Source organism: Hetaerina americana, unplaced genomic scaffold (assembly GCF_022747635.1).
Source record: "Hetaerina americana unplaced genomic scaffold, ioHetAmer1.1.p SCAF_19, whole genome shotgun sequence".
Taxonomy (NCBI): domain Eukaryota; kingdom Metazoa; phylum Arthropoda; class Insecta; order Odonata; family Calopterygidae; genus Hetaerina; species Hetaerina americana.
In genome coordinates this window covers 1,289,318-1,577,675 of record NW_027286752.1, presented here as the reverse complement: position 1 = coordinate 1,577,675, position 288,358 = coordinate 1,289,318, and the positions used below count along the sequence as shown (strand labels likewise).

Here is a 288,358-nt window from a genome sequence, read left to right as displayed (position 1 = left end):
TTAAAATCATTCGCCTTGACCGGGAGTTGAACCCGAATCCCTCGATATCCGACCGCCGAGGGCTTTAGCCAGTTAGGCTATAGAGATGTCGTTTCAATCCCTGAAATTTCGGGGGTTTTAAAGGTCGAGGGATCCGGGTTCGAGTGCCGATCAAGGCGAATGATTTTTACGCTTTGAACTTTTTGCATTGAAATTCATATTAGCAGATGACTCCGTTAAAAGTTACTGTTGCGGCGTCTCTTGCAGTTTCTTGGAATTCGCGGATTTGTACACAAAATATTTTAAGCGTGCCATCAAATGCCCCGGCTCCAGGTAATACGTTAAATAAAACTTCAAATTGCATTTTTATCTGATGGAAATATTTCTGAATGCTATATTTTCCGTTAGCCTTTGGTTTCGAAAAATTAAAGTCACCTCAAAGATAAAGAGTTAGGTGTAAGGATGAGTCTCTTTCATGTCTCACATTTTTGTCTTCCAAATTTGATCTTGTTAACCCATCTCCATAACAACTCCGAACACTTGTTCCTGAGGAAAATTTATGCTAGATGCATTTTTCTTCGAACCCCGGCCACAATTTCCAATGCAGTATCTAAACATTCAGTAGTGGTTCATTCCATCCTACGCATTCACTCTATAAGGCACCTCGCTATGGCGGCTCGGAGTATATTACGTGGATACTGGTGTGACGGCCGAAAGAGTGAGCGGAGAGAGCAGCGCTCGAGTGTATGGTAAAGGCAAATGATTGGAAGGAAGAATAACGAAAGAAGAAAGAGACTTTGTTGAAGAGGAGGAGGCGGGAAGGCCGAGAGAGTTGGTGAGAGGAGAGTTGGGCGGAGATTGGAACAGACCAAAAATGGAGAGGTTTGGATATAAAAGAATAAAAGTGTGGATGAGCAAGGAGGAGATATGGCAGGAAAATTGAGTGGAGATTTATGTTATCAAAGAGAACAAGTTTCATCATTACGGGGATCAAGACCAGTGAAGAACACTGTTTCCGTAAAATAGCGTATGGATAACAAAGGAAAAGTGATTAGTTTCCTAGCTCCAAAACAATTGCTACGGGTTTAGGAACGGTAAGAAACCCCTTTTTCGTATAATAGATCATTTATAGTTCAAAAACACTAACAGTTTAATTTGCAAAGCACTCAGTGATGGCCTGGGAGCTGCTACAAAGGATTGGAAAAATTGCCTTAGCTGCCATATAATACTTTCTAAATATTAGTCATAAACATAGGAATATAGTAGATCGAAACAGAATATTACAAACTATTTAAGTATAATGAAATGCTTATTATCATTCGTGAAGATTGCGCAATTTCTCGTTTGACTGGGAACATTGCATTTTTTTACATTAGAGTAGCTTGTCGTGAATTAGGCATGTGGTGTGCGTTGAGGTTTTAAATTGCCTTGATTGTGACTCGTAGAAATATGTAAAACTGACAAAAGACTGCTTAGATTCCTGTCAGATGTCCAGTTACGCAAAAGTGAAATAAAAATCTCGATCGGTATACATATACTATATACTCCTGAATTGAAAGGAGAAAATGGGAACTGTTACTGACAGGATCATTCTGTATTTAGATTGACGGTTGTCATGAAGAGCTCGAGCCGATTTTTGCCTTTCCCGGAAATGGCTATTTTACTATGACGTCCTTATTCTTGCCAATGAGCCTTAGTTATCCATTTTCTCAGTTGTCAACTATTATAGTATTATTATTGTCAAATGAGAATGCCAGCTTTTTCGCTGACAGTACCGTAAGCGATGATCTTAGCAGAAATTATAGTGGGTACTCTAGCAGCTATATATATATATATATATATATATATATATATATATATATATATATATATATATATATAATGTATAACACTTAGCACTAGTGGACACAGACAAAAACACAGAAACACACAAAAAAGAGACTCACTATTTTTCGAATTTTCGGTGGTCGTTGCCACCTTTATCAAGGAAGAGAGGGACAGAACTGGTCAGTTCTGTCCCTCTCTTCCTTGATAAAGGTGGCAACGACCACCGAAAATTCGAAAAATAGTGAGTCTCTTTTTTGTGTGTTTCTGTGTTTTTGTCTGTGTCCACTAGTGCTAAGTGTTATACATTATTATTCACGTCGGTGAGACTTTCAAAACGTGTTACATATATATATATATATATATATATATATATATATATATATATATATATATATATATATATATATATATATATATATATATATATTGCTTTTTGATTATCGTTCTTCGTGATTGATTTTAATTTTAGCTCAATAATAGCGGCAAAAATTCTCGTCGTTTTTCTCTGAGCTTCTAGATTTCTCTAGATTTTCTCTGTAGTTCCCTGCTACATAAGTGTCAAACTGCCTTCTACGATAGCATAAATACAAATGAATATACTTAGGGGTGAATAGCGTATCTTTTTTATATCTTAGGATTTTTTTGCTTATCCGGGAGTGAGGAGATGTAGAGCAGTTGCGCAAAGTGAAAATTCATCGGGACAGAAGTTATTTATCGACTGAGGGGCATTCAAAATGTTGTATTCAGTTTTGTCATGAAAAATTTATAAGTCATAGAGATATTTAAATAAAAATGCATCAAAATCGTGCAAAATCCTTTAATTTTATATAATATAATACAATTTCTGTAACCATGAGTGAAATCTACAAGAACACTGCACCAGTTTCAGTAATAATTGCTTATATTTCGATGAATAAAACTGCCATCGGGCTTAGGGTGCTGGTACTAACATCGTATGCCGGGAGAGCAACAAATCCTGTATCACATATGTAAAAGCGTTTTGATTTAAAATGTGACGAGGAATTTGCCATTGCACTGACGATGGACTATTGATAGTCACTTTGAATATAATTTTTTGGATATTTAACGAGAATACCATAGATATTTCAAAGGTCTATGCGGTAGTATTACATGCATTCCACAAGAGAAGTCTAGTCTGAGCTTTCATATTGACGTTTAACGCTGCCCTATATCTATGCGGAGTCTGTAATTTTTCAGACTTTCCTTAATTATTGATGGAAAAGTAGGAAATTATATCTTTCTTAGTGTCATATTTAACAATGCCATCTTCTTAAAGCACAACTAAGTTCACCTGTTTTCCTATAGGATCGTTTTAAACGTCACACAAGTGAGAAATAATGGATTATTTGAGTTTCATATCTGATTCTCAGTCTTTGAGCATGCCATTTTATTTTCCGATTAATAATTTTATCAGATTTGCGCCCTTTATAAATGAATCGCATGAATTTTTATGCTTATCGATTACCTTTGCTCGCCGGGGAAAATATTTATCCGGAATTTTTTTAGAAAAAAATATAACTTTTTCTAGATGCTTATTCTTTTTTCAATCGCATCTGGACTTAGTCTCACTCCACAAACTAATTTGAAATTAATATTACTTTCACATGATACAAAAGATAATATTTTGCGCCATTTTTGTAGAAATCTTTTAAAAGTTTAAAATACTGATTGTGTTCTTCATAAAATCTGTTCCTTCAACTATAAATTCAGCAAATTAAATTTTTTCTCGGGTAACTAGCAGAAGAATAGAAGGAAGGATAGTAAAAACCTCTCGGAAAACCGATTCGGATTCAGGAAAAATGAATTAATTCAATGGACCATTCAGTTTTGCTGCTCTGAAAGGTACACCATTCATTCGCCATCATAATATCAACCAAATCTGGTTCAACTTCAAGACAGTTACCACAAATCTGTATAAGATTCTTTGGTCAAGATAATTAACCCTTCATAGCAAAGAAGTTCTTCAATTATGTCCCGGTAAAAGTTTAAAAATTCCGTTGAGTCAGTAGAATCACCTGGTTAAATCAATAGAGGTGCGTAATATACAATTTCCCATGGGAATATTACCCATATATAACATCTAGTTTCCTATCGGAGATTTGTTTATGTTCTTATGTTTGGTTGATGCTAATTGGCACTGCCGATCGGCTGAGAGAAGTTACTTTTACTGAAATCATCTCAGGGTCTAAACGTCCTGCAACCTCGACCGAGCAGATTTTTACCACTTATTCTTCGATGAATTTGACTACTTTCGTCCTAAGTTTACAAGTTACTTTATGCTAGCGCTTATATTCCGCATGACTTCATTAGAATGCCTTTACATAGCGTAGTGCTCTTTACAGTATTGTTTGCTCTGCCCTTTCTGTTTTTAAATTTCCTATTCCGTCCCTCGTCTCTCTCCGTGGGGGACCCTCCCGCTACCTGCAGCATTAGGTCGCATTCCCGACCATTGTTTGTTGCATGTCCACGTGGTAATGGAGTTTCGCCGTCTTACTTTTCTAATTATGGTTTACACGTTATGGGATATATTTCTTACTACATCCTAAGGTGCAATTATTTGCTAAATGATATTATATGCCATAGAATGAAAGGATTTTTGGATGAATGTATACGCCATGGTGGGCATAGTTTTGCATGTGTGTTGATTTTGCTTGTGGTTTTCTTCCTTTTTACGGGTGGTGACTTAACACCCCCCGCCACACACCCTTACGGCGGCGTGCGGGGTATTATGTAGATGTTTGCTTCGGTGGCATTATTTACGAGTCTTACAGCTGCTGGTAATTAATGGATTTGCTTTTTATTTCAAATATTCTGCAATGCAACTTTTCTCCTCTCCAAATTGTATTATTTGTGGTGTTTACGGTTGGTATAGTTCTGTGAATCATATGTTTCGTAACTCTCGTAATTTTGTCATCGCAAAAAAGAAAATTATGTTATCTTCGGCTGAAGCAAGATGAAAATATTTCAATTTCCAATCCTCTTTCCGAAATTTCTTTTATCTTCCTTCAGCGTTCTCTTGATATTCTTTGGCATGATATTCTGCTAAGCAGACAAAATAAAATAAAGCCATTCAGCTAATTGAATACAGTAAGGCCGAGTACCTGTTCAGAAAGTCCACTTTCAACGAATAACCACGTTAACTGTTTCCAAAAGTTGACAATGGAGAGGCGTTCTGGGCACACGCGGACTCTCATCGTGGGTAGTCTCGTGCTGCAGTGGAACCGAACACGCGGAGATACTAACGTACATTTATTCTAGATGTTCATTCTATAATGTGTTAGAGCTAGAGCGTAGAACTTTAGCGTAGAGGGTATCAAAATATCAAAGGTGGCTGATTCTCCCCTCCTCCCCCAACCACTTCTGTTCCTCCGTAGTAATTGCCTGTTCCATGGACATGAATACATCGACAAAATACTTTTCCAATAGTCAATATGCCGTGAAAAAGATTGTATTAAAACGCTGACCATAGTTCTGAAAATAAATCTTCATATCAGAATCGAGTGAAGAAAAATAACTTATAATGTTTAGCAACACTCAATTTGTACAGAATATTTCATAATACTATTTCGCATTTCCAACGGTTTAAAACCACCTCTGTGTTATACCGTATCTGAGAGCCGCCATGAGGATATGTGGCAAAAGGTATCTGGACACCAGTTCCCATTATGTCATTGCTTGTGAATGTAAGTTTTACTGACGCCGTTTTTGATACTCTTAGGTTTTGTTGCAATTGCAGATTGCGCGGAGAGTGAAAGCCTATTTTTCCTAAGCTTATTCTGGAAAACTCAGCAAATTAAATTGTCAATTCTAAAATATCAGATACTCCAACTTTCTCTAAAAACAAGACTCTACGCTATCTCTGCATTCTTTTTTCAACATACTCTGACTTCCTTTTCGTTGAGCTCATGCGGAGACAGCCTGCAAATGTCCATTTTTTCGAAAGGCCAATGCATCAAATGGTTAAGTGACAGTAGTGGTTGGACACTAATGAGTTACGATAAGGAAATCGGGGATCCATGCAGTTGAAGATGGGCGCCCTGACCGTCGAGGTAGAAGATTCGGCGCTGATTTATCACTGGCCCCGACAAATTTGACCTTTACAGGGGAGGAGGAACCAATAAAAGACTATTAAACCTTCAAAGAAAACCTCATTATAATATATAAAATAAGAAGCCATTTAGTGGCGCCCGCAGTATTTTTCATGAGTAACGGAAAAACATTTCCAGCGTACAAGATGTTTCTCCTTTCTCACCTCGAATCACGAAATGTGTACATTTATCTCTTCCAGTAGGTTGCCTGTCCTCTCCGAGAGTTAATGAAACTCTGTATGCACGTCATCATAACCATTTCAAGTCAAAATATCACAATTCTGATTGATGTTGTGTTCGCTTAATTACTGTTGCTATTAAAACAATCAGAGATCAAACATTAGTAATACGGAATAAAGTGTGTCATTGGGAAGCACTAATCTATTTGCGAGGTCAGAGAGGCTACCTAAACCGTGAAAAAACTGTGTGAATTTGCATGAGAAATTAATGTCAACATATTTTGGCCTGGTATATGCTTTAAAATAATAATCACCATTGCAGCTTGCCGACGTGAAAATGAATTGCCACATAGTTGTCACTGAAAAACCTGTCCTTCGCTATTACAACCGAATTTATCTTATTTTTTATGCTATCAGGCTTAACTTTTTACGGAAATCCATTATTACTGAAGTAAAAGACCAATGTATCTTTCCACTAACTTTTTTATTTGGTACAACTAGTTCCGACGCATCGGCGTCATTCTCAGGTACCTCCTCCTCCTGTACCTCCTGTAACTGCGTCGATTCGTCGACACTAGTTGTGCCGAAAAAAAAATTAGTGGAAAGATACATTTGTTTTCTTTATTTCAGCGAATTTTTCTTGCTGCAATTTCGGTAACATAGTCTTGATATTCAATTCGTACTAGTTCAACTTAAAAAATTGCTTATGGGTGTTCACTCTTTACAAGTAATATTACCCCGGTGGTATTTGTCGTCCTTTCACGAAATTGAATGTTTTGCCGTATCACGGTGCCTCAGAGCATTGCAACTCTCTTAAATCGATCATTTTTCTATCCTTATTCTTTTTAAAGTTCTTCGGTGATATATGTTATTTAGCGAAATACTTAGCATGATTTTCTTTATAAAGCTCAAATGACATTTTCCGAAATAGATTGAAAATGTTAAGCATTATTCGGGTAAGTTGATCTACGAGATCTCGTAAGAATTCATAATACGTCTAGGGGCATATAATAAATGTTAAATTGTATTTTAACGCGGTCGCATCTTGTGATAAACTAGGAAAATCCTTAGAAAATTGACGGGGTCTAGTGGCGAATAAGACGCATGAATGAATTCTCAAAAGCGAGTTCTGATTCATATGCAAAGAATCAGATGGAACCATTCTTCCCGAAAAAGCCGGCAGCCAAAACACAGGGGCTAGAATTGGGACGTTCATGCATGTTAATCGGAAAAATCGTTTCTCCTTCAGCACACTCTCCCTCCGCTCTCAGGCCTTATGTCTGACCTCACTGACATTCCTACTAAAACCACCACTGTGGACGTTCGTTCCGTGCCCTCCGTTCGAAGACACATTCAGCTCCTGTTATCCTTTAAATACCTTTCCCTTCAATCTCAGCCTACTCCCCCTCAATCCCAGAACTCACTCCACGCCTCCCCATCTTCCCTCCCTATTCCTTTTCCTGGCGATTCTCTCCCCCATCCCCTCTCCCCGCCCCGACGTTTACTCTTTCTAGGGGACGCATGAATAATGACTCCGATATGAATGAAATGATCCGTCGCGGCGATGCCATGCACACACACTGCACTTAACGCCGTCGCACGATCCGTACGTGGAAGAGGGGAGGGTGAAATAAGGGTGAGGCGGAAGGAAAGCGTTCGGGAGGGATGTCGTGTGTGTGTTGCTCGGGTGAGAGAAGGGGTCGGGGGTTGGGGAGGTCAATGGGTTCGCCGGGGGGGTCGCGGAGGGGTCTCGCCTAGAGGGGGAACCTCATCGGTGGCGGCGGTAGCCTCGGAAGCGGGGGCAGCGTGCGAGTGAGTGTATTGGCGGCGGGTGGGTGGGTAGGTCGGTCGGGTGATGTTGTTTGCGTCCAACACACAACTCCCCCACCCCCCCGGCCCTTCTTCCTGGCCCACCCACCCCATCCCCATAGCGACGCGTTCGGTTCCGCCCGCGTCATTATCATAGGTTTTTCATAACGGCGGCGTCGTGCCATTCAAACCCGAGTTTCACGCGCTCTTGATCTCGGCGGGCATGCGTGCGCAGGGGGACTGGGAGAAAGGGGGAGTGAGGCGCTATCTATTTTCCGTTATATTGGGCCGAAAATATCGAGGAAGGAATGGGTCGTTCCTTGCTTAATGTTGATCCTATTGGAAGAGGTGACGGGGAGTATGGAAATATACGTGTATTCCCAACAATGACGCCAGAGGCCATAACGCGGGGTGTAGGCTTTGGATTCATTCTCTTTTTTTACGGCGTCATTTTATTTTCGTCTCTGAAGTCTCCTGAAAGCTGAATATTTTGTCTCTCCCATCGACTTGGTTTGGAAACATCAATCTTCCCATGAAAACTGTGTTTTCATTAAGGCAAAGTATAGTTTCTGAAAAACATTTGCTCCATTTATTAAATTTTTTGTCGGAAGAAAGTTGGTACCCTGAAATTTAAAGTAACGGCGAGAGCTTTAATTTGGATTTAAAAGTAAGCGTATGTTGTCTGGATATTTCTCTACTATGCTTATACTCACCGTCGGCCTAAGAGTATGGGGCAGTTCTGTACGGTCTCTTCCCCAAAACACATGGGTTCACTCGCACATGATATCGCAGAAGTATGGCATTAAACCCTGCCCTCCGGGAGACGTGCACCCGCTCGAAGCTACCCGCCTTGTACTCGCGAATGTGGTAGTGATGGGATCTCATGTTCCAAACGCCGCCAGCACATTCCTCAACTCGCCTCCTGTTCTTGGACTTTACCTTCTCCCTCCCCCCTCGCCGCCACCTATGAAATAACCTCCTTCCCTTCTTTTTTGACACTTCGCAGGCATGTTTTTCCTCGGCCTCTCCCTTATCTTCAGTCGAAGGTAGCTCTTTTTCATCTTTCCTCATATTCCGCCTCTTATCTTCTCCAGGGGAAGAATCGTCTCATGAGTCGCTAAGTGTTTCGTTAGTGTCTACGAATCTTTCTTCATGACGCCACACACCCTACTGGGATTTCTTAAGCACATTTTCTCATGGTATTCCGATAATTGCGATTTTTTTCTCAATTCAATCTTCATCTTCGAGTTCGTATTCACATCGGAGCCAATTGTGAAATGGGCTAAGCTCAGCATCAATGAACGGATTTTAATGTAACAACGGTTAGCCAGCAATACTAAATTAAAATGGACCATTTGGAAAAATAATGCAATGAGTATTTGATGCTTGGAAATTGGTTAAGTACACGCTCACCTCTTTATAACAATTTATAATAAGAGGGTCACCATTAAGGTACAGGAATGCAATAGTAAGAACTAGATTCCTTTTTCACGGAATCGATCATCAAGGGTATTAGTTGACGAGGCCCACCTGAAAGCCTTGTAAATTGTCTATTAAACCGAATGTCTTGTTAATATATGTAACAGTTACCACAAAGCAAGCAGATATTTATTTGATAACTGCTACCTCCTCCCCCATTTTCAAAAAAATTATTTCGTGTTTTATGTAATATCAATTGGTATGTGTAGGAAGTATTTAGTAAGTCTGAGACATGCCATACTTCTGGGTTTATTTAATGACTCTCTCAATTTCAGTAGAATACAGACATTTACGGGCAGGATGAACGAAGCCATGGATAGCTTATTACGAAACTATCGTATTTTATTTCTTTTTTATGCCCTTTTGGATACCTCTAGAGACATATTTGTGATGGTTTAAAATGAAAGAATAATATTTCAATAGCTTTAAAAATTGCAAAAAAAACTCAAGTCTTTTCTTCGAAATAAGTGTTTGTTTTAGATTTAGAAGTGAATTTGGAAACTTCTTCTCCCTCAAATATTTATTTATCATGATTCCATGAAATCAAGAGTACAACTTCATTGAAAATTATTTTGAAAGTTAGCTAGGTGAAATAGCCAGGAAAAACTACGGAAAATTCATCGCGAGAGTGCGAACTCGGACGATAGTGAAAATTCTAAGAAGAGCGATACATTAGGTTTCGATTTAGTTATGCCTCGTCAATAAGCCTAACTCCTTTAATAGGTATCCGCGAATTATCAGAACAATTGGTAAGATATCTAACCGACTGAAACTGAGTGAAAAAGATAAAATGCTCATCTGAAAGAGTCTAGCTCCTCTGGGTGATGATGATTTACCGAAAGGAAGGATCACGCATTAATCAGCGGTAGCTACAGTTCCCAGGGAGGATGGATTGGGAAATAAGGAGGCTACGAATAGGAAGAATAATAAGAAGTTTGAGTTTCTTCATATATTCGATCAGTTGCTTCTTGTTATTCGTCCCTCATCCCTTCTATGGCATTACGTTCTTCATTACGTTATTGTGCCCGAGAATATATCCAATTAGTTTCCCCTTTCTTCAAGGTCGTGCCTTGTAAAGACTACTATTTTCGCCTACTCTTCGGACTTCTTCGACAGGTCTAATGGTGTGTTCATTTTATTTTTCAAGAGCAATGGGAGAAATAATCTAGTAAGTCTTCTGAATATTTACTCCTCATTAATACAAATGTAATGATTCTGATGTTCAGCTTCTTCTGACGTATGCCATGAGGTAGCTTCACAATTTAACTTTTCAAAAATATTCACTTATGAAATTATGTAGTCTTAACGAACTCCAAAAATGGTAACAGTCTTGAACTTTCTATCATTTTGCTTAAAAAATATTCAGTAATCTTTATTTGTAATATGGGCCAAAGGAGAGCTCTGCGACAGATACATTAGAGCTATCCTCTAGTTAGCTTTTGCCAAATGCCTTCGAATAGCTCGATAGCAATTCCGATTGGCATTTTGCGCTCGACACGTCCGGAATCATTTCAGTTCACCACAGCCTCATACTTCCATCTCAAATGAAGAACGGCCTCCTGGTAGCGATATAGATCTGGAATCGCACGCTAATCATTACTCGAGAAATGTATTCTTTCTGCTTCGAAGTGTGCCAACACCCCGAGCACGTGCCAAGCCGTGTGCGAAAGTGTTCAGCGAGCATTCACCAGCAACTTTTGAAGTTTCCTGAGTCGCTTTCTTCCCTCAGGCCTTTCTGCAGGATTGATGTTCAGCACAACCTTCTCTATTTTTTTGTACGGTCCACACGCATATTTATGGGGAGTTGGTGAGGCGGATACTCCTACCATCTCCCGGTATCTCATTTCCACCTCGGGTACTCGCACTCTCAACGGGTAGGGCGACCTCAAGTGGTAGCCAAGATCCTTTTACCTCGCTCTTCCACCACCTCTTCCTATTCCCGTTTCCTCTGCTTGAAGGCGACTACCGTCCGTGCAGCTCATCTCCCATCCCAGGGGAAAAACTCACCATCACCTCCTGGCCGACCCTATTCTACTTTCTTAATGAAGTCGCTTCAAATACATTGACCCCTAGATCAAATAATCAGTGGGATATCTACGCGATGGCGTTATATTTTTTTGCAAGTGTATCGTATTTTTATCTTATATCGGACTGTGAGCTAGTTTATGATGAAGTAACTGCGGAAGTCCAAAGGCTGAGGCTACAAATGAGATTCGGTGCTCTAGCAAGGAATTCATGTAATAGGATGGATATATTTCACGTAATTAAAAATGAAGGGCTAAGAAATATTCATTCCTGCTGTGTCATCGTCAGTTTTATAAAAGTTACAATGCTGAATAACTCTCGTTCACACTTCACACGAACCTACGTATTTCTTAGAATTCCATGATAATCTTTGGATTCTGATAAGTCTCTTCCGTGTGAAATACGTCTTTACCTTAAAGCTAACTTACAGCCTAACTATTCTAATGCATTTAATTTGTTTTCATATAGTGGTATCTACCCCCTTCCTTGTATACTTGTACTCACAAGTGAAAATGACTATTATGACTATTACCAGTTCCAAATTTGTCGTCGTACAATTTAAAAAAATTAATTTGTAAATATATTATTCTTTTTGCACGGTGAAATTACGCGTCACCGTTTAAAAAAATAATTATTGAGCGTTCATGATGATAAGCTGTATTTAAATAAGAGAGCTAGTATGGTTAGTTTCATAAATACAACAATATGGTTTATGTGCGAAACTACTTAATTAGGGAAACTACTTAATAAGAGAGATGCTTGCATTTGCCTTGAGCCTGAGTGGAGCACTAAGATTTTGCAACCGAGCAGATCGCACTATTAGTGAAAATTGCTTTATAACTATTAAATAATAATTACTTACGCATATATACTCGTAATAATATAATCTGATTTACTCTGATGCTTGGTTTAAGTTGGTAAAACAAATGTATATCAGAAGTTGTAATCGGATGAATGAACACTTGTTGATAAGTATGTTGCTATCCTTGCATAGGGATAAATAGGCGTCGGAATGTTCCTAACCCTAGTTGCAACATAACTAACTATGCAATTCTAGTGACTTTCTTTATAGTGCTTTGTACTAATAAAAAAGGACAAATATTAGGATTTGTTTCAGCACGAAAACGACTTACATTATGGCAGTTAGTAGATAAGACAGCGAGTAAAGCTTTAGACTCACATGCTAGGGGCAATGCATGTCTTAGCGTTGTGCAATTAGTAGCGAGGCCTCAAGCCAGCTAGTGATCAAATACTTTGCGATGTACTCTATAAAGTTGATTGTATTACCACACTGTATCCTTCCCAGGAATCGCCGGTCTGTAATAATTCAGGCACTTCCATTTTTTTCTGTAAGATCTCGTGGTGGGTTTCCATCGGCATGCTAGTACTGCAAATTATTCTGCGCAAAGTGATCAATTATAATTTGATGTTAATTCAAGTTGCACTTATGGTATTTCGTATAGAAGTAATACTAATTAATAGTTCACAGTGATACAAACATTACTAATTACCACTACAAAGTGACCACAGGGAAACAAGTAATAGCCAAGATTAGAAAACAACACACCTACTGATAGAAAACACACACACTGCCTGTTTGGAGAGTAGGATGACATTATTCCTCCAAGAGGGCCTAATATGTCAAGGGGCTCCGAGAAGGGGAGGATTCAACCCTTGCCTCCCTTGACTTCTGTCTCTCCTCTCCTTGCTGTCTCAAGTTCCCTCACCCAATCCCTCAAGTGGAGAGCGGATTCCAGTGGACCTCCATCCCTTCCTCCGCCCCCATATTCCACTTGTCTTGCTGCTCCGTGTGGCAGACTCCTGCCGCCAGTTCCAACCCAACCCAAACGAGGCTGACCGATCCATTCCAAACGACCCACCCACCCCTCCACTGCGCCCTCCTCCTCTCCTTCCCCACTCGGCGAGAGAAACCCCGCATTTTTACATTCCTCCGTCCCGAAAAATAATATGTAAGCCGCTCCTCTCTTCCTCTTGCCTCCTCCCTCCCTCCCTCTTCCGCCCACTCCAAAAATATCTTACCCCCGTTGGAAAGATGACAATATGCGGTCTTCGTGAAAAGTACCGGCTTTTTAAGTACTCGACGTTCGAGCTGTCTCTGAAGTGTTTCATTTTACGGCGCGAACATTTGGAGAAGTTTTATTTGCTATCTTCTATTCATGCTATGTGATATTAAAGAGGGGGATTTATGCTTGAGGCCTTCCTAGGATTTTTCTTCTTGGAAAGAAAATATTAATTTTGGTTGACTAAATTTGCATTTATGGTGATATTCATAATAAGAGGGATGTAAAAATGCTGTGTTATGACTTCTTCATTGAAATGCCTCCTTCATAAATGTAAACAATAGAATAAAAGTTACCATCCAAGTTGTCAAGGGGATAGGCTATGTGGTAGTTTGAAGTTATTTTATAAATAATATTAATTGCTTTATGAACATACTTACAGCTTGCTATGCGCAGTTAGTGTGCTGTGTAAATCCTGTAGTGAATTTGAAACTCTATACCCCCATAAGTAACCCTCGCATTTTGATTTATGTAACTTCTATACCAATTCTCATAATTTTTGAAATTATGGATGCAGAGGGGTGATGATATTTCTTTCCACATCTTATATTTTGTTCCCTAACGTTCATACTTCCATTTAATTCATTGAATTGTTAATATTGGCTCAAAACAAGTTTTATCAATATTTTGACCAAAATAGAGACGGGGCGAAAATGCTCGACCCAACTCACAGTCATTTCTTTATGTTCAGTACGTGAACGCCTTTGTCAACTACAATTAAGGTGTTGATTTCACAATTTACCATATTTTGATAGTACTATGGATTAGAATCGGAAAAAGTATTGACAAGTTTGGAATGGAATTATTTTCCACTGATTTTAGTTCCTTTGCCAAGTAAAATAATATCATTAAAAAAACAAAAGTCCTTCTCAGTTTAAGTTATTCGAAGATCTAACTGATAAGAATATACCACATATAACAGCTAATAGCTGGGCTACTGGTGCTTCACTTTGAGCGAAGTATTGTTCAATGCTATGGATACCAATATTTGAGTTAATTTGTTTGGATTGATGAAACATGATCCCATGAATATGCTCAACAGGTTATACACTATCATTTTAAGAAACCCTTGGCATTAATTTTTTTTATGAATCACTTAACACAAGATAAAAAGTGATACAAAAATGCAGGCGTAATTATAAGAAGATTAAATTTCACTACAGCTCTGGATGAAAATCTAATATATTTTCGCGTCGTCACTGTCAGGAAGGGAATTTTCTTACCTCAAAGCGGACAGGCGCGTCTCGGAGAAACTTGAGCACGAACGCCTGCTGCCTGATTTCTTCATTGTGATTCACATTTTAATAGCTACCGCTTTGAGGTGTCACTGCCAGAGGTCTCGATTGTGTAATTTGTAAGGGAAATATGGAGTGTGAAAATGGCATTTCATTTCACTCATGCAAATATCTGATTACCTAGTAATGGTCTGCTCACCAACCGCATTTGTTTCACGAGTGAAGTTTTCGCGCTTGGTTATTCGGGAAAGTGCCTTGGTGTGATTAGCAAGAGGATCACTCTCGACTATCAATAGTGACTCCAGGTTCATATTTTGTCCTTTGGCACACTATCTCAGTCTACGGAAAACGTTTGCGCTATAGATAAAGGATCTCCCATAGTGAATCCGTTTCGACGTAGTAGGAGTGAGCGTGCTATTAAACAACTTTAAAGCATAATTCGTTGTCTCAGGCGTGACTTCATGGAATCGACTTAACATAATGAAAGGAGAAACTTTGTAATTCCACATAGATTTATTCGACGGACGACCTAGGTTTCGACGTGGCACGTCATCATCAGGTATCAGATCACCTGATGATGACGTGCCACGTCGAAACCTAGGTCGTCCGTCGAATAAATCTATGTGGAATTACAAAGTTTCTCCTTTCATTAAACTTTAAAGCACTTTTAATTTATTATTTTATAATTATTTTTATGAATTTTTATTAAACATAATAGAGCAGCACTGATGATTATGGGAAAAGTATTATCAATAACTCATGGAAAAATGCATTACTAATTACTCAAATTATTTGTTTGATTTATGAATTGAGAGTGATTTTGGGTTTATAAATAAAATAAATTGTGTTCGCAATCGCTCGCAGTCGCTAAAACAGTGTATAGTGGATACGTTTGATCATTGAAGAACTAGGGTCTATTTTCAAAATCTATCGGAGAATAGTTTAGGCACTCCGAACGGTTTGTACACGTTCACTTAAAACTGGTTGCAAATTAATATTTCATAAGAGGGGTATTTCATTTCATAATAATCACTGGTGATCAATCTTAGGATTAATTTGCCTTGGGTTACCAGTAAAATCTCCTATGGGTCAACCTCTTTATATCGACATACAGTATTTCTTTCCGTTGGGGTATCTTCTATTATTATTTTTACGTGCACTAATTTTTACCCAAAATACTCCCCCCACCCCTAGCGCGGTCGTTCCGTTTTGTACCACAAACAGAGTCCTCTTATGCTTTTGCCCTCCACTATTTCCCCAGGACCTGCCTTTTTTGTTTCAGAATGTCCATTGGGCTTCTTTCCTCTCCTTCCCTTTATAGGGAAGGAGAGGAAAGAAGTTATTGTAAGTTATTTAATTAATGTTTCATCTTCATATATCTCCCAGAGAACGACACTTATAATTTTCTGCTGCTGTAATTTCCCATGCTATTATATCTTAAAAAAATATACTTCATATATAGGTTTTACCGAAGCCCTTTTTTTTAAATCTTAAGTTGCTAGTATTTTAGCAGAATTTTCCTCCACGGTTTCGTTTAAAATTCCATCCCCACTTAAGCTAGGTCTTTTTACTTTGTGCCTTAACTACTGATTCTTTTAATAAATAATTATTAATACTATGAGCACGTAAATGTACCTATCCCGATTATTTTACAGTAGAGAAACTTGAGTTTGTTGGGATAAGTATGAATATCATCTAATTGCGGTATACCTAAGTATTTGTGGACAAATTTGGAAAGTATAGGTGTCTTATTAAAATTAGTTTGTCATAAAAAATGTGGATGGCACCGGTTAAAACAGATGCATGAACATCTGATAAAGTTGGTTTGAGGGAATCGATGATAGTCGAATCTGCAAACAGATACTGAAGAGGAAGAAATAGTCTGGAGGGAAACGGTAGAATCGAGGAAGTACCGGTGAATGTGGTTGAAGAGTCATGGCAAGAGATATTAAAAGTCTTAGGCGTAGAAGTTAAGTTATGACACAAACGCATGAACGTGACAAAGGCAAAGAAAGTATGGAAGAGCAAATTAGTATCAAATAAATCAATAAAAGTGGGTTTATTTTCTTAAATTACCTAAAATTACGCTGCCTTTTCAGCTGTCTTTGTCGTTGTCAAGTCTTCCTAATTCGAAAGGGTGTATATGTGAAAATACTTCTACTTTCACTGTCTTACGTTTGCCTAAACTGAAAGGGTATGCATATAATGATACTTCCCAAGTTTTGTATTTGACTTGCCTTCTACTCTCCTGTCATACAGGCCTGTAGTTATATCATCTTAGCTGTGCATTTGCCTATCTTCAGCTGGCACTTCCATCACCTACTCCAAGGGTTCTCCTCTGCCATTATATTAATGTCGTCGGTAAAACGAAACATTGTGATTTTCTGCCATATGTACGTTCTCCCCCTCCCTTTCATTTAATTTAATTTATTACCATTTACTGTACGCAAAGAATTATTTGGTAAAAATTGACGTTTTGTTAGTTTTTTAAATTTCTTCTTCACTGCAGAATCTAAATTCCCGGAGACTCCACATTCAGTTCTTAATAGAAGCTGTGCATTAATTTTTTATTAATTGAACTCTCTTATTTTCGATGCGTTACACAGCATCAGGTTCCAGCCAAATGTGCTTCCGAATATTATCTTCAAACATGCAAATGCAATGACTGTGATGTGAATGGTCAACGATATATTTATTAGATTATACTGTGACATGCCCAGCAGTATAATGAATCATTTTGCATTCATTTTCCAGTGAGTAGCCAAGGAACTAAATTAACTTTTCTTGTGATCCATATATTCCTAAATTAAATATTTCCATCTATCCTGCTGATGATTCTTCTCAAGATCGTTAATGTACATGTCTAGATGGTTAGAGTTCGAGACATTTTGCATTTTCCTGCAGCCTTCTTTTTAGAAACACGATAGGTTAAGCCCACTTGAAATTTCATCTATTTTTCTTAATGTGTCCATATTACAAATTATTTTGCACAGCTTCATTAGTTGTATCTTCGGCATGCGTATTAAGCTAGGAAGTAGCATAATCGAATCTTGGGGTCTTGTTCGTAGGACCTTAAATTCTTAATGGAATTCCGACTTCAGTACACTGTCTCGTTTAGTTCCTTTATCAGCATATTTTTCTTCAGCATTTTTTTCATTGAAGTCTCCTCCATTGTCAAGTTCACCAACTGTATCAAATTTTCATCCATTCTCTTTATCTATGTTTTCATGGGAAATTTCCTAGTTCATTTCCATTGGAAATGTCTCCATTATTACTCTTAATTGTATTCCGTCTTATTTAGGAACATATAAGTGTTCCTTGAAAAGGTTCTTCACTAATGAGTGAGCACTTACTGCCATTTTACTATGGGTTGACGTTTTCTATTCTAATCTGTCTGAAGATGAATAATCCCATCGAATTTCATGCCGAAATAATAGTCATTTACCCCATGAAAACTTTAATTCTTGAGCATACGTTATGCTCTGATTCCGCTGCAGAATATTTGCCGTTTGGTTTCTACGCCTCCAAAAGGCTGATTCAACCTTTCCTTGCACCAGGTGGCTCTGCACTTTTCAGCATTCTTCATCCAAACTTATCGGACTTTTATTGCCTTCCGTATAATTTCATTTCTCATCTTTTTTATAGTACCGGTTTTAACCAGTTCCCATATTCCCGAAATCTCTTATTTTTTCAATGATCCCTCTATGATCCAGACCTCTTGTGGACTTTCCTTCTGAAAAGATCATGTTTCGTGGCTTCATTCAGTCCGCATTCAATATTGAATGGACTTTCCTCCGCTATGCCTTTCTGTACATGTTTTTCCAAAATGTATTCCAAGCCCACTGGAAAGTGGCTTTCTCCTTCTTGTCCCTCGAATTAAAAGTTGGATTTCGTCATCACTAAGTTATGATCACTATTCATTTATGCGTACAATTTTCCTTTGTCTTTAACTCGGTTCCTGAATCTATGCTTCGCTGAAATTTAATCTACTCTCCTCTATCTTCTGGCATTTTCCGTTTATATCTTCTGTAGTGGTCTTTTTAAAACAGGATACTTGCGTCTTTGTTTTATAAAAATAAAATGATCTGCAACTTTTCGAGACAATATGTGGCAACTCTCTGATGCCTTTTTACAACCAATCACAATAATCCTTGAAGTAAATGCTGCCTGACCATTAGTTAGGTTACTATTCCTGGCCCGGCCACTGTTGTTTCTGCTCATTAAATTCTAAGTCTATCTTAATGTATTATTACCCCCATCGTGCTACGGTAGAAGAGATCATGTCAGTAAAATTAGAGGGATTAAGAGCAAAACCGATAGACTTAAGAGGTCATTTTTTCCACAAACAATAAGGGATCATAATTACATTGTCCGACCGCAGAAGGGTCATATTCGGGTCAAAATTATTCTGGAGTGTATTCACTCCCTGCTACACACCCTAGCGGTGCCTTGCAGGGCACTAAAATAAATAAATAAAAAAAAAACAAATTAAAAAATAATGCTGCTGCCCTCTCCATCAGATAATGGGATGGATGTGTATTCTGTCGCTTTTTAGTCCGTCTTAATGAGATTCAGTACTATTTCGTGGAAAAGGTACCGAGGCATACTCAGACCGTGAAAATGCCCATACTTCCCACAGCTGGTTTATGCCCACTAAATCACTCACTTATTTCGTAACGAGCTCTATAATTTTACACACTTTCCTTGGCAAGTTCGTATCCAATTTGCGCCTTTAATCATATCTCAGCTATGGAGGGAATACGTATTCTGTTCCGATGCAAAAATTTCAGAATCATCAGTAAAAATCATCCGCCTTGACCGGGATCGTCACAAGATCTTCTTTGGAAGTCACTATCGTCACTATATAAATTTTTATATGGTTAATAACGCCTCTATACGCATTTAACTCGTTTAATTCGTTAGTATGATGGAATTACCGCGAATTCAGTTGGAACGCCTTTTACCGATCGTATATTCGTTCTTTCATTGTTCTTATTTGGAGTGATTCGGTTTGAAGTCACAAGAAGTGACAGCATTTGAATATCCGCTGACACGATTCACGACTCCATAATCCATGTTTTCATATAAAGGTATATGTCATCAGAATGTTCACACCTGCAGTGGAACTGGAGCTCAAGGCCTCTGCCCTGGCTAGCGAGTACATGTGGTAGATGCCCTCTGAGCCAGCCCTTCCAGCGAGAACTTTGAGGGCTTAATGAAATTTATTTACATATTATTTCCAATACTATGGCCCTTGTTTCTTCGGAATGCAGTGTCATCACGTTGTATGGATCAAACTCGTTTTCCACCTTGCATTTTATCCCTTCCTAGAAGGACGGAAACTGATGCTTCATCTCTTTGTTAAATTCGCCACATCCGTCTCTCCCCCCCCCCCCCTTTTCTCCCATCATCTTCTCACGTGAAAAGTAATCTCCTTTTCCCCCTCACAGTTCCTCGCGAACGTTTCTCCTCCTCTCCCGTCTCCGAAGGAAACGCTCCCTCGACCCATTCATGCATTGGTTACCGCTTTCGTTCCCGGTTTTCGAAGCACGAGTCGCTTCCCTCCGTGTGTGGCGGTCCGCGAAGTTTATTTTTTTTTGCAAAAAACGATTCCCTTTGCCGTTGACAAATGACGGCCGTTTGGCATCGGGCGATTTCAGGGCTCCCCCTTCCCTGCGTATTTCGACCTCCAGGAGGGAAGGGAGCCTTTTATAGCCATTGCTCAAGTTTTTGGAGGTGCGCGCATGTCTACGAGTGCCGTCGACTCGTCTCTCCCTCCCCCTTCCATACACCCTCCAAGGCGGTTTCAAGATATGTAGTCTTTTTGTATCCCGTCCTGCCCCGAATCATTTTTTACCGACTGCAGTCTAATCGATGTTTTTTTGTGAATGGTCATTCGCGTTGTTCGATCTCTGCTCTTTTTTCCATTCCAGAATGAATCAATTAGTTATCGCTTGAACTCGTAAAAGGATTAAAAGTGTATTCTAGTTATAGCTCATAAACAGTTATCTATCACCTCTTTGCGTTTTCTCTACATTTTCCCATCTGCTATGAGTATAAAAGTGACAGTGGAATGAGTGATGCAATTCAACAACCATTCCAAAGTCAGGTACACCAAAGATATTGCCCATTGTATTCATTAATAAAGACATATCTTTGAGTGACTGCAAACTTGAATTAATTAGGTATTTGGATGTGATTGTCGGAGGAGAAGATATGTAGGCTGAAATATCGAGGTTGCCATCCATCTGATTCAAGAAGCCTACCAATCATCTATTTAGGACATTTTTCGTCACATGTAATAACCAACTCTGTAATTTTTATGGATTTTAGTTTTTAACTATGTAGCACTTCTGTAAAGAAAAATATTAATGGCTATTGTGGCCCATAGCGCTCTACAGAAGGTACGAAGGCTTGAAGAAGACAATATAGGGCAAGCAAGTGGAAGTTTTTTACGTAGAAGATAATTGCCTTTATGGATCGCCTAAAATTTATGTTTAAATGATTGGATATCTAGAATATGATAAGTAGGCATCAAATTCTTGAAAAAATAACTTAGTATGAGAAACGGAATGCAAAGTGAATGAGAATTTGGACTGTGGAATGACTATATTTCAAAATAAATAAAAAAACGATGAAACTACGGATATTGTATTATCCTCTTTTAAGGTCTTATAGGAATTGGGATTATGTTTCCATGACATGACTTTAACACATTTTCTCAAAGCCATTGAGCCATAATGAGAGGAGGAGAGCTAATTTTAGAAAATTCTACAGAAGAAAAACTACGGTAAATAACCCGATGGCTCTATAAGTAAGATGGCTCTATACATGTATGTTCATATAGTTTATACCATAGCTTACCTATCCCTATGAGCTGGCTTGTAAAAATCACACATAAAGGTAGAGGGAGTTGTTTCTTTCTTTATGAAGCCTGTGGTTTACCAGTAAGATGTAATACCCGAAATACATCTCGAGTGAAGCAGTGGATACATAAATGTGTCTTTCGGAATCATACTTGAGCTTGGAGGTCAGTAGCCTAGCGCTCTATCCACTGGACTGCCATATCCTCTCAAGGATATATTCCACAGAACATATTTTATATAAAATTAATTCTAAAGATGCCAGCTTTTTAATCTATATGATGCCCTGCAAGCCTGCCAGTATTCTTTTTTCTTCATGATTCCTTGCGCTGACGTCTTCCATTACTGCTTTTCATAATTCATCTTTGGCTCTTCATTGTAATTCTTCCTCTCTATACTTCCTTCAGTCACGGTCATCTGTCTGTGGTGAACCACCATGCTTCAGAACATGCTCAATCAATTTCCCTCTTCTTTTTGTAAGTGTCCTACTGCTATAGGCTTCCCTCTTCACCCACTCTTCGAAGTACGTGCATCGTAATTTGTTCCCCGGCAGTTTTAGTTTCATCATTCTTTAGTAGCACTACATTATATGTATGTAGCGTATACCTTAAATATATCTAGGTCACATAAAAGTGGTGAAATATTTTCTTCATGTTTTCCGCTAATTACTCGGCTAAATAAATTACTGAAAGTAATGCCATCATGAAATATCTACTTTTGTAATGGAAGCCTGTTTTTTGCCAATTTGATGAACTCAGTGGATAGAAATATATTCGCCAAATGCCAAAACCGCGATTGAGTTCTCGAATTAGGGGATATACGATGTCATTGAAACTGGATGGACTCGGTTCACTAACTGAAAACTAGCACAAAGGAAAGTCGTTCGCAAAACCGTTCTCTTTTGGAGAACAAACCGACAATTAATCTTTTGAGAGGGAAGTTGGAAAATGTGGTTAATCCAGAAAGAAAGTAAGGTCAGTACTTAAAGGTGAAGAAAGGAAATTCTGTCTTCCTAATGCAGCCATAATTCTCTTCCTTAATTAAATGAGGTTAATCGACGCCACATTTCACTGATCGAGGAAAAAATCTGAATAATTTTTCTCAAATGTAAGTGATCACATCATGACCTTATATCCCTTTGCGTTTTTTCTCTTCACGCTGGCCAGTGTGCCCTTTGGGATCCCTATAACCTTTTTGCATCATCTGGTTTCCCAGTAGCCGGACCACCAGTGTTGACACCCCCCCATGTTCCAGGCGGAACTCTAACCCGTTACGTTAAAGTTAGCAGGCGAGCGCGTTCCCCCCGTGGCTAACTCCACGGCTCAGTGAAAAATATGCTAATTATTTAAAGTCTGGGCGTTGAGGCGGGAAAAAATTCTTTTGGTGTAGTTTAGGTTGTGAGACGGGGATGAAAGAATTCATAAACCCGTGTTTATCGACTCTTTAGTTGAATTTTTTTCTATAATGTAGGTACTACACACATACTTTGAGTATGTGTGTATATGTATTCTTAATTTATATATGTAGATGTATGTATGTATGGGTGTATATGTGCGTAATTATGTATGTATTTATGTATGTGTATGCATGCATGTATGCATGCTGTGGGTGTAATTTTCCATGTTGTTGTTTTGCATGTGGTATTGTTCCTTTTTACGGTTGGTGACCTAACACCCCCCGCCACACACCCTTGCGGCGGCTTGCGGGGTATTAAGTAGATGTAGATGTTACGAGAAGGTGAGGAGCAATTTATTGAATTACTTGTGATTTATATTGGATTAATATGCTCTAGTGTGCCAATCGGACGTACGATACCACTTATCTCCGCAAAAATACATCCTCATTCCAGAAATTTTTAGCTTTATTTAGTTGCATGCCTTTTTAGGTTAACTTAGTTACTTCGTTTTCATGATTCAGAATCGGAGTAATCAAACCGAAGATTGATTTAGAATACTGAGGGTTCACCTCATCTCAACTTAAGTTCGAAAAAGTGTGAAAGTCGTCCATTCTGGCAGGCATTTCAATATATTTCTTGTGGCACGTTCGAGTTTCGAGAGGATTTTGGAACACACAAAAAAGAAACTCAAACGTATTCCGCATTTTCGGTGACGATACCGCCTTTCTCAAGGGAGAGTTCCTTCTGAGAGAGAGTTCAGTTTTGGTTTGTTTTTGTTCGCTAGTGCTATCTTGGTGTACATCATACATATATTGTGGATAGCAAAGAGTGAACTTTTATTGCGTGTCAAACCTTCGTCATGAAGACAAAAGAACAAAAAAAGGTTTGTTTCAAAGAATTATGCGATATAAGAACGTAAAAGATATGGAATACCTAGTGAATAATATAGCCATTGGTCTTAAAGGGTTTTGTATTTGCAACATCAAGAGGCTTCTCTGTTCTTTAGCTGCAAATGAAAAGAGTCCAAGGTATATAATACATTTTGAAATTCTTAGTTGCATGCAGAAAGCAATTCTTTAAAGTTACCTTTTGGTATAAATAAAAATATTCCCTACTCGTATTTTCCAATTCATCGCCTTCACTCGAGTGGAACGAAAACTGGACGGATCATGGGTCACAAAAAATTGAAAACACAAAGAATCAGTCATGCTTTGTGGGGCACTCCAAAATATTTCCGAGGATCCCACCCACCAGAGCGGGAGTTTTCGGAGGTCTTTCATTCCAATCCACCGGGCCGAAAGAGAGATGTCACCGGAATAGGGCGACCGAGGGTCTTGGGGGGAGGGATGCGATGAAACAATACGGAGAAAAGATGTTTTGGGGGCGCTGGAACGAGAGCAGAGGGTTGAGGAGGAGTGGAATCGGGTGAGTTTTGCTGGGGGGTCAGAAAAGGGAGGGGCAGCGGTGAAGGCGAAGGCCAAGCGGGGAAATAAATCTGGATGCCGCTTTGCAGTCTCCAGAGGTCTGTCCTCGAGAGGGGTGGTCTCTTCGAATCGAGAAAATCAACTGCCACCCAAATAGATTCGGGATTGAACGAAAAACAGTAGCCTGCGGCTATAGTGGCCTGAAGTCATGAAGCTATGTGTACACAAAAACTCAATTTTAAGCTCTATTTTTTACTTTATAATGACTAACTGAAATGTATAAGGCGATCACAGTTCTTCACCTTTTTTCGGAAAACATTTTTGTCAATAATTTTCCAAATGTAGGGTTAATCGCAATGAAAAACTATTGGACTTATTCTAGTGTTCTTTTGCCACTTCAATGAGATCTTGTCAAACAAAGAATTCAAATAATTTTGAAGAATAACCAAGTTTTCCATGATAGTTGAAATCACGAGTTAATACGCTCGTTTTTCTAAACTCCTTAACTTTATCTTTAACTCCCGCTTTATTTCAAGATGCTGCTGCAAAATCGCTATCGTAGAAGTGCAAACCTATATAGTCCCTTGTGTTTCATTTTTTGTTTTTTAAAGTAAATAAAGGATATAAATATTAAAATAAGATTTTTTAAAGAAATTTTATGACTGTATATGTAATACGTTATATGGATTTATATGAAATGCGTAATATGAATTCGGTGCGAAGCCTTCTGAAGCACCTCGCACAATCAGCTACAATGTCCGATATCCCAGCTGCATAGGTAAGCGTTTAGCAGACGAGTTTCGCCCAACTGTGGAATCGGTTTTCAGGTCAAAGTCAAGTGAGGTCTTCTACATGAAGACACCTCCTGGGACGGGGCTGAAACTGTTTTCTGTCAAACGCTGAACAACGCAGCCGTAATTCTGGAAATGGTAGTGGACAAAAAATATCAATATGCAATGCAAATATGCAAAATGTTTACAAAAATTTCGTACCTATTATGAAATAACGCAATACATTTGCAGTGTAATGTATGTAATATATAAACGCATATATAGATAATGCCTCTCTTTTGCTCTTCGAACGCCTCTGGAGGTCCTCGTGTCCCTGGGATCCCGATAAGACAATCTAGATCTGTTATAAGGAGTTCCAGAGGCCAACGAAATTTGACACATTACTTACCCCGATTTGGGAGTCAAAGTGGCGATATTATGTTTTTCCGTTGATAAATAATAATTCTAAAATATTAAGATGTGGCATAACAACGTACCTTCTTGATAACGGACGAAACAGCGCTGTTAAATGCGAGCTATTCAGTTCAATGATATGACTTCAGTTAATTAAAAAAATAAGGATCTCGAGGAGAACAAATTTATTCTTCAGAGTACTTAACTAACACTCCCTCTCTAGTAACTAAAAACTTGACTTATTGGAAGGTCTTGCGTGTTCTTTGACCCCTAGAGCTCTTCTATTGGGAACAATGATAATTGCTCCTAGTGGGGTCATCCATGAATAGGTCGAAGGGTAGGAGCTAAACGAAAAGTAGTCCTCACATGTCTCTTCCTCCGCGAGGTGGCCACTAAGTCCTCTAACCTCAGGGGGGTGACCATTTTAGTGATGGCATTAATTCAAAAAGTCTATTGAGGATTGCCACGGGCAACCTCGGTTATTTACCCCAAGAAATGATGATAGAACATAACATGAAATTGAATCCGCGGGGAGATAAAATAGAGCTTTCCTGGAGAAGTAGCTTAGTTCTAACTAACACCTGGCTAAAAATCACAGTACATAAGCCTTTGAAATGTGTTAAAAGTGTTCCGAATAAAGATCATCTCCAAATGTCCTTCAAGACATGTCATCATTTCAGCATATTTCTTCTTACCGTTTAATGAACCAATGCTCTTGTCCATACCCTCCTAACCTTGAAGCAATGCTTCGAATTCTAGTTAAATCAAAGATAACGTTATTAACAAACATTTGCTTTTCATAAAAGCCCTTAATGTCTCCATGAGTCGGAAAAACTTAGATTTGTACTTGAGATGTGAGACTGTTTCAAATGATACCAGCCCTCTTTCAACATGAAGGGAAATTTGTGATTAATTATTTTAGAACTCATTAGAGAAACAGTCACTTATATACTCGAAATGGGTATTCTATTCTTTCCTCTGTCGGCTATTATTCAGCCAAAAAATTGAGATGTCATCCCGTTTCCACATTGGGGACCGTTGAAAAAGGCATTTATTCATGAAGTTGACCACTGCATAACTTCCTGTCACGTCCTGATAGATTCTCACAAAAAAATTATTTCCTCATGAGATTATTTCTCTCTTCTCGCTTTTTTAGATGCTTGTTTTCGTAAAATGGGGGTTTTGTTCTTACTCCCTGCTTTTATAGTCGGACCAAATGTATATTTATAAGTTGGTACGTAAGGTATATATTTTCAAGGAGTCTGCTTCCATAAAAACGTGAAGAGAATAATTTTCTTTAGATATTTCCCCATGCCAAAACCGCGACTATGTTCATCAGGTACTATCCGCGTAGCAGAACACGAGGAAAAATTATTCTTCATCCTCAAGCACAGGGGGGAAACTGGTGTGTCGAACCGATCAATTACAACCGATGGGGTTCAACGGGGTATGGAGGGTAATTCTGAAAAAATCTTCAATGATTCAACGTTATGATTTTTATTTAGAATTCAAGATGGAGGGGACATGCAGGAAACTAGTTTAATGTTCTGTTTTTCTTGGCAAGTAACAATGGGCTTTTTTGCAGAAACTTTCATTAGTTACTGGGGTGAATTAATGCTTTTCTTATGTTCTCTGAAGTTACTTCGATGACTTCATCTGCTTCGCATCTCACGTCTCACCAATAAACTCCCTTTTTATCTCTCAAATCTGCCGACGGGAAGACGTCTCAATTTTTCACTCCCGACGCTGATTTCAAATTCGTTCTTAACGACCGTGACACATTTTTTGAAAGAGGTGCTCCTTTAATTTTGACGCATCGAACCACAGTAATTTATGTGAAAGTTTTCGTCACCCATTCCGTTCTTCACAAGCGCACGACCTAGGATTCTATACTGTTTCAATTCGATGCCCAATTTAAGACCGTCATCTCGTCATATGGTTAATCTTTGTCTTGGAGAAATGCGATGGATTGGTGGTGAAAATATTATTGCCCTTGTTATGGTGATTGATTTCCTTGCGTTTGAAATTAGTTGTACGTATTTGATTAGCTTTAATTGTTAAAATTTTACTGACTCCAAATATGCTTCAGATAGTTACATGGCACCGACATAAATCTTAATCATGGTAGAACGAACCTTTATCGCTATTTACTGAAATCATTATCACACTACTGCCCTTTATCATTCTAGTCTCAATGCTATTAGTAAAATATGAATAGTCTTCTTTTAAACGTTTCTAGTTTTGAAAATGTAAACAAAATGAAAGGGAATGCAAACTTTTTCCATTGTTAACTTTGTAATTGATTCTCTAGGCTAGAATATCTACGAGATTTTATATAAAATAACTCATTAATGATAATTAGATTCCAAAAGAGTTGTTTCTCAGGAAAATTACAATTCTTTCAATGAGAGCATTGATTGCGTCTAGTCGACTTCCGAGGAAATTCACACGTGCCGACTCGGCAGCAAGATTTTATCTTCATCATGAATTTCTCTATGGTGTTCGCCCTTTTTTCCATTTCTTCGTCCTTTTGTTTCGTCGGCTTTTCCGATTGGAACCCATATACCTGGCATTTTAAATACGTTGCTCTGTCTTACCGACGACCACTCGTTCCCGACTAAGGTATCCCTTTTCCCTTTATGCCACCGAACTGTGTTCTACGAGAACGGAATCGCTTATGAGGGAGTTGGTCGTTCTTTCCCTTCCTTGCGTGCCTCAATTCCATAGAGACGAGAAAAAACCGATTCCGCTGTAGCGTCGGGCCCCAGGGAAGACGATACTATCTGTTGGAATGTTTGTGGCCGACAATCTTTGCCTGATTGGAACCTTGAGTCATTCAGCTTCGGCGTTAGTGTATGGGCTACTAGTTCGGTAGATGATTCCGGCACAGGAAAGAAAGAAAGACTGATTTGAATCATGTAACAATTCCGGTAACTTTCTTAAGGAACATACATGTTGGTTTAGGCTGTGATAGAAGGAAAGTCCTTCGACAAGCGAGGCACGGTTAGGAAAAGCGTAGGCATGTCAAATGGGTTGAAGGGAGGAAGGAAGTAGGAGTAATCACAATTGAAGGATTTACGAGGGTCATCCGGAAAGTAGTACCCGTTCGTGAAATAAAAAGACAAAAGTAAATATTAACAAACATAAAAAATTTTATTTGAAAGAGGATACTTTAAACTACTTCTCAACATAATCTCCAAGCAAATTAAGGCATTTGTCATAACGTGTGACAAGTTTCTGTATTCCTGCTGCATAGTCCTTCGCCGCCAGCTCATTGAGATACGCGAGGGACCCATCTTGCACAAATTTTTGCATAATGCAGATGGTGTTTAACAATTTCATGAACAATTGTTCGAGAAACATTGGGAAAATGCTCACAGATGTCATCAATTGTGACGCGCCGATCGTTCCTCACGAATTCGTCAACTGAGCTCACCAGTTGGTCTGTAATGACAGACGGTCTCCCCGAACGCTCATCGTCGTGTGTGTTCCCCCTCCCCATGTTGAAGTTGCGACACCACCGCCGAACAGACGACTCGTCCATTACATTGTCTCCATACACCTCCTTTAATTGGCGATGAATATCACATGGGCGAACGTTTCTTGCATTGAGGAATTTAATCACTGCCCTCACTTCACAACTGGCGGCGTTCTCAATTTTTTTAAACATTGTAAACAATCACAGAAACAACACAGGCAATGCTAGCGTCACGCAACTTGGCTCAGAGAAGGCAGACAAGCCACTGAAGCTATCTGACCTCGTCCAGCGGCTACTCGCGTCGTCAGCACTTCATGCGGCACGAACGGGTACTACTTTCCGGATGACCCTCGTACTTCAGTGGGTCTGCCCGGTTGTGTCTTGTTAAGTGAGGTCTAGAAACGTAATTTTATTCAGTTAGTGTCTATCCAAAACCTACCTTAAGACTACCAAATAACAACCATGTTGATCTTTGAATATGAAAAAACTGATTGGTTGACTACAGCTTAAAAATAACTCAATCAAAGAATATGTCTTTACAATTTTTGTGCGTATTTGACGATTATTACAGATACAGAGTTGGAGTCCTTTTCACCCAACAAACACTCCGCTGATTGAAAAAATGTCGATTCTGTGATACAAAGTTGTATTGCTTTTATATAGCACGATGTGAGACCAGTTTAAAAAAAATTATTTGTTTAGATATTTATTTTTTTATAAACCCTGCAAGCCACTGCCAGATTGTTTGGCAAGGGGTGAATACAGACCAGAATAATTTTACCCGAATATGACCCTACGGTGGTCGGACAATGTTCTTATGATCCCCTATCGTTCGTGGAAATTACGACATCTTAAATCTATCTGTTCGAACCTTAATCTCTCGAATTTTACTAGCACGATCTCTCCTACCGTAGTTCGATGGGGGTAATAATACATATTCAAAATCACTGCTAAAGAGGCCTTCTAATTCACGCAAGAGCTTCAATCTGCAATTTAACCTTGATTCCCGAGTGATTCGTGAGTGATTCCCAGCCTAGCTCTTCTAATATTTTGGATACGTTACTAAGTTTGTCATAACAACGTTTAAAAAATCTAGCTCCCCTACGCTGCACGCGATCCAATTCGGAAATTAATCCAACTTCGTGAGGATCCCATATACTTGCATCATATTCTAAATGATGCCTAACCAGCGACAGATAACATTTCCCTTTGACCTTTTCATCACATTTACCCAATACTAGTTTTGGATCTGCAATCAATCAAACGCAAGGATATAAATTGTTTAGAAATAAATAGTTGGAGCAATATATCGAGTTTTGAAAATCATAATTATATTAAAAGATTTGAGTAGGTTTTTCCAAAATTCTCAAGAGGTTGGGAATTCTCGATAATGTTGTCAAGTTTGATCAAAAAGGCGAGGAAATACAATTGATTCTATTTGATGCCGCCTCATCATTTCTGCCGAGTAAGATATCGCAATTTTTATTTGGTAATAGGTTACCCAACTTCCTAATCACTCATGATATCTCATTTTCCTTCCATTTAGATTAAAAAAACATTAGATTTTATAAAAATTGGGTAAGCTAAGATCATCGGCGAAGAATATTTTTCTGACGTACCCCTCTAAAATGAGTGTTCCGATGAAAAATTAACTCCAATTCTTCTTCTTGAGTTGGGAAATCGATTTAAACTCACAGAAAAATAAGAAATCAGGCACCAAAAATATTTGTGATGGTACTCGACAGAAAGTGAGTTTCGTCGGCCGAAACGGAAATGAGAAAAATTATTTAAATCGGGTTTTGGGTTCATTTACTTCATCTTAAACTTGCCGTTGTTTCATTAATGCAATAATCAGTTAGTTCTGACAGCATTTGAATGTCGTGTACTAAATCCCAGTCTATGGGCAGGCACGTGTCTTCGAAACCGCAAACGGTTCATAAAATACATGACCATTGTAATTCTCTCCTTCGGCAACTCACCGGAGCGCCAAGACCCGGGGTTGCTAGCTTTGCTGACCTGATGTTTATGACGATATTACGAGAAATAAAATACGATTCAGTATTTCGCAATGACTCTTAAGGGCGTCGGTGGTGTAATGGTCAGCATAGTTGCCTTCCAAGCAGTTGATCCGGGTTCGATTCCCGGCCGACGCACTTTTTTTTAAAGTTGATATTTCCAGTGTTTCATATCTTCCGATAAATTTCCCTACTTTTTTTACGTCGAGGTATCCTTCTTTAGATTTTCGACAGTCATCTTTTAACCAATTTCGTTCTGACCCATGGTTGTAACGCTAATCCTACTCGACGAAACAAATAAACAAGTTTAAATCGGGTATGACTGGGGTGCTGCATTGTATTCAATGAAAAAAATGGCTTATCAAAGTTGAATTGTTCTCAATCACCCCTTAATAACTTTAAAACTAAACCATATCTAAGGGTTAATAAGTAATTTTGGCCAGGCTCTTGACTTAGAATTTATAAACCTAGCACATTTATGGGTTTAGGTGGAAGAAGGGACTATTAGTCTCAACCTCGCCCAATTAAGTCGATAAATAAATAAATAAATAAATAAATTTATATTACATGGGAGTCCTTTATGTGGTTAGTTTTACGTTACTGCTTGAATAATAATTGTGGTTACTTTGAATATTAATCTTTCCAGCGTTGGTGAAATATGTAATTGTATAATAAATATGCATATAAGCATAAGGTAGCTATAACCTGTATCGTCGAAAAAAAATTATTCGTAGAGCTATTGCTGGATTTAATTTGTATTATAGCCCTTTTAATGCGCGTGGGCAGTTTCTTTTTCCGGATGTCGTCCGTGAGCATGCGATTTTACAGATGCTCTGAACAAATGCAATTTGAATGCGGAGAGCTCTGAATCCATCTTTGCTGCTTCCTTTGGATTTCTCCCGGCGGTCCCCTCTCCAGCCACGCCATGCTTAGCACTTCCTCTTTCATTTTCATTTCTATCCACTTTACCTTTGCCATCCTTCTCCACACCCACATTTCAATAGCCTCCAATCTACACCTAGTATCTTGCTTCAATGACCGTTTCCGCCGCGTGCAACACAAACCAGAAATTACAGAGAAATATATCGTAAGTAAACATTAAAAGAGACCTAATTTTCGATTTAGCATCCTTAGCGTATGACCACCCTTGCCGCTAACTCTAGCGGTGGCGGGCATTTAGTCACCTAGTAGATAGGTAGACGCTGAGTATGCCCAGCAGCGTCACCCGGAACTGAACCATGCTCTCCAGCAGCTGAGAAGTATATGCACGGGACTACTACACTCTGGAGTTTAAAAATTATTTCGAAAGTAATAATTGGATATTAGTCGTAGCATAACTGAACATTTTTTCCAGCAATTGTCTCTCTAGGACATCGAATTTTAAGTATCAACATTAAAAATTTGGAACTCAATGGATTGATGATGTACATGAAATATTAGGAATTAAAATAAACTCGGATAAAAGGACATAATATTGATAGTCTTTGCAATGAAAAATGAAAAAAAGGAAGGAAGCGTTTTACACCAATGGTGTAATTGTGTAATAAGTTGCGGAAATTCTTGGAACCATTCAGACAATCCTAATCATAGCTCCAAAGAATCCAAAGATCTTATATACTATTAGGATATGAGTAGTTATCTTTGGTCAGTTGATGATAGGTCGATTTCCAAGGCACCCAAGTTGTGCGATTGTCATGGAAACCGCAGGGGTCACAGGGACCCCCATAGCCTGATGTGTAATTTTCGCACGCCGTTGAGCTTAGTATTAAGTGAGCTCTGCCTTCATCTATCAAGGTAACCTTCGGGGTTGATTACTGTGGTGTTAGGTACTGTGACCAAGGACAACCTTCACAATGGGGTTGTCCATCTGGATGACAAATCGCGATTTGAGTTGTTAATGTAATGAAAGATACCAAGAAAAATATTGGTGAATTGGTTTTCTTCTACAGGTATTATTATTAGTTTCATCAGAACATGATGATGATAATACTATATTAAACGTGCATATAAAATATTTACCTTGCACTCTCACAGCACACTACTATTTGAACTGTCCATGCACATAAAATTTCCATCTAGACGAACAGAAGGAATGACTTTTACGAAGAAGAAGAAAAGGATGGCTGTTCCTAACAGATCCTTGCATTTTTCTTTTTATTACTTAGAAGGATGATATAATGAAATGGTACTTTATCTCGTTGGATGTTTTAATACGCGTATGTAGAACTGCATATATATTTAGTTATTTAGTCATTAGGATTCACTATACTTGCCTTGCGAATGAGTCTCTTACATCTTTTAGGTTGGCTTCCAATTTTTATGCATGTGAGATTACTTTTTTTGCGTAAGAATGACACGTGACAACCACAAAAAGGTGTATACGACTAACAAAAACCCATTTCTCTTTCGAAATTGGTTTCCTCAACCCTTTTTTTTTCAATACCTTGTGTTTGGCGGAGGTAGTTTTTGTGTATCTCCCGGGAGCTAAAAGCTGTATCATTTTCCTCCCTCGTAAAGGGACCGTCACATCAAAAGAGTGCCATGTAAAGATGTTCCCTCTTCCTCCTCCCTCCTCCTCTCTTTCCCTCTCTCTTCCTTCCTCCCGCTCTTTACCAACTCCAGCATCTCAAGATTCTCCGGCCGTCTAAGTAAGCCCGAATTCATCCTTCTTCATCCCCCGTCTCCTCCTTTCCTTAATCCCCACCTCCCCCTCCCAGCCCTCCCACTAATCCCCGTCCCCTCTTCCTTCCCCAACTTTCCGCAGCCAAGCCCCCCTCAATACGCATCAGACTTCTCCACCCCCTCTTTACCCACCTCCACCCGCAGTGTCGTCCACCCCCTCCCCCATCCCGTAGCCTTCTCTGCACTTGACAGTTTCGCTATATAGCTTTCTGGACCCCTTCCCCGCCCCCTCTACCTCCGCCTCATCCGAAATAATACACTCCCTGTCCCTCGTACCCTTCCCATACTTCCTCAACCTCTTCTTTCCTGTTCCCTCTTCCATGTTTTAAAACTCTCTTTCCTTTGCCCAATTCCCTCACCTCCTCTTTCCCTATTATTTTCCTTTTACGTTTCATCTGCCATAAGTATCAGTATTTCTTCTTCATCCTTCCCTATTTCATCAGGGCTCTCCCCGATATATTTGGAGAACAGACGAGAAACTGAATTAGAATTTTCTCAACTTACGTACACACTCTCACGTTTGTGTTAGGTATAGCCAAATCGGCGGTTAGCTAAGATAATGATATCCCACGTCTAGTACCTCGCAGGGGAGATAGTTTTTGCAACTTAAGAGTTGCCGTGTAAGTGCTGTGTCTAGTACTAAGTATTCCTTCCGTCGGGTGGAGCGTCAAAAGAAGCACACCGCAGCACATTTCATTGAGAAAGAGCTGACGATGAATTTATTTCCACGATTCCAACTGTCAGGAAAAGTACCTTACCGTGTTGAAAGAGATCTTTGTTTACGAATTGCAACTCGTGTCTCTTTGTCTAAATTGTAAAAGATTTTTTCCCCTTATCGTTTCTTATGCGCATAGTTTCTCGCTGTTTTTCAGCTGCAAGCAGTTATAAAGCTATGATGTCCACAAATGAAAAATATTTGCTCGAGCATTCATGTGAGAAATGACATCTGCTGGTTCATTTCACCTAATTAAGCTACAAAGGCAAAACTTAGGCAACGGGGATAAATTATACAAAAATGAATAAGAGCCAGAAAGAGAGAATGAATAGAGGGATTTTTTTTACTGTAATATTGAATATGTAGAGACAAATAAAGTGTGTATATATCAATAAGGATAGAATTATGCAAATAAAATTGGATGATTATGAGGAAAGGAGACATAATACTTTTGTGGGATTTCCATAGATATGGGGTTTGAAAAGATGGGATGAAATAGCATATAAGTGAATAAAGCAAATTATGAAGGTTAGGATTGTCTCGAGATGAAAGAAATTGGTGGCCTTGGAGAAGAAAGAAAAGATAAATTTGGAGATATTGATTGACAGTTCGTTGCTGAATGTGATTACGATGATGAAAGGTAAACTATGAAGGAAGCGGTTTATTTTAATGATAAGGAAGGGGATTGCATAATTAGCACCAGAGGAAAGAATTTTTAAGATGTTGCGCGATAATTTCCTTCTGTAGGCAATTAAATATATATCGTTCAATGAGGTCCCATGGATACCGCCACCAAAACCAGAGTCATGAACCCGAAGTTTGGTTTGATAGGGTAGATATCACCTAAGCTTACTAAGTCCGGTGGCTTGGGGCGTGAAATTCACCAATCAGGCTAGGGGAGCTGTTATTTACCCTATACCGTCAGTATTTACGCGGGAAGATCAGAAAGGCTAGCAGTCATGTAGCATTGGTGAAATTGGGGGCGACATGGGCCACCAGACTAGACTCGACCCCTCCAATTAAAACCCCAAGGCTCTACCTAATGGCCTACGTACTACGCCCATCATGTGGTTAATTAACAAATAACAATTTTCGAGATCCTATGACTTGATTTTTTATTCTGAAGTCATATAATTTAATAGGGACTGTGATTCCCGATTTCATTAAGATTTTCTCGCTATTTATGTCATTTTATCTGTTATTCTCTGTAGTATATGTATACTGCATTAAATCAATTTTTAAACTACCCTTCAACAAAACTACGCCACATTTTCTTACTCCTAAAGGTTAATATACTTATTATTATCTAAATCCTTACCGTTATTAGCAGTAATCTACTAGTTATGATATGTTGACGATGAACTCGTTGCACCAACGGGTGGTACACTTCTTATCCCCACCTAAATACCACACTACACAATGCAACATTTACTATCTCCGTCCCGTCCTTGATGTTTTTCAACTAACTTGCTCGTAACATTGAGAGCAGGGCTGTTAGAAACGATTCTAGACAACAATTCTAATGATATCGGCACGCTTCCGTCTTCTTTTCTTTGACAACCAACTCTGTTTTTCACGCAATTTTCGTGATTACGACTACAGAGATCCGCAGTTGGGCGCGACAGCCTCCCTACTACGTCCCGTAAATGAGAGGGTCAATCATACTCTTGTATATTACTATTTCACGAGTAGAAATATTGGAGGCGATTTGCCTTTGCGTTTCTCAATAGAATTTTAAGATGACAACATCATTCCAGTGACTGGACTCTGGGGATACATATCTCTGAAGTTGCCCGACTAAGGAACAGACGCTACTTGCAGTTATCTTTCGTCTGGATTCAACCCTTGCTCTGGAGTAATTATCATTCTTACCCCCCGGTTATATTACCTAGAGGCCATCAAAACGTCCAACTTCTTTCACTACCTCAAGATGGTGTATATGGCAAGGTGTTTTTCTCCATACTTATGTACAGGGTTCGTCCGGAAAATAAGTGTACTGAGCTCAGGAAAAAAAATTTATTACACTTTTACATATCTTAAGCTAATATTCCTCAAAATAGGACCCTTGTGAGTCGATACACTTGTTCCAGCGGCGTTCCCATTCCTGGAACGCTCCCGCGAAGGCATCATCGGGAACCTCTCGAAGACTCGTCGTCGACCTCTTCTCTGCCCTCCACGAACATCTTGTGCCACAAAAAAAAGATCATGTTTCTGGACATGGCTGACTCCCCGTAAGCCTGGTTAATCATACCGACAGTTTCGGTAGACGATTTCCCAAGCTTTACCGCAAATTTGATGGAATAACGCTGCTCCAAAAACTTCGGCATCGCGTTCCGTGACGTGGGTCGAGCGTGGAGGTTCGCGTTAACAGAGCTCCTCACTACACCTCAGCTCAGAGCCGACTGCCTTTTTCAGCGTCGCTTGCCAACATACCCCCCTCCAATCGCAGCTCGTCAGAGCGGTGCTGGGCGCGCCTGGAGCGGCGCGCTCAGCCCAGGAGTCAGTACACTTATTTTCCGGACGAACCCTGTATAAAAAATTCAAATCTACGATGAAAGTTTTTAACTCAAACAACGCTAGCCTCACTGCCAAAATCGCCACTAAATTCATATTTACGACTTTGCTCCTGGTCTCGATCATAAATGAAATTATATGATCAATAATTAAATGACGATTTGAAAAGATTTTGATGTAATTTTTTCCTTAATTCGGTATTATATTTTATGACCGTTTTCACCCAAAACAATACAAATATTATTGACCTCACCGGTTCTATATTATATCTTTCTCCTTGTGCTAAACTTAAGTCTTTCTGTATCTTGGGTACCTTATTATGTTAATTTTCATGATTAACTTTTAATACGCGGATACATTATACAATGGTTGAATTCCTTTTGAGTGCTGACTATTTATTTATTTATAGCAAAGTGTTACAAGTTGGTAGCTTGCCAGGTGGTGACATACCTTCAATTTACATTTATACATAAAATTTCACATTGCATTTACATTTTATTTGCATTACATATATGAATAAAATTTCACATAAGACTCTATACTTGTATATGTCGTCCGCAAATACATTTTAATCACCTCTCATCCCACTTTCATTTCTCTCTCCCGCTCCTTTCAGGCTCTTTTCATTTCCATAAAAAGAGTGCGCGATATCAGTTAATGCTATCCTCCTTTCCTGAGCATCACTTCTCATGGCATCACTTCTTATCAAGATTTTTAACATCCTTTACTCTTACTTGTGCAATATGATTCATGCATGAGTTTCCATAAAATGGCTCCGGTCTACTCCAATATTCTGCAATACTTTACTAATGCTGTTCACCGTGCTTTGTCAAAGGCCTCTAAATGAACACATACCGTACAAAGACCGCCACTTCCTAAATCCAAATTAAACTTCATCTAGATATTAGTTCGCCCCTTTTTTTAAATAAGCTGTGCGGTAGACTCTTAATGTAGGTTTTACTTGAGCCGAATGAGGAATTGAATTATTCGTACTATATTCTTTAATTCGACTGCGTTCTTGTTTTTCTTGAAGGAATCCAATCTGACCCAGTATAGTCTTATAACCAAACTCATTCCCCATAAAATTCTGTCTAATATTTCTTACTTTGATTTATACCTTAAAAGTTTAGTTATTATGCTGCGGAACAATCTATTCCAATTACCCTCTCCACCTTTATTACCCTCTGTACTCTATTATCCAGTTTAGTTCAGCACTCTGACATAATATCTTCACCACAGAGTTCTCCTGCGCAGTCTTTTATTCCTCAATCTTTTGGTTCCTTTGATTGAATCAGAGGGCAACTGAATTCACTGTATTGCTTCCATCAGCAAGGAAAGACTCATAAAATCTTTTCTTGACTATTTACTTTAATGCACGTTGTTTCTCAAGGATTTGTAAATACCCTTTGTCGTTCTTTGTATAAATAAATGTTATTAATTAAAAAGAAATATTGATTCCCTTTATATTGAAAGGACCTTTCAGCGAAGGTAGATGTTTTAGAAATAAAAAGTTTACAGATCACGAAATGCTATAAAAACATTCTCTAGTGGTGCAATCAATGGAGTCTGATACTTTCATGAATTAATAAAATATGAGCGGGGCAATTCTCCTCAAAGAGTGATTGACCAGATGAACAGGCTAAACATATCCACTCGGAAGAATTAAAATGGGCTTTAATAGCCATGTAAAACATTTGTTGTTCATGTAAGGCCTAAATAGAAACATACCATGCCTACTTAGAAGAATAAGTTCTCTTTTGAAGAAGTAAGAACTTTTGAACGATCGTCTGAAAACGGTGATAAAATAGCGATGGAGACGGAAATTCCCTCTAGTTTTAGCTTTTAATTTTTTATTATTCTGCAGCAGCCCCGCTAGGGTATGTGGGGTTGGGGGTGATTACACAACAGACTATTTATGTCCCGAAATACTTACACAGGTGGCACAGGTTTTGTCATGGGGTATCTTTAATCTCATAGATAGAAAAAGCAGTTCCATAAAATGTGTCTAAAATTTTACGCAGGGACAACATTAATGTAAACATTAATTTGATTTGGATGTAAATACGATAATGTATAAATATTAACCTGAGATGACGAGACGAACGCATCAAATAATGATCATGTTAATTCTACTCGTACGAGCATTTTGCTCGGTCCATTTTATACACGTTCGAAATCCTACTTTACCCAAAAGTTACCGAAGTCCAGACTTAGTGTTGGACGCCCTTGTGGTGACCCACGGGGCCTCTTGAAGACATAGATTGATACTTTTTTGTCTTGACTGTTATTGTTGGCATCGCCTTATTAGTTGGTTCATGACCATTATTTCACCTTCTTTCATGAAGTCCATCCCACTCGTCCACTTTCGCCTTATCGCTCCTCCATTGCTCTTTCCACCACGTTCCCTGCTGTATTTCAATATTGTATTCCGTATGGATTCATCTTTAACTCTATTTTGGCGTTATACCTATGCCCTCACTCTCACTTTCCTAATAATGTCTGCTGCATTTCAAGACCGAAAATAATTCCTCATTTATTCTTCCGAATTTTTCAAATGAGTGGCTTGCTATTACTCATTTTAGGATTTTGCTTTCCATCTCCTTGTTACCATCGCTTAATATACACGAATACTTTAATCAAATTACTCCATGTATTCCATTCCATAAATTCCACTCAAGCCTTTTTAAATTCCACCTTTAATCCTCTTATATGTTAAAAACATGCATTCTATAGTCGCAAAATTATTAGTGGAATGCCATACTACCTATGAGAGCTGTACAGATGAAGCCCTATAAACCATCATCTAATTGTTTTCTACGTATGCAGGAATGGATATTTTTTATGAATTTATCTTTATCGCAATAGTTTGTTAATGCTTAATAAATAATTAGAATTTCATAAAAATATTAATGATTATTTGACAGTAAAAACCTTATTCCTAAATTTATTAGGGCTGATTTATTGAATCTTCCCTTGCATGGTACATTGAGACGGCATTGATGGCTATGAGAATTCAAAGCTCAACCATTCCAAGACCTGAGGCCCTAATTACGGTGCATTTTTTAAGTTTGTGAGGTAGTAATGTGTGTCTTAAGACAATGCACATATTTTTTTCCGTCCACTGTCCCTCAGATGATATATTTAGAAAGGACTTGAATAATATTTTCTTGCATGCGTAAACATGTGCACCGATGGTGTAATGGTCAGAAAAGTTTCTTTCAAAGCAGTTGGTTCATACTAAATTCCCGGTGGATGAAGTTAATTTTTACATTAGTATGACACTACAGTTTGTTCATTTCATTAATTATGCGTTACCTCCAATTAATTAATGAATTATAACATTTTTTTCCGACTCAAGAAGAGCATTTGGAAAGAAATCTTAATCGCGAACTTTTATTTTAGTGGTTCTCGTTATCATAATTTTCCATTTCAATGGTGTGTATTCTTTGCTTTTTTGTGCATGCATGATTTCTCACATTTTTTCATTCACATCCCGTTTTAAGAACTTTCATTTTTAGTCCAGTGTACTATCAATCTTCTTCGGAGGTGGCCGCACCTGACTTCCTATGTTACTGGTTTCGCAAATTTTTTTCTAGCGTGGCTATTCTATTTCTATTACAAAGTAATTTTCATTCATACGCTTTCGTTTTGGCGGAATTGTTTTTCATAAATGTGTATTATCTTTTTTGTTGTTCATACTATTCTTTTTTTATGTATGCATGATAAGATTTTGAAATCTCTTTAATCATTTCATATTTGTAGAAATTCTACCATTAGGAGTACCGCTTTCCATCTAGGAGATTTCCATGCCACCGCACTCACTCCATTAAAAAGGGGAACGGATGTCCTTTCGCCATCTCGCATGGGGAGAGGATGACGGTAGCTTAGATCCTTGCAGTGCGTTCTTCCTTCCGTCTCTTTCAGAACTCCCCACACTTCAAGCGCAGGGCAACCAGTGCATATGACCGGGTGACGGACAATGGCTTTCGCGTACGAGTTAATGACTGGGTTGGAGACAGGGGGAGGACGAGAGGTTGAAAGGGCGACACTTTCTCTCTTTTTAGATTACGGAAGGAGCGTGCAATTGAGCGAGAGGATTGCTGGGGCGGGGGAAGGGAGCGAGGGTAGCAAAGGGAAGATGGGGAAGAATGATTTGAATCGGAATGGTAAATACTGAGGACACCAAGTGGAGAGGGTGGAGGCGGCGGTGGAAGCTGGTCCATTCTTTGGAGCTGTAACTGGGGGAGCAGTTTCCATGGAGGAGATCAGTTGTTTTGGTGGGAGGAGGGGGTATACATACAGTTTGCGGCTTGAAGAGTCTAGGATTGTTCATAGGAGCCAAGTAAGGCTCCAAAATTAGACGAGGATTCCTTGGGGTGATGATTGTTGGAAGACAAACCTCTTCTGCTTTTTTTCCCCTAAAGTATTTAATTAGAAATATTGTAGTTCGAACAAGTATTATCCATTTAAAAAGCATGAAAATGTGTTTTTCCATTGCCATAAATTTGATTGGTTCCTCATGAGTTACCCAGTGAAATGAAAATGATGTTTCTCGTTTGTGCGATTCTGGTGTTTCTCGTGGATCTTTGAAGAGCTCCATCGCATATTTTCCTACAACATTAAATAAAACCAATAGGGTAGAGTTTTCAGGAGACATAAAATATCCTGAAATGTACACAGAGTCGTTACCTATTCATATTGGTATGATTTATTATTTTAAAGTTAAGAGCGACATAGTATGCTATGACTTACATGCATTAAAATGTTTGAAAAGCAGCATCGATGAAGAGGCAGTAAAAAGTTTTTAGTGGAAGTGGGAGATCATCCATCCCTAAGGCACATATCACCCTATCAAAGGTAGTGGTAATTGAATGATAAAGCACTGATAGTAAAATACAAAGCTGATGGACAAGGGGAAGGGTATTCTGCGAGTTGGCGTACTTGCTTACAACAATTATAGTCATTGCCATTATCCTCTAGTTTTGGTCACAATTATTTAGCAAAACAGATGAAGGCTTCAGTTTTTTGCCGTCGAGTAACGAAATAAATATGGGAAGTCGATGAGAAGACGAAAGCGATGCACAAATATTAACTTATACCTGTGTCGTAAGATACCACAGAAAAAAGGGCAACACGATAAGAACCGTAGCATACTTTTGTAGCTCGCTAATTAGGCGTTTCAGTTAATAATATAGGTGATATAAATAAATCGGTTTTAAACCCTGAGCATGAACCAACCATTTTGATATTTTTATTCCTCTCTTTTTCAAATTGATGGCGTTATATGTTTTCACATTGCCTAAGCCACTTGCCCCTTTAATCTGGTGCTTTCGCTTCCATCTAAATTGTTTCACATTAAAGCAAAACTCGAAATTAAAATTTCACGCTTGGATGTAAACCCAATATATATTTCAACCTTGATCAAACTGACTACCTATACATACTCCCACAGTTTTCCTGCAGTCTGCCGAGTCATGACAATGCAATAATCGCTAAATATTTTAAATATATAACTACCTATTACCAGTTATGTGCATATTGCCAAGCGTGTGCATTGTTTATTCCCAGCTACTTCTAGTCTTCTGTATGTGATTTTTTTTAGAGTCTTAAGAACTTTCTTAAGAGTTTTCCTGTTTCACTACTACTACTCTGGTAATCATTTACCCTACAGCATCGACTTTCGGCTATCTGATCTTTTCTAAGCTTTGAAAACTCTGCGTTCTGCTGCCATGGGCGGTTCATATTGTCCAGGTGTCACATTGATTCGTCGAAATAATACGATATCATGCTTTCATCTTGTGTATAAATGATATTCTAGCTATTTGATTATTGGTGTTTGAAGTATGAAACTACGAATGCGTATTAAGACGTTGAGAGTGAGGGGAATCGAAAGGTTTAGATAAGTAATCCTTATGCTTCCCACCGCTGATGCTGATTATGAAAGACGAGGCTGGCTGTCCCACGCCGTGTTCACTCAAGCGGAGGTGGGAAGTCTGACCGAAGATACCACTTAACCCAAGGGAGGGGGTTATGGGATGGGGGCGAGGGACTGTGAGGCATCGAGGCGGAGGGTGTAGGCAGGGATGGCTGGGGACGGAGGGGCGTCAGGACGGCGGGGAGAGGAGCGACCCCAACCCCTTCCAAACGGAGCAATAAAAGCACAATCAGAATGGGTCAACCGCCTACCCATTAATCCATCAATGCGAAGATCGCACGCTTTCACAAACCACTCCAGTCGTCCCCTCGCCCCACGAACGCCACCACCTCCCTCCACGCTTCCTCTCTTTCCCTTCCTCATTTATTCAATTGGGCGATTCGAATACCCCGGATGCCGGTCCAATCCCGCCCTACGCTACCGCCCCTCTCTTCCTACATCTCGCGCGCGCTAGTGCACCACAAAAAAAACATTCCGATTCGGACGAACGGGGACGATGTGTATAAATATATTTATAGGAGGGGAAGGGGGAGTTGGTCGCGCGCCGATCGGGACGAATTCATTTCTCATCCTTCCCAGATATGCGTATGTGTGTGTGTGTCCGCATCCCTTTTCCCGCACCCCTTTTTCTCCCCTCACCCCTTCAGAGCGCTTAACGTCCACATCCATCCTCCCTCCTCCCCGCTTCCCTTTCGACCGAAATCTTTACATCATCTCTCGGGAGAGAGGGGGAGTGGGCTGGATGGTGGGCTGCGGATAGGGAGATAGATTGTGGGTGCGCATGGTTGTGTTGGTGGGGGTGGGCTGGGGGGAGGGGGTGAGAAGGAGAAATGGACGGTTGTCGCGGCAAGTGAAATAAAAGGGAAACGTTTGTGCTCCCCACCCCTCCCGGCTCTCTCTCTCTCGCAGGATGGATGGACGGGGGAAAACTGTGTTTTTTCCACTCAGGGGTGGCGGGCGGCCGGCTTCCTCCCCGCCTTTTTTCGTCATCCCGCACCGAAGTCTCCCTATCCCAGCATATCCCACCCATCCATCCCTCCAAAGGGAAGGAGATCTCGGTGGTGTGTTTCAGTGGTGCTTACTCAAGCGTGCACCCGTTACGCCACGTGCTCCCTCCCACGCGAATGTCTCCTCCCTCCTGTCCTACCCTCCGTCCAACCCCCGCCCTCCTCCATTCCCACCGCCTCCTCTTTCCCATTGCATCCCCTCGCGCGATACACGTATCGTAAATACTTGGCACTTGCAAATGCACGACTTATGGTATGTCGCCATATTTGTGTACACGTACGCACGCCAAGTGCGCTCAAATATATTACACGCGCATTTTGTTTTTGTTTTTCGTTTTCTTGGTGTGGGAGTCTTTTTTTCCACCGACCGGGTATTTCTATCGGTGTCGTTCTTTTCCAGTAGACTCCAACATTCTGAGTCCATCCTTTTTTTTCCTGGAGGAAACACTGGTATTTATGCCTTCGTTTTCATGGGTTTTGCTCGACATTAAAAAAATACTCTGACCTCGCCGGGGCAGTTTGAATTGCAACAATAGGTCTTGGAATTCATATCTGAGTTACAAGAAAAAATATCTGCAATAGCAGGATGGTTCATAAAAATATAAAGAAATGAAAAAATCGTTCTATAACAAAATAGAAAACTCATTCTGAGCTTATAAATTACCACTTTTTACCATTATAAATCACCATTTTGTGTTTTTAACTAACTTAATGGGGGGACATTTAAACAAGAGCTAATGACGAACAAGTGATGTCAGCGTAATCTTTGCTTTTAAAAAAATCGCAAATCAGAAATATACTGGATATACCGATTTTCCGCCATGATTACATCATGATTTTACTCTTTTTTTCTTACCGAGTGGATTAGGGTGGTGGTCAAAACTTTCTTTGAGAAAACAGTATGATGAGCGTTTTAATCCGAAATCGTTTATGGAGGTAATAGGCTGGAAAATGATGATGGGCGAACATATCAGATTCTCAGTATGCAGATAGATTATTGATCTCTCTTACGAGAAAGAATATGCGGGCCCATGGGAACCGAGATGAATTTCATACGTTCAAGTGTGCACTGCTGAATAATTCCGTCGTTATCTCTTTGAATTTCGTCTCAAAGTAATTCAAATGCTATGTTATTAAATACTGACGCATGCAAAGAATGGCTGACTATTTTTAATTCTTATAAAAACTATTTTTCTATCTTATTAATTCTGGAAATCACGAGAAAGCATGTTTTTAATCTCAGCCCTAGCTGAGCCGGAACTTGGACCGCTTGTTGAGGGCAAAATTGAAGAATCGAACGACAGAAAAAAATAGGAATGGCACATAATTCACCGCCACGTCGTCGGCTGAGTACTAATTGAACTATTTAGTCGGATCTTCCAAGAAACATGAGACGGCACTGGAATAAAAATATAGCTTTCATTTTATTAAGAGTTCAACTGAGCAATTCGTCAGGAATAGCGTCTTACTTCAACCCGCATTTTTATTCAAGCTATATGGTGCTGCTTCGAGAGACTTTTTCTTTTGTCGGGATCGCGGCATTCCATATTTTATTCCTCCATCCCTCTCCCTCTCCTCTCCACTCCTGTTTCCCCCTCCTTCCTCTCCCTATATCCCCTATGACTCCTTCCTACTTCTACTTGTTTCTCTCCTGCCCCTCCGCCTTTCCTCACCATTCACGAGTATGTTTTGTGTGCAGATTCATATTAGCATACAATCGGAGGGGCAGGCCGCGGAAATGAAGTGATGTTCCCCTGCAAAGGAGAGAGAGGGAGGGAGAGAGTGGTAGATGGGTGGGTGGGAGGGAAGGAGGGGGGAGGGTGGGAGTGGAGGGCGGAGTTGGGCGACCGAGATGAAGACAGAATGCAGGAACGGTTTTTTTTCGAAAGGGGGGAGGTGGACTGGGGGGGGGGGTGAATGAGATGGAAGGTTTGAAAGGGGATGGTGGAGGATGGGTCAGCGAGCGGTCGAAGACTGAATCGAGATAAGGGGCGGTCAAGGGGAGACAGGGAAAAGAAAGGGTAAGGGAAATTTTGTGAGAGGGAAGTTAAATGAAGTCAGTGAAGATTTTGCTACTGATAGCAAAGAATGGCGGAGAAGAACTAACAGGAACCGGCTAGAAAAGTGTAGGTGCTTACATGAGGCGTGCTAAACATCCTCACAGCTGAGATTCATGGATTCCGTAGAAGGGAGAAAAAAGAGGGCTAAGCTACTCCTTAAGAATTCAGCAGTTGTAGCATATTCCGTTCATCCCATTTCTAACGATTAATTTTCCGTACCTACCCTTCACGTTCATCCTTTATAAGTGGAAGAATGACACGCCCAATCAACTCGAGTCACTCATCCACGCGAATAATATTTGCAATTGCTAGCTGTTACTTCATGCGTCGGTGGTGTAATGGTCAGCATAGTTGCCTTCCAAGCAGTTGATCCGGGTTCGATTCCCGGCCGACGCAGTTTTTTTAAAGTTGATATTTCCAGCATTTCATTTCCCAACTTTTGTACATCCAGATATCGTTCTTTAGATTTTCGACCTACTTAGCTTTTAATCAATTTCGCTCTAATAAATAGTTGTAACGCCATTCCTACTCGCGAAAAATAAATAAATAAAAACAAGAGTTGATCTGGGTTTGATTCCCGGCCGACGCAAATATTTTGTGAACATTTTTTTAGTTCCACTTAAATGAATGCTTAGTTTTATGTTTTGAAATTTGTGTATCAAGCTAGGAAAGTTCCTAAATTATTAAATTCATTTTTCATTTGGAATTTAAAAAATAACAAGTGAAAAGACCCTGTAGATATCTCCTGGTATTACCAAATATTTTACTGCGTGAGAGATCGCAACAATCCTAATTCTTTTGCAACTTATGGAGATGAAAAGATTAATAAGTAAAAATAAATCCCAAACAATGTTAATGGCAAATAGTAAGCCACTCAATGGTCACAAATCAAGTTCTAAATATTCAATTTGGCTAATTTAAGAATTTCAAATCTTTAAATTTAATTATAGCCCGAATTGTTGTATCATAAACATTATATAATGAGGTTGATCAGTATTCAATCCCTGCGTGGTGATATTTCGGAGCTACGCACTCATATTAACTTGAATAAGTGACTGATATTTTGTTTATTTCACTTTTATCAAAACAGGGAATGAAAATAAATTATGACTAGTCCACCTTTTGCCCTCGAATAGGTAAATTCCATTGGAATAGCGATAATTAAAGCCCAGGTTCTAACTCTTACGTTCTCTTTATCCACTTATGTCAGTTTCATTTCTTATTACCCTATCAAACACTGATCCTTCTCATTTTTATCGGCGCTAACATCTTAACGGAAGAATCGTTACTCCATTTGTCGGGCACATATTATTTGATCTTGGTAAAAAAATTATATAAAGATTTCGTCATTCATTTTATTTTATTTGGAAATTGCAGACTTTTCTACCAATTCTTAGACTGATCAAGGCCGCAACAACAACAAATGAGAATGAAATTTCTTCGCTCTCGGTTTCTGTTCTCTATTCCTCATGTTTAACGCGATTCTGGCGTATTTTCCACCCAGAAAACTTCTCCAGAAACAAAGTTGGAGACAATTGAATATAGTAATAGTTTCCTACTCTTCCGAATTGAGTAAATATTATTTTCTTACTACAGTAGACTTTTTTTCGACCAGAAATACTTTTTCTGACTTCTTCTAAATATACCTTGAATAGTGCTGGCGAGAGATTGCTTCCTGTTAATTTGGCTTCTAATTCCCTTCCATTTTTCATTTACATTGTTGCTACCCAGTTCTCGTAAAGGTGATGGATTACTCTATTGTCGTTTTAGTTCTTTCCATTACAATCGTCGCACCATTCTCAAAGTCATTTGATAGTTTTCCACTGTCCTTATCATATCTGATTATCGCAAAAGGGGTATCCTTCGCTCTGACCACGAGTGACTTGAATATATTTCTGATTGTTTTTTTAACTCTTTGTTCCTCGGTGCTGTTCAGGTCTTCAACAGCTCTGTCGAATTCACTTCTCATTATCTCGAGGTCCCTTTCTTCTTTTTCTATCACGATTTATTCTTTAATTAAATCATTTTCAATTGGTTTGGGCCATTTCCTGTGCTCTTCCATGCATTTCTTCCGTCTCTCCAATGTATTCTTCCTTTCTGGTCTTCTCCTGAGCATGTCACCTTGAATCCGTGGCTTTAGAAGTCGTCGGCCCACTTAATCTCGCTGACTTCGAGGATGCCTATCCTGTCTATTTAGCTGCGTCTTAGAGTTTTCCAACTTCTCGTCCACTCCTAATAACCTGGCGTTACATATCCCTATTCTGATTTTGTCCACCTTGACTGATGCTTCCCTCCCTCTTTTACTCGTAGATCCCATTGCGGGACCACAGGACTATTTATCCCCGGAATATTTTACAGGGAGAAACGCCATCCCGTTATATTTGAATACATCTTCTAGGGGCATCAATATGGTACCTTCCTGTTTCCTCCACATCGCAGTACTGCGGTCAATTCCGTGACATTCCCTCTCGCCCATAGCTATGACAGTTGATACCGGACCTATCATATTGATCTGCTCTATCAGTGCCTTATGGTGAAACTGCTGCCTCACGCCATTGGTGCAAGGATTTTTTTTGTTCACTCAGAATCTTTTCAGTCAATACTTTAGGATCGAACTAATAAAGATATCATTTTATTTATAAATTGGTTTCATTATTAACCCAATTATTACTAATTTAAATAACGCAGAAGTGTTATCTGAGCTGTTATCACCGTTGACACCACCGCATATGCCTTGATTATTCTTATTTGAATAATATTGGTATTACATCCAACATAAATGAATATGTTGAGGGTCAACCTACTGGGTGCATCTGGGTCGCAAGGCACTAATTCGCGAATTTATCGCGAGGGATGAACTTGAAGTGACTAATGCAGAATTCGCGGAAACAGAAGGAATTCTTGGGATCACATTTGAAACGGAAAGAACTGTTTGGCTTACAGATGTAGAGAGAATGCGAAATCCTTTATCTGGAGCGATCAAGGTGGCCTGCGTACACGAAATGTGAGTGGGGATCTAACTGCTGAAGTGCATTTTCGCTGTAAGAGACCTTAGCGAAGCAAAATTTCTGCCAAAGCATAGCACTTGCATATTAAGTAAGCATAGCTTTGTTAATAAATGAAATTCCACAAAGTTGAGGCTGAAAATATTGAAATAAATAGCATTGTTATTTTGAGCTATGCGGAAATCAATTTTGCCTCTATCATTTTTGTGTGCTTTTGACGACAGCAGCATGGTCTACGTTTTAAATGTGCAAAAATACCTCAGTATGTACGAAATTAAATAATTACTAAATTAATATTGTTACCATGTTTTCCGATTTTGAACATTTGGTAAAATTATTTCGTGTCATTGTTTGTAGATACCGTGTATTATGTTTCAATTAATTAATATTAGGGGCAGAGTGGATACAATTCGACATTTAAGATCTATCTGGGAGTGTAACCAAGCTGAAACTGAAAAATAACAGTGACAACTTATGCGTGAAATAACCAGGTAGTTCAATGGCCAGAATTTTTTTTGATTCACATGAAACATTACTTTGATTGAAACATTACATATTTCACAATAAATGCGGTTCGGCATTAGTTGACCGGGTACTACTAAAGCAATAGTTTTAGCCATAGGTACGTAGATCGTGCGAAAGATTGGAAGGAAAATGGCTAAGGACAGTCTTATTAAAATATATAGGATGCTAATTTCAGCTAAGAGAAAATGAGAATAGCAATAAGACTAGAATAATTTGTGTAATTGCCAATGCCTTCATTCAGCATTTCATTGCGCAGCATCGGCAAATCTCGGTTACCGCTCCCCAAAGTTCTCCTGTGAATATAGATTTCCCAGCTTTCTCGTTTTCGTGGTTGTACGAGGCTCGTAAATGATTAACCATCGGTACTACCACTAACACGACAGCTGTTTTCTTCTCAGAACTTTAAGGATCGAATCGTACATGACGACCATTAAATGCTTATTTGATTTAAAACGTAAACACTGGTGTCGACGCTAACAAAACAAAGAGTTTGTGCATTCGCAAAATTCGAATCAAAAAGATATTTGAATAGTAAAAAGTTAATTCGAAGTAAATCCAATATTGAACGTCCTTGTTTCAGTACTGATTTCAGTGGCTGAAAGAAGCTCGGGTAAAACGATACCTTATTTGGTTTCAAAAATACTTTTTTAGAATGACATAAACTAAAAGCTTATCGAGTTAAAAATTTCTAAAATGATAGTTTGATTTTAAAAAGTTGGGGTAAATTATCGGAAGAAACAAAATATTGATAGTAACAACTTTAAAAAATGCGTCGGCCGGGAATCGAACCCGGATCAACTGCTTGGAAGGCAACTATGCTGACCATTACACCACCGACGCCAATGAGAGTTACGAGTGGAGAGAATTTGAATCATCAGGTATTTTACTAACATGAGTTTCAAAGCCATAACTGTTTTCGTAATTTCATCAGATTAGAAATTGTGTGGATAAACGTCAGCTAAGCAAAGCATGCAGCCCCCAGTCTTGGCGCTCCAGTGAGTTAACGGAGGAGAGAATCTCATTGGTCAAGTATTTTATTCATCGTTGGCGGTTTTACAGACATATGCCTGCCCACAGATTGGAATTTAGATCGTGAAATTCAGTTGCCGTCGAGACTTACTGATAATTGATTTTAAGGAATATCTGTAAATTTTAGATTAAATAAATACAACCACAGCACGACGCAAATGCATCGCTGATATCCTCTCCAGTGATGTAATGGTCACGATAGTTGCTTCCTCAGCAGTTGATCTGGGTTCGATTCCGGGAATTCCGGGTTCGATTTCGGAAGCTTATTTTTAGTCGACCACTTTCACAATTATTTCTTCTTTGGTGTCTGATTTCCTATTCATTTGTGAATTCACAGCCTAATTTCGTATTAATTTAATTCCAATTCTTCTTCTATAGTTTTCCAACTGAAGAAGAATAATTACACTGGACAAAGAGGTTTTCTTAGAAAGGAGGGAATTGATGACAGGGATGTTGAGTAAGGATGTTAAGAAAAGGCTCGTCAAAACTTCAATATGGAGCGTAGTTACGTACGTTGCAGAAACATGGCCATTGAAGCAGAGCGATAGGCATAGATTGGATGCTTTTGAAATAAGTGCGTGAGGGATGAAGAAGGTGGAGCGGACAAAAAGGAAAACAAACGAGGAAGTGCTAGGTATGGTGGGGGAGGTGAGGGAATTGTGGGGTGAAATCAGAAGGAGGCAAGAAAAATGGATGAAAAGCATATTGATCGGCAATGGTATGTTGAAGACTATAATAGAGGGGATAATGTTAGGAAAACGAGGAAGGGGCAGAAATAGGATAGGGATGTTGGACGGAATGATGGGAAGAAGAAAGTACACAGATATGAAGAGGGACTTTTAGAGTAGGAATTTTGGATTGTATTTTGTTCGGAGAAACAAGATATTTATTTGATAGTTTTATCCCTCCAAAGCCTACCTTAACTGGAAGGTTACCTATAGCAATAATAATTTTATAAACTCGCTTTATAGCTCCGTTTAGTTATTTCTGAATGATTTTTCACCTTGCATTAATGGCAGTCCTGGAACTGAGACCAAAAATGGTCTCAGTTCGTGCTTTAATAAAGTACAACTTGCCGGTATCGAAATTTCTTCTCTTATTTTAGGTTGGATTTAATTATTTGTGGGGTGGAAGTAATTCCAACGGTGTGGAATATTCTCATAATTATTTCTTATAAAGAAATTGGCTAAAAGAGAATTTTGTTGAAAATGTTTTTTGAGCCCAACTAGGGAAGTCATCGGAAGAAGCGAAATATCGAAAATAACAGCATATAAAAAAGTGCGTCGGCCGGGAATCGAACCAGGATCAACTGCTTGGAAGGCAACTATGCTGACCATTACACCACCGACGCCTTATTAAACAATAAAGTTACTGGAGAAGCAGATACTAATGATCAGGAATTTAATTAATTGGAGGTTTCGCAGGTATGTGATCACCCATAGATTTGGATTTAGGCCGTAAAATCTGATGCCGTCAAGAAAAATTGCTCCAAGGAATTTTGCACTGCGTTTAAGGAATATCTGTAATTACTGAATTAAATAAATAAATCATAAAAACAGTAATCAAACCGAAGGTCGGTTCGGTCGGTGATGGTAGAGTTCACCCGAGTGAAATTCACACATCAGGGTGGGGAGGCCGGCATATTCCTGGGAATCGTACCCGGACCCTCCGGTCAGCAGTCCAACTCTTTACCCCTACACTACCGCGACCCATAATGAAATGAATGCTTCAATAATTCATATTCATGATTTGAATATATCTTATTTGCTTTTCTGCCGTGAACTAGTTGGCCGTCATGATTGAAAGCATTTAATACTGGTTAGCCATCTTCAAGGTCATAATAGCGAAATATGCTAATAGTTCATAAGTTAAAAATATTGGTTTTTTAATGTTTACGGCTAAAGCGTAATTTAGGGAAATGTCAATTGTAAGGGTTAATTAAATGAAGGTTGGCTCATCAAAAAGGCGGATTGCCTTAAATGATGTTTTTTTCTCATTTACAGTAGAATAAAAATATATTGCATGAGCTACAATCCCATACCTTTTTAATATTACCACTGCTCTCACTGAGTCCCGCAAAACTGTCTCAAACCTTCGTTTTATCATAAAACATTCCTGTCTGCAATCACGAATAAAATTTATATTTAAAAAAATGGCGGAAAATATGTATTAATAGGTTTGATATGTATGTATGTAGTATGTCGCAAGTGGTATTGCCACTGCTGGCACTAAATCATTGCTATTACACCCGCTAAGTTTTTGGCATGTGATTTGTTGACTTTTGTTTTTGTAGGAAATGCCATAATTAAAGAAATGACTATCTCATGAAATTCTATTGACTTTCCTCGGTGTTTATCTTCACATACATAAATCCAAGACATTCCCCCTTTATGAACGCTCTTCCGGAAAGCCATGCAATAAACGTAACAAAATATTTGATGGTATGTTGATGTTTCCTTCAATGAACACTTAAATTTGATCTGTTTCCCGACTCGTGACGAACCCCTCGACCCTTGCCTAACCCAGGTCCTGCTATGCCGTTTTGAAAAACGAAATATGAAAGGGAATAACATATCTCGATTGACCTTGTGGAGAGCCACCGGGACGGTCCACTCCTAGTTGGGGAGGAAGTTGTACATAACTGTGGCCGGGGAATGTCCCTCTCTCCAGGGATGTATTTAAGAGCCTCGTCTCGCTTGGGAAAAATTATAACGATAAATTATATCTCGGGTCGGGGAGTGGGACGCGTCCACCTTTTTTTCTCCCGTTCCTCAACTTTTTAGTCCTCTCGTTCCCTTTGCCTGCTCCCTCGGAATCCTCTCTCTCTCGTCTTCCTTTCCTTCGTGCGCCCTCTCGGTTGATTTTTAGTCCACGCCAGCCCTCGTCTCTTTCTTTTTCATCATGGACAAATTTCTCTCTTTTTCGGTACTTCACAAGGCGCTCATGAAAAAATTCTCCGAGATGGACTCGTTCACTTTCTTTTAAATAGCTCGGTTGAAGGTATTTAAACGTCTTTTGAAGGATCCCTCTTTCTAAAATCTTCCTTTATTCTTACCTGCTTTATTAAAATATTGCGAATGAATGGGCGATAAGTTACTGTTTACTTTATCCGATGTCAGCAAACCGATGCAATTCACGCAGTAACTCCAGATAGTTCATGGTGTTTAAATTTCAGTTGTGTGTGTCTTACACCATCTAACGGTTTCGATTTCAGTAGTGTGGTAGACGTGGAGATAAAATTTGGCGGTAAAAAATACGTAGTGAATGAGTAATTTTAATCGTGGTAAGTTCAACTCACAATCTTTATGCTATATTTTCTCTGCCCTTAGACATCCTTAAGACCTCAGCGCCCGAGCCAAGTTCCCGTCCATTTGGCCCGAGGAAACGTCCGATTCGACTCATGTACAATTTATTTCGTGTAATCCATTCATTAGGGTATTGCTACTAAATTATTGATTTTGGAATGCTATTTTTAATAGTTAATATCGTATTTGTTGTTTTGGTATATTTCGTGAAGAAAGGAAATATAATATTCAGAAATATTTACATCAGTGAGGGGCGCCACCCATAATCTTTTGTCTGGCGGCAAATCTTTTGTCTCGCTACGAATTTTTTCGTCGTCGTGGCACTAAAGACTGAGAATTTATTGGACTTTCGTCTGCTGTGGGGTTAACTCTCCGACTGAAATTAGAACCGGTGAACTCCGTGATCAAGAACTAAAAGTTAGACTGGAAATTTTAGTTTTTGTTCAATTACTTGTATTATGGTAGAGAATTTGAATGAAATAATAAGTATTAGATATGGATTTCAAAATAAAATTGAAATCATAAAAAAACTGGCTACATTTCACCAAATACGCGTATATTTATGGAGATACGTGACATCTAAACTTGACAGTCTCCAAGTAGTTTATACATTTGGATGCATAAGTACCAAATTCGACATGGCCTTACACTCTAATGCGCTATGTAATAAGTAATAATTTGCACTTGATGTCATGAAATTTTATTATTATCAATGGTAGCCAATTGGTTAGGGTAGGTTTTGGATGGGCGCACAGACTAAATACCACTAAAATTTCAAGCCTCCCTTGACGTGACCCAAAATACTCGTAACTACCTACACTGCAATTGGTCATTCCCTTTCAATGCCCCATTTTTCCACCTGCTTTTATTCAATCTAACAAGCCTACGTGTATTCTTTCCCCCCACCTGCCTCGGTTGCCTACCGTCTTTTTTAGTCTTCTATATTACAAAATGTTCTTCATCCGCTTTTCCTTCCTTATTTGATTTCTCCCAACAGCCCTCTCTCCTATCGTACCATGCCTTGTCCATCTTTGTTCGTTTTCCACTCCGTCCATTTTATTTTTCCATTATCCTGCAAACGATTCTCGAAACCCATCTATCTACGCTTATCCCCTTTCCTCAGCAACTAAGTTTCCAAGCCGTAAAAAACTGCCCTCCATATCAGTGTTCACTAATCTGTACTTAACAGCCTTAATGGGTCCTTGTGGTCAACTCCCCCCTCTTTGTAAAGGCTTTTTGTCAAAAGCATTTCTTCTTCTGTCCCTATTACTTAGGCTATCTTCGTCCAGAACATTTCCCAGATAGATGAACTGTTTTAATTACTCTAATTTATGCTCTCCAATTTTAATGTTTAACTGAGGTTTTCCATTTCTCGATAATCTTATTACCTTTGCTTTATTTAGATTTATTCTTATTTCATACCTAGGTCAATTTTCGGTGTGTTCAGAAAAGATTTTTGACCCTTTGGCTGACTGGCTAATTAAAGCTTGATCATCCGCATATGCAAACAATTTTATGTATTTCCCACTTACGTATATTCCTAGGTCGATCAATATCTCGGCCCACCCCCTCTCCTCCAGTTTTTTACTCTTCTCTCACATATCTGCATAGTGACTTCTTTCATGAACCTTCTCAGCATGACTAAATCAGCGTGCCGCACTTCTTTCACAACTATGAACCTTATTCATACAATTCATATTCTTTCGCGACTCACTCGTTCCTTATTCAGTCAGTTTCTTTCGTATTTTAGATCATTTTTAGGCTTCGTAAATATTCCCAATTTATATATGTTAAATTTTAGTTCTCGAGTGGACCAAACACGTATTTATTTAAGATTTATGGGGAAGAAGAGAAGGACGGAAAGAAGCTCACCTAAATTGTCAAACGCTTTCTTTTAAACAGAAATTATTCTCTTTTTAATCATAAGATGTGTCCGGGTTCAGCTGTCTGAACATGGATCGGCGTTTTTTTCAACGGTTTCATCTTTCAAACATTTTTTGGGATACTTGAATCGTGCAGCACTATTATGATCAGCATTTCATTTTAACCTCTCTACAGTTTTTGGTTGAATGGAAACATAGTCCAACGATTTTCCCTCCATCTGAAAGTTTCTTTATTTCTACGCTTCCTTTACGCCTCCGTTACTGAAAGTGTAAGCAACCCCGGCTGTCGTATGACTCGGAACGTTACTTTGCCACAATCAACATTATTTGTAATTTCTCATTCTGAATGCTCTGTGAAAGGTGGACAATGCAAAAAGACATCATTCTCTCTGTACTTATAGCACGTTACTGGAGTAGTAATTTAGTGATAATGAAGACGCAATATTAGGATAATTAGTCCTATTTACCAGCTATTTAGTTTTATTTGTGCCAGCTATTTTTAGGTCAATCGATTATGGATAAATGGTAGCATAGAGTTTTACTAACATTACTATTGATGGAATTCTACCGATTATGGTGAGTTCTGGATGGACACACTGATGAGCCACTGCTACATTTCTAAATCAAAAATGCACACCTCACCTAATCTAGCATTGCAAAACCTATCACCTTACACTCCAATTTAACCTTAAGTTATACACACTTCCCACCTGCCTTCATTCTATCCAACATGCTTTTCCTTTTACTCCCCTTAGATCACCTGCCCAGCATTCTCCCATCTATCATTGTGTTCAACATCCCATTACTTATCAAAATTCCGTGCAATAGACTTATTTCATGAGAAAAAATGATCTCAGTTTTACTGCTAATTTGAATTAACTTGTAATGGATGGTGGAATAAACTTTTAGAGTTATGAAACACGAGAAGATATTTTAATATGAAAAACGTTTTTCATCTACATTCATGTTTTTATTTCAAAATTATTTGAATATTGATTTATTCGTGGGTAAAAATATACGGCTCTTTACGGGTATCATACTATTAAAATTTACCTTAATGCTTGACTTTCAATGAGTATACGTGTACATGTGTTTGACAGTTTCCCTTCAGACGTATTCATGGATATTCTCTTATGAATGTACACAATATATCTCGAGCTGCTGCAAAGGCGTGTGGTGGGGGTGTTGGGGTGCCATCTATACATGCAGGAATATTAGTTCATATATGCATTTGAATGTATATTCTTGTAAAATAAAAGAACCCTCGCTACAGAAATTTCCCTATATACACCATGAAATAATTGGTATATTTGACCTAATAATTAAAACTTTTTTAGTATTTTGAATTCGATATACTCGAAAAATATACATTATAATTTTATATAAGTAATTAATATTCCTTCATTGACGTGACGATTTCAGATGACACATAACGACTCATACTTCGTAACGGTTTGATTAATCTGAATTTCGCTGAGTTCTCTTTCACTGAAATCTTAACGGGTGGAATTCATACCCTTTCTGTATTCTTACATGATTCCTTGAAATAAAAAAGATGAATAAATCAAAATTTTTGATAAATATTTCACCTCTTTCAATGCACCATCAAATGGTATCCATCCGAAACGAAGACAAATTTTCGGGCATCCCATCGGTGGCCGTTCGGTAAATTAAATCAGCCTCGAAGGTGTAACTAAATAAAACTATTGTAATGAGATAAGTTCAAATTCTTCCACTCGCACTCGGTACTCTCGATCCAATTTCTTTTTTTCTGTCATACACCTTTGCGACGAAATCCTCCTCCAAACTCACCCTACTGTCCACAACCCCGCCTTCCCAGTCCCCCCATACCTCAACAATGGCCGAGCTGTGGACTCGCAACACCTGGTCGCCTTCGCTTCTGACCCGTCACCTATCGCCCGCCTCATACATTACCATCCTTCTTCTACTTCTAGTGCAGCGAGGGCATAATAACCTTTCACTAACGCCTACCCAAGTCTTGACTCTCGTTTCCTTTTTTAGGGACCTTCCCTCTCTTCCGTTCCTCTCCGAAATTTTCACCTGCCTCCTTCTCGTCAGCCTGCGTCAAGCGACGAAACGGTCCTGAATGGATGGAGCGGAGAGATGGAAGACATGTGTCCTGTGCTAACTGGTTAAATTATGCGGCGTTTTAAGAAGTTCAAGTGCTGTGAAGAAAACACGCTCATCCCTCCTCGACTGTGGCCGAAGGTTAGTGAATAAGCTAATCTGTTTCCCAGTTTGAGAAGTGCCCGAGAGTTTACGCGGGACATACTGATCTTTTAATTTAAATCATTAATTCTAATTGAAATTTGAAACATCTGAATGTAGAAGTTCACTGTCATTCTGAAGTTTATTATACCTAAGGTTATGAAATAGCTGCCTCAAGTGCATTTGATCTTAAGCTTTATTCTTCAGTTTCCTAATGAATGCTTTTTGAAGGCCTAAACCGCATATTCAGTTAATCTAAATGCAACAATATGTTTTTAATCTTATTCGATATTGCTAAATTACACTAAAATTAAAATAATGTCATTGAGAAATTTTTGTGAAGAAGAAATTTATTAAAAATTACAGGTACATTACTATCGAGACATGTATATTATTGCATTAACTTACTGAAAAAATGTTCAAGTCGAAACCAATAATTCTCGAAATTTGCAAATCCCTTTTATCACTTCGGGGGCATTTCTAATGATCTGCTACCTGAGATACAACCGAAAGATACCCACTAGTTTCAAGTTATTCGACCTTTATATAAGTCGTGTAAAGGCAGATTTTTATGTAGCTTTTAAGTTTTCGGGCTTCTAAATTGATGTGACATTCACAAGTATTAACGGTATAAGAGTTTTGTAATTGCTTGCAGTAAGTCAACGGTGCACCGTTAAATCAAACAAAAAATCATCTCTAATTTATCAGAATTTACCAGTAAAATATGGAGACTTTGCACTCTGAATAATATTACTATTTTCATTAGGTATCCAATACTTATTTTAAAATTTGATTTGCGCCGGTACTTTGATAGAATTATTGATACTACTTCATTTTTATAGCCTGTCAAAATGTTGGTTTTAATACTTCTAATTTATAAGCTGATAACGCATCCCTGCCAACGCAAGTTCCTCTTCTAGCAAACTCCAGGACATGTAAACTCTTTTCTGGACAAGAAATTGGTGCTAACAGAAATTCCTTCCAAACTAATTCTCTCATTACAAGACGTAATTCCTGAGTACCTTGACAAACTTGGCATTTCACTTCTAGATGCCAATGAACTTCATGCTGTTGTCGCAATTTTCTCCCCCTGAATCTGATGCGCCCCCCGTACCTTTTTTGTTAGTAGGCCAGCGGTATTTAATTCTATAGCAGTGAGGAGGACGAAATGAGTGATAAGCGGCCCACCCTCCCTCTTTCCTTTCCTCATCCGCCGCCCACTCGTGTGCGCCGACGGAACCAAACGCGTGACGTGCTCCTATCTTTGTCATCCTTCCTCCACTTCACATAACGCGGCTGCCACCGATGGAGGAAGGAAAAATAACAAACGTCACATCGACTGCGGGTTAATTTCACGGTCGGAATTTTTACGATACCTTTTCCTCACTCGCCATAAGTCTCTCCCCCCTCCTCGTCCCTTCCTTCGTTTTTTTCGTTTCACCCTTTGCCTTTTTTATATAAAAATATTTCCTTCTTCCATACTTCTCCCACCTGTAGCCCTTACCACCTACAGCCTGATCGAAGAAATTCATGCTGGCGGAATATCGAGAGATTTGTGAGTAGGAGGATTAAACATTAGAAGGGCATCCCTATTATTATTGCATAAAGCTGAGCAAACGTTCAAGCTTTTCAAAATAATTTGCTGTCTCAGGCGTAACTTCATGGTATTTGCAAAGCATATTGAAATGAAATAATTTACTTTGTAATTCCACACACTTTATTTAAAAAAACACGACCCAGGTTTCGACGTTGAACGTCATCATCAGGTGGTCCTCATAGAAGTACACTGGCTATATATACCTTCTGATCGAGGGAGGGGGGTTGGTCAGAGAGGAAGGTTGGAGGGGTAAAAAGTAAGAGTGGTAGGTCTAGGAGTGGGATGGATACAAAATTTCGTTGGCAAGTTCCATCTTTGCAACGGACACATTTCAAAATTGCTAACTGCTCCAAAGCATCGAGCCTTTGACCTTTATTTTCAAAATGAATAATTTTTGTCACAAAGTCACTTTTGTGGTCACTTTCGATGAGATACTTTGCAAAGAGGGATTTTATGTTCTTATTTTTTACATATGTCTGGTATTCTTTAATTCTTTCTTTAAATTTCTGTCCTGTTTGCCCAATATACTTGGTGTTATATTCTGAGCACTCAAACTAATACACTCCACTCCTCTCATTTTTGGGGACTTTGTCTTTAGTGTGAGAGATCAGGTTCTTAAGGCATGAACCACTGTAAAAGGCACATTTAATTTTTTCTTCAGGAAAACTTTTAATTACTTTTTGAGAAATAGTAGATATGTCTATGCCTAAACATTGATTAAAACTTGTAGTAAAACGGATAAAAATACTGATTTCTTGTCTTCCTGTCAACGGTCTAACGTCTCCAAATTAAGTAATGATGAGACAACGAAATGAGTACTTCTTGGTGTTCAACGTTCTCAGTGTACTCTTCAAATTCTAATGGGCAGTGTTACTAAGAGGTGTAAGGCAGGGTTGCCCATTATCACCGTTGCTGTTCAAACTGTATGCAGAGGAAATGATTAAAGAGGCATGGGAAGAACTGGAGATAGGAATGAAAGTCGGCGGGAAATTTGTAAAATCAGTTAGGTAGGTTTGCTGATGACCAAGCTCTAGTTTGTCAGCCAGACAAGGGGTTGCAAGCATTGATGAGTGAATTGGAAACTCAGTGCCATAGACATGGGATGAGAATCAATATAAATAAAACAAAGGTTATGCGATTTTCCATAAAGTAAAAGGCTAAGCTTAACATTGAAATAGGTTAACAAAAACTGGAGCAGGTAGAACAGTTTACCTATCTCGGAAGTGTTTTGGACCAACGCGGTCATAGTAGGAGGGGCGTAAGGAGAAGAATTGCGCTAGGCAAAGGGGCTTTCACAAGGAGGGAGCTAAAAATAGGGACGTTGATATCCTGAGGTAGGAAACATGTATGAAGGACGTATTGATCGGCAGTGGGATGTTGAAGACTGTAATAGAGGGGAGAATGTTAGGCAAACCAGGAAAGGGCATGAATAGTATAGGGATGCTGGACGGGATGAACGGAGGAAGGAAGTACACAGAGATGAAGAGGGACCTGATGTAGAGTAGGACACTGGATTCTGTTTTGCCAGGATTCATAATATATTTATTTGGTAATTATCTCCATCCAAAACATACCTTAACCAGTAGATTACTTAATAATAATAATATGAGTTATATTTAGAAAATAATTAAAATAGAAAGTTTTTCTCAACAATCATATCTTCCATGAATGATAGAACTGTTGTCTCACAATGAAAGAAATATCTAAGTTTTGAGTCTTAATGTGGCCTGAATAAGAAGTGTTCTTTATATATATGTACATATACATGTATATATGTATATATATATATATATATATATATATATATATATATATATATATATAAGAATATAAATACAGAATTAGGCAAAATGAAGTACAAAGAATTGAACAATAAATTGAGGCGGGCAACAAATAAGGCAAAAGACGCATGGTGGAAGACGCAGTGCGAGGATATGAAAAGTCTGCAGAGGAAGGGTGAAATCGGTGCGCTGTACAGCAAAGTTAAATCGTTATCGGGAAGTAAGAAAGGAAGAGCTATGCTAACAGTTAGAGATAAGGCGGGTAAGGTAATAGTTGACGCAGGAAAGATCCAAGAGAGATGGAAGGAGTATATAGAAGAACTGTATAGTAAAGAATTCAGACCAACAAAGTTAGACATTGAAAAAGAAAATGACGTAGAGGAAGACAGCTTAGGTCCAGGCATACTAGACAATGAGATAGAAAGGACATTAAGGGAGATGAAACTAAATAAGGCCGTGGGGGTAGATAATATTCCCGTGGAACTTTTAAAATGCTTAGGAAAATGTGGGAGGAAGAGGCTATATGGGCTGATCCGTAGTATTTATGAGGAGGGAATCTGGCCGGAAGACTTCGTGAGATCAGTTTTAGTTCCTATTCCGAAAAAGGTAAAGGCCACGTCATGTGAGGACTATAGGACAATTAGTTTGATATCCCAAGCAGCTAAAGTTGTTCTCAGGATCATAAACAAAAGGATAGAGAGTAGGGCAAATGATTACTTAGGGGATGATCAGTTTGGGTTTAGGAAGGGGAGAGGTACGCGTGATGCCATTGCAGTAATGAGAATATTAATCGAGAGGAATATAGAACACAACCAGGAGGCATTTGCCTGTTTGGTAGATTTCGAAAAAGCGTTTGATAGAGTGAATTGGGAAAACCTAATGAGTATATTGCAGAAAATAGGAATATATTGGAGGGAAAGGAGGCTAATCCGCAACCTGTACATGTCTCAGACTGCTCAGGTGCGGGTTGGAAACGGGGAGTCAGGATGGGCAGTGTTGGGAAGGGGTGTAAGGCAGGGTTGCCCATTATCACCGTTGCTGTTCAACCTGTATGCAGATGAAATGATCAAAGAGGCATGGGAAGAACTCGAGGTAGGAATGAAAGTGGGCGGGGAATTCGTAAAATCAGTTAGGTTTGCTGATGACCAAGCTTTAGTTTGTCAGTCAGCCAAGGGGCTGCAAGCATTGCTGAGTGAATTGGAAACTCAGTGCGACAGGTATGGGATGAAAATCAATATTAATAAATCAAAGGTTATGCGATTTTCTAGAAAGAAAAAGGCTAAGGTAAACATTAAAATAGGAGGGCAAAAACTAGAGCAGGTAGAACAGTTTACGTATCTCGGTAGTGCCTTGGACCAACACGGTCAAAGTAGTAGGGACGTAAGGAGAAGAATGGCGCTAGGCAAAGAGGCTTTCACAAGGAGGAGGGAGTTGATGACAGGGACTTTGAGTAAGGATGTTAAGAAAAGACTCGTAAAAACTTTGATATGGAGCGTAGCTATGTACGGTGCGGAAACGTGGTCATTGAAGCAGGAGGATAGACGTAGATTGGAGGCTTTTGAAATGTGGGTGTGGAGAAGAATGGAGAAGGTGAAATGGACAGAGAAGAAAACAAATGAGGAAGTACTTGGTATGGTGGGCGAAGAGAGGGGTTTTTTTGGGAGCAATCCTATGGAGGCAGGAAAAGTGGATGAAGGGGGTGTTGACCGGCAGTGGGATGTTGAAGACTGTGATAGAGGGTAGAATGTTGGGCAAAAGAGGAAAGGGAAGGAACAGGATAGGGATGTTGGACGGGATGAAGGGAGGAAGAAAGTACTCAGAGATGAAGAGGGACCTGATATAGAGTAGGATGATGGATTTTGTGTTTTGTTAGGAGTGATAAAATATTTGTTTGGTAGTTATGTCCATCCAAAAACCTACCTTAACCGGTAGATTACCTTAAAAAAAAAATATATATATATATAAGTGTGTGTGCATGAGCTACATATGCTTTTACATGTATATTCGTTTACTCCGTCGCGGGCCATAGCTATTGAATAAACTCCTGGAGAATTCCTAGACTAATTTATTTTTTTATAGATTCCTTCCTTCAACATTGCCGATGACTGGTGGGTTCTCACTAACCCATCATGACATGTGTAGCATCAGAAAACCGAAGGAAAAAAAGACTAGCCACTGAGTCTATTGAACAAGATGAACTTTTAAACTCGACAATACTCTATATTTTCACGTAAAAGAGATTTTAATAATAATTTCTTTAATTTTTGCCGGTTTTGACTGCTTATATTACTTAAAAATTGTGAAATCGAGCATAAAATTAATTAATTATTCCATGAATGACTTTTATTTAAAATCAGTCATTTAGTGCCCGATGAATTCGTATCGCGTCGAACTTTCGAGTGAACAGCTATGAGCAAGTGTTATCAGCCGGAGAAAGAAATCCACTTATCACAGTTTCGCCTCCATGGAAGCTCTCAAGCATCTTCAGTCCTTCAATGAAGTTCAGCGGAGCTTCGGTTTTCGGGCGAGGAAGGGAGACGCGTTGAAGGTTGCCAGTTGATGCGAGATGAGGGGAGGGAGATACAGGTATAGTGTGAGACGGGATTATGAGGGAGGGGTCTGACGAGGAAGGCGGGAAGGAGATGAGATGGAAAGTGGAATAGTCGGCTTGAATGATGTAGGATACCTGCTTTTATGAATAGGACGACACGGGGATCGGTGGTGGGGAGATGTGGAACTAAAATGAGTTTAACAGAGGGAGAATAAAGGGGCATTTTGCCGGTGGACGAGAAAAAAGAGATAAACTAATTTGCGGGGAGAATTAGGCGAAGAAAATGGGGAGAAGAGAGAGAGAGAGAGAGGGAGAGAGAGAAGGTTGACGAACTTTATCTCTACTTAAATGCACGGAAAGCGAATGCTTGTATGAAAAAGAGTGGGGAAGACTTAATTGATGAAGAGGAGGTTGCCGTGGGAACAGGTGAAAAAAAATTACGAGCTGCCGAAGGTGGTCCAGGGGCTAGAGGCATTTGCGAGAACAATCAGGGGTAAAAATAACGGCATAAACTGCAAATATATCCCAGGCAAATTTTATGTGGTAGATGTCGCCTTCTACTTCACACGAATAGCCTATTAATTTCATGTTAGTTTATTGCTTGCGTTCCTTACTCAAAATGCCACCAGCCGAAGTCCAGCGAAGTTAAACGGAGTAAATTGTAAAAATTAAAATATTGCGATTGAAATACTACGAATCTAGAAGCGATGCAGTTACCTCATAAGCCAAATAGGTTCCTTTCTATAAACTATCTCCTGCTCTTATTTGGCTCGAGTGCATCCTGGTCTTTCTATTTGAATGTCACAATATTTTTCTGATTTTCTTTTCTCGTAACTTAAGTTGGGGCTGAATATGACGTGAACACTATTTCCCGTAACCTATTTAAAGCATGGTGACTCTGGTAATTTTATGAATAACTTTCTGCATAGTCCTGCTATCCTAGACAAAGGGAGGAATATTTGCTCGCCAATTTTTTCTGGTGATTGGAAAGAACAAGACAATATACAGACTTTTAGCTTCACAGAAAATTACATTTAAAGCATGATTTGTGGTTGAACGCTAAGTCTCTATGTCGTAATACTTTCCAATTGCCATAAATGAAATTCTACGAAATCTCAGCCTCAACTAAGTATCTCTCCCTTTTTACTACTTGAAATACTAAAAAAATTATTTATCCTAAAACATTCATTCGGCGACTTCTCGAGTATAATGATTTTGAAACCAGAACATAAATAGAAAGCGATACGCGCGTTGAAATACGGATGAAAATCATTTGAATAGTACAATTCATGTGAATAGTTGTGAAAATTTTTCCATTTTGCATTAGCTAGGTGCATAATTTTAATGACTTACTATTTGAATATGCTCTGTTTTGGGAGAAACGAATTATTAAATTTTGGACTATTTGGTTTAATGTGGAAATGGATGAAAATATACTTGCAGTGGAAGAACGAAAAGGATTTATGTCTTTAAAAAGTTGAGAAAACTACTTGTAAACGAGCTTAGTTATTCACCCTGTTGGGCGCAAAGAGACGCGGGTGGCAGGGCTGGGGAGCAGAAAGGCAGGTGGAACGAGGAGATACGAATAGTGAGAGCATAGAAAGGCGAGGAAGTCACGTCGGCCTCGTCGGATGCCCATGTCAAAGCGGTCGAACTCACTCCTTTGAACGGCCGTCTCTCGCCCTTCTCTTGCATTCGAGAGCGTAACGCCTAATCAGAGATTAAGATCTAGAAGTCATACCACACGCGATAAAATTCATAAGGATGCCGGTTCTACATTTTGCAGCTTCGATTATTTGTGCCGATTCCAATGGCTAACGAGGTGTCTTCTCCAATAGAGTGTTATTTCTTCCTGCGCAACCTTTTGGTTTATTGTTAAATTTTATCTTCTTACATATGAACTTCTTTCGTTTGAAAATTGTAATGCCAGTCATTTCTTGTAAAACGATTAGTTGTACTAGTAGAATTTTGCCTCATTCTTTCTACTCTCGATTTATCGTAAGTCTTGCCCGTGACCTTACTTCCTCCACAAATTATTACGTCTCCTACTCATTACTCTATTTTAACCAAGATTATTTTATGAAAAAAGTTGGTGCGTTTTACTTTAACTCTCTCTCTCTCTCTCTTAATGATTAGAAAAAATATAATACTTCAAGGTCACATTTGAACTATCCTCCTTTAAGCGTTGTAAATACATATACCTTCTCGTTTCTCGCAATTTCTTGTTTAGTATCACCTGTCCGTAATTGAAAACGATCATTCTTTCCGATGTGACGTTCAAAGCCATGGTTCCTCGATTTATTCATTACTTAGTCCTGAGAAAGGCAAAAGTAGATAATATGTTGCTTTACCAAAGTTATATATTTATTTGATTGCCTTACTCGATCACACACTTTACCCGAAATCATTGCTCGCTACAATTTTTTACAAAATAAATTTCTGTTTATTAATATGCATTTCCATTTCACTCATGAACGTTTAACTTGGAAATAATTTTAAAGTGTTACCCTTATATAGGTACTCTAGGATGTAAGCGTTAAAATTTAGATATTGTGTTAATTTAATGGACGTTGTGCATTTTAATTCATTAAGTGTCAATGCAATATACCATATTCCCTATGAATAGCTGTCGCTCTTCTTGCTTGCATTAGATAAGACATTTAGTTATGATTGGCATATTAATATTAGAATATTAGTTGTGTTATTTTGAGTTGAAAGAAAAGTAAATTTGAATAGAAGAATTACTTTCTTGCTATTTACATTAGATCAACCTTTAAGAGTGATACCAGAGGGCTTTCAGGTTAGCATTTTATTTCATGGACGCTGCACAGTACGTAAGATGCTTTTGATAAACAGTACTTCCTCAACCCTTAATCCCAGGAAGTCATTACATTAGCTCGGTAATATTTTCATCCTACTTCTTTAAACTATGAGTGAAAAATATCAGCGGCTGCATTGTGTTTAATCGTGTTTAAAAATATCGCCGCATTTGGTTTACGTAATTCCTTTGTTGAAAGGAAAGTAATTGCCGAATGGAACAATTCTCTTTGAGTAGTTTTTATGAAATAATTGTTTGGACTGTGTTTATTCAGAACGAAGAAATAGTCCTATTTTTATATACAATGGACACATACATTTCCATCTCATTAATAAATTATATACTTTAGAATATTCTAAGAATATTATGCATGAAAAAGCTATAAACCCACAGATTTTTAGATACCAAAAACAAACAAACTTGAAGATATTTGCGCATTCGCAGTTTTAGTGTTTAAAAACGTTGGAATTCCATGTACCCTAGCTTTGGCATCTGATTAAAATAAAAAATTTTATCTTGAGAGTTACGACGCTATAAAGAGTTAATGCGCTCACTCACGGAACTCCGGGAAAAATGTAAGAAACAAAACACGACCCTAAACTCCTATCTCTTTTTGTTGTTTCTATGCTTATTTCTTTGCGTTCCGTCCCCTGTCCAACGAAATGTATCTCTGCCAGCAAATCATGCGAGTGTGACGCGTGGTATATTCAGCGACCTCCTCCGTCGACGGCAGGTATACGACCTAAACAATCAGGTGATAATTGATGAAGCTGTGACTTTTGCGACCCTTATTTCTTCCCTATACAACTTTGCTAGGGGGAGCATTTTGAGTTATTCTTTTTTTTATCGGCATGGCGGGGCGTTCATTTGTGAGAGGAAAGGAAGGATGTCCAATCGGATCATTAAAAATGGTAAGCTGACGGGTGCGGGAAAGGGGAGGAAATGACGCTCGGAGGAAGTCAGGTGGCAAGACAAAGGGAGTAAGTCGGTGTGAACTCGTGAGTTCGTTAAGCTTATTTTACTTCCGGCAAAAAGAGAGCTGGCATCGTGTGTCGGCCTCGCTTTCGGATGAAATATAGAGTAAATAAAATGTAGCCAATAAGAATTGCAACAGGAGGAATCATTCTGTCGAATATCTTACCTAAAAGAGTTTCCAGTTGGGCAAGAAGAATTTTTAGAATCTCAAAATATTTTAATCCTCGCAGATATGGGCTTATGGATTGCAAGAACTCCGAAACAAGAGTTTGGAGTCATAGATGATTGAAGAATTATTAATTTTCTGGACGATTCATAACTATCCAGCTGCAGTTGATTGAAAAAATGACGGGTAATCATCACCTAACTCACTGGCTGTTAAAATAACTTCCTCGACCATGGAATAGGGATTCGTTTGAAGTGATAAAACCTTCTCTCAGATCCTCAAGGAGCACATCCATGCACGCGTACACACGCACACACTGATTGTGGACACATCAACAACTGTGTACCTCGCAATGTGAGGTTCACATAAACAAATCAAAATCACAACTCCAAATATATGGTGATACTAGTGTATCTGGATGTGTCCTGGAAAATATCGATATGAACAAGGTAAAAATAACTCGTAGACTGTTGCTAATTGACCCAAAACAAACAGTCCCGAAGGCCCCTCTGCTCCCAGCGCGTTGTTCTCACCCGCAATCCTCACATTTTCTTAGTGTGTGTGTGTACGCGTGCCTGAATATGGAGGATCTGAGTGAATATTATCCTTACGTCTGGCGAAAACCCTAAAATTACCATCAAATCTCTTTAAGTAAGAATTTTTATTTTTAAAATTTATTTTTTTAGTACCCTGAAAGCCACCGCTAGAGTGTGTGGCAGGGGGTGAATACACACCGGACTAATTTTGACCCGAATATTTTTACCCCTACTTTGGGCGGACAACGTTATTCTGTTCCCTTATCGTTCGGGGAAAAAATTACATCTTAACTCTATCTGTTCTATACTTAATCTCTCTAATTTTATTGAAATGATCTCGCCTACCGCGGTATGACGGGGGTAATAACACATTTTCAATATTATTACTAGAAAGTGTTAACAAATTTATAATGAATTATATATAAGATTCAGTGTGAAGTTATTAAAGATATGCATTATAGACTGTCCTAGACTAGCGATTGACTCGCATTCGCTACATTCCAGATAAAGAGAGAAAAGAGAAAATTGGCGACAAATCAGAAGATACCAAACGATAGCCCTCCGATAAATCTGTGAGAATCTATCCCAGGCAGAGAGTATATAAAACGGAAAAATTGAAGAATAAATTTGATTAATCTCTCTAATTTTACTGACATGATATCTTTACCGTAGTACAATGGGGCTAAAAATACATTTTCTACATCACGGCTAAAGAGACATCCTTCCAATTTATGAAGAGATTTAATCTGTAATTTAAACTTCGCTCCGTGAGTGATTCCCAGCGTTGCTCCTCTAATATTTTGAATAGGCTACTAAGTTTATCATAACAACGTTTTAAAAATCTAGCTCCTTTACACTGTACGCGATACATTTCGGAAATTAATACAACTTCGTGAGGATCCCATATACTTGCAGCATATTCTAAATGAGGCCTAACCAGCGAAAGATAACAATTCTCTTTGACTTTACCATCGCATTTACATAGTGGTACTCTTCTAATAAATCCCAATATTATGGTAAAAAGGAAAGTTAGACTTCTGCTTATGGCCCCAAAACAAACAGCCCCAAAGACCCCTCTTGTCCCAACGCGTTGTTCTCACCCGCAATCCTCACATTTTCTTTGTGAGTGGGTGTGTATGTGAGCGCCCCCAAGTGTAAGCGAACATTTTTCTGACGTCTGGCGAAAACCCTATAATTACGTTCAAAAATCTATTGATAAGAACTTTGAGGGGATAAAATGAATTTAATCGAATTATGGGCCCAAATGATTTTCGTCAGCACGTTATTTGGGGGTTGTTCTAATACCACGCCTTTCATGGAGAGCACATATCAGGACAATATGCGGATCAGCTTTAAAGAAACTTGGCTTCATAAAACGGGTGGCGGGGAAATGTAATGAAAAAGTTAAAGAGAGGTGTTATTTTGCTCTAGTTAGACCCTCATTAGGAATATGCCGAAAGTATTTGGTATCCTTGGGAGAAAATTTGGCAAAAAGAATTAGATAAAGTCCAAAGAAAATCCACTAGTTTCGTTAAAAATTGTTATTATAAGAACACAAGTGTGACAGGTTTCTTAGGGGATTTAGGCTGGGAACCACTTGAAGTGCGGAGAGAACAAGCGAGGCTTAGACTTTTAGAAAGGTTCAGAACAAACGAGTTTAACTATGACACTGAAGGAATTATACTGGCCCCACACTACTTAGGTAGATCGGACCACAAAGATGAAATAAGGGAGATAGATTCCAGTACAGATAGATACAAATACTCATTCTTTCCCCGAGCAATCAGAAATCATAAACGTAAGAAACCGAAGTCATAACAAAATTAAACATTGCAAAGATGTTAGGTATACTTTCAGGTGCACGTGTATATTAGTTGGTAGTTTGAGTGTTTGCATGTGTGTGGGGTGTAAGTGTTCTTGCATGAATGTATGCCATGTTTTTTTTGTGGATGTATGAATTTGTGGTTCTAGCATGCGGTTTTTTTTCTTTTCTAAATTACGGGTGGTGTCCTAACACCCCCCGCCACACGCCATTGCGGCGGCTTGCGAGGTATTAAGTAGATGTAGATATTACGAGAAGGGGAGGAGCAATTTATTGAATTACTTGTGTTTTATATTGCATTAATATGCTCTAGTGTGCCAATCGGACGTAGGATACCACTTAGGATTTTTGGTCAAAGTTAACGGTGGTGAATATTGTTGAATGGCTGAAGCAAATATTAATAAAGGCAACGAAGAATTTAGGCTGGAGGGAGCCGACAACATTTTGTAGTAGTTTCTCTTCGGTATAATATCTGTGAAATTGACGATTATTTGTAATTCTGAGTTGGCTTTCGAGTATTGCTGCCAGTGGGCGTTTTTTGGCTTACTGTTTTCCTCTCTGCAGTGAATGTCTTTAATTTAACCAAGAAATGGTGGTCAAACCTATGTTCTGCAGTACTAATTAATTTTAACATATTCACGTGCCCATTTGACTGGAAACTGGCACCTGACCAATTTGTTGGCGATGGCGCGTGCAGTGGAAACGTCGCAATCGTGCATGTTATCATTAAGTAGCAGGCACTCTACAGACATATGCCCTGCCGAGTGTGAATCGGGAACCTCGCCAATGTTTGAATTTTTAAATTAACGTTTTTCTTCCTCTTCGGACGTATCTGGTGTCCCGTCTACCCCTGGAATCACGAAGAGCCATCCACTCTTGGCTTGCCATTAAGTGTCCTAAGGGTAAAGGGTAAAAAGCTAATATCGACAGGTCGATCACAGAGTTCACAGCACTCATGCCCAATATAAAGGGAGCTCTGGTTAATAAAATACCAGCATTTCATTCACTATGCTCATGTTTCACAACCTTAAGCCAACATTTTTGTGAAAATAGAACTTATTGCATTTTTAAATTAGCGATAATTTATTTTATTACGTAAAAAATATATCTATATATGTACGGCTTTTAATTCACCTTGGGAAAAATCACGTTTTAAGTTCCTAATTTCCATTATAGAAGATCTGAACCTGTGTTGCTGAGTTCAAGCATTTACATTTTCGAACGGACTATTAAACGAGATTTACGTGGCGTATTGACACTCTTAACTTCTGTTAAGTAGAAAAAATAGAAAATTACCATTATTTTATGCTCAATTGAAAAGAAAATATGATGATCCTAGAAAGAAAGACTTTATGCCCCAAGATAACTATTTTTGTTCACATCGTGACATTATAAGCCCATTTTTATCTTTTTTATCTTTAGATGGTGATCAATAATATTTATTTTAGGCTCAGATAAAAAAAATTCTCACCTTTTCGCTAGCGCATTTCGATCAGATTTTGCGTGCTTTGTCGCCGTTTATTATTTGGATGCATGTATTTGGTATCCACGCCCCTTCTTATTATTCCTTTCCATTCTTCCTCGGTTGAATAAGACCGCCTTTTCCCTTTAGGATACGCCCTAGAGTAGTTCTTGCATTTATATCGAAGATTCCCGAGCTGAAAGGCAGCTCTCAAGTGATAAGAGCGCGCCAAAGAGTACAAGGCCATTCGGTATCGCCAGTCGCGCGCAGTCCCTTGCAGCTGCTTTGATAACTTAAGGAGGGAGAGATGTTGGATACGTTTTCAACGAAGAAGGGTTACATGGCGACGAAGTCATTAATTTGCTGCACTAACGCTCTTAAATCACCATAGGATACATTTTTACTGACTTTATAAAAATAATAATGCTATTATTATATTAGGGTAAAATTTCCAGTAATTTAGAACATTAATTTTTCACATTTTTTTCTACAAATTGTCTACAAATAATTTGAGGCCGATATATATTCTCTGGCGATTTTCTGGCGAAACTGGATGAGTCAAGTACTTTGCAGAGGAATAAAAAAAAGCATTTCTACAATGGAATTACAACGAGAGAGTATGCTGGCTTGGAACATCCTGTGCACCCTGGTAAAGTTGTCGGACATTTTTGAAAGTTTTACAATGCATAAAAAAATGACCTAGTTATGGAAAGGTGCCCAGTTTAGATTTTGAGTGGTCAGGGGCCAGGGTAATATAATGGGTAGAGTGCTTGGCTACTGACGTGAAGGTCTGGCTTTGATTCTGGGTTTTATCTTTGTGATGTATTTGCAAACTTTTGAGTTTTGAAATTTCAGCATTGTGGCCTGCTGTCCTAAAATTCTTGAAATCCTTAAAAAAATCAGTCCTGGGAAGAGAACCTTAAGTAGTTCTGATGGAAGGTTATATATCCTGACAGCCTTATTTGATTACGATTCCTTTCTATCTTTCAGTTAAATATGCATCTCATGTTATTCTCTTTCTACAAGGTGTTTAAACCAAGGAAAAAAGGGTTCATTATTATTAAACCATGTCACCTTAGAACTCTATTGCTTTCCTCACCCAGTCATCATTTGTTCCTTGTCCCCCGCATCATTCCTATCTCTCCCTTCGTCCAGCAATGCATTCCAGTCCCCCATCAGTATCAATTTTTTCTCCCAGCTACTCTTCCTAATGATTTCCTCCAATGCCGTGTGCCCTGTTGACTTCTTCCTCTCCGTGATTGCCTGGTGGAATGTAGACCGGAAAAATGACCAAGGTTCAGATTTTACCTCTACCAATAATATTCTATAGTATTTTCCGGACGAACCCTGTAGATGTTCATCTTGATACATTATTATATAGCTATAGGGCCAAAATGAAGCTTTTAATTAATGAGAAATTATAGGATTTTGTATTCAAATGATCACTTAGTTCAACGTTGCATTTATTTATGTAGGCTTAAGTTCAAATCTACTTGAATTTTAAACTTCATCATTACAGTGCTCCAATAAATGTTGGCCTTGGATATGTGCATTTCCCTGAAATATTGGGATTTCAATCATTTATGCGAGTTCTTATTTTATCTAGTAATAAAAATTGGAATTGATTCTTTCGAACGTAGTGAAAGTATACCCTTGGTAATAAGCAGTTATGATGTTCATCGTCTTATCCTTTATTCATTCATAAATATGTAGCGTTTGCTTTTATTTCATTCATACTTGAATTTTCCCCGGAGATCACGTAGAGGTCATTAGGGGAACTATCTTCAAAGTACTCTTATAAACAATGCATTGGCTGAAGTATCCTTTCCTCATTCTCTTATACGTACTTGTATTATCAAATTAGGCTGATGATTTTCATAGTGATTGTGGATATCTCTTTTTTCTGTTTTCCATTCCATCAAATTGACCAAATATTTTTCTGGATTTACTGCCCCAACTATCCTTCTTCCATCAGGATTCTCAGATTTATTCGAACAATCGGATTCATTTGAAGTACTGATCTCGTTTATGAGTCGCTTCTTACTAAGATCCATGCCTGGTTTGAGTTTGAAGTCGAACAGAGCGGCTCTCCGTGCTAAAGGAGCGCTGCAGAAAAAAAACTTGTTATCTCACATAAATCAAACAAACAGCACCCTCATTTGAGTTATTTCTGGAGAACTCGGTTCGCGGAGTGGGAGGAGCACTCAGAGGCGTGGAAGCCCCCGCAGCCACGGAGCACACAGCAACGGAACGAACGAAAACATCCAAGGGCATCTTTATTCCTCGCTTCCGGCTGTCCGCTGCCTCCTCCCCATTCTTCCCGCCGCAATGGCCCGCGAGGATCTTCTTTCCACCACCACGAGCTCCTCCCCTTGCACCTCACAGGAAGGATCTCCTCATCCCCTAAGACCTCCTTTGCCCCTCACCCTCAGTTAATCCGTCCATTTCTCCTTGAGCATTCTAACTTTACGTCAGCATACTTCATTTTCCAGAAAAAAGTGCCCGCCTCAACTTAACCTAATCTCCTGTTAAGCGTCAGACCGTAGAGCGGATGGATCAAACGATCCGTTCAATGTGGGAATAATGGAGTAAAAGTTAGTGATATCATTTTAATGGTGTCACCATGCTTTTCTCGTTTTTGCCGTGACCATTGGTGACAAAATAGTTTGAAATAGTATAGCGTACCAATTTATTGTCACTTGACTATTAATGAGTGGCGTGGCCAGACATATTCTCATTCGGAGTTCCGCGACGATTACCTCATTAACTGGTATTATTAATGGACGGCATCGGTATGCACACAGGTACCTATAAATTAATCGATTTTTAGTATCCTTGTCATCGCTTTGTTCCCATTCAGCCTACACCGCACTGTCGAAGGGCAGGAGTATTCAGCTCAATGTTACGAAGTTAATGCATTTCATAAAAAATATGCATGCTAATCTACATAAATTACGATTATTTTGAAAATTATTATGGAAATTTAAGGTTAACTGCCTGCTGCATTCATCGAATGCGTATCTCGTTGCTAATTATTATTACTTCTTTGTCCGTTACTACATATTTTTATAATTAATTACAAGAATATTGATTCGGATGCTTTTCAAATATGTAAATTAACTTTTTAACGATGCTATTTATGTCTCAGGTATTATGATAGGTTAAATATAATCTGAATTACAAATGGTTAATTTTTAAGTAATTGCTATTAATACTATTATAGTCATAAAAGTAAAAGATATATTTATATTCATGTTTTAATTGAAATTTTGAGCTCATGAAAGTTATAAAAATGTCCCATGCCACACATGAGCTGATTCCCTGGCCGTGTACCTTCCATTTTCTCAGCCAGATCGATCTATTGGCAATTTGGTAACTACAAGTAGTTTTATTTATAATGCTTTACCTGGATAACGTTTTCTGTATCTTTGCCACATTCACCGAGTTTCCGAGAGCAACATCATCAGTCCTCCAATCCGAAAATTGATTGACTGCAGTCCTCCATTTTATCCCATACTAATTCTTTTATTCTATAAAAACTTTTCTGTTCCAAATCCCACTTTAATTGGACAATATATACAGGTATACATATTCCTTGACCTTCCTCGTTGGACCTTTCCATCTATTTTCCCTTCTTTTATATACTTTATAATTCATTATTTCTCAAGAGGTGCCCAATTTATCTGGTTCTTCTTTTCTATAAGGTGTTCCATTCGGTCTTTACGTCCCTCTTCTATTCTTCTTTTACGGTGTTCCATACGGTCTACTTTTCTCAAATTCATATTTTACGTTAGCACTACATTTAGTCTTCAGAATTCTTCTCCAGTACCAAGTTTTGAAGACTTCTATTCTCCTCTGCCGTACATTTCCTACGGTAGATATCTCTTACCGATACAATGCCATGCGCCACACAAGAATATTTTCACACACTGCTTTGCTGTTTGTAGTTGTATCTTCCTTGAGAATAGCATTTGCTTCCTCATCATGAATGTCTATTATAGATACGCCGACAGGAACGAATGCTTGCAGTTATTCTGCTCCCATTCTCCATCTCCTGCATACCCTCCGAAACACAACAACGCCTAGAAATTAACCGCAGATAGAATGATGAATGAATAACCCATGATAGAATCTGTCTGTCAGCTGACCCACGTAGTTCCACAGTACCTGCGAAGCCTTGAGTCTAGTTTCCTAGTATTTTTCAAAAATATTAAATCTTAATCTGAAGTTTATTTATTATTTTTTAAGACCCTAAAGAAGCGATATACTTACCTACTTCTGCTGTGTAAACCAATGTCAGATGTAGGTAAGCAATATAGACTTACTACTCCTACCAGCAATGGCCGAAGTAGTAAGTTTATATTGCTTTTGAATTATTCCTAGAAGGGATCGCGATAGCCTAGGGGGTGGAGCGTAGGGCTGCCAACTGGAGGGTTCTGGGCTTATGTCTGGAATGCAACCTTTATAAATACCCATCTACGACTAAAATAAAAGGTAGGCGATGTTTTGGATGCTGCAATTTCTTGGGTAACTTGCAGGTGTAACAAGGAAATGAAATATTCACTTCTTCAAATACATAAATTGTGCACACCATAAGGGTTGACCTTCGCATGAAGGTTTGACGTGATCTCTGCCCTCACCCATCAAAACTTAACTTTCAGGTTTATTGTTTCGGTTTTTTATTCTCGCGATTGTTTCCTGCATGCACTTGAATAACCATTTAATGGCAGTGCCTCCGGCATATCCTTGATCTTACAGGTACTATATCTCTGTTTCCAGTCTTTTTAATTCTGATTTAATGACGTTAGTGGATTCAGCTCTAAGGACATCGTGCACCGGATCCATTGTGAAACAATCTTCCTTCCAAATCTTTTTTTTTTAACTGATAATTTGTCTCGAATTTATTTGCACTCGCAACCCAAGCTATTACCTTCCACAGAGAAGGATTAATTGCTTTTATTTATGGCTGGAAGTATTTGAATATTGAAATTCATTACTCTTCTTCCTCTACGAGTTTAAATCAAGTTTCCGCTCTTTTTCTATGAAACGTCCTCCAAAAACTTGAAGCGTCAAGTTGAAGTGGCAAGCGTCCGCATAATATCTGATTATTAATAATTTTCAAGATCTGCCGTATCGTTCTTATATTGAAAATGCTTTTGACAGGAATGATTGGACAGTTTTGAAGCCCACTGGCGCTAGATAAACGTACACTAGGACTGGAGAAAAAATCTCTCCTAATTTGTCTCTTGTAATTTTACAGAATACGCCAATTATTAAAACTTTCAATATACTCGTGTTTACTTTGACATATTCTTCATATATTTTCTGTGGCTTAGTACGTAGCAGTATATAAAATGAGTGAGTTGATGTTCGATTGTCATGTGTTTGAAGGATAATTCCTTTTCTTTTTCTGAAAGTTCATCTACATCTATATAATATTTGGTAATATTTCCGAGTAAACATTTTTTAAAAGCACTTTTTCCACTGTGCATCTTCATTCAACATGATTTACTTGTGTCTATAGGATTGGTCGGAATAGGTCTTTAGGAAGTAAGGACCTAGCTTGTGCAATGTGGCTCTCCTGCTTCCACCTTTGCCTAGGCCACTGCTATTAGAATTTATTGGCCGGAAAAAAAGTTATGAGAATGTGAAGAGGCGGTAAGGAGGCGAAAAGACGGAAACGAAGTTCGTTTGACTTCTGAATACGATAGAGTGCTGTGAAGAGGAGGCTCTGCCATAATAAATATTGTTGTATAGAACACGATGACAGATTAGGAAACTTTTGGCTTGTTAAATATTTTTCTCAGGCTTTTGAGGGTATGACTGAAGCGAACAAATGGTCCACTGAGGCAGTTTGCAAGCACCCTGAAATCTCAACTTCCTGAATTACCTCTGACCGTTATGATAAGATACGAGGGTCATCCGGAAAGTAGTACCCGTTCGTGCCGCATGAAGTGCTGACGACGCGAGTAGCCGCTGGACGAGGTCAGATAGCTTCAGTGGCTTGTCTGCCTTCTCTGAGCCAAGTTGCGTGACGCTAGCATTGCCTGTGTTGTTTCTGTGATTGTTTACAATGTTTAAAAAAATTGAGAACGCCGCCAGTTGTGAAGTGAGGGCAGTGATTAAATTCCTCAATGCAAGAAACGTTCGCCCATGTGATATTCATCGCCAATTAAAGGAGGTGTATGGAGACAATGTAATGGACGAGTCGTCTGTTCGGCGGTGGTGTCGCAACTTCAACATGGGGAGGGGGAACACACACGACGATGAGCGTTCGGGGAGACCGTCTGTCATTACAGACCAACTGGTGAGCTCAGTTGACGAATTCGTGAGGAACGATCGGCGCGTCACAATTGATGACATCTGTGAGCATTTTCCCAATGTTTCTCGAACAATTGTTCATGAAATTGTTAAACACCATCTGCATTATGCAAAAATTTGTGCAAGATGGGTCCCTCGCGTATCTCAATGAGCTGGCGGCGAAGGACTATGCAGCAGGAATACAGAAACTTGTCACACGTTATGACAAATGCCTTAATTTGCTTGGAGATTATGTTGAGAAGTAGTTTAAAGTATCCTCTTTCAAATAAAATTTTTTATGTTTGTTAATATTTACTTTTGTGTCTTTATTTCACGAACGGGTACTACTTTCCGGATGACCCTCGTACATGAACTTAAAAAGCCCTTGTAACTAATTTTTCCAGCCCTGAATGCAGTGGATATTATTATGTATACCGTATATTGGTACACTTTTTGGAGTGATACACGGGAGTAATTAGTACCGAAGATTCTGTAAAAGTTAATGCCTAGTGACCTTAACTATAAATTTTGTGAGACTTATCGAGTAATAATGTGGACTCTTGTATTTTCGAAATTGTTCATAGATCCGAATTATAAACAATGCAAAGGAATCGTTTTGACGAAACTGTCTATAAAAATGCGTAAACTGGTAAATTGTTTGTGAATCAAAGATGAGATGTCCTGCCTCCACCTGTCATCCTTCTTGACTTCAGTATCCTCGCCCCTTCCTCTCCTCTTCGTCCTCCGCCCTTCACTTCAAAACACTGGCCCTTTTGTTTGTTCAGGTGAAGAAATCTGTCAAGGCCTAACAGACCAGGGTCTTCTCCCCCTCATCACCACACTTTAGCTCAATCCAGCATTCTACTAACATTTCCCACCCTAAACTTGCAACCTGCTTTTTTCACATCCATGCCTCGTAGTAGCGAGGGTGATTGGAGCGCAACAGTCACGTCAGGTTTTTTCCTTCATCTTATTCTCGTATCTTGGCCGTCTGCCTCAGAAAGTACACCATCTTAAAATTCGAATTGAAATTATTTTCCCTATCTTTATTTAATTGGATTGTCTTATTTGCATCCATTCAAAACCGATTTATAAAAAGTATTTTTTCGGTATCGATTTACGATTCAGCCAATCGTATGATAATCCTCCAGCACTGACTGAAACGCATTACTCGACCAGTCAAACATTCATTGGAAACTTTGAATATTGCACTCATTTTTTACACTTATTATTATTAGTATTATTCATATAAACTCTACCCTTGGCATTTATTGATATGTGGTACAGTCACAGTTGACGAATTAGGCTCACCACTAGAATATGCATTGATGTATTGCAATAGTTTTTGCTTTAAGAATGGATGTAACTAATGTCTCCATCAACACTTCAGTGTTATGTCGATTCTTCACCTTTTACCTTAATTCATTTGGCTCCTTTTTCTTCACTATTTGTTATTTATTGTGTGGATTTTCTTTTTTGTTGAGTGCATAAGCCTCTTCATACCCCAAAGGCCAAGGGTAAGTGGAGATATTACATTCCTAATTTCGCTCTCGAGCTTCTCTACTTAAGATTCTAAATAAGGATGGCAATTTATAAACTATGTGGTATTATTTTCGTGAGGCAAGGCAAAATACATGGCTACAATGACAGTATTCGGCATTCAATGACACTATAGCAAATAGACTGCATGTTTTTAGAAAAGACTCAATGAAATATGAAAGAAATATTTTTTTGAGGTTAAAGCCAAAGAAATTACGTGGCCTTGTGGACTCTTGTTGGGTATTGTGTAGATGTGAATAGCGATGCAAATTATTGAAATATCAATTCATATGTATTGATATTTTTACAAAATATTTCTAGTTTGATGCGTCGGTATTAGTTTTCCCGCGAATAATGCTGATTTGTGATATATTTAGGTTCATATAAAAAATATAACTCGTCGCAAAACTTGATTTAATATAAATGTACATGAAAGGCGCTTTAAGTTCAATAGAAGATAAAAATTTCAGTTTTTATTGGCTTCAGAAGATGGATATTATACAGGGTCGCACCCAAAAGTGGTAGGACTGATTTTTTTACAAGAATTTTATTGATGATATACTTATATCGACTTAATAATCTTCAAAGTATGCTCCTTGAGCTGCAACTCTTAGTATAACGTTGCTCCCATTCCCCGTACGCCCGCTGGAAATTTTCTTTGGGGATGCCGTTGATGACCCTAGTCGAAGCCTCTTGAACGGCCTTTATCGAGTCAAAAAGTCGTCCCTTGAGCTGTCTTTTCATCAGGGGGATGAAGAAGAAGTCCGGTGGTGCTAGATCGGGAGAATAGGGCGGGTGCGGCAACGTGGCCACGCCGTATATGGCCAGGAGCTGTCTGACGACGAGCGCGCTATGGCAGAATTTTCGGCACCATCTTGGCGCACACCTTGCGCATGGCCAAATCCTGTGAAATAATGCGTTGGACGTTGGATGCAGACAGACCAAACTAGTCTGCAATTTCTTCACTGGTTAAGCGTCGGTCTGTGTTCAGCAGTGTCCTCACTCTGTCCACATTCGTGTCGGTTCTTGCCGTCGACGGCCGTCCGGAGCGATGGTCGTCTTCAACGAGCTCCCTACCCTCTTTAAACAACTTGTGCTACTCAAATACTATGGAACGGCTTACGGCAGTGTCCCCATAAGCCTGCTTGATCATATCGAGGGTCTCAGTTGCCGTCTTCCCGAGTTTCGCACAGAACTTCACGGAATAACGTTGCTCTAAATTCAGATTCATTTTATTTTTCGACGCGGACAAAAAACTTGCTTCACTAAAAACGGTGTCCTCAGTCAACGACAGCCCGCAGGCGACTGAGGTTGGTGTCGGTCTGTTGCTAAGAGCCCCCTCCACCTTACCCTGCCAGGCAGACCCCCTCCACCGCTCCGTTCGCGCCAGAGAAAATCAGTCCTACCACTTTTGGGAGCGACCCTGTACATGTTACCTAGTAGAGTAAACTTTGTCTACCCCTAAATAGAGCAAAAATTTGAAGTAATTGTTGAAGTGAACGCATGCTTAACCATTATGGATATTTTTTATAAATCTCCCAGTACTATTTAATTAGGAGTACAATGGTTTTGAATTTCCCTAAAGGATGCTTAATGGCCCTTTATGAAATATCATTCTTAATGGATGTACCTGGTCTCTTCTCTTCGGAAACTTTGATTTAGGACTAGATCCTAAAAATAAATCCCTTCTTGTAGCGTCTGGTTTCTGTTACGTCGTTTCCCGCAGTTCAGCAGTATCTACAATTAAAACATAGGCATGCAATGGCTTAATTGTACTTTTTTATTGTACAATATTGCCCAATATATGATGAAATCTTTAAATACACTGCATTGTTCTTCCATTAGTCCAGCTCATCCAATTACTTGTTTATTTCTCGTCATCTTTTTACTCCCTTCCTGCTTACTGATCCTTTTTTTATTCACCCTTCTTCCTTCAAACTATCATCCTCTCTCAAAGTTGGAGCTAAAACAGATATACATGTAAGCTTTTGGCAGCTTTCGACCTGTTACCCTCTCATACGCCAAATACAAGCATTTCTACCTTTCACTCATCGTCAATCCTTCCCCCTGCCTTCCATTCACCAGCAAAAGAATTTCTTCCCCATATGCTACTAGTCCGACTCTCCTCCAGTTTCCAAGTCTTTTTTTATAGGTTTTTGGTTCTCATGTTGGTTTAGGGTTGAACGTTTTTTATGAAAGAGAATCCCTGATGTCTCCTTCGAAAAAATCCCTTGGGAGACATTTTTTACGTTCTCAGTTTTCAAAACTTATAACTATTGTTAATCGACAGAGTGCTAACATCACCATGGCTCCTTTTTCTTCACAATTTGTTATTTATTGAGTAGATTTTATTTTTTGTTGAGTTCAGGAGCCTGTTCATACCGCAAGGCTTATCATAATAATGGTCACAATTTCCATTAGGAAATAGTTTGGTAGTAATTTAAAAATGTTCTCTGCTCTGACTTATTGTAGAATGGTCAGTTGATAGCTAAATATATTAATAACGTTTTCGCATTACTGACATTTTACCTGGAAGCGAAAGAGCAGTAGAGTAGAGAAAATTAGTATTGGTATTAAAGTAGATATAAGCAGCGATAACTTTTAATGCAATGCAAAGTCAAAATTTTAATTTTGAGAATCAGAAAACGAATGGTGAACAACTTATTAAAATATGAAAATGAAGAGAAGGGATTTTTGTAAGTTTATTGGCACAAGTGGTTTCACTGGCACAAATACTGCATAGTAATTTATTCATTGCCGCGCGTCAGAATACCCGCTTTGGAAACAAAACTTAGAGTCGTCAATGTAATATTGGAATCGCTTTCTCTGTTATATCATATAGCGTAGTTTGCCTCAGATTATTTCTTTGTTGCAAACCAAAACTCAAAGAGTGGTTTTCAAATTTTTCCACTTTCACAATGTCTTTCTACCTTGTTCACTTTTTATAATAAGCAATAATGCGTCCCTGGCGATCCCTGACCCTCAGACTTAAATGTGGGCGCGTTTCCTTGCGCTATCCTTCCCCGCCGCACCACTTCATCACTCAGTGCCTCGTCACCATGCCCTGAGGGCGCCTCCATCACTAAAGAAACCGAACTTCAAGTGGTCCCCGCATCCTTAGTGGAAATCGCATTTTGAGTTTTCAAACTAGGGGTAGGATTAAGTGAGATCTATTGTCATAACCACAATTGAGATCTTTAAAGCTTTTGTTTCTTTAAGTAGCCGAATGACGTGGGCTATATTGAGGGTAAATATTCGTGCAAAATTATATGCAGAAATGTTACAATCCTTAATCCTTGATGAAAAAATTAATATTTCGTATAAACTGAGTAGTTTCATGTGTAATTTAGTGTAAGTAATATATATTCAAAGAAGTGCCAAATATTTTCCCACAATATTTATTATATAAGGTACCACAAGAAGCCTCAAAGTGACCCTGGCTTCATTTATTTCAATAAAAATTATGGAAGAGTATATTTCTTGTCACTGTAGAAGGTTCTATCGCCTTTCACTGCTTCCTGAATCTTCATATTGGTCTCTTTTCCTCTGCACAAAAATTCATTTTTGTGACTTCTGTTTCTAATTCTCACAGCAGTTATCCCTGAAACCAATGCATTCCAAACTGATAAATGTCCTTGCGTCAATACGGAGCCAAAAGCATCTATAGAAGAGAGTGTCAAGAAAATTTAAGGGGAACTAAGAGCTCAACCATTTTACTTTCCGCTCAAGAATTCTTTCCCTAAAAATACTCTTAAAGAAAAATTGATACTTAATCATAACATCGTTTTATTTTCTCCTCTTTGTGTCAGGTAAATTCATTTATTCAGTGCCCACCTATTTCCTGGAACCAATTTTCGATCTTTGTCCCTAATATTTCATTTTTTCTTTGCACATACCTTTATCCGAGAAGATGTATTTGACCTCTGATGCATTTCTGCTGCGTCGCCAAATTAATAAATTCCAAATCCCTCCATGCAACATTTGTACATAATGTCAATCTGCTTCATAATTTTTTATAGATTCCATATTAAAATAGTTTGTAATATTCCACAGACTTTATTTCACAGTAATACGCATTCCACCGACTTGCAGCATTGTCTCGTACAAGTGACACGCACAGCTGTTGAATATATATCCATAGGACGGAGTAGAGGGGGAAGTTGAAGGTGGGGAGGGGGCGAGTTTTCTGGGACTTCAGAGTCAGTGGTCGTGGCTTTAAAGGAAGGAGAGGCGGTGGAAAATCACAAACTCTTTTAATATGGAAATCAAACAACTCCTCGAAGTGAAGCCTGAAACTGTAAAGTATATTTTATAGATTCATTCGATTGTTATCTTGTGTCTAGCGTGCCGCCGCATTTTTTATTCGAATACCGAGGAGGATTTTAAGGAGTGGATGTAAATATTATGTTAACAAAGTGTAAATGAAAAATGCACTGAGAGCTGTAGTCTTGGAAATTATCATAATGAGAATTTTAAAACTTAATTCGTGGCTATTTTCAGCCATCATTTGATCGTTCAATATTTCAGAGACGACCGTAAAAATTAAAATTGTCCCTTTTCTCTCCGCTGCCACTCTTTCGCTCACTGCCACTCATCACCCTCATCACTCTCTTCCCCTCCCTCACTTCCTCCCATCAGTTCCCCGTCCCGTCTAAACCCGGAGAACACTCCACCAACCCCTTTCTCTCTTTTAACCCCTAAACAAAACAATGTGTCCATTAAGCTCCCTCCCTCTCTCACCGCTCTTTTCCCCTCTGCAATTCTCCCTCACCCCGTTCCCTCACATATCTACAGGCTCGCTCACTGACATGCACCCACACACACATCCCTCATCTAGACCAGCCGCCGCCGTCTTGAATGGTTTCTGGCGGAGTGAGGCGTCACGCGTGTTTTGCAAGTGAAGGTCGATGGGGTAGGTGGATTCTGTCGCGAGGAGGAGCAGAAATAGGTAGACGAGCCATTGACCGGGACAATTTTCAATTCCCATTTGGAAAGGACGACACTAAGCCATGACTTCTGTGGCATAAGGGTTTCATGATCTGTTTTCGAGTTTAACTTTTTCAAATGGTTTTGCTGGATTTTCTTAACATTTAGATGACGACGCCCGCGTAGTGATATTGTACTGTAACTTTTTGTAATTCAGATAACATCTAAAGCTTTTTTGGCATGCAAACAGAGACAAGGAAATGGGCCTGAAATGGGTATTTTTTCTTTCACTCCATGAAAACTTAAGAATTCTTAATAATCCACTTTATCACAAACGCTCAAAATTAAATATACATATGGAAAAGCTACGTATTTTAATATTCACTTCAATGGCGAACTTGCGTGAAACATCAGGCGTGAGTCTTAACTCTATAAATGTTTCTTTTTGTCTCAGGTAAATAAAATAAAAGAAGCTTGCAAACTTTCAAACTAAACTGATGGATTTTTTGCTTTCTAAATACTAAGTTTATATTCTGCGGCGTAAAAAGTTTTAAACTACCGTATTCTGCGTTGCAAAAATTCACTCGGTCAAGGAAAAACCGTCATAGGGATTGAAGTGCTTTTCATAGACTTCTCTCTTGACCCGCTCGTTAAGGTTCTTCTTCATTTTTTACAAACTTTCTCCTCCGTAACTGTAACACCATAACTAACTTTTATTTTCCTCATGATTCCATTGTACCTTGTTTCCAAGACTTTTAATTCTGTCTTCTACTGCTCCGGTAGCCCATGTCCCAGTTCTGTTGAAAAGTGAAGTTAGTTTTTATTTACGACTTCCTTATGTTAAGCTAGTATTAATGGCCGTTTCTTCTCGTAGGTAGTCTTCTTCTCCATTTGTTCGCTTATTATATCTCTCTTGGTTCTTTTATCGCTAGTGATGTTGTTGCCATAATAGTAAAACTCCTCCACTAATTCAATTGTATCTCTCCCCAGTCTTGTTCTAAGGTTTTCGACTGCAGACCGTCATATTGGTTTTAATCTTCTTAGTCCCAAGGTGGAAGTTTGGTTACCTCCTTCTTCACGCAGAAAATCTACAAGGCTAGTATCATGATCAGGCTTTCTTTCTTTTCTTCAAGTGTTTCTGGCGTGTATGTGTGTCACGTGTGGTTGTGTCGTTTGCAGACCATTGTATGCTAAACCTTTCTCAGCGTATTCTTATGCCGCCATATATGTTTTCCTTGGTATTTTTTCATTTAATTCTCTAATTATCAATAGTTAAAACTCGAGGCTTTTCCTTATTTAGTTACTCTTAATATTCATATAATGCTAGTCTACTTTTTGTAATAGATAGATGTAAAAATTAATTATGAATGAATTTTCAAATTTAAAAAAAATGTCTTCGTCAATCCATTGGCAATATGAAGAAATATTTTACTTGTACAGAAGACTGCCAGTGTTTAATTTACAATATTTCACTTACTCTTCAAGTACAGCATGGTGGTGTGATATCAATGAACTTTGATTAATATTGAAAATAAAATTTTAATTTAAAATCTGGAAATGACGTTAGTGAGTTGGTTTCAAAAATCACTCAACTTCACGAACCACCGTTTGTATTTTATTTCCATTCAACATTAAATGAGGGTGAAAGTATGAATAAGATTGTTCATCGGTAAAATGAGTTTCCCAAATCCTTCCCGTAGGCAATATACATTTGCATTCGTTTTAAAAAGTTACCGACACCGGGTCGCCAACTCAAAAAAGTAAGACCCAGGTCAAATACTCTAGAGATGAGAGTGAGTGACAGGGTCGAGGACGGTCGAAGAGTTTGCTCTGTCAATGGCACCGTTTTCAAGTGTCAAAATTTTGAGGAACAGGGATTCGACTTGTAAAGAGAAACCACGGAGGGAGGGAGGGGGGTGTAGGGTCTCTTGTGGCTTACTATAGTGTGTGAACGGGCGAAATTGGGGTGTCGGCCCAAATCTTTGGTCGAAAAGTACCTACACGTGGTTGGAGAAACGGACATTCTGTGAAGGGCATGAGCGCCGCTTCTCATATGTCTTCCCACTGAGGAAATTTTTTTCAGGCGAATTCTCTCAAAATCGGTGTCAGGGGAAGGAAAACCAGGGGACCGCTTCAACTCCGGTGGCCCGTTATTACACGCTTTTCAGTCTCCTTTTTCAAGGATTCCAAGCAGAGTGAAAGTGATCCTTACTGGAGTTTGCATCCAAACACTGCAAAAACACTTCTGAAGACAACATAATTACGTTAGATACAAGCCCTAGTTAGTTAGATACAACCCCGTCGTAAAGCCCTAGTTTCCCCTCTTTTAAAATATTATTGAAGATCCGTTAGTAATGAGACGTTTATTACATTAAACGTATGTACAGAGAATCGGTTATGTTCCATTAATTCTAAGGAACGTTCAAATGATCGGACAAATTATAAGTTTTCCAATCTAACAAATTATAAGAGGCTTTGGATACCATAGATTTATGGTAGTCAAATGTAACTTGCATCTGCGCGAATGATACAACGATTTTAATCTAAATTGTTTTACTATTATTTACCGAAATTATCCTGCAATAGTTTGAACTATGCTTTTATCGGCAATACCGACAAGTATTTCAATGTGGAATAGAATAGTTTTCAAATTTCAAGCTGAACTTTGGTATTTTGGTGTCTCCTCATGCGGATTCAATCGGCATTACTCTCGAGTTACTAAAATAATTTCGTTATTATAAGCCCTCAATGCTATAATCACCGGCAGAACCTTTAAAATTTCCAATTTCCATGTCAAAATCGAAGAGAATGGACTGTTTTTTGATCGCTGCCAAATCCCTTAACGTGTCACCCCCGTCCCACCCAGACGTCCCCATCATCCCCCGTCCCCTTCGAACGCCAGTCCCACCAATACCCCTCGCTCCCTGTCTCCTGTCCTCTGCAGTCCCTCCCCCGCTGGCACGTCCGTCACTCCAGAGGGAGGAAGCTGTGTCAGTCAGTGCGTCAAGGGAGTCTATCGAAACGAGAGCCCCGCCCTTCTCTCCCAAAAATTCCCCTATCCTCTCTCGACCGTGCTTTTCTAACCAGCCCGGACGAACCGAAAAATCTGTTTCCTTTCCAATCCGTGGCACAAAATATACGCGACGCTCTAGAGCCCTCAACCCAGCTACTGTAGCACCTTGCCCATGAGAGTTTGAATTTGAATTGCCTTGCATTTGAATTGAATAGCATTTTTCCTCAGTGTAATTTCATGTCTTTGTGAATTGCGTTGAAATCGAGTATGGCTACATTTTCTCCAAAATTTAAAGGATGTGTCCCATAACAGTTCTTAGCTTCTGAGCTCTTGCGTTTTTGTTTTAAATCCGATAAGATTTGGCATTTTCTTATTTAACAGTGAATTAGTGAATTAAATGTATGCCAAAGAGTAATAATATTCAAAATCAAACGCTAAGTTTGGTTTCTCCAAGTACGATAACGATTCTAGCCAAAGTTAGTCGAGTCACTCATGTCATTCAACCAGTTGAAGAGTGTGTGTCCCATACCAGTAGGTGATGGAAACTTGGAAATACATCAACTTTTTGAATAAAAGGGCAAAAAGATTTGTAACAAGTGTGTTCATTTTCTGATGACTGAAAAAAACAGATCAACTATGAAGCCCTCTTAAAAAGTATAAGTTATTGCAGACGGGTCCGCGATTTCGAATGTCTCTTTCTATCCCATTATTTCAAGTTGCTTGCGGGAAAAGAATTAACGATGGAAAATGTAACGAAAAAAAACTTCTGTTCATTTATTAAGATTATATTATTTCAAGTAGTTGTAATTTATTTCAAGTGCATGTAAATATTTCAATTTATTTTGAACTTTTTTGTAAATAAATAGAATATCTCTTTCATCATTATTATGACGATTCAAGAAAAATTTGCACTGATAAACGACATCATCCTCTACATTTTCAGTATTCCTGTATTATGAAATGGTTAAAAAATGATTCCTTTGAAGCTGCTCATTACATATGCCTTCACATTATCCCTCTGAGTTAATTGCAATTAAAACACATCATGCGCAGATCCCAATCAGCCCACAACATTAGAAGAATCTGTGTGCTCACAAAGGAGTTCCTCAATGTCCTTCCTTCATCTTTTCCTACGCCCCTCTCCGTCCGTGTCACATCTTCATTTCATCCACCCACCCATTGCTCCATTAATTTTTTTCCTGCCGTGCACACACGCACGTCACGTCACTTCCGCCCCCGCTTAACTCTAGCAAAACATTTCGAAATGACACTTAACGGGAGTGATCCCGGGCGCGGCGCGTCCCACCCGCCCTCCCCAGGAGGAAATTTAATAACACCCCTTTAAAAGCCTTGGATAACATCCTCTCTTTCTCCTCCATTCATAATCCCTCACTCACTCATTCCTCTTCTCGGAAACTCCCTCTCTGTAATGACACCATCCATTACTTGCAGTTAACCCATGCATAAATTAGTTTACTTTAGTGCAAATTTTGGAGCAACCCATATTTTTCAGTTTCGTTTTCTGATAGAAAAATGTATTTTGAATGAATGAACCTCAATAATATGTCTAGGTATTATTCCTGCTTACACCCCATACTTATCACTCTGTTGACTGGAAAGCGTAACCAAAACATAAACATTACATATTGAGAAACATTGACTGCAGGCATCAAAATGCATATTCTACATTATTATACATATATCCTAATCCTAATAAATTTACATATATCCTTCAACGCGGGATGGTAGGCCAAGGTAGAACTCCCTTTGTCCTATGCTCTATGACGTAAGAAAATCATATTCTGTGTAGAACGGTCAATTTCTTCCCATCTGCAGTTTCCCGGAAAATGTTGCTCCTCAGGATCTTTGGTCTAACCAGCATTTTTCAAGGGCTCCTTCATAACAGGGCGCGAAACCCTTCGGCATTTGGCATTTCATCAGAGCCCACTACCCACCTAGGTGACATCCAGTGTCTTAATGACGTAAAGATATTAATTTATTTTAAATTTCCCAGTCGTAGAATACGTACTGATAATAAAGTGCTATAGGAGAGAAACCACTGCATTCCTGTTATTGTCAGTATAGAGGAATTCATGCCTCGATTTCATTACTGAGCTTGTGGTAACGATACCCGACATTCATGGAAAACGTTTACAAATAAATACGTATTTAATGTACAAACCCAATAAGTCATTGATCTGAAGGGGTATTTCTTTAATTATGTATCCCGCGGATTTTATTGGTGATAATGATATAAGGCTATGTTTATAGGCATGAATAGCAGTTACTCATTGTTGGTGTGGAAGGAAAGGATTTCTTGGGGCATTAACCTCGAACTTTGCCGGCAAAATTACTACGAAAGTCTATCATCATGGAGACGATGGCATTGAGGTGACGGCACTAGGAGAAAAAGGTAAGGATAAAAATCAAATAACATTTATTTGCAAGGAATTGATTGGTATTTGGATTTATAAAAAAACAGGAGGCATTATTTTTTTGGCATAGGTGGGCGGTTATTTATTCATTCATCACTGTAGTAGCATTACACAGATGGTACGTGAGAAAAAAAAGTTTCTCCCCGTACATATAGTTTCACGTAACCGTTTATCAGTCAGCCTTTCAAATGAAAAGGATCGTTTTATTATTTATACACATGTACACATTCAAATCCCACTCCGCAGAAACTGCTCGGAGTCAGGATATTAAAAGGTCCGACACAACCACGTGGTGTCTTCATGTTCGTGTTAACAACACACCCTCCCTCAGATTCACAGAAAAATACCAACTTGATTCCATGATGAGATTTATATATATATTATACACATGAGTCATCACAAAATGAAAAAAATCTTAGGCGCTTTCGAATCCCGTGTCAGTAGAGGCTCACTAGTTTCGAAGTCCATGGATTTCCTGCCAAGATCTCTCAAAGTTGCAAGTCAATTTCTATCCCTTCTCATACTCCTCTAAATATGAAAAGAGATTCTTTTCGAGATTCCAGAACGAAATAAAAACAAGTCAACAGTTTGCGTTGACTGTGCCAATAAATTTTCATAAATAATACAACTTGAATGAGAACGCTTTGCTGACCGTGCATTGCCCACACACACGCGGTCACGACAAAAATGGAATAAAAACAAAATTTAAGCAACGTAAAACGGGCAACCGAGCATATTTTACGTCTTCTTCTTTGAAGAATGAATAGTTTTAAATCTCTTCACTTTCTTCAAAGCATTTATAGATTTTATATAAATTTACAAAATTCACATCCTATGGAAACACAATATCACATAGACAAACTCGTTATTAAATTAAAGCTTTATTAATAATTTAATCTCTGAAATAGAAATGGTACTCGGAGAAGTGAAACCAAATAACCGATTCTTGCATATAAATTCACAGCACCGCCTGCAAGTAGCACACCGTCATTTAAAATTTACTGTCTCCCAGGCTCAAACTTGTGACATAAGTTTCAGCTAATGTAGCCCATTTCACTGTACGTTTGTTAAGGCATCATTCATTGGGCAGTTTCCTTTTACTCGCTGACCAAAGTTCGCATTTGTTTCAACGGTCGGTTTATAATGTTAACATTGACTAATTTTCCTCTAACGAGTTGGGTCAAAGTCTGTATTTACAAAATAACTCGGTGGAGAAGGAGTGAGGATTTATGAAGAAATTCGCGACAGAAAACAGAATACGCCAAGTTATTGGCAGAAAATTAAAATGTTGTGAATCCGAATTTTAACCGACCGGGAAACATGAATACATGACCATGTCTGAGCAACAAATAAATCAATGCTGACATCCATTACAGTGTAAATGAAACTGTTCTTCAGGTAATTGAGGGCATGCGAGCATGGCCCAGGTTAGCACTCGCAGTGGCAATCCCACAAACCTAAAGTGGTCACGTTCGGTTCGTGTGCACCTCCCTTATCATACTATATGTTCACGAGAGGAAACTTCAATCTAGCCTCACGGACCCCGGGACCACATGAAAACACGACAGAAGTAACCAAAGTTTGGCTCATATTTTTGACACTCATTGCACGCGTTCATTCACCTCCAAGTGTTGCACTTTGGTTTCGTTTACCGGTCCCTCGCCCGAAGTCGGGGGAGTACAGGGGTCAAGACGCCCCTTGCGTCCGGAAAGGAAGAAATCATACGAAGGCCCCGGGGTAGCACTGGCTTCAGAAAGTCCACGAGTCCGATCTGTACCCTTCGGTCGAGGAGGGCGAGGGGAAGAAGTACCCTTCCTCGTCGGCGCCAGCCGCACCCGAAGGCGCCACCGCCGCGCCCCCCTCAGTGGGCGCGTCTCAGTAGGCCGCCGCGGACGCCGGGTGCAAGAGGTGCGGGTGGTGGTGGTGGTGATGGTGGTGGTGGGGCGTTGGCGGGTGATGGTGGTGGTGATGGTGGTGCGGGTGGTGGTGGGGGTGGTGATGGTGCGGAGGCGGAGGGGGCAAGAGACCCTGGAGGGGACCCGCCCCGTGGCCGCCACCCAGCATTTGCCCGCTCAGGTTCGTCATGTCCGTCTGGGTATTGGAAAGGCCGTGCAGCGGGAGGCCGTGGTGCGGCGGTGCCGCCGACACGGGTGAGTGCTCGGCGGAGGGCGGCGTGGGCATCCCCGCCGCGCTCTGGCACACGTACCACTCGGAGAGGTTCGTGGTGGCCGTGATGGAGGCGGAGGTGGAGTTGGTGGATGGGGTGGTGGAGGACGGGGCGGAGGAGGAGGAGGTGTTGTTGGCGGAGGAGGAGGTGACGGCGCCCCCGGGCGTCAGCTGCGGCGTCATCGCCCGGCTGCCCCCACCGGTCGTCGTCGCCGTCTGCGTGGGCGACGGGGACACCGCGGAGCTGCTGTGGTTACTCTCCGAATCGGAATCGTCCGAGTCTTCGAAGCCGGGCGGAGGGGGGCTCTTGCCGTGCACCTTCATGTGCTTCCTGAGGGAGGAGGGGTGCGTGTATGACTTGTCGCATCCGCGGATCTTGCAGTTGTAAGGCTTGTCGGAGGTGTGGACGTGGGAGTGCTTCTTGCGGTCGGAGCTGTTGGCAAATCGTCGATCACAGCCTTGGAACTCGCATTTAAACGGCTTTTCGCCTGTAATCGGAGAAAGGAAATTCGTTAACATACAATAGGCAAGAAATGTGGAGTGAGCAAAAACATCATCTTCTTCCGAGCAGGAGAGAATATTAGTCCTTGGGCACTCTAAATGATAACTAAACTAGAATAAATTTTCGAAAAGGTTTTTTTTCCACCTGGTCATCACTAGATGTTCTCGTTCCGAACTTAAATCTCTTTTTGGTTTACGGTGGTGAAATAAGGTGGATACATTTAGTCCAGGTAGGTTGGCTGCCAGAAAATATTTGTATACCCGTAAAATTTGCCAAAAATACTTCCAAATTATTCTGAAATAACGGTATAAACTATTGTGATCAACGAACAGTGTATTGGTTGGTTTTCCTAGAAAAATGTCAATACAAGTAAGCGAAAAAAGTTAAATTTTGGGAAAATTTTAACCACCAATTGTTCACAAAAATGTTCCTAACAATAGGTCATCACATTTGAAAAAATCCTCCACTAATTTACAAGTATCTACTGCGACACTCAATTAGCTTGATTTCGGTGTGTTTTTACCGAGAGTTAAATTGGGTGCCGAAAGAGACGGAGTTATACGAGGGTCATCCGGAAAGTAGTACCCGTTCGTGAAATAAAGACACAAAAGTAAATATTAACAAACATAAAAAATTTTATTTGAAAGAGGATACTTTAAACTACTTCTCAACATAATCTCCAAGCAAATTAAGGCATTTGTCATAACGTGTGACAAGTTTCTGTATTCCTGCTGCATAGTCCTTCGCCGCCAGCTCATTGAGATACGCGAGGGACCCATCTTGCACAAATTTTTGCATAATGCAGATGGTGTTTAACAATTTCATGAACAATTGTTCGAGAAACATTGGGAAAATGCTCACAGATGTCATCAATTGTGACGCGCCGATCGTTCCTCACGAATTCGTCAACTGAGCTCACCAGTTGGTCTGTAATGACAGACGGTCTCTCCGAACGCTCATCGTCGTGTGTGTTCCCCCTCCCCATGTTGAAGTTGCGACACCACCGCCGAACAGACGACTCGTCCATTACATTGTCTCCATACACCTCCTTTAATTGGCGATGAATATCACATGGGCGAACGTTTCTTGCATTGAGGAATTTAATCACTGCCCTCACTTCACAACTGGCGGCGTTCTCAATTTTTTTAAACATTGTAAACAATCACAGAAACAACACAGGCAATGCTAGCGTCACGCAACTTGGCTCAGAGAAGGCAGACAAGCCACTGAAGCTATCTGACCTCGTCCAGCGGCTACTCGCGTCGTCAGCACTTCATGCGGCACGAACGGGTACTACTTTCCGGATGACCCTCGTACTTTCGAGAAGGCACAGGATCTGAGAACTGTAATGCTGACCCACTAGTTCTGTCCTGCACTCGCATTGTCCCCAAACTTTTACCATTATCGCGAGATGCAACCTGAAGAATAGCCAGCGCACCCTCACCGACATAATCCTTTCCCTTCCCTCGAACGTTGGCATGTTCCGTGCAGACGGTCAGACGGACCTTGGGTAGAGGGAAAAGTCGGCCACTCGGGGCCGTTCATCTTCCATTGTCTTCTCTGAGTTGGACGTCCAGGTGCCCGTGGAAGGCCCCAAAAGAGGCGACTCGCACCGGTCCTCAGGAACCACCCGCTGCCCACCCACTCTCACCCACACGCCGACACCCGTCACACGTGCCCTCCCCTCAAGTCCCCTAGTATCACTTTCTCCTCCCGTCGTCCTAAAACTCAGTCTGAGGGCGTACGATCGCAGGCCACCGGTCATCCTCCTTCGCACCCACGTCCGTGTCGGATTCCGCTACCGTAACTTGCCATATCTTTGGCGCTGGAGACATTCTACGCAGTCAATCGATTAGTTTGCTGGCAATAAGAATCGATTTTTGTTCATCTCGCGATTGAAATACTATTCCGGACTGGTGTAAGAAATGAGAATAAAAATTTTAGCAACAATGCAGGAATGAAAATGTAGTGTAAAAGAACTAGGAAAAGACAGGATTGAATCAATCAACTCAATCAATCAATCAACAAACGAGGCTTAGACTTTTAGAAAGGTTCAGAACAAACGAGTTTAACTATGACACTGAAGGAATTATAATGGCCCCACACTACTTAGGTAGATCAGACCACAAAGATAAAATAAGGGAGATAGATTCCAGTACAGATAGATACAAATACTCATTCTTTCCCCGAACAATCAGAAATCATAAACGTAAGAAACCGAAGTCACTTTAGAAATATTAAAAACATTGAATTTACAAGTCGGAACAAAATTAAATATTGCAAAGATGTTAGGTATACTTTCAGGTGCATGTGTATGTTAGTTTGTAGTTTGAGTGTTTGCATGTGTGTGGGGTGTAAGTGTTCTTGCCTGAATGTATACCATGTTTTTTTGTGGATGCATGAATTTGTGGTTTTTGCATGCGGTTTTTTTTCTTTTCTAAATTACGGGTGGTGTCCTAACAGCCCCCGCCACACGCTCTTGCGGCGGCCCTCGGGGTATTAAGTAGAAGTAGATGAACTCATAACTTGAAGCGCTTGGGTGTCATTGTCCCCTCTAACAACTCATTGGGAATTTATATCAGAACCACACGCACCAAAATCTCGGAAAAACTTGTCCATTCGTGCATTAGATGGGTTGTCGGGGAATGCAATGTCAGAGTTAAAGACAGATGTTCGTCAGCTTTGGGTGGGGTACATGTAGAATATACGAATGGCACATTTTATGAATCCTTTGGATAAAGTGTTAATCTTGGAACCAGATCAATACCAGAGAAAATCTGTCACAATTGTGGCAATTTGTGATTGTAAGGAAAATGTGAGGTAGTCGTTCGCGAAACCAGTGGCAATGAATGCGAGTGAGACTGGCTGAATTAAACTTGATCAAAACCAAACTCTTGCTTTTAAGGCGCATGCTGTAGGTAAATCAAGACCGCCAGAGATGGAAACGCCCCCCCCCCCATTTTTTCTTATAGTAAATGAAAACCATATTACTTTATTATGACAGTTGTTGATTTTGCATGTGGTATTGTTCCTATTTACGGGTGGTGACCTAACACGCCCCGCCACAGGCCCTTGCGGCGGCTTGTTGGGTATTATGTGGATGTAGACAAATACAAGGGATATTTTAAAATGTCATATCTTTCTTCCGTACCCCTCGATCACACCTGTAATTAATTACTACTGTGAATCTTAATGTTTATTCGTATTTACGTGGAATAGTGTTCTTAAATTCATTTCAGTCTCAGCGGCGGCATACACATTTGAAGAATGCCTATGCTTAACGGTGGACACTTTTCAACAGTCTGACCTCGTTTAATTGATGCATTACAACACGTGTAATTGCATTCCAAAATGCGTTTAATAATAGCCCAATCATTTGGGAATATTGAATTATTTTTTAATCCAAAGCAAGAGAGAAAAAACACTCGTAAAATGAACAAATACCAATTATTAATTATTGTGTGGGACAAAAAGTTTGAAAAAATCATATGGGAAAAAATTATGGAAGTTAATAGCCTCGGCGTTACTCGCGATTTTGGATAATAGAAAACCGACCTCGTAACATGAATAGGTATTACTTTTCCACGACGGTGCGCTAATGGGTTAGAAGGTTTAATAGCTGTGAAACGGCACGCCCTATCGTCTTCTTTCCGACACATAAAGACCCTTATAGACTAGATATAATCTTTCTCTCAGTCCTCGCTTACACACCTTTTCCCATTCCTCCCTCAGGTTGAATTTACCGTGAGATAATCGATTATTCACACTGAACAGTGAGGCACATTTCAGTCTTCGTTTTTCCACTGCCGTGCACTGGGTCCTACGGGGTAGGGTCTGCAGACTCCATCAGTTGGTCATTGTCGGTCAAGAGTTGGCCGCGCCGTGAAGATCCCGCCCTATAGTTCCCACCCACACTATCAAAAGCGGTTTTCTCTTTTCGAGTGTGGGTCAGCTTGACCCCTCGGACCCGGGGATAATGCATTGGCGGCAATGGCTAAGGCTTTTATTTTGCAGGTGAGGTCGTGTGCACCGCCGTATGGATAGTGCCGCCGTGACCCCTTTTGTACCTACTCATTCAAAATCTCGTATCTTTCACCATCCAAAGAGAATTTTGCATCACAACGGATATTCACTTAACGTTATTTTAGAGCGTGATGGAGCTGACTTATCATGAATTATTCTTAGGGTCGGAAGGTCGGGGGTGTCGTCCTGGAACAGGATGGGTTCTTCTCAAATACCAAACGCAGAGAACGGAGAGGCTGAAGCGAAAATTTTCTGGCTGAACAGACTCTTTCGAACTGGAATCTCGGGAATAAGATGAGGAATTACATGACTGTCAGTTCTGGTCTCAAAGCAGGTAAAAGTACATAGAATACCTGGTGAGCCGAAGCCCTCCGGAGTACGCTGGAGATATGATTCAGCAGTTGTTTTCTTGAAGTTATTATTATTGATCCCAAGAAAATCTGCTAATGATCCTCGTCAACTGCATCCTTAGACCCCTCAGATGGTGATTTAATCAAGATCAAGACCATTTACGAAAAATCCCTTGCAGAGAATATCTTCGAATTTTGAAAATACTTAAAATTCCATTACAAAACATTTTAAATATGCGTAGTGATTTTTGTTATGTCGATACGATTGCTGTTTAAAATGTCTGCACATAACGCTGTCGTTTTTTTGAAAAATCTCAAGCATCGGAATGATCTTCAAATGCAAACATTTCACGGGAAAGACTTGAAAGAGCCCTGTGATTGAAGCTGGTGGGCACAAACAGGCTTGGCACACTCCCTCCTCAGCACTCGTAATACGCTCTTCAAGTGAATAACTTTCCTTCTCTTAGGTTTCTCCGAGTGTTATCCGAGTGGGCTTAATGCTTGAGGATCGGTTCTTGCAGGCTGGTGGTGCTGAGAACATCAATCTTTCTCCCACTTCCTTCCCTGCCTGTCCCTCACCCGCCCTCCCCCTTCTATACGCTTCGTCGACTTCGAATGAAGAACCCGAAGAGGTCTTTCCCTCTTCAGCGAGGGTGGCGAGATGAGGTGGCAAAAGGACTCGCCGCTTCTCCACCATTTTGCCCTATTTGGAGAAACATATATGCATACATGTTTATAATATATATATATATACATGGAAAATATATGTATGTATATATATATATATACATGGAAAATGCATATACATGCATATATATATATATATATATATATATATATATATATATATATATATACCTGTATATGCATTTTCCATGTACATAACCCCCGAAGTAGACGAGAATTTCCCCCTTTTTCTTCCCGTTTCTGTTCTGTGAGGTTAGCGGGAGAAATCAAGGTTTGAATTATCCTCATAGAAATCGGCACGATACCAGCGGAAAACATTAAAAGGAATCCAAAAATCGATCCAGATGCAAAATCCTTTTGCGCTTAGCGCCGAGTTGTACAAATTTCGCGGATATATTTTAATTTTCTCTGCGTGTTATGCGAGAGGGCTCAATGCTGTCGTAATAGTTGGCCTCACGTGCAGGCAAAGCGCCTCATATATAAATTACTAATCGATTTTGTAAATACGTACATATACTACACATACATAGTGCGCAGTGAAGATAAAAAGGAAAAAGAGAAGAATAAAACCGGGATCATAGTAATGATCAGCATTAATACTCTGTTGTGTCACAGACCCTTATTTTTCCTCATGGTAAGCCAAGTAAAGATCCTTTGTGCTCCCCTTCATGCCATCCGTGCCCTTTCTTGCTCCTGCGAGTCTATGCCCACTCAACTTTGCTCCCTTCCTTAAATTCAAGAATAATGAACTGCCAAGTGACACAAGCGGAGTTCAAGAAAAATTTCAACGCCTCTGCAAGTCTCCTTGGCGCACGAGAGGAGGCTTGGGTGAGGTTGGCCCCTGAAGAAGGGAACGGTAAGCAAGAGAACAATCTCCGATATTTGGAGTGGGTTGCAAAGAAAAATTCCTTTGAGGAACGTCCGTCTTCTGAGGCAGTCCCGCCCACTTTTTTTAAAGGACGCCCACGCTTTCTAGGAAAAAATAATCTTTCCCTTTTCCCAGGCCGATGACTTCTCCCAAAGAGACGCGCTAGAATTGCCCACGGGCCGTGACCAGGTGACCAAAAGGAAGGTCAAAAGATACAGACAGTCAGTTATTTAGTTTTTCGCTCTGAAAAGGTTCTCGTCTCCTCCCTCTCACCTCTTCTTCTATAACGCCCCGAAGGTAACGGCAGAAAAGTTTACTTTCTTTGAGACTTGGGGCTTTCCTTTACCAAGCATAGTCTGACCTGCACTATATTTGCACTTCATTTATCGCTTAAGCAGATAAAGGCGAGCTATCGTGTACGGTATCTTTAGTAATAAATCCACGTCCTAAGGACAGTGCACAAAAAATGGCTTGAACTCAGCCAGTAACAGGATTCAATTTCCGTACGGATTTTTCTTCCCCCTTGCCAATTTGAGACTTACCGAAAAAAAACATTAACATTTTTTGTCAAAATTTTGAGATATCAACCGCCTTATAAGCTTCACAGTTAACACCACAAATTGTAGCTTATTTCCAAGTCTATTTATCTACAATGTGAGAAGATTCAAGCACAATATAAATAATCCAATTAATTCATTAAAAGCTGATGAACTAGCACTTCCTGCCATGATTCCGCGAGGAATCATGGAGGGTGTAATGAAATTTTATAATTGCTTTTACAATGGTCGCTGAACAGAAATAGCAAAACCAGCTAAAAAAATGTTTACAGTCTGCAGACGGCTAGTTAAAACGCCCTTAAGGTGAAGCAGTGAATCTGAACCTCACGCTCATGTAAGTAGGCGACTAGTCTTAATTAATGTACAGAATTTTCATTGTGAAAGACATAAAACCTAAACTGTAGCGGACCAGTAATAATTCAGATATGATTGGGACCTTATAGTTCAGGTTAACCTTTTTTGATATCGTGCGACAATACCCATGAAATATTTCATTAAAAGTCTCAATTATAAAGCATACCAAAAAAGGTTAGTTACCCAGGGGCGGTCGTAGAGACATTCTAAAATAATAAAGATCGTCAAAATGGAGTGTACAGGGCAAGTTTTCAATATTATTTTTGATATTTTTTTAAATGGAATAACCAGGAAACTAATGCCATAATTGAATGACCACCTTACGTTTGCAGACGTCCATTGCATTACAGTAAGCGTATAATAACCGTCCCAACTGAAGAGGTTATAATCTTCCTTTTATGGGTCAATATTTAAACCACCACGTCCTCTGTTAATTCCCTTTAGTTGATTTGTATATATGTATTGCGTGAGTGTAAGTATGCATATATATATATATATATATATATATATATATATATATATATATATATATATATATATATATATATATATATATATATATATATATGAGACCAATTAACCTTACTTAAAAATTAAACTAATTCCATTATTTCTTCGCTTGGCAGTAAAAATCTAAGTGATATTAGTTGAATAATGTATGAAATAAGTACTATTGCGCTTCATTCTTACCGACAAAGAACTGCGAACGATTAATTAACTCCAGACGAATCGTTGGCAAATCCTCGCCCCACTTCATCAATTTATGTGGAATGTATGTATAAATAAAATATAAACCACTCGCATGCTTTCACCTTAACATATTCCTCCTATTTAGTGCATCAGATATCACGTTTGAGCGAAGGAGATATTAGCTACGAAATCCACTTCCGTCCTCGACATCCCATTTGTCAGCAACCTACCGAATTCCTCGAAATGCATCCCGTTCAATGGAAGGAGTGGGAATACGTTATAAATGTCTCCCTTTCAGCCATCACCAACACATTTGTGCTCTGTTTGACCGACGTGGAGTGGGAGGAAATATAGACTCGACCGAATCATGTTTCTTGCATTCTCTCTCTCTCTCTCCTCCCAACCCACCCCACCTCAAACCTCCTCCTCACCCTCCTTCCCACCCCGTGAGACCTTAACACGGTTCTTCCGTTCTGAGACCAAAGGGGTTGGTTTGGCCATCACGATAAATGACGTCACGGCAGTCATTCAACCTCATTTTCCAGTCATTCGCTCGTTCCTTTCTTACCGTCGTCGTCGGAGAAGCTCATTTTTTTTCAATTTTATCCACGCTTTTCCTCCATTTCTGTCCCACCGGCACTGCGGATGTGCCGTCCGCACGTCCCTCAAGGTCCCATACCACAATATCATCCCCATTCACCACCTTCGCCCTCACTCTGCGCCTAGGATTCATGTGCATCCGATTCAGCGTACATATATTATAGGAATGGATAAAGGAAGGCGAAAGCCAGGGCGATTTAGGAGAAAGGGGGGGGAGGCATGCAAAGTGAAACGTGTTTGTGTGTGTGTCCATGTCACGACGTCACATGTTCGGTGGTGCAGCTAACTGCGCACATGGCGCCTAACTCATGACTTGAGGTCATAAATGACCGACTGGATAGCTCTAGCAAATAAAAACAAGATTGTTCCTCTTTTTACTTTTGTTTTCATGCCATATGTCCACTAATCAGATCACGATATTGAAATCGATTTCCTGGTGTTTGTTTGTGGAAAGAAAACCTACACAAAGGCAAGGAGTATAAAATCGGTATTAGTTCCTTTCGTTCGTCAGAATGCGTGGAATCATATCCGGACATTGATGTGTAGCAACCTATAAATTTTTTTAACCTTTGGATTTATAAACCTTTTCAATTTCAAGTGTACAGTCTACTTATAAAGGAAATAAATCAGAAAATTAATAGATTAAGCAAAATATATTACTTAGAAAATATTTATTTAAAGGAAATCAAAGAACACAGTGAGCACCTAAACGGTCATATCCGCAAAAAATCAAAGTAAATATTTTAATGCAGTATCACAATTTCTATAAATATTATAAGTATGAGGATTAATACCTACAACTCAAATAAAGTCCAGAAAATATTTATAAATAGCAACGTTCATTAATACGTGTTATATCTAACTATTCATTCCATCGACATTCCCGAGTGATCGCGTAAAAATGTGTGTGGGATTTTAATATTCATAGGTATGCCATATCTAACCGCAAGAATAGAAGATGCATAAATAAGGCCGTGCTAGCCCCTCTTAACCCCCATCAAACGATATTCCTCGTAATTTTTTTCGTTGCTGGTATATGAGTGTCTGGAGACACATGGAAAGGAACGAATTATGTACAAACTGGAGAGCGTGGTCTCAGACGCCAGTCAAAGATAACTCAGTCACGTAGAGATGCTGCTCTTTGGTCAAAGGTCGAGCATTTCTCTCCAACTACTGCTTCAAATATCCTACCTCCTTCCCTCCACCCCCGTTTAACAGATCTAAAGCCTTCTCCTCCCCCTCTTCTCTCCCCGATGGTCTCTTCCCTCACCCCCGCCACCACTATTTCCTCCTCCCCTTCCTTCCCCTCACGATTCCTTCCCCCAACTTACAAACCCACACCATCCAAGCTGTCAACTCTCTCGAGCTTCGTGTTCACCATGCTTGTCTCCCTCCTCCACCTTCCTCCCCCGTTCCTCCTGGCTCCCATTCCCTCTCCTTACTTTTTCTTCACTTTTCTTATCCGCCCCCTTCCTCTCCCTTTTCTCCCTTCCCCGATCCTCCCACTCCTCCTAACGCCGCGTCCAAGACTTCTCCCCATACACCTGTCTCTTTCTCTCCCTCTCTCCCACACACCGTATACCCAACCGATATTCCTCCCATTTCCTTCCAGACCGCATAAAGAGTGTAGATAAAATAACCTCTGCTACGTCCCAATACTATTTGTTCAGCAAACGCTCCTCTCGATGTTTTCAACAAATGGCATGGATGTTCCATTAAAAGTACTGGTGTAGGTTGAGATGGGTTCCATACACTTTTTTATACGCATTATACAAGCGTAGGAAGGCAAAATTTGGGATAACATTGAGAGTAACCGGGAAGTCTTATTCGCAGGCTCCAACGACAGCATACTCGAGGAACGATAATTTCAACGATAGTGTTCGAAGCTACTCCGTTAAAATAACGGGCGACCTTTTTATAAGTGATTAATCATCACAGAAATATTTATTTATTTGGGGCTGACTTTTACATGTTCTCCATTAATAATCACGAACACAGTGTTAAACTTTCTCAAACCCCTACGTTGCTGTTTAGTGATCCTAAAGTGTTGTAAAAGTCTAAATCATTTGATTCTTTTTTGTGAAACAGTCGCTATATTGCATGAAGAATGGCTGAGAACAGTTGTGGAAGGAAGATAAGGACTTCATGGAAATGGGCTTAACAATAATGACTCACAGTCCAACATTTCATTGGCGCTAAAATACTTCCTTTACTAGGATTTTCTTGAGATGTTATATTTAAAATAAGTGTGTAAACATTTCTTGTTATCACAGAATTAAACGCCGGTTCAACAGCCAAAGAACTATGGTTAATTCACCACCATTAATCTCTCGCATAACTTTGCACATCACTCCCTATTCATTCAAGGTATTCTACTTATGAAAGATTTTTCACTGTCAATAAGGGCTACGCATCGCAAGAACTTGCTACTATTTACTCTTTATCATTGCCTCCTTTGATATAAACTTTCTCAAGCCCATTATCTCACATGTATGGTGAGAGATACTGCCTTGTTTTAAATCCATGAAAGTTTATAGAAGCCTCCTCCATGATACCCTATGAACCCTAGTGAAGTTTTAATAGAACAACAGTATTTCATGAGTCTGTAGTGGCATCTCAACCAAGACTCACAAAAAATATTTGAATACCACATTTACATATTAGTATTTGGGACCTGTTTTAGTCTTGTCTCTCGAGTTAGATTAAAATAACTTATTCAATTGAAATCAATTTTACAAATGGCTTAACATATGATATTAAAAACCAGTGATACCCCTCCTGCAAATTTTGCCCATAAAAACAAGATTTCAAAATTTTGGGTATGCTTCTCGAGAACAATAGATTAAGGCACACCTATCATCATCCCAACCATTTTTTTTCTCCAGCTTGCACCTTCATGTCCGCCTGCATCTCTCGCCTGTGGCTCGTAGGGAAACATATAGATGCAAATTAAGATTTCTGATTGATGCCAGAAAGAATATGAAGAAATATAACATTAAAAAATTGAAACGCCATAATAATATTCCTTCATGAATGACTTTGATTCAAGTAACATTTCAAATAAAATAAATGCAAGCGAGCTGTGAATTAACAAGAAAGAATCTGCGCCCCAACAAGGAATGCAGCTTACCTTCTTATGGCGGCAGTGACTCCTTTGAGTACACATAAGCATTAGTCCACCCATTTGAAGATCTTAAATATTGATTCTTTTATTTCGTAATTCAGCTAAGAATCGATGCAAAAGCTTTGGCGTTATAAGCGACGGAGCCTAATGAAGATCTGGATATAAATAATGCGTTTATGAGTTGAAAAATAAGAATTTAATTTACAAGTCGGAACAAAATTAAAAATTGCAAAGACACCAGGTATATTTCTAGGTGCATGTGTATGTTAGTTGGTAGTTTGAGTGTTTGCATTTGTGTGGGTTGTAAGGGTTTTTGCATGAATTTTTTGTTTGTGGATTTTACAAATTTGTGGCTTTTACATGAGGTTTTTTTTCTTAATTACGAGCGGTGCCCTAAGTAGAAGTAAAAGAGCAGATTTCCTGTGACTTTCAAAGTATTAACATGCAGACGGCAAAAGTGGAGTGCATCCATAAAAAGTTAAGGAAATATAATGAAAAACTCTGCGAAATTCCATGATTAGCACTTACGGAGGCACTCTCTCTGAGCAGTCAGCTTCGTGAAGAACTTGTTTCATTAAATGAAATATTGTTCACGCAAATTGGCCAATGATATATGCATTAGAGCAAAAAGATGCTGAGGGTATTTTTCCCACTCCAAATTACATGCTTGGTTTCCTATAAACATAAGATTACTATTTTGAATGTCTGCACCACGACACATTGCACGGAAGTTTTTTTCGAACCATTTCCGCCATATATCTCTTACACCTTCACATATTAGTATCCAGAAGCTCCGTCACGCAATCCTTCCAACTCATCGTAATTCACATGAGCTCGCTTCTTGCTACTGCCCAGAGGAACGGCTAAGGTACTTGGTTGCGCATGGCAGGGAATAAGCACGGCCGTTTGGCTGAAGATGGAATGAATATTAAAGGAGAGACGCTGTTCTCCCGTTGGCACAATTGCTAGACTCCATTTTTTATTTAAGAACACAAACTAAGCTTCAATATTAGATCAAATACTTTTTTTGTCCGTTATGAAAATGGCCACTTTTCATTTGGCAAAGTACGATATCACGGTGATAATGGTAAACTATATTTACACATAGTCCATAGTAACAACGCACGAAAAGAGTCATATCATCATTAATACATTTCCTTGGTTAGAGAGATATCACTTTATCATCGGACACCCCGTTTTCTGCATGAAGTCCTGAGAATGCCACTTTAACGTATGATTTGTTCCTCCTTCGGGAAGGCGTTACTAATTGGGATCTAAAATAAGTCGTTGTCCTTTATCCTTAATAGCAGTGCCGTCACTAAAATATTTTCTGTGCATATTATTTTATATTCGTTAAATACATTTTATAAAATCACTGAACCAATATTTTATTTGGGTTATCGTATGCTGTAAATTAAACTAAACTAAGGCATACATATACAAAAACGATAAAACTGACGCTAAATATTTATAGAAGTCAACTTTCTCCGACAAAATTCAACTCCTTTCAACAATTCAACTACTTTCGTTTGAAAACACTTTCAGCGCTCCCCTCGGCGCTCCTTATCTCCCCCAATCCCTGCCGCCTCCCCTCGAAATTCCTAGGAACGTTATTGGTCTGCAGGACTGCGGCACTTGCCCCCGCTTACATCGACGTCTCATCCTCCTTTATAACCCGTCATTCCACGGCATTCGAACTCTTCCTCATCGTTCCAGGTGTCAGACCCAGGATGCCCATCGGTGCGCCATTCGGAGCTGGAAACTCGCGTGTTAAGAACCATGCGAACACACACGTTTGTGTGTGTGTGTATGTGCGTGTGTATGTGTGTAAATATGATTGTGGAAGGGTCCCCTCTTGTGAAAAGTCACGACCCTGCACACGGGATCGAAATGTCATGGAGGTTTCTTTTTTTTCCAAACTCTTCCGAGAAATGTAAGGGGAGGGAAATTTCATTTTATTTCACCACGGAAGAGATGGCTCTGCGATCGTGTATTGAGATGTGAAACCATTACATTTGACGGCCGCGAATTGAAAAAAAATAAAGACTTGAAGATATCTAAAAGTTTCCGAATGCCAACGGCTTCAACGATGCATGGGCGTGTGTGTTGACCAGACCGATATTGGAATCATGAGTTTTGATTTTGAGTATCGTGAAATGTTATCAATGGACGACTGGTCAAGTTCATCCGATTTTAATGAAGCGGAATATATCGTGTTGAACGAAATATAAAAATAAAAAAAAACAAATTATGCTCTTCAGCTATTTGGCTATATTGCTTATTCATCAATAATCTTCGATCGTTACCAGGTAAAAATACGCGTGGAATAATAAGATAAAATTTACTTTGGAAAACATTTCATTACTTTTAAATGATTTATAAAGCAAATACCGACCCACGGATCACTTTCGTGATTTTGGTTAATCAAAGTCTTTCATATGAACTCCTCGAAAAGGAAATGATTAATATGGCGGGAACATTTGAACCAGATGAAAGGACAAGTCTCTGCAATGAAAAGAAGCTCCGATAGTTGAGAGATTACCCAGTGGAAATTCCTTTGTAAAGCACGAAGAAAGAATCAAAGGCTGTGCGTTTCCACAGGAAAATTTTCCTGTGAAAACAAAAAGTCTTCGATTCTTTCTTCGTCCTTTATAAGCTCAGAGACGTAACATAAACACTTTGCATGTATGTACTAGACACTATATAACGAATACTTCATCAAATATTTCTGTGCGATAGAGGAGCTAAAGCAGCCAACCGTGGTCACGAAGCGTTTCAGCTTATAACTCAGGGAATTAAAGGTGTTTTCATCCAATAAACCGTTTTACTTATGAATTATAAAGGCTGGCTAGCAGGTATTTGACGACGAACAACATCAACACCTTACGATGCCTGCGAATCATCTTCGACTCTTTGACACCTACAGACGGAGTGGAACATCTGCATAATACTCCGCAAGCCACCACTGGGGCGTATAGCGGGGGAGGGGGGTGGTGCTGGGTCACCACCCGTAAAAGAGAATAAAAACACATGCAAGACCAACATGCAATGTGTTACGAGACCAAATTCTTATTAAAAGGAAACTAAAGGACATTTTATTTGTTTTATAAATTAAGGTAGACTAGTTTGTATTGTCTTTACGTAGGTATTTTTTTAAACGTTTTAAAAGGTCCACATTCCACCAATGCAGGATATGCATACATTTATACATTATTTACAAGAGCATACGTTGGCTCTCGCGCGATTGCAAGTATGTTGGTTCATATATGTACATTTTATTATACATGGCATGCGGTGTATTACAACTTCGTCTGCATTTCGAATGTCTGCTGAAATACGTATTTCTTTATTCACGCACGTGAAGAAATTTTCGCAATAGATTGTGCAAATTGACCATTGCTGTCGATGCACCAACCAAGACAAGAAATTATTACTCCTGCTACTTATCACTTAAGGATAATCCCTCATATTTCCCCTCTCTTAGGGTCACTTAAATCCTCGCCAATATATAATAATATCACGAATCATGGTATAATGATGCAATGCATCATTAGCTACATTTATCTCCGGAATAAATCATCTAGAATATAACTTGCGTTCTTGGTTTGCTGAAGGGCTTTAAAACAAAAAAATAAATTTTGGTGAACACTAAGCCACCTTTTAGACATTCCGGTTCGCTAAAATGGTTCTGCTAAAGCCATAATACATTTCTACTCTCGCGCGAGGCGTTTAGATTCTCAGGTCTTGAATCTGGTGGTGCCATCTCTCACGCAAGTTTTCAGGGAAATTTTTGAGCCAATGATATCGCCCGACCCTTTGGTAGTACATGGTGGTCATTTTTCCCCTCCCGCCCATCAAACTTGTGTGTGCGTGTCCGCTCGTGTGAGCAGTGCTGTCGTCGTTTTCATCACGATATCATCGGGACGTAGATATATTCACGACCGTATTTCACGCAGAATCATTGAATATTTATTCTTCGCGTTATTTTTAAGAGATGACATATTATTTCTTCGCATGCTTAACGTTAACAACTGATGATTCATGTCTCCTCTGCATTTCATTCTATACGCGTGTATGACATTTTGCATAGGCAGTGAAATTTCAAAAGGCAATTTCTAGTCTGCGATGGAAATGGCTGATGGATGGAATAGGCATTGAAATGATGAAATTTAGTAATCATATTTAGTGATGACGGGCTAGTCCCATGGCATACGAGTACTATTGTTTCAGTAAGTCATAATGAGGTAAAGATTTTGATTGGAAGTTAGTTTTCACTTCGCTATTAACTCTTCTCTTAATAAAGCAGTATCATAATGACAAAATTAAAGTATTTACGATTAAAAGTTGGAGCATCTTAAACTTGCAAGAAAAATGCTCGAGAGATTGCAAGTTATTGCCTATTGTAATCATAAGCACTATAAAAGAAATTTCAAATGAAATGGACACTTTTCACCCGCAACTTCATTCGAAACACTATTTGCCGAGTGTACGAATAAAACTAAATGCCAGAAACGTATTCGTGACACCCATGCATATATCTTTAATCTTTTTCATACAAGTTCCCATTTCCTACTGAGTCCGTCGTAAATAATGACGTTTTACGTACGCAGCGGACCAATTGCCCGAGTACGACACTTGATGCCATCTGACGGTGACTTTCCTTTGAGAATGGAGTATTCCGTAATGTCTTAAAACGAAAACGGTTCCTATCACAACGAAGTAGACTAGCGGGTAATAAACAGAAAATGATGTAGAAGATGTGTTTGAAAATTTAATTCATGAAAACAGTCCCTTCGAATGAGGACATGCAAATGCAAATCCGCAAGAAAAACTCTTCATGCCCCCTTTATTATTAAAAAAACTTTCCCGCACAATGCAATCATCGCCACAGTAGTTGCGCGTTCACATGGCTCACATCTCATCACTTTAGATGTAGTACAGCTGATGCGATTGTGAATTGATAGCACTTATAACATTTTTCAAGATACTACCTATCTAACGTCCACCAAAACGTAATTGAAAACAAGTTCACTGAATAAAATATTGTCTGTCTTTAAGAAAATGTCATTTTTATTAGCAGCTGGTTCAGAATTGATAAAAGCTCCAGTTATTCAGCTATATTTTCTCTTTTCTCTCTCTTTATCACTTTTTTGGAGTAAAGTACCCTTTATTTCCTAAGAATCCTCAGAATTACTTAAAATTCATTTTCATTGGTGGTTTCGGCGATATTTTCAAGTTATTTTTGTGTTAAATTAGCTTTTAGTTATTTTCTAAACCACTGATTACACACAGCTCCTCATTTTCTAAAATCCTTATCATGCTAGTCTACCTTGGCTGGTATGTATTCCATCACTAAAATTCATATGTACAGGCCTGTATACTCCATCACCTTTCAAACACTTCCCGGACTAGTATCCTGGAAATTCTTACTTTCCTTCAGCTTCTCCTAACTATCCATCACATTCCTCACACCGTAAGACCGTTCCTAGGGGGAAAAGAATTTTATTCTAGAAATCTCGCCCGCGAAATGGAAGGTGGGGGGGTCGGGCTAGTGTGAGGCTGTTCCACTCCTTTTTAAGGGTAAATGTGGTATCCGGTTACGCGAGGGATCCTTTTGCCAGCTCCATTCCCTTGGCGCACTCGTCCTCATTCTACCTCTCCATCCCTCCCTTACCTTTCATGTCCCACCTTTTATTTCTAACTATGCCCTCCCACGCCAACAGTTTTCTCAAAACCACACCAGCCATCCATCCCCTTTCCCACTTTGGAGCCAATATCAACTCACGGTGCCATCTCCACGTCGGAGGTGACCTGATAGATGCAATGGAGGCAATATTAAATCAAACCTTAGATCATATGCGTGCATCTTCGAGGGAGAGAGGAGTATCCGCCTTGATATTTCATTCCTCCCATTGAGGAATCTGTCGAACTGACCGATAAATTGATAAATCTTCCGTGACCAAATGTTTTGGTCTTCCAGGCGTCTCCACGCTTGAGGTTCATCCTTTTGCGTTCTATTTATTTGTCCTGAAGGTGAATGGAATTCTTGTATTACCTCGATGGAAGATTTCAGAAAATAATAACCTTACTTGAAGGTACATTAAGTGTAGGAATGTGAAAAGATTCAATCTTTTTTTTCTTAAAGCTCATGTTTGCTCTCTTGATCATATAGAACTCAGCGTCATTCAGCCCCTGAGGTTTATTGTAACGACCAGCAGAATTATCTCGAGTCAGCTTCTTGCAGGTATACTATATCTTAAAGAACTAACTTCGCGTATGCGGAAATTGAATTGCAATGATTCACTGGTAATTATAGAGAAATGAAAAATACACCTTGAATGCCAAAAATAAAAGCTGCTTGTCATAAAAATAGTGCTCTCTAAATATTTCACATTTACATTTATTCATTGCATGAATATTTGATAAGTGAATATGATTCAATACACGCAACTCCAGAACCTGCTTACTGAATATAGTTTTTATCACAGGGAAGTGTGAAAAATTTAATCCCTGCTAATATACGAGGGTCATCCGGAAAGTAGTACCCGTTCGTGCCGCATGAAGTGCTGACGACGCGAGTAGCCGCTGGACGAGGTCAGATAGCTTCAGTGGCTTGTCTGCCTTCTCTGAGCCAAGTTGCGTGACGCTAGCATTGCCTGTGTTGTTTCTGTGATTGTTTACAATGTTTAAAAAAATTGAGAACGCCGCCAGTTGTGAAGTGAGGGCAGTGATTAAATTCCTCAATGCAAGAAACGTTCGCCCATGTGATATTCATCGCCAATTAAAGGAGGTGTATGGAGACAATGTAATGGACGAGTCGTCTGTTCGGCGGTGGTGTCGCAACTTCAACATGGGGAGGGGGAACACACACGACGATGAGCGTTCGGGGAGACCGTCTGTCATTACAGACCAACTGGTGAGCTCAGTTGACGAATTCGTGAGGAACGATCGGCGCGTCACAATTGATGACATCTGTGAGCATTTTCCCAATGTTTCTCGAACAATTGTTCATGAAATTGTTAAACACCATCTGCATTATGCAAAAATTTGTGCAAGATGGGTCCCTCGCGTATCTCAATGAGCTGGCGGCGAAGGACTATGCAGCAGGAATACAGAAACTTGTCACACGTTATGACAAATGCCTTAATTTGCTTGGAGATTATGTTGAGAAGTAGTTTAAAGTATCCTCTTTCAAATAAAATTTTTTATGTTTGTTAATATTTACTTTTGTGTCTTTATTTCACGAACGAGTACTACTTTCCGGATGACCCTCGTATAAGTATATATATATATATTACTTATTCCAATTTTTTTTCTAATCAATGGTTTTTCTGATTTCTCTGGAAAAATTGTAATTAAAATATTTTCGATCTTCATTAATAAATCCCGTGTGAGTAAAATTGGTGTAATTTTTATGACAAAATGATTAACAAAGCGACAAAGATATTACTAAAACGAAAAAGTCTCCAAATAAAAGAAATTTTGGATAGATCCTTTCCTCTCAATGTGGAATTTTCAGGAGAAAATTGTCAAATATTTCAATTAATATTGATTTTCATGTTTATCCCTTAAAGACAAATTCATCTTGTAGCTATACTTTCAAGGTATATTTCCCCCTGATAATTTAATCCTGCATATATAGGCTTATTATTTGCTATTGATGCTTCGCACGCAATAACAAATACTTGAGTTGCAAAAAGAAATCAAATCCAAGATCGATTACTATTCAGCACATAACAATCTTAGGACTGCGGAAAACTCATTCATTTACCTGCACTCGGGATTTTAAAGAAAACCGTTGAATCGATGAAAGTAGGAAATGTATCCCACGCCTTGTAGTTTTACGTCTTGTTTTAGAAATGCTACTGCGATTAAATCCCTGTTATTTCTTCCTTGGAGAATGTCTCTAGTCAGCAAAATACTTAAGTTGCTAGTATGCTGCCGCTCAAGTAAGCATGCCTAAACAAATCCATAATCGCCAGATGAATTCAATTAACTGTCGCCGGTCGCTCATCGGTCGAGTGTCTCTACTCGCGCAGTTAATTCATTCCACACTCTTCCTCCCTTGTAGATGCATACCCGTCTCTCCTCACGGTCACGCTTAATCACGGTGCCTCCCCATCGCAACCCACCCAATGGAAGGGGATACTCAAAATCCATGACCGGAAACGTGAATATGTTCGTGAAGTTCGAGAGCTCGGACGGACAACCGCCATCCATTAAACCTCATGGGGAAGAGGGGGAAAAAAAGGAATGCCATCGTTTGTTCTTGCGGATCCCTCGTGCTTACCCTGCCTGCCCCTGTCCCCCCCATCTTCCATCCTCTTTCTGCCTCGCTCCCTTCCCTTGCCCTTTCCCGCAACCTTCAGTCCTCCCTCTTCATGTTCTCTCCTCAGGCCCGTCGGTTATGATGATTGGTGGGTGACAAGAAGTAAGTGCGCCACGCGTGTCGCCAACCAAGGCACTGGGGACGACGGGCACGTAGAATATTCCGCAGGTAAAGCTATGCGATGTTACCATGTGCGATGTACCTGCGTTATCGAATTGCTATGTCGACCAGCAAACGGAATTCGAGGCATCTCATAGCGATGAAAATGCGACATTTCCAATCTAGTACTTCGGCATTAAGGATATGGAGGTGGTGAAGATATAGAATGCGCTTACAATAAATAAATAAACGCGTCCCTAAATAATGCACCCATATAGCATCCAATCGCACAATAGTAAGTCACGCAAGATATAATGCGATTCTGTTATGTTATTGTCACACGGTACATCTATGTGCATGTGATGCATAGGCATTTTTAAAGATATTCAGATATTTGCATCGCACAGCTTTAGCTAAGGATAAGTTTTGTGAATGCCATGCAAACGGATTTGATATTACTCGCCGCTTCTCCTCCACTGACGAGAATAGTGAGAAAACTTATTTTTCACTATTTTTACTCATAGAAGTTCCTCTTGATTGTGTTATTTATTTGAATCTATCATGAATTCTATGGTCTCGGGCTCAACTTTGTGGAGGTTCATGTTCGTTTAAATGAATATACTTTGTAACTTCCACACAATTTTTATTCGTACTACCGGTTTCAACGCAACGGCGTCATCATCAGGACCTGATGATGACGCCGTTGCGTTGAAACCGGTAGTACGAATAAAAATTGTGTGGAAGTTACAAAGTATATTCATTTAAATGAATCTATCATCGCTACTCAAAACAAAGTATTGTTTTCAAGGTAAACCTTTGCTGTTGGGCCTTGGATACATATTATAAACAGAGATTGCTTTAGCCGAGCTTGTATCTTGCAATTAAGTTGTCTTTACTAGTCGACGGTACCAAAAGAACCCAACAAATCCAAACTTATGCTAATGCTTGTGTGTTTGATTAAATTGTCTTCTTTTCATGTTAATAGTTGATCAAGATCTTTCACTTAGTTAATTATTATTGTTTTAATTTGACACTGAGCTGATCTCGAGTAAGTTATGTCGTAGTGTTTTCGCAATATTTATTTCGCAAAAGATATTCAAATATCTCGGTCGTATCCCTCAAGAGCCTTTTGGTTTAACATCTTTATTTTACCAGTTCATCAAGAAGCACCAGATATTTTCTAAGAAATTGTTTGAAGCATATGTTTACAATATTTTAGGGAAAACGATATCGATCAATCAAAAGAGTCCAGAATTTTTTGCACGCTACGAGTGGCACTGAGTGAAAGAGGAACTAACCTGAAAAAAGCTCTTTAGAAATGAATGTATACTCGCTGTCTCTCTTTCTCGGAGAGTTAAATAATTCGTCTCACCGTTGGTTAAACACCACTCCTATGGACCTATTTTACGTATTCATATTTCCCTTCTCGTCCTGTGACCCTGATGAACCTTCCCTCCTGACCCTACCACCCTTTCATCGCTTTTCCCCACCATATCTCTCCATCCTCTTGCCAGTCTAAGTGGGCACCCTTGTTTCATAAACCCATACAGCTTAGCTAACTAGCCCACTACCTGCTACCCCCACCTTTCCTTTCCCCAATACATCAATGGACTTTACCTGTTCTCCTATTCAGCTGCGAGGAGCATTCACATCCAACCTTTTCATTCCCTGCCATCGGAACATCCTCCCCCGCACATTTCTCCTCTCAGCCCTCGATCGGCTCCCCCTATGCTCTAAAGCCCCTACCACCACCTCCCAGTACTTTTTCATCCGATTCTCTCCATGCCTCCTCCAACATCGCCTATCGCTCTTCTCGAACGCAAACGCTCCGGCGAAGGCTCCCAAAGCTTAAGGGTTGTTCGACCTCTTCTTATCCGAAATGCGACGGGACTTCGGGCGATCGTTTCCTGAGATGTTCGGGACAGCTTAGAGGTAGGACTCGCTTGAAAAGCATAACGGACCACAAGGTAAGAGCCGTACCGCTGCCAGGATCCGCACCAATTTTGCGCGTTGACCCCTTCGACTCCACTTGCTCCGATGCTGCCCCTGGATACGCGAATGGTTGGTTTTCAATAGACGGGAGGAGGAGCTAGCGGACAGGGGCGGAATGGTCACGCAAGAAGCTAGGTACGAAAAAGCTTCCTATCCATTGCATGCTAAAAATGATGAATAAGGCAATGTTTTATTTTTAAGATGAGAATTAGAAAATTTAAAGAGAAAAAGACGATTTTTTTATCATCTGCCCCTTGCTTCACTTACGTCATCAAAATCTTGTTATTCGGATGCTTGATGTTGCTAACGCGAGGAAAGACTTTTTTGTCGCCATTAATTTCTTTCAAATTTAATTTCATTAACAACTCCGTCAATAGAATCTGTTTCTACTACAGAAGGCCGTGTTATCTTATTTAAAAATACCACTGGTACGCAAGTGAAGATCATAGAGGTTATTATGTGAGGCACCCTACCTTCGGTGCAATTCGCAGAATTGAGGATGTGATAGAAGTGCTTCTATATATACATTTGCTAAAAGAGGCCACCAGGACATGTATCATATCAATGCCATATCAATACCTTTGCACACCAATACGCGTGCATGAGGGTGGGATGAAGAGATTTTTGTATGAGTGTGTACGCCACTGTGGGTGTAGTATTGCATGCATGTTTTGATTTTACACGTGCTTTTGTTCCTTTTTATGGGTGGTAACCTAAACCCCCAGCCACACGTCCTTGCGGCGGCTTGCGGGGTACTGTGTAGATTTAGATACATGTGCACCGTAAGCCACCGTGAGGGCGTGTGTGTGGGGGGGTGGTGGTGTAAGGACAACAGGCGTACGTGAATTCAAATATATATTAGCTTAGCGATAAAAAATAGCTCGTGCAAATATACGCATACACCTATGCATACATCATTCAATCATCCATGGGCTTGAGTTTTTTTAAAATTTTTACCATTGAATTTAATGTAATGGGTTCGATTTGTGATGATTACGTAATGTGCAAGGAAAAAACGGGTACTTGAATCCGTCTGTGACGGTGTCTATCTCCCTGTTTTATCCCGGTATTAGAATTTACCAATAAAACTTGCAGCCATAATAATTCCCTAGGTGTCGCAAGAGAACTCAGGTGCCCCGTGCCTATTCTAGGTCTTGCCTGGTCTCGTTTTGGATCGAAGTTTCGTAGTGTGATGTGATTAGAGCATAGATGAAATCAATAATGTCCTTTGAGAATTGTATTTAAGATAAATAACCTATTTCCTTTTGTGATCGTAAATTACCAGGCGCCCTCGATGCCACAAGTATTCACAATTAGGGCATGGAAATAGCAGTTAGGGCTGAGATAACCCAGGCGCCCAACCATTATCCTATTCTTAGGAAGAGAAATCCAAGATTTCAGTTGTACTGTTCCGCCCGACGTGCGGTGTAGGATGAAGCGTCTGGAGTGCTGTCAAAATTCGCACCGTATCCGAATGTCGAACCCGGAGCCTCCGTATGGAACAGCATCGCAGTAGTCACCGCAGCTATCTAAGCGGGGTAGCCGATTTCCCACCTCACTCCTCCCCCACCATCAGCCATTCCCTCTTTAGCCTGCAACTGCGCTCCCTCTTCGCCCCCTCAACCCGTCCCCCTCCTGGAAGGCACTCTTGTGCCGCCTTCCGCGTCTCGTACATGCAAATATTTACTCCTCTCGCCAGCCTTTAACGCTTGAGTAGCTGAGATCTGGAAGTGGCCAGAACTATGAAAACGATTGGCCGAAGGGGGAAATGGGAAGGCGAGAAAGCGGGATGGTTTGGGAGTTGAGAGACGAAAACATTTACAGCTGATGAAACCCATAAGGCCCCCGATACCTGCTCCCAACTCCCTCCTCCAATCCTTCGGCACTCTTTTCCTCGTCTATTCCTGAACAGACTCACAGTTCAAAACTTGCCGCGATTACTTGTTTGGATACCGAGCGAAGGCTTTGTGAAGAGGGCTCCCCTTCTTTGTTTTAACCATTTTTTCACTTATCCGATGATTGACTGAAACTGTATCAAGGATGCTGCTGAACGATAGGGAGTGACCTTATTCCTTTGAGTGGAGGGGAAGGGTTATAATGGACAGCCCTTCGGGATCTACTTAAAGAGTGGTAAAATGTTACGAGAATAGCTGAAGGGCAAGTTAATGAGATAAAAATCTCTTCAGTTCTTTTTAGCGGTATTATCGACATCAATACCTCGTGATTCACCAAAAAGGCGTGTGGTAGGGGATTATACCGAGCACTGACTGGGAAGCGTTTTCTAGTTGGTGAGCAAACGTAGGACTTTATTTGAATCATAAATAATCACAGTAATTAAATAGAAAACTCCCTTAATAAAAAGCCAACATATCAAAATTTCAAGGTATTTTTCTCTCTGAAATCAACTATACGTGCTCATTTCTCCAACATACAGGTACGGTGAAATTCACTTGCATATAGAGTCAAATTGAAATGCATGTATCTTGCAATTCTGCCAATGATTTTAGATCAATTAAGTCTCGGTGGACTGTATAAACGTTTACGTGAAAGCTGACGAGCCGCAATGCATACGCATAAATTTGTGGCTTTTGCATTCGGTTTTTTTATTAATTACGGGTGGTGCCTTTTCACCCCCTGCCACACGCCCTTGCGGCGACTTGCGGGGTATTTAGTAGATGTATGTCAAAAGGAGTCAGCACATAACCCTCTATTATGTAAAATCGGGTGCATGTGATTTGTTCATACAGTAAGTAATATCAGTGCGCAAATTGTTTCTACTCTCACACTTTTTAGGGTATAAGCTAGCGGTTGGTAACTAAATCCATCAAATTGAATAAAATTATAAAAAAGCGACGGAAATACTTTGAGGGACGAACGGATACAATGATGCATAAAGTTTTTGGGGTCCACCAAAATCTGAACCTTTCTCCGGCATTGGAACTGAACGTGAACATTTTCCAACAAAACCACCACTCGATGGGACCAAGTGTATTGACATGGACACCACGGATGCCACTAATGCGTGAAGGGAGGCAATGCCACGAGGATACACACCCGGAACGTTGGCACAAGAGGCCTCTCGGACCCAAGCCACCTTGGTCATCACGAGTTTGCTCTGCGGCCGTGGAAGTGCGAGGGGGGAGGGCGGGTGGGAGTAGAGTGTGGTGGGGGCAGAGCCGGTCGGTTCGCGGGGGACGGAGGCATTCGGGTTCCATGAACTGGTCCTCTTCCCCGCCTCACCCGCCCTGCACACCCCCCTCTACCCAACCCGCAAACGAAAAACTCCGCTCGCCCTTCCAGGAGAAGAGAGGGGGGAGATGGAGTGGTGTTCCTTCTCCTTCTCCCCCCCCCCCGCCCTTTGTGGAAGTTGGTTCACAATGGCACGATGGAATGCGGTGCGGAGAGGAGACGAACCTCACCACGCGCCTTCCACTCTCTGGGTCCGGGGGTTGGGAGTGGGCATGGGGGAAGGAAGGTAAGATGAGTAGGCAGTGGGCGTAGGGAAGCTTATGAGGAAAGGGGGCACGGGAGGATCAGTTGCCGCTGCTGAGAGCCGAGGTAGGATGAAAAAAATAGGCGAAGGGGGAAGAAAAGACGGAGAGTTTGGCCTGCCGCCGCAATAGGAGAGATCTGTCGGTATTCACTAAAGATCACGGGGGAAGGGGAGTGAGAGTGGGATGAATAGAGTGTGAGAGGAAGAAGGGGTGGAATGAGGATGACATTCGCTGCAGGAATGAGGTCAAAGGGGAAGAAATGCGGGAGGAGGCCAAATGCAGCAATAATTCCGCGAGTTAATTTGTTTGCCGAAGCACTCTCAAGAGCGGGTGCAAACGTAATATTTACAAACGACTTTTCATTCACACTTTCTATTGGTTTAATGGTTCTTTTGTGGACCTCTCAAGCATGGCGCTTATACAGGACACGGACGATGATGGAATGAAAAATGATAGTGATGAGGCGTTAAAAATAAAGCCGCCACAATTACTGAAGAAATTCGAGATTATCCCTGTTAAATGATCTCTGAAGGATAGAGCACATTGTGACATTCGACGACTCTTTTTTTAATATTTATGTAAAGATAACGCACATTGTCACTTCTGAAAATTTTATGATAATTTTAATTGCTTGGAGCCGCTGGCAAAAATTCAAATCACAGCTTCTAATTAAAATAATGGCTATAGTAAGTCAATTTGATCTATAGTGGTCTATCTAATATAGATCTATTTCACGGGTAGTGACTTAACACCCCCCGCCACGCGCCCTTGCAGCGGCTTGCGGGGTGTAATGTAGATGTAGTTTATGAGTAGTATAAAATTATATGTGGAAACATAGCTTTAAATTCTTATTTGGAACATTTCCTTCATTAGTTAAAATTGAATGTATCTAGTGCCATTATACAAAAATATGATCAACCTCGGCTTCATTCGCGCAATAAGCTGCATGAAGCTCCATTTCACGGCATTCATTCATACTTTCAAAGAATAAGTATTTGTATAGTTCAACATACCAAAATAAATGAGAGCTCGAAATATAAGGCATATGATATAGTCTTGCCTTAAATTTTAATTTGTAAAGGCTTTGATTTGTCCAATAATTGCTAAGTCGTTAGGAACGACACGGAGCAATTACTGGATCCAAAACATTAAGATATCTATGCGATTCACCTACTCGAGCTTGTTTGATGTTTTTGAGTTTTTCACTCTTTTCAAAAAAAAAACTAACACCCATTTGACTACAATGAACCGATTCTTTTTCGAAAACATGTATGCACCCGTTGGTGGGTCGCGGTAGTCCAGGGGGTAGAGCGTTGGACTACTGACGGTCCCGGGTTCGATTCCCGGGCAAGTCTCTGGGCCCCGGCAGCTCCACCCAAGCTAAAGTAATTTTTCGGGTACCAGGTCTTCCTGGGAAACCATAACCGGCACAGGGAAAGGAACTGGCCCCCCTTACCCTGATGAGTGAATTTTCACACCCCGTATAGGGCTTAGTACTGGGTGATCTCTGCCATCACCTACCAAACCGACCCTCGGGTTGATTACGATTTTTATGTTTCTATATGCACCCACTTCCTACTGTGAGGCTTCCGTCAGCTTCCAGGCAATAGGAAGGATTTATGAAAAATTACTAAAATATCGGAGTTATTTAGTATTAGTTACCGCGTAGATACCCCGCATGCCGCCGCAAGGGCGTGCGGCGAGGGGTGTCAAGTCTCCACCCGTAAAAGATAACTAAACCACATGTAAAATCAACATCCATGTAAACCTACACCCAAAGTGGCGTATACATTCATAAGAAAACCTTATAATATACACTCATGCAAATACATATACTATCAACTAACAAAAGATTGCCCATTAGAATGTAGTAAATATATGATTTTTGATAGTGTTGGATGAAGGGATTTTTGCATGAGTGGGTGCGCCGCTGTGGGTGTAGTTTTCCATGCTGTTGTTTTTGAATGTGGTATTTTTCCTTTTTGTGGGTGGTGACCTAACACCCCCCACCACAAGCCCTTGAGGCGGCTTGCGGGGTATTATGTAGATGTATTAATGTATATCCAATTTATCCAGCGTGCAAGCTAGATGTGGACAATTAAGAAGGTAAAATTCGACTACCACATGGACGGACATGTAACATACAATGGTCTAATGGAAGTTTAAATATATATTTAATTCTTATCCAAGCAACACGTTTCATAATCTCGTCGAAGTGGGAAGGACGGAGAATAACAAATACAGAAACGCTAAGCTTCGGTGTAACACTAACGAGATTTACCCGCCTGAACGAGCGAGGGGCTCAATACTTTTTGACAAGGCTTCGAGGTGTTTGTTAAAAAGGTTTTGACACTCAGAATCGACTCAAGCTAAGATGGATTACAAAAACCTGGCTGGGAGGGTGATTCGGAAAGTTGAGGAAGAGGACGACGGTGTATGACGTGTTATCCTTCTCGGAAGAAGGAGAAAAAACTGGACTTATCCCCTCTTCCTCCCGGCCTTTTTTTCTTTAAAACGTCACCTGATTGGCCCACCTCAAAACGAGATGGGATGTTGACCTTCCTCAAGATTACTATCTTTCACGAGGAATATGCTCCCTTCTTTTCCCTTCTCCTTTTTGCTCCACCGGAAAGATCTTATCCACATTCAACCTCATTCTTTCGTCGTCAAAAGTAGATTGCCTTATCTCACACTCGGCGTACCTTACCGTTTCATTGGCGGTTCCAAAGCGTCTGCCTGATGTAAGTTTATTCGACTGAGACTTTTCTAAACAAACGTCATCCTATTGGGGTGTTTCCTTTACACTTTCAGAGTGGAAGATTTATTGGGTTTAAGTAATGGACGGAATTTTATGCTGTTACTACGCTGGTATCTGAATGTAAAATTATTTCGTCGCCTCGAGCTCGAAATGTGGTTGGTAGTATGATCGTGAGGCTCCAAAATAAACAAATACATATGAAAAAATACGTTATTTAATATTTAAAAACATTCAAAATATAGTTCATCTCCTGTTTGCTATCGAAATAAACTATTCTTACACAGTAATTATTCCTTTAATTCAAAGTGTAGTCAGTGCAACAGCAAGATTTGAAGTCAACTTCAATTCCCGAGAAAAATTCGCGGGCAAAATAATCGATTCGCTAACTTGAAATATCATGTTTTATACTTATGCTGCCATATTTAATGATACAATTGGTACCAATTATAAAATTAAAATCCTTTCATCTCCATCTATTCCTTAAATTTAACCATATTTTACAACTATGCCTTTGATCAACAGTTATTTTGAAGGTGAAAGTCCAGTAAAAGCATTTCTTTTTGGCGAGCCTCAATCATACTTTCGCAGAATTGCGATTTTAAAAAGACGAGAGCCGCCGAATAGTAACGGATCATTGTATTAAATGTGCATTAAACTATTTAGGTTCATTATATTTGAATTGCTTCCGCTGGTACCAGTTTGTCAGATGAGCCTTATAATATGGAGAGCGATGGGTCGAAAGTTTTCCCCTATTCTGAACGAGTGTGCTAGAGAATCTATGACATTTGAATTTCAGCAGGAAACACGCGAACGAATGCACTTTCTTGTGACCATTTACTACAAATTCCGATCCGCATCAAATTATCTACATAGGAGTCGATTCAAAGTCAATTGATGAAGCATGAATGACATTATAATGGTTAATTAGAAAATATTTGCGGCAAATCTACACAATGCACTGCAAGCCACCACAAAGGCATGGTGCGGCGGGTTCTTAGAGCTCCAACATAAAACACAGGCTTAAATATGAAGTCATTCATTCATTTTAATACATATATATTTGGTCAAATGTATATATATATATAAACACTAACACATACAGGCCTATATAGGCACATCATGCAATAATTTACTAATCAACTTTGGGCATTTAAGTTAATATATCCGGATGCTTGGGTTCGATTATTTTATGATTACGAAAGTTATGCCTGCATTTACGTGTTACCTATGTCCGACAAAGTAGGGTAAAGGTAATCCATAAAATTTTAACAAAAGCCCATTCTAAGGTTCGAGTCAGTTAAAAATCGATCAACCCGAATCAGTCTATAATTTTCCACGCTTTGAGGTCGCATTTAATAAGTCTAGAGCAGCATAGACTTCAAGCAACACCCATGTCTATGGGGACTTTTCGGTCAAATGGAGATCGCACTACTCATTAACCTAACGATACGTAAAACGATAAGCGAAAGCTGATTATAGTTGTAGCAAATTTAGATATTTTTTGCGTCTGAAAATAACTTATCATTACTGCCCTCATTTTTGCGATTATTTATCCCCTTCAATGCCTTCCTCAGTTCCATGCCGTTCCAGATCGTCGTTGATATACACAATTGGTCTACCCGTCATCGGTGCCTTATTACCTCCGTTGCATGCTCATGTGGTAGTGGAAAGCCGCCTTCCTTCAATTCAAATTCGAGCTTGCACTGAATTGGATATATTTCTTACTGCATCCCTAGGTGCAATTATTTGTTAGATGATAGTATATGTATTAGTATGCGTGTAGAATGAAAGGATTTCTGTATGAATGTATACGCCACGGTGGGTATAGTTTTGCATGTATGTGTTGATTTTGCTTGTGGTTTTCTTCCTTTTTACGGGTGGTGACCTAACACCCCCCCGCCACACGCCCTTGCGGCGGCTTGCGGGATATCATGTAAATGTAGATTACTTGGTTGCGAACTCCTTCCCCACGCACTACTCTACAACTATTCTGGGTTCCCTCTACTTCCGGCTGTGAGATTACTCGTGGGATTATGCATTTATTAGACGATGAGGCATTCTAGGGGTCTCTTCCGCCTCTTGTACTCACTCGCCTGATTTTTTGCAGTCTGGCCAAGGAGGGCGGGAGGAAATAGAAAGAGAGAGAAAGAGGCGAGGAATGAGGGATGCCGAGCATTCCATTCCATTGGTGCGGGCGCAAGAGGGGATAGATAAGGTCTAAAGGGGAGTGAGTGAGTTCTGGGAGGGTCGAAGGAAAAAAATACGTGGGAGGTGAGAAAAGGTCCCGGGGTGGAAGAAGGCTGCGTGCGGTTGGTTAGAAAAAGCCCTGGGCGTGTATGCGGGGAGGGATTTGAGGGAAAAGAGCTCTCAAATCCGATCGTGCATGCCTGTTATCGTGAGTCGCCTAAAGCCGCGGTAAGCGCTAAGGATACATAGTCCCCAGAGTCAGAGCTACTCTGCGATTACGGTAAACGGGGCAAAGCTGCATTTTTGAAGGCACAATAATCATTCAAATAAATGTCCTGAGATGTCATGAGTATGGGAATAATAACGGAGCATTCACTTCACTCAACGTATCAGATGGAATTTAATAAATACGTACGGTGCGATGAGAACTTATCTTTCTACAAAATTTCATCGAAACTTTTCTTCAAATTTGATTCTAGCAATCATGTCTGGCACAAATTTTGGATGTAATTTAGGTAATCGGATAATGATTCCCTATCTTCATGACTAGGTATGATATTGGATAAGGAACACCCGCCTTTGTGGTAGCTTGCGGGGTATGATGTGGATGTCCCTATATATGTCTGCATCGTCAGCATCGAAGTATCCTGGAAACCTGAGAACTGCTGTTATTAATGTATAAAATGAATAATGGTGGATCAATAATACTTTCATGTGGGGCACGCTTACTGTGTCGGATGATACTCCATTTTTACAACAGTCACTTTTAATTACAGTATTAAGATAATGAATTAATGATAATAAAAGTTAATTAACTAATTATATGTGGGCAACGGAAGCTTATCCAATATTTTATCATACCAGTTATTTGCATGCTATTCCGCATCTTTGTTCGATTTTTGTTTCAAGCGGATTATTCTCGGGAGTATAGGATCAGCTTGAGCGAGAATCAAAATAATATAACCCCGACAATGTCCAATTACAACATTGCTGTAATTAGGTTTGTTCGCTGGCACATTCTCGACGGGTGCCACTTTGTATGGTACCACATCTGTGGGATGTCCATGTTTAACATTATGCAGATGGGAAGGAAGCGGCAGGTGACCCCAGAAAGATCGCGCTGCCTCATAGTATGTTACGGTGAAGGGAATTAAGGCTGTGGAGTTGATTGGAAAGAGAGCGGTCGCGGGTATGACATGTCTTGGGAGTGGTTAGTGGACTAAGGACATGAGATTAATTGATTAGCCTAAACTAGCATGGAATGAGAGCGGAGAAACATTGTTAAATGATAGCACTACATGGAGGAGGCGCAAATTACTCGATGAGAAGACGAACCTGATGGCATGAGAGGACAGTGACCAAGTCAGGAGGCAAAAGCGAATGAAGGAATGCATTCTTATATGGAAGAGAAGAATCGTGAGAGTTTGTCAATTTAACAATCGGTATGGAGTTAAAATGACCACGGTTGGAAATTAATAAGAAATTGCTCGTAGAAGAAATATTCGTCCTCTGATAAATCCAAATCTTAATTAAATATTAAAAACTTTATCAAATAAAAATTTTAATGAATAATAGTTACATGCCTGTATTCGTATTCGGTATTTTCAAATTTAAGACTCCTCTATTCCAAAGCCAAAGAGTTTCTTTATTTTTTCAAGACAAATTGATAGAGGTGGTATGTCATTATTATTATTCGAAAATGGAAAGCATCGCTGTTAATTTTTCCTTTTAATTTGCTATGAAAATAATCCCATTCGCATGCGTGCATGAAAATTTTAATATTGAAGTGAATAAATGAGATACTTGTGATTAAACTTCGTATTTTTCATACCGTCAATCGCCGTTAATGCGGCTGGCAGGATATGTAGGTTTAATATAATGGTCTTGATTGAAAGAATATGGTTTGTAAGACGCTCCAACTCTAGATCGCACCGCATCTAATAATCCGAATTGTCTTGCTGAACTCAATGCTCGTGTTCAAGATGTCATTTGCTCCATCTACGGTTTAACCAAAAATTAATTCGTCGTCCGACCCCGGTGGCGGCGGGGTAACGTCCTCGTCTGCCATTCCAAGGGTCGCGGGTTCGATTCCCGCCTGGGTGAGTTTTTCCTCCACCTAGGGCTTGGGTGTTTGTAAATGTGATCATTGTTATCGTTGTTAATAGTTCGATGTAAAGGCCAGAATGCGCTGTTTTCGGACTTATACTGAATAAATAAATAAATAAATAAATAAATAAATAAATAATTCACTCACCAACTTACTCCGAGTGAAAAAAGGAGCTCTTTAGGGCTATTCTTGACAGAAGAGAGGGAAGACAAGCTATCACACCTGGCTCAACTAGAGTGGGTCTATTGCTTCTCACTTTGATTCGTGTTTACAAGGGACGCGTTCCAAGATTCTTTTCCCACGTCATCCTGCTGAATCATTCCCTGCCGTTATATTCGAGGGCTGAACTGAAGGAATCAAGATGATGGCTGCGTTGAGCAACATTGACAATGTTGAAATTGCCGAGAAGTAATTTAGTCTAAGGGAAAATGATTTCGTTAATACAGATGACCTAGCCGGAAGGGTTGCTGTGCTTGGATCTCCCCTTGTTGCAGTCTAGATAGGACCTCTATAATGATCCCTTCACAAGGTTTTTCCGGACTGAATGAAATGATTCGACACACGTTATCCGCGGGTATTGTTAAAATCGCTAACATGATAATAAATGTTGGCAGCCTATAATGCAGTATTCATTACGGAAACGTTTACGGACTATCTTATTTAAATCACCTCCGAGCACAATAGAATGACATCACGCCTTAGGCGGTCAGTTTTACCTTTCTCGCTAAGCTTCTTTTATGTGTTGTGTGAGTGTGTGTGTGTATATATATATATATATATATATATATATATATATATATATATATATACATATATATATATACACACACACACACACGTCGTTAATATAAACAATGGAAATAATTTAAGTGCCCTTCGTACCTTCGTACATTTTTTGATAAAACATTTGATGCCATAGAATTGGTAGCATTGGGAGTGGTGCATTTTCATGTGGCAGTGATGTTTCAATTTCTTGCTTGTTGTGTCCTGGCTTCCGTGTTGTAGGATGGCTTTCGTGCTACATCATGGGGTGCAGTTTTTTTAGTTGTTTTGCGGTATATGTGTTTGCATGAGTATTGGATGAAGGGATTTTTGCATGAGTGTGTGCGCTGCTGTGGGTGTAATTTTCCGTGTTGTTTTTTTGCATGTGGTATTTTTCTTTTTTACGTTTGGTGACCTAAGACCCCCCGCCACACGCCCTTGCGGCGGCTTGCGGGGTATTATGTAGATGTAGATGAATTGCAACTGATGCAGAAAGCACTCAGCATCACTGAAACTCGATGAACTAGAGGAGCAGTACGTAATCCTGCTTCTCCCCGGAACCAACTGGCCATGCCCTCGGCAACAACTTGAACGATGGGGTAAACCGATCTACTTTCACGTAACGTGCATGGTTTTCCGGCAACCTTGGAGATCTTTTTTTCTGGGAGTAGTAACGAAAAGGGATAAGTAAATTTGTTCCGCTGTCCAATTATGGAACAGACAAAGGAGGAGGATGGAATGGGCGTTGGGGAGGGAGGAAGACTGGAAGAGAGGGAATTGGGGAGGGTGGGAGCGTTGGGGGAATATCTGGGCGTTCCCGTACATGACAAAACCACGCGAGGTTGTTGAGGCCCATGTGACTGACTGGGATGGCATTGTCGTCGAAAAGGACGGAGCAGGGTGAGGGCTGCGTACGAGAGAGTTTGGGGCGAGAAGGGAAGTGTGGGGATTTTTGGGGCGTGCGGGGGATGTATGTTGGGTCACGCCTGGTTTATGAGGCCGGCGGAGGGTCGGTGGCAGTTCGCCGAGCCCCGAGGGTACGAGTGAGTTGGGGAGGAGGCGAACAGGGCAGACTTCACGGACCCAGGCCCCCCCATCCCCACATCCCTCCCGAAATTCCTCCCATTCCATCCCCACCCGCCCACGCGGCCAACCCCTCCCACGACTTCCCCCCTCTCTTAGATTCCCTTTGGTAAGGAAAGAACCGGAGAAGGGTCCCGCGAGCGCGATATACCCGCCATGGTACATGTGCTTTCTTTGATATCTCTTGAGACAGCATCAATCGTATCTTACTTTTTCTTAAGGTTTCCCTGAATCTCGAATCCTCCCGTATAGTTCCACTGAATCTATTACATTGCAGCTAAGGAAGGGACGCTCGGATTCTCAGCACTCATAACAACTAACCCTAATCCCTATTACACACACTTGAATTAAACATTTTATGCTTCGAATAATCGGATGCTTTTATAATTTTATACGGGCTCTAAACAGAGAGTGATTATTTAAAAATAAAGTTATTATAATTTGGCGGTTTAAGAAAACCACAATTCGGGCGTTGAGTTCTAGCATTAAACTTTTAGCTTTAGGTAGGAGGTATACAATTAGTATTCAGCATGATCCAAAGCTAACATATTGCAATCATGAAAATGTTCGCATTTGCACTTCACTCGCCTGCATATAATTTGAAACTTTTATACGAAAGAAAAGCCAATTCAGACAAGGCATTGATGCAGTGTAACGTGTGCAAACGTTCATGCATTGCAGTGTTTTCACATTAAAGTGACAATGTAGATATCATAGCTTAGCTTAAACAAAAATCAAAACTGACATTCGAATATTGAATTTTTGTCCAGATATCACTTTACGTGCACAAATAATGAGAAGCGACATTGGCTGCAAATAGAACAAATGAAATGCGACCCATCAATGAAAGTAAAGACACTAGTTAAACACAAGCTGGAAACTTAAAGAACAGACGTATGTGGTATTTATAGCCTCTCCTGGCTCAAAATTTCAAGAGAAATATTTCCGTCCGTTTTACATATATTTCGGTGCCAGTAAAAATGGGAGCAAAAACTTAGTCATGACGATTGTACGCTTTTTTTAAGATTAGGAGAGGCCTATAAGTTGTTCAACATGTGAAGTGAAAAAAGTACTTTCGGCCAGTATTTATCACGTGACTTATTCCCAGAGCTCATTTTATTTGAATTGTGTGTGAACATAATGAAAAATGAGTTACTACTCGCGAAAATCAATATAATATACGTCCTTAAAACTGGAGGACGCGGAAGGAAACATATTTCTCATGAAAATTTGACCTATCTATCCTCCGGGTGATTATCCCATGGTGTATGTCACAATGAATAAACTGGTTTATTCAAGGAGCTTAAGAATTAAAAATTAAGGATTGCGTTAGCCACCAGCAGGTAGTCTTGGAAGAATTTTAAGACTCAAATTGTGCCTTTAAATGTTTGTAAATTACTTTTTCCTCGGTAACTTATGCGAGGCAAACGGAATATTTTTAAAGACCTGCCAATAGTCTCATCGCATTTATGTACATAATATTAAGCAATCATTTTTTGCACATTTTTCAAATTAGTATTTAAATATTTACCTTTTTAAATGTCAACTTAGTAAAACATCCACCGACATTGATTACTGTGAGTGTTCTGTCATGTTAAAATTAGGGTTTGTACTTCTAAGAGTAAACACACATTTAGCCTATTCGAGATGCGGTCTTGGGATGCCTTTTGTTCAGTTTTCCTTAAGAACCTTTCCCACGCTTTCCACGGCCGGCACCTAATATAGGGGCAATATAAAGGTCGCAATGTTTACTCCCCCGCAATAAATCACTCATCCAATTGCAGACTCACTTCAGGAAGTGGCCAAAAACCAAACCTTCCCTCTAAGTGTGCCCATGTCTGGGCCACTTCTAAAGTAGGTGTTCGGGTTTCTTCCGAGGCGTCTCAAAAGCCTTTTATTCCTTTTAATTAAGCGAGTAAAATAGTTGACCTCTTTAAACTTATTTTGAAAAATAAGTGTATAATTTGAACAGGAAAATAAATCTGCTCCTTCCTAAAGCATCTGATTCCAGACATTCATTATTTATCTTATATCGAAATACATGACTATTAATCACCACAAATACTCCCAAATTTTATCTTTAATGAGCCTGTAATATAATGCTTCATGAGGCAGTCAAAAATTACGACGATTCTTATGCTGTTCCTATCTGGTCAAATTTTACGAGCGTATACAGATGAGATATTTGATGCATCAAACTTAATGTTCGATCAGTACAAAATTATACTTACCAATTCGCCGCGGCACAAATACAATTACTTATGTCCACGTGATAGATACTTTGAATGGGCACATCTCGATAAGGTACTCACCTGCAAAGAAGAAAATGAAATAATTCGAAAATGTGAAGGAAATATACATTTCATCTATGAATTAGGTACATTTTGGCACATGCTTTCACACAGATAATCATTTTCAAGTGCATAAACAGGCATGTGTAAATTAGTCTTTATACCGAAGAAATAGTTTTAATGATGTTTTTTAAAAAAAAAGGTTTCTGGTTTCAATCCATCTTTAGGGATGAATGAGATGGCATTAGAGTAGATAATAAAGATGGATGGGAATATAGAATAAAGCAATTGGTGCGCATTCCACGACACATTTTTATTAACCGGATTCACATTTACATAATACCCTGTAAGCCGTCGCAAGGGCGCTTGGCAGAGGGTGTTAAGTCACCAGCCATGCATGCACCATCACAATCATGACAACGACGATATATCGACTGCCTGTGACCTAGGAGCAAAATAAATGTACTTCTACTGAACGTACTGTCCTTGATGCTTTGATAATGTCGATTGGAAATACATTACATCGTCGGCATAAGCGCTAGTTTGCTTTAACTATTTCTTCTAGGAAAAGTAACCTTTGAATCTAATCCTCTAAGTAATTATTCGCTTAGTCACTGATTAACTTTTTTACCGGTCTGAAATCAGGACAGCATTTGTGTCAATATGTCAACCAGTCATAGATTCAACCACAAACCTTATAGGCGGTGATCATTATTAAGGTGTTTGACGTAAAAAAAATTCATCATATGAAAATTAGTTTGAATACGTATTGCACCTACACATTCTAATAAAATCAAATTTTAATTATACGTTTACCACCGATTTGTAAATTACAAACCGACTACATTTATAGCCGAAGCAGTTTCAAATAACGGTAGTCGCCGGATGTTCGCAGTTTCGCACACAAATAGGAAAGCAGAGAAGTTCCAAAGGAAGAGGTCCTTTTCACCGAGAACCACTCGCGCGTGAAAATGAAAATCCGTGGTTTTCACTGAAGGAGGCCCTCGAGAGATTCATAGGATTTCCCAAGACCGCTACCTTAGAACCAGACGAAACATCCATCCGTAACACTCATTTCTTTCTTCTACGTTCCATTGAGTGCGGATATTAACGCTATTTCTAAATGCAAGAATTCACTTCAAAAAGCGCCGGTCCGCATTAAGAAAAATTGTCACCAAGGAAGACATCTCAGGATGTCACAGAAATCTGAAGAGGTGTTTTGTGCAGTTTTTTGGATTTGGAGAAAACACTGACGGCGTGAGAGGAAGGTACTCATCGAGGTTTACAGGAACAACCTGAATTGAGAAGTAACAAGCGTGAAGTTCATAACTCATGGTGAGCCTTCACTAGAGCAAATTCTTGTTTATCGTTAATGAAAAATGCTGAAAGATTTTGAGCTATTTAATATAAGTATGTAGAATTAATAGCAAAAGTAAAATGTAAAACCAGCATTCATTGAAATTTTCGCAAGTTTTTGTCGATTATAACGTTATGAATACTTGTGAAGTAGTATATTTATGAAGTACTAATGTGTTGCTTGTTTCTGCGGAGTATCTATTCTACCGCTCTGTAAAATTTACTTAGGAGATTGTTAACTAGGTAGGAAAACCAGCACGTGAAAATATCTCATGCCCTTACTAGCACGGTATCTATAAATAACAGAACCCGTCATGTTTAAATGCGTGTGATACACTCGCCTCAAACAGTTAATTCAATGATGCTTTTTTATCAGTACGTTATCTATCGCCAATTCGACTGTCACTAGAATTACACGTTATGATTTCATTCAAGTCTCGAATGAAATAACACGGCTGTTATAGCGATGTGAAAGCCATGACGCCATTAATTGGTTCTCTCATTCAACTAATCGGAAAATCGGATTTATTGAAACGAAGTTGAACCCTTATAAATCAAAGCACAAAATGGTGAATCGGAATAATGGAAGAGGGCACATTGAATGCATTGACTCAGTTAATGAGACAGTTAATGATTTAAAACATGCATTATAAATATTATGAGTGGAAGGACCTTGTACACCACAATTACGAAAGGTGTTCAAGTGAGATTATTTGCATTAAACTCAATCTGGCACTACGGAATTCCAAATTTCACCATGAAAATTTGAGTAGCTATGAATTGTTATAGTTTAATATGTCCGAGCCACGAATTTACGTTAACGGGGCTCGAAGAAAAAAATTTTTTCTGTTGGGTGTCGGTAATTTCTCCAATCGCTTTTTTTGATCTTGTACATAATCACTGTATAAATGCAAGTTCTTGGAGTTTCTCTTTATTGAAAACTAGGCCGAGAAAGGGGTTTATCTTGAAAAAGAATTTTTTTAAAGCTTTAAACCTTGGACACCTTCACCATTTGTGAAGTGAATCCATTTACTAGATAATTAAATTTTGCAAGTGAACCATTCAATTTTGACAGAATGATCAATTCGAACTTGAATGATTCGAAAAATACGGTTGCAAACACGCATGCCAGTGTCACTTCATCATTATCGTGGGAAGTTTTTAAGAGTATAGTGGTGCGTACTCCGTAGGTGGTTGGACCTTTCCCCTGAAATCCTTCGCAGGTGATCAGAGGAGCTGCAATCCACGGTCTACTCGACAAGAGCGCCTTAACGGGACGGCGATGGAGAGGGAACAAGGATATCGGTCGAGTGCGCGTGGCAAACACACACACACGCACACACGAGTGCTAACACGAATTCTAAACACGCATGTTTACAAGTTCTCGCGAGGAGGAGGGCTGCGTTATTTCCTTCTCCTTGGTTTGTATGCATGGTGCGAGCTGGTAAAAAGGGAGGTCGAAGCAGATTCTTTTCGGGGCGTGTTATAAGGAGCAGAAGAGAAGAAGCACGAGTTTGGAAAATCCTTCGTTTCCGGACCAGCGGCAAATACATACATACACACACACACACACTCGCTCACATCACCCTCACATAGCCAATCTCACGGTGGCTGCCACTGGATGAGCTCCTTTAAAGATCTCCCCGCCACCACCACCTACTTCTTCCTCCCCCACGCTCTCCTCACAAAGATTCCTTCCCCATCCATTCATTCTCAACGGATCCTTTGCCCCACTTCCTTCTTTGTGCGTACGTTCGCCGAGATATGCCGGCCGTACCCCAAAGGCAGGCCTTATAAGCCAAGAGCAGCAGCAAGCAGCTCTCCTTGCGCCGCTTTCTTCGTTTCAACGCCTCTCTCCCCTTCACCGTTCTTCTACGCTCGCGGTCCGCTTAGCATCGGGACGGATGAAGGCGCGGTCGGTGTTAAGTATTTTTGCTTCCAAGGGGTTTTTCAAGAAGTTTTCGGGATATCTCACCCTTCCCACTCAACCCTGCTTACTCCTTCCTTTTCGTGTACCTCGACCGACTGAAAAAGGAAACATTTGTGCCAAATGTCGCATCCGGAGTTGGCATTTGCTTCGCTGATTTTCTCTTTCCCTTCTTCTTCTCCGACTCTCTCTCTCTCTTCCTCAGATGTTCCAATGCCGTTTAGAGAATTCTATTTTCTCGCCCTTGAGAGTCGGTCTTCCTTCCTCACATACGCCGATACAGTTTTCGTCCAAGTAATCTCAAGAGGTTCCCTTTTCAAATGTCGCTGTCCGTGCTTATGCCGCGACGGTAGCCCTGGCAAATAACACACGTTCAACAGTCCAAAAATAAAAAAAATACGCCTTAAAATATGGGAATTTTCTGTTTCCGGGGATTAAAATTTTAATTGGAATTCTGAGAAAAATAATTCAACAAAAATTCTTAACTCTCGAACTTGGAACAATCTGCAGAAGTGTGCAAAATTTCTAGGCATCATAAATGCAATATTTAAGCGAAGCTTAAGAGGCGAGTCAAGTCAACAAGAGTCGAGCCTTGAAATCCCACGTCTCCTTTCACTGAGAGCATTAGTGTAACTTCAATTGCAAAAGGATCGTAGGTTTAAATCTATTTGTTGCTAAAAATATAAAAATCAAGATACTATATAAAACTGCATGATTGCCCAGGTAATCTGTGCGGCAGAGCAATGTGTTTCTATATTAAGGCAAGCCATACTCATAATCGATCGTGAATTAAATATGCATCCAATAGGGTACGTTACTCTAATTTAAAGCGGATATAGAAATGTCCTATTTTAAAGTGTGTACTATGCCGTGGATATATTGTCACGAGTATCAATAGGCGGGAAATTAAACAAACCAGGCTAACAAACAATACCTCTGTCGATAGATGAAGGATATACGTAAATACGAAGGGGTTATTGAAAATTGTCAAAATGAAGGAATTCAGGTAATTCTTTCGTAATTCAAGCGGACTCGCTAGTGCCAATCAGCTGATTGAAATTACGTAGAAAGATTACTTCAAACAAAAATTTCCTGGCACTTTCAAGCAGGTACCTTTGTCCTCGTCCATCCCCTAAAAGCGTCCGTGAATCACGTCCATTCTTGTAAACATGACGTACGAGAAAGAACAAAGGAAAAATCTTACGAAATCATTTCCGCGGGGATCGCTAGCACATCGCACCCTCACAGTTACTCGTGTATGTGTTTACGAGGCTGAAAAATCAACCCTCTCCGTCCCACCTCCCGCACCTTCTCAATCCCCACCTCAGCCCCTCCCTTCCCGCCTTAAACCCTTCCCCCCCCATTTTCGCCTCTCTTTAACTCTGCCGCCGACCCTTTATTTTCACAGCTCCTCCCGCGCTCCGACAATAATCCTCTTTTCTACATCCTTCCACAACCAGCCCTCTTACCCCATCCCCACATCTCTCACTCATTCCCGGGTTTCCTCAACTCATTGAGCCGCCTCCTCTCCACATGGAGAGCGGGAGAGAAAGAGAGCCCGGGCACTTTTCTCCCCAAAAATCGACCCTTGAAGCCTTTCCCTCATTCCTCCGCCACTTCCCTTCGGCTTTTGCGCCACCTTGCCCGCACACACTCAGTTCCTACGAATGCCCGCCGGGAAAGTGCCCTCTAGCTCTCCCCCTCGGGGCACTCGATTCTCGCGGTTTGTGTCTGTGTGCGTGCCAACGTATTCGCTTTGGGCGGAATGGGGGTTGATGAATGCAGGCAGAGGGTGGAGGAGGAGAAGAGGGGACTCGAGGCATTCACGCAAACACACAGGAGGTGTGGAGTGGCTTTTTTTTCGACCGGGCACTCCTATGGAATGGTGACGCCGTCGAGTGCCCGTGTGTGTATATGGAGGTACTTCAAGGGCGGTGGAGGGGATTAGTTGAGTGAAGAAAATTCCCCGATTGGCCATATAGTCAAATAGACTCTCGAAGTGCGCGAGGGTAGGTACACACAATTTTTTCGACTCGTGAAAAAACGGAAGAGAACAACTCTTTCAAAAAGGTAATATTTTAGGGATTGGTTTCCACTACTTGGAGCGTCGATGGAACTAATGTTTACTCACTTTTTCCCTTCGAATTACGTAAGTTTCCGCCATTGCTCATTTTAGTGAAAGGGATGCTTAACACATGAATGAAATAAGATTACTTTAGTACCAGATGAATCAGAATTTCTTAAAATACTAGTATGTGCAAAAGAAAAAGCGCCAATATTTTATCGATGAATGACATTTACTTTATTACAATCATACTATTTCGGTTCATGATTGTTCGTTGTTTTTTTATTATACTAATAAAGAGATGTTATATTCTTTCAATATCCAAAAAAATATATTTTCTCTTTCGGATCATAAATCTCGGAAAATATATATCTCTGTGAACTTTTAGTGGCCCTAATTTTTCAAGACTTTTTCCCGATTAAAATATGGTTAGCTGCAAATTTAGCATAGTCATTGGTTTTTTATCATAGGTTGGACTTTTAACAATGCTGAACTCTCCAAAGGAGCGCACATTAAGCCCTAATATGAGTTCTCATTATTTTAATACATCGAAATATCGAAAACATGCTCTGTGAATCACTAGCAATGACCAGTGAATGAAAACGGTACAAGTAATAATGGCAGGACGAACTCACGGCAGAACTGACATAATCCATTTTCAGAACACTTCATATACTGTCCAAGGTGAATTCTTTCTTTGCATGATATATTCAAAGGAATCGAAATCCAAATTTTTGCGTCCACCAATCATTCTCCTCAGAATATATTCTTGTTCCACTTAATGGCCCGTCCGTCGACGACTCAAAAAAATGGTTTAACTTTTTCACCCACTCCCCCAACCTTCTATTCCCATTCGTCTAGCGGCTTCAAGAGAGAGTGGCAAGCCTCACTCTCGCCTCCGTTGTCATGACAACGCCGCGGCCATTTCTCAGTCCCCGCTCCTGGAACAACGGAATAATATAAAGGGATGAAGGGGGAAGGGCGGGATCCGGTAGGTGGGGCGGGTAGGGGAGGGCGGCAGAGAGACTCGCATCTGCCTTCGACGCCACCTGGTAGCGTGTATAGGATGCACCCCAAATCACCAACCCCTCCGCACCCCTCTCCTCTCGCCGGCATCACTCCTCCATTGTTGTCGGCGGCAAATCTACCTTCCCCTTTGGTCCGCCATCTTTGGCTCACCGTCGATAACAAAAACCAAGCGCCCGTTATTCACGCGACCTTTAGGTCGTGCGTAATTGCTGCTTTGCTCATCCTTCTCCCTTCAGCCCCCTCCGCGGTGGGAGGGCTCTATATTAACTACCAACTCCCATACTATCCACCTAACTCCTCTCGTGCTCGTTTTCGATCTCCTCCCCCTCCTCTAAATACCTCTCCCCCTCCACCCGGCATTCTCACCTCGACATCCGCCAATCCCCTCCCTCTCGATCTAAACTCCCACTACTAACACCTCAGAGAAGGATTCCGCATCGCGTCGGCACCGTTGAATGAATGAGTGAGCCGAGGAGGCCAGGTTGTGCGAGGGAGAAAGGCTGCCACGTGGATTTATTGGGACATTATATTACTTGCCCTCGCAGATCTAACCCCGCTTGTGAGACAAGGAGGGACGGGAGGGAAGTGGGCCAAGCATTCAAATACCCATCCGAGTTTTTGAATGCTCAAGGTTTTAAGAACCCTCGTGCGCTCGTTCTCATGATGTAATTTATTCTATCATCAGGTCAGTACCGACGGAGGAGATTCAGTTATTATCTCTACGAGCCGAGCTTTAATAAACCAATGCCTCCTGGGGATTCTAGGAAAGGGTGGGAAGGGGAGGGTCACGCTCCTGCTGCGACAATTTCAGGCTCACGAACGTTGCCATTTTGTTCGGGTGCATTGGGTAATACGACATGAACGAATGAATCTCTCGGGTCGGCGACCAGCGCTGTAGGTTATTTCCAATCAGAACGGGGATAACCAAGCTATGGTCTTGGGGATCCTGCTGAAAACAACACCCTTTTTAAGAATCTCTACGATGGGTTAATTGTTCGCTTCTCATTCAGCTAAATAACATTTGCACTGAACGATTTTATATTAATATGGATATTATAAATATTATAGAGCTTATAAAATTAGTTAATAGTGATAAAAACGATAGCTTTTATCGTCCTTAAAATCCCACTGCTTATCTCTTAAAATATCAATAAAGTTCTTATTTATTTCCTCTTAAAAATACGAGGGTCTATCTACACGAAATAATGTAAAATATTCCTTTTTTATCGCTCCCTCCCTATATCCCAAATTTCCTTTGTAATTGCCATCCGTGTACCTAGTCCCCATTATTTTTAGTTTCAACGTTTCACTGAAGATGCGTAAAATGTGGTTTTTTGAGAAAATGAAGTGAGGAAATTCGTCTATTAAAATTATCGCGCATATCGAAAGTAAATGAAAGATAAAAATCTGAGTTTAGAGCGGCATATCAGTAGATAAAATTGATTAGTAATTTTACTTATTCATTGATGTTTCGTTTATTATAAAAGCGTCGTGTAAGCGTTTTAATTATGTTAAAATTGGAATCACTGGTCATATTACCTTTTATTTATTATGGTTTTTTAACCTTAATAGTTGACAATTACTGCAATCAGATAATATGAAATTTAAATTTCATTTCATATTGCATTTAGGCAAATAGTAATAATTTGAGCGAGAATTTATGTTTCGTTGAAGACTTCCAGGGCAGTTATTCGAACTCTACTGACCATTAGTCCGAAAATACAATATGTGTACAAGGAATGTCCTAATCTGCTTTTAAATACTTTTTTAAACTTTTAACTTCATGTATCCACTCTTATTTTGTAGCCTACCTTTTTAGGTAGGTTTTGGATGCACCCTACAATATTTTACTCGCGCTGATTCTAGTCGTTAACTCGCCCGTATTTTCCCTCTGGTTGAGAAACCTCCCCCATCTGAAGTAGGTACTCGGCCACTCCAGCGTCCCCTTTCCCCCCTCTATGTCGCATCCAAATGCTGGATGCTGGATATAAAGTTTGGAAAGAAGCTAAGAATGGTGCAAGAGGGTTGAAAGCCCCCCTCGGAGACTGTGTATAACCTCGTTTCCCTCCCAAACAAAAGGCAGCAGGGGTGGGAATTACCCTCCACCACCCCATGGTGGGAATTACCCTCCACCATACCAAGACCCCTCGCGTCTTACCTTTTGAGTCTAAACTGATCGCGATGCTCATTTCACCTTTAACTTACAGATCTTGCACATACAGATTTAATGTATTTTTACACTACTACCATATCTTTCCGGATACAAAGACATAATATTAGAGCGCCGAAGGAAAAAAGTCCGCTAATTTCTCGAAATTTTCTTTTGTTTCATTCAGTTAAATATGACAAGGGTCAAGTACTTATAGAAATAGAAAAAATCCTAACAGAGATAATACTTAGAAATCACTTGGTCAACAAATTTGCTCTTCCATCGGAAAATCTATAAAACCTCTAGCCCCATGCTTACTAAAATTTTCCGAAGGAAAATTATTTTTTTGGTTAATCCCTGAAACTTCGCTGGCACATTTCTTACACTTTACCTGATTTCTTAGAACACTCAGTCCATCTTAGGTTTGGAATCGAGCAGCATTTGTGTCCAAACGATGTGATATCTGTCACTTCCATATATTACTTGATGGTAGTTTCAAACGGCAATGCCCCGAAATTATTACACGTTTCAATTAAGCTCTTAAATAACACCACAATTACAAAATTCAACGCAGTCCATTCTCTATCCTCTCTGCCTCCCCACAGATCCATTCACCTCATGCCATCCTTCCCCCGTATCTTATTATGTAGGCCGACACGAACGTGCCATCTGGATATGGTGAACGTCGGGTGAGTGGTAACCGTATCCGGGTGCGGCAGTTTTGTACCTTTTTCTATTGAAACGTTGAAGCCTGTAATGCCAATGAGAGGGCGATTGGAGGGTTCAACGTCGAAGTAGGTTGTGCGACCTAAGTTAAGGGACGGTGGCGCTCGTCTTTGGGTGAGTCCCGATCCTATTGTTGCCTTGGGTGTTATGATACCTAATACTTTATGTGACACGCATCATCTCAAACACAAGCGAAATGATTTCTATAAAAGGAATATACCCCCCAGACTTAATTCTTTATCTCGGTAGTTCCGCGTTTAGGCAAAGGCGTACTCCTATTCTTAGGAACAATTGGCCGAACTGTGTGAAAGAATTACGACAGTGTGAGTTGAAATGGCTTCAAGGCTTGCGATGACATCAAAATTCGAAACTTAAATTTCTCTACCTAAAAGTAACCTGTCCAAGCTGAAAGCAAATTGACATGAATAGAGGTTGATACTTTGCTCTAATCTTTTCGTTAAAATTATATTATCTTTGTTTTAACCGATTGTTAAGTGAAGGGTATATTTCGTGTGAATAGCCAAAAAATCGACCCTTTTCCATAAGATCACTTATATTTGTGGTCTTATGAAAACACTCTCCATCACTCTGGATCGCATTTTATTTTCCTAATGAAAGACAAGAAGACAATCAATCTGAGGAGCTACGGGAGTGTACTTTTTCTTCGTTCGGAACTTCAGATAAGAATGAATATTAACTCCGTTTCCAATCGGAATTCATTCCAGCATCAGTAACCTTTTCGCCACCTATTTCAATATGGAAATTAGAGGAATAATATTCATCTTTTTCATATGTAAATGTTTGACTCGGCTCAACCGTGAAAATTTGGAATAAGATCGATTAACATTATCGCTGGGTTTGGGTGAAAGGACAGCTTGAATGAAGCACTGTCACCCGTTCGACTCCTTTTTCCGTGGGGCAGCAAAAAACCCTGGTATGCCTCGGGCAATGCGTGTGAACTGGGGAAAATTATCTCTTAGAAAACACTTGGCATTTCTTCATTTCAACTCTGATAAAAAGTGAGAAACAATCCGTAAAATAAATAAGTTAATCTATGTTTGCGTCGTTGGGAATTACACTGGATATCAGGATAATTTCAACTGCCAACACCTTTCATTTGCCGATAGAGACTACTTGCGCTTACTTGCTCGATGCTATAAGCTAGTGCGTTTCTATTAGTTATGGGATTACTTTTGTATTCAAGTGATACCCTAACCACATACATGAGAAACTTATCGATTCTTACTTATCGGGAAGTAATAGATTTCAGTTTGATATGTTTTCACGTCGCACTTAGAACAGGTCGAAACTCAAACTAAATGGAGTTTTGGATTAAGGGGCGTATGTGGAGTATTATTGTGTCATTACTGGAGATGACGTAAATTTGCCGATGTTTTACTTGGAGTAAGGGATGAATGGTTATGAACAGATTATAATAGAGGGCTTCTTGGGGATGCCTTTCTCGACGGTATGCCTCTTGGGAGAAATTAAGTCTCATCGGTCATGGCTGCGTGCCCTGCTAGTGAGGCGTCTGTTCGGAGCGCAACAACCGAGGTCATTCAGGCAGCGGAGAGGGATGGAAAGCCACCCATTGATTGGGTCGTTCCCTTCCATCATTCAAAGAGGCAAAATGACCAAAAGGAGTGAAACTGGAAGGAGAGCCAAGCCTATTCCGAGGGAGGAAATAAAAACAAGATTCAACAAATCTTGACTCGACCTCTTTCAACTCTTATGGGATGGGGAGGGAATGAGAAAGAGGAAGAGAGAGAGATACGGATAGAGGCCTCTTTCCTCAGGCCATCTGTCATTCATCCAACCGATTGGGAGGCACCTCCCCTCTCCTGGGCCCTCCTCATTCCCACCCATCGCTCCTCCCCCGGCCAGTGACGAAAGGGGTGGGGTCAGCCGGACTCATCCGACCCAATCCTCCCTTGACCGCTTATAACTTGAAGCTTGATCCATCAAGTGGTGATTTCCAACTCACCCGGAGATTGCTAATGCCAACTTTCCGTCATTGTTGGTAGGCCACTGGAGACCTTACTTGAATAATCCAAAATAAATCCCTTATCCCACAGTCTGAAGGTTTATATGCATATATGCAAATCCCAGAAGGGTACTACTTCTTTGTTCTCCACGGAGAAGAGGGATTGATACCCAGATGTCTTTTTAGTTTGGGTCGAGAGGAACGTATGCGGGGAAGATCTTGTGTTGCGCCACTGAGATTCGGGAATACATGGAGTGGTACTTCAATTCGGTGTATCCTTCGTACTGCATGCCCAAGTCATACGCCCACGGTTGCAGGCAGGAAGGCACTTGGAAAATCTGGAGAGAGGTACCAACGTATTACAAAACACCTGATGAGTTTTACTAGCTTCGCATTCATCATAGAAATCACCTGGTTCTTGGAACGCGGTTCATAATTACTCGGTGTTTTGATATTATCTTACCTCTTCTAGCACAAAAATCTAGTAATTACATAAGTTCCATAACTCATGTAAAGATTTTCAATCCTTTTGTTCGTAACTAGGTCCAAGAGAAATGTTGCCCAAGAGGAGTGGGCATAGAAGAGACGATGGTACAAAATGTATCCGGGGAACTAGAAATAATAATACAAGAATTGATGTCACAGTATTGAAACAGGCTTAACAGTTTAAAAATGTCATTGCGGAATATTAAAAAAAATAATTTTTACATTATTAATAATGTGATGACGTGATGTTTCACTCGTTTCCGGTACACCATTATGGAGCCATTTTCAAATGGTGATGCCGCAGAAAAAACCACAAACACGCATCTCCGTATTAATGAAATTGCCAAATAATAAACCCGCGGAAATAACGATATCCCTCGTTCGGAGCTTTACAACCAATTTTAATACCACATTGAGCATCCATTACATGGCGTCGGGACAGGGATTTTTCGTTGAAAGGGGCTTTGCCTCATTAGGGCCCGAAGGAGGGAGGAGTGAGAGTGGGGAGTATTCGTGGCATGAGAGAGCCAGCGAACCACCGGCCCGCCCCCTCCATTTTTATTTATACCCGTCCTGAATACGCCCTTCCCCCCGTGTACCCTTAAAACACCCGACCCCGTACTCTCCCCGCCCCCTCCCCCCCCCGCCGCATGCACGTCCGCATCGCATGCATTGGAGCTCACTGGAGCGAGTGACGATGTGTAGCATACGCCGTTGACGCCGCCCCCTTCCACTGTATTCCATCCATACCTCTCCCCATTTCCTCGTCCGGGACACACCCCCCGTTCCTCCCCCCACACACCGTACATCATCCGACTACGTTGGCATACGCCACAAACACGCGTCCATCCAAACACGCATCATCCACTCCCTCCCCCAATTCACCCCATTTTTCGCTCCCACACCCCTTGCCACACCATTTGAGCCGTTATATGGGATCCCTAGTAAATTATGTATGTCTATATATACATATATATATATATATATATATATATATATATATATACATATATATATATATATATATATATATATATATATATATATATATATCACTCATGAGAGCAATATGACATTTGGACGGTGCAATAGAACAAAAATGAAATATGTAACACGTAAAAGGACACTCATATTTCAGAAAGTTTAAGCTTTTGGCCATCTCCGAAACTTTATTCAGGTCATATATATATATATATATATATATATATATATATATATATATATATATTTTTTTTTTCAAGATGTGGAGCAATGCTTTGATTTCCGTAGGCAAATACTATGGCGAAAAACGACGTCGTGATGGCGTACTGATTATTTCAATCCAAACTTTGGGAATTGTTCCCCGTGGCAGTTAATAGGTCCATTTTCGATTCATGGCTATAGGGGGGCAATATTTGGGTAGTTTTTGGCAATGTAGAATGATTGCCTATCATTAGCCGTCTTCTCATTTACGCACTGAAGCTTTAATATATATTAAAGAAAGATTAAAATTGCCTGCCATCCTTAAACCTAAATATCAGGACAAAGCTAATACTGCTTGGCTAGAAGAGGTTTGTCCTGAAAGATAAATGAGTGCATTGCATCAAGGCGGTCAAACTACAATGTTTGACATTGGATCATTCGACATCAGTTTAACTATTTAGAATACATACTCTTAAAGAGTTAGAAACAAGTACAGAAGTTACACAACCGAAAATGTGAAAGTAATCGATGCTTCATTCTTATCATACTTCGCTCCAATGGAAAGTTGTGGCATGGCTGGGATACCAACTTCTATTTATGCAATGAGGGTAATTTTGAAAAGTGTGCAATAGGAGAAGTTACAAAGATTGTTAAATCCCGATCAGCATATGCGTGCGAGGTATGAAAGAGTATTGCATTGATGGCATCTACTTGAAAAACATGATGTTTTAAGCCCGTCTGTTCTTTGGAGTATACAACTTATGAGAAATTCAGGCTAAATATTTCGATCTGTAAGTAATTCCTGCCAAATCTTTTGTCATTCTATTCCCACCATCACATTGAAATTAGCCCCGATTTGAAATACATGCATACCCGTATAACTATACGCAAAACTGCCCACTACTTCTAAATACTGAAAATTCCGAAATCCAATGATACATACGGATAGCATGTACTATCAGTATAATATTCTAATTTTAGGCTGGGTAGTGAATATCAAAACGCTTTCACCCTCTCATTCATTTCCCCCATTATGTCTACTTCTGATCCTCCCTTATCAGTATTTCCCGTACCTTTATACCTTCTATTGTATCTAAAGGTAAAAATTCAGCAAAAGTCGTTACATTAGCTACGTTCCACATTTACCAATACATTAAGTAAAAAAAGTGAAATGGTGAAATAAAACGGATAACGCTGCAAATATTTTCTCAGAGCCGGTAACATATCGTAAGACAATAAGTGTAAATGTTTCTAGGGAGTTCACGCAAGCAGCATAATATCTCCACCTAGTGATACCTTTGGATTGTTGTGAGCATGGGGGCAAAGCAGCCTTAGGAAGAGAGCGTTAGACAACTGATCTCAGTGCACGGAGTCATTCCCCGGTTGTATTGAGCTGCCCTGCCTGCCTACACCAACGCTTTGTGAGTTTTCTCATATCAGATTTGCCTGAGAAACTACGGGCGACTTAGGGAAATTAACCTCCCCCCATTCCCTAGCGTGCGAATTTCACTCACCTTACGGCCTAGATGCCCTCTATTCCAACATATCGAGGAAATCTATTGACTGATAAATTTCGGGGAGGACGGTGAGTATCATCATCGCAACAACCGAGGTTGACAATATATATTCAGGAGAAAAGCAATTTTTGCATTTGAAAATTCTTTTCGTTTGAAATGCACTCGGGAAAAAATGACAAAACAAATAAATTTTGCATATATTAAATATCCTCTAAAGTAGGGTGCTCAGGGCATCGATCCAGATCCACAGGTAGTTCGCTGATATTTAGAGGATTACCGAAGTGCAGTTGCTTCTGCTGCTCATTGAAACGTTCCCACCCTCCTCTAACTTCCCATTTCATCTTTGGAAACCTTGCAGGAGATCTACAAATACCGGAAATAGAGATAGTAGCTCGGGAGCATGTTAACAGCATCTTCGATCCAATGAATGCAGTTTAGATCAATCCGACTGACGGCGCCAAGTGTTTAGATCATCGTGCATGGTAAGGTTCTCAGTAATTTCATACATAGGAAGGTAAACGTAGGGGTTTCATAAATGAGAGAGGATCCATGCGGTTGAAATTCACTTTCAGCATTTGTGGCAGAGAGATCGACCGAGTTCAGCTGAGGTTTATCCAAATGAAAACAATTGAGCTTAGAAGGTTTGCTCAATCTACAAGCATTCAAGGGTCACGAAACTGGAAGAAACCCTGTAGCCCTCTTTAAACGAACTCAGATTCATACCGATGTTTTCTTGTCAATGGCATGTCACTTCAACGGCTCTTCGCTATTTTTATACAAGCTTGTGTATACGTAAATTAAAATCTCGCAATATTTAAGTAGAATTTGGTAAGCTGACTGAAACAGGAATTAAAAGATATCGATAATGAATCACGGCAGCCCATCATCTTGTTTTAAAGAATGCTCTTGTGAAAGCAGCTTTTACTCAATTAAAATAAAAATGTTTGCATCATTATCACCCTGGACGTTGTGGACGAATAAAAAGGTGGTGACTTAATGAATCCCGGACAGTCCGCGCTGTCAAGAGGCCATTTATACATCCCATGACGGAGATGAGTGTACATTTTAGAAAGACATAATGAAAACAAATGAAACCGATATTTCCGCAGACCTTATTATGGACGTTTGCCCTTTTCATAAACTCCGTTCGAAAACTCTCCGCTCGACACGCAGGAGACTTTTTCGAATAACACATTCACAAGCCCTCTTATACATAATAAAAAAGGACCTCCCCTTCTTCCCCACAGTCAGGTTTCCCACCTCCCTCACCCGTCAGCAAACTCCCCTACTCGCGGGCGCACCACCGCTCTCGTTCCCCAACCCACGCCCGAAGGCAAACCCCCCTCTTCCCCTTAAACTAGTACGCCCCTCCTCCAATCAGGACCCTCCCTAACCCCCTCCTAACCCTCTTGGTTCTCAATCCCCCTTTCTGGTTCTCAAAAACCACCCCAGCGCCCAACCCTCCAAAAACCTCGGCTCACACCCAGCAGTCTCCCGTCCCCCTTATCCTCTCCGCCCCCTCCCCCGTTACTCGAGCGGAGGCAACAAAACTTAACAGTCTAGAAAAAAATAAGGACGTGCTGCGTAGCGGGACCCCCTAGTGCGCGTGCGCGATAGACTGAAAGGGCGGGGGATGGGATGAGAAGAGGGGATTCATGGATAAACCCCGCCCATCACGTCCTGCGGAGGACGTAGCTTCCCACCCTTTCCAACGTTCGTCTCCCCATTTCCTGGTGTTCATAAAAAACGTCGCGGAAGAAAAAAAAGTTTAACACACATTTTTTTGCATTTGGAAGTGTCTGCCGAAGCAAGGTTTTTTTAAGGTTTCTGGCAATGGACACGGTAGGAGAGAGATGTTTTTAACCGTCAATTAACTTGTGTGATATCCGGACCGGAGATGATTTCTATGGTGCTCCTCTTACTAACTTATGCTGTGTGAATATTTCTCTTAGCGCACATAGTAACGAGTACGCATGCGCTCATAGATAGATATGAGATATTTACAGTTTTCCAAAAAAAATACTTTTAGGTAGAATTAATATTTGTTTATATGAGATGGGAAAAACAATTTTAAAAAAGTCGTTCTATTTAGGATTTTTAATCCTAATTTTAAAAGTGTTCAATATAGGCATGTCTTCATTCACCTTTGCCATATGTTTCTCCCTCAGTTTCTGAAACTTCCTTTCGGCATTCCCCTGGCACCATCTCTGACCGTAACGGGTACCTTAGGTGGGAAGACAATTCAGGTTTAAACCGGGTCTGCCATGCCAGCTAACATTTTAGTGCAAATGAGTGGGTTAATTTTACAAATAAGGTAAATGCGAATTTCTCGGAGTGGTTATTTGGAAGGCATTCCTCGAGTCGTTTCTAAATAATGGCATTTGAACGCAAAAGTTTATATCAATGCCATCACTGGGACCAAATAGCTCATCATCACGTCCAATCCTCACCAAACGTATCACTTTCTTTTGGAATGCTTACTAATGCGTGTAACCACTAAGAACGATGAGAACCAAAGGCGTTTTCGAAGTGACATCGTCACCCTCGACTGAAACGACGCCTCTCACGCGGTGGAATTGAAATAGTCCGTATTTCAATCAAATATACATATTGGTCAAACATTTCCGACGTCTTTCGCTCAACGCTCATTAGCATTTAAGAGGGTTTGGGTGCATCTCCCGAGTCAAGAAAATAAGAGACACGCCTAAAAGAGCAGTTAGTGGCGAGCATTTCTCGACAGGGGATAACCCAAAGAGACGGGAAGCAGTACACACGTTGACACAGCACAAGAGCTCGCACTCATGCACCAAACCCATCACCCGCTCTTCTCAATCCCGCTAGCTTTATCTCTTTTTGGAAAATAAAAAAAAAGATGGCAATAAAAATATGACTCGACCCATGGTGTTCCCTACCACTCCTGAACTCAATGCGGGAGGGCGGAGGGGAGGGGGCGAGAAACGAGAGAATGAAAAAAATAAATAAATCCGTCCCAGCCGCCCACCATTTATCGCCCCCCCCCCATCTCTCTCTCCCCTCCCACCCTGTCTCCCTCTCTCTCTCTCTCCCTTTCATTCGGCTCTCCCAATCTCGCCCCCTCCTACTCTCTCCCTCCCATTCTCCATCCTACCATCCCTTGCTCGCACTGCCTCCTCCCACCCTTCATCCTCCGTTCGAGCCCGTGAAAGAGTGTGGGTCTGGGGCGCTGACAAATCCGCCGCCCGGGAGCATAGAGCGACCCACGTCTCTGGTTTCGGGACCATTCATTTCGAGAGTTGGGAGAGAGTTCTCTCCATCTTACTCCCTCCCTTCCACTCGCGGCTCAAGCTCCTCACGGCCCCGAGAACGGAAGCAGGACTCCTACAACTCCAGATATAAGAGTCTTCGTATTTTCACATTCCCTTCCCTCCGTTAGTTTCTTTTTTATTACAACTTTTTCCAGCTAGCATAAATACCATCAAGCTATCCCATTTGCGGCAAGAAATGTCTGACTGAATATGGCTGGAAGAGTAACAATTAACACTCTCCCATGCTTGAGCGTGTTCTCTTCCCCAACTTATCCATATATTATTATATCCACGGTCAATTTACGCTCTACGCACACCATCATATTTTAGCGGAAATGACATCGGAGAGTCACTGTGGGTGGAACGATATCGAATAAAAATTTCCTAGTTATTACCTAAATATTTCTAACGCTAACAGCATTGCTTTTTGATATAACTTGCCACTTTATATTTCCTCAGGATAGCCCATTAAAAATCACCACTCTCAAAAATATTATTTTATAGTTGGTTTTCCGTTAAATAACTTTTGAGGTTCGTTCATCCACTTATTTGAATCTCAAACTTTAAATGATGGGTAAGAAATGAATGTAAAATAGATAAGTTCTCAAATAGCTTACTAATGTTAAGATGATCAAGCAATATAAAGCAAATAAGGAGCCCATAGAACCCACATGCAAAGCCTAATTAGAATATTTCTTCGGCTGGGTTACTAATTACTACAGAAGTTTTCTCCAAGAATGTCTCGTAGCTAAATGAAATGTTTCATTGCATAGCGCAGTATGTAAAACGTAAATTTACGAGCAGGTAGAAAAGGAATGCTTGGCGACTTTCTCCCTTTCCCACTGCAATTTTTTTATCTCATCTCTTTAGACTAAACATCATTTCTTCGTGCAATTTGACGCTTGGATTTTTAAAGAATCGCTCATTATCTGAATACTTGATAGTCTGTGCAGTTGAAAAAAATACTTTTATCTAACGGACGACCAATTAAGTGAATAATACAGCATGAGTTTTAAGTAATACGTTGGCTATCGCCGTGAGTGGAAATCCATTCTGTCTCAGCAATAAATTTGCGCCAATATTAATCTCGATTTACAAGTCCGACTTGAATGCGATTTATTAAGCAATAATCCTCGTGTTAGCCGAAGAAGATACTCAATCACAAATCTTACATTCCTTCTCGCATACCATAAAGCACGCAACTCAATTCAAGCGTAGTCCATCTTCCCTCTTCCCCCCCGAAACCTCACGACGTGTCCTTATCTGTTCTTAGTCCATCTAAGGACTAAGAAAAAAAGAAAGCGGAAGGAATTTGGTTATTTTTTTGTTTCGCATCGCAACTCGCTCCCTCCCTTGTCCGTGAAAAACTTCCTACAACCTTTAACGTCCACCGAATTCCATTCCCTCCCTCCCTCCCGAATGTCGTATCTTTTACTTCCCCAATCTACCGGCTCCTTCGCCAGAGCGCCACCGTAGTTCATTGTCATCTTGTGTTGGACCTCGTGCCTCCTCCCTACTCTCCCTTTTCCCGACATCTTATCGCAACGAAATCTGATGATATTTCATAGAATTTTTCTTTTCCTTTTCATTTTCTTTCCTCTCTCTTTCCCTCTCTGTCACCCCCTACCTCCCGTTCACGGTCACGTATACTTGGAGGAGAGTCGCTTTTGAGGAAGTCTCTAGACCTGTGACAATGTTTTTTTCTCGAGACTGCCTTATGTTACACCATTGGTGTCTCCCAATTTCTTAGACTGATGACGGTGTTACCGACGACACCTTCACGTTTTAATGGACTCAGACATCCCGTTTCTTTTTCCGGTTTAGGATATGACACGTTCATTGTAATTGAGCAATTTTCGCATTGTCTCGATTGTTTCAATTCTGATATAAGCCACGAATAATACTCATTCAATACCCAAATCGATGGAATGTAACCGTAGAATGTGATTCCACATCACAGATATGCTTTAATGAGACCGTTTGATTACTCATGCATCCAAAACTCGCAGTACTATGTTCAGAATAGCATACATTAGAATCAATACTACGGTTGCTGTGCTAACTTTTAATAAAAAATTATAATGCCGATAACGCTATTGGTTTGCATTTTAATATTAATTTTATTTTTATTATTGATTGGTGTGATGGGAAGTCTTCTTAATAAGTAAAACAGCCAACCATATTTTATACAATTAAAAAATATTTCATTTAATAACCAATCCCTTTAAAATTTTCAATACTGCAAAACCGAAGAGAACAAAACAAACGAATCTGCCATAAAATTCAAGGCGACCTAAGTGCTTCGAATTGCTTAATGCATATTTGCGACTATTATGCCATCCATTCAAGACAGGAAGTGGAAATTTTTTCTTCTCACCCGCATGACCCTTTTCGAATGACCGAAAATGTTCTTATTATTACTAATATCGGGATCAAAAAACGTCGAGATAGACCAGTATATGGATTTCACGCGCCTAATAAACGCACGCTGAAACCCAACGCCGACGGCAGCATCTCGGGCGAGCCACTCGCTCGCAACGGCAGTCCTCGCGCTCCACACCAACAAGAGAGAATTTATGCCCGGGTTAATCTCTTCACGAAATCTTCGCGGTGCCATGTGTCACACTCTCTCTTTGCCCAGTCCCATCTTTCTCCCTTCCCCTCCACTCCCTCAGATGGTCGAGTGTAAGGTTTTGTTTCGAGAGCCCTTGGGAATCAAGGGGGTGAGGGATAGAGAAAGATAGAGAGAGAGAGAAAGGTTTGGGATGGAAAGGAGAGTTCCGAAATATTCCTCGACATGAGGGAGTCTTCACCGCTTCCATCCCTAAAGAGTAAACGCGGTTTTTGTCCCCTTCTTTCTCTTGCACGCGAGGAGGTATCAACAGGTTAAAAAGTTCTAGAGAAAATATCGGGTTGCTTTCTCTTTTTGTTGGATTTAAAGTGGAAATGACACATAGGCAACAAGTCTAACGAATTTCTTTAAAACACATCCCTTGCATTTCATCGAGGTTATGAGCCTGTCTGATATTTGTTACCTTACTTTAATAATTTATTTTTTCTCCTCATTGTTGAAGCTGAATGAATTGATGGAAACAATAATGAAATCGCGCTGTTTTTTCACAATGCAAATACGTCTAATTTAATGGTTTGTGAGCCACCACGGGGGAATACTTCCACTTTGGTTTGTTGCAATCGAAAATTTAGCGAGACAAGAAACAATAATTTATTTCATTAATGATAGAATAGAGTTATTTATAACTCTCTATTTTAGACGGGTGAAGTAATCCAAATATTAATGTGAGATCCAAAAAATTCCCCGATGCCAAGGAAAATTACGTATTTGTAAATACGATAAGCTCCTGTTCCCCTAAAATCGAGTGCTTGTAACTTTCTGGCTGTATAAAACTAAAACGCAGATTATCAACACTAATATGGCATAGAACTAATTTTTAATGAAAATGTTTATCTGTTGTGCAACAATAACATGCAAGGAAGGCGAGTTAACAGTCACTTTTTTGTCATGGTAGTTTTTATATTTACGTGACGCTATTATAAAATAGGAAATAAATATTGATACGTTCTTCGGTATCTTTATCGATAGACTCCGTTCAAGATCCAACAATTTCAGTAATAAGTGGAGTTTGATGAGTGAAATAAGACTCGAATCTGCGACCTACAGGTAAGCAGATTGGCTACAGTATGTCGGGCATCCGCTGTCCTAGCATTTGGCGCAAACAACCGTTTAAGCAGAATTAAAACCGTAGGTTCTTGCAGCACGTTATACCTTATCTGCAGTAAAATTCCGGGCTCACATGTGGACATTTCGCGAATTAAAAACAAAAAGTTTTTGTATTAAAAGCTTTTCATGAAATATCATAATAAATGCGCTATTGTAAACGCTTGGACCTCAGGACCCCTTGGAAGAAATATGACTTTTTCCAGAGAGTATCGTGTTACTCCTCCTTAAATCACCAAAACAAATACTGATTTGGGAAATTATCCGATAAATCAATACACCCGTCTAGATAACCGACCAAAAGACTGTCGCAATTTAACGCCTCAAATGAATTAGGATTTCACCCCCCGTCTTTAGGGACGCGACTTGCCCCTCCCTCCTCTTGACACATTGTCCTCCTCCTCCACCCGCCGGATAATCTCTTCGCTCAGCCCTCGCCTCGCTCCCCGTCAGCTCTCGGCGCCCCTCATTAATCAGCGCCCCTCCCACGCCACACACACACACACCTCACCCTACTTTCTCCTAACCCCAGCATGTCTCCCCGGATATCCTGCCGAAAACGGCACCTCCATGAGCTTTCCAGGCCAAAATAAAGGCATGGATTCTTAATCCGTGCCTTCGTATCATCTGGGTGTAGATATACTCCATATACGCGAGGTCTAATATTCTCGCCAAATACACTATTGCTGGTAACGATTCACCGTTATCGTCATTTTAGATGCATAAAATGAATCGGGTTTTTTCCTTTATGATATTCTCTAAGCTTCCTGCCTTTTCTATCCTCGTTCTATCACCATACATCTTCCACTTTCAGTCTATTTTCATTGTTATTTTCCATGTGTACCTTAAAACTTCATAATGTCTTTTAATCACATACCTCCCTCTTAAAGAATTCTCACTCCAGAGTATGTATTAATGAATAGACAAAACCATGGGGCAGTTAATTGTAAATCCTGCGGCTCTTTGTTACGTAACACCCTTGTATTTTGGGCAAATAGAAAATATCAAATGTAAAATATAGATTTAACCTAATTTTTACATTAAAAAATTCTGGCATTAACGAATTTCCGCGACCATTTTCTAACTTCAATAACTCGAAATTATAGGTCCCGTCAGAAAAATAGCCTCGTTTTACCTGATAATTATATTATAGCTTTATTGGTTTATGATCAGTATCACGAAGTCTGTGACATACCATTTGTGTGATTGCTCTGAGGAAAATCGAATAATTTATTTTTCGTGAAACTGGGTGAATATGTTCGACGATCAGTTATGTTAAAAACCCGACTGCTTTCTGCCGAGCATCGACAGTACATCTATTCGTCAGAAATAACAAAAATAATAAAAACAATAAGTCTCGTATAAACGAGCATTGAAAATTATTTCGAAGATGGCTGGAGGAGATATTGAGTGGCATAGGGGTGTGTTAATGACTTTGATAGAAGGAAGATTGTTGAGTATGGGAGGCAAATGGGAGAAGATGCACTTCGGACGGCATGAATGGAGAAATGTAGTGTTGAGCAATGTTTTGGTGAACTGAAAGAGGTTTGCGTATTTGGTGTAATTTTAAGCAGTGCTGAAGCAGCTGATATTCCTAAGATAACTGCGATATGATGCAATTTAGCTATTTTGATTTTATAGAACTACCTCCAATCACTAGACAGTAATTATGAAAAAATTAAGATTTTTGTCTTTAAGCGTACCTGGGATCGCGCTATATTCTAACGTAACCATGGAATGCTTTGCACGGGGCGGTATTTATATATCGATAGAGCACCCCAGCATCTCACTCACTCTGCCACCCTATTTTCTTCTCACCCCACCCATACGTTCTTCTTTAGGTCCTTTCCTCCCTCCCTCCAACCCACACCTCCTCACTCCCGAGTTTGGCCTCCACGACATCCAAACCACTCCTGCACCGCGCCGACCACAGGGACATGAATCACATCTTCCGCCCGCTCACTGGGCGTGAGACCTTCTGCAGCTCTCCCCAACCCCGATCTCTCTTTTTCGCTCATTTATTTTTCGGCGGTTCGTTACTTCGTCCCTGTGTTGCACTCCGCGTTTCTTTTTTTATCCATCCCCATCCTCCCCGCTTCGTGATCTGTAACCATAGGCTCTTTCTCCCCTCCCTCACTTCACGAGACCCTTCCTTTTAAGTTTATGGTCGATGTTTTCTAAAAAGGCTCTTTTGCGAGGCAGGGATAGTGGGGAGGAGTGAGTGGACATTGCGGTACAGGAGTATGAATTATATGCACAAATTTTGGTGATGTCAACTCTGTTTTGTTCAGACCTAGTTGCTGGAATGAGGAGACACGTATATGTTGGAGTTAAAGGAAAGAAAAATACCCAAACCATCTCACAGCCATTTGCTTGAACAAAAAACTCAACCTTTTCAAAATACGTCGACGGAGAGTTTTCTAGGTTGTCATTGTCTTTTTCCGTGTGCTGATAAATTAAATACTTTAATCAGATCTCGTTCAAGTTCATGTGAGTTTAATTCTCCCGTTAACTTGATTTTCGCTATGAGAAAATGTTAAAATTGCGGTGTTATTCGATGGAGTTAAAAGAAAAGCAGGAAAAGGCTGTTGCGTTCTCATGGAGAGTCTCAATGGGAGGGATCGTAAATGCTTTGAATAGTCAAATACAACGCAAATTGTAAATATTATGCCACACAGTAATCATAAAAGGAGATGAAAGTTTTTTGAATGCTTATCTGTTTAGAGTTTTCAACCCTACGATTAGGTTTTTTACCCAATAATTAATATTTCCAATGCATATTTTAGCCTTCTAACATTAATTATTATTATAAAAATAAAATCTGTTCACTCAAATGCTGTTTCCTTCTAGTGTGTCACGCTAGATAGATGCACAAAATTAAAATACCCCCATGGGTATAGTTGTATACCTTTAATCAAAAGCTGTTATTATTCAAAGTGTATTGTTGCTTTACTTTTCCAAGTCTGCTGTGGCAAGATACCATTAGGATTCAAAAATGTACTATAGTAGTATAAAATGTAATATACTGATTTTTATGTATAATGTATTACGAACTGTGTTCCTGGTAATATTAATCGTGTTTTAACAAATATAATAATGCTTTATCTGCCTACTTTAGCTCAAAGAGCTATCTACTATTGAAGCAACGCTGGCCACGTTGCCAGCGTTTCATATTATTCAAATTAAATGACCAAAGGGTGCACAAGATTTGCAAAACTTACTGCTATTAAAATGATTTGGTGCGCAAACTTCAACTGCACATTTTTTCTTAACGTTCCTGTTTACATTAAATGGTAACGAGCCGATTTTGAGGGCTTGCTCCATGAAAATGATCGCCTACATATCTGTAAGAGTCAAATCCTACGACGCACATTAAGAAACTCTCGTAAACACGTGGTAAATAACGTGCGCACAACTATTTTCTGCCTCCCGCCGAAGCAATTACCTCTCGCTAATACCCGTAAAAGAGAAATACCGACGCCCCTTATACCCGTGCATACCTCGAGAGCCAATGAGCACGCGGGAGATGCGGGTGCAGTCATTTTTTTTTCTTGCTCTCAACCTGCCGCGACTGGTAAGCATGAAAAAGGTCTCATCCTGCTGTGGAACAAGGCAGAATGGGGATCCACCTTGACCAGTTACTGACCTTCAACCCTTATCCTCTCTATCACCCTGCTCCTCTTTCTCCCTCACCTAACTACTCCGTCCAACCTCTACCATCCACCCGGCGCTCTTTTCTCTTGTGGTCCCCCTTAGATGGCCATGCCGCAACAGCTGAACATGTACTGTTGTGGTTCGTAAACAGCTTGCTCCGATAGCTCAAATTTGTGGAACGCACTTTTGAGTCAGTGCTTCAAGATAAAAAATTGATCACTATATATTGTGACATTTATCTAAGGCTTGATGAAGAATATTATCGCTCAACCAGCAGAGGATTAAATTCCCTCAAATCGTTCCAGTGAAATCTCTTGAGGTATTTACTCTTAATGCAGTATTTGTATAATATCGAAAGAAAGTCGAAGGTATGACTGTGACTCCGATTTCTTAGAAAGTGGTACAACTGCTACTAAGTGCACCGACTATCCATTGGTAAAACATAACAAGAGACAGATACATTAAAAATGACCCAAATAAATTTATACGAAAGCTACGAATTAAAAACGGTCGATTTTTGCTTGCATTTGAACATAGTAATCACTGAGAACTTGACAGAACTAATAAATTTTCTCTCTGGTGCTATTAAAACGGAAGCATTTGCTGTGCATATAAATAACCTACCTGTGTCATCCTTGTGGCGAAAGGACCATAAAAAATTAAATTGGAGTCAAGTTCTATCTTTTGAAATAAAGAGACAAAATTTTTTCCCATCCATAACGAATGTGTAGAAATTTTCCAGTCTACTGTATCACTTGCGAGGATAATAAGTACGTTTAAGTATTACCCTTGAACAATTTATGTGCATGAAAAATCCATTCCAATTTCTTTCCTCCGTAATGAAATGACCACATTTTAAACACTTCCTTAGTTTCGCAATAACAGAGCCATTGAACTCGTCGTCCATTAGTAATGGAAATAAATGGATTGCACGCTAAATGAAGAAACCTCGACTCTATGAGATATTTCGGAACCAGAGGGAAGGGAAGTGGATTCAGAAGTTCACCAAACGGTGGTAGTCGGGGTGTAGGGAGCAAAGAGGTGGTCTGAAGCAGGGCTGCGGAGCAGTGGATTAGTTCGACCCTAAAGTTTTCCCCAAAAGTCGGCGTTGCGTGATTGAGTGCGTCTCCAAGGAATCGAGAGGGTGAAGCCGAGCAGAACGAGCACCCGTGTAACGATTGAAGGCTGACTGACGAGGCATCGAGCGGCGGTCGTTACACGGAGCCAGTTTGATTCAATAGGGAATCGCCATACTCATTCCGCAAAGGGTGTTGAGGAAGAAGCGACAGCGAGAAGAATTGGAGAAAGCATGACTTCCCTATGAACGTGAGAGACAGACGGTGTCATCAAACAATTCGTACGACAACAACAGAGACGAAAGCTCTTGCAATTTTCCACTTAATATTAAGTGGACAATTGCAAGAGTTTTGGTCTCTGTTATAAGGTAACGGTTCTACCCATCAAAGCTAAATCTGTAATTTCATATTAGTGCTAGTACAACTATATTCTAAAGAAAAACCTTTGGAGAGATGTTATTTTGCTTTGTTAAACCTCACCTTGAATACTTGGCGAGCGTTTGGGACCTTGCGCAGAGGACCTAATGTCGAGATACATACGGATTAAAGATACAAATTGCGTAGAAAAGCATTACACTATCTTATAGATAGTGTCATAATATTGTTATTGGATGGGGTTGATGCGAAACCTAGGAGCAGGAAGAATATGTTCGTCATTTAATTTATTAGATAGATAAAAATCATTTGAGTTAAACGCTGACAAAAAATAAATGACTTTTTAATGAATTTTTAATGATTTATTAAATTTTTATTTAAGGGAAATACGCGGTCGAACCGATTAATACTAGATATCTTTTTTCGCTTGCAAACTTCATGGCCAAAACAATTCGAAGCATCACGGCAATTCCAGTATCTGGAAATTAAATAATTCAAAATTCCAATAATCATTCATTACTCCGCAACAACCTTAGATCAGTCCTGGAAAACCTTGTATAAGGTAAAATCAAATTACTCCAAAAATTAAAGCAAAAATAGTGAAGTTTACCGCAATATCACTGCGGCCAATTTTAAAACTAATTATCGGAAAGATTCAATATTGCGTGCAATACATTGGCATTGAACTTCATTTTAATAAGGAACGTTTCAATGGTGTAATGAACTGAATGGTTTTGGCTAATGACGAAATCAATTAGATCACTTGATTAATTTCGACAGACACCTGCGCCTGAGATTAATTCTAGCTTCCTCCCAGAACCAAAATGGCCTCCGACCATTTTACATTCCCAAAGGTGACGAAAATTATTAGTAATATCCCCGTTTGAAATCGAGAAATACTTCCGCGTAATTGGATTTATTGTGCACAGTTTCGACTATCCAAAAGTGCAGTGGTCGAAAGCGTTTCAGCCTGGAAGCGTGGGGTCGCCATAATTACCCGCTTTTTTGAAGAGCAGGCGGTGAAAAGGTGAACTGAATATCACAATTCCGATCATTCATGATATTTTTATTGCTTTTATTTGGGAGGGGCAAGCAGCCTAGCGTAGTAAGAGTCGCTCCAGGTTAAATTATATTTCGTTTGGCCGTGTTTGAGGCTGGCATCCTCTGCAGGCGAGCGAGTGTTATCTTGGAAGCGGGATTCGCTGCTGCGAGAGAAAAATCGTGTTGTTCCATGATGAAGAGGTGCTGGGGCCGGATGGGTCTGATTGGGAGGCCCGACCAGCGAAGGTAGGCTCGTCGAGCCTGGAGAGCGGAGTCGCCGGAAAGGTTCGGGGAGGAAGGGTTGGGGATAAATACAAGAGCCCGTTTGGGAGGGCGGGAGTGATGGGAAGAGAGGACGGGGAAGAGGTTTGGGTCGTTCGGAGGCGGGAGGGGGAACCTGATTGGTTCCAGTAATCGCTGCGCGGTGACGTCACGGACAAAGAGATGCCTCCCAGTCTTGACTCGCCACAAATTACTATCCCGAGCCAATGAGGTAGCGGAAGAGGCGGGAATGATGAAAAGACAAAAGAAGAACGTGATGCGCAAGCAAGAGAATGTGATGCGGGGAGAGGATATTTTTTTGAGAGGAAGGCGAGAAGGCAATAATTATGGAGGACTCGCCAAGCAGTACCCGCTTACGACAGTAACCTCGGACACCATTTTTTTAAACTTTTCTCCGATACTCGATTTTTTTGAAGGGCGCTTATAAAAATCCGTGGACATCCGGTAGATATAACCATCCTGGATGGAGGTTACCTTTTCGGCGTCGTCTCTCTAGTCGCACGGTTTTTAGGATGGCAGTCGAAAAGAGGTGTAGAGTGATGGATGAGAAAATGATTCGCCCGGGAATGTACGCGTGAGCAAAAAGCACCCCCTTGTGTCTGTGGGTTTTCCTAAAGGGATTAAGGCGTTGATATTGCATGGGTGTTACGAACCCTTCTCTGTTAACACCTCGGGCAAGATCCGGGAATCGGCTGGGGGTGCGTGTTAACTTATTGAATACCTATCTAGTTCCTCTATGAGAACCATGCTGTTCAAAATACGATTGCTGCGTTTCAAGTTTCGCGTATCAAGTCACACTCTAGGGAGGAAAAGTAAATTAATGACGCATATTATGCTGCACTGAGTAAATAATTCTAAAAGCTAAAAATAAAATGCCATGCCATAGTAGTGAAATAAGATTCCCATCAAGAGAAGAAATAGGTAGTGTTTTTCAGCATTAATGATGCATAACTGCAGGTTAAGTTTCCTCAGTCCACATTAAAAGCCCTTCCAGTCTTTCAAATGGCGTACAATTTACACAATATGCACATCCACCCTTCACTTCACCTGTACTACTTATGAGAGCAGCTTCCTTTCCCTGGTATTTTTTCCCAGCTAACGAGGGAAAACGCAGGATGGTGCGAATACTTCGCATTAAAAGAGGGGAGAGCAGAGGAAACATTCACTGCCTCCCAGTCTCACCTCTTCACCTCTCCCGCCATCACAATTTCATACGGTTTTCTTTAATGAGTTGAGTAAAAGGTACCTTTACTCGACTCCCTCCTCACAAAGAATGATACTTTATACGAGATAGCCAGAGAGGCGAGTTGTAATTAAAAACGAAGGAAGCGAGTTCCTTCCCGACCTCCCCCCACCCCATCCGCCCCCTCACTCATGAAGCCTTTTCGAGCTTCATCGTCTCTTTTTCTTCGCTTCAATTGTTTTTTTCTTCCGCCCTTCTTTTTTTGTGTGAGAACAAGATAAAAAAAATAACACTCTTAACTCGTCTTCCACACCCACCCACCCCCTCCATCCTTCCTCCTCCAAGAGTCTCCGCTTCCCCATCATCCAACCCACCCAATCTCACGTCCGCACCCTCCCCCTCACGTGCAAGAAAGAACCCACACCCACCCCATCACCCCACTCCCTCCCCCCGGCAGCGGGGTCGCCGCTCCCCTCCGTCCCCGCTCCCGCACGAACGAGACGACTGCCAGAGTAGCCAGTACCGCCGGCTTCCTCATCAGGTGTGCACGATGCCTCTCGGCCCGATCCGACCAACCCTTCCCTTCGCCCCGATCCGCCAGCGAGGGGACGAGGAGGGAGAGAGAGAGAGGGATTGGGGGAGTTTGCGGGGGAAAATTACTTGGAGAAGTGTAGGAGAGTGGGAAGACAGAGAGTGAGGAAGGGGGGGGGGCATAGCCGGCTGGTGGATAATAGGTGTGCCGAGGGGGAAGGAGAGGGGGAAAGGTGTAGTGAATCGGTGGGATGAGAGAAAGCTGCGAAATGGAAGAAGCGGAAAGAGGAAGGGAGAGAGGGGATTTCGAGTTTGGAGCGTTTTTTAACATCGGCAGGAGTTTTGGTTGGTTGGGTAGGTGGGTGGGTGGAAGGAGGCGGGGGAGGGGAATGGGCTGGAGGGGCGGGGGGATATTATGAGTGAGTTATGAGTGACGCAATTTCCCCGGCACGCAATACGCCTAATTTAAAAGCGCGCATAGCAAAAGAGTGGGACCGGGAGTTCGTGTGGGAGGGTTGGGGGGGGGGGGAGGAGGGTTGTAGGGAATCAGGCGAGAGAAAGAGGAGGTTATTTTGGAGACCCAGTTGATGGTAGGGGATAAAATAGCGTGAAAAAATACCACATCTAATATATTTTATTCCTCCCGAATATCCCTTCAGCCTTTGCTGGAAACCACGCATCTCCTTCAAGTAAAAGGCTCTGGTGGAGTGAGGTGTGGGAAAGGGGAGCTACTTTCATTAGGACTGCTCTCTCTCAAAAGAGAGAAAAAGGGTGGGATTGGTGATGAAGTAGGAAAAACGAAACAAAAATATAGGCGGTTGATGGTGTAAAATAGTAAGCAGGCGTGGGCGGATTTTTCTTGCCCAGTTAATTGAGGAAGGAGTGAGATTTGGGTGTCTGCAATATTCTTCCTTTCCGCAACCTTATCATTTTTTTAGTTTTTTATTCTCGTCGAGGGAAAGTGTTAATGAGAAATTACGCGAAGTAAGTAAATTCGCTTTCACGTTACGTACGTACATCTTGCGTTGTAGTGAGTGCGATATTCTTAGTCGGTAGCGTAGTCCAGTATCGTAACTTCCAATTAATGGAGACTTGACGGAAAACGCCCCCGGCATACTCAATACAAGGATTTTCAGTTATCTTCTCTCATGAGTACGTCGTAAAAAATAACTTATGAAGATTATTCTATTGAACATGACAAATGGGCACACCGTCTTTTCCAGTGATAAAAAGTTAAACCACCATTCCAAATTTTATGTTAAATTTGTTCTTCATGAAGATGTGAAAATGCAATATTTACTGTCATTCAAAAAAACCATATTAAATGAAAAATTACACATGAAATAACGTGCATAAGGACGAAATGAGCAGCTGAGGCAATCAATCTCATTATTATCTAGAATACTTTATCGATCTCGAAAACCATTTCGGATGTCATACTGACAATGACAACCTGCAAAAAGCTATAACTTATTGTGTGATGGTACAAAACTGCGGGATTAAAAAGTCGCGAGTAAATAATAATAAAAAGGACGCTTATTAAGCTGATATTCATACATGTATTTCCTTGGTCCACAATTGTTTTGTATGCATAATTTATATGATGTTGCAAACTTTACCGTTTATTTCGATTTACTTGTTCAGGGAACGATGATGGCGTAGTAGTTTTTATGTAGACATACGAAGCCATGTCAATTTAAAAATTTGGAACACACTAGGAACACGCTAGCAAATTTTAAGTAAGATTAACGAAGAACGAGGACAATTTGAAATATGGAAACGAATCAAATGAGAACACCCACTGCACGTATGGAGAAAGCATAAGGGACCCTCTATTTCCTTTTCCTGGATTTGGAACTTGGTAAAGCACATTGAGGCCACATTTATGGACTGAATGACGTATTGTTAGTGGATCTTGAACTAACATATAAAAGTCTTAAGCTATAAAACCAAGTTCAAAATATCCTAGATATCGAAGTGCTCTTATTCCGCTATGAAAAGCCATTTCACTTTCTGTGATTGACACGAAATTTCTGAAGCTTATTTGGCACCAAATCCGGAACCTTGATTGATAAACCTAATATAAGCTCAACGTGAATAAATCTGGGTGGGAGACTTGGAATATTTTTATACCGGTTTATCTGGTTTGCCGTAGGAAGGGGAAAGGTGGCTGATGCGTTTGTCTGAACGTACACCTCGGTGTGTAATGAAAAAGTGAGATGAAATCAAGACGAAAAGATAAGATAAACGCGGCTGAATTATTTACCAACTCCGTCGATTTCAAATTAATACAGTATGTGGTCCTTTAGACAACATCGATAGATAGGAAACCCTTCCGGTTTTACTTACATGCTTTCGTAACTCATTACTTATCAAAAAAGATTTGCCTCTTAGGAGAGAGGCAGTCGGGCGCGAGACTCAAATTTTCATACGGAAACGAATAAAAAAAAACGAATACATCCAAGGTTCTCGATAAAACCTTAGCGAACAGAAGTTCGGTTCGACGTGATAACAAAAAAAATCGCCGGCGACGATGTGAAGATGTTCGTGGAGGAATAAAAAGGAACACGGAGGTAGCCTCTCCCGAGTGCTACCCCCTCCCTCATCCGGGACCTCGGACAAGACGTGGGTGTCGTAGTGACCACTCTTTAAGGGTTGGGCGGTCCTCTATCACCGACCCACACACAAACACACGACCCGTGGACGGAGAGTTACAAGTCAAGAGGCGGGCTTCTTTTTGATGTTTCATTAACCTCCCACCTTAAGGAGAAAAAAACGAACCACACGACGCGCACAAGCGTGCAGACTCCCTTCCCCTCCCTCCCTAATTGATTCGTATTGCACGGCATACGCCATGTGCAACGCGCGGGGGTGAGCAAGAGGAAAGAGCCGAAGAACTTCAGCAAAGGGGCAGTTGTCCCCACCATGTTCATTGCTATCTCCCCCGCGTCGCCGTGGAATGGGACGAATTTTTCGCGGAGGACGTAAATCCCATCCCAGGGGTGGAGGACGCAGTGATGAGGGGTGGGGTAGGAGTTCTCTCATTCCTCGGATACTTTTCCTTTCCTGCGTCTCTCCGCTTCCTCCTTCGAAAAATCCACTCTCATCTTCGGCGATCTTGGAATGGGTGAGAATGCGTGCCGAGAGGCTGTGTGGAAAGAATAGCTCGTTTACGGCACCCCAAGAGATCCATCTTTTTAAACTTAATTATCGTTTTTCCACTTGCGGGTCCGATTCTTTATTTTATTCCTGTGAAGAGTTATTGATGTCACTCCATTATTGATGACGTCAAGCCAAGATTATGAACTCCCGAGGAAAGTACGCCTTCAAGTAGTTTGAGCGAAAGGATGGAGTGCATTTAAAGGGGATCATTATGCAAACTAAGGATTCCCTGTAGCACTCCGATAAAAATGAATGCTTCATCTACGATGGAATGAACGAATGAAAATATCATTTTCTTCCTAAAATGGAATTATAAATACGCCTTGTTAGAATCTGTACTTGACCTGCCGTTATAGTGATTGGAATCCTTTCCAACCAAACAGTGAGAAACGGTCTTCATTCAAAGAATATAATATGCATTATTGTTGGGGCGTATTGCAACAGTGCGGAGCCGCAATGATTTATTTTATCTTTTGCTAGAGTAGTTAGTACTTAATAATTTGTTTGAATTCAATTTATTTCTGTTCGGAGTAAATTAACTTGAAAATTACGTTTTAAATGTATCCTGAGTAGATAGTCTCGAACTGAAGATAGTTTTTACACAAAGACTAAGAATACCGTATTCCAAAACTTGTAACGAGTAACTTCAGTATACGAGAATGACAGCGAAAACATTGCGATCTCAGTTAATTCAGTTTCTTCCTCATTCTGCACTTTTTATGATTTTTGATAGCCAGAAAAAAAATGTTTATTTCTAGTAGAAAAATAAATTTTTCTCTTTTAGACGTTGAATCAATTTGAACTGCACGCAAATAAAGAGTGAGCTTGATGTTTTTAATTAAACATGGAACTCCTGACAAGTAATGTGATGGCCATACGTAACTGCTTTAATTACATCCATTCGTTTTCTTTTGCATGTAATCCCATGATCTCTATCAATTTTTTAAAGGCTTTATTTCATTTCCATTTTCTTATTACTTCTTCCGACATGTTCTGCAACACTTTGAACATGAGAAGTGCTTTGAAATGACTCATCCTCCTTTTCCAATTTGCGGTTGGTTTTCAGTAAAAAATGCAACCAGGCCCTAGGTATTACTTAAGGTTTGTGCTTTTTGAATCAAAGCCGGAAGTTTGCACAACTTTATGATGGCCTGTGGGCGAACTTCATTTTTTGAACTCCTGATTTCTTTCTCAATAAAAATGTGTCGTATCTACTCATAAATATGGGATAACAAAAATATGAGATATGACCAGCAATTTTGGCATCTAATTTGAGGTTTTTTAGTGGAAAATATTTAACTCGCATTAAGTAAATCTTAAAAAAATGATCGATTTTATCGACTAATTGGATGGGAGAATAACGGGTAATATAGTCACTAGGCCCTTCGATTTTAACGTACGGGATATACTGTGGCTCAAGGATAGTAGCTCCAAGGAGCTACTAGGGAAGCCCCAAGTAGAGTACCACGATTAATGGACACTCCATTATGAGGAAGAAGCCTTGATCAAAATTCTTCGTAATTATCGAAATGTATACACTGCATGATTCTTTGAAAAGGTCAATGACGCTCAGATGAGTTGAAGGGCTCCTTTCTTGCCCTCCCTTTCTATCTTCCTCGAGTTCAGGATTAGAAAATTAAGCAACTCATTAGTCTCGCTGCCCAGGAAAGATACGATCCTTCCGCTTCGTTAAAAAGCTTTCAGCGGCAGATTCGGCTCTTCACTTTGGAGGCTTGCGGTTGCGAGTAAATAAAAAAGGAATCTATAAACATGGGAGGCAAGACACTTTCAAGTTGCTTAAAACAGCAGAGCTCTATCAAGGCAGTGTTAAAATATCGACATCACCTAGATGCTGCCTTTCCCAGTAGCACCCCTCGCATACCTTTCGGAATCCTACCATGCTAAACCTTGGAAACTCCTGTGGTCTAACATAATAAAATGTACATACATTTTTGGCACATGAAAAATTGCCTGGGAAGTTTCCCATGAGATACGTAAACTGAAGGCCTCAAACCACTTACGGGAACAAATTGTCAGTCAGAAGGGCAAGCATCATTACGTGAAAGTTAAAACGAGACTCTTAATATTTTATCGGCTAACGAATACGTGAGTCGGAAAAGTCGAGGACCGAGACACATAAATTTAAATTGTCTTTTACTTTTATTAGACAGCTAAATTTAGTTATATGATTATTACAGCCATGGAAGCCATATAGAAAGTTTATAGGGTAAAGTATAGTAAACTGAACATAGATAAAGAGAGAATCTGAATTAAATTGACAAATGCGTACCAATTCAAATACGTTGTGGGTGGCATTACACAAAATCCTCAAATCGGAAATAATATTTAAATTTCAATGGCTTGGACAAGCAGTTACCTAATAATTAATCAAAATACAAAGCGAATGAAAATGTCTACCATTGGCATATTAATAATTGGCTACTGGTTATAAGAACATCGCCAAGGAGTGTATTGTATATATTTCAGTGAGAAATTGCATACTAGGGAAAAACTCCAAACATTTAATTATTATAAGATCATCAGAACCCAAAAGGACTAGGAATTGGGAATAAATCCAGTATTAGAAATGGTGTAATATCACATGAAGCATGGTAAGCAGTCATTAAACCTGCACTTAGCAGGTAGCTGATGAAATTATGTAAAATAACTCATTTGATGCTTAATATATTATTACTTTTTGTAATGTGATCGCTCGAAGAAGAAGGGATATCTTAATCCTAAAGGGTGGCTATTTCGGAATCGGCTCTGACTTACAGTAGGTTCAAGATGCGATTTAGTCGTCCGTCCAAAGACGACCCTACATTCAGCGGTTGGATTACTGGCACGACGGAATGAAGCCCATTGCGTTAAAAGAAGAGGGTTGGCTTTGAAGTTTATTTTTTCCTCAAGTGACAAATGACGAATAAAGAGAGTGACGCAGAGTAGTGGCTGGGCGTGCACTCGGGCGGAAAAAAGGGAACTAAGGGCTGGAGGGATGAAATGCCGCCGCCGTCATTACGACACTTGAGCAGTCATTTGTCGACGCGACTCAAGGGAACCATTATGCGGCGGCCCTCGATCCACAAACACCACCGGGGCTGTTAAGTAATGGATGCGGGTTTTAGGACCGTCTTGACGCCGTTTAATACAAATATGATCTCCAACCAATTGAACCAATGTTTTAATGAGAGGTACATAGCAATCTATCTACCAAAAAAGGAACACTCGAACTATATTATTTGTAGTCCAGATGCTCTTCTCTTTAGAAAAAGTAAAAAAAAACGGTTCCTTCATTCACATTTCTTTTGTAAGCAGAGGAACACGCCATTGAGACTTTTGCCATCCACTTAGAGCGAGAACACTGAAATACGGTCGCTTAATTTTAGTATAATTATTTCAATTTTCACTTGTGTAAGGTATCATACGACGCAAAAATTCTTCTCTGAAATAAGCTACTCAGATTTCGGTATTGATGATAACGAAACAGATGGATTTAAAATGTCTACTGGGGAATCGGATTTTGTTATTTTAAACAGTATCATTAGGAATAAAATAGAACGGGTAAATGTGAGCAATTTAAAGATGAAAATCCTACAAATAGATACTGTATCATATAACAATACAAAGTGGATTAAAATATTCATTGATTATTCTATGCTCCCAAGTGAATGAGAATGTACGGGGTAATTTTGGACGTGCTAACGCTACCTACCATCTCAATAACTTGTAATTCATAGCGGGAAGTTTCTTGAACTCGAAAGTCCCTGTCAGAAATTTCGACTATCTGTCTGGTAGCTGTTAAGAGTCTTAAATATAGCTTGCATTGTTCGCGGCACCTTTTCATACGCCGCAAATAAGAAGTCCATCGTTACACCCTTACTCTTTGCATCTAAAACATTTCACTGCTACTTATCAAGGGAAACAAAGGGCTAAAAAGGTATCACCGCGCTACGTAATTTACTGTCTTCGCTACCCTATTTGACGGACTTGGTCCATCACTTGCGAAGGAACTGTGCTCTCGGACGTGATAACGCCGGTGCGAACCTTTCAGTCTTGGCCCAGCCCGACGACGCGGTGCACATCCTTCACGCCATGTTTACCTTCCCGGTTATCGGACCATCGCCACTCCTGAAACGCATCCTATACACTTCGAAATAGGAATAGGCGGACCCTGATAGAAAAGATTGGCTCTCAGCCGGCTCCTCGCTCGTCAGCGATACGCCCCGGACTCTTTCTCCTCTCGACCGTGCTATGATCTCGGGAAAGGGAAGGTTATCGCGCCACCGTACGTGTTACAAACGGAAGTCGAGGAAGACACATCGATGGAGTTGGTGGGAATGGACGTTCCGACCGTCGTCCGCCCCTGCCACCTCCTCCTCCTAAACTCCCAGTCTTCCTCCCCGGCCCCACTTTTCGTTTCCACGGCTGTGCCTCGCTCTCTCTCTCTCTCTCAATATGCCATTGGGGTGTGCATATTGGTACGGGGGCGGCGTCCGTATTCCACCATGCTGTGCCACATTCCCCCCTCTCCCCCTCACCCACACCTATTTGAGTTCCCCCGCTACTTTTATCGCCCTTCATTTGTTAGATGCGTTTCCCGCCCGCCCTGAATAATGACGGTTGCCTTGTCGACTCCGGGTGTTTGAGTGTGGGTGTAGAAGGATAGACAACGCGGCCGACTGAGCTAAAGGGGATTCAGCTTAAATTGTGCGTGTGCTTGCAGCATGGCGAGCAGATAAGCATCGAAAGTTTGTCGTGGAGGGGATTGGGAGAGCAGGAGAAGGCCCGAGGACATGCGGAGGCTTCGCACGACTGTCGGGTGAGGTTTAAGCGTCGTCAACAACTGGGGGCTTGGGCAAGAAAACTTAGTCGAAACAATTTTGCTGTTATTTCATGGGTGGGCCATAATGCAAGTTCATAGTCCCATTTCCGAGTGTCTAAGGCAGAAATGAATTCAATTCCTGAAAAGTGCAATTTTTATGATTGACCATAATTTTTGAATGAGCTTAACACAAGCTATTATGAAGCTTCCCGTAGCAAGAGTCTTAAATTTTACTTTGGTAATTTATCAGTTAAATACGAGCATCGAGGAAAATTCACCGACAGACTAAACGGAAAATAATGAATATCGTTCATTTTAAAATACGTGTAAAGCTAAAAAAAACAGGATTCAAATCCATTTATTCATTTCATGGAAGAGCAGAGGTAATGGAGATTCGAAAGAAATACGCTTTCTAAGTGTCACTCCAAAAGGAAATTCTTTGATTTATTATTAACTGATTGTGAAAGAAGTAGCGAGACTTAGCTTAATGAGAGCACTAACCGTGAAATATAACGTACTTTTAATCTGCAGAAAACATGCACGGAACAGGTCCGGTAGTGTTTTATCCTCAAAGAATTATTTCGCACGAACGAAAAAAACCATGCACGATAGTCGAACGAAAGATGGAAAAACAATTAACTGTGATCAAAATGTGGCACTTTGTCATTTATTGAATGATAAGAATCTCTCTAATAGTTTTCGCATGCGCATAATACTGTGTGATCCTACTTGAATGCGATGCTTTTCCTCCTGAAGCAATGACCACTTCAGTCGTGGACAAAGCGGAATAAATAATCGCAAACCATCAGGTATCAAAAACTGAGAAGCGGGAAACAATTCGCAGTTGGAAGGGATTCACTCCAGTCCCCCGTTTTTGTGATCCCCCGTGAGTGATAAGGGGAGGAAAATGGGCGGGGCGGGCGAGCTGGGAATTCGGTCCTTCTGTGAAATGTCGAGACGCGTGAAGATTGCGCACCGTTGATAAAATGCAACTATTCGCCTCTCCCCTTGTGGACTTTCTGCGGAGCTCCGACTTGGGCCTTTAGTCGGAGACAGGAAACGACCACGAGACTTGACATTTTATGGGGATGTCACCTCTCTAGGAGGAGGATTGGATTGCTCTGTACGAGACTCTTGAAGAGTAATTTCAATGAATGCGCGCTGAAAAGAGGAACTCGATTTTTCACCTTCAAATAATATATTTTGTTTTAGAATACAATTGCTGACTTGTGTCTGATTTGAAGCTAATTATCCTTCATTCCAAAACTTTTTGAGTTGCGTTATGAGAAATAAATCAGATGATCGACAAATTTACCTCTTTGAGGGTTTCCGCCTTATGTGTAAGGAATTACTAAAATTTGACAGAAGCATATTTTGATCGTTAAGTGACTATATTACATGTAGGCGTGCGACTCTTATTTTTCCAAAGAAGACTAGCTCATAAAGTATAGTGGGCATCACAAAGCAGTAATGCGCGCTAATTACACGAGCGTCGAAGCACAAGAAGCATTTGGAATTGAGGCCCGAGAAATAATACGGTAGCTTGGTATGATGCCCAAAAGAACCGAATTACTACCTTATCCAAAATTTCAGTGATGTTCTTCAGTGATGTCAAAGGTTATATAGTTCTGGTAATTTCTAAAGTAATGTAAACTTGACATGTCGTCAATTTTCGGGAGTCTTTTTCGGGTGTAAATTGTACAATGAGAACTTGTGAAAAAAATAAGAAATTATATTTTAAAAAAGTGCGACCTTCGAAAGAGGCAAAAATGCGCATAAAATATTACATGGGCAAAATGTAATCGTAGGGCAGTGAGAAAAGTTGAATTCTCAAAGTTATACCGTAGTTTAGTGAGCATTATTTTTCTAATTTGTAACAGAATGAACAAATTCTTGTTATTAATAGGACATACTTTACAAAAATTTAAAATTTTAGCCAGACTAATTGTCCTTAGTTATCGAGTTTTACGAGAGTAGATTCACTAGTTACACATTTACAGGAGTGAGTTATCAAAGATCATCAAAAGAAAGCTCGGAGCATGATAAAGTACCCCTTACTTCTTATTACCTCCCATGCCATAAGCATTAGGATTTATTCAATTTATAAGTTCATTCCTCCTTTGCGTCTAGCTTGAAGTTTTCAAGCGACATGCATTCATTCCCATTAGAGTCACACTACTAATCTTACATCGTAGGAAACCAGGGACCTGAAGAATGCGAACGATTATAAATGAGAAAAGTGATTTTATGCCCCTATAAAGTTTCTCTTTACCCCCTTTCTCGATTGTATATGATCTTCAAGGGTTACCCGTGTTTCCACATTGTTCGCAAGGCTTACAGGCCCTCCAAGCGATTTCCCGACCCCACCCTCGACTAGACCGTCAATATTACGCCGTTGGGAGTACATTCTCAAAGCGCATGGCGGAAGGAGACTCGAACCGGCGATTGAAGGCCCTTCCAGCGGGGAATTGCCAGGTGAAAACTCCCGGTCGACTCACACACCGCCTTTAGTGAGTAACCGTTTAATAGCGGATACGTCATTGTTTACAACAACGGAATCGCGGATGTGGCGGCCTTATCGCCGGGAAAAATGAGAGCCTGTCGTTGTAGTTTACTAATCCTCTCGAGGGCCACTCCCCAAAACACTTATTTTATGAAAGCCGTAATAATTAAGAACGACATTCAGTGGGCTAGAATTGTGTTATGATCAAAGACAAGGGACTCACTCGCAATGCAAAGGTTGAGAAGTAGTTTTTTTTAAGTATAGTTTGGTGCTGTCATAATTTTAGAGTCACTCATGGCTCACAAAGTCGTAATGAAGTTCGTCCCCCTTAAAAGAAAATGGTACCCTTTTTGAAAAAGTTATCATTTGAATAAGCTCATAACTGTCAAAAATTATTTATCATACTTCCTTACTGAGTGCACCAATGCCCAAAATTAATTGTTCCCTTGTAGTCGATATCAGCGTAAATGTTATTCAGGAAAACCATATCATATCGGTACTTTCAGAAAAAGGGCTTTGCTTTTTCATTAAAAAATCAATGGGACATCACTTTCTTAGAAATAAGAAAATATAAATTTTTAGATAATAATGTTAAAAATGTTTTACCAGAAATCCTAAAGCTAATGCTTATGCCCAATATCGTACACTTTCTAAATTTAATAATTACATTACTATGGGAAGATTTTGCCTAAAAAGTGTCTCTCGTCTCAAGGAGAAATCATTCTGAAATGGGAGATACAACGTCACCTTTTATTACATATCTTCTTTGTTTCTTTTCGATTAGTATTCAAATCACAGACTTCGTAATCCATCGCGACGCCTGTAATCTTGACCGGGATGATAAAATTGATACCAATTATGCCTATTACCCTTCCCCTGAAGTACCTATATGCAAATAATTGTTCACGTTTCAACCGAAGGGCAAAACAAATTACCTGAACACGTATTAAGGACGCGCCTTTGTAGAAATATTATTGAATAATATTTCATATTTATAGTGGTGAAAGAAAAAATCGTAGAAAAACGAAAATTTATTGTTAAATGCGCAAGTAGTGATGATTGTGTAGCTATAGTATTTTGATTGTAAGAATTTTCCCTCCATCAATGGAAACGAACCTGAACACTATTTTCGCTGATTTAGGGGCACAATTCAACACAGATAGTAATGAAACCGTTTTGAAAGGACTTATTTTACGTGAAGCGTAAGCATGCACTGAATTTCTATACTTAAATGTAAGGATGATAAAATTTGTAAGCTGAAAAATCTGCATTTCTTTTAAGTAAGTCTGTAAAAACTGGCTTCTCTGCTATAATTTTTAACCTCATATCTAATTATGATCTACTAAGTATGACTATGAATTGTAAAGAGCAGTGAACTAAATCAATCGGAAATACAATTTATTAAAAAAGTAACTTGTTGTAGATTCTCAACTGCGGAATTCAGCGGTTGGATCTCGATGTACAACCATCACTCCTGAGGGTGCAGATTGTCTAATTGGCCCTGTGAACTATTTTTCTTTCATTGAGTGGAGTCTCTGGGAATATCCATTCAAGTAACAGCACCGACAGGGTCTAACAGTTTAGAAACTAACGTTAAACTGTTAAATTATGTGAACATCTTGGGCAGAGATAAAAAAATGTATTGTGATTAAGGGAAAAGTGTTAAGATATAACGTTTCTCGAACAGGAAATTCATACATTTAAGTGTTTTATGTCAATTTAGTGCCTTTCATGCAAAGAAATCCGTTTTAGTTTCCACAGTTGCCTTTCATATGGTTACCCGATGCTTTGATAAAATAAAAATATTGGGCTGAAAAAAACTAATATCAACTGAAATAGTTGGTATCAAGGAAACATGCAAAATGCATCGCAATGATTCAATTCGGCACTAGGGAAATAATTTACGCACCATTGTGAAAATTATAAAGCTCCAATTCCATATACACTAAGATTTTGATCAAGGACAACTTTTCAAAATCCACTTCCATTCCAAAATTTCCGTGTCAGGTTTAATTAACTTCCTCTTGGCCGCAATTTAGAGACGAAACGGTAGCCAACTTGCTCGTCAGACCGGATTATAGCAAAATAAAACCATTTTTAAAATTCTTAGAGCACGGGAAAATCGCGAGAGAAAATTAGTGAATGCTATGTAACTCTAGTGTCCCTACAGGGTTTTCGATAAAAATTCAGTTACAGAAATCTTAAGAATAATGGAGTCAGCAACACTCTTCAGTGCTTATCTGGATGTTCACCATTGATCCCCGCTGATCGAGTTTTGGAATCATATTGCCTAGTGGCTTTTCCGTTAGCTACATTTTCAGTTTAATTTCCTCAAATAGTCCAGCATTCATAGTTGACATATACAATTCAAATTCTTAAAGGTTTTTTTTTGTGTGCCGGGGCTCTATATTTATCGCCAGAAATAGATACTGAATTAGGTGTACATTTAGACCTTTTCATTTCACTGAGGGCTTTCCACCGAAGCAAAAATATTTTTATTTTGAAATGACGTTTCACATTTTATAAGATCAACTTTTTTGCATTTTCTGGGCACCATATTTCCACGTGCTTATAACACATCATCACTATGGGTATTCTACTTTGTCTGATGCTCTCCTCTCTATCGCTAACTTCGACATCTCCTTGCCAATCAAAATGCTTTGCATCCATCTTCCCTGCCTCCTTTCATAACATTTGTTCCAAGAATATTCCTTGTAACAAGGAGATATTAGATTTCGATTTTAAATTTTAGATACAATTCTCTTTGAACTCGAGTTATTATTTTGGATAAGAAACGACAGAAAGACTAACTGATCGTACTCACTCATTCAACATTCACAATTGAGCAGTCACTGACGCACTTGATCGGGGCATGACGTCCGGTTTCAATTCAGACAACTTGAAGATGGCCGCTGCAAATCTATACGCACAACAGGCAAACTCAAACATAAACTTTGAGATGCTTTCGTCTGGCCTTAAAACGGGATCGGCAAGTAAGATCCGGAGCGAACGGGAAGAGGTCAGAATGCACCACTGGACTCCGTTTGCTTGATCCCTGGTACTGCGGGTAGAAGCTGCACGACAGACATTTATGTGGTCCAAGACTCCTTCAGCCGGATTGTCCGAAATGCCATCGCCATGGAGGAGAGAGAGGGGCAGCCCTCAAGAGAGACCTCTCTCATCTCACGCACTCGGTTGGAGTCCTCTCGCTCTTTCTAAGGGGACAAGGGCGAGAGAAGGGAAATCAACGCGACGGAGGGGACGATTGGGAGGGGCGAAGGGAAGGTCGTCGGGGGAGGGGATGAAACGCGAGGAGGGAAAGATCCCGGAGTCCCAAAAGAGGAGAGCTGAGTGTTGCAAAAGAAGGGAGTTTCGTGAGCCGGACAGTGGCGAGCTAAGCCAGAGGGAATGAACAGCTTCCCGGATTCCGGAGGCAAATGACAAACGTGAAGAGAAGCACGCGAAGCAAATGGGATGGAGATTGGATTGGTTGGAGATGGATTAATTTAGATATCTGGGACCTGCGATCCGCGAAATTCTGGGATTGGCCAAAGAATCGATTAGCCTAAGACTTCGGTAGGGAATAATTCAGAAATCTGAATGAGGAACTATGAAATGTTGTCAAGGCGTTTTCCTTTAAATTATACTCTTTATTTCTCAGTCTCTGTTCTCTAAGCATCACTTCTCCACTATATCCAAGGCATCATATGATATCTTTGGATGATACCGGAGATATTATGGTAACATATTAAGTCAGAAAATTGGTTTCGTTGCCACGATCCAGGTACGAGGCCACAAGGGGAAGTTGGATAGCGAATACCCGCATTGAGTAACCGTGAGTGATGGGAACGAATCGTCGGATTCTCGTTTCGCCACTTCCACATTTGCTAATAAATTTACATTGAATTTAAAAACCTTCTTAGTTAGAGTACGGATAACACCAATTTTAAGGAGGTAGAAAGGATAATGCAGAAAGGACGGAGAACGAAGAGAGGGGGATATAAGGAGAGCCAAAGAGAAAGAGAGAGAAATGGGGAGACTGTGATGAAAACGGCAGTTGGAGAGAGGAGGTGGAAAGGGGTGAGGGAATGAATATTAGGTGCCGTGGAGGAAGTCTACATGGAGTCTGGCCCGGAAGCGGGTTGGGGAAGGGCAGCAGGACGGCGAGGAGGGCGGAGAGGGAAAGGGAATTTTATTCACTAGGGTGCGAATGGGGTTCGAAAGAAAAGGAGTGGGGCAAGAGGGTTGGGCTGTTAAGGGAAAGGGAAGCGAGAGTGAGGATCGCAAACAAACGCGTCGAGGGGCGGGGGGGAAGAGGGTGCAATGGGTGCGCAGGGGTTTTGGGGGGGAAGAGGGCTCATGGTTGGGGCTGCCGAGGCGATTAAGAATCGTCCCGAGTAGGCGAAACTGTTACCACCGCCTTAGAGAGAGAGTGGGGGGGGGGTTAGAGGGTGAGGGGTTAGAACGGGGGGTGAGTGGGGAGGAGGGACGCCAACGGTAGGCGGAACCAACCGCGGGCGTACGTGCGAACGGTATTGGGCAAGGGAGGAGGAGCACGGGGATGATGAGCTTCTCATCCGACAGGGGGAGTATGTGTGAGGGGGGGGAAGAGAGGGGGGTTGGTGGTGTTGGCGGGGTGCCGTTTTAAACAGGGAGCGTTTTGGGGAGCTGCGACGGCAAGAGGAGGACGTTTCCGGGAGATATCTCTCCCTTTCCATTTTGTGGTTTTAGGTTTACTCTAAGATAGCTTTTTATTGCGTCGTATTTTGAGGGCGAGCAAAGGGGAGATCGTCAAAGATCGATTTCGTATTATAAAGACTGAGCGTCGTCATTTTGCTTCCACTGCTAGAGTGCATATGAATACTGAGGGCAAGGAGCTACTAGGAGGAAACTGCCAGGGTGATTTAATCGTGGAAGTATCTTACCATGTTTCATGTGACATGATAACGCACGTAATGGCACTTTCAAGTTTTTGCTTCTATTATTTACACAAATTTACTTCTCAAAAGAGTATAATTACTAGCAAATGTTTACAGGAGAAATTTAGCCTTAATAAACAAAGCAACATTAATGTTCTAACACCATTCTGTACCACTGAGCCCACATTGAAATGGGGCCAAACACTTGTACTCTGGGCCATTTCCATTGGATATTGTTTATAGTTTCAAATCTCGCCGGTGTATTTCACTGATTTAAGATATATTACCGATTCACATTTTATGTCTGCGATTAATAATTTAGGTATAACTAAGTGATGAAATAAAAAAACAAAATAATACTTGGGTATTATTTTGTCTTTTAACTGTTATGGCATACCTACGCTGATTTACTCTACTCTGTGTCCCCTAAGTCGGGTAGCTTTGTAACTTCTTGGTGACTACTTAACGCCGACCGACTGTGACTTCACAGAGGATATCCAAATCCCAGAAAAACGGTCGTCACGAGCGTGGCAACTTGTTCTATTCCAATCAGGACTTCCGTTCTCGCTTTACTCCAATTCCTCCAATAGTGTCAGACGCAGTAGACCGAACCTCATCCGTTTTATCCTTTGACAGAATACGCATAATTTTTTAACATACAAATTAATTCTAAATACAAAACACACTAGCCAAAATGTATTGAGTGAATAATCCAAGTTGGGCAGCGAACTGTCGCGTTTTGTTCCGCTAAAATCCCGAATATCATGTACCACTGTACCATGTATCATTTTACAAGACTATCGTGGACTCCTTCGAATTTCCAAAAAATCCAAAATGAAAGATTAATTTGGTTGAAAGAAAGATTTGGTCTCTATTCATGCCAAAATTTCATCAGCCAGTCCAAAGCATGAATATTATATATTATTATCGTATTTGACGATTAGGGAACCATTTACATTTTATGAAAAACAAATTAAATTACAAGTTTTTCGTACGAAAATTAATCTTAAAATTAAGCATGAAAGTAAATACCTCAGCGTCTGGATACTATACAGGGAAAACTATTCCTGGAAACTTTGAATTCAGCTTCTTTCTGTAGAAAAGGACAATGGAATCGGGTGAGGTTATTCGGGAGTGGCTTTTAAACGGTGAGAACCGGCTCTGAATTTAATGCTAGCTTGTTTCTACCTTGAGTTAACATTTACGTTGCGAAAAAATATCACGCTCTCAAGGAGCTCAAAAAAGGAACTCCTATATTGACGATCGTGAGAAAAAACAGAGTGAAGATGAAAAGGGGTTGAGTGCTGCATTTTTCAGTATTGCTTCACTCGGCTTCTCAATATGGAAACCGAGTTACCGGGTGGAAGGCAGTAACATGTCAATACCAAGTGGAGAGATGGGATTTTGAGTAAATATTAAATTTTCCTTTCTATGCTGTCCGCGTGCCTCCCTGGAGATAAATGCTGTTTTTTTAAGTGCTCTTGCCGTTTAAGACGTCTCAACAGTGGCCATTCATGGATACCATGTGATTTCTATCATTGACCTGAGCAGGGATAGAATGGGTGTTATAATATGTTGCATCGATACTGCAGTCACATAATTTCATTATTTATTATCCACTGTGAAATCTATCCAAGAAATAAAGCCGAGCCATTTTGTCGTTACGTTTTCAGTAGACTTTCAAATTGTAATTGTCTCTTAGGGGATTTAGGCTGGGAACCACTTGAAGTGCGGAGAGAACAAGCGAGGCTTAGGCTTTTAGAAAGGTTCAGAACAAACGAGTTTAAATATGACACTGAAGGAATTATAATGGCCCCACACTACTTAGGTAGATCAGACCACAAAGATAAACTAAGGGAGATAGATTCCAGGACAGATAGGTACAAATACTCATTCTTTCCCCGAACAATCAGAAATCATAATAGTAAGAAACCGAAGTAACTTTAGAAATATTGAAAACATTGAATTTACAAGTCGGAGCAAAGTTAAACACTGCAAATCTGTAGGTATACTTTCAGGTGCATGTGTATGTAAGATGTAGATTGAGTGTTTGCATGGGTGTGGGGTATAAGTGTTCATGTATGAATATATGCCATGTTTTTTTTGGATACATGATTTTGTGGTTATTGCATGTGGGTTTTTTTTTCTTTTTCTTTTCTAAATTACGGGTGGTGTCCTAACACCCCCCGCCACACGCCCTTGCGGCGGCTTGCGGGGTATTAAGTAGATGTAGATGTATTTCCGTCCATGCCCAACCCAGAGGTCGCGGGATCGATTCCCATCAAGGTAGTTTTTCTCCACCTAGCGCTTGGGTGTATGTGATTGTTAAATTTTATATCAATGTTCAAAGGCTGATGTAAAGGGTCGAAGTGCTGTTTTCGGACTAATGCAAAATAAATAAAATAAACGTTTTGCGACCAGTACAAAAATATCCCCTGATAAAAAAAACTCGACGGAAAGTTTCAAGCACCTATTTTTTGCGGATGAAGGGATTTTTTCCGTACAGAAATTAAAAACATAAAGCGGATCGGTCGTACAAGTACTTGCACCAGATATATTTTATTATCAATTAATTGAAAATCAGTTTTGGATATTTAATAGTTTTCATAGTGTACTTTGTATTGCTTTTTATTAATTGTCGTAAGTCAGATTACTGCAAAAGAAATGAGTTATTGGAGTACTCCCATACTCTTAACAGCAAGCAATGCTCCCTAGAAAAAAATTGAGCAGCAAAATTCAGAGAACCTCCTCGTTCGCTCCGTTAAAGTGAGCTTTCGAAAGTTGCTTATCCCAGTTACCTGACCCTGCGGTTGCGTAATCAATAAAACTGTCAATACCACAGAAGGCAATGTTTACATAATCATTAAAATCGGTGAGATTGAAGGGGGGAGGTGAGATCTAGTTGGGGAAGGGTGTACTTGGCTCGAAAGCAACCCTCCCTTCCCCTGCCGGGTAATCGGTGCAACCTTGGGGCGGATGGAATTTGGTAAAACCGAAACACTGACGAGGAGGGGATGACTAAGGGTCGATGCTGGGCTCGGAAAGAGTATTTGGCCGTACCATGGAATATTTATCCGCAAGTAATTATCTTAAGAATGCGTTATTGTTTTGAGAAAGGCCTAATTGTGAATACTAATGTGTGCGTTTTAAACTGATACGCTCCTTACAATGTGATTTGGAAGTTAGCCTGACAATACGGAAAAAGCGTAAGGTTAATGGTGGAAGGAGGTCCATTTTATTCTATCTCATTAATTTATTTAAAAAGTTTAGCAATTGGAAATTGTAAAGTTAGAAATTTTTCAGCAGCCAGCAACTACCCGAGCAAAAGCATGATCATGCAACGGTCTCTAGAGGGAGTTTTATTATTAGGTAATCTACCGGTTAAGGTAGGTTTTTGGATGGACAAAATTACTAATTAAATAATTTGTGACCCCTAGCAAAACACAACATCCTACTCTATATCAGGTCCCTCTTCAGCTCTGAGTACTTTTTTCCACCCTTCATCCCGTCCAACATCCCTATCCCGTTCCTTCCCTTTCCTCGTTTGCCTAATATTCTCCCCTCAATCACAGTCTTCAACATCCCACTGCCGGCCAATAGGCCCTTCATCCACTTTTCCTACCTCCAAAGGATTTCTCCCAACAAACCCCTCTCTTCGCCCACCATACCAAGTACTTCCTCATTTATTTTCTTCTCTGTCCATTTCACCTTCTCCATTCTTCTCCACACCCACATTTCAAAAGCCTCCAATCTACGTCTAGAGGGAGTATTTGCACAAAATATCGCCTTTGAATTAAGCTACCAAATAGTAATTTCTGTCTAAATTAATGTAATAATACTGACCTCTTGAGAACATTCCAAAAATTTAGAAGGTATTTAATATGTGTGTGTGTATGTGTATATATATAAAAGGTAGAGTTTAGGAATTAGCAATATCTTCCGCTTTTTGAAAGTTCAATGACAACCTACGTAATTTCTTATTGAAACTACGACACATTCTAATTAAAATTTTCGGTGAAAGCTCTCTAATGAGCGTTCTAATATTGCCATCTAACGGTTCAAAACAGAAATAGTATTTCTGAAGTAAAAGAAAAAAGATATCAAAATCGATATTCATGAAGCATTCGAACCATGTTTGGTCGTAAATGTTTTCACCGTAAAGCGGATCAGAACATCGTTCCATTTCACTTGACAACTCCTTAAAATAATACCTTGAAGGTAGCCAACCAATTTGGCCTTGCCTCTGGCATGTCCTGGTTAGCAAAAGGGAATGGAACCGTTGCTATATTCCCAGATCTGAGTCAATGGGGAGGCTGGAGGCTTTGTGTTTTCTCCGGAGGGAATGGGAAAGAGGCAAATTGGAAGCTCTAAATGGAAGGTGGGGATAAAAAAAAGGAATGCTCGAGTCGTAGAGTCTTAACATATTTCAGCTCTTTAAGTGGAAGGAATAAAATGCTTTGTCTAAATACATTGAATGAAATCAATTAGAAAATCTTCACGAAAAGAATTACTGAGAAATATTTTAAAAAATCATTTGAACGCGAGTGCGCGTGACACCACCTTTGGCCGCGTGACATTTAACAGCGTAGCAAAAATCTGAAATCAACTTCGGCAATCGCGGAAACCCTAAACCAAGGTAAGGGAGTGGGGAATTATTCAGTATATTTCCATGTGTATAGGTCCATTTTTACAAATGCATCACGCAGAAACACATGAGGTATAATAACACAATCGCCCATTAACCGCTACGGGGTGACGTTGCCAAGAATTATGAGGGGACATTTTCTCCGTACAGGAAAAGTCGTAGTCTGGTGCAACTCGGATGGGGTACTGACTGGTGTGCACCCATGTGCAACAAAGGTGAATACTCGAGGAAAAAGCAAACGGAAAAAACAGAATGAGAAACGACATGAAAGCACGGCAGTGAATATGAGGATGGAATGGAACAAACACGAAATTTTCTACGTGCGTGTCTTGTTGTCGGCTACATTGCGACGGCACCGAATGTGATTTATTACTCATGATTAACAAAAACTTTAAAAAAATACATTTTTACTGCTAGGGTTAAAGAGAGTTGACGGATTTCATTTTTAAAAGTAAGATTGTCGGCAGTAGGAAATCTTGTTTATAGGCGAAACGACTGCTTAGTCACATTGAACCTTTAACCCCTTTTGATTATAATCAAATAACGTTTTAGACATTCATGTCTACTATTTTTATTTTCTCTAAGTACCTAAAATGATGATAAGTATGTTTTGAATGCAACATTAATGAAAATCTTGAATTAAATATTAAGGAAATTGCCTGAGAAGATTGGGGAAATTGAGCGACTAAATCAAATGAAATAACCAGCTAGTCAAATAAAGTTATTCAACCGTCGATATGTACCTCCGCCACAATTATCGAGTTCCTGCCCACCTAATGGCAGTAAATTAAAAGGCAAAATAGTTTGATAAATCTTGAATATCAATTTGGTAGAATCAGCTTACGAATTAAAGATTACATATATTTCACTACAGCCTCTGGGTTCCCCCGCTCCACCAATCGGCCTTCAGATAGAAAGTCTCCAGTGTGCTCCAAAAGAACTCGTGACGGACTATTGAGCGCTATCATGCTCTTTCATTAGACTACGAAGGGCCTCGCGATCCAATACAAAAACAGCCAAATCATTTAAAATCCTCACATCCCGTGCGTGCTCGGCCTAGGCCTTTTGGTAGGCTTCCCCCCCACCCCTTTCTTCCTCCCCATACCCCCAGGCAGTTGGAGCTTTTGTGTTCCTCCTCGCTGTTTTCTTGAAAGGATTGTTCACTCTTTGTTTACGGGCCCTTCAAACCCCCATACCCTTCCATTCTCGTTTCGTGCCGCCAAACACAAACGCAGCTCGCAAACCTCGCATCTCTCAAACATCGAAATGCCCACCGAAGGGTTTGCATCCCTTTCGTAAGTGGGTGTGCTCTTTCTCTCTTTTCTCCTTGCATAGCGCGCGTGCGAGTTTGTGTGTGTGCGTGCGTTATAAACACTTCTCACCGCGACTGCGAAATGAACTCCGGGCGGGTGTAGTTTATGTGTGAGCGCGTAGGTCGAGTGTGTGTGTGCGTATGTGTGTATCCGTGTATTTGGGATCAGGAGTAGAGCGGTGCGATGCTCGAGTGGGCTGGTTAGCTGCTGATGCTCTTTTTTCGGTTTTTGATAGTTGAGAAAAAATGATCCGCGTGTTACTGCTCTTCGATCTGTTTCCTAGCTTCTGAGTTACATATGGATGAACATTGCTTTGTTGCTTAACCCTTTTATTTGAAAGGGGAGTGCCCAAATGCTTGTTACGTGCTGAATATTAATCTTGCAGCAATATCTAGCATTATCCAAAACAGGAGTCGTTGAGCCTCGCTCGAGGTGACATTTTGGAAGCTTGGAAAGCACGCAGATGTCTCAGGAATTAAATGTTTAAATTCCATGAAAAATATTCTATTGCAAATGAATCAAATCAAAACGACTTCTATTAGGGTGTTTTTTTTACATTCCTGGGCCTACTTCATGTTTGCCCTGTTGGCCATTTGGATGTGACATTGACATTACTCATTATGTTCGTTTCATTTCATAGACCGTGATATGTCTTATTTTAAGCGTTGGACATGAAGAGTTACTTAGTAGCACATACGAGCCCGTAAGCCGTCGCGGTTAATGGAAACTCACTGCATACTTATGTATAAATTGATCCACTTGAATTGAGTCTGATAGTTGGCTGAGTTTCTCATGATAGTTGTTTAAAAGTACAGCATCGAAGAGCGTTGGTACTAACATTTCAGCTATGCTAGGTGCATCTTTTTTTACCCGTCGACGCAGCATGAACGATATAAATACACTATAGAGATCAAAAATCTATTATGAATTATTCCAGATCCATTATGAATTATTCCAATGTGTTACACCGGAATGTTTGACCACTTTTTATATGAATATCACGATTCAATGTAAGACAAAAATCGCAGTAACAAATATCTCTGCTGTGGCAGGGAAAAGGCGTTGAAAGAGGATTCGCACGCCTCGAGAGACACGCCTTTGAAGAAAAGTTGCTCTGAAAACTATTTTCAAACAAATTTTCGGGCTTAAGAAAGAAATCGGGTTGCTTAGAAGAGGGAAGGGCGTTCATTTGGTTATTTCCGCTTCTTATTCTGTAGGCAATACTATCAGACGACGTGTTTAAAATTTTGCCTTGATCAACGGACCAGCCGAGGGAAAAATCTTCTTGATTTTCCCCTAAAGACGAGAAATATATTGTACAAAATCGTATTTCACAAAAGCGTTTCTGTGCGCAAATGCATCCTGTTCTTTGAATTATATCTTTGAGATTAAATTAACATTCCCCAAGGCAACGCTTAAATTGTTCCAGAAATTATTGTTGTACAATACAATATCCCATGAGTTGTCGAATAATTTCATATTATAAAAAACTCAACTTATTTCGAAATTTGCTCAAAATGATCTTTATTTTAACCCCCTAACCGTCGCATGTACTCATTCATTATTTTCCTAACTGAAATTTAAATTAATTTGAATGACTGATGTTTATTCCACATCTATTACATTTTTTTACATTATCTTACAAGAAATATAAATCATTACTTTTCGAGGGTGAGTTGGACAGCATTAGTGATACGTGAATTTTTATGTGATTTCAGATGATCCAACCGTGCCTAATGGCAAAATCAGCAAAACACGGTCACCAAAAATTAGCTGCTTCAACCGTGAAATTACCTCCCGCACGATAATATATATATAAAATAATATATATATATATATATATATGACCGCTATATATATATATATATATATATATATATATATATATATATATATATATATATATATATAGCGGTCATTTAAATGAAAAGAAAAATTTCTTCCACTCTGTATAATGGAAATTTAGGCGTATGTTATTTACAGATATTTCGAAAAAGATCGTTACACTGACATCAAACCTTCATGGGATACACAAATTAAAACAATACCCTGGTTCCCCTTAAATATGGTAGGTTTCATTGGACGGGTTGTAGGAAAATACGAGGGTCATCCGGAAAGTAGTACCCGTTCGTGAAATAAAGACACAAAAGTAAATATTAACAAACATAAAAAATTTTATTTGAAAGAGGATACTTTAAACTACTTCTCAACATAATCTCCAAGCAAATTAAGGCATTTGTCATAACGTGTGACAAGTTTCTGTATTCCTGCTGCATAGTCCTTCGCCGCCAGCTCATTGAGATACGCGAGGGACCCATCTTGCACAAATTTTTGCATAATGCAGATGGTGTTTAACAATTTCATGAACAATTGTTCGAGAAACATTGGGAAAATGCTCACAGATGTCATCAATTGTGACGCGCCGATCGTTCCTCACGAATTCGTCAACTGAGCTCACCAGTTGGTCTGTAATGACAGACGGTCTCCCCGAACGCTCATCGTCGTGTGTGTTCCCCCTCCCCATGTTGAAGTTGCGACACCACCGCCGAACAGACGACTCGTCCATTACATTGTCTCCATACACCTCCTTTAATTGGCGATGAATATCACATGGGCGAACGTTTCTTGCATTGAGGAATTTAATCACTGCCCTCACTTCACAACTGGCGGCGTTCTCAATTTTTTTAAACATTGTAAACAATCACAGAAACAACACAGGCAATGCTAGCGTCACGCAACTTGGCTCAGAGAAGGCAGACAAGCCACTGAAGCTATCTGACCTCGTCCAGCGGCTACTCGCGTCGTCAGCACTTCATGCGGCACGCCTTCCCTTCCCATGCGCGGCACGCATCGCCTTATTCGGAAATGAAAAAATCGAACTTAAGATCCCGAAAATATTAAATTGAGTAATAAAATTCGATGAATTGGTCAAATTCGATAATTATTGCATGTTGTACATTGGCCATTGTGCGCACAAGAGTTGTATTTGATCTAACATGTGTTCAAGTGTATGAATGGACTAATATTACTGCATGTTTGACTGGTGCCCTGTCATCCCTCGACATCCACCCTTGCGGTGGCTTGCGGCGTAATGAGTAGAAAAGCTCGTAAAAGGAATACCGTCCATTATCAGTTTCAGAGGACATGAGAGTTTTTTGAGTTTGGAACTTAGTATTTCTTTAGAGGTAAAAATGGAGTAGCAGATGGCCATTAAAAAGTAGCGCTGGACCTTTTTTAATGAGACGACACAATTCAGAAAATAACTGCTTCTAAAATAGTTAGAAATGCAGAAGGAAGTTACCCCGGAGGTAGGAAAAATAATGGAAACGGTGAGTAGGTGCATGCACAGCATACATCTTTGTCAGTAAACAGGTTAACACCAATCAGTCAATCAACAAATCCCATAACACATCAGTCACGGAACAATCAATCACCGCCTCCACCCGCATGGCACAAAAAACGATTAAAAAGGGCATCCCACTTCTTGAGCACGAAGGAAAACACTCTTTCCCATATTATTTTGCTTTCCCAATCCCTCATTAAGTTCGTTCCAATATTCTCCGCTTGATCTCTTCTCCTTCCATTCTTTGCTTCGCCTTGAAAGACCAACGGACAGGTCTCCATCTATGGCCAGCCGAACTCGTAAACGGCACTCTAGTGGGAAAAAAATGACCATTACCTCTCCACCATTTTCCGCCAAGGCATTGCATAACGCAAGTGTTTCTTTGCCCACTGAGAAAACTTCCGTCGGAGAACTCATACCCACGGCTCCTCAATATGTTTTTAAGAAGTGGCCCTTCTTCAGTCGTCTTCGTCTATTTTTTGTTGGTCTTCTCGAAAAAAATAAACGTAGCTTCCTAAAAGATGAAACCAAAATATAGTGGAAGAGGAGCCCATCCTCCACGACGTACACCAAGGGTCCTCTCCAAACGATTCCTTTGTTGCGGTTTGAAGAGGGGAACAAATAGGGGCAACAGGTATCCTCAGAGGTCCTTAAGGCATAGGGGGACTGCCTGCTCCAAAAAGAAGAGTAGCAGAGGGAACAAAAATAAACCTTGTGCATAACTACATGTTGGTGAAGAGAAGTGGTAATTTCCGTAAGAGCGCGATGCGTAGGAGAGGATGGATTTCTTTCACCCAAGAGCGGGACCGGAGCCCTTTTCAAAATAATCTTCCGCAGAGTTTACACGACGCTCTATGGAGAGGTACTCGCCTTCGAGGAGCGGCGGTTATTCTTTGTCCCGGGCCATGGCGAGATAGGAAGAGGGAGGGAATATCGTGAAAAACTCCTTCCGCACATCTTCGACCGCCTCTCATGTTACCCCACGACTTGGGTGGGACTCCCACGGGAGAACGGGAGGTGAGGAATTGCGGACTGATACGTTGCCTTAGAACGCGCCGCTCATGCGTCCAAGGTAGCCAAACCGAGACGGGTGATCGGGCCCGATTTCGACCTTCGCCCTAGCCCATACAGAAGAGGAAAGTCTTGCTTTGTGCTTAAACGAAACTATAATTCTTCTCGGTATACACTTGCATCAATATTTCCGATCTGAGTTCAATTTAGTGTATAGTATGGTCAAGGAAATATTAATACATTTTTTGTATGAGGTGAAAGGAATTGGGGTCGGTGAAACGGATTCTACAAAAACGATCGTGCTTCAAATGGAAATTAGGAAGAAGAAGAAGTAACCTTGATATCAGAAATATATGTCATCATTCATTGAAATGCTGTTGCCCTACTCCCGTAGGTTCCCGAAAAGAGGAATTGGCTCGAATTCGTCGTTTTCCGAGTCAAAGGCACTCCTGTCAGTCCTATGGACTTCAATGGGCGACATTTTTCCATTTCTACGGTCACTTTTCAGTGGCAGAAAATGATTCATCGCCCACTCAATTTCGAGTTTCCGCTGGGATGTTAGTTAGTTGAGTCTATGGTACAACAGGAATAGGTACATGATTCATACAACAAATGGCGTGGCTTTCCACCATAATTTGTTCGAGAGATTTTACGAAGCTCTTCTCTTCGAAGGGAAAATTATTGTACTTTCGCATGTTACAAAACGCATGGGAGTTAAATCAACGTGACAATGCAGAGAAGAGCATGGTAGGTTGATATTCAGCAGGCAATAAATAACCAAACGTCACACATAAATTGAGTTAACATATTTCTTTCATACACAAGAGAACATATTTGACCTTCCTTACTCGTCCTCGGGGGAAAAAATCTGAAATGCGTAATTAGGGTATACAGGTGGAAAAGCTTTTTGTTCGAAGCATAAACTGTCACGGACTTACTATCCGCTAATTATCATTTCATTTTTAACGTTTCCTCAATTTAAACTCATTTTTTCCAAGTAAATTTTCGCTGTGACACAAAAAAAAACCTTTTCATCGCCTACATAAACACCGGATCCCAAATAAGGAATTCACAGATTTTGTTTTGCAAAAGTTATAAACTAATGGAAATGTAATCTAATTCAAAGGATAACTGTATTCATAAGATATTACATTTTGTAATTGTTCAAACCGAATTTTAAATTTCGTGTAAAAGAGGCTATATACTGGGCTAGCGTCCTGGCTATTGGCCTGGACTACATTTACGACACTTCATGGTACATTACTGTTCGCAGAAAGTATTTGACCGTCCTACCGCGCTAGGGGCGATCGTGGCTACCCCTTAGCCATATTGTACTCTATAAGGCATTATATATCAATGCCCTTGGCGGTGTTGGATCACACTGTCTAAAGATCATTCTGTCCCACCGAGTTTGCATAATATTTTCGTAAGATATAGGCTGATCGTAAGATAAGTGGTGTCTAATTAGTTAAATGGCTTCCATACCTTCTTTCGCCTTAACACTGAGCACACAAAAAACCTGCGGTATTTTTTATCTGACATTTGTAAAGGAACCTCCCAGGATTCCAGGAAAATCGCGGTTTAATCTCGACAAACGATGTCTGATGAAAACATTTTTGAGTCTCGGGGACGAGAGGTCACGCCTCCAAGCGACGCCGAGCGTTATCAGAGGTCGTTTGCTCGAGTCCCGCGTCTGCTCCGTCCGCCGCGTCCGTTTCAACCTTCTCCATTCACAACGCCGGGTTTTGCTTTATCAAGGCGGCCAAAGTTTACTTTGTCTTTGCCAGTTTAATTGCCGAGGTGAGATGATAAGACTCATTCGTATGCATCGCAACCCCATGATAGGGGAGACACGGTGCGTTGAGCACCTGCTATGCAGCTGTAATGGCTCAAGAGCGAGAGCATACGGCCTGATGGAGAGGGGCGAGTGAAAAGATCGGAGGGTGGGATTGCATTTCGGGATAGCGCGTCTAATTGCGCGCACTCCCTTTGATTGGCATCCCTCCAGCGATCTTTTGAACTCCTTGAGGGAAAACGAATGGGGAAGCCTGTTTGCTTAGACGTGACATCATCGGCCGATCTCGACAGCACGACCACCTCTTTTAAAAACGTAAAATCCCACACAAAGTTCTCATAATCAAAGTTTACATCGCTTCAGGCCACGGTTATTAATTCCAATAGCATTTAAGTTTTCCAAGTTTCAGGGGAATTTCCGCTGGTGCTTCCTTCTGCCGTCCCCGACAAGCTTATGCTAAGAGATATCTCGCTTTGATAATGCTCTCCAATTCTCCAATTATTCTATAAATCTATTCCAATTATTTTTCGTTGTATGGGAATAGGAAGTTTTAGGCAACAAAATTCATGTACGTAAGTACTAATCACATCTCTTTTAAGTTTAAAAAGTCATTTAGGTTACAAAGTTTAGCTAAAAATGGATTTAGGCGTCATATGTCGTTTTTACTGTCTGCCTTCATAAAGTGAATACATGTATTGTGACAAAACGCGCAATTTTGAGACTCCACAGGCTATTTTAAGACTCTCGGAGCCAAATTTATAAACTCTTCGATTAAAATACTTTAGCTAAGGTAAATAAAAACAATATTCTTTGAACAAAAGACTTGCATGATCTTCACGGGAGGTGATAAACGAAAATCTTGAGCGCATACGCTAACCGGTCGGATCAATTTCGAGTTCTCAAGGGATGTGACACAAGGCTTAACCCGTCGGCTTGTCATGGTCAACTTATCCGTCCCGGTTCGTCACAGTCCTGGCAAACCCAATACACACGCGCGGCCAGCTCTCTTATCGGCGCCTCAAATCTCTCTCCCCCAGAACTGGGAGGACTCGGACTCACTCCGTCACAGGAGCCATAAACCCCAAGCGTCCCTTGCTTCCGCCTCATACGCGGACTACTTAACCCTTTCCTCATGAAGCGTCTGTCCGAAGCAAGCTTCCGCAATCGGTTTTTTCTTTGTGTCTAAATAAACTGAAGTAGTTATTTTTACCATGGTCTAATTAAAAAACGCAATTGAGGTTAAGTTTTCCGCAAAGTTGATCATTTCTATAAGGGAAATCGGATTTTGCAAGCGGCTCTACATGGTCAACGTATATTATATCCAGCATGTCCAGTATCATTTTTACATATTCCTCTCGCCAGATTTCAAAGATAAAAAAATATCTGCACCGAGCCAGGTTAAGGACATGAGGAATATTTTGTGAATGTACGCTATTGGCCTTATGAATGCTATATTTTCTTAACATACAAATGTTGTTTATTTAGAAAACACGGGCAATTACCTGCACTTTAAAAATATATAATATCTTAGGAATATCAGTTGAGGAATAGATTGGAATCTCCTCGTATTTTCACATCTAATGCGTAGGCGTGGTTCCTCCTGCTGATGTGCTATTGAATTTTTATCTATCCTCCATGTGCAACGAATATGGTGGTGATCGCTTATTTTTAGGTGTTTTAGGGTGTATCAGAAAGCGATGAAGGAATCTGGGACTTAGTTGCATTGCAAAATCAAACTCTTTCATTCATATTCACAATAGACATGTCAGTTGATAAATTTCAAAACCGTTCAATATCAAGCGCTAAAGGTAAGGAAGGCGGGAAAAATTTGAACCCTCTTTCATGGGTATTCTGTCCCCGTTATGGAATTAAAATATTAGCGAGCCTCAACAGATGAAAGTGAAACGTGTGTTTGTTTTCATTCTTAGTGAATTACGCTCACATTGGATCAAGTGAATTTGATTGCCCTGCCCCAAAAGGGGACATCGACGACTTGGTAACTTCGGTGACAAGTTCAGATCGTTATATTTTTATTCCTCATTGCAGAAATTAATCGAAAAAGTCAATGCGTCTCCCGTTGGCAAAGGATCAGAATTTCCGTCTCCCATCAAGTAACCGATCACCATGAAAACTTACTCAAGGGGACTAGTATCGTATAGAAGGAGTGAACGCCAGTCATATCCCGCATGCGAGCTAGTTATTCTTTTGAATTTTGATTGCGCAGTCTCGTTCGTGCCCGCAGGAAAGAATCAAAGCCTGGGCTGCTTTGGGGGGCTTTGATCCCTTCTCCAGAGGGTACAGGAAATGCGGGGTAAAGCGCAACGACCATTGGCTTAAAATGAAGCAGCGGCGATGTGATTTTCATTTCTGAATACCCCCGCCGCCACCGCAGCTCTTCGGCGCCATCGTCATTAGCAGGCTGCCAATCATCGCCGGGTGTGTAAATTACGCCCACATAATGTGTAATGCATTGTGCCCTCTCAGTGCACTCACTTTCAATGGCGCTGGAGAAACATTTCCGATAGAATTTATTATCATTTGGAAGTGGAGACTAATTTCAGTAGAAATAAGCATATGTTCCTGTAATTAAACGACAAAATGTCACGGAAATCCGTTACTCCCTGGAGAAATAATAGCAATTTCCCTAGTGTAAGGATAAATAATTGGTGTTTATAGGTGGCTAGGGTTTTGTGTATTTATTACTTCTACATTTACTTCCAGCAGAAGAAGTAAAAGTAAAACATACCCAAAACCCTTGTTAAATATGAACACCAATTATTCATCCTTTTAATAGGGAAATGGTTGATATTACTCAAGAGAGTAATGGATTTCCGTAATATTTCGTCGTTTTTATAACAAATCGAGAAACTAAATTGAAATAATTAAATATTTCTGTGTTAACTTGGTGCCATTTCGAAAATCTATCTCAAAATTTAAAAACTTAATCTTCCCAAAAGACCAACGCTCAGAATTTTAAAAAACCGAATATGATCGATAGTGTATGGGTATATATTTGTAGAATTTTATGCAAGAAAATTACACTGTTTGCATGTCATTCGCTTTCATCGTGTCAGTAGCAATGACTGGGTTATTTTTCGCTATATCGCGTGCGAATGCATGTCGTTTCCATGTCCAGGATGCACTACGTTTCGCCTACCGGCTTGCAATCGGGGTTTAGTCTATTCGAGGCTCAAAGACTGCATGCAGGGAAGAATCTAGGCCATGGCCAAAAAGACAGTTGGAGGGAACAACAAGATTAATTCACCTTAAGGGCCCTGGAAATCGCAGGATTTGGCCACAGAAACAGAAATTATATAAAAATTTACCACGCAATTTTCGTAGGTTGTAAGTCACTTTTTTTAAGACACCCCGTAGCTTCAGGTTACCGCAGTTTCAGCCAACTTTGAATCTTTCAACTCAAGTACAGATTTAGTAGCAATTGTGTTCATATCACCATGATAGAATAAGTTACCTTAGTAAATACTCTATTAATATCGCTGCTTTAAAGTTCGGTTATTGATAAACTTAATTGTACATTCACTCAAATAAATGAAATAGATGCTCTCGCAAACCACCACGTGAAGAGCGATATCACGAGTTATATTTAATATGTCTTGCGCACAACAGCGTTGTTAGACTTCTCTGAAAGTTACAAGAGTGTGTTGTAATATCATCAGGAAATACTCTTCGGAAAGAGCAGATATTACTCCTTGTTGAAAAGAATTTACTCATGTCTACGTTCTGCTACCCTCCCGCACTCTAACCAAAATAAGCCTAAAAATAGTTCTTTTCATTTCCTGGCGTTTTTTTTATTATTGTGGTATGTTTCAAAAAAGGGAAAAATGTTTGGTTCCCTAAGAAAAGGACTTATTCAAATACAGAATAATGGATGAGGGTATTTTTATAGGTTTAAAAAAATCCTGTGGTAAAATGTGTGTTTTCTGAACCCAGGATCTTAATATGAGGTTGTTGGTTGATGCTGTAATATTGCTGCAGTTAGTACCCTTGGAAATTAAATGTTTAATTTTTTCTCCTTCGCCACTTCTGTGCTGTTACCGTATTTTCCTATGAATGAGGGCCGCTGCAGTGACCCGTCTTTCGGAGGGGTTGTTAAAACCTCTCGGCGTTGACAAGTGCCGGAGAGGGCCATTTCTGCCCCAAAGTGGGAATCTATGAAAATATTTATTCATCAATACTTCTTCCTGATGCATTTACGTGACAAAGCATTGGCATATTTAATTAATTCATTAGAATATACATAAGTATACTCAATGCAGAAAGGGTCATTTGAACTTTGTTATACTTCAATTGGAATATTCTTACAAATAGGAGGAGAAAAATGCACTATAACAAAGATATTTAGAATATTTTATCAACTTTATACAAGGGACCATATTAGTAACCAATTATGTATATGTGGCTAATTAGTTATACCAGTTAAATCCATTTTTTTCTTAATCTTATTCCGTAAAAATTAATTAAAGTTCTATTGCTCGCAATGCTGTTTGTGGAGTTGCTTTCATCCTTAGATTCTATAGCCTCTGCATTAGTTCAACCTTAAAGGGATATATGTATTGCAGACTGCATTTCAGATACGGAATACCCCCAGCGACATACTCTGGAGGTGCCTGGCAAGGTGCATTAAATGCAGATCAAATGGAAATTAAATCGATCGCTAAGGTTCTCCTTACTGAATGCGTGATAGGTTTATGAAAAGGAACTGACGAGAGAGTCATCTACGGTATCTTCAGTCCACCGCGAGTGCGTGTGGCAGGGTATGATTCTACTTCGGGCATGCACGAAGCATTTAGCATACTGCTGTAAGCTTAACAAATGATTGAGAAGTAGTATTTGAGGCACTTAATTATTTGCAGATCTAATTGCAGCTATTTTACCCAGTGGAGAATTGACGCAATTGTCTACGCTATTGCGATTAGGAATCACACCTTAAGACTTATAAAAGGTAATAGTTATTCATGGTGCCATTAAAACTTCCTCCACGCCAGTCAGCTGTTAGCATTTCACTCATTCTTGCCCATTGGAGTGAAAGACAAATATGAATGTATCTGGAATTGCGATAACTCTTACACAGTGAAAAATCGTCCAAGCGTCATCGTCGCAAATAATCTTTTATAATATGGGAAAGATCGCGAATAATGTTACGTGAGGATTTTGTAAGACATAAAACCTTCAAGTAGGATTGGATCGCTATGTCCTGTCGCTAAACCATTTGCTGGCGGCTGTTGGAGGCCCGAAATAAATTTAATGCCTCGTTTTATAATTGGACGATAAGGCGGGGTTCAAATAATCACAGGCATAGAGCTGTACACTATTTGTTAATCATTTACATTTTCTAAAAAGGTTGAGAATTTTTAATATACCTGTGATAAGAAAAATCATTGTAAGCATGTGGTTATTTTTAAGCATTGCATTTGAACATAGGGGTTTTTATGAATATTTCTGAACATTATTGTTGCATGACAGTTGCGAAATAGGTATGCATACTACCCAACAGTTACTTGTACAGCAACAGATATCCTCCAGCTGAGTGAATTTCGTGGTTGAGAATGCAGATCGAAACATTTCAAGGCGGACGGTGATGCTTCTCCGGCTCCATCGGGATGATTCTTATTACCTTCTATCAGATCAGATGGTAACTATGAAAATACTCTCTGGAGATTTAAACTAACGCGCTCTGGATAGCCGACATTTGTCTGTTATATATACCATCATTAAGTAAATAGGTGCAAACGTTTAATTTTAAATTTCTTGAAGGTACTTAATAAAAATATACAAGCCCTACATGCCATAACGATGTAGCACCTACAAATATAAAACTGTAATCAGTCGTGGGCTAGATTATTTATCTCTTGCAATCGCATTTATGATGCCATGTTATTTTTATCGAAAGTTTGAGATGCCGGAAATCTACCGAAGTTTTCCGACGCTAATTGCAAAAACAATAACAGTGGACCACTCGCCTAACTCCCATTGCTGTCCGTTCTCAATTGTTAGCCAATATCGCCACCGTACCTGGCGGAATGTATGCCCTTCTCGTTGCAGATATTTAGCAGGAACGCCAAAGGGAGCAAGTTAACAGGGGCAGTGCAGCAACAACAATATTTCATAAGCCAAATGCCTGTAAACCAATGGTTTCAAGTTTTGGAAGCAAAATTGACACTGATAACTATTTTCAATAGCTCAGTCCACGTATTACTGGGAATAATATTCCAAATTTAACAGAATGTCAAACGAACACCCTTAGGTAAGTGATTATACTTTTCCCAGTAATTTTATAACTCTCTAGTAGTCGATTATGCAGGCATGCATTGCGTAGTTCATGATAATTAAGGGAGTCGGAACAATGGATTATAACAATTCAAAGATGTACTATATCTAGATAGCAGTATCAACAATATACTCTATGTGGTTCTGTATCATGGCAAACCTAACCTAACAGTTTTATAAATTATCAGGGCCGAGTTCTGAGGAAAATATTGCCGGAAAAAACGTTTGCATCTGCACAATACCATGCTATCTGAAGTAAGGGCGTGTGGCCTTTCGTGACATTAACCAGGTGTATCGACTGACAATACAAAGTCTCATAAATATGACTATTTATCGTTGTTGTTACTCAACACAGATTGCCATTGATCAAAGGTGGATTTCACCTACCATTTAGGTGACGCAGTTGCCACAAAGCACTCTGTCCCCACTATGGTTTCAATATGTAAATAGTGGTTCCACGCAAATCCATTGCACACACACATGTTAACGATGAAACAAATATGCAGAGTAAAATTTTGACATAAATCAACTTGCTTAGCCTGGAACTCAGATTATATGAGCCAGCTGAATATTGCTAGCCTATATATACCTCCATATGAATGCAACCACTGTCGTGCCCTGGTGCAATTAAGATATTTCCGAGATCCCGAGTAAGCAAGTCGAATTACCCCTTCAAAAGATTGGTTGGCATGCGTAAGTCAGAGATGTGGAGGTTTTGAACTCACCGGTATGCGTCCTTTTGTGGATCTTGAGGTTCTCGGAGCGCGCGAAAACCTTCCCGCAGCCAGGGAAGGGGCAAGGGAACGGTTTCTCACCCGTGTGGACTCGGATGTGGTTGACTAGCTTGTACTTGGCCTTGAACGGCCTCCCGTTGCGCGGGCACCCCTGCCAGAAGCATGCGTGTGTCGTGCACTCGGGACCCCCGACGTGCTCCACCGTCAGGTGCGTGACTATCTCGTGCATGGACGTGAACGACTTGCCGCACGGCTTGTTGGAAGGCGGCAGCGGCTGGTGGTGTAGTCGGTGGTGGTGGTGCGGGAAGCCCATGCCGAGGGGCGAGCCCTCCTGGTCGATCCACATGCACGTCATCTCCGTTTTGATGGGCGGCCTCATGTATCGGAAGAAGGCCCCGTGCGGGTGGTACGGGTGGTGGTGCGGGGGCGGTGGCTGCGGTGCGTGGTGGCCCATCGCGGCCGCCGCCGCAGCCATCACGCCCGCGTGGTGCGGGTGGTGGAACTGCTGGTGGTGATGGTGGTGGTACGGGTGGTGGCTCATTGGATTGGCCGAGGCGAAGTGGTGGTGCGGGTGGTGATGCTGGTGGTGCTCTCTCGAGTACACGTCCATACCGGAAAGGCGCATGTGGGGGTTGGCGGGGGAGCCGGCGGGGGATGCGGACAGGGGGTTGCCGGGCCCTGCGGCCGTCGGCACCGTCTGGTCCGACTGTTGCAGCCCGGGGAAGAGGAGTTGCGCGGAAATAGCGGAGAGGGCCGAGGGGTGGTGCGGGTCAGAGGCGGAGGTGGGGGACGAGGAGGGTGGCACCGCGGCGCCGGACGTCGGGGCCCCCGCGGGCGCGGCCGCCGCTGCCGCCGCCATGAATGCCCCGTGCTCGGCGTGCTCCCGCCGCAGGAGGAAGTCCCGGGCGGCGTAGGCGGCATGGTGCGGGTGCATCCCCGGGTGGTGGTGGTGATGGTGGTGACCCATGGCGGCCGCCACGAAGTGCGAATGTTGGTCGCTGCCCCCGCTGGTCGCCCCCATCATGGGCGGCGCACCCCCGGCCCCCGCAAGGCCTCCGCTGGTGCCGCCACCGCCGCTGGCCCCGCCTCCGGCCTGCGCCGAGGTGGGGCTCAGCTTGATGCCCATGGGGTGGACGTGGGGGTGGTGGTGGTGACTCGGGTGGTGGTGGCCCGAGTCCATAAACGCGTTAAGCATCTCCGCACCCACTTCTTCCTTGATCTGTTGAAATCTCTTTTGTGCGAGATACTGGAAAATGTGAGTGGGTCTTTTTGAATGAGGGAAGGAGTTAAAACAAACCTAAAATCGTCTCACACATGCGCACACATTTCAATTGAGCCTGTTTCCCCTAATCGCTCATTCTTTCACATATTCTCCCACCCATTCACGCATCTCGGTCGACTTTTCTTTAATTACATTGAACAAACGCGCCCTTTCACAAAAGATACAACGAAACTATGCAACCGGATCATTGATCCCGGGAGTTTGTTGAATCTTAAAACAAAATGCCTAGATGCGTTCTCGACGCCTCGGGACGGTGAAATAATAACCTGTACATACCTTGTCTAATGTGTCCATTTTACACGAATTCTGGTCGTCGCTTTATTGTCCCGCAATATCTCTAAGAACTCGTGAGGAAGTACGTCCAGTAGTAACTTGTTAAGCACTCTCCGGCGGGACAGTGGTTCGGCACAGGGGGACGAACACTGCGTGACGTCCGGGGATCGAATGTCCTCCCTGGAATACTCCTTCCTTGGTTCGGCCGGTCGAATCAGTCCATCTGGGTGAGTCACGCATGGAAATGGAATTTTCAGCGAGCGGCACCGTTCACGAGCACCGTGGTCGCACCGTTTGCATCACGTCCTTCGGTCGCCTCTCCTTTCCCATCCCCTCTCCGCGATCGCCACCCTCCCTCACTTCCCCGAGGGACACCGCGCTCTTTCGCCGGAGGGTGGAGCCGCTCTCTGCCGAGGAAACCACTTCCCCGACCGACGGAAGTTTTTTGACGGCGGGGCGATACGCCGCCGCCGGTGAGGCATCCGTCAACGCACGAACACGCGATACTCTGCTTCCACACGGTATCAGTCCTCTCGTCTAGTTCACTACCGTCCAATGTTTCCCGACCTTTTCCCGCAGGTTAAAGAGGAGTCAAATTCGATTCACTTCTTATCACAGAACGTCAACGCCGATAGGGCGGGAGGGGGTGGTTATTGTTTTAAGGTCCACTGTGTTTATGAATTGGGTTTAACAACAGCGAGAATGCTCCCTGCAAAAATTTTCAGCTCGATTTACAAAAGTGCGAATGACAACTTGGAGGAAATCGGCGAGTAGGGGGCGGAAAAAAAAGTATTACGGCGTTCGGAAGGAAGCTCTTGCTTGGAAGTGCCCCCCAACTGTGTATGTGTGTGTGTGTAAACCGGAGGAAGAAATCGTGTGTGAATATTCTGCTCAGCGAGTAGTAAGGTAGTACCCGCGCGACCCCTTGGCCCAGACTGCTTGCTGGTACGCCACTACGGGAGACCGCAGGCCCCCTGCCTACCTCCCCTACCAACACCAACGAGACCCCGAGCCTCCTCCCCCTCTTTCTCTCTTCCGAAACGATGCCCCCCCACCCTCACCCGCAACATTAGAGCCCTTTGCCCCCACCCCTTCCGCTCTTTCCGGACCCTCCTTCTACCCTTCTGTTCCCTACGGGGCTCCGCCTCCCGAGCACACCACGCACACCCCCTCAAGGCCGGGATACAAGCCCAAGCTCCGTCGCCGAGGCGTGCGTCAATTGTTTAGTTCCCGACCTCCCCTTCCCTTCACCCCCTTATTTTTTCTCTCTTCTCCTCTTAGGACCCCCTCCGGCACGCCTACAACGAGGGAGCCACCTTCAGAGGGCACGCGTTCGCCAACGCCATCTGCGTCCCCCCCTCCTATACGCTGACTACGCCCTCTCCTCGTTGCCGACGTCACGAGGGCAGCTTTGCCCACTCGCCGCTCTTCCCGCCATTGGATTCGTCCGCGAGGTGAGATGTGGAGCACGCAATTGGCCGCCCCCGGTGCCGCCGAGCGCCAATGAGAAAGCCGACAAGGGGCGATGGGCGTGGCTTCTGTGGTTCCAGGTTTGGTTTTGGACCCCCTCCCCCCGAAATCTCAGTCGAGTTGAGATTGCCCAAGTGAGAGGGTGTCGCATGAGCTCCGCCTATTCATCCTTAGGCATATCGTGTATTAATTCCTTCCGAATAATGCCCTTGAGTAGTTACCTCTGGGATCTCTTGACACCACCTCCCTCCGTTACTTGGTTGCAAATATTTGGATGTTGGAGTCATTGAAGATTTTGTGAGTCTATTTGACTCCATAGTTTTAATGTGGGCGAGCTACGCAACCCGTAGACACTTTACCGAGGCCAGATACTGCCCCAAGGGCTTCGCTAAGGGAATCATTTTCTCAGTCTCTATCTTGGGGGTGTACATCTTATATATGAAGGACATTTCTGCCATTCAATCTGGCCAAACTGGTGATATGTATGCTGTTACGTTATTCTCATTCTAATAAGTTTCTTAATGGATTTCTGTCACAGCCCATCACACACACCAAAGACTAAGTGTTTTCAAAATCTTCGGGGTAGAAACCTTTCCATATTTTACTTGACCTGTGTAGGGCTTCAATATCTTTCTCTGCTTTTGCTTATATTCCGCTATACCAAGTTAGCGAATGTGAAATCAATATATACGTAATTATCCCTTCTTTAGGGGAAGATGAGTAATGCCTGCATCAGAAATTCTCCGATGAAACTCTTTCCAGACTGCACCTGAATAATCATTGTTATCCTAGTACAATCCTTCCTATTTTTTGAAAAACTACTAATTTATTTACTGATATTTAATCAATTCCGAACAAATACATGAATAAATCCGGATGCTTTGGTTGGTCGAAAGTTCTAATTCTTTGAATTCCCATCCTAATTCTTGGAATAGTGTCGTGACACTGCTACCCTGTTTACGATAAATTTTCAGTAAACTAGCTGCTCTTCGTTGCACTAGTAGATGCAGTTCCAAAATCACGCCTACTTCGTGAGGATCTCATAGACCCGCAGCATACTCGAGGGGGGGCCTAACTAACGTGAAATAACAAAGCTCCTTTCCACTCTTTTTAAAGTTTCCAAGTATTATTTTTATGAATCCTAAATTTTTATCGGCTATTCCGCAAGTTTTACGAATGTGTTTTTCATAGGACATGTCCTTAGTTATGGTCACACCCAAATATTTGACTGATTCTACGTTTGTTATATTGGTTTCCTGAATGCTGTTTTCCGTATCCGTTTTACTGTTCTTCCATCTACCTCTATTTTTTTCTTACACCTTTCTTTCTTTCGGTTGATACTAGTACTTTCCATCTTTAATTTCTCCTCACGCAGTTGACTTTGTCCGTAATAGCACTTCATATCCTAGAAATTGTTGTTGATATAACATGTTTGTTTTTGGTTGAATGATCACTCTAGTGGTCTTTTCCCCGCGAAATTGGCATTTGTTTTTTTTTTCATCTTACAATTAATGTACAGAAAGTAAGATTTCTCCTTTTTTATTCCTTTTCAATGTAACGGAGAATTTAAATTTTTTTGGCGAACGAATTCATCCTCATTGGAAATATGTCCTTTTTCGTTTTGGTGACGGCGGAGTTACATGTGGTCGTGCAAACATGCTAACAAGGATAACCCCAGGTAAATGAATACTAAGGATGAGAATTGATCTGAGAAATCAAACAGCAACAACTGATTTGACTTAGCCAGAACTTTGAAATTTTGTAACATTGTGTGACATTTGTTGAGGCTTCCGTCGGCCCTTATCCCTCCTGCTCGAAAATTCTTCTCTATCCCTCTTAGCTCGGTTCCTCGGTCTCCAAAGACTAAATACATTGAACTTGTAATTTTCTTTAGGCACTTAAATTTCCCCTAGGCCTTCCCGTTGAGTTTCCTTGCACGGGGAGTGGAAGGAAAATGAAAGAAGACACTTTGCTTTTCCACACAGAATTTTTTTATGACGACCTATGTTTCGTTACAACGTCACGTCTTCAACCTGACGCTGTAACGAAATATAGGTGGAAATAAAAAAATTCTGTGTGGAAAAGCAAAGTGTCAACTTTCATCATGAAGGATTTCCACCATGCTACGCCTGAAACTGTCATTTATTAAGCGCGAAAGAGGTAATAGTTTTGTATTCTACATGAAGCGTTTTAGAAATTATTTTGCTGTGAAAAGACTTGATTGCATGCAAAATAACTCCAAGAAAATATGCCATATGGAACGCGGTGTATTTTCTTTTCCTTTTTAAACTTCCTAGAGAAACATATACTTACTTCTTTAGTATTTCATCTCCTCTTCCGTTCTATTGGATATTGAAATTTACCGATAATATTCGCTTTTTTCAATGTTTCTAGGTTTTGCGACAAAATTCAATAACAATGAATACATTTGTGACGCATATTTTGAGGAATGCTGTTTTCTGTTAATCTAAGAAGATGTCAATGTTTTACATGCTCTATATTCAAATTTCACGCCTGGATTATGAAACTAACGAACCTTTCAGTACTACATTTGTTTCAAAGGTGAGAGGTTTCCATTTAGAGGCGGAGGTCCCCCCGCCACACGCCCTTGCGGCGGCTTGCGGGGTATTATGTAGATGATTACTGAAATTAATTGTTATTAATATTAATCACTATTGTCATTGTTCATAATTGATGACATCAGTTCTCTGGTTCCCAGTAAAATTCGTCTATTTACTGACTATTTATCTACATCTACATAATACCCCGCAAGCCGCCGCAAGGGCGTGTGGCGGGGGGTGTTAGGTCACCAACCGTAAAAAGGAAAAATACCACATGCAAAAAAAAAACAACACGGAAAATTACACCCACAGCAGCGCACACACTCATGCAAAAATCCCTTTATCCAATACTCATGCAAACACATATACCGCAAAACAACTCAAAAACTGCACCCCATGATGCAGCACGAAAGCCATCCTACAACACGGAAGCCAGGACACAACAATCAAGAACGTGAAACTCCAATACCACATGAACAAGCACCAAAAAACACCCCACCCCCAAAGAGTCTGTAAAAGGCAGGGAATGCGACCCAACGTTGCAGGTAGCAGGAATTTCCCCCCGCGGAGAGGGACGAGGGATTGAAAGGAAAGAGACTTAAAAACAGATGAACGGAACACGAATGAGGTCATTCGGAAAGAATGGGTTATTATAGCAAAACACATAAGGTTAGTGGAAGAGCATGCATTTAAATAGAACTAATTATTTTTTAGACGCTGAGGGTGGCAAGTGGAATTTTTGCTATCTATACCCCTGCAGTTGCTATCCCGTATTGTCCGTGGGAAGAAGGAGTCCTATTCTACTATTCAGTTATATACGGTGATATAACCAGTTAGTTACATGCCCCTAGCCACACGCCCTTGCAGCAGCTTGCGGTGTATTTTATAGATATAGATAGGGGACAAATTTTATGGCCTAAATACCATCCAAAATTAGTGCAAGGTGTGAGCGCTAGAAATTATTTGAAGACTAAACGAATGATTTCGATGAATATTCGATGGAAGAGTATTTCATCAGAAAGCGTTATAATAACCAGCGAAATGTTGAATTGCAACGAAATGGCCGTCCTGGGACCCATTCTAAATCAGTATAGTACACTTGTTCCTATTTTGTGTCACACAAATGTAGATAATGTTTATGTTGGTCGAGGCATTTGAATCCAATAATGATGTGCGGAAAAGTGTGCTCGAAAGAACTTCCCTTTCCGGCACCTCTACGAAAATCATTTCTACATCTACATATCTACATAATACCCCGCAAGCCGCCGCAAGGGCGTGTGGCGGGGGGTGTTAGGTCACCAACCGTAAAAAGGAAAAATACCACATGCAAAAAAACAACACGGAAAATTACACCCACAGCAGCGCACACACTCATGCAAAAATCCCTTCATCCAATACTCATGCAAACACATATACCGCAAAACAACTCAAAAACTTCACCCCATGATGCAGCACGAAAGCCATCCTACAACACGGAAGCCAGGACACAACAAGCAAGAAATTGAAACACCACATGAAAATGCACCACGAAACACTCTACCCCCAAAGAGTCTGTAAAGGGAATGGAATGCGACCCAACGTTGCAGGTAGCAGGAATTTATGTGTTATAGTTGAACGTTTATTTCCCTTGCAAAGGCCACACGTTTTCCAAGTGACCTCTGTTCTATGATATTCTTTTATATTTAGCTACATATTTGCGAATTAAAAATTAGGTTATTTTCTCCCTTTGACGCAGGAAATAAGGACAACAATTATTGGTCCCTGGTGGTTATATCAAACTCTCTGTTCCTTTTTGACGTGTGTTTATCAACTTTTTTCAACATTATCTTTATCGGTTCATTATCAGCTACGAAAAGATCTAGCTCCGACCATTGAAGTTATTTCGCCTATTATTACAAAGGATCGGATCATTATTTGTTGGTGATTGTTGCTCAATTCTAAAATGTCTTCGAGAAAATAAAAGTTCCCGTTCCATGTATGTGAGATGCAATTAGAAAATTAATCGATCATTATCCTCGTTTCAATATCAATTATATTGAAATACCAGCTATATATCTCTAAGGATTGGGGAGGTTATTTAGCGTTAGCCAAATTTCTACGCTTGTATTCTTGCAGACATATTCCAGTGGCGTGTGCACTCCTTTAGAACACGAAGCGGAAAAGGTGGACAATAAGCATTCCGAAAAAGACACCTTATTTGTTTTGGTGTGGTCATGCCGGAAAATAGAAAGGGAGAGAGGCCAGCGGGCTGAGAGTTTGGAAAGGGTGGGTGTCTATTGAGCAGGTGTGTGTGTGTGTGTGTTGAAGTGCTATGTCGGGGGAGAAGGGGTAAAGGGAGAAAGGAAGTAAGGGCTATTGTGGGGAGCAGTGAAAACAGAGCCCATTAAGGAGAGAATTCTAGACCACAATTCCCGGAAATGTGGCGAGAAATAATGCCATAACGATCACTCACACCCTCGTCACATAGTCGACATTTTTAGCGCCAGATACATGCAAGAATGTTTACATATGGTTGAGAGAACGAAGGAAGTGCTAATTTATCTTGAATATTTACTAAACGCTATGGGGAAAGTTTCGTATGGAAATTCTTTTGTTATCGGAGTCGGGAGAGTTGAGAGTGCTCAAGTATCTTTAATTATGAAATGTACTCATTAATATTTAAGGACGTAATGTTCCTTCGAAAATGTCTGCTTTGTTATTGAATCTATGATTGCAAGAAAGTAATAATCACCCCACGGGAAACTAAATGCAGTTTTTGTTGCTAAAAGTTGCTACGGATCACCTTCACTCCTTGCGGTAAAAATAGTCACACGTGTTAACCTAACGGAGAACATTAATAAGTGATATATTGGAACCTGGAGGAAAAGGAATAGATGCTGTAAAAATATGACTCTTGAGTACCTAAATCTGCATGGATACCCTACGAATCATCCAAAAGGTGTGTGGCAGAGAAATCTGGCTCCAGGTGGGAAAGATTCGGGATAAAAGAGAGGGAGGGTATTTGAAAGGTAAGGAAAAGGGAAAAAACATAATAGTGATAACGGTAACGAAGTAAATTAAAAGATTGCGTCGCTCTAAACTAAGGTTTTTTTTAACTAACCATATTGTCACCATCGATTATCTAACTAAGGAATAAAAGAGGCATTAGGAAATGTCAAATGTGACTTCGACTAAATTAGAGCTAATTAAAAATAAAAGTTTCTCCCTGGGGCGAAATATCATCAACAGAAAGAAATATTCTGCCCCACAGGATTAACATTTTTAGAAACCTATTGAATAGATGTAGATGAAACCGCACTCATTTTTCATATACGATTCATGGCTATCGAAATTACTCATCCTCGAGCTGATACTTAAATGTTCCATGATTTTTCTTTTCAAGTTTCTGACGGCACGATATACGGTAATAAATCCTTGGAATCTCCGAATGCAATCTGTGATTAGTAGGATGTATAATATTTAATAATATTTTCCATTGCTGGAAAAAGAGATTATTTGACCAACACCTAGGATATCATCACCTTACTTGCACATCTTCGATTCATGCAAAGTTATTTAAAACTTGTTGTCGATCATTTTTTCTGTTGCATATTTATACATAAAAATCTGGTGCCCTAATAACCCAACACGCCCTGCGGGGGTTTACAAGGCATCTACATCTACCAATACCCCGTAAGCCGCCGTAAGGGCGTGTGGCGGAGGGTGTTAGATCACCAGCCGTGATTGCACAATCACACTTCGGAGGAAGTCACTTCAACTGATGTAATTATAGCGACAAAATCACTTCGCAAATTGTCCAGTTGAGAAGAAGATATGAGTTCACTGAACGTCAGTGCTCACGACTCATGTCTGGTTTTATGCACCAGGGGCTACTCATGTCAAAAAAGGCGTACAAGACATCAAACATGACAGTACACACATCAGCTTCAGTGTATAAAACTGTGATTCTTGGGCATGAGAAAAAACTGAGCTAGCCTTCATTCTATGACATTTTCATTCAAATAATGCTCATTTAATTAAAGAAGAGACACTTCCTAATAGAACAATACGAAATTATTTAATGCAGTACTCGTTACAGTATTGCTTACCCTGCTTTGTTTGTTTTCAAGTTTCTCCTTCCATCCCTCGTCTCTCTCTCTCTCTCTGGGGTCGGGGACGCCTCCGCTGCCTGCCTGCTGCAGTGTGTCACATTCCCTAACTGCGTCTTTGGGGGCGGAGACCTTGTAATAATAGAATTTCCCCCTCTTACTTTTCAATTCTAATATTCCACGTTATTGGATAGATGTTCACCGCATTTTTAGATACATGCGTCTGTTAGTAGATAGTGTATGTATTTGCATTCGTGTAACTGTAAAAGGTTTTGACATGAATATATACGCCTCTGAGGGCGTAAGTTTGCATTAATTTGTTGGTTCTGCATGTGGTTTTGAAAAAACACCCCCAACACCCTCCAGCGGTGGTTTGCGGGATAAGTAGATGTATTATGTAGATGTAGAATCATATTTCGTTCATCTTTGACTTCAAATCGGAGCTGCAGTTTGAAATTGTTTACATATAGCGTTTCTTATAAAATAGTGCATCAAAGCACATCTACACAATACACCGCAAGCCTTTGCAAAGGCATGCCCCTTAATCCACAAAAAAGGTCTGTGGCAGGGGGTGCAAGCAACCGCTGGGATATGTAAGAGATAAGGGAGAGGAAGGACGTTTAAAAGGTTGGGAAAAGGGAAAAAACATCAACCGAAAATCTTGGTTCTCAAATCTTATTCTTAAAAATTTTAGTGCCCATACAATCGTGCGAATAAACGTTTATATACATCGCCAAATAATTAGTTCGTCTATGAAAATTATTAAAATTTTGGGAAGAACACGGATACTTGTACTTGAGTACGAGCACTTGACGCGGTCTTTTAAAGCTCAGTAGGGACCGACGAATATTTTCGTGAAACTCCTCGCGTTTTTTCATAGCCCATTAGTAGGGTTTTTCCCTCACAAAACAAAAGACCTTCAATGAGCAGTCGCAAGCTTGTTTATGGGCCCCATGAAATGCCACAAAAGAGAAGTAGCCTCGCGGAAATATTTTCCACGTGGTCACTAAGCTTCCAGTTCCGTTCTTCGGAAGAGAATATTTTCTTTTATCCCATCTTTCTTGAACTTTGCCTGCCTCAACCACCGTCCTTTCTGCCTGTGACCCATTCCCTCCGCTCTCAGCTATCCCTCTTACTTTTCTTTATCGCAAAACTCCCCCACTCCTTTTCCTTCCCCTCGCAACTACCAAATCCTCGCCCATTCTCAACTCCTTGCCCCGCTCTCACCCTTTCCCTGGACTGTGAACGTACACCAACCACCATATCCCCGTCGACGCATAGGGAGCCACTGTTACACCCGATTTATTTGCTCGGAGGCAACCCTTCGATGACCGTTGGTTGTTTAATGAGCGGCGTTCCTGGAAACGATCAAGGAACTTAGTCCTTATCTCGGGTTCCCATCGGCAGTAGAGCTTAGGGAATTTTAGTAGGATACTCGTTGTTAACAATCCTTTTCCAAGGTCACGAGGCTCCAAATATTGGGCATTTTCAGTAGAATCGTTCCTGACCCAGAGCCCCAGGTAATTTCAGATGGTAGCGACTTGTGCGAAACGAGCCTTTGAGCCGAGAAACTTGTGAACTTCTAATTATCCTGTGGACGTCGATATTTTGAATTTCATCTCTCATACATTTTGTGTCATCTTGTTTTGCGTATTTTCATATTTTGGTGGATTCTTTCACGTATATCCAGATCGTAATATTGTGTCAACATTTTCCAACATACTTGGCGGAGACAGTGGTGCTCATGCTGGTGATAACCTTGAGAAACAGGGATAATGGAAATGTCATAATATCCATAGGTTGAGTTCTGTCTATGACCGCTTCGTTTATCATCTGTATCATTGCTAAGTTTATTCTGAAACCATTAAGATTTTAAGTGTGAATATTTTAGAGGGACCCTGATTGGCATAAAAATATACAAGTAAGATGTTAGTATCAGAAAAATCCTGCAAGTTATTTACAACTTTCTAGCATTTTATTTATCTAAAAATTTTAATTCACGTTATTCCATTCAAACCTATTCCCTACCGGGGTAAGCATAGATAAGAAATAAAACGAATGAACTCTCTCTTATTATTTCTTTTGGTATTGCCCCAGCCTTGTATACTTCTTCCGAGGTTTTTCACCGTTGATAAATTCGTACCTTGCTTCATAAATGCTACTCTGTTTCTGTAACTTTAAATATCCCCTACCGAGTGAGCCTCTTCAACCACATTCACCCAATTACCTGTTACCCTTTCCTCCCAAGCCATTCCCTCTATTCGTAAATAGTTATCTCTTTTGTGGTTTCATTCATCCATTCTCTCAGCATGATTCTCTTAATATGTAGTAGACTTGCGGTATGTCCTTACATCGTGTCTGGAGCCTCTTAATCGTTTGGGAGTACAGTATACGGTTTAGGCATCGCCGAAGGTAGCGACTAGGATTCAGGAGCATATAAGGAGAGTTTAAGCATATTTTGTAGGTTGTAGAGTAGGTCAACTGGTGGGAATTTGCTTAAGAAACATTACACGGGTCATTCACAAAATAATTGCGACAACAATCACGGCATATGTAATGAAATATTAGACAGTACATGAGAATGAGCAGTTAAATATAACTCCTAGTGTAAGTAACATCAAAGAGAAAAATCACAACGAATTGATCAAGAATAGAGCTATCCCCGTTGTGAAATTCAACTGCCTAAGTTTGGAAAACAAAATAGCCGAATTTTACCGTATTATTAGAAGTACCGACGCCGATATAGTTATAGGAACTGAGAGTTGGTTATCTCAAGACATTGCAGACGAGAGGATTTTTCCTAGGAGTTTTAGAATTAACAGAATAGGATTGAGTAGCAGTAGTAGTTTTGAGGGGACGCGACCGACAGCTGAGGTCATTTGCGCCATAGGGGATGGATAGGAAAGGATGAAGGGTGGAGAGAAGCCTTGCGTCGGCATTAGCCTACTCTTTACGAAAGGCGCCAAGGGGTCCGCAGCTTAACGTCCCATCCGACGAACGGCTTACTCACTCAAGGTGCCCTCCACAAAGCACCTCAAGTAGGGATCGAGATACCTCTGAAAAATATTCAACACCGCCGGGATTTGAACCCGGGCACTCTGGGTGGGAAGCATGTACGTTAGGCCCGGACCATCTCGATCCAATAGGATTGAGGGGGGAGTGTTCATAGCTGCTTAATACGAGGGTCATCCGGAAAGTAGTACCCGTTCGTGCCGCATGAAGTGCTGACGACGCGAGTAGCCGCTGGACGAGGTCAGATAGCTTCAGTGGCTTGTCTGCCTTCTCTGAGCCAAGTTGCGTGACGCTAGCATTGCCTGTGTTGTTTCTGTGATTGTTTACAATGTTTAAAAAAATTGAGAACGCCGCCAGTTGTGAAGTGAGGGCAGTGATTAAATTCCTCAATGCAAGAAACGTTCGCCCATGTGATATTCATCGCCAATTAAAGGAGGTGTATGGAGACAATGTAATGGACGAGTCGTCTGTTCGGCGGTGGTGTCGCAACTTCAACATGGGGAGGGGGAACACACACGACGATGAGCGTTCGGAGAGACCGTCTGTCATTACAGACCAACTGGTGAGCTCAGTTGACGAATTCGTGAGGAACGATCGGCGCGTCACAATTGATGACATCTGTGAGCATTTTCCCAATGTTTCTCGAACAATTGTTCATGAAATTGTTAAACACCATCTGCATTATGCAAAAATTTGTGCAAGATGGGTCCCTCGCGTATCTCAATGAGCTGGCGGCGAAGGACTATGCAGCAGGAATACAGAAACTTGTCACACGTTATGACAAATGCCTTAATTTGCTTGGAGATTATGTTGAGAAGTAGTTTAAAGTATCCTCTTTCAAATAAAATTTTTTATGTTTGTTAATATTTACTTTTGTGTCTTTATTTCACGAACGGGTACTACTTTCCGGATGACCCTCGTATATACACGAAAGCAGAAGTGAATCTTTCCCTAATAGTGGCATTGAAAGTGTTTGGTGTTCCATAAAAAGCCCTCGGTCAAATAGAGTCTATATTTGTGCGAACCACAGACCCCCCGATCCCGGAGAAACAAATTTTAGAAATAGAAAGAGAGGTCGCTAGTTTGAATTCCCATTCACATAACAGAACAAATGTAATCGGAGGGGGATTTAAATATTCCATCCCTAGAGAGGAAAAACTATAGTTTTATAGCAGGGGTAAAGAACAAGGAGTCATGCGAGTAATTTCTTCATGTTTTCACATCACATTCGTTAAAATAATTAGTACAATATACTTGATCTAGTAGCCACAAATTTATCCTAAAATTCCATGTAAAGTAGCCACGAATTCGTCCTAAATACAATCACATTTGATAGTTATAGTGATCACAGAATACATCTGCATCTACATCTACTTAAAACCCCGCAAGCCGCCGCAAGGGCGTGTGGCGGGGGGTGTTAGGACACCACCCGTAATTTATAAAAGAAAAAAAAACCGCATGCAAGAACCACAAATTCATACATGCACAAAAAACGATGGCATACATTCCAAACTACCAACTAGCATAAACATGCACCTGAAAGTATACCTAATAACTTTGCAGTGTTTAACTTTCCTCCGACTTGTAAATTCAATGTTTTTAATATTTATAAAGTGAATAGTGTTAGTTAAAAATAACTTGATGACTATGAAAAATCAGAAACCTAAAAGAAAAAATAATTTGTTTAACCGCACCGATGACGAAGGATTAAGACAAGACCTACAACAGTCTTATGGTATATTTAAGGAAAATAGTAAAAATAGAAATATTGAGAGTTTATGGAGTGGTGTCACACGGGCTAAAATAAAAAAAACGCATGCCTAGAAAATTTAAAAGTAAAAGTAGGGAACCTAGATGGTACAACTGTACGTGAAGCATTAAAACGCCAAAGAGCTTGGTATTAAATAATGAGGAGATCACGAAAGGACGAGTCCAATAATAAACAATATGAAATAATACATAACTATAAAACAGCTAAAGCGTTAGCAAGAAAAACGTGTCGCCTGGCGTTAATAGAATTAAAAAATAAAAGATTGGTGAGTATTTGAACTATAATTCGAAAGGGTTTTGGTCATAGAAACATGGTTCAGGAAACAAGTCGACAGTATCATCCTTAAATAAGTACTGGCAAAAACTTAACACCAGTTTAGAAAAAGCTAGAAGATTTACACTGCTATTTTCAAAGCGTTTTTTATGATCATTTGTAGGAACAATAAGAGTCACTACACGATTGCTCCCTTGAACCCATGCCCGAAATTGCAATATCGTCTCTTGAAATTGAACGCCAAATTAAAGACATCATTCCGAACAAATCACCAAGCCCTGATCATGCCCCTGCTCGTATTTACAAAACGATAGCATCAGAAATAGCTTCTTTCCTGAAAATAATATTTGATAAATCTCTAAATGATCGCGTAGTACCCAAAGCCTGAAAAACAGCCAATGTCACTCCTATATTTAAAAAAGGCAACTGAGAAGATCCGATTAATTACCAACCAATCTCTCTCACGTCCATCTCATACGAAATTTTAGATCACATATTTGTAAGTTCATTCATGAAATATCTAGATTCTAAGAATTTACTTCAAAAAAGCCAACACGCTTTTCGAAAGGATAGATATTGAGAGACCCAACTGGCACAATGATAGTTTGGTTTCTGGAGAAAATACCGCTCAGGTCGATGCTACAATATATTTCTAAATTTTAAAAATGCATTCGACAAAGTCCCTCAAAAAAAGTTGCTCCAAAATTTGGGAAGCTATGGGATTGATAAATGTGTAACAGATTGGATTAATAAATTTTTAATTGGCCGCGAGTAAAGGGTCGTAATAGATGGGGTATCATCGGACATAGTACGAGGGCGGTTCAATAAGTACCCGTGTTTATTTTATTTTAAAAAATTATTCATATACAGCAGTAGCGCCATTTTACAGTGAAAAATTTAACAAAAATGAAAGAGGACAAAAGACAATAACAGCATAACAATTACCACGAGAACCAAGCATGGACCGGGGAAAATTTTAATTTACTGAAAGGTGGGATAAAGCTTGGGTGGTGAAATTTTTGCATGATAAGTTAAAAGGATCGACAGTGTGAGGGATTGAATTTAGAAGGGAGGAGATGACAACAAAGGGCGTTCCTGAGGGAAGTTTATTTTATCATCGTGTGCTGCTATCTATCAAATGACGGCGAAACAAATTTCAGACTGATTTAAAGGTTAGTTTGGATTTGGCAGCCATTCGAGTAAGACGTGTTTCGTGATTTTCGCTAAGATGGAAAAAGAGCAGTATCGTTCGGTGATTCGCTTTTTGTTTTCGGATGGGAAGAAATGTGAGGAGATAAAAGCAAAGTTGGATACTGTTCATGGGGACACTTCGCCATTTATGACCACAGTTAAATATTGGTTCAACGAATTTCAACGTGGGCAAACATCTGTTTTGATGAGGAGCGACCAGGACGCCCGGCAGACGTGGTTACTGAGGAATTCATTCAGAAAGTCCACGCCATGATTATCGCTGATCGACGAACGAAAGTGCGCGAAGTAGCAGAGGCCGTGGGCGTATCGACCGGAACGACAATTAATGTTTTACATAATAAGTTGGCGATGGAAAAATTGTCAGCCCGATGGGTGCCGCGATTGCTCACGGTGGACAACACATTCATCCGGAGTTGTCGCCGCCAAACTGCATGAAATACGTTATAAATTGCTGCCGCACCCCCCGTATTCACCCGATCTGGCTCCCTGTGACTTTTTCTTATTTCTTAACATGAAGAAATGGCTCGTTGGTAAAAAAGTAACTCAAACAAGGAAGTTATCGCCGAGACAGGGGCGTATTTTGGAGAGTTCAGCAAATCCTATTTTTGTGGAGGGGTTAAAAAATGGCTGGAACGTTGAGAGAAGTGTATCTTACTAAAAGGGGAATATGTTGAAAAACAAAACAAATATTTTAGAAAAAATGGTTTCTTCATTTCTAACACGGGTACTTATTGAACCGCCCTCGTAAGCGTAGCATCGGGTGTCCCACAGGGAAGCGTTATTGGTCCTCTATTGTTCCTTTTATACATTCATGACATTGGGTCCCAGGTTTTCAATAAACTTCGTGTATTTGCTGACGATGCCTTGATATACATCTATAGCTACATAATACCCCGCAAGCCGCCGCAAGGGCGTGTGGCGGGGGGTGTTAGGTCATTTGCACTAAAGCCATCCAACAACACGCAAGCCAGGACTCAACAACCAAGAATGCGAAATGCGATGTTTAGGAAAATATCCAATCATCAGATGGAGTATCATTAGCTAACAACCAAAATACAATTAACGAGCTAGCATTAAAATTAACTAAATGTGTCTCAATAAATTTTTGGAGGAAAAGCACTTCACCAGAAAACCGTTACCCTATACAGGTAGCCAACTTTACACATCTGCATCTTCACAATATGCTGCAAACCATCGCAAGGACGTTTGGCAGGGGATGGTTGGTCACCAGCCATTCTAGACACATTCACTCTATTTCCTCATGCACCGGGCACCCCGCGATCCACCAAAAACCGCATAGAAAGGGGGCGACCGAACACCAATCAAGCAACATGCCTACAAATATTACAAGTATAACTTGGTTAGTAGATATTCCTATGTTCGCACAAAGAGGACAAGAAAATACGTTAAAAGATACGCTAGCTTGCACGTTATTGGATACATTGCTTACTGCATACTTAGGTGAAATAATTTGTAAGATAATAGTATATGTATTTGCATGCGTATAAAATGAAAGGATTTTTGCATGATTTAATGCACCACTGTGGGCATGGGTTTGCATGTACAGGTACATCTACATAATACCCCGCAAGCCGCCGCAAGGGTGTGTGGCGGGGGTGTCTACAGATATGTGTTGGTTTTGAATATGGTTTTGTTCCCTTTTCGGCTGGTGACCTAACACCCCCCGCCACATACCCATGCGGTGGCTTGCGGGGTATTATGTAGATGTAGATGAAAAGAAGGCAGACACACGTGCAATTCAGGCCCTTACTAGCGGTTAGTATTCTACGTATTCCGGACGGACAATTCCCAAATATAATAGGCTTTAAATACCTTCATCCACACCCCACCTGACTCAAAGGTGCACGGCCGAGGACGCCAGACTTGGAGCAAGATACTTGGATAGTATTTTGCGGGACTTTAATCTTGTTAACCCCTATTTTCGACAGCGGGTGCTTATTATTTTCCTTGGTGTTCCCCCTTTTGTCGCGGGTAGTGCGCGGGACAAACGAATACTTGAATCTATCAGTTCGACAATATCTCTAATTTTGTAGGGATTCCAATATGAATAGGGGGCATAATTATAGTATGTCCAATGTCGGATGCAAAACCACGCGCTTTATATCTTTATAATAAGTTTGATCTAACCCTGAGTCTTCGGATATCTAAGGGTTCCCACCCCAGATTCCGTATTAAATGTATGACGCTTGTGTCCTTCTGTACGAGTTTTTCACGAACCTAGGGTCCTTTCTCTGTACCCTATTCTGTTCTGTGATTAATGATTTTTGAAAAGGATCTCAAAGGCATGCCACATACTCAATTTGAGGTCTTGCTAAAGATAATTAGCACGTTTACTTTACTTTTTCGTCGCTACACCTTCCGACTATACGTTTGACGAATGCATGCTTTTTTAGCGCCCCTCCATAAATCGTGCGTGTTTGTTTTCCCCGAGAAAGATCCGATGCAATGGTGGTCCCCAGGTATTTTACTTCATCCACGACGCTCATCCAAACCCCTTCGAGTGCGTAAGATGGTAAAGTTTGATTGGGTTTTCTATTGTTTAAGAAATGCATGTGGGTGTACTTTTACAAAGTCATGATAGCAATCGCGTGGGAGATATTTCGAATTGGTAGTATACATATATATGTTGATATCTTGCATGTTTCTTCCTGCATGTTATTCTTTTTATTTAATAGACCCATCTTTTTATTAGTTCTACCGCGAGATTTCAATGTACGTATCCTGTTATTAAATACTATTGCATGTAAGTACTATCTTTCGTTTGATTATGGTTGGCGAGTGCATGAACGAACTAGTATATGTGTAGAGATAACATGATTTGATTTTGCAAGTGGTTTAATTCTAGCTTATGAGTGGTCACCTAACAGCCCCCGCCACACACCCGGTGGCTGGCGGGCTGCATCTACTTCTACATAATACCCCGTAAGCTGCCGCAAGAGCGTGTGGCGGCGGTGTTAGGTCACTACCCGTAAAAAGGAACGATACCACATGCAAAATCAACCCATCAATGCATAACTATACCCACAGTGGCGTATGCACTCATCCAAAAATTCTATCATCTAGCACGCATGGGGATCCGACGAACAATTGCACCCCAGGATGCAGAATGAAATCCATCCAATATTTTGTGGATGTAAATTTGAGTTTAGATCAAACCAGCATACCACAATTATTTCGTGATTGATCGCCTTATTCTTTCATTGAATTTTTATGTTTATGGCCAACTAATTACTCAAATTATCTCTAATATATTTGTCGCAAACATTCCACAAGTGTATCTGATGACGTAAAGTTGATTTAACCAATATTTATGCTTTATTCAAACTTGTGTAGAAGTGTCATGATTGGGATTCTGCATGCATGGATGACCCATGCCCCATGCCCTTGCAGCGGTTTGCAAGGTATTATGTAGATGTATGTGATTGCTTGTGTGTGAGTTAAAATGGCTTTGCATGAATATATACGCCTCTATGGGTGTGAATTGACATGAATTTGTTAGTTTTGCATGTTTTTTTATTCTGATTTACAGGAGATGACCTAACACCCCCCGCCACACACCCTTGTGGCGGTTTGCGCGGTATTGTTTAGGCATAGATTTCGAAAGTAAGAATCTACACGTATTCAACACCAAAGTCCGTGGAGTATTTACAAACTGTATAGCATTCGCCATCTGTCTAATGGATGTTGCATGAACGATGCCCGGTTTCCCCCGTCTATGTGTCCTTTCGGTGAATTGTGGGGTTTCATGTGTATGTGGAGTAGGAGAAGAGTGGCTGGTGACCTAACGTATGGCTAATTCGCTTTGCGGCTAACGAGGTGTTATGCAGATCTAGGTGCCGCGTGCAGTTACACAGATTACATCACCAATTAGATGACTAAATATTTCACTGTCTTTCCCATTTAAGCGATTCCCATTATCACCGATGTCCATGTCACATATACGTATGTGTAGTTGTGCGTTGGCATGTTTTTGTTAGTATTACATTGAACTCCCATTCATCTATCTATCGCCATTCATCCCGCAACAATCTTACCTTGATATATCCAACTAATTACATTATTTTTTAGTAATTGATTTACATGGTATTTAGTTTCATCCAGAATATGGGACAAGTAATCTTTATTTATCTGATATTATAGATGTTTTTTGCACCAAGGAGTCATTAGAGAGTAGTAGTTATCAGTTACATTGGTAGAGTATCCCCTTCTTGATTTTCATTTCCTATTTCCATGTTATTGGATAGATTTTTACTAAATTTATATGTGCATGTATACGTTGGTTGATGGTATATGTATTTGCATACGTGTAGGTTGAGGTTTCCGGATGAATATATACGCCTATGTGGGTGTATTTTTGCATGGTTATGTTGGTTTTGCATGTAGTTTTAATCCCTTTTACGGGTGGTGACCTAGCACTCCCCGCCACACGTCCTTACGGCGACTTGCGCGGTATTGTGTATATGTAGATGTAATATTCGTTACGCGACCGCAGCTCTTCGCGGACTGTGCATGCCTGGTGTTAATGCAGCCCCTTCCTCTTAACTGACTGTGTACCTTAGAGATTTCCTACAGTGTATCGTATATGTAGGTGTAGATGGGATCTATTGACTATTAGTTTCACAGCAGCACTCTCATTCAACACTTGAAAGCGTAGCATTCCACTGAAAGGGAAATTACATCAAGCAATTCACTCTTTTTATTTTCCCCTTTTCGCTTCCATCAACAAAAAACAAGATTAAAAATTTATCATAGTAGCCCTTGCCATGGAGCACTCTTTTGATTCACAGTGAGAAATAATTTCACTTTATTGTTAACATAATCTTGCACTTCTACAAACCGAACAACAATTTAAAAATTATTATTAATCTAAAATTTGAGTCATTCTACTTTAATGCATGCTCAAGGGCATTCTCATGGCCGTATATTTATGTTTCCATTTAATTATTTGGATTTAATTTTACCCTTAGGGTGTTGCAGACCCGGAAAAAACCGCAATTAAGTGAGATTCTATCGCTATTTTTTAATGCACATAAAGAATTTTTTTAATGTCAGTGTGGTGTGATATTAATTTGAATCATGACAGTGCCCGCTCCATTAATCACACATTCATTTATTTTTATTAAGATTTAGCCAAATTAACTTTTGGCAAGCTTTTTCAACTTGATTTTTTTAATCTGCCCCTACAATCTACAGCGTTAGGGCCTCCCTTTCGTGTGATTAACAGTTTTTTGGCGCCGCATAAACTTCCGCTCTCCCATCCGCGGAGGACACATAATTCGTGAGAACGCAAAGGATGTCGACCTAGATAACGATCGCAAGAAAGCCGAAAGGAGAGGGGTTGAAAAATATAAACAACAGGAAAGGAGAGAAAATAGAAAAAGCACACAACACGTTCCACTTCTCTCAACACGATGGTGACTCCGCACTTTTCGCGGTGGGAGATAGGAGGAAGAGGAGACAGGGACAAACAAGTGACGATAGCGGGGCGCATAAGTCACCGCACGTATCAACGTACTCTATACATGCGCGCTTACTTCCAACCCGTGCGCCCCGTTTCGTTTCTTCCATCTCTTTCCGACGACCACACCTCGCAGTTGCTGTCATTTCTAGCGGCATTAGTTATCGATAATGCCGAATAATACGTATAGGAAATGAGAATAGTCTCATTGTTAACGTGAACTTCATTGGTATTATTATTAGCATTAGAATTATTACTATCAGACTCAACATAAAATTATAAATTCTTCGTCATAAAGTTGTTTCGCTAAATTATACTCTATTTTATTGATTAAATTATTTAGAATTTTCATATTTCCCGTCTCAACATTTCGACTTACGTTATGATTTCAGGTTCTAAGTTCACCTATATTTTTCTGAGAATAGAACCACACTAGAAAGATGATATTTCCTTTAATTCTCAATTTTAATCTTGCATCTATACATTTTTCACAACGTTGAAGTCATTATTCCATGGTCGCTGAAAACACTTTTCTAGGGGTATATTTTGTCAAGTAAAAATTTGCTGATGATCCGTTGCCTCAGCTTCTTGGTGTTTTCGTCACACTACGTTTCCTGTCTGTCGCGCCCACGAACTCACATTTCTCACATTTATAGAATCCTCGCCGCATTATTCACTCAATTGACGATGCATTTCAGTGGATGTGAAATCACAAGTTTAGCATTCGTTAGATAAATATTAAAATACATCTCTTCTCTCTTCTGAGTCTCCCTTTTCATTTATTGATAAAATGCTGTTCTTGTATCCTTCCTCACTTGTACCAGACACTGTTTCTTTGGAGACTCCAATCTCCTTCTAACACTGACACTTTCATGCCTCCGTAAATCCTCCACTAGCTCTGTTCTTCTCTTCACCATGCTCTTGCATAATGCTGCCTCCTCCCCCACTCTTCCAAATGCCTCTCTCTTTGCATCGTTGCCTACCTAACTAATTCCCAAAAGAAGTCGCTAACCTAGAAATTAAATGGGTTCTAGTCTTCGTCTTTTTTCCTCTCCTTGTTATATATTTTGCAACCATACGGCTATGCAAATAAACAAAAACATTATTGATTTTCTTTCTAAGTTTTATGATCATTCTAATTTGTCATTGTAACGAGGTGTTTTTTCTTGTCAGGAGATCTATTTATTGCAGGAAATCTATATTCTTTTCCTCTTAATCTCGAGAATTATTCGCTATTATTGAACCCAAGTGTTTAAATTTCTTGATCAACTGAATCTGTTTCCTGTATTTTTACATTTGTATTCACATATCCACCTTTATTGAAAATCATTAAAACTTTCCTCAATGTTACTATCATATGATATTACCCTCCCTTAAGGTCATTCAAAGCCTTTATTACCAACTTTATAATTCTTCACTTTCTTCCGTCATGCTTATAAACAGAGCTGGTTAATGCTTGGTTATTGGCTTCTGAATGCCGATTTTATCCTCTTCCTAGGAGAAGCGATTGATACATATAATATGAAAGTGATTTTGACTAATATCGAAGGTTAAGGTGAATAAAAAAGATAATGAAATATTTAGTAATATTTCACCCTCGCTTACCTTTCTTGTATTGAAATGTTTTTTCCACGAATAGGTCCACAGTTACATCATATTGAATTGTTAAAATATAATTGCGAATGGGATTCGCTCATTATGAATTATCTTGAATGAAAAACTGAATTCTTTCTAACCTATTTTTGTTGTTTAACAAAGGTGTTTCAGCACACATTGGCGTAGTCCATTAGTAAAATAGCAATAATTAAAATTTTACATGTACTATATTTAGTTATATGAAAGTAATTATGTATCACTTTTGAATGAAATAAAATTATTTCATCATAAAAACCTCCATTAAATTACGCATTAATTAATAATATTATCATACTGATATCTGAGTGCATCATTTGAATTAATTTCAAAAACTTAATGTGGTAGTTTTTAGGGGAGGCGACCGACAGCTGAGGTCATTTGCGCCATTAGGGATGGGCAGGAAAGGATGAAGGGTGGAAAGAAACCCGGCGTCGGCATTAGCCTACTCTTTACGAAAGGCGCCAAGGGGTCTGCAGCTTAGCGTCCCATCCGACGGACTAAGTACTCACTCAAAGTGCCCTCCACAAAGAACCTCAACTAGGGATCGAGATACCTCTGAAAAATATTCAACACCGCCGGAATTTGAACCTGGGCCCTCTGGGTGGGAAGCATGTACGGTAGCCACCGCATAAAAACTTAAAATTTGATAATTCATGTCTATTGTTGATTTCTTCTCTGCCTCACACCCTAGCAGCTGCTCGGTGGCTACATTGCGCAAGTAATTGTTTAAGAATTATTTGTGCTTTAATGGAAGAGTTGAATCGAATATTGCGCCATCTCTTGGGTTTGTAATACTTCAACACATTTTAAGGACCTGACCTGAAAATAAGCGTATTGAAATGAGGGCCATCAGCACAACTCTGGGAAACCTTTACGGCGAAAACGCTGTTAACGTATTCTCTCTGGTACATTTACCTATTCTTCTACAATTAATCATTCATATTTTTTAAATGCGTACATTCATCTCTTTCTCTCCGTTGCATTCGTAGCTCTACGGTTGGTTAACTTTAGCCCTACGCGAGGTTGTTCTCGTCGATGAGGTTCCAGGTATCAACGACCAAGTAACAAGAATAATACGGTGTCCGCTATCGCGCATGTACTAGCAATCCGGAGAATTCCATTAGGCACGCGTAAGACTATTGTCTACTACTTTTTGTTTCTCCCATATATCGGCCATACGCCTACATCCATCCGTCCCGCTACGCCCACGCTGCCTTCACACCCGCCCGCTTCCTCAACGCCACTCCTCAATGCCAAGGAACGTCCCGGACGCCCACCTTCCGCTAGGAATCCATTAACAAGCCAGTGTCTCCAATACGGCCTATTTCGCATAATTGGATGACGACTTCTCCCTCCCTTGCAATAAAAAAATCATTGAAGTTGCTAATGATTTATTTACTCATTAAAATGACTCGATTTTCTTCTCTTATTTCCTGTGGTGACGTGTCGCTAATTGAGTGATAACTTATAATGTCCTTTTTTATGCCGTCCAGCCGAGGTATTAATTAATTAGTCCTTTAGAACGAGAACATCCGTTGCTAATGAGACTGCTCCATTCGCAGTCTTATTAGACGTTTTTCGTATCGCGAACAATCCAATCCGTGAAAGCTGCAGTATCGTCTTACTTGGTGGAACACTCGGCTTCGAATGGAAGTGTCCTGGGAAGTTGGGGTGTGCCGTTGAACACCGTCAGTTAAACCTTTGCTTCTAGATGTTCGGATAATCAGATTTACCAGGGCCGCCTCTAGTGACTCAGAGCTCTCCCCAATCCCGTCCCATGGCTTTGGAGGGTGTTAACTATTAGGCAATAGTCTTATGAAACTTCAGTTCGGTGACTATGATGTTCTTCAGCAACAAGTTTGTATTTAAATACGTTATTGTGGATTGGTAAATTATTTAAAACGAATGAAACATTGTTTTTAATGATAATTAGTGGACAATTCAGTTTGAGGTGATTTAGAGGCTGACTCCGTAAAGAAACACGTAAAACTTAAACTCATTCAAGAAAAAGTCAGTAGAAATCTTGTTCCGTTATGCTCGTGAACAAAAGGAGTGATTACGGACAAGACCCTAGTGAAGAATAGATGTGCTGACTTGATTTTGAGTGGAGCTGAAGTTTGGTTGAGATTTTTTGATAATTTTATTTATTGACTCCAGCAGTCGGGGATTAAATATTTTGGAATCAAGCACATGTATTTTCGTTCTCCAGCATTCTCTTCCAGGCTTCCTCTTTTAAAACGGAAATACCTCCACTTTGGTGGTCTGGTAACGCGCCTGCCCCTCCCTTTTTTCGTTGGCGAGATTCAAACTCGAGACAATCTTGTTGGCCAACAGGTGTGTTACCGACCAAGTCAGCTGGAACTTAACTTTTACTGTCCAGATTCCGCTCCAGCTAGATATGTTTTGAGGAAGTAAGACGCGGTTCTATAAAACACCTAACTATCGAGCAAACAAACATTTCGATCTTCCCGGAGGTCACGTTTTGTCCTCGGCAACATTTAATTTATTTTTTGTTTGTGAATTTTTTTCCGTGGTCGAATAGAATTCCTCCTTGGTCCCTGGATAACGCAATCGCTTACAAAAAGTAAGACACAGCACCGGAAATGCACGAATGAGCTCGTTTCAAAGTGAGGAATCGGCCCAGGGAGAAATATGAAAATAAAATAAAAGCCACAATCTCGGTGTCGCAATCGCGCATGGTAGTTGCCATGACAATGAAACAATTTCAATGGAAGGGTTAAAAAGAAAAATACGTATGCATTTTCATTGGTTCTCGTTCGCCCCTACACGTCCCCTTCTCTTTGACCGCACTTGTGTAATATAATGGAAGGGAGAGGAGAACCACCGGCCTCCGCCCTCAGACCCTCTTCTTCCACCCCTGCCCCCGTCCTCCTTTCCTGCACCCCTGTCCCCCACACTCTACCCGCCACTCCCACCACACGCCCCTTATTCCATCTCGTCCTCCTCTCTCTCCCGCGCCATATTTACCCGCCCGCTCTTCATTTGTCATTGTCTAAGCCTTGTCATGGGGAGCAGGTATCTCCCATCGGTCTATCCCTCTCTCTCCTCCCACTGTCTTTCTCTCTCCCTCAACTGCAAACACGTATCGCTTCCAATTTCTTCCCCTCTTCTGCCGTCCCAGCCTTTCTTCCCGCTTACACAGCTCTGTACTGGCTTGCGTCAATTTATCTGGAATTCGAGTTTTTTTCCAGAAATATATCCATTAACCTGACTCCTCTTTCGTCATGGCCGAAGTGGAAATGAAACACATATATAAACTTAATGCCGAAGGCCTGCACCAATTCTTTTAGTATCCGGTTGAGAAACGTTTTATTGATATCACCTAGAAGGTTCATACGAGGGTCATCCGGAAAGTAGTACCCGTTCGTGAAATAAAGACACAAAAGTAAATATTAACAAACATAAAAAATTTTATTTGAAAGAGGATACTTTAAACTACTTCTCAACATAATCTCCAAGCAAATTAAGGCATTTGTCATAACGTGTGACAAGTTTCTGTATTCCTGCTGCATAGTCCTTCGCCGCCAGCTCATTGAGATACGCGAGGGACCCATCTTGCACAAATTTTTGCATAATGCAGATGGTGTTTAACAATTTCATGAACAATTGTTCGAGAAACATTGGGAAAATGCTCACAGATGTCATCAATTGTGACGCGCCGATCGTTCCTCACGAATTCGTCAACTGAGCTCACCAGTTGGTCTGTAATGACAGACGGTCTCTCCGAACGCTCATCGTCGTGTGTGTTCCCCCTCCCCATGTTGAAGTTGCGACACCACCGCCGAACAGACGACTCGTCCATTACATTGTCTCCATACACCTCCTTTAATTGGCGATGAATATCACATGGGCGAACGTTTCTTGCATTGAGGAATTTAATCACTGCCCTCACTTCACAACTGGCGGCGTTCTCAATTTTTTTAAACATTGTAAACAATCACAGAAACAACACAGGCAATGCTAGCGTCACGCAACTTGGCTCAGAGAAGGCAGACAAGCCACTGAAGCTATCTGACCTCGTCCAGCGGCTACTCGCGTCGTCAGCACTTCATGCGGCACGAACGGGTACTACTTTCCGGATGACCCTCGTAGATGGGAAAGCCGATTCGTAAAAAAGCTTATATTAAAATTAAAATATTCTCTACCATGAGATCAAGGTTGAGAATATGCATAAGGAAGAGGTTTTATTTTGCTAATTTGAAATAATCGAAAACAAAACACGTGAGTCCACGTCTTAATTCCAATCAGTTAATCGATACCAAGTTATACTTGCCAATGCCACCTAAAATACAAAATTTATTATTTGCTATTTGCCCTTGCCTTCATACGTTGGGTGGTGTAGAGTCATACATCTACATCTACATAATACCCCGCAAGCCACCGCAAGGGCGTGTGGCGGGGGGTGTTAGGTCACCAACCGTAAAAAGGAGTCATAACCGTCGTCTTATCTTTTTTCCTTTGATTTCTGACATTTTTTGATGCCAGCAAAGCAAACCCAAAGGCTAGAGGATATACAAGTACACGGAACCATTCTCGCTGCTTCCTTTCGGGAAAGGAAAAGTTAAATAATACTAATTTTAATTATCACTTATTTATTCCTTGTTCCTCTAATACTCATATTGCCCACTTTTTTCATCGCTTTCACATCCATATTTTCTGTCAAATGTCTTCTCTCCTGTTCTTGAGTCTTGTATTTGATGTTTCCTGTCTTGATAATTTTCTCTCAATTGTCTCTTCGGCAATTTTCAGCCTCAACTTTCTCGGCTTTCCCATTTTTCTCAAACCTTGTATATCCTCCCACGTTTTGAGATGAGACAGTCGTCAAATCTCTCAGTCAGCTAAAGAGCGTAGCTCAATTATTTCATATCTGGTGTATTTTTTTACATTCTGACCCGGAATGAATTCATTCCATGAGTTCTGACCATCCATTTTTCATTCTATGTCTCCGATTTAGACCACCTCAAGTACCTCATTCCCATTGCATTTTGTGAAGTCTATGTTTTCTCTGGAAAACCGGTTTCACTTCAATGCAGTAATGTAAAGCGGAGTATAGTACACTGTGATACACCTATTTTGGATATTAAATACGTAGCATGATAGCATTCTTGCCAGTTAGGGCATCCGTATATCTAGATCACGGATAAAAACCAGATGACGAAGATCGCGGATTTCATTCATTTTTTTAATCCGTATTTAGGATATCCGGATCCTCGGGTATTTCCTCAATGTTTGGATAAATGACTAATATAATATTATGCATTCCTTTTTTGCTGTATTAGACGTACGGTAATATTGTTATTCGCGGAAACGTGGTCGTCGAGGCAGGAGGATAAGCGTAGAACGGAGGCTTTGGAGATGTGAGTGGGGAAAAGTATGGAAAAATTCAAGTGCACGAAATGGCAAGTAAATAAAGAAGTTCTAAGCATGGTAGAAAGACGACTGTTGGGGGAAATTCAAAGAAGGTAGGCAAAGTGGATGCAGGATATTCTGCGAGGCAATGGGTTGCTGAAGACGGTAGGTGGGAAGGAGGAGAATGTTGGGAATGTGAGGTAGAGGGAGGGAAAGAATAAGTATTTTGGATGAAAATAGGGAAAATAAGTATAGAAAGAATGCAGGACTAAAGAAAGAGTTATCGTAGTACGTAGAATGGGGTTTTATGGACAATTTGCGTCACGTTAGTTAGAACTTTAAAGGTATATTAGAGAGTATTGCCTAGGTCCATCGCAATTATGCCCTTCTACACAACCTCTATGATATTCTATTGCCCTTGACGTCTCACTTTCTGTCCTCGGCATTTTATTTAACTAGTTTAGCACATTATTGATCGTCATTAGAGGTTCATATTTTTTTCCATCGACCGAAGTTCTCAACTAGTAAACACCCGTTTTCTTTGATCGAAAATATCATGTTTTAAGTATAATGTCGCTTCTTCATGATGAGAGACTTTTGTTTCGGAATAAAGAAAATTTTTCCTTCAGAAAAAGTATTATTTTTTTGACTTAATTATAAAGGAAATATTTACGAAAAACTTTTAATATTCATTCGCACCCTGAAATGTGTGCGTGGCGTTCCTGACCCTACCATGGACATCGAAATGCAGTTAGTATATTCTTCCCTCCACTTACATGCATTATTAAATGCTTTGTTAACAGTACACAGAAAATCAACGACTTCTTTGACCTGCTCATGCTACATTTTTTAACTATGGGTAAATTATTGGAGAAATAAAGTGTGCAACTGGCATTTTTTACAATATTTTTTCCACTAACAATAATCGCGGCACATATTTATCATGCATTTTTTTGAGGAAAAATATTTTTAAATCATATATTCTAGTTTTAGCCACTATTATCACTCGCTGTGTGTTATCCAAGTAGTTCGTCTCGTGTGCGTAGTTACATCCTACAGGCGTCAGCAATGTATTATATTATGTATATATATTATACGTAGTCCGGGTAGATCAATTTCCCGGAGAAAAAGAAAACAATTGTCGCATAAGATTTTTCCATCGACGAAATCGTACAGCTTCACAGTTCATTCTAGCCTTTTCGTATTATTTAGATTTGATCGTGCGGATTGAATTCAGCATTGTAACTCATACTAGCGATCCCTTGCAGTGCATTAAATTGGTGAATGGCAAATTTCATTCAACCTGAGTTCAAGAGCTATCCCCAAGGTAGGTGATAATAGTTTCAATATGATAAATTGGATGAAAAATATGAACGCAGTATTAATATTTCACTTAATTTCCTTGTTTTCATTACGTTATATACAGAAAGACTTACCGACCCTCAGATCGTTAGTAGAAGTACCGGCAAATTCGGAAATTGTTTACCTTATGCATGCAAAACAACCCTGATTTATACCAACTCTAATTAGTCATGTGTGCCTAAATATAAAAGAAAACTAAACGTATGAACAAAACTAAAAAAAATAATTACCAAAAGATCCGTAATGGATTGTTGTATATATAGGGCACAAAGTTCTTCCAGATTTAAGGTTAGATGTCCACAGCACCAGCCAATGAATTGTACATGCCAAAACACGAAGTGCATAGAAAAAAAAATTAGACGACATGTAAACTTCCTATTTCCTGTGCGCATCGGTGGTTCAGTGGTAGAATGCTCGCCTGCCACGCGGGCGGCCCGGGTTCGATTCCCGGCCGATGCAACTTTTTGTGTTTACTTTTGTATTCTGTTTTACAATCTACAACATTCCAATTCTGAATATTTTTGCCCAATGGTCCATTGCTATTCTCCCTCTTTTTCTATCTAGTTTCCTCTCAAATTTGTACGGTTTGTATGAGGAATCGTTTTCTATTTTTAGTTCACTCTGCAGTACCTTAAAATTTCCTAATGATTTAATAACTACATGTAATTCTATAAACACTGACTAACGATAGCTCGCTAAGGGATGACAGAATTATAGATTATTGCATAATGCTCAGTAAAATTTCTATCTCTTTCTTGCTTAGCTTACATTAGATCACCTCCTCTGAAGCATATTTTGGTTAGTTTCCATGCTCTAGGACCTACTCGTAATTTAATTCAATTTTCAATCCATGTTTCAGTACATTCGGAAGTCATTGGTATTATTTTTAAGGCATAGGTATACGCAACCACTTTCATTTTCTTTGCATTATTCCCACTTGCTGTCTAAATTAAGTTATTTTTCTAGCTATTCATATGAAGCAATAACTCGCAATGTGATAATATTTGTTTTCTTTTTATCCGACTTCAGTCCGTTTTTGGGCGAAGAACCAACGCAATACTCAGAAAAAATACCATTTCATTCTCTACTAATGCATACTTGAGTGTGTGCTTCGCAAGTTTATGCTTCCATATTATTAACGTATACATAGAAATCAAATGTGTTGGCATAAACGAATATTCTCATATATTCTATTGTTTCAGACTTCACTTCGTGGAAGTATTTAATATCCATACTAAAAGGAAAGATTTTCACCGAATTGCGGCATCATCAGGTATGTATGTGCCTGATGATGCCGCAAGTCGGTGAAACGCGTTGCACCATGTAATAAAATCTGTGGAAAAGTACAAGTCTTTCCTTTTAGTATGGAGTATTCTCATATTTCATGTGTGCTTCTATTCTTGAACTCTATTGCCAGGATAGCAAACTGATTATGGAAAATAAGCATGTTAAAGTATACGCTGAAAGTCAGGAAAAAATTTAAGGGAACATATCATTTTGGGCTTCAGAGAAAAAGGAATTTTAAATTACGCAGCAAAAATAGTTTCTTTTAGCGCGAATATTCTTTCAAGCCAGATAAGAAATAATCAAAGCTCCATATCACATACGTAAGTTGGACAAAAATTACAAAATTAAACTGATATACATTACAGATATTCGAAAAAAGGTTTTTCCCTTGCACAATTTACATTTGTAATCCAGATAATAATGACCCATCACATTAATAAAAGTCTTCCCTTTGTGGGCCTTTTCGTTTAAAATTATGTCTCATATATCATAGTTCATTCATCATCGTATAAATATACTTTAAAATTATTAAAATAGAAGGTTAAAATAAATGGTAAATGTTAGTCTATCGCACAAAGGTAGATTTTGGATGGACCCGGAATAACTATCGCTATAATCGCCTTATATGGCACAACCTGAGACTGTACACTAAAATAAACCCTTCTTCCAACCCCTGTATGTTTAATACTCCCTTTTTCTTCAATATGCATGTTTCCTCCCGTCCTTTACCCCGCTTACCCGAAGTTCTCCCCTCAATCAGTCTTCTACATTCCAACACTAAATAAAACGTTGTGCATCCACTTTTCTTTCCTCTCATGAATTTCTCCTAACAACCTTCTCTCCTCCCATTCTTTGCTTATTACTCCTATACTTGTTTAGTTTTCCGCCCATTTTACTTTTTCATCTCACTGCACATCCCTATCTGAAAGCCTTTACTCCATGCCTACCACCTTGCTTCGATGACCGAATTCCCCCGCCGTACAAAAAAGATAGTTCAAAATCAAGTTTTCTCAACTTTTCATTTCTCAATCTTTACTCATCTTCCCTGTCTTCAAGTTTTTCCCCCTAGTGGAAGTTTCCATTCCTAACGCCATTCTCCTGTCTTGGTCCCTACCACTATGGCCATATTGTTACAAAACTCTTTTAAGATGCAACAATTCCCGTGTAACAATCATGCGCCTTGACCGGGATCTTCTAAGATACTTAAACTATTCCACCTGCTCTAATTTATATCTCCTATTTTTAACGTTTCATTTAGCTTTCTTTTTCCCCGAAAACGTCATTAACTTGGTGTTTTACATTGATTCTAATATCATAACTTCTCATTGACTTTAATAAGGTTTTCTGTAATGATTGTAATTCCTTGGCTGCCTTACTCTTCCAAGCATAGCTCATCCCGACTCCTCCAATTTACTCCTATTTTCTGTAATACGTGCTTTAATTTTACCCAGTTAGCTCAATCAAATGCCTCTCGAAACCCAGGAAGGAAATAAATACAGCAATTCGTACCGGCTTAGGGTAGGCTCTTGGTAGACCATGGGGCCACACACTGCTGCACTCCAAAGCCCTAACTAATGTGTTATGAAATATCCTTAGACTCCACACAACATATTACAACAGCTCACTTTTTGCTCTTTACACTTTCTACCTTCATTACGTCCATTCTGAATGGCCATTCTTTTCCGCCATTCCTTTCCCGTATGCGGCAGAAAACTAAAATAGTTTTCACTGCTTGTCCATTTCTTTCATTATTTGATATTCTAATATCCTGCAAGCCACTGCTAGGGTTTGTGGCAGGGGGTGAATACACAGCAAACTAATTTTGACCAGAATATGACCCTATTCATAATATTATACTACCTTGATCAAAAGGTTCCCGGAATAACCACCGTGTGGCGCTCCCATCGTTCCGATTTGAGTTCTGTTTTTTTTTGTTAAATTGGTACATCTGTTGTTGATATTCCCTTTAAATCTTAGTGTCATAACTTGACATTTGCAAAAGTTACGTAGCCAAGAGTACATCTATCTCTGTGTGTGTTGGCGATTTTTTACAATTTCAGAAATGGATTTAAATTTGCAACAACGAACTTGTATTAAATTTTGCGTAAAAAACGGATTTAGTGGCGCACGGACGTTGGAAATGTTGGAAAAGTGTTTCGGCAACGATTCTCTAAAAAAAACGGTCGTTTACCAGTGGCACGAGCGGTTCAGAAGTGGTCGTGAGTCAATCGAAGATGATGAACGCAGTGGCAGACCATCGACATCGAAAGTCGGTGAAAAAATTGATAAAGTAAAAGAAATGTTGGTCAATAACCGCAAATTAACCATCAGAGAAATAGCGGAGGACTTGAACATTGCCTATGGATCCGCCCAAGACATTGTGGTTAATGATTTGGGTTTCCGTCGTGTAGCAGCAAAGTTGGTGCCAAGAGACCTCAATTTCATGCAAAAAAGAGACCGTGTTGACGTCGCAAAAGACATGATTTGCGAGGCTGAATCCGATCCCACATTCATCAAAAGGATCATTACTGGAGACGAGACGTGGGTTTATGAGTACGACACGCAATCCAGACATCAGGCAAGTGAATGGCGTTCACCAAATGAGCCGAGACCAAAAAAACCACGTCGTTTTCAGTCAAAAAAGAAGGCAATGCTGACGGTTTTCATGGATTACAACGGTGTAGTGCATCATGAATTTTTGCCAGAAGGCCAGACAGTAAACAAAGAGTATTATTTGGGCGTTATGAGACGTTTGCGTGAAGCAATTCGCCGAAAGAGACCAGAAATGTGGGCAGAAAACTCGTGGATTTTGCACCATGATAACGCACCGTCGCACAGTGCTATCATTATTCGTAATTTTTTGACGAAAAATGCAACAAATACCATCCAACAGCCACCGAATTCACCTGATTTGGCTCCCTGTGACTTCTTTCTGTTCAATCGAGTTAAAAAACCATTACGGGGAACGCGTTTTAGCAGCCGAGAGGAAGTAATGGAAAAATCGCAGGAAGCACTGATGGACATACCGAAAACCGAATATAAAAAATGTTTCGAGGATTGGATCAAGCGCTGGCATAAGTGTGTTGCAGTCGATGGGGATTACTTTGAAGGGGACAATATAGATTTAGATGAATAAACTTGTATTTTTAATTTTCTGAATAAATTCCGGGAAATTTTTGATCAAGGTAGTAATTACTATTCATATATCATTCATTCATTGTCTTTGTCTCGACGGTTGAAAATTGATAATTACCTCGTTTTCTTAGTTAATGACATTTAGTATCTCAGTAATTACAGTTTTATCTTAGTAAGTAAAGTTTTATTTTCTCAGTAATACCTCAAATTTCCATACACCTATTTAAATATGGATGAAAGGTACTACTTTGATTTTCGTCTTTGTTTAAGGAATTTGTTGCCTCATCAATACTACCCCATGCGCATTTATGCTTTAGCATGCGGCAATATTTGAATTTTCGTTATCGGATCGTGCAGCAGTTCGTTATATCGTAGTGTATCTAGCAAAACTTTACATTAATCCATTAACATATTAATAAAACAAAGATTATGCGATATTTTAGAAAGAAAAAGGCTAAGCTAAACATTAAAATAGGAGGGCAAAAACTAGAGCAGGTAGAACAGTGTACGTATCTCGAAAGTGTTTTGGACCAACACGGTCAAAGTGGTAGGGACGTAAGGAGAAGAATGGCGCTAGGCAAAGAGGCTTTCACAAGGAGGAGGGAGTTGATGACGGACGTTGAGTCAGGATATTAAGAAAAGACTTTGATATGGAGCGTAGCTATATACGGTGCGGAAACGTGGTCATTGAAGCAGGAGGATAGACGTAGACTGGAGGATTTTGAAATGTCGGTGTGGAGAAGAATGGAGAAGGTGAAATGGACAGAGAAGAAAACAAACGAGGAAGTACTTGGTATGGTGGGCTAAGAGAGGGGTTTGTTGGAAGAAATCCTATGGAGGCAGGAAAAATGGATGAAGGGCGTAATGACTGGCAAAGGGATGTTGAAGACTGTGATAGAGGGGAGAATGTTAGGCAAACGAGGTAAGGGAAGGAACAGGATAGGGATGTTGGGTGGGATGAAGGGAGGAAGAAAGTACTCAGAGATGAAGAGGGACCTGATGTAGAGTAGGATGTTGTGTTTTGCTAGGGGTCACAAAATATTTATTTGGTAGTTGTGTCCATCCAAAAACCTACATTAGCCGGTGGATTATTTAATAATGATAATAATACGTTAATAAAAGCATTATAACATAGAAAAAAAGAAAAATTATAGGTATTAGTTTAAAAGTATGGCTTAGCATATAAAATAGAAATTAAACAGCTCCATAAGTAGCACGATGCTTTCAAGTTTCTTGCTATTCCATATTGTTTCAACACTTATCTGTCTTTCAAAAGTTTTCATTGTGCTTCAAGATAATGTGTTCGTCCTTGGCGCATATTTAAAACTCTAATTACGCAGCAGTTTCAAGAAAGCTTTGGCTTTTTCTTCACATGGATTCTTGCATCGGTTTTTGCACGTCACTTTCTTTGATTGCATTCAAGATACACGTACATATACCAGGGTAATCTTCATCCCGACACAAGATGAAGCCACTCGTACTAATTGCGTCCATGGGGCGCTTAACATATATTTAGAAATTCCATATACATCTAAACTGTAATTTATTTGAATTTCGAATCACTTTGGGCTTCATCACAGATTTGATGGACAAAAACACTTGTTACGTTGCCCTTACTTTCTGACGTCATACGAATATTGAAGAGTCCTATCTCCAAACGACACAGTGACGTTTCCACGAAGTTGTAATCTCATTATCGTGGTGGAGGGACTTTTACTTGTTGTTTCGTGACGAAAGTGCTTTTCCCAACTATCTCAAATTATTGCTATCTGCTTGGTAATCATTTATCTGTCAACATTCTCTCATGCTTTTCTGTTTGCCACGGATGTGGTCTGGGTAAAATAGCACGATTTCTAGGAAATAGTCACCATACTTCAAATTCGAGGGAAAAATCTAATCAGGATATTACCCGTCCGTCGAAGAAGAACTTCTGAGAATTTTATGAGAATGCTTCAACTTTGTGATAGGTCGTATTGATGCACCGTGCCAACAAACGTGACATGGCGTGGGCTGAAACTGGTAGTGTGCGGCGCGTGTTGTATTAGAGCCCAAATGATGTTTGTTGCAAAGCGATGTCGATGAAATAAAACTTGCCAACCCTTAAGCAAAATCTCTGGAGACTTTTCCTTGTTCCAGGTCATTTTCTTAAGTAAAATATATGCATATATTTATAGCTAATATATATAAACATTTAGAAACATCTCACGGCTAAGGTGGGTGGAAGGGATGTTTCCATATTACTTAAATGTTTATGGTGCTGTTTTTGCATATAAAATCCCCGGAATATGACTCTTTGTCTTTATTTTCATCTTCCTTATTGAATTTTTTATAAGCTTCTAGAGCTCATTCTCAAGCAGTCAATCCTACTTCTATTTCAGTTTTTTCGTGCTCCTTTTTTGTTAATATTTGAAATTCCCCAATTCCTTAACCTGAATTAAAACAATATGTAAATTCATTTTCATTGTAGGGTTTCGCCAACAATTTTCTCAATGCAAGGACGCATCAGTAATTTTGAGCATAAGGAGATCGCGTTTTAAAATTCGTTTCGCTTCACGATAAAAAATTGAAAGTTATGATGATGGAGGAAGAAAATTCATTTCTTCACCGAGGACATTGTGCAAGCCAACTCTATTTTAAATAGGTGGATGATACTTTTTGATGATAGATGTCTCGCGCAATGATGGCTTGCAATATTCACGCCTTTGTTTCCTAGTGCCACCTTTGTTTCCAACTGAATCTTCAGAAAATTTCATTGCGTCGGCAATATGTCTGCTGTGAAAAATATTATCTGGGATTAGAATTCAAGACCTTATGGTTGGTATTAGAAAACTCTCTCTTCACCTTATCACCACTCATTAATGAGAATATCTAGTAAAGAGTGGTAAACTACTCGAAAATGTAGTGTAAGGCTTGAACCCTTCTGTGTTAGAATTGTTTTCTGTGCAGATTCGCCTCGCAATTTTGTGTTTTATTAGAATTAATATTTTATAGATTCAGAATTATTTTTAATTCAATTTTATGTTCAAAGAATTTGAGTGTATTGGGTAATTTGTAACAAGTGATGTTCATTTGACTGAAAGTTTATTGTTTTGATTATTGATTATTACAAAATTAAAACCATTTCATTAAAATCCTTTGGAATACCTCCTTGGCTATCTTGCTCATAAATATTAAAGCTTTCAAGCACCCATAATGTAAAAAATGTGCACTCATATGTTTATGTAATTACTAGTTCGATCGTGAGAAACCTCGATGGTCAAGTGTCATTAATGAAAACTCAGCACGTTCTCGGAAAGGGGAGATCCTGGGAGACACAACTTGCACTTGTTGTACATAATATTCTTATTTCGGGAGAGATTAATGTTCCAGTGGACGCAGTTTTTGTAGATTTTGAGAAAACCTTCGAAGAAGAACCTCATAGTAAACTGCTAAGAAAGCTAGAAGCATATGGCATAAATAAAACTATGCGGGGTTGGATTAAAGACTTTTTAAATGGTCGGCTACAAAGAGCAGTGATATATAGAGTTATCTCTATTGCTTTAGAAGTTACTTTAGGTGTTCCCCAGGGAAGTGTCATCGGACCTCTTTTATTCCTACTTTACGTTAACAGCATTGACTCCGTAGTCACTAGTTAGATACATTTATTTCCTGACGGTGCAGTAGTTTACCGTAATGTCCGTAACCTTGAGGATACATCAGCTTTATCAGATGACCTAAATACCATACAACCCCGGTGCGATACTTGTTAATTAAAATTAAACTTAAAAAAGTGAGTAATGATAATATTTTGGAAAAATAGTAATTCCCTCCTGAACGCGTACTACATTACGAACACCGAAATGGAGTGTGTAGACTAAATTAAATACCTAGGCGTTACCCTCACTCACGATCTCTCCTGGGTGAAACACATGCGGGGAATATGTGGAGAAGCTAACAAAAAATTAGTATTTATGAAAAGGGTACTATGTAAATGTGAAAGAGAAATGTTATCTGTCGCTGGTTAGGCCTCATTTAGAATATGCTACTAGTATATGGAATCCTCATGAAGTTGGATATATACCCGAAGGGATCTCGTGCAGGGTAGAGGAGCTAGATTTGTAAAACGTTGTTATGATAAACTTAGTAGCATACCCAAGATATTAAAGCAGCTAGGCTGAAAATCACTCACGGAGCAAAGGTTAAATTACAGAGGGAAGCTTTCGCATAAATTGGAAGGGCGTCTCTTAAGCAGTGATGTTGAAAATGTATTATTACCCTCATCGTGCTATTTTAGGCGAGAACATGTCAATAAAATTAGGGAGATTAAGTGTAGAACAGATAGATTTAAGATGTTATTTTTTCCACGGACGATAAGGTACCAGAATAACACTGTCCGATGGTGGAGTGCATTGAGGGAGAATTCCTCTTCTGGGAATGGAAATAGTCCCTTAGTACCAAGTTGGGACTGAAAGGGGGTTTGGGGAATCGTCGCGACGCCGTTTCAGGTCTTCGCAAGGAGACACTCAACTCAGCTTTTGATCGTCCGTCAAGACCTTCGGTAAATGTTTAGTGCAGATCTTTCGTATTGCCAAATTTTCAGTAATAATTATGTGCGCTGTCATATTAACAATGACTATGTGATCTGCGATCATGCGCACACTTAACTGATGGTCTGATCAGTACTTCACGCACACGCCAGGAAAAATTGTTACTGATACTTTTTATACAACCCTTGTATACCCTTACGAAAGTGGTGAGGGGGTGACTCTCCCTCCTACATAATTATATATTCAACTGCTACATGTGAACGAAATTAATGCCGAATAATGCCACTAGTCGGTGAACCGCGTTGTATCTTAAAATAAAGTATGCGGAGAAGTACACATTCCTTTAATATGGCTATCACGGAATTCCACGAAGTAAAGCCTCAAAGCAGATAGCATATGGTTTGCAGAAGTTCTTAACTCCTGAATCTATTAAGCAACTACCTTGTTCAGTGGAATAATCTTAAAAAAACAATAAAAAATATTAAATACTTGATTAATTTAACGAGCATAAAATACGAAGGCTTAGAATCTAGCGTTAAGATGGATGAAGAATTTTTCCATATCCCTTCTGCGTTCAGGCTACTTTAAACCCTGCGGGCCATAACAAGAGTGACCGGTGGTATAAGAATGCTAATCTTTACTTTTGTAATTTTAGTTAAATGCTGTCCTAGAGAAGAGAAAATCATATGGAATAAAGATCTTTCAAATTGTTTGTGTACTTAACGTTTGTTTTAATGTGATTGAATATCGTGCCGATGAACATTAAGAACATTTTTTTACCGTCTCTGCGGCCATTTTTCAATTCTCATTCGGGTGATTTCATCTGCGGTTGTAGTCAATTGTACATACTATTCACTCGGATTCATAGAAGTCAGAAGTAAACTCGATTGGCATATACCTTTCTTTATAGACGGTTATTCTCGAGCAACGCATATTTTAGTGGCAGTTTTTTCGTTGCCCTTTTTTCTTAAGATTAAAATTTATTTAATTCAATCCCCAATAATTCTTGGCTGGGTACGGTGACTAGGAGAGACTAGTGCGTTGGCTGACCCGAGACAGTCACGGTTATCCCGAGAGCCCGGGTTCGGTTCCCGGCAGTGGCAGGATATATCCGTTGGTATCTCAATCCATATTTGGGGTGCCATGAGAAGAGCACTTCGATTGGTGTACGTCGACCTTCAGATGAGGTGTTAAACTGTGGCCACTTGGAGCCTTTCGTCAAGAGTAATCTAATACCGATGCTGGGTTTATCTACAGTCTTCCCCATTCCCTGAAAAGCCTACTTAAATAAATCACACATTTATCCCTAATGGAAAAAATGATCTCAGATGCCTCCCCTAATAACCACTCCTACTGCAGTAATTTAGCTAATAATAATTTCTTTACACCCATCACAACTTGTGTCCGTTCAATCAAAAGTTGATACCAGATCATCGCTGATAAACATCGCTGAAGTGAAATTGACAATGAAAACAAGGAATAATTAGATTTCAAGTACAGATTGTCATTGATGGAGATGTATCTCAGTTCCGGCTCGTCTCTTTTTGAGTGAAGGAATTCTGGCTTAGGCTTCGAAGTAGAATTGGAGAATTACAATTTTTGCGCTCACATGACGGACTGCTTGCTGTGGATAATGATAAAAACGAAAAATAAAAGTTAGAAGGAAAAGGGTGACGTAAAAGATGAGTTCGGTGGAGAGGAAGAAATCAAAAAACTTGGAATGGAATGCGACCACTTATGAGGAGTGCTGTGGGGCTTGCCTCTCTTAAGGTATGCATGTTGTGGTGGCGGAGTAAAGAGAGATATGGGCGTGGGAGAGGAAAGATAGGAGCGGGGGAAGCGGGGGGGGGGGGAGAAGGCACGGCGCAGAGAGGAAGGGACGAAAGAATATTAGTTAGGGACTGGAAGGAAAGAAGCGACTATGCTTCAAGCAAGTCTGGAAAAAGTGATTTTCATGCGGCTTCACTTATTACATACGGGAAATTCCTGAATATTAAAAGGTTAATCCTTATAGTTACAATTAATGAGATGTATTGAGAAATTCTTCTGGTGCTCGATGCCAATATACTAGGATAGAGATGGAGTGTTATCTCATTTCCTAAATATTACTTTAGTAAAATATGCTAAAATAAAATAAAAAATAGTAAGTTAGTAAAATATGCTAATCAAAGCGAATGAAATTTAACTTGCGTGGACTAAAATTCGCTATGAATCACTACAAAATATTTGCAGCCAAACAGGTAATCAGTCTACTTAGCTGTAATTTATGAAATTTTACTTGTTTGTTCGTGTGCCTATAACATCCGGAAGTATTCATATCGAATGGTAATCAAAATGGAAGCTCTTTTTCTAATAATTATTTAATAAATCTAGTTCATCTTTTTCATAACTTTAACTATAAAAAATAAATAAATGTTAAGCATACAACATTTTTTCCAACAGTAAAGATTACGAGCTGAGTACTTCCGTAGAATTTAAATAGATTAATCGCTGGGATTGAATGCTCGTATGAAAAATGAATATTTTTTATTTTAATTTGAGGAAGGTACAAATAAGAATGTTATCGATTGAATGCTACCACATGTGTTTATCAATGGTGTCGACTGTGCACAAGGGTTCAAGCGCCTTTGTCAATGTCCCACAAGGAACAGGTGTACAGAAAACAAAGATATGCAAGACTCATTGCAAAAGGAACTGGTATCGATGATTTTGCTGATATTTTAGTCGAAATTACTTGGAGGAAAAATTTTGGTGGGCGAAAATTGTAATCAAAAAATATGATCTCATTAGACATGATATGGCAACTCTTAATGAGGGAAATTATCTTTTTGAATCAAGCATATTTGCTTACAAGGTTCAAGTGTTCACACTGTGTTTTAGGTAAGCAGTGAAATTGTATAGTATAGAGACAGTACCATCCTTTAGTCGGCTATTACTTGGCATAGGTATACAGACTAAAAAAAAGCAATTCCTCTTCCACTTATAAGTTAATTTTTTCCTCGTGCCATCGGAAATCATAATGGATATGACAGCAATTACGTAGAAGATAATTAGAATTGGTAGCGTATGTATTTTGTCGATTTCCTGCATGTAATTTTTCGTATTTAATAGATCCTTGTTTTTAACAGCTCTACATCATGATTTGAAAATAAGCATACTGTTATTGAATCTTGCCGCATGTAAGGTCTTTCTTTCGCGTGATTAACATATCTTGATGGCATGATCAAACTAATGTTTGTGTAGAGGCAACATGACTGGGATTGCGCGTGCATGGCTGGTGACCTAACAACCCCCGCCGCACACCCTTGCGACGACTTGCGGGGTACTATGTAGATGTAGATTAGAATAGCGTGAGCGCTTAAGTCAGAGGCGCAGTACTCGAGCTTGCAAAAGAAACAATTTTGCATATTTTCGCCGTGGTTATAATTCTACGGACACCGTAGTTATTCTTGCTAACTATGCCCACGGCTTCCTATGCATGGTACCTGAATTGAATATTTTAAAAGCCTTGAGGTTGGCACCGGCGCTTGAAGTCTTGATTGCCTTTGGAAACAAATTCTCGAGGAAGAATTCAATTACGGCAATAATTTGCTCATAAAAATATTGACAAGTTAAATAACCTAAATAGGTTCGTATTTTCTAATACTTATAAGGATTTGTCGGTATTTAAACGAAAGAAGTGATGCAGTCATTTTGTTTTCCTCTCTTCAATGATGAGAAACGCCGTGCAAATTGAATAATGTTCTTCAACTAATTAAAAATCCATCGCACTGAAATTGAGATGGGTAACACGCCCCAACCGAATCGCTGCTGTCATGAAATCCTATTACCCCTACGAATTCAAATCGCATGATTGTTGTATTTTATGAGTTCGACTTACTTAATTTGGAATGCTTTCACATATGACGCGAGTTGAAACCGTCGGAAGGTAAGACCGGGACTGGGAAGGGTTGTGGCATGGAGAAGGGGGAGGAGCGGAGCCGGGAAATGGGAAAAAATGAGTAATGAAGATCCTTGTCAGTCGCACAGCGGTCCATGGGCTGCTATATATCTGAGTCTCTTAAAGAGGCACGCGGGTTCGGTTGTGTCTTGTGCTCGTACCTCCCAATATACCTCATCCACGCTCATTTCCTCCCCCTCCTCCGGTCCTGGCTTTCTCTGCGGCACCTGCCTCCTCTTATCCCCCCACCTTAATGCCACCTCCGCCCCCACTCACTCACTGTCCCCGCCCACCCGGTTCTCCTCTTCCTTTCCTCCTGCCCCGGCTGGACTCCCTAGGTTTCTCCCTCATCCAATAGGGGGAGCACCTGAATCCTCCTCCACAGTAGCCTAATTGGCAACTCCCTGGGTTTCCGTTGGATAAAACCGGGAGCTCGGAAGGGGTGGGATAATGGGGTGGGGGAGGTTTGGTATGCGATGCTCCATTAAAGGCAAAAAAAAGAATTATTCAGCTGTACCTCAATGAGAGACTGTAGACTTCCCTCCAGCGTTACTTAATGCAGGCAACGGATTCAAGTTATTCGCTCGTGTCCGAGAGCAATGAGTGGGGTCGGGTTGGAATGTTTTGCATTAGTGTGTATAAAGTTTATGTAGCGTGCATGTGCACGGGTGTGAGAGACGACTTGATGGGATGATTTTAGACAACTTTTATGACTAAGTGTCTTGTTTAACTCAGTTGGCAAGAAGTAGAATTCGCTGTGTAAGAGGGGGAGGATTCTCATTGCCATTTATGTGGTTTATTTCTGCAATTATCCAGCGATAGTGTTGCCTTTCCTTCGTTTCAAACGTTTGTGAGAAACATATGGAATGAATTTAATCAGAGATCGAGTGAAGATCAGGTTTAAGGTCGTGGAAATGGAATATGCTGATTGATCAAAACATGCAGTTTACTAAAAGATAAAATTATTTTATCCTTTGGAAAACTAAATTTTTATCATTCAATTTTCGAGAATATTTTATGATGAGCATTATCATTAAACTTAATGGATTTTTGGACACAGATTTTTTTTAAACATAACAGTTATAACGTACATATGTTAGCATATCATCTTAAATATTGTTTTGGGTGGAAAAATATAATGATAGCAATTACAAGTTAGAACTTAAACATACATCAAGAATCTTCGCAATAAATAAGGTATGTGACACGTATATTAAAAAAAAATCTAGATTACCTTTGTGTACTGGTTGCATTATTCCAAAAATGGTCGCGGTTTGAAGTTAGCCATTTTGCCTAATTCTCTTTTGAAATTACAATTTATATTCTGTACTAGATTGAGAAAAAATTTGAATCCCTGGGGAAAGATTGAAAATTTGGGTAACTTCTAAATTTAAACTGGGCTTTTTGGACATCATCACAAAAATGGAATGATTGCTAGGTATAATGTTTGAATAGGGGTTCGCTCAGTTTATTATTTTGCGCCCAAAGGGAATGAAGTGTGTCATGTTGGAGTTAGGGATTACAGGAACTAGAATCACAAGGAAAACGTCCGATAGCAACGTCCAGTGACGGAAAACAAAAGGTCTTAAAATTTGTGACAAAGTGTGGAGGAACTGAGGGAATGTAGTTATGTCATGGTGAAAGACCAGAGAGCGTGAGGAAATAAATCGAGAACCCTAGATGTTTAATTCCTCAGGTGAGGCCCTGCAACGCCATGTAGGCATTGGTGTGCAAAGGCTACTCCTTATTTTAACACGTGAAATACCTTTATCGTCTTTGGATAACAGGAAAGAATTATCTGAGTAGTGGGCGCTTCTCAGGGGCGCGATCCTCAAATCGAGCTGATGGTTTAGGCAAGGGGGTGGGGGTGAGAAGCGACGTCTCCCCATCCAGAGATTAACGTCTGCTTAGAATTGAATCCAGGCCCGACCCCCACTTTCTCCTTGCCAGGATGACAAACAAGTGTGCTATAACAATGATCCGACTATATTACGACCACAAGGCAGGATACGACACCCTAATTTTTCTTGCGATTTATCCTTGGCTTATCTGCATCCCTCATCGAATCTTCTACCGAGAGTTTATCTTTGTCTCATCTCAAAAAAATATAAATATAATATCTACCCACATCGGCCGCCTCCCTCTCCCTCTCTCAGTTCACCACCGGCCCCATTGCCTCCAGTTCCCTTTGCCACCTTCCTCGTATTCTATTTTTCATCTTACCCTTTTATATTCCAGCCACATCTCACAAAAGGAATTTCCCGCCCCCAACTCCATTCCATACCTCGTTCTTAAAAAGAACCTCCCTCAACTCGAGAAAATAATTCTGCCTCGAACGAGGATAAAAAAGAACGCATTCTTATTGTTAGCCCCTGAACCTTAACCTAATGGTTTCCTATAAACCTTCTCGAAAGGTTTCTTTTTTGGCGTGTGAAGGAAAATAACAAATGATGGTCCAAGAGAGTGATGCAAAGTAGGTTGGTTGGTTAGGCCTGGCTGCCGCGGAAAAAATATATGCACTCTTTTTTTTAATACATGACCCGGTAGGGCAGTCAAGTCCTTCATCCGCTTCGTGCTTCTAAAAGGGACGGGGTGGACTCGCCGACCCCCTGTGGCGACGGGGGAAGGAGATGGTGGCATGGGACGGGAGGGGGGGGAGGGGCACAGACGAGCCGGACGGGTTAGGTTCGGCCCTCGTGCCTCCATCATCCTCGCGCGCGGGCGCTAAGGGTGGTATTTATGCACTTGTCATTTGTATTAGTGCGCGCTGAAGCGTCTCCGAGTACGGCATTCTTCACGTCGCGAGGATAATAATACTATGGCGGGAACATAGGGGTTAATAGGAGCAGGTGCCGATTTTGTAATTAAAAGTTTAGGAACATTTTGATTTATGACAGCTTATACACAATGAACAATGATATCATGTCGTTGAAGGGATTTTTTTGGTGCAAAATTAAAATTTAAACTTAAAGCATTCAATTGTAAGTAGAGTACTGTGAGTTGGATGGGCTACCACACTACGTTGTAAGTGACACGTTTTGAAGAATAAAAATAAAAAAAAATCCCGTTTTAGTCTGTCGCCTAGTTTCCGGGTTATATTCGGTGACTCGCCAATGAGTTCAACCCTTCTATTGAAAGTGGATAATCGGTACTTATTTCACCATTAGCATTCTTCATCATATGACCACGGCGCTGATTCAGTCTTGATAAACCGAGCCTCGCCGAAAAGATGAACTGCTCTCTTTCTCCTCTGTCGCGGATCCCGGAGACGCCGAACAAAAAAAATCATTTGTGATACACTCTTTCATAAAGGCCATCTGTGATCCGAGAGTGGCCGGTACCTTTTAAGTGTTTTCCATTAAGTCGCACTAATGGACGCCTGATTTTAGACGAAAAGTATTTGCTAAAAATTTTCTTTAGCCGGATTCAAGAATAAAATGGATATTATATGCGTATAAGAGTGCATCACGCTATTATAATAAGAGAATTATAATTAAAATCATGGGAGATAATAAAAAAAATAACAGTCGTTTATATTTGAAATCAAAATAATTTCCCGGGTTAAAATTTAACGGACTCGAAGCGCACTAGTTATCGGCTGGTGGTTTTAGACGTGAGGTTATAGAATGCATTCACATTGCAAAGAAAAACAATAACTTTCTGCTTCCACTCCATTTTATTTGGATAGGACCCGGGTTTCGACATAGAACGTCGTCATGAAAACGCTGTATCAAAATAAAATACTGTGGAATCATAATTATAGTTTTTCATTGTATAGTTAGTTTATGACTAGCTGGAATCCATTAATTTATAGCACATAACACAAGAATAATGTTTATCGTTTAGTTTTTAGATCAAATATTTTTACAACACCTTTTAAGTACTCATCTATTATTTTCTATTACTATGCTTTTCAAAATGCAAATATTGTAAACATTATTAGTTTACTCTTGATGAGAATTTATTTCAATAATGACGATTGTTCAAGAAACTGAAAATAAACTTCTACTATATTCAACAGATTCAGGCGAGAAGTAGTGGAAGTTCGTCATTATGAGAAATATATTTGCACTTTTCCACAGACTCTGTGGAAAAGTGAAAATTTGTTCCTCATAATACACTTCTACTACTATAAATACTATGCGTTGACCTCAACGCCCCCTCCGATTAAGTAGGTGGATCAAAATGGTTGGTAAGGATGATGGGCAATCAGTTATATACAAGTACTCTGGGCAGATTTAAAGTTTAAGGTATGATAGGAATGGCACTGACCTGTGATTCAATTGCAATTTCTTAGGGTGCTCTACCTTTTTTGTTATGGTCGCTAATTGTCCGAAGGGAGAAAGAGCATGTAAAACTCTCGGTAGAATGGCATATGTTTCCTTATATTAAATATATAAGCTGTTCTACACTTACATACACTTATGTCACACTTGACTTAATTTCGTAACAATATTCAGCAAATCAGTTCAATTTTCTTTCAACTTTATCTCATTTTTTAATTAACAAGTTATGCGATGAATGTAGAATTATTTACATTAAAAATCAATTGAACGGTCAAATTTTAATAAAATTGACTTGATTTTTTTGCTTATTTTGTCTTCGTTTCATAGGTCACATTGTTGGATGTGAATTGACTGCTTGGATGCATAGTGACCAACTTCCGTTTCATGAATTTTAAGGTTTAATTTCTCTTGTGAACCTCTATAACACTTCCCTGTTATGCTTGTTGAAAGCTACATTTACAAACTTTGACAAGTGAAATGTTTAAGCTACGTAGGTAGTGTGAGAATTTCTCTCCATTGAACGATTTCTTCAATTGAAGTTCTTTCATTAATAAAAATATATTATTTGCTCTCTTTTTAAAGTGACTTTGAGCGGTTTGACCTTATTTGAAAGGTGTATTTTCTGACTCAATTCATTACTTTACGCTTAACATGATTATAGTAAACGTTAACTGAAAGAAGAGTATTTTTCCTGAAATTAGTTTAAATTTGTCGTGTCAACCAGTTGTTCGTAAAATTATTTAATTACCTTGCCCTTTTAATTCAGTGTTCATTTTATTACATATAAAAAAAGTTCCATTGCCGACTTGATGGAATTTATTTTGCTGCTTCAGCAGTTTAAATCATTCAGTGCATCTTAGTTCTCATCCGTGAATTATATTTTCATATCAGCATAACATGTTGGTACTTACTCTCATTTTCCGACAAGAGCCAATTTATCGGCAGGCGACATCAAATACGGTTCGGCCGCTATGTCACCAACCGCTGAGATGTGGCGAGTTATGGCTGAATGCGCATATAAAATTACTATGTAGCGACGTTTTCCGCAGGAATCTTTATTGAAGGTTTTCTCGATCATATTTTTTCTCTTAAGGGGTACTTATTTCTTCCCATGCCTCATAAGATCGAACTATATATCGTAACGGGACTCAGTAGAGTTTCATGTGCTTTCATTATTTTTGCTTGTGTTACTATTTGGATGTTCGTTAAGAACTCTTGGTTATCATCTCATAATACTTTCTACGTCCAGATTCCTAGCACAACAGTTCGAGGACGATATGCCACTCCTTAGTGCCCACACTCTTTGTATTACCCACTGAAATAATATTAACCGATTATCTGTAATGACCTTTGAAATGGTTTTGCGTGCGAGTTTCCATACATGTTTGTGAAAAGTAATTATCGTTAATTAATAACAGAACGGTTTTATCTTTGGCAATCGGTGATAAGAATCAAATTATAGACCTCTTTTACATTTCACCGTTTAATCGAAGTCATCAGTAATTTTCAATTTAAGGTTTAAAAGAAACTTTACACTTCCACAATAAAGATTTAATATTTCACGACCATGGTTTCAATTCTGCGCAGGATGCGATCAAGATGATGTTGCGCAGCATCGAAACCATGGCCGTGAAATATTAAATCTTTATTGTGGAAGTGTAAAGTTCCTTTTTTACCCTCACAATAAAGGAATTCCACAAAGTTAAACCTGAAACTGTAATAGATAATTTTTAAGTTCAACTCTTAATTAGATTAATTATTAGGGGAACAGTAAATTTATTTAGATAAATGAAACCTGCACATACATAAATATCAGCTCCGTTGGATTATGTAAAAATCAGTCATAATATTTTAAACCGCATCCATTGAGTAGAATGTTTGAAAATTTTGAGTGGGTGTAATATGTTGTGAAAATACAGTTCTGTTCATTGTTTACCGGTGTAGAAGGGATTAAGTGCTTTTAATGCTTCAATGAAAGTCCATGGTTTCACTAACACAACCAAATTGTATTGAAATAATATGTGCATAAATTTATCATTTATATTCACAAGTGTCTACTTCACTGACATCACCATTAAGGGAATGAGTATCTTTCCATTGGAGATTCTTTTATTGATAGGTCTTTTAGTGAAATTATTGTAGCCATTCTATACATATTAGGAATTAAATGTATAGAATAATGCCATCTGTCATCATTGAATTTTAGTCCGAAGAGTTATCATTGAAAACTCATTTGAAAGCTTCTTTTGAAGCTTCTTTTATTTACTAAATTGCACATATTTGGAATTAGTTACTGGAATTAATACTGGAAATTTTGCTCCTCTAACTGTAAACATTGTCAAATGAATGGAAATAAACAATACAAATGTACCCTCTTTCCAGCGCATCGAGTATTTATAAAGAGTTATCGAAATTCACCATCGGAATGGCCGCTTGAGTAGTGTCACTTCATACTTCTGGGCGCAGGTATCCAGCTGCTGGCTGTGGATCTTTTATTTTGGCATCATGTTCACAATAATAGGTATGCCTTTTACGTCCAGAAGACTTGCATAGAATTCTTCCATTATTTTGAGTTTTTAGAGGAACTTCTCTTCTGTAAAATTCCTCCAGTGAATAATTCAATGTGAATGATGGTGACGGCTCTGTATCACGGTATGACTGCTTTAAATTTACTGGTGGTGATTTGCGGAAGTTGCGCTTACTAATTGCATTTTAAAGGGAGCCGCGCTGAAATAAGCTCAAAGATTATCAGTGAAGGTTCATTTTAGATAACACGAAGGCGGAATTTGAAATATTGAAGTCACCTTCAAGTACCGCAGATGCAAAAGAGTCTTGTACGCACCTGAATATTTTGTATGCATTGCGTAATCTCTTCCCTTTGCTTTATCAGTTGTTGAGTGTTTACCTACGTCCTCTAGACTGCAAGTCATCCGCGAACGATCGGTCTAGTTATCACCGTCTTTTTTTACCCTCTGTAAAAACTCCTAATTTCCATATTCCACATAGCGAAAACCCACCCCCACGCCCCGTGGCACCAACACATGCCGCCATTAAACACGCCGGCGGACACGTCTCCTCTTCAAAAGAATTGATGCGGCAGGCAGCTGACGTCCTCCAATCCCACACGAGCGTTCTTTTGGAGGCGTATGTACACATAATATATAAGTATATGTAAAGGGGGAAGGAGTCGGGAAAATAAACGAAAGGAAGACAAAAGAGGTAAGCTGATAAATCCCGCACGTGTTTGGTTGTGACCGGCGTTCCTTCTTCTTCCACTCGTTCTTTCAGGAAAGTCCGTTGGGACCTCCGATGCAGTCCAATTAAGGGAGCAGAGGTACAAGACATCATCCCTTGGCCAATTTATCATAAGGTTACCACTCAAGCGGGTAGGCTCGAGGAGAACGCGCATGTATTTGAATGACCGTATTTGCTCCCGACCATATTAATGCGTTATCTTTAATGCCACAATGAAGGGTGCCTTTGCTGGTCCAATCTTTTCTTGTTATTACAGCAGTCTTGCTAAGGGTACATGGGAATCTCTCTGGATTGTATGACTCGCGGATTAAATGGATATTTTTAACGTCCATAGGCACGAGAAGATGATCAACCAAGGATTTTCCTCTTCTTCTAATGACTCACCTTGTTAGAAATAATTTGGACGGGTTTGAATCTCAATACCGACTGCCCGCAATAAACGAGAACACTAGCTAACATCTTCGCTTTAATATGTTCCAACGTATGGGGAATACTTATAACAGCTCATGGGAAAATAAGCTAATGAAACGCTGGTAAGTTTTTTAACACAGCTTTTTAGTTTTAAGTGAACTATAAACTATATTTAAATTAAAGAAAGCATAATATCACTCTCAAATACTCTTATATGTATATATTTGGTGAGCGCTGTTCGATTCTCGGCAACTATTTTGAAACACTTTGATTGATGTATGATCCTTTTTCTTCGGGTTCTGATGCTACTTGATTTATCCGATGTCTGAAATTTTTTTAAGACTCCTACTAATATTTATTTTCAATAAGTCTTTTGAATTGATCGAAATATTAAAGAATAGTAAATTGGTAAAGCTTAATTTTTATTTTTAGCTGGGCTTTAACAATAGTAATGAAATATTTCAAGACTTATTTGAAATTATCACAATTAAAAATAATCTCACTACTCTCTTGAAATCAGTGTTAATACCTTGGCTTGAAATAAGCATTGGCCTACACTGCTTTAATATAATAATAAAGTTGGGACACCACGAGATTTACATAATTTTGAAGCAAGTCTAGCATTTTTCGCTAAAGGCAGAACTCTCCTGAATTATGGATTTGATATACAGATAGAGGAGATATGTTATCTTTTTTTTGAAAATTATTTTAATTTCTGTGGAACATGAGCACATCATAATATGCTATCAAATGCCCCTCATAGAACACTTTTATTTCTGAACTAACTCTATAACGGGAATGGAAGAGGTTTAAGTATATGTTTCATGGGTTCACAGAATCAAAGAAACAGTTATTCACGTTTCATGCTGTATCCTACTTCTAGCGTCTACCTCATCAAATTACAATACCTCATTAATATAATCTTTATATGAACTCAGTTTTTCTATTTTTTTTCTCCTGAATGCACTTAAATTATATAAATGTATGACAACTGTCAATTTTGAAATGAATATTAGAGTGAAGAATAAGTGCAGAAAGTGACCAACTCTGATGATAATTTTAGTGTTGGAAAGTAAAAATTATCCTGATCTTAAGGAGATATTTTTAAGAGCCTAAACATTTTTATTTGTCTGCCTTCTATTATCGAAAATTATCATTTGCAAAAGAGAGAGGCTTTTCCTGAATACTTGTTTGTTCTACTTCAAAATTACATGAACCCCTTTCTTACCCTTCCTGGAATACAAAAGCCCGCTCACTCGCTCACTCAGTTATGTGCAGATATGAATTCGATTCCCAGAAGCTTTTCAAGGAAGCACTCTTAATTAGCGCCCGAAGTTTTTTTCCTCTGAAGGTCCATTATCCACGCCGAGCACCTTACGTTTTGATCGATCGACTTAAGTGCTTCGATCCCTCTTTCGCCGCCGTGGCTCCCCAACTCTCCTTCTCCGCACAAGAGTCCCATTATTTTCAATCAATGAGAATTGTGCTGGCCGCATCGTTTCTCCATTTCCTCATCAGCCTCGCCTTATCGCCGCCCACATCCATTTACCCCCAATATACGCCCTCTTTTTCTCTCTCTCTAACTCTTTCGCCCCGCTTCCATCATCCACCTCCAAATGGATTCCTTTCCTCTCATAAACCAGAATAATCTCTCTTATCAATCTCAATGCCATTACTTCCTATCCATTTCTCCCCAGATGTAATCTCTCTTTACCCCCATCTGCCCTAGTCTCGTTCATCTCCACTCGTACACTCCCTCCTATCGTCCCCTCATTCATGTGCTTTGAGTATTTGGGGAAGTTTACTTCCTTTAAATTTCTTGCACGAGAGGCCACTATGGGAAGGAGAGAAAAAATGCTTACGCATTTTCTTCCTTCACCTCGTTTTTAATTATCATCTGAGGAATACACGAATGGCAGAACTGTGACTATGTTTTGTTTGGCTGAATCAAACATGCAATTGCATATTAGGCTGAGCAAGTCTTCCTCCAACAGGGACTAATACATTGATTCAAAGAGATCGGAGACTTCAAATGAATATTGACTTATAATTATGAGGTCGTTCACCATATTTCTAGAGTCATAGTATTTTTTAATCGTATCAATTCCGTAGAGAATGTGTCCACGTCTGCAGTCACCACCAGGATGTAAGACAGGGCGCTGGAACTTCGGAAGTTAATTACGTAATTATGGGTAAAAGTGTATGTTCTTAAATTAAATGGAATGAGACAAAATTTTTTTCGATCAGAAGTTTTGTCATGCAATATATTTATTAAATCGTGTCCGCAAATAACGGAAATTCAAATCCTTCGATGCTGTAGTCTGTTTCATCTGGCTTAGATAAACTGTGAATATAAAATGAGTGGACCACAATATCCTGTATATCTTTCTAAAAATGTTTGACAAAATAATTGAAATTTGTCACATTTCCTCATGGTAACAGGAGCAGCTTTCATTTTATTTTCTGCATTAACCCTGTGACCCTTACTCTTTTCTAATATATATTCACAGATCTCGCGGAATTTAAAAACTTTTATTAGAAATCCTCCGGTCTTAAAGGAACGAAGAAAGATGTCCTTGGAAAGGAATTCTCCGATCCATACTTGCAAGACACTTGCTACTAATAGCCTAGCAAAAGTGAAATATCACCTATCCTTTACTTTTTCACTGTTTTTTCTTCTACTGAAAGGATGTTTAAGTGGCCGCATATCTACCTGTAGGTACTAAAAAACGTTTTTCATGGAGAACAAAGAAATTTAAAGTAAGCATTTTACCTTAAAATATGCTCATTCAATAAAACAGTTTTTGGCGTCACTTGGTGGAAATTCTTCATGTTTTAAATTTAATTTCAATGCTCATTCAAGTTTATTCATCAGAGAAAGTTCAAAAGAGTCGAAAGAAAGTTTTAAAACTGATCCTGATATTCGGCAGTTTAAATTTAAGAATGTTAACAATAAAAAAAGATTACCCAGGATATTGAAGAATCCGGTTTCGGATTCCGGTTAAGGCGAATGATTTTTACCCTCTTCAATTGTAGCATTGCAATGCATATTAACAGATGACTCCGTCAAAAAGTTATTGCCTCGGCATCTCCCGCAGTTTCTTGTAACCATTGCAATATTTAGTGTTATTGATAAATATATATATTTAAAAGATAATTTCCCCCTGAAGCAATTGCTATGCGTTGGAGATGACACGGGAAATATTATGCACATCCGCGTCTACATATAACCCTGCAATTTTCCGCATGCATACATGCATAATCATTGCATGTCCACAGAGATGTCGTAAGTTCGATCATGCTTTCGGGCAATCTTAGTCACCACGAAATAAGAATAATATTCCGCAACAGGAAGGTATTGAAAACATGCGGGAACAATCTTATAAAAATGGGTCTATTTAAGATGCAAAAAGGATATCGACAAAATTTATGCACCGACAACAAACGTTATCCTCTCCGTGCCTGCGATCATACAGGGTTCGTCCGGAAAATAAGTGTACTGAGCTCAGGAAAAAAAAATTATTACACTTTTACATATCTTAAGCTAATATTCCTCAAAATAGGACCCTTGTGAGTCGATACACTTGTTCCAGCGGCGTTCCCATTCCTGGAACGCTCCCGCGAAGGCATCATCGGGAACCTCTCGAAGACTCGTCGTCGACCTCTTCTCTGCCCTCCACGAACATCTTGTGCCACCGAAAGATCATGTTTCTGGACATGGCTGACTCCCCGTAAGCATGGTTAATCATACCGACAGTTTCGGTAGACGATTTCCCAAGCTTTACCGCAAATTTGATGGAATAACGCTGCTCCAAAAACTTCGGCATCGCGTTCCGTGACGTGGGTCGAGCGTGGAGGTTCGCGTTAACAGAGCTTCTCACTACACCACAGCTCAGAGCCGACTGCCTTTTTCAGCGTCGCTTGCCAACATACCCCCCTCCAATCGCAGCCCGTCAGAGCGGTGCTGGGCGCGCCTGGAGCGGCGCGCCCAGCCCAGGAGTCAGTACACTTATTTTCCGGACGAACCCTGTATCTATTTTGATCGTGCGAGGAAATAACGACCTTTTAAACATTTCTATTCTGTTATCTCCCTGGTTTTACTTACGTGATATGATCCACCGTAGTAAGTGGAGGTTTAAAATATTTCCTTAACATCCTCGGATTAGTGATCTGCCGCAAATGTATGCAGTATATTCAACCTGTATTTCAACCTGCAGTCAATTAGTGGCTGCCGTCATAACTCTTCCAATAGATACGTTGTTCATGACAACTTTCCAGAAACCTAGCTGCTATATGTTGCACTCAATATGATTCTAGAACTAAGCCTACCTCTTAAGGATCCCATAGAAACGTAGCATACTCAAGGATTGCAATAAATACTCTTAGCGTAAAATAGCCGAGCTCTTTTATCCTCTCATTCCATTTACCAAGTATTCTTTTTATGAATCCTTACTTTTTATTAGCTATCCCGCAAATTTCACGAGTGTATTTACCTCAGAACACGCCCTAAGTTATTGTAACACTCAAATATTTTACCGATTCTATGTTTCTTGTATACTCTGAATGCTTTCGGGTGAATTACTCGTACTTCTGGCTTCTGCTGATAACAGGTAGTTTTCTAGAAAATTTTGGAAATAATGTGAATTCGTGTCGGGAATGAGAATTTGAATAAAATACTAAAAAATTACAGGCAATAAATTTTTTAATTCTGAGCTTTCACATCTTCGCAGGCACTTCTTTTATTCTAATCGCGAGCAATCTTTTTTTCAGTCATCTTGTGGCTCTCGTTTGGTCGTTGCGGGGCATTACTCGTTCTCTCTCCCAGTTTCTCGACAACCAACCTTGTTTTCTTGTTTCCAATGTCGCACACTCTCATTTGAGCCATTGACATCCTCAATCCTTCTCATATGTCCTTCTTTCTTAAATAATCAATTTCTGCTACTTTTATTCGATGTTTTTCTTTTTGAGGCCCCATGGCTCGATCCATATGTGGATATTCCGTAAGCGATTGATGTACCTATTCGTTTTTTTCATTTTTTCGTACATTTTAAGACCAAAACAGATTAATTTTTGCGTAGCTTTTCTTACCATGCTTATTGCATCGTTTCTCACTCTCTCTTTTCCTTCCTTGATAATAATATTCTCAGGTATTGAAATTCCTCAATTTATTTATGACGTTTCCATCTATTCAAGTTCATTCAATTTTCTCCAGCAACAAACTATTTGGTCTTGCCAAAATTTATTATCATACCTCATTTTCCAGCAGTTTTCTCATAAAATGTTCTATGCCATTTCCATAATTTGCAGTTTTCCCTTGGTTGTCGACAAATTGGAGAGTCTGTTGGTGCTATCACTTCATCTCTGCTCTAATATTCCTAAAAATCCATTTATAATGGTTGATCATATTTTAGCAAAAATAAATAGGCATATTAATCTAGGTATAAAATAGGATTGAATTAAGTTACTCAAACGTATCAAGTACCTGGATGTCCTATCGTGGTGACCACACATGAGAAGGATAAGCAGGCCTGCCATAAAGAAACTTAGCTATCATTGTACGAGCAGAGGGAAAAGTTAATGGGAAAGTTCAGTTGTGACGACATGCACGAATTTCACAGTAAGAAAATCATTCCCCTTGCCCGAGATTCAAACCTGTATCCCTCGATATTCGGCCAATTATAAGGCTAGTTAAGCTATTGATTCGATGCCAAGCGTTGCGGGATCGAATCCCGGTCAAGGTAAATGATTTGGACCCAGTGAAATGAATGAATTCTTGTGAACAACAGAGGACGACTCTGTTAAAGTACTATTCACGATACACGATCCTGTATTTCCCGCATTTCTTTGTATTACAGAAGTGACTTTGAATATTTTCTATTGAGTAGGCTTCATTGAAAGGAACCCTGAAGTGTAAATTTCGCATCCCATTTCTCCCTCGTTCGGTTTACACTCGTTAAATGAGCCTTGTTAAGTCCTGCAACAGTAATGTTCAAATTGACTTATGAAATTCTTTAATTCTTATTGCTTGCATGGCACGCCCAGCGAAATTAAAATGACATGAAAGATGCCCTATCATCCTCTGCTACACGCATCCGTGGTAGCTCGCAGGTTTATACATCTACATCAATACCCTTCGCGCCACCAAAACGGTGTGTGGCAGGGGGTTTTATGCACAGTGAAATGTTTCAAGGCGCTCCCTGATTTTAAATTGAGGTTTTTGAAGAAAAGACAGCCCTCTACTCAACTTTAAGACTGCTAAAATATATTTCCTTAACATGATACTTGGCTTTCTTAAAATTACTAATAAATACTATAATTCCTCTCTTATACTTTCAAAATACTCCATTTTTGTTGATTTTTCTTTGCCTTATTTATTTATGAAACCTTTATCATCGACAATCAAACATGAAATTAGCTTGAAGGATCTCTGTACTTAAATTGTTTACACTAAGTGCTCTATGGCTTTGAATTTCCTCGCGTTCCTGTATTTCATTGCGTTTCACTTATCGCATTCAATTTCTTCCTCTACAGAGTTCTCTCTATATGTGTTTCATTAATTTTTAATATGATTTTTTTGACATCTCCATTTTTTTAGATGTAGATTAACTGCTTTGCAGATTACATACAGACAAATACAGATTTATCATCATGCATACTTAAGTATATTTACTTGTTTAACCCCGTTTGTATTAGCACGTAAGCATTTAATACACTTGGTACAGTATAATTACTTGTTTTTTTATATATTTCCTCCCATAAACGCAATATAATTTATTTTTGGTATTACCCAAAACAATGATAGTAATTTACTCTCATTGCAAGTCAAATACAGGTTCAGAGAAGGAAAATGCTCGCGAGTTCCTGGTTATTCTGTGATGCTGCTCATCGCCATAGAGGCTTATCTCAAGGAAAGATTTAGTGGCAGCTCTCTAAACTAGCGAAAACTCATAAAAACTACATTCTGTAAACATCGCATTTCCTTACTTGCTACACAAAACTAGTAAAATGAGGTCTACTGAGGAGTTCTGAGACATGCAATAATGGTAAATCCAGCCTTTTCATTAGAACGGAGGAACGTAGTCTTTGAGGAAGAGGGGAGGATAAAGGCATAACAATATACTCGCTAAAAGATCAATACATTACGTGACTAAATATACAGTGGTTTTTGCTGAACGTGTCGAAATTCACTAATATATTTATAATTTAATGACAGAGCGCTTGAATCAAAGGAAATTGTGCTGGGAAATAAGAACTCGTCACGAATAAAGCCCGAGGTTTGCCTAATTGGTATTTCAAATAGATGCTTCCACAGATCACTTCCCACTTTTTGCCCATAAAGTTTAGGAATCCGGACCTGGAGGAGGCATGAGAGATCATGAATAATAGCACGCGGAAAGAAACCCCAATGGGAGGGATAAGGAGAAGGGAGTGACATGTGTAACTTGCTATCGCCTATTCCTTCCGACTGCGGGAAGGGCTGTCTTGGAAGGCGGACAAAAGGGAATAGCACTGGAACGCCCACGCCCACGAGTCCTTCGGCTAATATTGCGATGCGGAGACAAGGAGCTTGCAGGGAGTAGGAGTTGGCGTGAACGACAAGCAGGACGCAGTGGGAAGTGGGAGGGTGCGGAGAGAGGAAAATTCTATACATTATAGTGGAGTCAGAATAATGACATGGGCAATGGAAGAGACAGAGGAGAAAGAAATATGCTCTCATTTCATAAAAATGCTCTCATGGCATGTCGTACTACATGCTATACGTACGGGGAAACTGCTTCATTATTTAACACTATGGGGAGACTAAGGAACTGCATCGGAGGAGAGAAATTGATTTAGTTAGTGGGACGGGATACTGGGGTATTTGCATTTTACGTTGATACCCTACAAGTCACCCATTGGTGTATGAAAGTGAGTAAAACACATTCATGAAATGGGGTAGGGAAAGAGATTGTGTCGGTAGTGGTGACTTACTATATGATGAGTACCTTATAATTATTAGAAGCTATAGGATGCTATTTTTCGGTACACGTAGTTGATAATTTTAATGAGTAATGTGCTGTACACACCAAATAAGGTTCAAGTTAGTGTAATATGGGCTGATGCTACGATCTGCGTACGTCTTCTAGCACTTTGTTGGGTAAGTTTAGCCAGAATCCTGCACTTTTCTTTTCATTATTCTTTGCTTCTTAAGGTGCGGTAAATTTGCCAAAACCGAACGAATAAATATAGTGAAGTGATAGTTGACAATTGACCGTGAGCGGTCATATTTCACGTGTTATTAAGTAAGCTTCCAGATGATGACATCAGGTAGTAAATTCCTCAGTTGTGAGCTTAGGAACGTTTTATAAGCGCCATCCACATCTATTCAATACCCCGCAAGCCACCGCAAAGGCTTGTGGCGGGGGGGGGGGTAGGATACCACCCGTAATTAAGGAAAAAACCGCATGCAAAAGTCACAAATTTATACAATCCCCTAAGAAAACATGGTATACATTCATTCAAAAACCCTTACAACCCATGTATGCAAGCACACACACTACTTAGAAACATACACATGCACCCACTAGTACACCCGATGCCCTTGCAATGTTCAACCCTGCTCCGACTTGTAGAATATGTATCCCTAGTATTTCCTGCTCAATGTTAATTTTGGAAATAGATGTAAATTATTGATTAAATGAATTAAGACGAAAGGGACGGGTGAAATAAAAGTAAGAAAAATGTTAACGGAAGCACTGAAGGATTGCACAACCGAGCAGTACATGTTTATATATAAAAGATTGGTAGCCTGCACCCATCGATCTCTTCACGCCCTTGTAACGAATTGCTGGGTATTGTTTCGATGTTAATGCAGGGCAAGGCGAAATGATAACATTATCGTTGTTATTTACCTATATGTAGGAGCATAATTAGTCTGTAGAAGTATTTTGGACTAATTTGGATTGAGATTCTCAAAGCAAATTCTTACTCCGGTTTTTTTCCGTATTTTTAGACTAACTTGTATTACGTAATGCATAAAGTATGATAAACTGATAGTAAACAAAAATTAAATAATAATAGGAGGTCAGAAGTCGCTTGATGAGCTGCATATCCTATAAAATATGGATGATCATCATCTAACTACAGCTCAGAGTGAAGAACTCTCACACCCGTCGTCATCATCAGTTCTTCAAACCGAAGATGGTTTATCGCAGTTCTACATTGAATCTCATACTAATTCCCTTAATTCCCTGGTAGATCTTCTACCTTACATTCTCTATTAATTTGGACAATGTACGAGGGTCATCCGGAAAGTAGTACCCGTTCGTGAAATAAAGACACAAAAGTAAATATTAACAAACATAAAAAATTTTATTTGAAAGAGGATACTTTAAACTACTTCTCAACATAATCTCCAAGCAAATTAAGGCATTTGTCATAACGTGTGACAAGTTTCTGTATTCCTGCTGCATAGTCCTTCGCCGCCAGCTCATTGAGATACGCGAGGGACCCATCTTGCACAAATTTTTGCATAATGCAGATGGTGTTTAACAATTTCATGAACAATTGTTCGAGAAACATTGGGAAAATGCTCACAGATGTCATCAATTGTGACGCGCCGATCGTTCCTCACGAATTCGTCAACTGAGCTCACCAGTTGGTCTGTAATGACAGACGGTCTCCCCGAACGCTCATCGTCGTGTGTGTTCCCCCTCCCCATGTTGAAGTTGCGACACCACCGCCGAACAGACGACTCGTCCATTACATTGTCTCCATACACCTCCTTTAATTGGCGATGAATATCACATGGGCGAACGTTTCTTGCATTGAGGAATTTAATCACTGCCCTCACTTCACAACTGGCGGCGTTCTCAATTTTTTTAAACATTGTAAACAATCACAGAAACAACACAGGCAATGCTAGCGTCACGCAACTTGGCTCAGAGAAGGCAGACAAGCCACTGAAGCTATCTGACCTCGTCCAGCGGCTACTCGCGTCGTCAGCACTTCATGCGGCACGAACGGGTACTACTTTCCGGATGACCCTCGTATTTGCTCCTTAGCCATCTTTGTGGGAACTTTCCATCTTTTTCCCTTCTGTTATGTACGAGTACATTACAAATTCGTTGTGGCGTAAGATGCTTCCAATTCTTCAGATTCTTCTTTTTTTAAGGTGCTCCCTATAGTCGTACCCTCATATTTTCTCCTATTTTTTTCTCATTTCTTGCGATAACAGCCAATTTAGTCTTCAGTATTGGCCTCCAGCACCAAGTTTCAAAGGTTTCTTATCTCCGCTGGATTACTGCTCTAATGGTTCATTTTTCTATTAATACAATTCCAGATTTCACACGAATGTTTTTACAAACTGCTTTCTTCTTTGTAGTTGAATCTTCTATGAGTACAAGAGTTCCATTTTCATCATGAAGGCCTTTATAGCTCTAGCTTTTTTGTAATTCATATCCTTTGAGTCATTGAAGCAAGATGATAGGCGTAGATTTTCGGCTTTTGAAATGTGTGTGAATAAAGATGGAAAAGGTGAAATGGACAGAAAGGAAAACAAGCGAGAAAGGGCTAAATATGGTGGGAGAGGAGAGTAGATTGCTGGGAGAAATCGAAAGTAGGCAGGGAAGAGGGATGTAGAGCATTTTTATTGATATTGGGATACTGAAGACTGTGATGGAGGGGAGAATGTTAGGCAAATAAGGAAGGGGTAGGAATAGGATTGGGATGTTATACCGAATGAAAGGAGGAAGGAAGTACATGTACGGAGATGAATAAGGACTTGTATTTTTGGATATCAGGTTGTGTTTTGCTAGGAGAGGTAAGAGAATTGTCGTTGTACCGTCGTATTGGCTGTGTACATCCAAAAACTTAGCTAAGCAGTAGCATACCAATGGTAATAATTCGTTGAGCTTCTTCAATTTCATGCAATGGCGCTTCCGAGGATGCGCTCCCTCCTTTTCGAGTGTCTCTCTGGCTAGCGCTATATCCACCTTTCTCTTCAGCAAATGAGGATCTATTCTTCTTATATATATTATATCCTTGCCACACGAGCTATTGTGTACTGGGATGTGGGCAATAGGATGCGATGGGAGGATGTGAGCTACAAGGATTAATGCAGGTTTTATCAATTCTCCACTATAACTGTGATGTCATCTGCCTAGTGATCAAAGAAAGCTTACTATTCAATTATTTTCCTTTTTCAATTCGTTCATAGATGCTTTTAGGGTAGGTGAATTAAAAACGGAATGAGGCACTCGTCCATGTGGGAAAGTACAAATCTACAGTTACTTCTAACTATGGGCGAGTTGCCAACTTAAAATATGATAATATTTTTAAAGGTAAATTTATATTATTTGTGAACAGTAATAGGATTGTCATGAAGGATTGGATAATAGTTCTTTTTGTGAATAAATACCATAGGAAAGACTTTGATATTTCAGAAACAGTTTCTCGATTATTGTCTAGCTATTTATCATGTGTTCTCGTGGTGCATGACCCGCCTACGTGATACTCTGCAGGCAAACTCTAAGGTGTGCCGTAGGGTGCGCTGATTCCTCTCTCAGGTTTTTACACGGAAAATATGGGGTCAAACACATCTATGGAGGTCTTTAGTGCATTTAGATTAGGAACTTGAAACTTTTTTTAACCCTCGTGTTTTCTATGCAATAAATTCTAATTTTAATTTGTATTTTGCTCTCTATTATGGTTGGAGAAAGTTTGATTCATGGGAATCCGCTAACTTTATTTTCCAAAATGACACAGGTAGAACTATTGTGAGAGAAAAGCGAGAAATAATCTACGATGTAATGACTCATTTTATGGAAATTCTATTGTATGTACTCGTAATTTGCCTGGGGACAGAGTTACCGAGAAATTGCTATTTAAATCTGAAACCACTTGCATAGAAAAGTGGACTACTCGCATTGATCTGAAAAACCCGTATATGCATTAGTCTTGTTTAGATCCACCTGTAGCCTTGCGAATGCTATTACCGGATGCAGAACACAAGGAATCGCTCCTCAATATCATTTTGCTACAGTTTAAGATCTGCGGACTATTTGGCAGTTTCTGAACTGCATTTATTGATGTTGGCTTTGAATAAGTTCCGGGTTTCATCAGGAAACCATTATATTTCATGCTAATATATTCCGAATTAATGATAAAATTGTGTTAATATGCAGAATATTAATGATACATATCCAAACGAGCGTGCTGAAATGATTAAGCTGCCTTTTTTACGGAAATGCATGACATTAATTACATTAAATATGGATTCTTTTACACTCAGGTAACGTAATTAGGAACCTTCCTACGTCATTACCATTACTGTATCTTAGCATATCTAATTCTACTATTTGTGCATTTGGCGCTGATTGAATGCTTCAATTCGTTTTTTCTTCGCAATATAAACATTTCAGTTTGAAATTATTCAAACAAACGCGTTTGTTTGAAAAATTTCAAAGTGAAATGTACGAATGTCGTTTGATATAAATTTAGCATAAAAACTCCAGCTGGTTTTCAAGAAACATCAACGCAGCTAATTATTTAAAATAGTAGAATCCACACTGAACTGTCATAGTTTACAGGTTTATTTCAGAAGCAGTAAACTATAAATTGGTGATTAGCTCTGAAAGTTTAAAAAAATGCCTGCCTAGTCTTTATCATGCAGCGGTCAAGGATAAGTTGCATAGAATTCTATTTTTACGGGCAGGTGTTACGATGCCTGGGAGACGTATCCTCTCATAATTTTTTCACCAAGTTTTGGGAGACCTAGTTAGATGCAGACTTTTTTCTCGGAGAAGAAATAATCATAATATGAATGTCAACTTAATGCCCTGAATGGGTATTTGTTATTTTCTCCCTTTCGATGAAGTTTTTTTCAATGAATTTAAATGGGCATGTCGGTGACTTTCTAATGCAACCAAATACTTCATACGATTAGGTAAATTGGAAGCGCGGCGGCGGATAACCTTTGGCTGCAAAATGGATAAATATGAAATATATTCAAGATAATATATCAGACTTTATGTTCATAATGATGACCGGCCACAATAGTAATATTATAAATTGTATTTCCTCAACGAGTAACATTTTTTTGTCAGTATCTTTCCACGATTTTGCCTCATTTTCTCGAAATGGAACTATTTCAGCTTAATAAATAATATTTCTTATTTTAATTTACTTAATAATTATTACCACCTTAGTTTGTGCATTACGGTTGAGTGCTGACATGATGTTTATTTTAATTTTGTTTCCTCAAATTGTAGGTAACTTACTACAATCGTACTAATAAAAACTCTCTCTAAATTTGTCAAGGATTTTTTACTTCTTCAGAAATTTATTCGGTCCATGCATAAAAAATTAATTAAAATTAAATTTTCAATCGTGGAACCACGTTGGGGAAAAATGCGTTGCTCTAATACGCGCCGAGTATTCAATTCTCTCATATTCATAATCACACTCTATTTAAGTAATATAAGGAAGGCGGATTGAAGATTTGTCTCCGTCCTGATTTGCTCTAAATTATCTGAGGAATTGCATTTTCTGTTTTCAGTCAAGAGGCAGATGAGGATGTCTTTCTTCCGCCGTCACCTCATGTATTCATGGTCACGTTGGTAAGAGTGGGCTGCGTAGCTGTCTGTGCGAAGCAAGAGGGGCGCTGGGTGAGTTATGATTATCAGTATCATTCAAACGTCCCCCTAAATACCTCCATGAGATTATGCAATACCAAGAAATCAGACTTGAACGAGGCACAATATGGCTAATTCATATCCTTAGTGATTTTTCTACATTATTTTACTTACCATTCTATTTTTAGCTACTTAATCTAATTTTTAAAAGATTGTCCTGTTTTTCTCAGTCTACTATCTTCGCAAAACCTCATTTCTTCATTTACTTAGACCCTATTAATAAATGTTTTTTAGAGTGATAATAATCTGGTTAATTGTATCCATAGTAACTTTGTGGAATTGCTTCATATCAAAATGAAATACACTATGTTATCCCACAGAAGAGCTATATTGTACGACCCGGGTTTCGTCGAAGATCGACATCATCAGGTGGGCTCTTCTGTTAAGCTCTTCTGTGGGATAACATAGTGTATTTCATTTTGATTTGAAGTGATAATAATATTCTGACTGTGTCATAGTGTTACCTTGAGAAGGTGGATGATTCATTTACTAAAATGCTCAGTTGGTAAAGCAACTGTTTTTCCTAGAACAAAATGTATCGAACGAGCGCACCCCAATTCGAAGGATTTGCAAGAGTGCTTATTTGTTTTGGTGGCAAACATTATTTTCCATACCCATCGACCTTGTCCCCAACTTCATACTTTTCTCCGAAAACCCTCTCTCCGTTGTATGGGCACGTTCAACGATTAACTTCTTAGCTGATGATTTGGTTATCCATTGTACTTAATCTTCCAAGTGCCATAACTTGGATAATCCTTCGTAAAAGCGATTCTCTTCATTTTCATAGAATGTAAGCCAAATGCCTCAAAGGGATCATTTCCCTTTATATTCCAGCAACGATTTTTGAACACCCAAACACTCTGTCATCTGAATGGTGTCTTTCGTGTCAGGGGAAACAAACTGATAGCATTCGCCAACAGCTAAGGCTTCAACCAGATAGCTGGATAGATGGGTAGGTGCTACTTGAGACGGCGAAGGATCATCAGGGCCCGACAACATTATATTGGCCTTTCGTATGAAAGAAAAACAAATTCCAAAGAAAAGATAAGTGCATACTCTTTCTTCCTATGTAGGATTCGTGAGAACAACAGGAATAGGATTAAGTGTTCCAACCAATATATTCGCCTAATTGAAGACTGGCATTCCTATTATAAACACAGCGCATATACCGGATAGGCATGATTAAGGGCGGTGTCACAGTACCCCATACTACACACCCAGGAGCTCGCAAGGCATTAAGGTACATGTAATCTAGTAAATATATAGTTCACATGGAATTTTTATGTAGCCTAAATTGATGCTTTTAGGGTAGATGGCGAGATACATCCTTGTCCAGTCATCCCTCTGTCCAAAATATCAAGCAGTTCAGGGATTATCTCAACATCCTTCTTTGAAAACTCATTTTCTTTGTCTCTTAATCTGATTACATTTTATACCTACCCAAGTACGCAAACGATTTGCATAGATTGTGTTTTGATGTGTCACTTGTATTTGAGTCCGAAGCCTCTTTTATGTCTGTAGTCGAGCCTTAAACTCAATTGCAAATTTTCGTTCGTTTTCCAATAGGTGGTGTATCAATTATAAATATGAGTTAAACAAGTAACTTAAGGTACACTCTTTATTTTCAACGCATGCATCAGCTTTCACAACTCATGGATCCTGTGCCTTCCCTGGATCCTCCAATTTTTGAACGAATTGGAATGTAATGTAAATCCCGTATGGCAAATCGTCACGTTATGCCTGCGAGGACCATCCGTTCCCGTGAAGAGGGATTCGAACGCGCAGTCCATCGGATGTGCTGCGGGGGCAATGCTCATCGCAAATCAGGCTTAACCCGGTCGGCCACTTTTTATTCCGTTCCACTCTTTCGTCCCGTCCCTCCTCTCCTTTCCATCCATTTCCGTTGCCTCTATCGTGTCCCTGTCCACCCCACTTCTCCGCCCTCCCTCTCTCTCCCCTAACCCCTCCGTCATCATCCTTCACTCCCTATCCTCTTCACTCCACCCTTCAGGGAGGGATAGGTGGCGAGCAGATACAAAAAGAAGAAATGCGCGGCGAAGGGACGAGGGGGGCGGAGGGGGAAGGGGGGGGAGATGGAGTAGGAGGAGGAGGGGGGGGGGAAGAGGTGGAATGGTGTGGGGAAACACAAAAAAAAGTAACGACACCACGTGGGTGCAGACACGCACGCCATGTCCCTGCGGGGGATTTTCAGCCCACTCCGTCCCCTCCCCTCCCCCCGCCCAGCTCCCCTCTCCCTCCTCCGCCCCATCGCTTCCTTCTAATGTAGGAGCAGCCATGATGAGAGCTCTCTCCACCATTGGGCCAGCGCCATCATTATTTTTAACCCCGTCTACCTCTCTCTCTCTCACTTTGCTCTCTCCGCCCACCTCCCACTCTCGACCTTTCCTCCCCCGTCCCCTCCCTCCTCTCGCCCACTCCATCCCTCAACTTTCCGAAACGCGGCCCCTCTTCTGCCCATCATCGCAGTTCGGTGCGAGCTTCGCCTCTTTTATTCTTCCCTTGATATCGCCACTTACTACTACTTCTCCGGTCCCTTTCCGTGCCCTTTTCCGTCTCCTTCTCTTGCGAGTGCGGCACAATGATTGCTGCTGCCTCATCACGTGCAGGGTGCGCGGTTCAACGGCCTTTTCCTCCCCGAGCAATACACACACGTACACACAAACTCGCAAGCGAACACATATCAAGGATTTTCCGGCATCATTCCGCATGCAATGTCGTCGCGATGGACGACTCTTTAAGGCTGGGCGAGTATGCCATCCCGTTTCATTCCTGGTTTTCTTGTGCTCTTGGGGCAAATGGAAGAACAAATTAAAATATGCAAATGGTGGAAGAGGCTAGTTGGAGAGAAGACAGATGGGTGGAGTAATGTGTCGCCGTTTGAAATTGAGTATTTTTATATTTCTCTGTATTGATCGTTTTAAGAAGGGTATAAACTACCTATCCTTATTAAAGAAACCTGGAAATTTTATATCTGTTTGCATTAATTAAGAAACTTTCATGCCAGGCTCCTTGCAGTTGAATTTATTTTGAGATGATTCAAAGCAGAATATTTTTTGTTAAACTGAAGAGTATTTAAAGTGAAAAGCAGGCAATAAATTTCTGTTTAAATTCCATCCCTATGAAGTCTAAGAGAGGTATGTTGCTTGTCTTCCTCTATTCATTTTTAATGTGTGTCCTAAAAGCTTGAAAACGGGAGGAACACAATATCTGTGTTGATATTGATGCACTTTCAAACATGATTGTGGATTTTTCTAATTAATATTACTTATTTTCTTGTCAGTATTTAGATGAATAATTTAACGCTATATATGGAAATAAAGTATTCCAGACCAGGTTTATTTAAAACTATATTTCGCACGTCATTCCTGTTAAGTTGGTGTATTTTTGTGTAAATTGTTATCACTGCACTTATTGTTGGATTGGAATGGTTATCAGTAAACATGTTTTATGAATGATATATTTATCAGCCAAGTATTTCATAACACAGTCATCCTATACTCAGTCACTACTGTGCAATGCGTTATTACAGATTAAGGCACAGTATTATTCCAACTTGGTTCTAAGGCCTTCGTAAGCAATGAACATCATAAATGAAATTTGTCCTTATAATTTCCTCATATGTTGTATGCTGATTCATTCAAGCGTTGGTCGGTATGCAACGCTCAAGGGCATTGGTGAAGGGTATTCACTTGAAAACGTTTGAGCCCGGGGTGTGAGTTATATGCAAACGCAACAGATTCTATTAGGTATAAATGATTTCATGATATTACGTAGGCATTAATGAAACAAAATTGATATTATAAGACTTCAGAAATGAAATTATATCTAGGTCATGACGTGCAAAGCCAATATTACTGAATGAATTTTCGTTCTTTAAAAAAAATAGGATCTGTGCATTTTATAGGGAAGACATTTCCACGGACAGCTTTCATCCTTTGCTCATTTTCTTCGACTCCGGATATGAAGGAAGCAATTACATTTAACCACGGTGTTTTTATTCGGCACGATGTAGGATGAGTAATGAAACTTTATTCGCGAGTCCGTAAAATATACTCTCTCGCTCATCATCAAAAAGGAAGCAATGGAAGACTTCATTCGAATTCCACGCATGCATCGCAGCAGAATGGCGATGATTCTCATGACATGATCGAATGAGAGGAAGAAAAAGAGAATGCCTCCTGAGATAAATCAATTAACTGAGTTTCCCTTCAGATAATGCATTATCGTGTCTCAAATAATGAATTCCCCGGACGTAATTTCGGATCGCTTCATCCTTCACAGCGGTAACACAACTCTTCCTACGAGGAATGGCATGGGACAAGATTAATGATTTAGAACTGTGCAGACGAACACTCCTCCACCCTCCTCCCACCCTCCTAAACGCCACCTCCGCAACCAACCTCATATTCTTTTTCATTCCCCAAAATGAGAATTTATTCCGACCCACACCAGTCCGTCTGTCCATCCGACCGTTTGTGCGTCTGCTATTTTTTTTAAAAATGGCCGCGGAACCAAATTGGAAACGGTCGAAGTGGGAGAGGAAGGAAGAGAAAGAGAGGGTACCACGGGTTAACCTTGAACCCATCCGCACCAATGGGTCACTTTAAAAACGTCGGCGGTTGAGTCATTTGTTTCGATCATTCCGATCGGAATGATTGATTGATTGATCGATCGATCGATCGCCCATCTTTTTTTTACGCCCTTGTCCAAATGAGACCGTGAAGGAAAAGTACCTACCTAATCTGTCGTGTTATCTCCGCGGCGCGTGCGTCAACAGCGCCACTCTCGCGGAGTGAGAAGAAACGGGGTACTACAAGAGGGGCACGAAGGAGAGGCGGAAAATGCGGTGTTGAAGCCGTGAATACATCTTTCAGATTGATAGCGACGGACAAGGAAAAAGAGCTTGAGGGTTAATGAAAATAGGAGGACTATCACGTATTTCTTGAACCGAGTTAGAGCTCGCGGTATTGGTTGTGCTGCTTATGTTTGAAGACGTGGGCAACCTTCAGATCCGATTGATTGATGGCCTTAAACTCCGAGAAAAGTAAAGTGTCGTTGAAAAATTAGGCCTCATATGGATGTAAAAACAGGTTTCATGAGGTCAATGCGGTCAAATCCAGTCATACTGTACGAAAGAACGAGATGATAGGAATCATAATCATGCAGACAATTTCGGGGGCGTATGGCACCAGCGTTAAAAGACAACGTAATGAAATTATGTGCAAATACGTTTCGAAGCTGTTTAGGGCCCCACAGTTTTTCTCTCAACTCCTAAAACGCCCACCCATAACAGGCCTACTCCAACAGATAACGGTTTCGAGTTTTTATTATAATGGGGTTGAATAATTTTCTTTAGTTTTTATTTTTTACAGTTTAATAATATCCGGGTTGTTGAATGCCAAAATTATTTTGATAGAATAATAAATTAAAATTATCTCTGAGGTAACATTTTGGCAAAATGTAAACTCCTATCTTCTTTTCATGGAAACTAATTCTCATACATATGTTATTCGTAATGTATTCTGCGGTATATTATAGTTCTTGTGGAGGCTTAAACATTACTGTTCTAAAAAGTCTATCCATTGCCGCGAATACTACGCGTATTTTCTTTGGACGAATGAACTATTTGGCTGAATCAACCAAAATCAGAGGAATGTTGGCAAGCATAATTAAATTAGTCTAACTTTTTTGTTATTTAACATCACTTTAGGCGTAAAATGATACATACGTGTATATTCACCACTGCTATATAACGTTAGATTTAATTCACTATTGCATTCCGCTAAAGAGAAACCCTAAAATAATTTTGCAGAATAAATAATGAATACATTGATGTAAATTGAAGTGAATAAGAAACCAAAAAATTATTTCTTTCTCTCGATTCTGTGAATTCAGAGAAACATCAGGAATGAATATAGAAATTATTAAGCTTCAAAGAGAAATTAATTTTCCGTGCGGGCGACGAGGATGAGCGTTGAGGGATGACTCCATGCCTGCGGAAGATGGGGTATTGATTGAAAACATACAGGACGTCGTGGATGTTCTTCGGAAATGGCGGGCGTTCATTTTGCGTCCCGCGGAGGTAAGAGGTTTAAGGGGGGATGGGATTTTTGAAGAAGGAGATTGGAGGGAGTGTTTGGGGGAGGGAAGCGTCGAATAATATAGAGTGGGAAATGAAAGATGGAGGGAGTGAGGAAAGTGGATTTTGGTGAATAAGGCTTCGTGAGCCGAGCAGGTGCGACTATTCCCAGAGGTATGGGATCGCTGCTCCCCCCTCCCGTTCCATTTCCTCCCTCTTTCCTCCTGCTCTCCATGGCAGAAGTGCAGTACAACAGGTCTGAAATGTTAGATCTCCGCAAAAGTGCCTTTAATCCCCCGGCATTTTCCATGTTTACCAACGTTTGTTGCGATGTTCATACCAGGTTTTAGTTACAACTCGTACAATTAAGCTCTTACTCCTACAAAATATTAGTTTTCTCCCCACGATCATTCCTTTCTCCTAAACCGCATTCTCCTGCCTCACTCCCGTCTCTAACATCGCCTATCACCGCATTCTAATCCCCCATCACTATCGACTGTATCATTGAAGACTATTCACATTCACAGACCACGTGCATTTGCAATCATTTTGCCCGTGTAATCGTAAACACGATGCACTACTTCCTCCCTACGACTGCTTGGTCTCTACCAGATTGGCCAAGTCTGCTCTTTTTGCTCCCACTATTAGTCTATCATTTGCCTGTTCCTCGTTCACTCCCGTCTCACAAGTTTAGTATGAAATATTATGGCTACCCACTTTTAATCTTAGCCCCTCCGTTAAATATTACAGTGAAACTGTCACTCCAATTATCCCTGGCATCTTTCTATCTCACCTCTTTATCTCTCAGGTCAAGCAGGTCCATATTTCGTCTCTCCATCACTAGCTTGATATTTTCCAAGTATTCAGCGCTACCCCAGAATGCCAAGTCCTTATTTCGACGGTAGTTCTTGCTTCTGTTTCTTCCCTTTTGTTGCCGTCCACTCGACTGTGCTAGAATGTCTTGTGAGACTGCCGCGGAAACCTTGTCTCCTCCGCTGCTGGGCACCTCAATCGGCCCCGTCGGGCGAGCCCCGTGGTTGCTAGGACTCATTTTCATACTTGACTCCATCCATTTTTGGGTTGAACGTTTCCTTAGTGAAGTTTTTAATGTGACACCATCACTCAAATGACAACGCTATTGGAGTCAACCACCTTTACAGCCTTCTCACTGAGGAACATTCGAGGACTACCGTTCGTTTGGCTTCTAACTTTCGACCTATCTGGCACGGGTACCCCTATTATATTTTATAGTACCGTGTAAGCCACCGCTAGGGTGTGTGGCAGGCGGTGAAAACATACCAGACTATTTTTGACCCGAATATTTTAACTCGTACCGCGGTCGAACATATTGTCTTATAATCCCCTATCGTTCGTGGAAATAATGACATCTTAAATCTATCTGTTCTACATTTAATCTCTTTACTTTTATTAGCATGATCTCTCCTACCGTAGTACGATGGGGTTAATAATACAGGTACATACCTGTACATCTTCAAAACCACTGCTAAAGAGGCCTTCTAATTCACGCAAGAGCTTCAATCTGCAATTTAACCTTGATTCCCGAGTGATTCGTGAGTGATTCCCAGCCTAGCTCCTCTAATATTTTGGATACGTTACTAAGTTTGTCATAACAACGTTTAAAAAACCTAGCTCCTCTATGCTTAGCGCGATCCAATTCGGAAATTAATCCAACTTCGTGAGGATCCCATATACTTGCAGCATATTCTAAATGATGCCTAACCAGCGACGGATGACATTTCCGTTTGACCTTTTCATCACATTTACCCAATACTAGTTTTGGATCTGCAATCAATCAAACGCAAGGATATACATTGTTTAGAAATAAATAGTTGGAACTATATATCGAGTTTTGAAAATCATAATTATATTAAAAGAATTGAGTGGGTTTTTCCAAAATTCTCAAGAGTTTGAGAATTCTCGATAATGTTGTCCAGTTTGATCAAAAAGGCGAGGAAATACAATTAATTATATTTTATGCCGCCTCATTGTTTCTACTGAGTACGATATCGCAATGTTTTATTTGGCAATAGTTTATATATCTCATTTCCTTCCATTTCGATTAAAACACCATTCCATTGCATAAAAATGAATATTTTTCTGACGTACTCCACTAAAATGAGTGTTCCGATGAAAAATTAACTCCAATTCTTCTTCGCGAGTTGGGAAATCGATTGTAAACTCACAGACAAATAAAAAATCAGGTACCAAAAATATTTGTGATGGTACTCGACAAAAAATAAGTTTCGTCGGCCGAAACGGAAATGAGAAATTTATTTAAATCGGGTTGTGGGTTCATTTACTTCATCCCAAACTTGCCGTTGTTCCATAAATGCAATAATCAGTTAGTCCTGACGGCATTTGAATGCCATTTACTAAATCCCAGTCTATGGGCAGGCACGTGTCTTCGAAACCGCCAACGGTTCATAAAATACATGACCATTGTAATTCTCTCCTTAGGTAACTCACCGGAGCGCCACGAGCCGGGGTTGCTAGGTTTGCTGACCTGACGTTTATCAAATGATGATATTACGAGAAATAAAATAGAATGCAGTCTTTCGTAAATAACATCAAGGGCGTCGGTGGTGTAATGGTCAGCATAGTTGCCTTCCAAGCAGTTGATCCGGGTTCGATTCCCGGCCGACGCACTTTTTTTTAAAGTTGATATTTCCAGTGTTTCATATCTTTCGATAAATTTCCCTACTTTTCTACGTCGAGGTATCGTTCTTTAGATCTTCGACAAAGTTATCTTTTAGCCAATTTCGTTCTAACAAATGCTTATAACGCTAATCCTACTCGAGAAATTAAATAAACAAGTTTGAATCGGGTATGTCTGGAGTGCTGCATTGTATTCAATTAAAAAACTGGCTTATCAAAGTTGAATTGTTCTCAATCACCCCTTAATAACTTTAAAACTAAAGCATATCTAAGGGTCAGTAAGTAATTTTGGCCAGGCTCTTGACTCAGAATTCATAAACCTAGCACATTTATAGGGGAGTCCTTTATGTGGTTAGTTTTACGTTACTGTTTGAATAGTCATTGTGGTTACTTTGAATATTAATCTTTCCAGCGTCGGTGAAATATGTAATTGTATAATAAATATGCATATAAGTATAAGGTAGCTATAATCTGTATCGCCGAAAAAAAATTATTCGTACAGCTATTGCTGGGTTTAATTTGTAATATAGTCCTTTTAATGCGCGTGGGCAGTTTCTTTTTCCGGATGTCGTCCGTGAGCTTGCGATTTTACAGATGCCCTGAACAAATGCAATTTGAATGCGGAGAGCTCTGAATCCATCTTTGCTGCTTCTTTCGGATTTCTCCCGTCGGTCCCCTCTCCTGCCCCGCCATGCTTAGCACTTCCTCTTTCATTTTCATTTTTATCCACTTCACCTTTGCCATCCTTCACCACACCCACATTTCAATAGCCTCCAATCTACACCTAGTATCTTGCTTCAATGACCGTTTCCGCCGCGTGCAACACAAACCAGAAATTATAATTCAATTCAATGTATACATTCACCATAAGCATAGAATTATGCATGGCTTTGTCAATACATGTTTTACACTTCATATCAATAAAAAAACATTATGCAAAATATCAAAACAATATGAAAAATACAAATACATACAATTTACAATTTTTTTTGGGATTAACAAATTTCAATTATACATTTAAAATGGTATGCATTAGAAAATCATCTACACTATAGAATAATTTAAATGAAAGTATTTTTTTCACGGCACACTTGAATTTAAAGGAACTTTTGATATTTTTAATATAAGCAGGCAATTTATTGTACATAAGTATTCCCTGATGATCTATCACTTTAATCGTTTTATTTACTCTGTGCTGACTTTCATGGAATGCATTTTGGCTTCTCGTATTATGGCTATGGTGGTCACAATTTTTAATGAACATGTCTTGATTTTTGTCAATAAGAGACACTGTTTCAAGAATGTACAGGGTTCGTCCGGAAAATAAGTGTACTGATTTTTTACCACCGCTCCAGGCGCGCCCAGCACCGCTCTGACGGGCTGCGATTGGAGGGGGGTATGTTGGCAAGCGACGCTGAAAAAGGCAGTCGGCTCTGAGCTGTGGTGTAGTGAGGAGCTCTGTTAACGCGAACCTCCACGCTCGACCCACGTCACGGAACGCGATGCCGAAGTTTTTGGAGCAGCGTTATTCCATCAAATTTGCGGTAAAGCTTGGGAAATCGTCTACCGAAACTGTCGGTAAGATTAACCAGGCTTATGGGGAGTCAGCCATGTCCACAAACATGATCTTTCGGTGGCACAAGATGTTCGTGGAGGGCAGAGAAGAGGTCGACGACGAGTCTTCGAGAGGTTCCCGATGATGCCTTCGCGTGAGCGTTCCAGGAATGGGAACGCCGCTGGAACAAGTGTATCGACTCACAAGGGTCCTATTTTGAGGAATATTAGCTTAAGATATGTAAAAGTGTAATAATTTTTTTTTCCTGAGCTCAGTACACTTATTTTCCGGACGAACCCTGTATATACAAGGAAGAGGTAAGATTTCTAGTTTTTCAAAAATAGGTTTACTGGGAGCTCTATTATTAGAGTTAGATATAGAGAAATATATCGTAAGTAAACATTAAAAGAGACCTAATTTTCGATATAGCATCCTTAGCGTGTGACCACCCTTGCCGCTAACTCTAGCGGTGGCGGGCATTTAGTCATATTGTAGATAGATAGAAGCTGTCTAGGCCCAGCAGCGTCACCCAGAACTGAACCCATGCTCTCCAGTAGCTGAGAATTATATACACGGGACTACTACACTCTGGAATTGAAAAATTATTTCGAAAGTAGTAATTGGATATTAGTTGTAGCATAACTGAACATTTTTTCCAGCAGTTTTCTCTCTAGGACATCGAATTTTAAGTATCAACATTAAAAATTTGGAACTCAATGGATTGATGATGTACATGAAATATTATGGATCGAAATAAACTTGAATATGAGGACAGAATCTTGATAGTCTTTGTAATGAAAAATGAAAATAAGGAAGGAAACATTTTACACCAATGTTGTAATTGTGTAATAAGTTGCGGAAATTCTTGGAACCATTCAGACAATCCTAATCATAACTCCGAAGACTCTAAAGAATTTATACCATTATCGTATAATATTAGGATATGAGTAGTTATCTTTGAAGCAGTTGATGATAGGTCGATTTCCAAGGCACTCAAGTTGTGCGATTGTCATGGAAACCGCAGGGGTCACAGGGACCCCCATAGCCTGATGTGTAATTTTCGCACGCCGTTGAACTTAGTATTAAGTGAGCTCTGCCTTCATCTATCAAGGTAACCTTCGGGGTTGATTACTGTGGTGTTGGGTACTGTGACCAAGGACAACCTTCACAATGGAGTTGCCCATCTTGATGACAAATCGCGATTGGAGTTGTTAATGTAATGAAAGAAACCAAGAAAAATATTGGTGAAATGGTTTTCTTCTACAGGTATTATTATTAGTTTCATCAGAACATGATGATGTTAATACTATATTTAACGTGCTTATAAAATTACCTTGCACTCTCACAGTACCCTACCATTTGAACTGTCCATGCAATTAAAATTTCCATCTAGACGAACAGAAGGAATGACTTTTACGAAGAAGGAGAAAAGGATGGCTGTTCCTCACAGATCCTTGCATTTTTCTTTTTATCACTTAGAAGGATGATATGATGAAATGGTACTTTATTTCGTTGGATGTTTTAATACGCGTAGTATTGTAGAATTGCATGTATATTTATCTATTTAGTCTTTAGGATTCAGAATACTTGACTTGCGAATGAGTGTCTTTCATCTTTTAGGTTGGCTCCCAGTTTTTATGCGGGTGAGATCTGTTATGCACTTAATGTCTCTAATTCTATTGACATTATCTCGCCTACCCAAGTACGATGGGAGTGATAATACATTTTCAACATCATTACTAAGGATACATCCTTCCAATTTATGCAAGAGATCTAATCTGTAATTTAACGTTCACATCGTTAATGATTCCCAGTCTAGCTCCTCTAATATTTTGGACACGCTACTAAGTTTATCATAGCAACGTTTTACAAAGCTAGCTGTTCTACGCTGCACGCGATTCAAGTCGGCAAACAATCCAACTTCGTGAGAATCCCATATACTAGCGGTATATTCTAAATGAGGCCGACCAGCAAAAGGTAACATAACTTTGACCTTTTCATCACATTTACCCAGGAATCTTCAGATAAATCCTAATTTTTTGTTAGCTTGTTCATATATTACCCGCATGTTTTTCACACAGGAGATTTAGGTGACGCCTAGGTATTTATTTGAGTCTACTCATTCCATTTCGGTGTTCCCGATGCAGTAGGCGTTGAAACTGCTCTTTTTCCAAAAGTGTATCACGACGCACTTTTTCAAGTTTAATTCTAATTGCCAAGTGCCGCACCAGCTTTGTACGTGTATAGTATTTAAATGGAGCAGTTATCATTGCTTCCGCCAGTTCAGCTCTATGGGCCAAGGAAACACGTCAGGCTTTCCACTACGTCAATACTATAGTCCATGCGCGGGGTAGATATTGATATTTCTGCGAATTATCCACATTTTCTATCAGCCAAAGGAATTTCACTTCGAATACTTAATGAATAGCATCTATAAAATCGGTGCTGATGCTATGGGACAAAAAGTGGACTGCATTGCATTTGTAGCAAAAATAAGGCGTTAACCACTTTTTTTCAGCTGGGCAACCTGAACTGATTCAGGACAGCAGCCACATGCAAGCCGCCTGTAGGATTGTCCTTAGTTTATATCAAAATGGCCAAAAACCGTACTAGCAATACTCCGACGGCTCTATGGATCCTTTATCCAATCTAATTTATTTATAGACATAGCAGACAAATTTTAGAGTAAGAAATAAATAATGTCGTTATTTCAATTTTGAACGAATTTTGCTCTTCTGGGTGAGTTAGGAATCAATGGAAAGTTCTCATTGAGGAGCTATTATATCATAAAATTGAGAGCAAATGGGTATAAGTTATTTATATTTTAAGTTATAGCCTCTAAATGGAACGGAAACTAAGTATTTAATACGTTTATTGAATGCCATAAAAGAATATTTTGCCCTGGAAATTGACAGATGCATTGAAAAAACAGTTACATTTGGGACAGTAAAATTTATTGCAAAATATTACCATGTTTTATGTGTACTAAATTGTGGAAATATTCTCCCAAGAGTAATCTGTTGGAGTGAAAATAATGTATGTATACCTTTGAAGTGGCAGATTGCCATTAACTACAGTTTATTGATTGGCAGCAAATAGAAGGTTGGTGTCATAGATGAGGGTAGGCTTTAGCATGTACCATGCACCGGGAGACCCAAGACCGTGAAAAAGGGTAAAGGTCATTAAATACTGAACCCTTTGGCATAATTCATATATTCAATATAGAGCGCTTTTATGGAATTATTGGATCAGGAAACCTTGTTGGGATCCAGTAACTGAGATGTTATCTCCCTCGGGTTGAAAAAATCGAGCTTAAAATGCTGCTAAAAATAATGCTTCAGGGCTTAAAATGGTGCTTAAATTGTTAGGTAAAATTAGGCCAATAATTGGACTTGTAACTTGATATTTTTATACCGTAAATATAGTTATTTTCAATGTTAATTTAGAAAATTATCGTTTAAAAAATTCAAATCTAAACTTTTCTCTGCTACTATCATTAGGAATGAATTAATTCTATGCATATAGTCCCCGCAGCCGTTGTGTTTCGTTATTTCAAGCCAGAAATAAGATTTAACCTCAAAATGGGCAATGTTAACTTTTTGGAATCAAATAAATGAGGAAAAAGACGTACGATATAAAATAGGTAGAATCAAATTAGCCAACTAAGAATGGTTAAATACTTGGGTGTAACAATTACATCAAACATTTCATGGGGCACACATTCCAGAAGAATATGCGGGTCAGTCTTAAATAAGCTATGCTTCATTGGACAGATGTAGGAAAATGTAATGAAAAGGCTAAAGATAGGTGTTAATTCGCTTTAGACAGGCCACATATGAAATATGCAGCAATCAATTGTGATCTATGGGAGAGACTTACTCGTAATTAAAGAATCAGAAAGGTTGAAGCAAAATCCGCTGGATTTGCTAAAATTGCCACGAGAAGAGAGTGAGCGTGACGGATATGTTTGAGGGATTAGGTTGAAAGACGTTTAATTCAGGAAGGGAGCAGGAAATATTTAGACTTTTACAGAAGAACAGTCCACCCGAGTTTGCTTGTGATACTGAAGGAAATTTCGTTGGCCCAAATTAATATAATTGGTAGACGCGACCACCGCTATGCAATAAGAGAGATAAAAACGGACACTTGCTGGTTAAAAATACTCGTTCTTCCCTCGGAAGATACACAAACTAATTACCAATTCGGGTCCAATAACTTGGTATTTTAAAAAGGAAAATTAAATGATTTTGTCCAATACACAATATTAGATGTTGTACGTGTACATACACCTATGCATATATGTTTGCGTTTATGAATGTATATTCATGCATATGTTTATAAATGTATATTCATATCGATACCATGAACATTTGGTGTCCACTCACACATCTTGCGGCGTCTTGCGAGCATTAAGTAGATGAATATGTAGATACAGAAAGAATAAATTAATCACTTTAGTGGAAGGGTGTGAGTACTAGTAGAACGATTCTCGTATTAAGGTATTATTTTGAAATGTATATGAAGCCTATTGATTTATGTTCCAACGACTTTTTTGTAAAAGATATTTAAAAGACATTTTAAAATTTTACAATTGTAATTCCTGTTTGATAAAATTTTGTTTTTATTCTTTGAAAGATTTCCTCCAAAACGGTGGAAATATTTCACCATTTCTAAAATCTAATATTTTAGTTGTCTTGGTTTACTACCTTTGACAACATTTAGCTGTGTACTTTAAGTTACTGTGTATTTTAGCTACATAGCTGGATTTTGGATAAAAGTATAAATCATAGAGTTTCATTCAAAATCAACAATTTTTATTCTACTTTCCCTTTGATCTTTCCCTTCAACTTATCCCTCTCCCTCCCTTTCGGCTCCGACAACCCTTCCTCTTCTTTTCTTTCATCAATCTTCTGAGTATCCTGAATCGATCTACGGATACGCTATCACAGTGAGTAATGGCGATATTTTTTGTTCGTGTGGTGATCAAAATTATCGCTCGGGAAAATTTCTGCGTTATAAATTCTACATAATTTAATACATATTCCTGGCGTTCAGTTTTTATCACCTTCCGGATCGATATTTATTGGCCTTTTGTTTTCATCCACATTGAGACTTGAATACATTTTCATATTATTAATGACCAATTTAAAAAATGTGTATAATTGCCAGACTACCGTTTATCTCCATCTTCCAACCGTCTTATCCCTCGAGAAAATCATTGGCTTTATTACTATGTTTTTTTAGTCTCCATCTCACCCCAACCTACGCGCCACAAGTAGACTCTCTCGAGACCTCATTAACTATCCCCTCCAACTCTGATTCTTACTTCAACCGTCCTCATTCGGATTCCTCCTTGTTTTTTATTAATAAGACTAGTTATGGTATCTTCTTCGTAGCTGCCTTTATGCCTCACGACGGTTCGTTATTGTCTTATCCCTCAGCACGCATTAGTCAGGCAAAGGCCTAGAAGTCAAATATATTGCTGGTAATAAAGAATTCCAGGCATTTTGATGACTGAAAAAGTATCTTAACTTGCCCTTTCAACATCAGAAGACACCAGGATTTCACTGGCTACATGTGCAATCATTTGATTCTCTACTTTCGTACAACTGACCAGATTTAAAGCACCTCTTCTCTTGAGCATATTGCTTAAGATTGAAAAAAATGAAAATACAATAAAAGAAGTCTTATATTAATACAATAAAAGAGGCATTTCGTTATTTTTGAAATTATGCCAGAAAAAAATTTCCGAGGCGACACTATAATATTTTTCAATTCTTTCTGTTTTCAAACGTGCACAAACGCCCAAAAAAGAATCGGCGATCATCTCTCATATCTGCTTTTTTCTTCCCTAATTAGCTGCTTCAGTGGTTACATACGAGGGTGGACTGAAAAAGTTCCGGCCTCAGAAATTTCATAAAATTTCAGTAAATGTCAAAAGTTTTCAGAAAATGTCAGAAAATTAAAAAAAAAAAATGTCTTGTAGCTTTGTTAAGTCGGAAACTTTTCAGACCACCCCTATATATATCCCCTCTATATTGCAAGTCATAAATAACATTAAGCAGACTGATCAATTCAAATGATAATTATCATTTGGATTCCTAGGTGAATGAATATTTGGGGTTTTTGAATTGAAAAAATGCAATATAAATTAGGCATTCAATGCTATATAACTAATCATCTATAAAATTGAACTTTCCGTTGTAATACGAGACTAAAATTAAGTATTCCCCCTGGTATATGGAAATTTGTCGCGCGCCATAGCGCACCAGTATTTCTAGATCTCGCGTTCGTGACTCTTCAGCCACCGTAAACGAAGCCCTCAGATCTGGCTGTGAGGGGAGGGACGGGAGAGATGCGGGGAGCGAGAGGGAGAGCCGGAAAGACGCAGGACCAAAAACAAGGACGCCAAGGTAGTGAGGGGAGGGATACAGAGGTACGGCGGAGGAGAATGCATATTAGGCCATGAATCATCGCGTTTCGTCGTGTCTCTTTCTTTCCACCGCGTCGTATTCTTTTTTGTTTCGTTTTACCTTACGGGTCCTCAAAAGGCGCGGAGAATTTTTCGTGAGAGTGGAAGAGATATGCATACGAGAAGGGTGAGGGGACTCTCGACCGAGATGATGGGTGGATGTATTCGGAGGCTAATTATTACTGCGCGGATGGAATTCCGAATGAAATAAACGAGGAGTGGGAGTTTTTTCCCCTTATTCTTCATTTTTATCTCATTCGTTCTAGTTATCCCTTATGAATGAACAGGTATTTTTATGATCTTCGTGCAAGTGTTTACGAGAGAGTTTACCTGGTTTCACCATTCTCTTCCTATTCATGTGGTTATTATTCAGTTTTTACAAGGCAATGCCATTACAAAATAAAAACATTTGCGATTACCTGGAGCTTCCTCTTCGACTTTTATTTGTTAAGAGATGTAAAGGGAGAAAACAAAACTTAAATGCCTTGCCCTTCCAGAAAATATTCATCGTAGCACCGGATGGAGGCTAAATTTCTAGATTTGACGTTTTCGCTCGCTATACTTTAGGTAGCCTCAGGTCGGACTGAAGTGAACCAACTTAGGGATGTTCTGAGCAATTTTCTCTTTCCACTGATTAATTTTGAGAGAAATTTAGACCTGATTTTTAAGTTTAAAAGGGCCATGTCACACCCGAGCACCTAGCTGCGTGGTGAAACCTGGTTCGTCTTTCCTATTCAAAACTACTAATGTCCAGATAGACCGAGAGAGGCAGCTTTATCTTTCGATTGATGCAAGGGTTCCTGGTATATATATAGTATTCTGGCACTGTCAAGGATTTTGTGTTGTCATCTACATATACATATTACCTTGCAAACTGCCCCAATGGAATATGTGAAGGGATGTTATGAGAATCACTATTAGAGTAATTGCTGACTGAATTGCCATTACTTATATTTCTTATAGTTGTGGTCTCGAATTGTGGAATGGAAAAATGATTCCTTATATCTATTGGCTCTGCCTTCATCTTCATTTAACTCATCAGAATGATTTCGCCTACCAATGTAATCTTGTGCTAGGATCATTCCTTTTGTGTCAGCGTTAAATTTTTGTACTTTTCTCTTCTGCGTTCTTCGTGTTTTCAGTGTCTCCGACCTAGACCTTTCAATAACAACTCTTCAATAATGCTTAGCTTTTCGTTCATTCAAATCATTCTTCACGAAACGTGCATATTTTCATTGTATCCTGTCAAATTCCGAAATTACATCCTTCTGTGAAGGCTCATAAACAAACTATGCGCATTCAATATTAAGTCTAACCAAAGTGAAATAACGCCTTTCTTCATCACTCTTTCATTCGAATAATTCCACACTATTTGTTTTATGAATCCAAGCTTCCTTCTTATGATCCATAGCGGTCGACTATTCAAGTATGGTAACGCCCAAAAGAACGCATTTCGATCGCCAAACCCGGGAACCCGCCCTCATCCTGTCCCACTTCGCTTCATCGCGGTCATCGTTTTACTCGGCTTACGCTGCCCGCGAGAGGCCCCTCGCTCTCCCGACTCGAGTGTTGTCGAAAAGGAGGGGGCGATTAAAGGAGCGCGGACGTTTTCCCAGCCACCCACATTCGATCGCTGTTCTCCTTTACCCTCCCCCACGTCGTCCCATGGCCAATAGTAAAATCTGGGGAAGTGTGCGGAGGAGCGATAGGATCTACTCCTCACCCTCGGCTTGCTCATCTCGCCACCAGAGGGTATTCTCGCCGCTCAAGTCTGGTAGCGGCGTGGTGTGGAGATGGAAGTACAAGGAGAGGGGTGTTAGGAGAGAGAGAGAGAGAGAGAGAGAGAGAGAGAGAGAGAGAGAGAGGGAGGGAGGGGAAAAGAAGAGAGAGAGAGGGGGGAGAAATAGGAGGGGGGAAGGTAGGGAGAAGGGGGTGGAGGCTTGCCTCTTCCTGGACCCACTCTACCTCATCCGGCCCACGATTCATTGAGAAATTTCAGGAGTGAAATATGGGCATCAGTGGGAAATTTATCGCCTGCGTTGTGTTCGGCCAGGATCACTCCGCGGGTGTCCCTTATAAAGAAATTCTTCTCGCTCTAGCCTCTCTTCTCTCGAGGGAGAATGAGAGAAGGGACCGAGGGAGATAGGAAGAGGATGGGGAGATAGGGAGGAAAAAAGTAAAGAAATGCACGCGTTTCGTTTTTAACGAGGTGAACAAAATATTAAACACACACGGATACATAAGAGGAATTCTAAACCTCTCCTCACGAATGAAATGATTTCGTCGCTTCCTTTCACGCGGACACAGCCCGAGTGTGTTTTTGTGTATGTATATGTTTATGCGCGCGCATAGACGCGCCTTCTTCGTGGCCCCAAGGTCTTTTGTGAGACGGACACTCCCATCTATCCGATATTATTACCTGTGATTGGCGCTTTAGCAGTCAAGTTCATTCCTTATTTCAGTCTCACTTCGTCTGTAGTTATTTCCTGATTTTCCCCAAGAATTGTATGTGTAGGTGGACGCTGGGACTACCGGGATCTTTAGTGTACTATCGTATTTCTGTAGCGAATGCAATACCATCCGTATATCTTGAATGTGAACACAAATGAATGTTACTCACCAGCTAAAGGACTATAATATTATATCACACAGTCGTTATTTAAGTCTTAAGAGTAAATACTTTGAAGCTTACATAGTGTCACTCTGCGAGTGTTTCGCGGGCAGAGGAAAGAAATGTTGAAATATTTTATAAAAGTTTTTTCACAAGCCGCTCCACAATAATACGTCTCGGTGGAGATGATTAAATTGAACATATAGTATTTAAAATTGATTGAAACTTCTTATTAAAATGTGCGCAAATGCTGAATTAAGAGAAAAACTTCAGTAGGATTTGGAAAGATTAAAATTTTATTAAAAAACGGTCTGTTTACAATTATTCGTGACAAAACAATAAATGTCGGCGTAATGACCAGGGGATCAAAGTGCAGCAACTAATCTCAATTCCTTAAAATTCCTCACTCAAATGTGCTGACCTGTGCATATATGAATATGAGAATGAATTCGTAACTGCCTATTGCTATACGTCCGTCGATAAAATATTTTCAGTAACTCCATCATTATGTAATTAGATTCCCACATATGTTCATTTTACCTCGGTTAACATAAATTTAGGAATATTTTGTAGTTTTTGTTCAAAAAATATTTTTTTCGGCCTGCTTAATAATTCTGCACAGTTTTTCCCAAGGCGAGATACCTTAAGGGAAGATTTTCGAAGTTCCCACAGCTATCGTTTTAATCCGTCCCCCACGGAGGCGGAGGTAATACGTCAGGGAATTTCGAGACATAAATCGAGAGATGAAATCCCTTTCTAATTAGCTTTCTTCTTGGGGTTCCAAAATATTCTTCCTTCCGAAAAATAAAAGATTGATGTTTCAGCGCTCCGTGTTACGCAAGTCCTCCCGAAACTTCTTTTATTTTTCACTCGTCTTGTTCTTTTTTATTATAAGCCAGTCACGTCACAGCAGTGGGCGTACTGCTGCGCATCACATCGTCCATTTTCATTATTCTCCGGGCGAGTATCGGTTACAGCTCCTCGTCAGGAAACTCTTCCTCGGTCGTGGAAAACTGTGCAACGTGAAACCACGAACTTCACTCGCCAACCCTTTTTCCCACCGGTCTCCCACGCCCCCTCCGATCTGTCCGCGTCCTGACCCCTATGTTCTCGGGGTTACCTTCTCCACTACCAGTTTCCAGCTACCGGGGGAAGTGAGAATTTCCTCGAGCAACAAAAATAACGCGAGAGTCTACGCTGCCTTCCTTCCCTCATTTTGATTCGCCTGGAATTCTGAAGCCCGATCGTGTTGTTGTCCAAGGGAATGAATAGCCGAAAAATTATTACTCTCTGACGATTTTTACGATGGGTCCTGTTTATAAAATTATATATATGACATTTTTGCCACGTTCATTTCTACGTTTTCATTTCATGGGAAATGTTAGATAAAGAATTTCGAAGAACGTGTCACGTTATCTTCATTCTGAAAGCTTGCATCACCTGGTTTTACCCTTAGTGAAAATATGCCTCCGCGGAAACTTAATATTTGCAGATATACTGTTTATTGTGATTTCGGAGAAGTTCATGCTGTAATTATTATTTGATGCAAGTGGAAATGTTGTAACTACGTAAATTTGCAATTCCATCACATTTTGTTTCATTTTGTATCGGTGGACATACATCTTGGAGAAAAGACTTCGTGATAGCTGTTTTTTACATATTGCTTTTGTACATGAGCGCCTCAATTCAGTTCCTTTTTTTTTAATTTTAGGCCAGTTTGATTCCTGTAATTTCCATCAAAAGAACGTTAAGTCAATTTATCTCCGCATAGCTGACATAAATCTGACATATCTTTTCTTATTGAGTTCGAATACTTAAAATATTTATCTGTAGTAAAACTTTAGCCCTTGTTGTAAGCGACTAATAATACTGTTGTGTCCAATGGGTATTTTTTACCGCTAAAAAAATCAGCATCTCTTTTTCCTATTGCATACCTTATTTTTAAATAAGTTTTAGAGGCAAGAACAGGTTTCATACGCCAAGTTAATGTATGGCAAAAATTAAATTTAGGAATGGAGTTATTTAAAAAAATATTTTTAAGGCGATAATTAAGATATTCTCTGCTTGAGCTAATTTAACAATCATGGAATATGGTATAATGTGCCATATAGCCATATTCCATATTCATATGTGCCATATAATAGCCATATAGGTTTTAATGTAGAAACTATTACTCGTATTGGAGGTAAGGCGATCCCTAACGACTGTTATATTTTACGAATCGCGGGAACTTTCTTGAGTTTGGCCTGCTTTATTATTTTACTACCTTTATTATTAACCCTTAAATCATAATTCTCATAGTCTCATTGGTGGTTTTTGGGCTCGCAAGGTTTGAGCTTTTGGTTCACTGTAGGTGTGTCAAGGGGGTTGAAAGGAACTGTAATGACTTAACCTGAGAACGAAAGGCGGTTAATTAGGAATATATTGTGGTAAGGAATAAAGGAAGGTTGACGGCTTAATGGAGCTAATGGGGTCAGAGTTAAATGTCCCATCCCATAGAATACGAACTATAATTTCAGTCTCACTTGATTGCCTTTGGAAACATCACCGAACCGTCACATTCGAGAGACCTTCGGCTGATGAAGATATTGAAAGTATGAAAATTTAATCGACATGGCACTTAAGTATGTTATCAGGGACAGCATACTTTAGTCCTTGTTTGAATTTAGAAATTATTTTTTATGTTGGCAGTTTAAACAATTCAGGTGATAAGCATCTAAAGACAAGCTCTTTTGTTCATTGCGTAATCACATGAAAAATTATCCAGATAAAAGGAAAAAATGGAGTTGAAAATTGTTAAGCTCCTCAGATTTTGGATTCTTAGTAATTCACCTTGATATTAGCCACGAGGTCTTAGATACCGATATCTTAGTGCAATTGGTTCGTTCGAACAGGAATTGTGCTTACTGGTTGATGGAAAATTATCAGAAGGGTGCCGTCGAGTCGTATATTTCGGCATAACATCTCGAAGATAGTTGCCAATCTTTTTTTGCGTGCTCAAGTACTTTTAAAATCTGCAAGATGAATGCCTCCGTAGCTAATAAAAATCAATTTGGCTCTGCCATTTTCTGTCAATACGTATTTGATTCATTGGCAGTGAAAATCACGCTATGTGGTGGGGTAGCCGGGCAGTATTCTCTCGAGGGGCACTCCATAAATCAGTCGCCCATTGGGGCAAACAAGGGCAAGTCGTTTTAAAACGGTCGTTAAAAACACGAACGGCGGACAAAGCAGCCAGATGAAATCACCACCGGGAAACATAAAAATCCCTCCTCCCTTCTATCTCTTAAATGCAGGAAATTTTAAGTACCCATTTTCACTCATACGTGTGGTAATGCTGTATACTGTCTAAAGTCAATTTAAACTAAATGCCATTGATTTTACTTTATTATGGCGATGCGAAATACACTCTTTATATGTTCTTATTGTATACTACTAAAAGGAAATATTCAGGAACATACTCGTAACTGTCAGATTGCATCTGCATACTTTTTAATTTGCTGTATTTTAATCGCCCAATTTAAATATCGTAGGAAAATAAATTAATGTGCGGTTATTACCTTATTCTTTTACTTTCATCAGTCTTGTCTCAGGACATCCTATCAGTTATATGAGCCATTGTCGTTTTGGGGTGAGGATGAATCTAGCCTCATTATAACATTTGACGCAAACCTCTACTAAACAGCCATATCATAAAAAATGATTATAATCAAACACTTAGAGGTAATTATAACTAGCAATAGATCCTTAACTAAAGATATAATGAACAAATAATGAAGGTGAAATCAGTAAGGGTGTATCTGGATTTGTAATTATGTAAAAACAGATACCTGATAGTTGAAAGAAAAGTAAGGAAATAATTAAAGACCCACCACACCACACTAAAAACCGTGGAAATCAAGGTGAAGATACAAAACAAAGAATTGAAACCGCAAAAATGACCGCAGTAAGAATAAAGCAGGGAAGACAAGATAGAGCTAGGCACGAGAAAATTAGAGACACGAGAGATTAGATGCGTACAGTATTAAAATGATCACCTATGACTGAATGAACAAGTAAGAGAAAGATGAAATAAAAATGCAATAGTGATGGAAGAAAGATGAGCAGTAAATGCATCATGGGATCAAGATCCCAGAAGAAAGATAAATGCTCGCTGTTCACGCAAGAATTGAAATATGATATTATTAGGTAAAGAAAAATTAGAAAGAGCTGGAAGAAAATCCTTTAGAGAGGAAGAAGAGGTTTTTTTGGTCATGCTTCTTAAGTATTTTTACCACGCGTGCAGGTGTAGTTAGATTTAAGCATTCAGACCGTAACATGGGTATGTTGCCAGGGTTATATAAACACGGTATATCGATGGAAAAGTATTGAAACCAATCATCGCTAACATTTAGAATAAAGATATCTAGGAGATTTAACGCAAAAATGTCCTCGTGCCCTGCAATAATCAAGAAAGTTTGATATTTTTAGAGGGAGGGATTTGTAGAATTTTTTAAATAGTTACTGATAGAATGAAAGTAAGCCAAACGCATTAGAAGGAGGAAATATCTGCAGACAAATTGATATAACTAAATGAAAATTATATTGCAATCGCATTGAAAGGTTTGAAAAATGGTTAATCTGAAGGTGCCGATGGTATATCAAAACAAATGTTGAAATGTGGATGTACGTTACTTATGACTCAATTGGGAGAATTGTTAAACGGAAAACATGAACCGTACCAAACGATTGGAAGAGCGCTTCGAATATTTATAAAGGGGAGGAGATTAAGATGGAGTGAAAATCAACTAATAGCTGAAGTACACCGAGAAAAGTGTTCGCTAAAATATTTACTGGAAGAAGTGCGGGAGGGGACATTGAATGGACAACAGGGGGAATCTGAGTGCAGTATTCTTCCGCTGAAAAAACGGTTAGACATACTCCATCGATCTAATCATTTTCTTACATTTATTTTATTAGATATGCACATGCTATGAATATTTAACTGACTATGATTAAATAACATACAGAAAAATCTGATTATTTTCACTCTTAACAAAAACATTCTTTTAATTTTGACAAAAATACTGAATGCATGTATTAAGAGATATAATCACTCTGTGCAAAAACCTCAAGAATCATTTATTATGTCAATTTAGTTTTCTTCCGCTTATTTATTTCTTCCATTTTGTTCTTTGTGGTCATTACAGTATTTTTCTAATTGATCTCAATACTTTAGGTATAGTAGTATATTGCCCAATCTATTAAGTAAATTATCCTCATAAATCCAAGTTAATTAATTTCATCCTCCTTCACCTGTAAAATGAGACCAATATCACCATCAACCGATGTGAGAACTCAGTCCAGAAGCACGGTACATATGATAAGAGGCGAGGTATTAATCAATATTGTATGTCTTACTAGTGGTATTTGCTCTCCTGCCTGATCTGCATCTGGACACTTCGTATTAAAATCCTAAGAGGAAGAGAAATGGTGACCTATTGATGCAAAGGGTATATGTTGGAGTGGATTTTCTGCAATGTGTAGAATGATGCATTTGCTCTTAGGCCATAGTCTGCAAGCGAGCACATACGCGTTCGGCTAGGAATAGGGGTAACCAGGCTTTAAAAATGAATAAATATGGAATTTCAGTTATTTAGTTCATAAAAGGGAAAAGAGAAGGAATGTGAATAGGGTGTTTTATCAAATAAATGAGACCGACAGAAATGAATTGTATATCCGACGGAATTATTGTTAGCAATGTGTGGACAGATCCTCTTAGTTAGCGACAAAGTAAGCGTCCATAAATAGATGTAAATAGTAACAGGATTAAATTTGACAAGAAACTAATAATAGCGTGATAACGGAAACTTTCTTTGGATGCAACAATTTCAGAGTGTAAAAATCATTCGCCTTGACTGGGACTCGAACCCAGATCCCTCAATATCCGGTCGAGTGCTTTAGCCACTTAAGCTACCGAGGCGTCCTCTTAAACTATGAACTTTTGGGGCTTTTAAAGGAACTAGATGTTGTGACGAAATGCCGTACATACAATGTCACATGCATTCGTAGTCGTGCGCGAGGCGCCACTGTCCACGAGGTTAAAGCCAACTTTAAACAGTTATGGTGTTAATACTTTGACAAATTCCAAGGAAACTGCGGGAGATGCCGTTCACAATATGCGATGTCTCTGAGTGGGAGATCGAATTTAGATTCCGAATCGTATACAATCATTATCTGTTAATGCTCTTTAAGCTTTATTACCTTTCTGTGAATACTTAAATTGGGAAATCGCGCAGCTTGATAATAGCTAAAACAACTAATCAAATTCGCATGAAGGCATGCTAACCTGTACGAATCCCTTACCGACAGGCGTTTAAAGGTCATGCTAACGGTTATCATATTGGCAATCAGTCGGAAAAAATGCCAGTATTGAAATGCTTGTCTTTTTCCGGAAGTCTTCCTCATTTTGTCAGCCTTGCTTACTAGTTCGTAGTAAAAACATTATTAGATGGTTGTCTTCCCACCGGCTGGCCGTGGTTGCCGTTGGGGGTCATCAGGGTGGTTGCCAGAGATGTCAGGAGGGATATCAAACCGTTGTTGATGCTGGTTCAGATTTTGGCAGCATTTCAGAGAATGAGAAAATAAATAAAACCAACCTTTTCTTGGAAAATTGCGAACAGCGTTTGCAGTGTTCAACTAAATTTCATCATAAAATAACAGTTATTTTAATAAGATAAAAAATAAGTAATTTTGTCCTAATGCATGGGTCGCTTGCAGATAACAAATCCTAAACGAGCATTGCTTTCGATGGATCCCTGATTACACTGTTGAGGAGTGTTAAGCCTGCATCGACCTGTTGTTGTGTCATTGCAACATTTCGTTCTAATCGTTATAACTTAATTTTGTCCGTATTGACCAGGAGTGGAATTGTTTTAGATTTAATATCCTTCAAGTTCCACTGACTCATTTTGTTATCATTTGGTAGTCCACCGTTGCTTTCGAATGGACGCAGACTAAATACTACAACCACATATCTTATGCTCACCTGACAAGACACAACCTGACGATAAATTGTTCTTCAATCCCCCCCAAAAAATTCTACCTTCCTTCATTCCCAAGTCAAAGATCAAATATTTATTGTTATTCAGTGCCTTAAGAGCAGAAAGATGCTTATAATTTAGTGTGTGCATTACCTTTTTCTTCTTAAAAGTCAATGGAATATATTTTTTCGCCTTGAATCATTTTACTCACGTTGTAATTTTTAGGTTCAAAGACTTTTTAAACCTGCTGTATGACTATTTCCTGCTATTTTAATCCCTATTTGATTCAAAATTGAACTTAATGAAGACAATTTGGCCGAGAGTTCGCGTTTGCGATAGACGGCTACTGAAAAAAGATATATGGTGGCATGAGAATGTTTGTGCTGACCTTTCGGGGGCGACAGGGATCGACGACGCGACGGGGAGGGGCCTTAACACGATGGTGGCTCTCCGGCGGCGACGGGCTGCTCTCACGAAAGAGGGGCGTGCATTGCTCATGGCAGCTCATCACGGCCCCCCTTAATTGGATAATTCCGGGGTCCCAGTGAGTGGGGAGGTACTCTGAAACAACGGAGGGAGCGGATGGGAGAGTGATGAGCCTTTGCAGGGGAGTGAAGGCGGCATCAAGAGTCCCTGGGGATGGTGGCGGCGGCGACGGTGGTGCCGCTGCCCCCTCAAAGGAGATTGGCTGCAGCTCGCGTTCCCATGGCGACGGTGTTGTTCGGAAGCGGAATCCGGGAGCCACCCTCGGGACGGTTATAAATACGTTTCGGAGTAGGGACTATAATTTAAGAAAGTGGTGGGAGACAAGAGAGGGAAAAAAAGGCAAGCTCCCTTAGTTTGTTTACTCACGGTCACGGGAAGCTGAGGGGGAAAAAAACTTCACGTTCCATGGCTTGTTCCAAGTGATGAGCCGGTTTGTTTCTTGCTTGTGGTGCCTGGAGAAGGGAAGAATGTTCAGTTTTTTGATTGATTTTTTCGTGTTTTTGTGGTTATAAATAATTTGGATTGTTTTGGGTTTCGTCGTATATTAAACGAAGTTGATTTTCTTTATGCTCCACCAGCGCGATCAAATTACTTGAATTACTGCGGTTTTTTCAGGCAGCAGATACGAATTAGAAACCACCGTATTGCTATAAGCCTGCCTAAAATATGCCATAAAGATTCAACGTTGAATAGTTAAGCTTCGTGCATTGGAAGTAAATTCATTGCTCATAACTGTATTACAAAAGAAGCATAATATGAATTTAATAGTTACATAAAAATTCACATAATATGAACCATGAGAAGCCAGCAGTCTCACATCCTGGTTAGAGTGATTAAAATTCATTTTCCATCTAACTCATAAGGTACTTGTTGTGTATAAAGCCAGCAATAAAGATATAACTAGAAAAGTGCACCATAGGGTCAATTTTTTATAAATTGCTTCAAGCAATTGAAAAGTATTGAAAAAAAACTTTAAAATTATAAAAACATTGCGTAGGTACCCAGCTATAAAGATTTAATCAAAGAATGGAGGGGCTTCAGTTAAATATTTCTTTCTGGGACAATTTAGAATAATGATTGTTATTTTCATTTTGTTTTACTATCTTTTATTTACTCATAAAAAGAACGGTTGGCTCGGATTGGCGCGTCGACGTGTTTCCCCTCTGAAGGGAATTTGAAGGCCCTGATTTGATTTGAAGGCCCAACTTTGTCTAACTTTTACCAGTTTAATTCCTGGATTGATTTCTCATAGAGAACACTTCATGATCAATCTTCCATCCATCAATTGGATCTATAGGTACTATGATTTCTCGCCCCTTTATTTGAGAATAGACTCATAAAAAAACCATATTTATCGCCACCCTCACTTTGCACCCAAAGTTCAAAACACTCAAAGAGCCCTATGGATCTGAAATTTTGATCGCATCAAGGAATTATGCATAATTGCTCGTAAAAACCAGGTGTCTACATGAAAGATATGCGCGACAAGATTAAGCGGATGAACTTGGTATTCATATAAATACAGATAATTCAATAAAATGTACGGCAAAGTTTATGCATGCATAGTCGAAAAACACAAGTTGGCTGAATGAAGAAAATTTAATTACCCCGCAGTTAGGATCTTTATCCCACTTAATATGTAACATTGGTGGGAGGGTTAGGGGCCATTTCCTGGGCCTTGTAAGTAAGGAGGGACTCGAATTAAGCCTGCCGGCGTAGATTTTAATCCATTATTTGCGCTTATTCAATTACAAGTACTTGCATGTTGTACCTCGGATAATACGAGGATTAGAATCTCGTAGAATTTTCAAGGATCTGAAATGAAATCCAAGACGTTTGGTTTTCTGGCCAACTTCCGTTTCATTCATTATTTGAGTGTGTTCCTCTTAAGGTCCCATTAAAATGATTTACCATAATCGCCATCGAAAGTGATTCCTTCACAATTCATGGTCAAATCTAAGATCCAGTTCCCTAATCTGTCAAACAGTTATGTTATTTATATTCTCAGCTCCATTTTAGAGTTGCAGAATACACGTCACGATCCGTGCCTATGTCAGCCAGTCCATCAGACGTTAAACCTTTGTAATTCTACCCTTTTTTAGGAATATTTCTCTGAAATATTTCTCTTTTCTCTTACCGTAAATCAATTTCTTAGGATAAATCCCTCGCTATTTTCAGTAACCACCTGTTACACAAAGGTTGGAGATTTCCTGTACAAGTGTTTTTAGGGAACCCCGAACCTCAAAGTCCTAATTCGTCTGTGGCTCATTCATCAAAATCGGAGCTTTTTTTTGGAATGATAAATATTTCTTTTAGTCGACTACGTAGTCTTTACTGTTCTGCTATGATGAAGTACGTAATGTGATGATAAAGTGGGCGATCCAATTTTTACCATTAAATGATGAGGTGAACTTTAATTGCATACCGATTGTTGTTGAGTTTTGGACGGTTTTTATGCCTTTGGAGACTTTAGATTTAAAATTACCTGTTTATCACATAGAAGTCGCGGAAAAATAAATGAAAATTTGTTTTTCTGCGATGGGTACGTGGTAAATATTTACTTTCAAGTCGAAATACATTTAAAAATTACCCATTCTTTGTTATTCAATTGGATAACATTAGAAGAAATTTGCTGTACTTCTGTTGTCAGCAACCTATCATGTCAAAGGTGAATGATACTTGTATTAGGAAGAATATCCTTAATATGTGGAGCATTCTATTGCGAGTACTGCAGCTTTGATGTGAGTATCTGCTTACGCCTTAATTGGCTGTTTTCATTCTATTAATAAATTTTATAAAATGCAACGAATACCCATGAAAATAAGTGCCGAAGTTTAGGATGGGCAAACAAACATTTTTTCACGATCGTAAATAAAAACCAACATTCGGGTAGTTACCAAGACGTGAACAATCTGTGAATTATTTTGGTAATTTTTAACATTAAGTAATCATTTACGTGCCACGTGTTCGTATTCATGGAATTATCCGGTAACGTGGTAACCCATCTCATGCCGGAGTTCTCCTCACGGTTGAAAATAAAGTGCATTCAGAAGCGGTGAACTTAACTTGTTGAAAAAAGATTGGAAAATATGCATTCATTTGTTTAAATCCAGCGTAACATTGAATTTTGTCCGGTGTAGTCAAGCATCTGGAAAATATTGCATAATCCACTGATGCGTACAATTCCAGGGTGACCGAATTATCGTATCAATAAGTAGTAAATGCTTGAATGAAGGTAAAAATAAGGGAAGTAATATTATTTATTGGGATTTAAATATGAAAAAAAATAAAAATTAGGAATTGCACCGTTGTATTGGAACGCACTCGGAACTTAAACAAAAAAGGACGGCTATCGCATTCTGAAAACGTTCGAGTTTACGGTCACGTCGTCTTGGAATTCGTAGCCATTTGACCAGAGAAACAAACCATGTCGCTCTTTTGTTTATCACCCCCGCCGATGGACCCATTTTTAGGCTGTGGGTGTCGGCTGGACTCCTTATTCTTCACTCTCCAAACCCCCCCCCACCACCACGCTTGTACCCCCGCACGCGTTCCAAGTGGCGCTACCTGGTGGATAGGGTCGTAAGCTGATATCTCTCGTGGTCTTCAAGTCCGATGAGCTGCCGGGGAGGGAGTGGGTGTGGAGGAATTCGGGAGTGAATTAACGACCGTAATTCAAGTCTTTCTGCCAAGAGAATCCACGCCACATACTAAAAACTCCTTTCTGACTCCCTCACCCTTCATCTCTCCCAACTTATTTTCCACTCTCTTTCCCTTCCGGTTCCCGCCTCAACTCCCTCCCTCCCTCCCCGCCGACCCACCCGCCCACCTCTGCTCGCAAAAGCCGGTGGCTACGCCCTGGCGACCCGTGTCGGAAATTTCGCGACCATCTCTTCCTATGGACGAGGCGTGCTTGGGAGACATAACTCCCTCCAGGGAGGATAGAGTCCGTTTCTGTTTCACCTTTCTGGAATTCTTGAAGGAGTGCTCCTTCCAAAAGATGAAAAAATGCGAATAATACTGTTGATCATTCGTCTAACAACATGTTGAATTTGTCCACCAAAAATATCTTTAATAATTATGTATTTGTATATATATATA

At 39.9% G+C, this 288,358-nt stretch overlaps 1 protein-coding gene and 6 non-coding genes across 7 annotated transcripts; 4 read left to right on the top strand and 3 right to left on the bottom strand.

The window, feature by feature from the left end:
• The first annotated feature begins 31,149 nt into the window (after positions 1-31,149).
• Positions 31,150-31,221, top strand: TRNAG-UCC (transfer RNA glycine (anticodon UCC)). The gene has a single exon. It is a non-coding gene; the product is annotated as a tRNA-Gly (tRNA).
• A 15,099-nt stretch (positions 31,222-46,320) lies between these two features.
• Positions 46,321-46,392, top strand: TRNAG-UCC (transfer RNA glycine (anticodon UCC)). Its single transcript has one exon. It is a non-coding gene; the product is annotated as a tRNA-Gly (tRNA).
• A 3,902-nt stretch (positions 46,393-50,294) lies between these two features.
• TRNAG-UCC (transfer RNA glycine (anticodon UCC)) lies at positions 50,295-50,366 on the bottom strand. The gene has a single exon. It is a non-coding gene; the product is annotated as a tRNA-Gly (tRNA).
• Positions 50,367-51,834: 1,468 nt separating this feature from the next.
• TRNAG-UCC (transfer RNA glycine (anticodon UCC)) lies at positions 51,835-51,906 on the bottom strand. The gene has a single exon. It is a non-coding gene; the product is annotated as a tRNA-Gly (tRNA).
• Positions 51,907-90,043: 38,137 nt separating this feature from the next.
• opa (odd paired) lies at positions 90,044-264,486 on the bottom strand. Its single transcript, XM_071584428.1, has 3 exons — positions 264,229-264,486; positions 193,026-194,280; positions 90,044-92,547 (listed from the first exon to the last, which is right to left on the bottom strand). The coding sequence occupies exons 1-3, from the start codon at positions 264,484-264,486 to the stop codon at positions 91,769-91,771; spliced, it is 2,292 nt and encodes a 763-aa protein (XP_071440529.1). The 3' UTR covers positions 90,044-91,768.
• Positions 223,211-223,281, top strand: TRNAG-GCC (transfer RNA glycine (anticodon GCC)). The gene has a single exon. It is a non-coding gene; the product is annotated as a tRNA-Gly (tRNA).
• Positions 264,487-266,029: 1,543 nt separating the features above from the next.
• TRNAG-UCC (transfer RNA glycine (anticodon UCC)) lies at positions 266,030-266,101 on the top strand. The gene has a single exon. It is a non-coding gene; the product is annotated as a tRNA-Gly (tRNA).
• The last annotated feature ends 22,257 nt before the right edge of the window (positions 266,102-288,358 follow it).

Bases quoted from the DNA above. Each gene is read 5' to 3' on its own strand.
- opa (XM_071584428.1), bottom strand. From the start codon at position 264,486: ATGAGTCCTAGCAACCACGGGGCTCGCCCGACGGGGCCGATTGAGGTG. The intron at 194,281-264,228 runs GTGAGATAGAAA...CACATTTTCCAG, and splicing joins TTGACCTGAGAGATAAAGAG to TATCTCGCACAAAAGAGATT. The intron at 92,548-193,025 runs GTGAGTTCAAAA...CTCCGATTACAG, and splicing joins CCACAAAAGGACGCATACCG to GCGAAAAGCCGTTTAAATGC.